Source organism: Eumetopias jubatus, unplaced genomic scaffold, assembly GCF_037043125.1.
Source record: "Eumetopias jubatus isolate StellerSeaLion01/CBP00866 unplaced genomic scaffold, mEumJub1_p1.0 scaffold_9, whole genome shotgun sequence".
NCBI lineage: Eukaryota > Metazoa > Chordata > Mammalia > Carnivora > Otariidae > Eumetopias > Eumetopias jubatus.
In genome coordinates, this window is record NW_028274815.1 from 34778296 (window position 1) to 35036565 (window position 258270).

Below are 258270 nucleotides of genomic sequence, written 5' to 3' on the forward strand. Positions count from 1 at the left end.
GCCTGATGGTCCCATCTCAAATCGTTAAGGGCCAGTTAACCCAGTTAACCAGGACCCTCAGGAGCATCAGTTCCCCCACCAGAAGCCCTACCAATAACACTTCTCCATCCAGAGAGAGGCTTATTTATCCTTACTCTGTCTTTCTTATCTCTAAGCCAGTTCTCTATGGTCCCCAGACATTCCCCCCATTTCCATGGCGACTCAACAGGCTTTGGCGGGGAGCCTGTCAGAAGCTTCGTGAAAGTGTAAATAGAGTGTGTCTGCTGTTTCCCCCTTATCCATACACTTATTTGGCCCTTCAAAGAGCTCTAGTAGATTAGGGAGGCACGATTTCTCCTCACCAAAGACAGGCTGCCTTTCCACAGGATGTGGGGCTTGCTCAAGTACTCCATAATCCTGCCCTGAGAGGTGCTGCTGACTGGCTCGACATGGAAACAAAACTTGTGGGCCATTTCCCAGAAGCCCTCAGGCACCCTGAGGTTCTTGGGCATGGAGGCCAGTCTTTAGAAAAGGCTCTCCTTTCGTCCCACCCTTCCATGATGTTGATCTTCTTACTTATTTGAGGAAAGACGTGTAGGCAAAATGAAAATAAAATACAGGGTGCTTGCTTTCCACGACTCGGAGATTTAAGACACTGTTAGCCAGCTGAACTCATACAGAAGACAGTGGTAAGGTTATCTGTATCACGTTTCATTTTATAACACATCACCTTGTTTACACCCCTCTTCAGGTTGTTTATAGGATATAGAATACCTTTAAACGCTCTGATCCTGTTTAGCCATTTTTCTTCCTCCCATCAATAAAAAATTTTAAACGCAGCCATTGTTCTAAGAAATGACTCTTGTACTTAGGGCACAAAGATGCTTTAATGGGGAAAGACAGTTTGTCTTGTATCTTGGCCTCCCATATCTTTTTGAACCAGGCTTTGATGCTCTGCGGAGTTTTCTGACTCCATCGTCGAGTTATGCAGCATTTTGCAGTTATTAAGAGCAAATGAGTTTCTTCTTTAAACACAGGCCTCTGCTTAGCACATTTAGTACTATTTGACTTGGGTCTCAAGATAGTGCTATTCCCGGAATGGACTTCACATGCTGCAATTTTTTTTAATTACCCACAATCCTATCACAGATGCTGAAATGAGGTTTTTTTTCCTACAGCCTCTCCAACGATTTGCTGAGATAAAGAGACTTATACAGGGTACTTGTGGGTTAGGAATTTCCAGGTTAACTCTTTAATATGCAAGTTGTTATATATATAACCCATTCATGCTACTTCTGAAACTATCTTCTGAGCAAATACTTCAAAATACAAAAAGATCCAAATGCATGCGGATGTTCCTTGAAACATTTAGAATAACAAAAAATGCGGATTAGAAAGCAATGGGATAAAATATGTAAATTACAGTGTTCAATGAAAAAAGCAGGATACACACCCACGTATGTAACTATGTAAAAATGCGTGTGAAAAAAGACTGGAAGGAATACACACGAGGAAAAATTTTGCAAGGATGACAACCCAAGTAGCTTTTTTTTAAATTTCCGGAACTTTTCTTGCATGTTGTGATGTTGCTTAATTAAAAAACAAATGATTTTAATTAGATAATTGTTTCAATGAAATAAAGGACTAGCTCAATCTTTTCACCTAAAGTAGAAGCAAAATCTCTCTCTCCCACTTTGTTATATAACCTTCATTTAAATTGGACTTTTGGAAAGTCAGCCCCACTAACTCCCTGATCCATAAAACGTGCTTGATGGCTTAACACTGGAGTTGAAATCACAAATGACTGTAGAAGGCAGCAGGGAGGGAAGGGAGTTGTGCTGCCTGATGCCATCTGGAGAGCTTAGGCCTGAGCGCACAGGTATTTCAAGGGAATATGAGGGTTTTGGTGGGGATTTTTTTGGTTTGGTTCGTGTGTGTGTGTGTGTGTGTGTGTGTGTGCGCGCGCGCGTGCATGATTCTCTTGATTGGCACATTTTGGCCTCTAATTCAAATTCAAAAATAAAGGCATTTGTGGGCCAACGAGTACATGTCTACCTACTGGAATCAGCCAGCTGACAGCCAGTTTGTGACCTCCAGCATAAAACCCATTTCTGAAGTTACAGCCAACTGCCTGATCTCTGGGCATTCAGGCACCCCGACCTTCCCCATGTTCTTCTCCAGTGAGCCCTACGCCACTTCTGGCTGTTTTTATGAGGGTGATGAAGGATGGTAGTCCCCAGAATTACGAAGCCTTGTGAATCGGTCCCTTGTTGGAAGCCTTTCTCTTTCCAGACCGTGAAAGCTTGTGACATTTGTAATATTAATTTGTTTTTCTCTCTGGCGCTTACACTTAGTGTGCCGGGAGGAGAGGATTCGATGCTGTTCAGATATGGCCAGTCTCATCCCTGAGCCCCTCAGAGCTATCAGATGCTGCCAGCCAGGCCCAGGCCCAGTCTGTCGATCAGACTTGAGGAGTCAGTGTGTATATTCCTGTGTGACAGCACTGGTTTGCCACACCGTTTTCCCAGTCTTCCCAGGTCCTTGGCTTTTTGACCCCGGACGCGCAGCAAGGGGCAGCTAACACCTCAGGCCTGACCATCATTCCCAGTCCCTGCTATACCATGGACCATCTGGCCCCACAAGGTTACTGTGATGTCCATGGGAGCTGCCCCGGGAGCCATGGCAAACGGCACCAGCAGGACCTTCTAGGAGCTTGTGCATTGATCAACTAATTAACCACCCATCATGAAACAAATGAATTGAGGCTCCGCAAGTAGCCAGCTTTGGATTTTACATAGTGAACCACCCCTTCCTTCCCTATCCAGGACCTATTGTGGTTACGAATGCCTCCTATTCGTTCTTGGTTTATTTTGAGCATGGCAGATGCTGCCAGCTGTTTACTTTTAACACGAGGAGAATTACACTGTTCTTGTGGTTGAGGAAAAAGAAGGGGGAGCTCAGGGCTGTGGGCAAAGCTGGCAAGCCCCTCCACGGCCCAGGCCACTGGGGCCTCCTTCCCTCTCTCCTCCAGATGTGGACCAACCCCCACACCCATTTTTGCCAAGTCAGCAGATCCAGACTATTCCAAGCACGGAGGACCCCGCAGGTTCCAGAGCCCAGGCAGCCGCACACATGGCCCACCATGTGGGGCGCACCTGTGTAACTTGGATAGTGCCTGGGCTCCACCGGCCCTCACGGCACCCTCAGAGTGGGATTCCCCACCGTGGAGTCCCCTTCCAAACAGCTCCCTCTTTGGCAAAACCAAAAGGCAGAATTTCCTTTTGAATGATTTGGACTATCTGAAAATCACACTTTGGGCAGTCAGGACCATGGTAGGACCCCAAAACTAACCATGGGACCCCACAAAACCTGATCCATTTTGCAGCTACAACCCTGTTGCTGGATCCCATCACTGTAGCTTCCAGTAGGACATAGGGGATCTTGTGTTCCTAAGGGGAGCTGAAGCTGGTGGCAGAAGCCAAGGCAAATACAGGTTCTTCCCACTGGGGGCCAAAGTCTTCCAAAGACATGGCAGGCAGTTATTTACAATCCGCACCCTTTGAAGGAAAGTTCCTGATTCTGTGTCACCTTCTGCCACCTTCATCTGGACAAAGAGGGATGCTCTATTCATTTGTCCATCCTGTCCTAAGCATAGGCCTGTCCAGTCTACCCTCCGCCCTTCTGCTTTCTTGGGCCTTAATCACCTAAAGGCTAAAAACATCTTCTCTTATTTTTTTCTTCCTGGTGCCCAGAAAGCAGGACCAAAAAGCAGAAGTGCCTAACCCTAGCTTCATAAATTATGCCCTGGGAGACCTTCACATGGATTCATTCATATCATGCAGCATTGGTTTCTTCATCCGTCAAAAGGGGACATAATAATACTTATTTTACAGGAGAGTGGCGAGGTATATACATCAAGTTGGTAAATCACTGAGCCTGTTACTTCATAAGTCCTCAGTAAACATGAGCTGTCATCATCATTATTGTCTTGTACTGTTGGGTTCCACAGCCGACCCTCTCCAAGAGGTCCTGAGGCAGGATGCCCATCTCTCTGAAGGTCAAGGTGTCCGGGCCCATCCAGGCTACTCCAGCAGTGTATCCAGCCAGATGTGGCTCAGTACACGCAGCAGATGAGGCAGGCTGGGAGGGCCAGGCCAGGCCGGGACCACCCATCGGGCTGGGGAAGGTGCTGGCAGGACAGCCTCAGCTGCAGCTGCCGGGCAGCCGTCCAGAGTGACAAGCAGAATGCAGTGTGCAAGGGTGTGGAAACAGACAGCAGGTGGCAGCTCAGCAACTGTCGGCAGCGGGGGCAGGGAGCGGCAGATCTTCCAGCATTTGGGAACAGGGTGTCCCTACCAGCAGATGGGCCCCAGCAATGGGCAATTCCAGAGGGGTATTCTGAAATCGAAGCAGACACACAGCATCATGAAGGTCCCTCAGCAGATCCCAGCACCCACCAGACGCTGGATCTAGTGGGGAAGAAGCCACAGAGAATAAAGCAGGGCCCCAGACAGATTATCAAGACAAGGCTGCAGGTCCAGAAAAAAAAAAAAAAAAAAAAGGCGGGGGGGGGAGAGGGGGCATTTCCAGAGGTTGGCCTCCAGCCTTCAGAAGGGGCGAAGGCCTTCGTGGAGCAGGTCCCACCGTGGTCCAGCCTGACCCGTGACCCTTGGGCCCAGGCCAGGCTACTCAGCAGAGCAGTCAGGGCAGGCCTGAGACTGTGCTCGCCCCACGATGAGGATGCAGGCGGGAGAAGCTGAAGGTCATCGTGGGGTAAGTTCTCTCTCTCTCTCTTTCTCTGTCCAGCTACAGCGCCAGTTTTCCCGATTCTTGCCCTTTTGCCTGTTGTGTCTCTCCCCCAGATCCTACTTGCTAATAAGGAAGAACCAAAATAGATAGGGTCAAGCTTTTTTAAATGAAAAACCCAGCCCATCAGGGACCAACAGCTCCCCAGACTGTCATTTGGTCAGTGACTTGACCACAGGCTTCTATCATGTACCCAGTGGAGGGAGCTGCAGTGGTAAAGATGGCTGGAGGGAGCTGGACCCCAACTAAGGAAGGAAGGTGAAGGTCCCCACAGCCCTTGCCTTGGGTTTGGCTCCCATGTGTCTCTTTCTTAGGCCCAGCTAACAACGCTTCATAAACTCTGTTCTGGACCCATGTCTTCCCAATGACCCTGAAGACTTTGTCTTGGAGACCAAGTGACCTTGGGATCCATGCTCGAGGTTCATCTATGCTGGACCCACATCCCTGCAGATATGGAAACCTAATCCATATTCATCCATGTAGGCCAGTCAGCCTCACACTGTGCATCTATGTTAGCCCCTAAGCTACATTTTTATACTATTTATCAACCTACACACATACTCTTAGTCACTAGCTTCCAAAGCATAAAAGCACAAGCAGTGAAAGTGGAAACCACATCAGAGGACCTCATAAGGGCAGAAAGCAGTGACCAGGGCACACCTCACCCCCACCCCAGTCTCTATGCACTTCAGCCGTACTATCCCCTTTCCCTGTCATGGCTGGGCCTCTTCCTCCTGAGCAAGGTGGTCCAAGGAGCCCTAGTGACCTGGACTTGGTGGCAACAGGCCAACTGCCTTCTCAGTTTGCTCTCAGGTTTAGAATATGGTTACTGGTGTGCATAACATTTGGATCCACCTGGAGCTAAGTTTTGTAGACTCCATCTGGAGCCAGGGTCACAGGACCCTTCCTCACCTCCAGGGATTCCTGGATCCATAAAACGCAGACGACCAGCATTAGCAGTTAGAGAAAACATAATAGGTACCTAGTGATAAAGAGCTAAGAAGCATGCAGGAATGATAAGATAATCCAGACAGGAGCAAGGGCAAGAAGCCACTTCCGCTCTAGGGCCAGAGGGAGAAAGGAAAGTGAGAAAGTCCGTCCAGTGGGAACTGCAACCACAGAGAGAAGGGTCATCTGATATGAGCTGGAGCCACGAAAGGACCTAGATTCTGCCAAAGACACCAAAGGAAGCAGAGAGAAAGAAATGCCCCACCTTTCCCCCTCCTCCCTCCTTCTCATCTTCTGCCAGGGTACCCCCCCCCCCCCCCCCCCCCGCTGAGTGGACTTCCCTGGAAGCCAAAAGGCAAAGAGACTGAGAAATACAGATCCTGCAGAGCAGCCTGCCAAGGTAAAGGAACCATTCTGAGGGCAAATAGGCAATTGACCAGCATCAGCTAAGAACAATGACCGGCCAGGCCTTGGATAGACCAGTTGCAAGTGTCTCTGTTTTAGGGAAATATTAGAACTACCTTCCCAAGGAGCAGCACCCTCCTTAGACCTCCCAGTCTCACAAAGATAGAAATGGATCATCAGCCCCGGATGCCCTGTTACTGTGTACACACAGAAGGTTATCTTGTACACTCATCACACCAGGAAGATACCCCTGAAGGAAACTGGGCAGTGTTTGTAAAGAGATGGTGCCCACCCTCAGGGGCTGTCTGGCTTTGTGTCCTAATTAGGCAATGGGGGAGGGACCCTTTGAGCCATTTCCTACCCTGGAAGAAAAAAGGGGGGGGCATGCCCTGTGCCTTGCTGAATGGTGAGGCATCTGGCTGAGGACTAGGAGGGAGGCATTGTCCAGGGCAACAGAGAACTCACCATGCTCCCTGGAGGAGACCAGAGAGCCCCTCTTCCCTTCCCTCTATCTCCTCCCCTAAACCCTGACCACATTTGGCCCAGCTCCCTTCAGGCATCTTCCAGGGACTCACTCAAGATCTCAGCTTGAGCTGGGCATTAGGTTCATGTGCCCCAGCGTCTCCCTTTCTCCCTTTCTCCCTTTCTCCCTTACCCCCACCCTAGGAGCCGGTCCCCAGATGGAAAGCCCCTCCCTGCAAGGCCTTCAGGGCAAGGGTCCCAGGAATAAGGGTAAGGGAGGAGTCAGGGTGGGGAAAGTGAAGAGGACATTTCTAAAATTCCTGGAAGAGAAGGAAGGCTTTACCCAACATGGGTTGAGAGTCTGAATATGAGGCCAAGACAACAAGCAAAATAGGAGGATCCTCCCCCACCCCATCTTGGTCCTCCTTTGGCAATCACAGCCTAACTTCTGCTCAGACATTGTCATTTACTAGTGTTTCCCATAAGTGTTGTATCCTCACCTCGTCTGCAAGTTCTCCACAGTCAGGAGCCCCATCTGCAGAGCCCAGAGCCCAGCACACGCCCACCCCTCACCATGCTGCACAAATACTTCACAATGGGTCCTGTGCTGGACAAGTTACCTAACTTGCAAGGCCTGTTGCAAAATGCAAAGAGGAGCTCCTTGTTAACAATTATTAAAGGTTACAAGATGATGACAACAGAGCATTGAACGAAGCACAGGACTCTTCTAAGTGGTCCTATGTGGTGTGAGTGGCAGCTTGCCTCCAAAGATTCCATCATCAATCCTTACCTCCCTGTGCCTGCATGCCACTCCCACATTAAGAGGTGGAGTCTAATTCCCTTCCCTTGAACCTGGACTTGAACAATAGAACACAACGGAAATGACATTCTTAGACCTTCCAGACCAAGTCATATGAAGACTTACAAATTCTGCCGGGGGCCTCTTAAACACTTGCTTTTAGGACACTCCCTCCCTCTTCAAAACCCAGCCAACATGCTGTGAAAACCCAAGTCACACGGAGAAGCCACGTGTAAGTCAATGGCCCCTGCCTGAGTCCCAAGTGGACAACCAGTGTCAAGTGCCAGTCACGTGAGTGAACCACCTCGCCTGGCCCCGCTGAACCTTCATAAAACTGCAGTCCCAGAGACATCTGACTGAAACCAGACGAGAAACCCCAAGTGAGAGCCACCCAACCGAGCCCAGTCAATTCACAAAAACATGAACAATAATCATAAATTGTTGCTTTTAAAAGCTAAGTTTTGTGGTGGTTTGTCGTGCAACAATAAATAACTGGGACACACTCCAAGGAATGGCATTCATTTGGAATACGACGTGAACGGCCTAGGTTGGGTGCCCCAACAGCCCTCCCCAGCATACAGTAGGAGCTCAAGAAAGGCTAACCGCCATTCCTGGCCACGGGTGTGTTGGCACCAGACATGGGAACCCCCTGGCTGAGGATGTGCCCTCCCACCAGCAGATGTCCTTTGTCGTGACATAGTTGCCATCTGGTTTCAATCTGACCTCTCCCTGGCTGAGGAGGGCTTGGATGCTGCTGTCTCCAGAGATTCATGACCACTTCCTCCCACCCCATTCCTACCCATCCTATCTCAGGAAATGAAAAGCGATTCCCCCCCCCCCCCCCAGGGCCTGTTTAGCCATAGCAACAGAACAGGATTTCCAAAACCAACCTCACAGCCAGTTCCAGTATCTGTCTTCACTGGAGTAATGATACAGATGCTGCACCTGCCCTCAGATTCCATTTTCCGCTCTTGGAGTTTGTTCGTTTGTTTCTCCAGGTTCTTCAAACATCTGATTACATTTCATGCTTCAGATGAAAAGTTGTGAAGACGGAAGATTATCAGACTTCGTCATTTTCGGCAGCCGCCCTCTCTGCTCAGCCGCTTCTCGCAACCCTTATCCTCTGTCTCCTCACCCTCCGCCTCCCGTGAGTTCCTCTCGTGCCCTGTGAGCTCCTCTCCCAGTTGTGGGTCAGACTGTCCTCTCCCCTGAAACCCTTCGCGGGCAGCAGCCCAAGGATGATACCAAGTCAGCATGTGGCCCGAAGCTGACAGAAGCGGCCGTCTGGCTAGGGCTGGGATGCCCCTGTGTCAACTGGACAAAACGGGGTCTGGGACCCCAGGCTAACAGGCCACTCCCTCCCTATGAGGCTCCTGATCCCATGGCCCCACTTCTTATGACACCAACTCCCCCAAAATTCATCCTTTCCTGAAGTGGGCGGACAGCGTAGGCAAAACTAAGGGGCCAGAGACCCAAGGCACTGAGACCGGGATGTGGACCCATGGTGGGGTTCCTAAGCCTGAGTCTCCTACCAACGGCTCAGGAAAAACGAAAGCTTCCAGTGAAACCCAGGCCATGCTTAGTCCGCACAGCCTGACGTGTATTTTCATTTTGCGAAGATAAATCGCCACTTTGGAGATCTCAGTTGCAAGATCGGTCCCCAAGTGATTTTCACTTACTACATTACTTGCAGGTAGTCTCCTGGGCTACCAGGTGGCTGGTGGCCTCAGGACCAACCACGAAAACGAAGCAGGAAACATTCTGGAGCTAATGACTGATGCTTTTCCTCTCGGGAGCTCCCTGCTGCCCCCACGCCCCACCCCCTACCCCAGCTCATCGGCAAGCAGCTTCTGCCTCAAGGGAAGGGTGTGATAGGGAGAAATGGAAAAACACAAGCTTTGATGTCTGGGCAAGATTAAAATATTTAGGAGAAACATCTTGAATGAGAGCAGGGCTTCTCTCCAGCCTTCCTCTACACTCCCCAAAAATAAACAGTGAAGATTCCTCTGAGACAGTGAGGGGAGGAGAAGCTGGGAAGGTGATGAGGACTGAGAACAACAGAGAAGCGGGTGGGCTCCTGGAGGCTGCTTGAGACTCTCTCCCCCCCCCAACCCCCGCCTCTCCCAATCGTTCTCTCTCTCTCTCAAATAAATAAATAAAATCTTTAGGGGGAAAAAACTTGGACTCAGACCGGGCCCCCCTGCCAAGCCTTCCCTCAGAGCATGGCTCCACCTCATAGAGCAGCTACTCTTTCTTTGGCGTTAACATCTGCAAGCTTTCCTTCTATCAGCCCAGTATTACACAGCACCGTGGTCCTTGGCTAACAACAGGTCTGTATCTGCTATTGGACGGGAGCAGCTTGGGATGCTTTTTGCATGCCTTGTAATTGGCACATAATAGGCATTAAATTAATGTTTTTGTAGTTAAATTGAATTGTCCACCCAATTCTCTTTTTAAAATTAAAAACAGAAATCCTCATTAAAGCACCTACAGAGCAAAGGAGATTGTCCTAAAGAGCAAGCAAAGAAGAAAAACACAATTGGATAAACCACCATCAGGTCTCGCCTGTCCCCATTCACAGCTTAATTTTTCCCACAGCAGCTGCTCTGAGTCTTCTCAGTTTGGTCCCTCTGTTCTCCTCCACTCTCCTTGAGCCCCAGTCTTACCCCCAAGCCCCTCATTCTGAGCTCGGCCTAGGACCTTGTCTCTTATCTTATTGAGAAAAAGAAGGATGTCTGATAGGAACTCCCTCAAATCAGGACAGGCTCTCCAAAATGATCGGCAAAAGGTATAGGGGCAGACGGAAACTCACACACCACCTGGGTGAGACTGATAAAATCTTATTGGAGTACCATTTGGTGATGTGAATCAAAATTTCACAGAAACTTTGACCTAGATGGTCAACTTCTACAACTTTATTCTAAAGAAAGTATTGAACAAGTGCACCAGAAAGTCCACAAAGTTGTTCTGTATAGTGTTGTTTCTAAAACGCACCCTCCTAGGGACGCCTGGGTGGTTGGTTCAGGGTCCGACTCTTGATTTTGGCTCAGATCATGATCTCAGGGTTTTGAGACTGAGCCTGCTTAAGATTCTCTCTTTCCCTCTGCCCCCTCCCTCTCTAAATATAATAATAATAATAAAGAAAATTTTAAAATGAAAAATAAAACGCACCCTCCTAGCCTTGTTTTTGTACCATTTTGCTTTCTGGGCTTCAGCTACTCAGGCCTTCTTTTAGCTTCTCTTTCTCCTCTCTCTTTCTCTAAAATCCCAGAAGTCCGCACACCCCACCCTAAAGTCTCCTCCGTGTCTCTTACCCCCATCCAACTGCTTCAACCTAGCTCAGACACAGACACTGCCTAAGCCACCTATAGAATATCAAATCAGGCACCCTGAAGGCTTGTGAAGGACCACTCCAGAGGTGAGAAAAGAGTGACTCATGGGTGCTTGCCAACCCCTGGCCCCCGAGTTGCCCTGACTCCCACTATGGTTACACTACTCTGCCTAGGCAGGGGCAAAATCCTTCTCTCCTAGTTTACCTGAAACAGACTGGAATTTTTCAAAAGGGACTTTAATTCTCTTTGTGTGTGTGTTTTTAAAGAAAGGAAATAAATTCGATATATGGGACATTAAAAAAGGGAGAATTTGCATGTTTCTTATCTTAAAATAATGCCCACCTGGCAAGATATCTCTTCCCTGGTAAAGATCACTGAACTCCCAAGCCCTGGCTCCCTGTCCTTCAGTTCTGTGTGCAACCCCACAGCACAACCCACCTCTCCTTCCCATTGGAACCAAGGGGGTGACAAGCTGGACATTGAGTGAAATGGAAATCGCATCTTCCCTTGTGATTTTTGTTCCATATTTTATTGTAAATTTTTATCTTTGAAAACATGATCCAGGAACATGTCAAACATGTTTTTCAACAATACCAAAACATATGTAGTGAAAAAACTTACTCCTTCTCATCCCTGACGCAGACCCCCAGCTCCCATTCCCCAGGGGCAGACACTGCTCTCTGGTGAGCGTAAATGGAGATGCATATGCCCTGGCATGTTCTACACCCTGCTCTCCTTGTCTTTTTCATTGGATATATCTTAGAAATTGTTCCATAGAGGGGCACCTGGGTGGCTCAGTCGTTAAGTGTCTGCCTTCGGCTCGGGTCATGATCCCGGGGTCCTGGGGTCGAGCCCCACATCGGGCTCCCTGCTCAGCGGGAAGCCTGCTTTTCCCTCTCCCACTCCCCCTGCTTGTGTTCCCTCTCTCGCTGTGTCTCTGTCAAACAAACAAACAAACAAACAAACAAATAAATAAATAAATAAATAAATAAAATCTTTAAAAAAAGAAATTGTTCTATAGTATACAAATAGATAGGCCTTATTATTCTTATCAGCTTTTTCTCATAATCCACACACCAAATTCCCCCATTGATGGATATTTAGCTTGTTTCCAATCTTTTGCTATTATGAACAGGGTACCACAAACATCTCTGCATGTTTCCCTTTGTACATCCCTTAGAAAAATGCTAGAAAGGAAATTTCTAGGTCAAAGAAAATGTGTATTTAAAATTTTGATAGATAGGGCGCCTGGGTGGCTCAGTCGGTTAAGCGTCTGCCTTCGGCTCAGGTCATGATCCCAGGGTCCTAAGATCGAGTCCCGCATCAGGCTCCTCGCTCAGCAGTGAGCCTGCTTCTCCCTCCCCCTCTGCCTGCCGCTCGCCCTGCTTCTGTTCTCCTTCCCTCTGTGAAATAAATAAATTTAAAAAAAATAAAAAATAAAAAATAAATAAATAAAAATATAAAATTTTGACAGATATTGCCAAATTGCCTCCAAAATTATTGTTCCAGTTCATACTTCTACCAGCAATACGTGAGTGTTAGCTCCCTCCCAGTTTTCCCAATCATCCACCAAACTTTTTTATCTTTGCCAATCTGATATATAAAAAATGATGTTTTGTTATACTTTTATTTTGAATTTCTTTTAGAATAGGTGATATTGAGCAAGAAGTGTAGCATAAGCTTCAGAAAACAAACTCTGGTCCTTGACTGCTTGGGTTCAAGTCCCAACCCAACCATTTATTAATTGGGTGACTTTGGTAATTTACTGAACCTATGTTTTTGGTTCCTTATCAAAAAATGGGATTCATGGGGCGCCTGGGTGGCTCAGTTATTAGGCGTCTGCCTTCGGCTCGGGTCATGATCCCAGGGTCCTGGGATCGAGCCCCGCATCGGGCTCCCTGCTCGGCGGGGAGTCTGCTTCTCCCTCTCCCTCTGTCTGCTGCTCCCTCTGCTTGTGCTCTCTCTCTCTCTCTGTCAAATGAAAAAATAAAAAAAATCTTAAAAAAGATGGGATTCATGATAATAAGACATTCTTCATACAGTTATTGTGAAAATTAAAGGCATAAGTGAATATAAATGTTAATTATCATTATCACATTTTCATGTTTAATGACCGTTGTATTTTTTCCTGTGACATGTCTATTAATGTCCTCTGTGCATTTTTTTATTGTTTGTTATCTTTTTATTTCTGAAATACAAAAGGTCTTTATATATATTTGGGAGATTAACCCTCTATCATATGTGTGGCAAATATTTTTCCCAGTTTTTCCTTGCCTTTGACTTTATTTATGGCATTTTTGAATTTTCAAAGTTTTATGTAGTTAAATATAACAATCTTTCCTTTTATGACTTTTGAACTTAAAGCTGTGCTCCAGGAACCTCACACTTCTTAAAGTAAGAATGAATAGCAACTAGAACGACTTTGGGCTTTTACTCCCTGCCTTTCCTCCCCTCACTTTCTCTCTGTCCTATGAATGAGCCAGGATTATCTCCTAATACCTCCTCAGTGACTTATCCAGATTCAGTCTCTCCCTCTTCCGTCTATAGTCAAGAGTAAGTCCAACCAAGACACAGCCCTGCTCACCAGTGTTCAATAACTCCCCATTACCACATGAGCTAAGAACAAACTTCTCATTAGAAGCATCTGCCTAAATGACACCAACTTACTTTGCCAGCTGGTGATTCCCCTAAATGTCTCTTACCCTCCAGTCCGTCTCCACTTTTCAATATTCCCCTAATAGTCTTTCCCTCCTCTCTGATTCTCATCACACTGTTTCATCTTTGTAAAGCCTCTGCCCATCTCTGCCTTCCAAACTTCTCTTCATCTTTCAAAACTCATCCCAAATACCCCTTCTGCATAAAGTCTTCACTGATCCCCAATAATCAGATGTGAGCTTTTCTTCCCCTGCACAAAGTTACCTTCTTTGTTCTTTTCCTGAGATATGCATCTCAATCTGTCCTAAATAAACCAAGAACTCTAGGGGAAATATGAGCTGCATTTCATTCATCTGTGCATCTGCCCATTTCCTTAACCTTTTGTTGAAATAAATTGTAGACACAAGTAATCAGATTGATGGGGGGGGCAGTGGCGGGGGTGAGGGAGGGATAACCAAGGAGTTACTGTTCTCTGGCTAAACCATCACACTCAAGCAGCTGGGCTGGAGGCTGCTGGAGCTGCCTTCCCCAGTTGGGTCTCCCGGGCTGTGTCAGATGATAGGTATTGGTTAATTTTGGTTCAGGTGCAAGTGAAAGAATACAAACAAAAAACAAAAAAGGGACTTGCTGGGGTGCCTGGGTGGCTCAGGTCATGATCCCAGGGTCCTGGGATCGAGCCCCGCATCGGGCTCCCTGCTCCTCAGGAAGCCTGCTTCTCCCTCTCCCACTCCCCCTGCTTGTGTTCCCTCTCTCGCTGTGTCTCTCTCTGTCAAATAAATAAATAAAATCTTTAAAAAAAAAAAAGAAGGGACCTGCTGGGTGGAGGAGCAGGTCTCTCTCTTCTCTCTCTCTCCACCCTCAGCCCCACGTCCTGTGTGTGTATTGGCGCCATTATTGGAGAGGCTGTCCCCTATGAAGGCAAGATAGTGACAACAACTCTCGTGGGCTATGGTACTTGCACATCCTCTCAAATTCAAGTCCAAAGAGAAGGAGTCTCTGCCTCCCTCCTAACAGCTCCAGCGGTCTCATTGCCTTTCTCTTTCTTTTAATGGGTTAGATGTCCACATAGAGCCAATCACTATGACCACAGCCATGTATTGCCCTGACAGGTAGGGCCTGAACACCTGTCCAGTCTCAGAGCTAAGGATCGAGTGGGTTCTATGAGCCCATGGGCATGGTATACAACCTGAAATCACTCCACAGAAGGCAATTGACATAATGTTACCAGAAGAAGGAAGAACAGATGCTATTGACCAAAACCACCCAATAACCACTGTGCGGAATGCAGAGCACGGCTGCCCTCTTGGAAGAGGGGGATGGGCCTGAAGCCTCAACCCTGAGCTACTTCTCTCCTGCCTGCCACTTTCCCCTGCCCTGTAGGCAATGGGTCTAGTTTCCAAACACAACATGGTCCCCCAAGGTTTGTGGCTTAGCCGCAGGACCAGTGTGAACAGATCCTAACCAAACCCCAGACCAGGCGATGGCTGGCGTGGTCCAGCCGGCTCCAAGTTATTAGAACCAGGAGTCCCAGCTCCAGTCCCAAGAGTTGTACAATTGTTTATCTTTGTTGGGGAAAAACTGCAGCCAGAACCATAAATCACTGCCCAGCTGGATGGCTTCACTGAAATGTTTGTTTAAACAATGAAATCTCCTGACGGACTGAAAATATAGGATGGATCACCCCGTCCTTCTCAGGCCTAGTCTTGCAGGCTGGAGCCTGAAGCCTGCAAGAGGGACTCAAAATTGGCTTCCCACCCCCCACCCCCCATCCCTCCCACCCCCAATATCAGCACTGAAGAATGAAGCCACAGCATAGCTAATCTGAAACAGCAGATAATGCAAAAGCCATGTCTATCAATCTTTGAAATGCAATCTCCAGAGTGGTTTGCATTGGACGTGCCTTCCTAATGGAAGTAGCATTTCTTGGCTAATGTGCACAAAAAGGCTGCTTAAGGGGTGGTCCCTAGGACACAGCATGGAGCATGGGAGATCTGGTCCTGCCTAGACCACTCTGAGGTGTGGGCAAATGACTTCTGCTTTCTGGACCTTGGTCTCCTCACTTGCTACACGACAAAGTTACACTTGGTCTTTACGTTTTCTTCCAGCTCTCACTTGCTAAGTAAGGCAACCATGTGTTTACATTCCCCAAAGAAAGACTAGATAAACAGGAGGGGGCAGGGAAGGGAGAGGGAGAAGGGGGAAAGAAGGGTGTTGAACTGGATAGTTCCCTGAAGCCCCTACCAGCCCCAGGCCTCCCTTCTTTGCTCTCTGGCCCTTCAGAGAAGGAGGGAAGGTGAAGCCTCAGACTAGGAGCATAGTCGGTAGACCCATAATCGGGGCCCGGTGCACTCTGAGGAGGAGGTTAAAGGATAACCATTCATGGGTGTGGGTGACATAGACCAAGTCAGACTGCAGGACAGGGCCTGCGCTAAAGCAGTACCTAGCTGTGGACGGAGGGAGCCCATCAGGCCTGATGGGGCTTGATGGGGGCAGCGGAGCACCCAGAGCAGCTTCCTTCCCAGCCCCCACCTAAAGGAAGAAGGCAGCGGAGACCTGAGCCTTTCCAGTCTGGGGCCTGAGACCCTGGCTCTGTGATAAGAGCTATGACAGGGCTGTGATAGAGTATGTGAGGCAGGGTATCGAAACATCTGATCTTGGGTTTGCCAGATATTTTCAAGAACATATTATCTGTCCCATAGTGCGGGAGGCTTTGAGATGCAAAGCTGAGTAAGACCAGGGTCTTTGAGGGTTTGTGATGAAGTATTCCAAAGGGCCAAGTGGTGGGATTTACAACAAACGTCATGGTGGCGATTGGGAAAGAATGGATAAGGGATGGGTTAAGGATTATGTGAGGGGGTGTAGGGGGTAAATCGTGTCTCTAATTGCTGTGGAGTCTGTGATGGGATTTTATGATGGGATGGTGTGGGAGGCCCATAAACTATAAACTGAGAATGTGATGGAGCGTGTGCTGGTGGGTGTAACAGGGTATGTGAAGGGGTAGCTGGACGCATGATGGATCATTAACAGAACAGCCTTTTTCTGAGCAGCCCTAATGAGATCAAATTCTTCCTCTTAATGTGGTCTCAGTAACACTTTATATTTATCATTTATAGCACTTACTACAATTGAAAGGAGTTCATTGTTTGTAATTATCTGCTTAATTCCTGTCTCCCTTACTAGGCTCTAAGAGCTGCAGAAGGAGTAGCCACGTGGGCTCTTCACTTCTGTACCCTCACCCTCCACCCCACCCCAACACATAGCCCAGGGCTGGACACATAGTAAGTTCTCAATAAGTGTGATCAGACAAACAACTCTGTGATAGTCAGGGTGGCCAAGCCCTTCCCCAAATTCTTCAGGGCTGGACGTCCTCGGAATAAGGAACAATTTTGTGTCAAGAATCAGGTGACTTTGGTTCTGTTTGAAGGGAGGTGTTGCCCTCTGGTGGCCAAAAGGGAGAAATACACGGAGAGGAGGCCGCCATCCCTCCCAATCCAGCCTCCACTGTCTAAGGGGCCGGGGGGCCTGCAGCCACCCCTCAGCTTGTGGTCCAGCCCCCAGCCACACAGGAATCAGCCCCAGCTTTCCACTCTGCCTGTGGAATGGTAGGAAATGGAGATCATGCAGACCCTGTCCTGGACTGCCCCTTCTTCAGTCCATTGACCCTCCATCGTTTTCACATCATGGTCACCCAGCCCTGCCTTCTTCCGGCTGGGCTCGGCCCCACTTCTCCCTAACTCTGTACTCAGTCCTTCATCCTCGAAAGCAATTAGTCCAGGGAAAGGGGGCGCATGCAAACATCCTTGATGAAAATTTCTCATCATCTGAGGTTTCACTTGGGACTTTGACCAAAACAAGTACAGAAACAGGATGGGGGTGGGGGGGGGATTTTAATCAGGACTCAGTCACCATCATGTAGAGCAAAGATGCTGCCATTTTTTTGTGAAACTGGGCTGACCCACTCTGGACAGTGGGTGTCGGCAGGGCTGCTGGGAATACATAACTTGTTTCTATGACTTCTCCTTGACAGATGAGTGCATTCCTCTGCACTTACTCTCTTCCTCTCCTCTATCCTTCCCTTAAAACCAAACATCCCTTGGCCCACATGACAATGGTGCCCAGACTTTTATTTTTCTTAAGATTGTATTTATTTATTTGTCAGAGAGTGAGAGAGCAAGCGCGCATGCGCACGAGCAAGTGGGGGGAGGGGCAGAGGAAGATGCAAGCTCCATGCTGAGCAGGGAGCCCGATGCGGGGCTGATCCCAGGACCCTGAGATCATGACCTGAGCTGAAGGCAGACGCTTAACCGACTGGGCCACCCAGGTGTCCCATGCCCAGACTTTTTTTTAAAAGTCCAACATTCAAACTAAGTTTATGAGACAGATAAAATGGAACCTTACCTGCAACATAAAGGATTAGTTGCTTTACAGTGTGAATGACTACAGTTTCACTCATTCAACAAATGTTTGTTGCACACGTAAGTCCTACTACAGACACTAGGGAGATTAACTAGGCAGCTCCCCCAAGGGAGCTTAGATTCTAATGGAGCATCCTTTAGTTATACAGCTTTTACCATGGAGTTCCTCATCCTCAGTAATAAATTGGAGTAATGATTTCCTCTTTGCTACCTCACAAGGCAATATGCATATGAGATATTGAGAGAGAATTGTACATTGAAAGGACTGGTTCACAGAAACACAGTCGCCCTATAAATTGAGTTAATAATCATATGTATGTGTTTTGTACTTGTCTTTTTATATTTCCATGGAACATGTTTTTTTTTTCCTTACTGCAGTTGGGTGAAAGAAAGTGGCAGCGTCCCCCAAAGCTATCCCATGTAAGCATGCCAACTGAGCACAGACAGTGCATTCACTAAGCAAACCCAGGTGTGTGTCCCTTTGCCACTCCCCACTCTGACCCCTAACTCATTCTATATAGGAAAGCTGGAGCTATTATGGCCAGGGGTGTTCCCCTAAGGACATGCGAGCACCTGAGTATCCTCAGTCGGAATGCTGTTCTCCAGTGGACAGCTCATTTCATTCCTTTCATTACTTCTTCATTACCTAATGAAAGACCTCCTTCTGCTCCCACAACACCACTGTCTGATGGAGCCCAGGGGGCCCAAGACAGTACTGTTCCAATGCTACAGTTCTCGCCAAGGTGGGGAAAAGTCTCCCCCACTATGCTTGGCTCTTTGCTTTAATTTTCCGAAGGGTGGCCTGGCTCTTTCCATTTCACTACAGACCCCTCTGTTCGATAACTTTAAAAACGTTCCCCCAGGGCAAAATTGAAGGACATATAATACAACCCACTAACACCACCTTATAGCTCCCTCATGAAGCAGCTCTGAATTTGCACCCCATGCCTGAATCCTTCCCAGCCTCAGGGTACGTCTGCACCCCACCCCCAGGAGCAGTCAATACCAAGAGAGAAAGAGAGGCTGCCCACAGCCTTGCCCCCTACCTTCTTCATTCAATTTGGTCCTGACAATTGATTCTAAATCTTTCCTCCCTGTTCTCTCGGGAGGCCCACCATATTCCATCCATGTGTCCTACAATTCTTACCACAGAGATATAGAGTCAGTCTCCCAGGGGACACTTACTGTAAATATGTAGGTTAGACAAGTGGAAAGGATCTTAATTTAAGTTATTAATACAAATAAATAAAATAAGATAAATCAGAGTAAGAGAAAAATGGATTAATTAATAAAGTAACTCTGCCAGGTGGAACCACACACAAACTCAGAGCCCTTTCTCTAATCAAAACAACTAAAACATAAAAGTTAATGCCCTATGTTTGTTCTAAGGTGAGAAAGCTAGAATCTTTGACAGGAAAACACTTTAAGACAAAAAGAGAGGGCAAGAACGCCATCAAACCATCCTGGCTAGAGTATAATGCGCAAGGAAACCTCAGATCTTATCACTGGGTCTACATCATATGCGTGTGTAACAGAATGGAGAAAACTGCATTTCTCAGAACTCTTCTCAGGGAAAATACTAGATATGGTCAGAAAGAATATTCTAGAAGCTTCTCGAACGGAGCTATGGGCAGGGGTGGCAGGAGTCAGACCACTAAGGGCAACAACAAATGCTCAAGTGACAAAGGGTGAGGGTTCAACTACACTCTAAGGAGACAGGTTGTTGTCTAACTGGTCAGGTGTGCATTTTGGGGGCCAGAGTGTGATTGCTCAGGACAGTGAAGGGGAAGTGGAGACTGCAAGGAGGGGCCACTGAGGAGAGGCAACTTTATAGACAGAGGAACAAAGATAAGAATCGCAGCAGGTCTCTCATCAGAGACTATGAAGCCTGGAAGAGAAAGGACTGATATATTTAAAATACTGAAAGATAAAAAAAAAAAAAGTAACCCCAGAATTTCATACACAGTGGAATATTTTTCCAAAATGAAAGAGAAATTAAAAAAATTTCAAACACTACCTAAGAAAATAAAACATCAGTAGGTCTCTCTTATAAGAAATGTTAAAGCAAGTTCTCCAGGGAAAAAGAATATGATAACAAACAGAAATCAAAAGCTACACAAAAAATTAAAGTTAAATATAAAAAGTTATAATTAAAGTAAATATAAAAGATTTTTTTATTTCTAATTACTATAGTAGATAAGTGACTGCCTAAGCCAGAATAGTAGTAAAGTATTGTAGGTTTAGAACATAAAAGTGAAATGGATGACAGTAGCTTAGAAGTCAGGAGGAAAGCACAGGGATTATACTATTAGAAGAGAAAAAAATTGAATAAGGAACAGACAAAGCAAGGAAAGAACAAAACAAATAGAAAACAACTGGTGAGATTTTAAATTTTGATCCATATGAATGGTCTAAAAAATCAGATGAAAAGGCAGAGATTGACATGTGGGATAAAACAGTGAGATCTAACTATATATCTAACTATATGCTGTCTACAAGATAGCTGTTTACTTTTAACCAAGATATACATTGGTTAAAAGTAAAAGGATGGTAAAAGATATACTGCGTAAACACTCATCAAAAAAAGTATGGTGGCTAGATTAGCATCAGGCAAAGTAGATTTCAATACAATAAAGATCACCAGGGATAAAGAAGGATTAGTTATTTAGTGATAAAGGGGTCAATTCACCAAGAAGGCATAATCTAAATTTGTAAGCACCTAACAACAGAGCTTCCAAATACATGAGGCAAAAACCAATAGAACTGAAAGGAGAAGTAGATTAATACACAATTACAGTTGGAGGCTATAATTAAGTTATAAAACAAGTCAAAAGAAAATCAGTAAGGATATAACCAATCTAAACATCACTATCAGTGAACTTGACCTAACTGAATTTATAGAACACTCCACCCTACAACAGCAAATTTCGCATTCCTTTCAAGTGAGCACCAATCATTTACTAAGATAGACCATTGCGGGGGGGACATAAAACGAACCTCAACAATTTTAAAGACTTGAAATTATGCAATGCACGTTCTCTGGTCTAACTGGAGTTAAACTAGAAATTAATAACAAGAACATACCTGGAAAACCCCCAAATATGTGAACATTGTCTGCTGGGAGTGTTCACTAGGTTGTTGCTGCTTGGTGTGAGATAGATCCCTCTTCTCTACCGCCTCACCAAAGTCCTTAGTAAAATCTGTGCAGTTTACTAATGCTTTAGCCCAGTAGGTGGCAGACTAGCACCCACAGGACAAATCTGACCCTTGGGCAGTTGCACTCTGGACTGTAAGCTAAGAATGCCTTTTAAAATTGTAAAGTGTTTTGAAGGAAGAGAAGAGGGAGGAGGGGGAGGGGAGGGAGGAAGAGAACAAGGAAGACCAGGGGGACGAGGAGTCCAAGAGGAGGAACAGCAGCAGCCTAAAACAGTCTAAAATATTTGCCAACCTGTCCTTTAACCTCATAAAATGAGTTGAGAAGTGTTTTCTCTCCTGTTTTCCCAAAAAGTTTGTGACACATTGGTATTATTTTTTTTCTTGACCTGTTTACCAGAAAAGCCTGGAGTTGGGGTATTCTTCGTGGGAAGGTTTTGAGTTATAAATGCAATTTCTTTCATAGATACAGAGCTATTCATGTTTTTATTTCTTCCTTTGTCAGCTTTGATAATTCATCCCTCTCTGTTCAAGTTTCCATCTGCTATCATTTTCCTTCAATTTGAAGGATTTCTTTTAACATTTCACATAGCACATTATGCCAGTGTTGAGTTCTCTCAACTTTGAGGGTTTTTTGTTTTGTTTTTAAAAAAAAAATTTTTTTTTTAAGAGAAAAAGAGCATGAGCAGGGGAGGAGTAGAGAGAGAGGGAGAAGCAGACTCTCCATGAGCAGGGAGCCCGATATGGGGCTCGATCCCAGAACCCCGATATCATGACCTGAGCCAAAGGCAGATGCTTAACTGACTGAGCCACCCAGGCACCCCTGGGTTATTTTGTTTTGGTTTGGTTTTTTTTGTTTGTTTTTTAATGCCTTTGTTTTCATTTCATTTGAAGGATTTTGAATAACCTTTTCATTTTGGAGGTTATTTTTTTGCTAAATAAGGAATTTTAGGTTGACATCTTTCTTCTTATAGAACTTGAAAAATCCCTCTTCTGGCTTTCACTCTTTCTGATGAGAAGTCAGTGTTCGTTCCTATTTTTGGTTTCTGTATGTAATGTGTCTTTCTCTTCTTGCTGCTTTTATGATTTTTCTCTTCATGATTAGGTTGTAGCAATGATATGATGTGTCTTGGTGTGGTTTTCTTTGTGTTTATACAGCTTGGGGTTTGTTGAGATTCTTGGATATTTGAATTTTTAGCTTCCATCAAATTTGGACATTTTTCAGACATTTTTTTTTCCCAATATGTTTCTGCCACATTCACTCTTTTCTTTCTTTCTGGAACTCTAATTAGATAAATATTAGACTCCTGATATTATTCCCACAGGGCACTGAGTCTCTGGGGGCTTCAGATGGGAAAGTTGCTATGTTTGCACATTCATAGATATTTTCTTCTGCAATTTCTAGTTTATGTGCTGCTGAGTCCATTTAGTAAATTTTTACCTCTGGGTATTGTATTTTTCAGTTCTAGAAAATTTAATACTTTGGTTCATTTTCAGATTTTATATTTCTTTTCTCACCATATTCATATTTTCCTTTTAATCCCTGAACATCTTTATAATAGTTCTTTTAATAGTTCTTTGTATGCTAATTCAATAATCTTTGCCATTTATAGATCTAGTTCTTATCATTGATTTTCTCTTGGGTATGGGTAATGTCTTCCTTCCTCTTTGCATGCTAGTAAGTTTTTATTGGATGCTGCTGGACAATGTGAATGTTACATCGTTGAGTGGCTGCATTTTGTTCTTTCTTTGAAGATTATTGAGACGGGGGGCAGATAGTTGACTTAATTAAAGATAATCTAAAAGCTTTCAAGGTTTGTTTTTGTGCTTTGTTAGGGTGGATCTAGGGCAGTGGTTCTAAATTTGTACACCTTTCCCCCACACCTATCCCCAGGATATTGGCAATGTCTAGAAACAGTTTTGGTTATCACAACCAGGAAAGTGCTACTGGCTTCTAATGGTTAGAGGCCAGAGATGCTGTTCAATATTGTAAGATACACAGGAAAGTCCCCGAAAACAAGAATTATCCTTCCCAAAAATATCAATGGTACCAAGAATGAAAAACCCTGATCTGGATTACCTTTACTCTAGGGCCAGTGTTACCCAACTACTAAGATACCTACTTAATGACTCAGATAGTAAATGTCTCTCCATTCTCCAGTCTGGCTGGTTGGAACTCGAACATCTTTCAACCTGATGTGAGCTCTGGACATTGTTCAGCTTACAGCTTCCTGGTAGTTGTTTTTCCAATAGTTGGCCCTTGCCTGGCTTAGGAGAGTCTTACCCCACGCATGCACAGGTAGTATTTACCCAAAACTCAAGAGAACCCTATGTGAACTGCTGGAGTTCTTTCTCTGCATAGCTTCCTCCTTGCTAGTACTCTGTCCCACGAACACCAGCTGCCTTAGCCTCCCGGACCTCCACTGTCTGGCATTTCAATTCAACGAGCCCTGCAGACTGTGTGTGGATTGCCCCCCGTCCCTGTGCTGGGTCTGTAAAGGGTATTAGGCAGAAAGCTTCGGGAATCAAAGAGTTCTCCATGTGTATCTCCCATTTCTGCACGTCTTGCGAGCCAAGGCACTAACTTCTTTGTTCCTGACTATCTTTTCAAACATGATGGTACAATGAACAGCCTTGAAAATTAAAGATAGTGTCTCCCTGTGGATCAAAGGGCAGGTTTGTGTACTGTCCAATGTTATAAAGGTAATGTCTCCCTGCAAAGCAAAAGTTAAGTAGGCTTGGGGCGCTTGGGTGGCTCAGTTGGTTAAACGACTGCCTTCAGCTCAGGTCATGATCTCAGGGTCCTGGGATCAAGCCCCGCATCGGGCTCCCTGCTCCGCGGGAAGCCTGCTTCTCCCTCTGACCCTCCCCCTGCTTGTGTTCCCTCTCTCGCTGTCTCTCTCTCTCTGTCAATTAAATAAATAAATAAAATCTTAAAAAAAAAAGTTAAGTAGGCTTACTGCCCATTATAAATGATTCTGGTTCCCTAAGCTCAGTGTTCCTCCTCTGTAATGTAACCCACTGCCTGTGCTTCTGTCACCTGGACCTCTTCACATTGCCCTGTGGGAACTGGGACTCAAGAAACCAGTGCAAATGCAGATGCTCTGGCCACTGGTATTGCTGTGAGTAATAAAGTCTTTTGTCTTCGATCTGGGAGTCTTATGTCTTCTGCCAGCATCCATGAAAGAGCAGCAAGCTAACTTGTTAACTTGTAAGTAGAATTTCAGCCTCCTTCACGGTTCTTAACATACCCATTCTATACTAGGCACTATAGTAGGCTCTGATCACAAGAAGTGAACCACACACCAAAAAAACCCATAATCTGCCCTTCTGCAGTCTATAGTCTGGAGCAACAAAGATTTTAAAAGACAAACATAATTTTTATGGGCGCCTGGGTGGCTCAGTTGGTTAAGCGGCTGCCTTCGGCTCAGGTCATGATCCTGGAGTGCCAGGATCGAGTCCCACATCGGGCTCCTTGCTCAGCAGGGAGTCTGCTTCTTCCTCTGACCCTCTTCCCTCTCATGCTCTCTATCTCTCATTCTCTCTCTCTCAAATAAATAAAATCTTTAAAAAAAAGACAAACATAATTTTTAAATGGCAATAAGTATCAAAAAAGAAATCAAGAAGTTACAACAAGAGAATGACAAGGGGGACGATTTTAAATGAAATGGTTAAGGGAGGCCTCTCTGAACAGGAGATACTTAAATTGAGCCTGAAGGATGAGAAAAGAAGCAGACATAGGATGAGCAGAAAAAGAGATTGCCAGGCAGAAGGAACGGCATCTACAATGGTCTCCTGAAGCAAAACAGAGTTTGGCACATTTGAAGACTTGAAAGAAAACCAACACTGGTAAAGCAGAGTGAGCCATAGGCGTGTGTGGTGTGCTAGGTGAGGATGGAAAGATAGTCAGGGTCTAAATCAGAGGTTCTAAACCCTGACTCTACTTCTGCATCTACTTTAGGAATTTGTAAAAATGTCCAGGCCTCAGACTTCATCCCATCTGAATTAAATCGGAACGTGTAAAGTGGAGCTCAGCCACCAATCACTTAAAAAATACTCCCAGGTAATTCTAATGTGAGGATGGGGTTGACGACCACAGATCTGGACCCTGCAGATCCTTATAGAAGTTTGGGTTTTATTGAGGAGTTTGGGCTTGAATCAAAGAGTAATAAAAAAAAAATTTAATAAAAGCTAGTAGCCATTTCCGCGCTCGAGTCACTGCGCGCCGGCGGGCTGCAGAAGCTGGTATGTCGACTGTCCTGCAGAGCATCGAGCGGCTGTCCAGTCAGGTGGTGCACATCCTGGGCTGTAACCCGGGACCCATGACCCTGCAGGGCACCAACACCTACTTGGTAGGGATCGGCACCAGGAGAATCCTCATTGACACTGGAGAACCAGCAATTCCAGAATATATCAGCTGTTTAAAGCAGGCTCTGACTGAATTTAACGCAACAATCCAGGAAATCATAGTGACTCATTGGCACCGTGATCATACTGGGGGCATAGGAGATATTTGTAAAAACATCAATAATGACACTGCATATTGCATTAAAAAACTCCCACGGAATCCTCCGAGAGAAGAAATTATAGGAGATGGAAAGCAACAGTATGTTTATCTGGAAGATGGAGATGTGATTAAAACTGAAGGTGCCACTCTCAGAGTTATACACACACCTGGCCACACTGATGATCATATGGCTCTACTTTTAGAAGAGGAGAATGCAGTCTTTTCTGGAGATTGCATCCTAGCGGAAGGAACAACTATATTTGAAGACCTCTATGATTATATGAACTCCCTAAAAGAGCTATTGAAACTCAAAGATGATATTATATATCCAGGACATGGCCCAGTAATTCATAATGCTGAAGCTAAAATTCTAGAATACATTGCTCACAGAAATATCCGAGAACAGCAAATTCTTACACTGTTTCGTGATAATTTTGAAAAATCATTTACAGCAATGGAGCTTGTAAAAAACATTTATAAGAATACTCCTGAGCATTTATATAAAATGGCTGAACATAATGTCTTGCTGCATTTGAAAAAATTTTAAAAAGAAAGAAAAATATTTAGCAACACGGATCCTGAGAAGAAATGGAAAGCTAATCTTTAGTTTCAGATTAATGAAAGCTTTTGTTGGTTTGTTTTATTTTTAGAGAATGGTATGTTTTCTTAACTATAATTATTTATAGGGAATATAGAGTATAGAACATTGAAAATAATCCTAAATATACTTTAAAATAATGTCTTATTCCTTCTAAAATATATATTACATTTTACATGTATAATATAGCTTGCTTATCTAATCTGAGTGTTATAACATTTTACCAAAAATTCAGAATCCAACAGTTTATCCATGTTCAACAGATTTATGGTTACTTTAAAAATAATAAAATTTATATAAGTTAAAAAAATAAAAAATAAACACTGAAGGGATTTAAGCATAGAAAAGACATTTGATTTGAATTATTTTTAAAAAGATCTCTGGCTGATGTGAGAAGAACAGATTAAAGGAAATCAGTAGTTGGAGCAAGGAGATAAATTGGGAAGTTACTGAAATTGACCAGGCAAGAGGTTAGAGGCTGGGGCTAGGGTGTGGCCATGAAAAGAATATTGGAAATACTGGGAATCCAGGCCAGATGAATAGAATGGGGCCAGAACATGAGGGCTGTGCCTCAGGACCTTTGTAGATACTGCTCCTTCTGCCTGCAAGGCTCTTTCCCTTGCTCATCCTATGTCTCCTCATCATTTAGGCTCAGTCTAAAAAATACCAGGTTGGGATGCTTGGCTGGCTCAGTTGGAAGAGCATGCGACTCTTTTTTTTTTTTTTTAAGATTTTTTATTTATTCATTTGTCAGAGAGAGAGAGCACAAGCAGAGGGAGAAGCAGGCTCCCTGCTGAGCAAGGAGTCCGATACGGGACTCAATCCCAGGACCCCGGGATCATGACCTGAGCCGAAGGCAGACACTTAACCGACTGAGCCACCCAGGCGTCCCGAGCATGCGACTCTTGATCTCGGCATCATGAGTATGAGCCCCACATTGGGTGTAGAGATTACTAAAAATAAATAAACTTTAAAATTTTTTTAAAAATTTTTTAAAAATAAAAAAATACCAGGTTAAGGAAAATTGACTTAATTCTGTGGGTATCAGAGGAAGGGAAAGGTATTTAAAAATCATGAATCAGGATTGTGTCCAGATGAGCATGACAAAAAACATGACTTGCAGTGGCTTAAACAGAGACTTATTATATATTTTTTTCATATAAGCAAGGAAGGAGTAGCATTTGTTCAGCTACTCAGTGAGGTCAGGAGCAACAGCTTGGTTTCTCCCTCATGGTTGCAAAGTGGCTGCTGCAGCTCCTTTGTAACCACATTCATGAAGCAGTAAGGAGGGAGGACAAGTGGCACCAACCACAATTTTCTCTTTTAACAGGCAATGACAAACTTTCCCAGAAATAACTTCCACTCACTTCTTGCTGGTTATAACTGTGACTCCCTTACCTGAAGGGAGAGTAGAAAAGAAAGGATTTCATTTTTTTCCAGATTTTATCAAGCAAGGCAACAAGAACTGCTGAGTTTAGTTCTTGAGCTAAAGAATAATAGCATCAAAGAGGTGTTTTAGGAAAGTACAGCTTGGGGACCATGGAAAAGTGGAAAGGAAAGAACTAGAAATGGGAAGAAGTTAAGAGGTTCCTGCGGTCAGTCAGTGGGATGAAGATCTGGATTAGAATGAAGACAGGAGAAATAATAAAGGGCTTCATGTAAACAGCATGTCTACTCACAGCCATAGGCATAGGTACATGTGTTTCTGTGCTTTCACTTAAATGTGTATCACTTTTTGCAAAGTTAAAGAAATTTATGTAAATAGATGTTCATTTCTGTGTATTACCTTTGTTTTTCTCTGCATCTATGACTGTGTCATTTATTCATTCATTCAGCAAATACTTCCCGAGCCTCAGCTTTGTGCTTAAAGCAACGTGCCAGGCACTATGGGGAACACAGATATGAGTCAAGCACAAGTCAAGTGCCCTTGAGGAGCTTACAGACTAGGAAAGGAGAAAACACGTGTCCCCTTAGCTAAAATGCAAGTCGGTGAAACGATAAATATCATAAAATTATGAAAGTCCAGAAGAGGAAGTCATTACCTTAGCTAGAGAGGTAAGGAAGGAAGGTGGCATTTGAACTTGGCCTTAAAGAATTAATAGAGGGGTGAGGAATGTAGGCAGGAGGCAAGTGACAATCAATTGGCTAGAAAGGGCAGTGAATAATAAACCTGAAAGAAAGCTGATGGGAAGAATTCAGATTTTATTTTGTAGACTAGCAAGTACAGTTGATCCTCGAATGACACAGTTTTGAACTGTGCGGGCCCACTTACGGGTGGATTATTTTCTATAAATACAGTACAGTATGGTAAGTGTATTTTCTCTTCTTTGATTTTCTTAATAACATTTTTCTTTTCTCTAGCTTACTTTATTGTAAGAATACTATATATATATATATATGTACATATAACATAACCAAAAATGTGTTCATTGACCGTTTATGTTAATGGTAAAACTTCTAGTCAACAGTAGGCTATTAGTAAGTTAAGATTTTGGGAAATCAAAAGTAATATGCAGATTTTCAACTGTGCGGGGGTAGGAGCCCCTAACCGCCCCCCACTCCCACCCGGCAATGTTCAAGGGTCAACTGTATTGATTCGAGTCCTACCAAGGGTAAAGTACTACGCCAGATCCTGAATTTCTACCTGTGATTACATGTCTATGTTTCCATATATATTTTTTGTGAACATGTATATGTTTTAGGATGTACACAGCAGTGTTGCCCTCTCTGTTTTAATAGTCCCATTTCTTTGCGCATTTACACCTAACCCTGTCTATGTGTCACATGTGGCCAGCAGATGGCGCCATAAAATCATAACTAGCAGGGACCATTCTGCCTCTTCCAGTCAAGTAGCATCTCAGACCCCATCAGGCCATGCATGGAGAGATCCCAGGGCCTTCTAGGGCCTTTATCTGTTTCCATCATTAGCATTATTCACCATTGTGTTTCCATGTCTAGTAGGGAACCTGGCAAACTGAAATAATAAATATTTATGGAATGAATTGGTGAAATGCTAACGTGCTCCATGGGAGACCTGGGAGATGGAGGGAAAGCAGAGAAGTACAGAGGTAGTGGTGGGGATGTCAGCCACGCTCATCGAAGTCCCAGAGGGGCCCAGAGCGGGATTCGTGATAAAATAGTAAACTCGGGGGCGCCTGGGTGGCTCAGATGGTTAAGCGTCTGCCTTCGGCTCAGGTCATGATCCCAGGGTCCTGGAATCGAGTCCCGCATCGGGCTCCCTGCCCCTTGGGAGCCTGCTTCTCCCTCTGCTTCTCTCCCTCTCTCTTTCTCTCTCCCTCTGTCTCTCATGAATAAATAAATAAAATATTTTAAAAAAAATAAAATAAAATAGTAAACTCGGCCATTGCTGCCACCCGCAAGACTTCCCCTCAGAATGTGGCGTCTGACTCTGATTCTTTCCTTCTGCTTTTATTGAGTGCCCAGTGAGTACGAGGACCTGTGAGAAATACCACCTCTGCTCTCTAGGTGTTCACAGTCTAGGAAGATAAAGTTTATTTTAAAAAACACAACAACCAGGGATGCCTGGCTGGCTCAGTAAGCAGAGCGTGTCACTCCTGATCTCAGGAACTTGAGTGAGTTTAAGCCTCACGTTGAGCATAGAGCTCACTTAAAAACCACAACAACCAGGGGCACCGGGGTGGCTCAGTTGGTTAAGCGACTGCCTTCGGCTCAGGTCATGATCCCAGGGTCCTGGGATCGAGCCCCACATCTGGCTTCTTGCTCAGCGGGGAGACTGTTTCTCCCTCTACCTGCTACTCCACCCGCTTGTGCTGTCAAATAAATAAATAAAAATTCTTTAAAAAAAAAAACCACACACACACACAACAACCAATACAATTCTCTCTGCCTATTGCTGAGAAATTTCCTTCCCATCCCACGTGAGAAGTGCTCTGTTAAGGAGAAAGCCACAGAGCCGGCAGAAGGTCCGGCTGGGTCTATTCAGAGAACTTTTGGCCCCAGAGACCTCTGCCGAGTGCCCCTCTGGCCCCTAACACCTCCTCCCAGACCCCGCTCCACCCCAGCTGCTTCAGGAGACTATCTCTCCCTCAGATCTGGGCTACCCCAAGGTCTTGCCCTTTTTAGGTACCAAACCTGCGCCCTCTCCTCCTCACCCTCCCCATGCTAGCAGGAGAAGGAAGGGCTCTGATTGCCCACAGTGATTACTGCCCTGGCCCTTTCACACAGGAACACAGAAACCACCTTCCATACTCACTTTGCTCTCATAGGAGAACTGAGGCTCAGACTTCTACAGCAAAAACCTTTGACCGACAAAGATCTACTCGATGGAACCAATTTCAGGTCAGTTGCACATATGAGGGGCTGGGGATATAAAGCACTTTAACGGTCTGGTTGACTTATCATGCATGGGTCTGTCTGCTTCCCCTTCTCTCCCCCGTCCCCCCCCCCCCCCCGCCTTGCTTCTTTCTGAGCGGCCAACAGCATGATTTGTCATGCCATTGCTGGTCAAGGGCTCCTCATGGCCCTCTGAGAAATCTCACAGACCTGTGTCTGACATTCAGGACCCTCTACAAAGTCCAGGACCCACCTCCTATTCCAGCCATTTCTCTTGTTACTCCTTTGTACCCACTTTTGCCCTATGCTCTCAGTACCTTGGATGTGCTTGCACTTGATCTCTCCCGCACCTTTGCTGATGTATGACCTTCCCTGCCCTGGAAGGTCCTCCATCCCCATCTCTACATGGCAAATGCCCACTTGCCTTTCAAGGCCCTCTCAAAAGCCAACTTCTTCCGAAGGCTTTTATACTCTGCCCCAACCTGGTGTGGTCCTCCCTCCTCTCTTGGCAGCCATTAACTGTCGGCTTCATTCTCTTAATGCTCTCTTATGTGATCCCAACTCCTTCGATTCAGGTCTAACTCCTGCAACGGAAAAGCTGTCTTTGATTCACTCGATACCTAGCAACTTGTCTGACCCGTAGTAGGTCTTCAATCAATGCAGAGGCGGTGAGACAGGCAAGGGTGTTTGCTGTAGTTCAGGGCTATGAGATACGGGCCCAAGGAACCGTGAGCTCTAAGGGACACACGATATGGATGCTCTTTCCATGAGGAGATGAAAGTAACACTGAACACCTGTTAGGTGCCTTCTGGCCCCAACCCATGTCCATCAGGCTCCTGGCCTCCTCGATCCTCAAGGACATGCCACTTCAAAAATTATCTCCCCTTCTTCCCACTGCCACGCCTATCTCCCTTTCCCTTCCTTCCTTCCTCTACTGAACCCTAGGGCTCCTTCCCACAAAACCCTGGGGAGAAAATAGAAGGGCTTAGGAACCCATCCCCTTCTGAGCACGGAGATGAGGAAGTGATGATCAGAGGTCACTGTCTTGGTCTATTCCCGTTTCTGGAGCAAAGATGCCAAAATTTGTTCCTTTTTCTTGTGAAAAATGTAGGGGTTTTGACTTCCAAAATTCCCAGAACCAATACTGTCCCTGTGAGCTGTCTGTGTTTCTGTCTGCCTGAGTCTTTATAAAGGGTCTGCCAAGGCTTCCTAAGCCTGCACCTCATGGATGAGTGTCCAGGGTCAGCCTTGGAAATGGCACCTCATCTCCTATCCCTCCCCAGTTCTGCCGCCACCCACCAGGCCCGCCTGAGGAGGGGCGAGTTCATTAGGCAGGCCTGTCTCTGGCTCCTATTCTCTCCCAGGGACTCGCAGCAGAGTCCCTCCCCACGCCTGTGTCTGGCTTCTCAGAAGCCCCTGGAGAGGGTGGAAATTTAAGCTGTAACGTGGACTCGGAAGCAATGTGGGTCAGTTTGGGAAACTGTCACTGCCCTGCTTCCAAGCTTGAAGCCATCCCATTCCAGGGGCAAGTCAAGTCACCACCATCACGGCTCCCAGCCTTGGGCCAGGGCATCACCTTCTGTGCTGTAGACCTCTGAAAAGGTGGACAGCACTGCTCAATGTGGAATCAGACTCTCCTGAGCCAGGAGCAGAGAAATGAGGAGGGCCAGCATGGGAAGTATTGGATGCGGAGATTGGGAAGGGTAGGAGACCGAAACACGCACATCTCCAACAAAGCCAAACCCAGAGGCTAAAGCCAGGGTAAGAAAGAGTGAGTGGGCCCCTGGGTGGGATCAGGCCTCATCGGGCTCCCTGCTCAGCAGGGAGTCTGCTTTTCCCTCTCCCTCTGCCCCTCCCCCTGTTCGTGCTCTCTCTCTTGTTCTCTCTCTCTCTCAAAAAAAGAATGAGAATGGGCATTAGGATAAAGGTTTGGATCACCTTGTGAAGGTCAGAGTAGTTTTGGGTAAGTAATGGTGTCAGGCCCTCTGGACTGGGCCCACCTGGAGGTTGCAGGTAAGAGATGCCAGAGCAGAGCCTAGATAGTAGGTTCTCTCTCTATATGCAGCAAGCAAAGATTAGAGCTTTCTAGCAGGATCCTTATCTCGCCTGCTTTTCCTTTGATCTCTGCTGTCTGTACCTGCGGACCCAATTCCTTCCTCCTTCTCTCATTCATTCACTCACTCAACAAACATTTAAAGTGTCTTTCCTGTAAGGCAAGCACCATACTAGACAGTGAGTCCACAAAGATAAATAAGATTCGATCAATCTTCGACCTTGTGGAGCTGTTATCAAACTGGGAGCATATATTTATTAACAAATTGGTCACAATCCCGTGTGAAAGGGGAAATAAGGCAGGCAGTGAAAGCAGATTGAGGGAGGAGAATATAGTGGAGGGTCAAGGAAGCACTCACAAAGATATTTGAGCTGAAAGTCCAAGTGGGACTCGCCACCCAGAGAAAGGAAGTGTGGATCTTCCTGGAGAGTGTAGTAAGCGCTCAAGTCCTGGGGGGAGGGGGGGGGAGTTTCCAGTAAGGGGGCAAATGCCATTCTTGATTGGACAGATCCCGAGTCAACCAGACCCTGCTCAAGACCCCAGGGGCTACGCTCCTAGCAGAGGTTACCTGGACCCCAACCTAAGGTCCTCCATCCATAGCCTCCCCTCCCCCTCCCCCAGTTACGTTTTGGTCCTGTCCAGGGGAAGCATGGGAGCTATCCCAGACTAGGCTGACCCCAAGAATGACTCCACACTCTGGAACAGTCTGAGACGGAGACAGCCTCATTCCTCGGGTCAATTCACTGCTCAGGCCGTCTCTACTAAGCCTGCACCCCACCTCCAGCTCCTCATACTATACCACTCAGGGGCCCGCCTGCTCCTGCGGGGTCAGCCTCTCCCTTCAAGCCAACTCCTGCCCTGCTCCCAAGGCCTGTAGTAAAGAAAGGCCCGCTCAGCAAAGCCACAGAAAGCCAGGGCCTAGAACATTTGGAGATACCGGGCCAGGGCCTTCCCAAAGTGTAGGCTGGGACTTGCAGAGGCCTCACTGAGCAGAGCTTCAGCATGTCCCTTCGCAGGGGCCCACGCCTGCGGTGTGTGTTGTGCGCTACAAGTCACCCCAGAGGCTGGGGGCCCGCTGCCTGATCAGCACGGGTGCAGTACCCCTCCCCACAAGCCCCCACCCCCCGACAACCTGAGCCAGGGACAGGTTGAGGGGGCAGGAGGCTGGGCCTGGCCCAATGCCCGCGCGGGTTCTCGAGCTCCCGGAGCGCTCCCAGTGACGGGGGCCCCGCTTGGGGCCCCCTGGGCTGGAAGCCGGGCCGCCCCCGCCAGCGCCCCGCAGCGCCTGCGCACGCTCTCTCGGGCGCCCGCCCCGCCCCGCCCCGCCCCTGGCCCGAGCGAGGCGCCGCGGGAGGAATTCCAGCCATTTCCTCTGCGCCGCGCGGTATGTGGCCTGCGCGCTGCCCGACCGCAGCGCGGGCCGGGAGGTGGGGGCCGGGCGGCGCGGGCCGGTCACCAGCCGCGTCTGGCAGCTGCCCGGGCCTCGCTGGCCCGCTCGGGATTCCCGGCCAGCCGCCCCTCGTCCCGGGCCACCAAACCGGCCTTTCCAGCGGCCCCGGCCTGTGCGGCGCCCCCGGGCTCGGCTCCTCCCCGCGCCGCCGCCGCCCGCTCCTGCTCCCCGCCCCGCGCGGCCGCCCTCCCGCCTCCTGTGTCCCCGCTGCGCCCCCCCCCCGGCCGCCGCGGACCCTCGGGGGTCCCCCAGAATCCGAGTTTGAAACTGAAGTTCGCACTTGCTGCGTCACCTTCAGGCAAGTCCCTTAGCCTTTCTAAGCCTCAGTTTTGCCATCTGTGAAATGGTGACCCTAAGAATAGTGCAGCCTCATTTGTGCCGCCCTGGGGTTAAAGGAGGAAAATGACTGCTGGACAAATATCAACAAAAAAAAAAAAATGGTTTTTGTTTTCCCTAGGTATCCATACTGTCCTTATTTTCCTAGATCTTCCTACCCACCCTGCCCATGGCCTCTTCCAGTCTAATTTGCCACGGGAGCAGTCAGGGCTGGCTTTACAGGTAGGCATAGTAGACGGCTGCCTCCCAGCCCAGCCTGCTCAAGACTGCTCCCTCATATATGTACCGAATGCCGGAAGGTCCAAAGGTAGAGCCTTCCTATGGATTATTTGTCCTCCGGCTTCTTGAAAAGCCAAAAGACAGCTATCGACTTTTTTTTTTTTTTTTTTTTAATGTAGTCTGAGAGCAGCCAGACACATACCGATTAGGGAAAGATGAAGAGGAGGACCTGGACGTTGGGTCTGCAAACTTGGACTCTAGTTTTGCTGTTCTGGAAGAGAGGATGGGCCACCACGTGCTCTCTGGGCTCCTCTTTCAAAGTGCAGATCCCCAGAGAGAGAGAACATTCTTTCAGGCTTTAACCCTTTGGAGGAGCAGCCAGGAAACAGAGAGCCACAGCCCTGGGGAACTGGGAGGGTGGGGTACGCTTCCTCCACCACCCACACCTGCCTCACCCACGCCCACAGCTGCCATAAATAGAACACTAGGTGGTGTTGGAAAGCCCCGGGTTTAGCCAAGCCTGATCACCGACTGCTCTGCAGACACAGCACGAAAGAGCCATTCTGCCTCGGTGTTCCCCCAGATGGCCCCTTGTTTTGATTTTATAACTTTCATTCCAGCCAGAGTCCCAAGGCCGGGAATCAGCCCTTGCAGCAAGATGTGCCCCCCTCATTCCCCACACATGCTACAGCCACAGACTGCATAAATCCAGGTAGAGACAGGTCCAGAAACACAGGTGCTATAAATATCCTAGTCCAGCCAGGAGACTGAGCTCTCAGGCAGCCCCCTTCCCACCCACCCTTCTCTGAGCCTGGCACTTCCAGGCCCCAGCCTTGCTGCAGCCTGGTCTACCTCAGCGGGAGGGGTGGACTTCATCCGTATCAGAGGCCTGTTTCCCCTTTCTGTCTCTAACGTCCCCTGGACTCCCCAACCTAAGGGTTTTCCCTCTACTTAGGATACCTCTCCCTAACTCCCAACTGTAGGTGCTTCCTCTCTCCCCTGGTATTTTTAGAAGGCTTCTCCCATAGAACCCCCATGCTGAGGCCAGTCTTCAAGAAAGGCTGACTCCTCTTTCAAGATGGATGAGATTGCTGCCTTTGGCTGGAAGGCGGCAACCTCAAGCAGATTTTACAATTTACAGTTTGATTCTAAATTTTTGGTAGCACTTTTTGTGCGGGGAAGAAACAGGCTGGAGGCAGAGTAGATCTAAAAGAGGGGAAAGGAGAGGCTAGGAGCCTGTGCAATGAGAGGATTAAAGTCCCACTAGAAAAGAGAATTGCTTTCCCAGCAGGCTGGTTCCCAAGAGTTTAGTGGGATGTTCTAAGCCAGTCTTCTGGGCCTGGGACTCCGTGGGGTGCAGCTCACTGAAGCAGAGCCTGTTGGGCAGCAAGAGACTCCAAGGGGGGGGCGGTTACTAAAGTTCTACCACCTGCGGCTAAGGGACTCAGACACCAAAAAAAATATCCCCAGGAAACTCAAAGGCCCGATGGCTTGGAGAGAGGGGAGCAGGTTCGAAGATGATGAGTGAAACAGACCCGAATTACCTGTTTTTACATGTGTCTGTAAAAAGAAACTTTAGTTAACTGCCCATGTTAACACATGGTAGGTAATCCTTCTAAAAATGTGGTCACATTCCTCTTCCAATGTGGGAGCATACTCTTCAGTCACTGTTCTAAGGGAGCACTTTGCCACCTCTATCTCAACGAATCCTGTGTCTGTAGAAGGTACTATCAACTCTTTACTGTGGAGGAAGCAGCTACCCAGCCAGCACAAGAGAGGTGTGAATCCAGGGATCTGACTCTAGTAGTCACAACTTGAACTTCTGCTGTGGGATAACCAACTCTGACGGTCTCTCTGACCAGAAATGGAAGCAACTCCACCACAGTCCTTAACTGCCTTTCACAGCGAGGGAGCTGTTTCTGCAGCAGCAACCTAGCAGACCTGAGTGATTGCAGCCTCGTTGAACTTGATGGCTCCCCTGAGCGGCCCAGGCAACCAACTCCAAGACCCCAATGTATAGAGGAAAAGCCTGTCCGTAGGAGCAGGATTCTAAATGGACTGGATGCAAGTCCCTGACTTGCTGACCCTCATCTCCCTCACTGAAGTGCAAATATTCACTAAAGAGGTAACTAGCGAACCTGCCTAGTCACATACCAGTGTGGACATTTTACCATACTTAAAGTATGAGGGAGATTCATTGTGGTGACCTAAGGTGAAGGTAGAGAAAGCGGGGCTCCCCCAGACAAGGTGTCAGGCCAGAGCAGAGCAGAGATTTCTGGGGTCCTAGAGGACCACAGGGTGAGAAATTGGGTGTTCAAACAGCTGTTACGGATGTGTAACAAAAACATCACCTGGTTACCAGGACCTCATCCTTTCTCCTAACTCTGCAAACCCCAAGTTTTTATTAGCCTCCTGGGCTGCCTTCCCCAATCCTCCTTCTGGAAGTGCCAGAAGCAAACCCTGGAGATGATTAGAGGGCCGCCGACTCAGGCTGTGAGCGAGCCCAAAGGAATGGGTCTGGCTTTTGACCAGGATAGAGCTAAGCCCAGAAGAGAGCTGAATGAAGGCGAGGACCAAGTGATTAACTGGGGCCTGGACAGCCAGGGACTGAAGCACGATCTCATTCACCAAGATGGTGAGCAGATGTGTTCTCTGAAACGTGGACCACATGAGGGAAAACCATCTTCCCTGGATTTGGAAGCTCTTCTTGCCGAAGCAGTGTATTGTGCAGGCAGAGAGGGAAGAGGCTTCATATGGAGATGTGAGAATGGATGACACAGCTTTAGGTGGACTGACAGACCTCGAGGCTGCCCTGCCCTTCCCGAAATGCCCATCTGGGAGGTTGGCAGCTCCATGACTGTTAGAACTCAGACCTATTTGGGGGCAGCAGCCCATGTGACAAGTGTCAGCCCAAGCCCTGGATGTGTACTCTGGGATGGGGAGAGGGATGGATGTGATGAAGTACTTTTAGGGCTTTTAGGGAAACAGGAAGTTCTGGAATCGGAATTCCTTCAAAACCAGTGGACAATATGGCAGTCAGAATTGTCGTAACTGCTGGGTGCAGCCTTTGGAGAAGGTGAAAAATTACAGAGGATGGGGGTGGTTGCCAGGCTGGGTCAGGGGCACACTCTATTCAGAGAGCTTCCCTAACCTTCCTCCATCATCAGGAGCCCCTGAAATTCCTCCTGAACCCCAACACTCAGTCTTGCCACCATCATCCACTTTTCATCCAATGGGATTAATCTCAATGTGTCCTTGTCCCTGTTTGTGTCAATTCTACAATCTCCCTGGCTCCCAAGTCACCTTGTCTCAGGCCTCTGATCCCCATGAGGCCCGGTCTTTCCCCTATTCTATGGCCTTCTTCTATCCTCCCTAACTCCTGAAATTCTTCCTCTGTGACCTCTAGAGTTCATAATCTGTCTTGGGGCACATCGGTGACTCAGTAGGTTAGGTGGCTGCCTTCGGCTCAGGTCACGATCCCAGGGTCCTGGGATCGAGCCCTGTGTTGGGCTCCCTCCTCAGTGGGAAGCCTGCTTCTCTCTCTGCCCCCGCCTCCTGCTCTGCTCTCTCTCATTCTCTCTCTCTCAAATAAATAAATAAAATCTTAAAAAGACAAACAAACAAAAAACCCAAACACTACTGTTTTCTCCTGACCCCCAGGGATCATATTTCAATTTATTTTAGATCCTGGTTCACTCTCACTCTTTCCAGCACTGTCTTAACTATTGGTGATTGCCACACACACACAGATGACCCTTCCAACACCCAGACCACTCAGTCCCTTAACACCTCTCCTCCAATAATTTTCCATGATTGTGATTGTTGTGATAACCCACAGCTACAAGCCCTCCATAATCTCAGTTTCACACAGCCCACTCACTGACCCCAACCTTCTGCTTTTCCAGCTCACTTCCTTGCCTGATCCCAACCATCCTTTGACCCCACCAGAACCTCCACAATCTGTTGAACCCACCAGCTTTTGCTATGGTCCATGCCTGTGATGTTCTTACTCCCCTCCTGACCTCGTGTAAGTTTCTGATCAGTCATTATAATTATACCCCCAACCCGACCTCTTTCTTCTACACACTCTCAGTTCTTTGCCTCTTTTCTTTGTCACAGTCACCTGGCATGACGATAGACCTAATGAAACCCAACTCTGACTACTCCACATCAGCAGCTGAACATGGCTGGAGAAAAACACAGCCACACAGCTCGATCTCACTTTAAATCCATGCTCTTGGAACTTCAGTGGGTCCTTAATGCTGCCCAGCGGTCATACTTATATTTCCCTGATCTGTTCATTCACTTAGGCTCCTAGATGACAGTTCCATACCTTCTTTTCTCAAACCCTGAACATTTCCTTCCCAGCCTCACTCTCAGCTGCTAATTGGGTTCTTTTTCCAGTGGAAAAATACAAGCAACCAGAAGAGAGCTCTGCAGGTGCCCGCCGTCACATCTCACCTATTCAAGGACATTTCTTCAGCAACTCTTCCTTTTCTCTCCTACACCAAACTGTCACTCTCTGCTGGACCATTTCCATGAGTACACAAGCATGCCATTGTTCCTCCCAAATCTTAAAAAACAAGAAGGTCTTTTAATAGCTGTATTTCCCTTGGCAGCCTCTGTCTCATTTGTTTGCTCCCCTTTAGAGCAAACTCCTCAAAGAATCCTCTCCTCTTGCTATGTCCAGTTCGTCTTCTCTAGTTCTCTCTTAAACCAACCCCAAATCAGGCTTATAGCCCCACCACTCCACAGAAATTGTTCTCGTCAAAGTTACCATGACTTATATTGTTAACTAAATCCAGTGGCTAATTCTCCGTTCTCATCTTATTGATTAATAGCATCTGATCGAGCTGACCGTATTCTCCTCCTTGATACACTTTCTTCCCTGGGCTTCGAGGACACCACACTCTCTTGGTTTTCCTCCGACCTCATTACTCCTACCTTCTTGGTCTCTTTTTCTGGTCCTGCCTCTTTTGCCTGATCTCTAAATGTTGAAGTGTCCAAGCCTCAGACCTCAGTCCTCTACCCTTCCTCACCCACCTCTTTTGATCTCATACAGGTATGTGGTTTTAAATACCGTGGGTATGCCCATGACCCACATTTATTTCTCTAGCCTAGACCTTTTCTCTCAACCCTAGACCCGTATTCCCAGCTGTCTGCTCCATATCTCCAAACTTGGGATGTCCAAAATGGAACTCATGAGTTACTTCCACATACTTGATCTGCCTGCAGCCTCTCCCATCACAGTTGATGACAACTCTCTTCTTCAGGTGCTCAGACCCAAAACTGAGTCACTCTTGACGCCTGTCTTCCTATTACATAAACATGAGATCTGACAGGAATTAATTCTATCTCCGGAGTACATTCGAATCCAACCACATCGCTCTCCATCATTGCTGCTCAATGAGTCCAAGTCACCATTTGTCACCTGGATTATTACTGTAGCCTCCTGTCAAGTCTCCCTGCTTCTACTCTCACCTTCAACACAGAAGCCAGACTTATCCCTTTAAAATATACCTTAGATCATAGCACTTCTCTAATCAAAACCCTTCAGTAGCTACCCCCTCCATTTCTTTTAGAATAATTCTTCAGTAACTCCCTATTTCTCCCAGTGTAAAAATCAAAGTCTCTACAACCCCAGAAGGGTCCTGCATCCTCTATGCAGTCCACTCACTCCTTACCTCTCTGTCTTTCTCTCCTGATACGCTTGCCTTCACTCATTCTGGGAGTCCAGCCTCCTTGCTGTTCCTGTGCCTTGACACACGAGGCATGTTTCCACATGGAGGTCTCTGCTCTAGCTCTACCCCTCAGCCTGAACACTTCCCCAGAAATCTACCTGATGGACTTTTTCACTCTTTCAATCTTTATATCTTACCTTTTGAAAGAGTTCCACCCTAACCACCCTGTTTAATACTGAAATTTGCCCTTTCCCCTATATCCAGACACTCTGAATCACCCTTAACCTGCATAATCCTGGGGGGTTTTTTGTCCCCATGGCACTTACTACCTTCTAACATACTGTGTAATTTACATCTGTTATGTTTATTATCCATCTCCCCCCCCCTCCACACACACACAGGAATCTTTGTCTATTTTGTTCACAAATACATCCCAAATGCTCAGAATAGTGCCTCGCATATGGTAGGGAGACTATATATATGGTCATTTTTTTAAATGAATGAAAAGAATCCAAACAGAGGGGAACTTATTTCCTTGGCCATCAGAAATGGCTAGCCCAAGAGCAAAGAAGAGAATGGAACTAGCAAGAGCAACTGGACCTGACTAGCAACATGTGATGAATGAGCAAAGTCAGGTCAAGTTGAAATGAACAACCAAGCTGCGTGCTTATAATTACAGATAGAGAGAGAGAGAGGGATAAGATCTCCCACGTGGTAGGTAATAAAGTGACTTTATTTACCTAGCACAAACAGAGTAAATACAGGCCTGGGTCAATGACACTGACTTACCCAATTGCCATTCGTGGATAGTTTCTTTTTAGCTGCCCTCCCAGCCTTGTTTCTTTTTAGCTGCCCTCAGCCTTTACACAGTTCGACAGAGAAGCACCAGAAGGAGTAAAAGCGAAAAGAGAGGATCCTCTGAGTGAGGTCTTGGAAAGGAAACCCCTCTCTCTTTTCCTCTTCCCCAAAGTGCCTTCTCAGTAGAGGATATTGAAGTGTCAGATGTTTCAGGAATTCTCCAGGCCCATTTCACCAGAATTCTGCAATCACTGGATGCAGACGGGTTCACGGTTCTGCATGTCTGGCCCCCACCATGTCTACTGTTAACACAGGCCTTCTGGAAGCCATTCCTTCCTTTCCCTCGGGGATTGCAGCCTCGAGGCTGACGGCCAACATAGCCTTTCTCCAAAGATGCCAGTGTAATGCAAGGAGCCTGTGCACTCAGGATAAACCAAGTTAAGTGAGGCTTCTAAGGTCCTTCAGACTATTTGGTTACAGACACTGGAATATCAGCCATGTTGCTGCCCCAGGGGCTTGAGGCCAGAGTAGGGTCTGGGGCAGGAGGCTTTCCCTATCCTAAAGAGAAACAGAATGTCAGAAGCCTTTACAGTCTTGAGACTTCACCTCAAAACATACCTAAACAACCCCCAACCATCCCTTTGTTTCCAAAAGACTGTGGGCAGAGGCTCTAGAAGATGTCTCTTGACCAGACATGATAACAAGACCCCAATGCACAGGAAATACTCAAACCATAATGCAGTGCCTTTTCCAAAACGGGGGCACACTCAGCTGTACCTTTCATCATGTAGAATATATGTGCATTGATGGAGGCCACCAGGTGCTAAGAGAGTGGCCAATAGACACTGAAATAGGGTAAGCCCATGTCATTTTCTCCATAGAATTCTTCCACTCTTGAGGAATGCATTCATGTTTGTGTAACCCAAGTACAATAGGGAACCCTGTGTTGCTCAGAGTAAGCACAAAAACACAATAGAAGAAACAGCACTCCTGGAGAGAAATGTAATTTAAGTCAGTTAAAATATTTACTCAGTCTCATGAGAATAAGTCAAAGGGGTTAAGTATATTCTCAGTAGACAAACTAAATTCTCTTTTTTCCATTCACAGCTACCCCATTTTTTTCGCTCTTCACTCTCCCCAAACTCAACCCACACCCCTCCCCTACCCCCCACACCTCCATCTCTCTCTCTCTCTCTCTCTCACACACACACACACACACACACACACACAGCTCTTGATGCTTTTGCTCTTTCCCTGCCTCCCTGGATCTTTTCTTTTCTCCATTTCCAACATAAGGGTTTCTGGCTTGCTCAGGCGGCTTCCAAGTCTTCGCTCTTTCTGGTTATTATTCTGATGAGTGCAGGAGCAGAGAGCTGAGCTGGAATCTTAGGCAGTAGTAGGTAAAGCTATACTCTTGTGGAGATATTGCATGATCCTATACCTCTCCTCCATGTCTCTTTTCAGCCCCCAGAAGGTGGTCCCAACATCCACATCCGTCAGCATTTTATTTCTAGGGGAAAAGAGAATGAGATGGGGAGAAAGGAATAAAAGGAATCAGAACATGTCTGGGGAAGGAAAGAGGCAGAGGTTATTTGATCTCTCTATACTTGGATGCTGACCCCGAACAGCATCTAGATTATCAGTGGATTCTGAGACATTCCTATATTAGCCCAATGGCTAGCAAAAAAAGAAAGCCAGCCACAGCCAACAAGGGGTTAAGGCACAAAGTTAAAATAGAGAGGATTCTCTGGGCTTCTGGACCTGATTTGAAACGTTCAGTGTGAAGGCAAGTGCTGGGGAAAGAGAGAAAACATGGAGTTGTATTTTGGATGATTTGTTTTTTGTTTTTTGTTTTTTGTTTTTTGTTTTTCTGATTACAGAAGTCATATACGTTCAATGTAGAAAACCAGAAAAATACAAGAAGGGATTAAAAAAAAAAACAACAATACTTGTGATCCCACCAGATAAAACAAGTAATAACATGTTAGTTCACCTTTCCAGGTGTTTAGTTCACCAGGCTGTTTCAATGCCTAAATATTCTTTTCAATCCAATTATAAAAACAGTGTAATGCTTTTTTTGGAATTTTTTCTCATGTAACAATATATCATAAATATCTTCCCAAGTCATTAAATATTCTTCAACAATATGATTTGTTAAAGCTATTTATGGTTTTGTGCTATGAATGTGCCATATAGATCTAACCAGTTTTATGTGGAAGAGACTTTAGGCTGTTTCTGAGCGTGGAATTTTAATTGTGGCAAGGTTATCTTGCACAACCCCTGTTTTCAGGCATGCTGACATCCATCCCTACAAGCAGATAAGGATCCCTTTAAAATCCTATACCCAAGAGAACCTAGTCATGGCAAAAGTAACTCTTTACAAGCATTCAGGTGTCCTTGTGTTCTTCAGAGAAAGCCTGGCATGAGGCTTTGAGCAACCTTACCTCTACCAGCCAACACTAGACCATTCTTGAGCAGATGGAGAGAAAACATTTGTCATTCTGTCAGGAAGTTAGCCTAAATCCTTCAGTGCATTTGTACTAGTCCCAAACTGGATATTATAGAAAAAAAGATGTGATTTCTGCCTTTCAGAAACTTGTCGTCTTCTTGGGTTGATAAACATACAATAATGAAGGAGTTAGGTAGAAACCCAAGACTGTGTATGACTAAATGCTAACTCTGGTTCAAATCACAAGGGCTTTAGGAGGTGAGGAAAGTATAGGCTCAATGTGGACTTGGGTGATTTGAGAAAGGTCCACAGTGGAGATGAAGCTTGGAGGTGCAATGGACAAGGAGCATTCCACACCGAGGGGCCACTGCACCAGAGGCACAGAGATGAAGCACAGGAAGCCAGCTGGTGCAGCTGGCTGCAGCTGAGGGAGAAAAGTCCAGTCAGATCAGATAATTCACGTGTGGGGCACATAAGCAGAGAGCCAAAAAACTTCTGTAGGTATTTCCCCTTACAATGCCAGTGTTACACCAAGAAAGGAAACGTTAAATCAAACAAATTCAAGCCGGGTTTTGTTTTTGTTTTTGTTTTGTTAGTGGTGGAGATGATTCATAAACAGAACTTCTCAAAGCCTTTAATATGCTGATGTATGTGGCAGAGTCAAGAGAGGGGAATCGGATTTCCCGAGAGTCTCTAACCATAGAACAGTTTTTGTCATGGAACATCTATCTCCTCTGGTGTTCCATGAAGCACAATTAGGGGCTAGTGAGCCACTGAAGACGTATGAGCTGGAAAGCAACACATGGGGGGAAAACAAAGTTCTGGAAGACCCATCTCATGGTAGAACATAGGGTGAACAGGAGAGAAGAGTCTGGATTCAGACAATACAATTAGATGGTTGAATCAAGATTCAATGTAAGCAGAGGGAGGGTTGAAGAATACTGGGGCAAAGAATGGAGAACGAAACATTGTATGCAAAGTCTTTTGTTGGATCCTGGGGAGATATAGAAGGTCGGAGTGCCTGGGTCTTATAGGCGTTTGAATGAGTATTAATCAGGATTTTGATTACAAGGGACAGGAACCAACTTGAGCCAGCTTAAGGAAAAGGGGGGTATTCTTAGGGAAATGGAAATGCTTCATGAAGAACCAGATCCATGTACTGGAAATCTGATAAAAATTTCCCTATCTGGTCTCAGCTTCTCTGTGTGTCTGCTTCATGTTCTTTATATTCTGTCTCTCTCCTCTCCTCCCATCCTCTCTCCTTTCTCTCATTTGTGGACAAAAATGGCTTTCCTACCTGAGTTTGCATGTTATACAAACTTTGCGTATAATGGTTCCAGACACACAGGAAATTAACTCTCCATCCCTCCTCCCCAGTTTGGGATTTGCAACAGAAAGAATCTTGTTGACCCAGCTTGGGACTCACCACTCTAACCAGGAGGACTGGTTTTAAAATAGAAACATGGTTGCAGGAGACTTACCCAGTATGGAGAGAATTAGTGTGGAGGCCACTTACCAGGGAAAGGTGTCGGCTGTGCGGTGATACTGTGACCTTCAGTTGAAAGTATACTTCCGGAAGAGGTGAGCAGGAACAAGGCTACCATTGAATGGATGGACGACTATGAAGCTTTGAAGCAGCTTCAATAAAGAAGGCATGTCCCTGTCCCTTTCCCAAACTCCTTCAGTTCCCAAGTCCTGAAGGAATCTAAGGATGCGGGAAGCCGGGGACCACAGTGGTTAAGAGCATGTGTTTGGGGTTAAATTGTCTGTATTTTGGATCCTGGCCCTGAGGACTTGAGCAAGTCGTGTAACCTGCCTGAGCCTCAGGTTTCTCACCTATAGAATGGGTATCACGGGAATTGAATACTTGATGTGTGTAAAGTGCTTAGCCTAATACCCTCAGTGATGTAAGCAACATAATTTTTTAATGAAAACTAACTGATTGGGGCTGAAATTTCTATCAAGAAATCCAAATATCTTTGATAAACTGGGAAAGGAAAGATGAATGGGCACGGGCAAGTGGGTCTGCTTGGTTCTCCAGATAGCCCCATGTCCACGGCCTCTGGGATGGGGGGTTGAGGGAGAATAATAAGCCACAGAGATCTTGTGGCGCCAATGGGGACTTCAGAGGTCACAGGTCATTTGGGCCAGTCACACTTCCTTTTGTTCCTAGAGATTTAATATTTAACTGCCTATTAAATGATTATGATTTGGAGGAGAGAAGACAAGAAGAGGAATTGCTTTCACCTGGCCCTCTTTAAATAACCCGGGTACAACATCTTTTAAACACAAAGGAGACCATGTGCAAAACATTAGTTAAACTCAGATATAAATCTAGTCTTTGACCAGTCCAGAGCTAATCAATATGCTTTCCTACTCTCTTTGAACTTTGAGTTTGCTGGCAACAACAAAAATCCCAAACCCCATCCAAAACCATCGTCCAGACAGCCCCGCTCCTCTGCTCCCCTCCCGTGTGTCCTGTCTTGTTGACAGAGCTGCTCCCGTTACCACATTCATTCCAGTGGTGATTCAAATTCTTCTGGAGAAATGGATTTGAAAGACAGAAAATTGCTCTTGTAATCAGTAAATAGGGAATCCTGGACAAGGAATACAGAGCCATGAGTATGGATTCACTCTTCACTTTCACAGATGTATTTTTCTCCATTATTTTCATTGAAAATTATGACAAGCTTATTTAAATAGCAAGGTAAACGGAGATGGAAAATTACCCATGATAAGAATTTCGATGAAAATGTAGACTGGCCTGGTTTCAAGCACATCAAGGACACTTGGTTTAAATGGCAAATTCACATATATTTGAAATATGTTTGTTTAAATGTGTCAGTTTTAGGCCTACTAAATTACTCCGTTGCTTTCCAAAAATCAAGAATTTGCTTTGAAAAAAATCGTGCAGTTTGATGTACAAAGCAGAGGGGGAAGAAAGTAAGTAGTGGGCGAGAAAGACCCACCCAAGGGCTACAGCCAGCTTCCCTAGGAAGATTCATGACCGGGACTCAACATGGTCCTGCAATTCATTCCAGCAGAGTTTACTCTAACTCTAAATCAAGCAGCAACTGCTGCTGTTACCAGAACTGTCTTTGTCTCAAAAAGAGGAAAATTCAGGATATGCAATATAATCCTCCAACTATCTAAGAGAGAAACCAGCCCATTTGTCATAAGAACTGAAAACATCAACTCTGTAGTATACTACACATTCAAGTTTCATACCTCAATATTATATATCTTGTTAAAAAAAAAAAGCAGGGGGAGAGGAGCATACACAGGGGTGGTCGGATGCATCAATGATAAAGTGGCTTGAGTTGGTTAATTATAACATACAAAAACCATTCTACCTATTGCAGATCCTTTTCAGAAAAAGATAAGAAAATTCAATCGACAACATTTTGAAAACCTTCTGAGATACAACAAATGCATCCTTGCTCTTACCAGATGTATAAACATTTAGGTAATGCAGGGGTTTCATAACTGGGAGCATGTCATCAAATGCAGTGCTAATACTTAGTTCCTCCCTTTGACTTGAATGACGTCTTCCCTATTAGGATCATTATTGCTTCATAGTGTAGCAGGGATGAAAGGACTTTGAAAGGTCATTTGCCTTGCAGCCCAGCTAGCAGCATTGGCGTTCCCAGGGAGAAGCTGGTTAGAAATGCAGAATCTTGGGCCCGCCCCTGTCTTACTGACTCAGAATCCGTATTTTGACAGGGCCACCAGGTGATTCATATGCACGTTGGGTGTTAAAATAGGCTACTGTCGGTCATTCCCTTGCCTCTGAGCAAACTGGACACAGTGGACAGACTGGTGTCATTCAGCCAATTTCAGGTCCTTTACAGTTTGTCCTATTTGAGTTATTGAGAGGAAAGGGGAAATATACTCATTTAGGGAAGCCTTGCATAGCATAACAAAGCAACTTTTTCAGGACATTCAAGTGCCTCTTCTTGGAAGCCCTGCAGATGAAGTCAAAAGAAGGAGAGGCAGAAAATGGAATGGGTTCAAGTAACAACCTCTAATAAAGTAAGGGAGTTCAGAAGCTGAGTCTGTAAGGGATGGGAGGAGCAATTTCATCAAACTACCAGTTCCAAAATTGTCTCTGCACTATGGGTGATTTATAGCCCTGGAAGTTTAAAGGCTTGAGTCTCTCGCTGTATTTCATTTCAGATTAGTAATCTTTATCTAGTACTTCCTTGCAGCTTAAAATGAAGGCTCTGGAACTACCAAAAGGAATCTATCTGATGATTTGTACACTCATTCTGTAGCTATCCTGCAGGTTTCAGATTTGTAACTGGCTGGAATCCAGAAAACAGAAAATCTGTGGGTTAATGGTAGCCCAACCACTAAGCCAAAGGCTGAAGACTTAGGATAGTTAAATATGTGAACCAGTGGTCCTCAAACTTAGCTGTACATTAGTCACCTGGATTACATTTTTTTAAACAGCTTTCTTGAGGTGTAAATAACATACAATAAGCTGCATATGCTTAAAATGTGTAATTGGGTAAATTTTGATATATGTTATTTACCTGTCACCACACTCAAGCTAATCACCCCTAAAATTGCTTGTGCCCCTTCGTAATCCCTCCCCCCATCCTGCAACAACTTGCTTTTCTGCCACTATACATGAGTTTGCATTTTCTAGAATTTTACATAAATGGAACCCTGCTTTTATCTTTTCTTTTTTGGTCTGCCTTCATTCATGCAGCATAATTATTATGAGATTGATCCATGTTGTTGCATATTTTACTAGTGAGACCTTTTTATTGCTGAGTAATATTCCATTGTATGGATGTACTACATTTTGTTTAACCATTCACCACTCAAGGACATTTGGGTTGCTTCCAGTTTTAAACAGTTATGAATGGCACTGCTATAAACTTTAATGTAGAGGTATGAATATATAAGTTTTTACTTCTCCAGGCAAATGCCTAGAAGTAGGTGTGGCAAGCATACATTTAACTTTAAAATAAGCTGCCAAACTGTTTCTCACAGTGGTTCTACCATTTTACTTGTCCGCTAGAAATGTGTAAGAACTCCAGTTTTTCCACATCCTCTCCTGCAGTTGATACTGTCAGCATTTTTTATTTTTGCCATTCTAATAGATATATAATGGTATCTCCATTATGGTATTAGTTTACACTTCCCTAACGACTACTGATGTTGAGAATCTTTTCACATGTATATTTTTCATCCGTATTTCTTCTTTGGTGGGGTCTTTCAAGTCTTTTCCTCATTTTTTTTAACTACGCTTCACCCAATGTGGGGCTTGAACTCACAACCCGGAGATTAAGAATCGCATGCTCTACTGACTGAGCCAGCCACGCCCCTCCTCACTTTTTATAATACGTTTTGTTTTGTTTACTTAATTGTTGAGTTTTAAGAGTTCTTTATATATATATATATATATATTTTTTTTTTTTTAAGATTTTATTTATGTATTTGACAGAGAGAGACACCGCGAGAGAGGGAATGCAAGCCACCATGGCTCAGTCGTTAAGCATCTGCCTTCGGCTCAGGTCATGATCCCAGGGTCCTGGGGTGGAGCCCTGCCTCGAGCTCCCTGCTCCGCGGGAAGCCTGCTTCTCCCTCTCCTGCTCCCCCTGCTTGTGTTCCCTCTCTCGCTGTGTCTTTCTCTGTCAAATAAATAAATAAAATTTAAAAAAATAATAATTTTAGAATAAGTTTGTTAATTTCTGGATTTAAAAAGCCTAGTAGGATTTTGATTGAGATTGCATTGAATCTATAGATCTATTTGGGGAGAACTTATCTTAGCAATATTGATTCTTCCATATCCATATATTTAGGTCTTCTTTTATTCTTCTTAGCAATGTTTGTTCAGTGTACAGGTTTTATGCTTCTTTTGTGAAGTTTGTTTCTAAGTATTTGATATGTTTATGCTCTCATAAATGCTAATATTTATATAATTTCAAATTCCCACTGTTTCTTGAAACTGTTTAGACATACAGTTGATTTTTAGTATTGATCTTGTATCCTGCAGCCTCACTAAACTCACCTAGTAGTTCTATAGCTTTTTTGTACATTCCATAGAATTTTCTACGTAGATAATTATTTTACCTGATAGTAAAGACAGTTTACTTCTTCTTGTCCAATCAGGATTCCTTTTATTTTTTTTCCTTGTCTTATTACACTAGCTAGAAGCAGTACAATGTTAAATAGAAGTAATGACAGTGGACAAGCCTTCTTTGTTCCAGCTTTTAGAGGAAAAGCAGTCAGTCTTTCCCATTAAGTATAATGTTAGCTTTATGTTTTTCACAGATGTTCTTTCTCAAGTTGAGAAGTTCCTTACTTTGCTGAGAGTTGCTTTTTTAAAAATCAGAAATGGAGCTTAGATTCTGTCAAATCCTTTTTCTGGTTCTATTGAGGTACTCCTATGGTTTTTCTTTTAATTGTATGCAACTGTAAGATATTCATATGTTAATATGGTAAATTGATTTTAAAATGTCAAACCATCCTTGCATTCCTGGGGTAACTCCCCCCCACCCGATTATTATCTATTCTTTTTTGTATGTTTTTAGATTCTATTTGCTAAAATTTGCTTAAGAATTTTTGCATCTGTACTAATGAGGAATTTTGGTTTCTAGTTTTCTTGTGATACTGTTGTCTGGTTTTGGTGTCAGAGTAATGCTGGTCTCATAGAATGAGTTGGGATATAGTCCCTCCTCTTCAATTTACTTACAGTGTTTATATATAGAATAAGCATGGTTTCTTCCTTAAATATTTGATAGAATTCACCATCTGGGACTGAAGTTTTCTCTATGGAGAGATTTTTAACCACTAATTCTATTTATTTGATAAATATAGAACTATCCAGGTGATCTATTTCTTCATGAATAAGTGATAGTAATTTGCATTTGCCAAAGATTTTTTCCATCTTCTCCAAGTTGATAAAATTTATTGGCATAGAGTTGTTCTTAATATTTTCTTATAATACTTTTAATATTTGAATTAATATTAAAATATCTGTAATGATATCACCTCTCTCATTTCTGATACTAGTAATTTATATCCTTTCTCCTTTTCCTGATAAACCTGGCCACAGGTCTATCAATTTGATTGATCTTCCCAAAGAAACAGCTTTCAGTTTCATTGATTTTTTTCTCTATTGTTTTTGTTTTCTATTTTGCTGACTTCTTCATACTTAATTATTTACATTTTTCTGCATAGTATAGGTTTAATTTGTTCTTTTTCTAGTTGCTTAAGGTGGAATCTAAGATCATTAGTTTGAGACCTCCCTTCTTTTCTAATATAAGTGTTTCGTGTGTTAAATTTCCCTGTAAATCTATGTTTTGGCTGAATCTTACAAATTTTGGTAAGTTGTGTTTCCATTTAGTTCCAAATATCTCCTAATTTCCCTTCTGAGTTCTTCTTTGACCCATGGATTACTTAGAATTGTGTAAATTTGTTCCCAAATATTTGGATATTTCCCAGATATCTTTTTGTTATTACCAGGTTTTGCCTCAGATTAATTCCACTGTGGTCAAAGAGCACATTTTGTCTTATTTGAATATTTTTAAATTTCTTAAGGCTTACCTTACAGCTTAGAATATGGTCTATCTTGGAAAATTTTCTGTGTGCACATGAAAAGAATGTGTATTCTGATGTTGTTAAGTGGAATGTTCTTAAAATGTCAAGTAAGTCAAATTGGTTGATAGATTATTCAAGTCTCTCATATCCTTAATGATTTTCTGTCTACTTGTTCTATCAACTATTGAGACAAGAGTATTAAAACATTTATTATAATTGTGGACTTGTTTCTTTCTCTTCTACGCTTATAAATATTTCACTGGCAAGTCCACATATGATACCAGTTAATTCAGAATCTCCGGGAGTGTGATTCAGGCATCAGTTTTTTTTAAACCTCTGAATGATTCCAGTGTGCCGCCAACTTTGAGAACCACTGCCTTATGCAGTCCACATTATGGATTCAGTAGATTCTCAAATGCATTGTCTTATTTCATACCTTTGAGGTAGGCATTATTCATTCCCATTTTGAAAATGAAATTAAGCCAGGGCACTTGAGTAGCTGAGTCAGTTAAACATCGGACTCTTGATTTCAGCTCAGGTCATGATCTCTCAGTCATGGGATGGAGGCCCACATCAGGCTCCGTGCTGAGCCTGGAGCCTGCTTGGGAATCTCTCCTTACCCTCTGCCCCACCCCCCTGCTCACACTCCCTTGTGCCTGCGCTCTTGCTCTCTCTAAAAATAACAATAACAAAAAAATTAAATTAAGTCTTGGATACTTGTCCAAGATGACACAATTGATCAGAGAGTCTAGCTGGGATTTAAACCCAGGTTTTCTAACTTAAAGTTGATCACTTTGAGCTACTTGTATTTTGTTCTGTGAGGTAGTTTTATTGACTTGAATTCTATCTGTATTTCTATTCTGTCCCTCTAGTACACTCTTCTGGGTTGTGGGCAGCAGCCGTGTCTAACCCAAAGCTTATAATTTGCACTGGACCTACCACAGTGTCTGTACTCTGGAGATGATTCTAAGGTTTCTCTTTTTCCTCTTGAAATATCTAAGTATCTGGGGTCATCTGACCACAAAGTAGTCATCAATCTGCCTTTTTCATGGTCCATCCACAACCTAAGGTTTAAACCAGGCTGTAATTAACCCTGACATACAGGCTCAACTCCAAAAACCTTCTCAGGCTGCAGACTATCAGCCTGCTTCACTCCATTAATATATGACATTGGCAACCAGGGACCAAGTTTTGCCCCAAGCCACCCATATAAGTTTGGGGCAAGATTATGAAGGAAGAGCAGGTTGGAGTGGATGCATCTCCTATGTGTAAAGGCTGTCTGTTTGAGTGCTTCCAAGTGCCAGTACACTATGATTAATTATGTTGGCCAAGGATTAATATTTAAAATCAGGAATGATTTGAATCATTCCTCCAGGTGAGTTGCTCAGCTGCCCCCAAGGAAAGGATCAATCAATCAAAAAAAAAAAAAAAAAGACCATTAATGCTTTAGAGACAATGTGCATTCCAGAGAGATAAAGAGAAAGACTAATGAGATAGACAAGGACTAAAGCTCTTTGGTGTGCTTTCTCTCTCTTGTTCAAGGTATGTCAGCTTTAGTATAGACTAATGAGTCAATGTGAATTTGTTCCTTCTCCTAAATATTCAACTATGCAAATCCTTTTCCCCAAACTGCCTTCTTGGACCTATGTCCTATATCTGTTATCTTCAGTTCCCCTTACCTGACTTCTCTCGTTATCAATAAGTCACATTCTGAGTTCAAGACTTGGTAGTTGCTAATGTGACTTTTTCTATGTTCTGAGTGTTTTCTTCATTATTGCCCAAAGTAAAAGACAACCACAACAAGTGAAGGAGCTTGGGTATTTTTTTTTAAAAGGATTATTTGTTACCCAAACAAGTCTACAATATTAAAGGTATTTAAAAAGAAAAACATAACTCATTTTTCCACCACTTTCTCTTCTCCCAAATTTCTTTCCAGTCTTCATTTAGATAGAGAACCTCATGATATATGGTTCATATAATTCCTGTGTTCTACTTTCTTGTTTAACGTCACTTAAACACTTTTCATTGTCCTTGTATAGTCTTCCTCATTTTCATATTTTGTGGCTGCATGGTTTTCCATAGATATACCACAATTTGTTTAACCATTCTCCTGCTGCTGTGCATCATGTTATTTCCAGTTTTCACCATTATAAGTGATTATTCCATAAACATCTAAGTACACATAAAGATTTCCTCTCTTCTTCTTTTGAATTATTTCCTTTGTAGAAGTTGCTAGGACTGGGCGCCTGGGTGGCTCAGTCGTTAAGCGGCTGCCTTCGGCTCAGGTCATGATCCCAGAGTCCTGGGATCGAGTCCCACATCAGACTCCCTGCTCAGCGGGAAGCCTGCTCTCCCTCTCCCACTCCCCCTGCTTGTGTTCCTGCTCTCGCTGTCTGTCTCTGTCAAATAAATAAATAAAATCTTTTTAAAAAATCATTAAAAAATAAGTTGCTAGGACTGCTATTGCTATGTGGAAAGGTTTGAATGATTTTAAGGGGTGATGAGCCCTTAAAAAGGCAGTACTGCCAGGTTCATAGCCCATGCCATATCTTGATTTATAAAATTAGTTATGACACAGAAGGGCCAAGATACTTCCTAAAGCATCACTTACTTCAGTCTTATCCCACACAGTGGTGCAAGTAATAGAAGATGAATGTATCTCCATTAGCTTATTCCTTACTCCACTGTAGCCTACTTAAAAAAAAAAAAGAATCAATTCCTCCCACATTTTAAGTGATGACCTTTGCAATAAGTCTTAAGAAACTCCACAACAAAACCAGGGGGCAAATCAAAGATGTACCTCCTGTGATAAACCCTAGAAATGAAATGAAGGCATACAATGTGTGTGGCAGGAGAGCGGTGGGGAGGGGATGCAGGTCAGATATGATTGGAACGCCAGTGTCACAGTTGTCCTCTGCAAACTGGTCTCTGGGAGCTGGGTCAAGGCAGCCAAGTTGAAAGCCAAACACAGACAGCAGCAGCTGTTGAGAATGTAAAGTCTCTGGCCAGAGTGGGTAGAGAGCTGGGTGTGGTTGCCCAAAGGCCAATTTCCACCCCACCCGCCAGGCCCAGTGACGGGATGAGAGGAGACAGCTTCCCGTGGTGTGTTCCAGTCCTCCTTTCTGGGCTTAGTGGGAACATCTGTGAGTGCTGGAGAGGGCTGCAAACTGTGTGTTGCACCACACACCTCCCTCAACATCATCATCCCCGGGAGACACCGAGTTCTGAGAATGCCAGCGTCCAGAGAGCCAGGATCCAGGACTGACCTGCAACTACCACACAGTCCCAGCTATAGCCCTGGTATAAAGTACAAGTAAATCCCACCGAGGGACTAACTGAAACTTCAGGGAGTATGTGGGTCTTTCCTACATTGCACAGGTAAGTGCTGAGCTGCATGGGCCATGCCATCCCCTTCAACTATTTCTCAGAATGTTTGACTGGGAGCCCCTGCAGGCTGCGTCACTGAGCAGAGAATCTTCGTTATGCATTTCAACATCACTTTTCTTGGAAACTCTGACTGCTCCACTCTCCAGAAATAATCCGTCAAATTTTTCGCTTTGTTGAAGTCATACTGTGAAAACTCCCATAATCAAATTCCCCACATTAGGACCCCTGCTGATACTACATAACAATTGAGTCAAGAAGGAAAACAGGAAGTCAGACACTGACATCTGTTTTTTTTCTTTCTCTTTTAACTTTTTTTAAAAAGATTTTATTTATTTATTTGAGAGAGAGAGAGAGCACACGAGCAGGGGGAGGGGCAGAGGGAGAGGGAGAGGCAGGCTCCTCACTGAGCAGGGAGCCCCATGCGAGGCTCAATCCTGGGACTCCAGGATCATGACCTGAGCCAAAGGCAGACGCTTAACCGACTGAGCCACCCAGGCACTCCCTCTTTTAATTTTTTAATCATGAAAAATTTTAAACACACAAAGTGAGAGAATGGAATAATAAATCCCCATGTCCCCACCACCCGGCTTGAACAATCTCCAAATATGCCAATCTTGCTTCATCTGTCACCCTGCTCCACTCCTATACCCCCACAAATATGCACATTTTTCTTTTCTTTTTTTAAAGGAATTTTTAAAAGCAAGTCCCAGACACAGTGTCATAAATACCGCAGCATACATCTCTAACCAGCAAAGACTTTGTTTTTTGACATAACCTCTGTGGGCACTAGTATTAATTTAGGAACTATTGATATTTGTTAGGCATTGAATATTTGGTGCAAGGTATTACAGTAAGATCCTTTACAGTTTATTTCATGAAAGCTCAGCAGAGAAACACCTTGGAAATTCACAAGCTCCCCAGGAGGAAGAAATGGCCTGCCCTGGAGAACATTACTATTTGCATTTTACTCATGAAGAAAACTGCTCAGCCAACTCAGGGTAAGCCGTGGAGAGGCTGCAGTCCAGGAGATGGCAAAGCTTGGAACAAGAGGCTTGTCAGAGCCTACCTACTCCATCCCCCCTTGATATTCAGGGTATTAGAAGGGCATTGTTTCCTCATCTGAAAACGGGCTTTTTTTTTTTTTAACTACCTTACATCTACCACTTGAATTTACATTGTCAAAATAGAAACACCCAGGCTTCTTGAAAAGGTAACACCTTAAAAAAGAGCAGAAGACTTTTGACAAATCCACTTTACTTATCAGGCATGTATGCATCAAGAGCACAGGAGATGTTGCTTCATGCAAAAGCAATCTCAGTGTAAGCATTTCTATTTACTATATGCTGTTCCTTTGCAATCCTGCACCTAGTCTATATACCTATACTCAGGATATTTAGGCATAGTAGCTACATTGGGTTGGCTTACCGCAGTAAAGTTGGAGACTGCCTAAGGATAGCCTTGGGGGGAGTCTTCGACTCAAGGACAGACTGATAAACCCACTCTCAGTCACGAAGATCCCACACTGGCTTTGGGCTTCTGCCTGCCGCCAGGCCTTCTAATTGAAGTCTCCTATACTCGAAACCCCAGGTCAGCTGGCATAGGCAGGCAGCATACTGCTGATTTCCCCTTGTTAATACCCTCCTCCACCCAGCTCTCATCACTTTGTGCAATTTGCTGCCACAGCATCTGTGTCAGACTCTGATTGTCCCAGTTTGGACGGGATGCCCCCTTTAGGTCCAGGCAACTGTGGCTGGAGATTGGGACAAGTTATACAAAGGAGCTGCTGGGAGCTACCGTTGTGGGTGAGGGCTGTGCATAGAGAGCGGGATGAATTTTGTAACCTGAGCCAGCACCGTACATAACGCCCACTAGAAACTGAGCTGTTCTCACATAGTTTGAGAAATGTTCCCTCCATCTAGACCACCCTTCAGATACCTGAGGTATGTGACTTGCTCCTTTGCCACCTTCACTTCTTTCAGGTCTCTGCACAAGTCCCCATTATCAGACAAGCCTTCCCTACCACCCACGTCCAATAACACACATCAACTGCCACTAGCAACCCCTTTATTCCGCCTTGTTTCCCCTTATCACAACCTGACACATTTATTATATTTTTTCTATTTTGGCCACTACTGTATCCCCTCAACTTAGAACAGTGGCAGGTATAAAGCAAGGGCTCAACACATTTATGCTGAATGAGCAATCTCCTCAAGAACAAGGTCTTGTGGGGCGCCTGCGTAGCTCAGTTGTTAAGCGTCTGCCTTCGGCTCAGGTCGTGATCCCGGGGTCCTGGGATCGAACCCCAAGTCGGGCTCCCTGCTCAGGGGGAGAGCCTGCTTCTCCCTCTCCCACTCCCCCTGCTTGTGTTCCTGCTCTCGCTGTCGCTCTCTCTGTCAAATAAATAAAATCTTTAAAAAAAAAAAAAAAAGACTATATCCCTCTCAGAGCTACACCACTGAAAGGTGTTCCTTCAACAACAGAAAGATTTATTACTTTCTTCCCCCACAGAAAAACCGCAAAAATATTTCCAACTTGACTCTAGTAGTGAGTTCCAAGTTTCATTAAAGAACTGGCCAGATGCTTCCTCCTAGCTTGTGTGGGAAGAAGTTAAGATAAAGAGCATTTGAAACTCTACCTCGGCACACCTGCCTCATACCTTATTCCCTTCTGATATGTCTTCCTCTTTCCCCCAGGTCAGGGATATAGACCTGCCTCCCCAGGCACCTGGGGCTCTAGAAGCCCCCTGACCCCTCTCCATCTGGTATTAATAACAGATGGTTCTTATTGAATTGCACACCTGCTATAAACCAGGCACTGCACCTTACAAATTGCCTCGAATTCTTAACCCCCAAACTGGAAAAAGCTGTAACCTGAGTGCTGTCTGGACAGCCCCTGTAATCTTGACTTTTTCTTTTTCTGCCTTTGTTACCAAGAATCACTTTCTTCCAGTGTATTTGCAGAAAGGGAGTTGGTCTCTCAGCTCCAAAGCCAGTCCAGGCTGCGGCCTGTTCCTCTGCTTTCACCTGCTCCTAAATTCCACATTCAGCCAAGGTCTCCACTCGCTCTGGTGTGGGTCCTAGCCTATGCTCTGAGGCTGCCATTCTTCTTCAATGTGACACTGACAGTGGTCTCAGGGGTGTAGTAGACAGAATAATGGCCCCCCAAGAATGCCGATATCCTGGATCCTGTGAATGTGTTACCTTACATGGCAAAGGACTTTGTGGATGTGATTAAGTTAAGGACCTTGAGATGGGGAGATTATCCTGGGGAACGTGGTGTAATCACAAGGGTCCTTATAAGGGAAAGAGGGAGGCAGGAGAGTAAGAGTCAGAGAAGGAGAGATGGTGAGGGAAGCAGAAGTCAGAGAGATGTGAGGAAGGGGCTGAGGAATTCAGGCAGTCTTTAGGAGCTGAAAGCAGTAAGAAAACAGATTCTAGCCTAGAGTCTCCAAAAGGAACACAGCCCTGCCAACATCTTGACTTTAGGTCTTCTGACCTCCAGATGGGTAAGATGACAAATCTGTGGTGTTTTTAAACCACTTAAGTTTGTGGTAATTTGTTATACTAGCAAGAGAAAACAATTCAAGGGATGATGCAGGGAAACCACACTTGCCTTTGTTGTCTTATACACACATGGATAAACCACTTTGTTTTAAGTTTGGGATAAGTACAAGGGGAAAAAAAAGGTGGATATTAAATATGATCGTTCCCAGAGCCCAGTGGAAGAAGGAAAAGCCCTTCGCAAGGTCCCTTCATCATCCCCCATTTCCTAGCACTGCTCACCAGTCCAAGGCCCACCCTCTTTTTCTTCATTTCCTCTGTAAACCCACTGTTCTCTTCTCCATGGTGAAATTCATTCACTCAGCAAACATTTACTGAGTACCTACTATGTCCCAGGCACTGTTCTAGGTATTGGGACTAGAACAGTGAACACAACAGAAAATAATACAAGCTATCACAGGGCTTATGTTTCAATGCAACCCTCCTTTCATGATATTCCGACCCAACAAGGGCTACCCAACACTTACCCTCTACCCCAAATATGATCATCTGTAAGATAGAAATGACACACAACAATATACTTCTCAAAGTCTGAGTTACTCCATTAAGGATCATGCCATGTAGTTAGATGATTCCCAGAGTAATCCATGGTGGGCTTCATTTCCCCAGGTCTTGTTCTCTTCCGAGTCCCTCTGCCAACACAAAGTCAAGATACCCCTCCTCATTCTTCCTGTGGTCTTCTGATCTCCTGTGAGTATCTCTTAGATCACATACACACACACCCCAAAGACAAACCATCAGTCTCAGTCTAAATCCATGTTAAGGAGGCTGCCTTCCTAAAGGTAACATATTCTGCCCAACTAAATAAAGATATGGCTTTACTTTTTCATACAGAGCAGCCCCAAATCCCCCTTCTCAGCCTCCACCTGTAGACTGTGCCTACATGTGCACCAGAAACACCACCTGTCACTGTGCCTTTCTAAAAGGAAAGACCTTCAGTCATTACCATCATCCCCTGCTACCCAGAGAACGGGTAGAAGTTTGATAGATGTGCTTTTTTGATACATCGAACCATGTGAAATTCCTACCCAGGGCTTCCTCTACTAACAGATTCCACCAGGAAGTGAATCCGCACCCTGTGGCCCCCATCCATAACAAACCCTGGAGAGTTATGAGACTTTTCTTCTTCCAGTTCTAGAAGGAACCCCCAAGGGTAAGTACATTTTAATCACTTAAAATGATCCTCCCCTCTTCTCTTATGGTCTTTTTTTAAGCAAATAATACACAGGCACCATCAGGCAAATACTTTTGATTAAAGCAAATGTTACCTCTCTGGGCATTGAGAATTGCAGAAGGAAAGAGTAAGCTATCAATTCCCATTAAGCTTACCACCGTTAGCTCTATAATCCTGGTTGCGGAGTAATTATTGCAATATAAATAATAATACATTGATTATGTGTTTACTTGGTGCCAGGGACTTTACTAAATTGCATTTGCTCATTAGTCCTCACCAATGAGTCACCTCAACTGTCCATATTTTACAGATGAGAAAATGGAGGTCAGGAAGGGTTAAGAAAATTGTTCCAAGGTCACACTGCTCTTTGGTGGCAGAGCCAGGGCTCCAGTGCAGGCTTTCCTGCCAGCCAGACCCTGACCACTATACAATACTGCTGTGCCATGCTTTAATAACTGGGAGGCTATCCAGGGTAGTACCTTCCCATTACAGTGGAAAACTTCCAAGTGAAGATAATAAAGGAGGAAAGGAAAGACAGGTTTCATGAGCCAATACGATCACCCTGAGAATTAAACATAGATAAGAAGAAACCTGAAGCCAGGAACAAGAAATACTTTTTAAATTAGAGCCAACTGGGGCTCCTGGGTGGCTCAGTCAGTTAAGCATCTGCCTTTGGCTCAGATCATGATCCTGTCGTCCTGGGATAGAGCCCCGCTTCGGGCTCCCTGCTCAGTGGGGAGCCTGCTTCTCCCTCTCCCTCTTCCTGCTGCTCTCCCTGCTTGAGCTCTCTCTCTCTCTCTCTTTCTGTCAAATAAATAGATAAAATCTTTAAATGAATAAATAAATACATTACAGCCAATTGAGCAATGGTCAGTTGGAAAACTTGTGGTTTAGAGTCAACAGTGGTGTCGGGACTGGTGGCAACATTTATTTTGAAAGTGTCAAGGACTGCCACCTCTATTTAGATGTCTTTAATAAATGAGAGTCTAAAATACTCTAAAGAGAATCCCAGCAGAGACCACAAGCCAAAAATCCTTGGCTTCCAAAATAACGGGGGCTGCCTCTTCCCAAGTTACCACGCACAGAAGCAAAACTTGGCAGAGTCTGAAACAAAGGATTTTGGTCTTGTTCCTACCATTGCTTCCACAGAAGGAAGCAAAGCAAACCACTGGGTTCTATCTACAGCAACTCCTGAGCACGCAGACCTTGCCAGGTGCTGCTCAGAAGAGGATCCCACCCTGCTCTTTGCCCAGGGAAATCGGCCCTTCTGGAGGCAGCTTTTAAAGACCTAAGTGCAGGGCGGACTTCTTCTAGCCCTACTTCTTTTCTGCAGAGTTCTGTTTCTTGGGGAACTTTTCCACATATAATCGAGCTCCTACTCTGACACCATTTTCATTGAGTAATTCATGGTGATGTCACACCGGCCAGGCACTAGGGGAAGCCCTGCTTTTATGGGTTGGCTCTTAATTTAGGAATTTTTATTTTCTGACTTCCCTCCCTTTTTTGCTGGACTCCACTGCTTTTGAGCAAGATGCCTGAGTGGTGAAGTGTTGCCTGCTTTTGAGAAAAGGAATTCCTGCTCGTTGAGAGGCAAGTGATTGAGTGAAGGCAAAATGTGCGTCCTGTAATAATAGTACATCTTAATTGGAGAGTTGGCAGGAGAGGGAGGATGTGTGGGCCCAGTGTGGGCTCTGTGCTCATGATGGGGTTCATCAGGCCAAGCCCAGGAGGCGGGCTGGGGATTCACAGCTGCTCCCTGGTGGGTGCCACAGTCCTGTGTACCTGGGGAGCCAACGGGCTCCTCCCCGGCACCTGGGCAACCACATCTAACCCACATCCCCACCTTCCTTCCTCACCTCTCTGCTGTTCTGTGCAGCCAGCCGAGCCGGCAAAGGCAAAGACGAGCTTGGCAAACCTCGCCTGTAAAAGCCTAATCCAAACAGCATGTCGCTGAGCTCAGCAGGGTGACTCATGCGCAGTGAAGTGTGAGGCCAGCGAGCAGAGATTAGGATCTGGCCCGCCCGCCAGCCTACCCTGCACTTCCTTTGATCAACTCTGATGGTTTTTAATTCTGCAGAAGCGGCTTCCTGCCAGGGGCAAACACTTCTTGGTGGAGGCTGGAGCCCTGTCACTGCTGACCTATTTGTCAGTGGCGAGGCTGGTGTGTGTGATAGCACAGGGACACCCTGGGCTCGCAGCCCACCGGAGCCCAGAGGGGAGCCTGTCTCTCTCTCTCTCTCTCTCTCTCTCTCTCTCTCTCTCTCGGAGGTGCCCAGGGCGACATCAGAAGCTGGCTCTTTAGCCAACACCGGCAAGGCCACGCGTGTGAGCAGTCGGGGACTCTAACCCTGGTGCTGGCATTGGTTAAGTCACCCGGTAGTAAAGAAAAGTGGGGCTCTCTCTAGGGGATATGTTTTTTCTTTTTTGTAAACTGGGGCATCTCTAAGGACAGTATCTGGCACAAAATGGAGCACTCTCTGGGTTCTTCAAAAGTTCTTTTTTCACATCTGTTTTGCTGGAAATGGAACACATTCGGAGTATATGACTCTCTTGAACTTTTTTTGTCCCCGGTTTGAGTGGAATGGGTTTGCCTCTGGACTCTTCCAAATCCCCTCAACGACGGATGCCAAGCAGAGCACCTGAAACCCAAGTCTCATTCTCTCTCTTTCCTTCTCATGCCCTATCTGGCTCTCTCCTTTTTCTCTCTTTTCTCAGAAAGTGGATGAGTGATTCTCAACCTTGGCTACACATTTTAACCACCCTGGGGGAGTCCGAGGGGGGTTAAAAAAATCCCTATGCCCAAGCTCCACCCCAGAATAATTCACTGAGTCTCTGAGGGTAGGACCAGATATCAGTCATGTCTAAAGCTCTCCATTGTGCAGGCAAACTTGGGAATCACTGAAATTTTGGGGTCTCATGGCATCCACCATAAGCCCTAATAATGGGTCTTATCTCCCAGTCTGTCCTCCTCACCACCATTCAGTTTGAGGGCCTTCTGGAGTCTGGTGTGTACTTTAACCACGTTAAGGTAAGACGGTATCTGCTTATACAAAATATTGGTTGTAATTTTGAATTATGTGTATACCAGAACAAATTCCAAATACATCTTTGCCCCATAGATTCTTTTCATTTAATACAAATGTTCGTGTAGTTTTTTTTAAAGATGTTGTCTGGTTGGGATAACTAGTCTACATATTAAGAATTTGCTCATCTGATTAAATGTATCTACCATCCTGCTGAGACTTGGAACAGAGAATGAACGTGAGGAACGGAAAAGCAGAATAGATGGGTCTCACAGGGAAGAAGTAGGGGATGGTTCAGCACACAGAGCAATGATCAACCCAGTTAGAATTTCTGGGAGGCAGGTTTGTTAGTGCTGGTGACAGGCTGTGAGTAGGGCTTCCAGATAAAATAAGGACCTTTAGTTAAATTTGAATTTCAGACAGGTGGCAGATAATGCAATATTGGGGACATATTTATACTAAAAAATCATTTGTGGTTTATCTGAAAATCAAATTTAACTGGGAGTTCTCCATTTTGTTTGCAAATCTAGAAATCCTAGTTGAGGATGGCAGGCTAAGGAGGAGAATCTTGGGCATTTGAGGGAGTGGTAGGTCTCACCTGGGTGGTTACCGCCCTCCAGGGGCGTAGGGAAAGCCTACAGACACATGGGCCTGTCCCAATGACTGGGGATTGCTACTGGCATGTAGTGGGTGTGAACCAGGGTGCCAAACATACTGCAGTAGGTGGAATAGTTCCAATGGAGGAATGTCCCATCTAAAACGCCAGTGGCACCCAGACCAGTGCCACCTATTTCACCATTTTACTGAGAACTGACCCTATCACCTTCACATAGTTGCTCCCTAGAAAGCAGTGCACTGGCCACTCAGAGAAGTTCAGAGAGTGCCCCCCAGGAAAGAGCCAACCAGACAAAGTCCCAGGTACTTGTCCCAAAGCCTCCTTTAGTCCAACCCAACCATACAGCGGGTCCAACGAAATGAATCCAAGCCTTTGAAGCTTACAGTTAAGTACTGCCTCCTTCAGGAAGCCTTCCTTGACTGCTCCAATCTTCACTGATCTGTCTCCTCAACCCCTAAAATCTTTATTCTTCTAATTTAGTACTTGAACATATTCTTGTAATACTTTCATGTGTTCTGGCCTGTGAGCTAGTCTCTCTAACTAGCCTGGGGACATCAGAAAAGTGAGATCAAGTTCTGGGTGACTTTGATCATGTTACTGATTTGTTGGTTGGCTTTGCTATTTGTTATACTTTGCCTCTTTTAAAAACTCTGATGTAGGGGCGCCGCCTGGGTGGCTCCATCAGTTAAAAAGCATCTGCCTTTGGGTTGGGTCATAAATATCCCGGGGTCCTGGAATCGAGCCCCACATCGGGCTCTCTGCTGAGCAGGGAGCCTGCTTCTCCCTCTTCCTCTGCCTGCCGCTCTGTCTCTGTCAAATAAAATAAACAAACAAATAAATAAATCTTTAAAAACTCTGATGTAGCTGAAATTAAATGTACAAAAAGGTGAGGCAATTAAAGGAAAGATAAAAAGGGTGATGAGAAACCATAGAGGAGAGGGAAGAGCAGGAACCGGAGATAAGATAATTTTGTCAATGGATATTAAATTTAAGTCTGGGCTCCCTGACAGGCAAAGCAAAAAGGGAAACAAAATGTGTTACATCACTCTTATTGTCTGAAAAAAAAAAAAAAAGGAAGCAATATCAGCTCATGAGGAAACGTAATGTCTTTCCTCAGGCTAAAAGCTAAGTGAAATTTCTCAGATCTTTAAAAGGCAGGACTCTGAGAAACATAATAGATAACGTCTTCACTTGAGTTTTCAGAAGATACAAAAAATGTGGGGGGTTTTCCTATCTCTTATGTTTCCTTTGTAAGAAATTTGGGACTATACTAATGAGCTCAATGAAGGCATTTTTATAAGGAGCTAAATAATGTATTCTAAATGTATTAATTTCCAGTGGTCTGATTAATAAAGGGGTACTTCTTGAGAAGTTTTCAACTGCCCAGAGCTGTTATGACGCCTTTACGTGTGGCTCCCCTAGCAGCTTCTGACAGCCTTAGGGAAAAGGTGAGGATGCTGTAGAAACTAGGCTGTGGTAGGGGGTAGAGGAAGGATGGCTGGGAACAGCTACATTCCACTTCCCACGCGACCTTGCTCCCTGCGAGCCAGAATCAGACTGTTGGAATTACCCACCCTGCCTAGAAGGTACTTCCCAGCCACATCCCCAGGAAAAGGGTAAAGGAAAACAGTGTGTCACCAAGGGCCCACCCCAGAGTAGGATCTTGGGAATGGCTTGAGACCCTGCCTGACCATGTGTATCATCCTTTAATGAGTGCTACATTTGGGGATTAGTTTGCCGCTCTTTAAAGGCAGAGAACAAATAATTAGATGACTCAAAAAAGAGTTTCCCTTTTTTGGTTTTATTTGGGTCTTCTTCTTCTTCTTTTTTTTAACCAACTCCCTAAATGGGTGGGAGACTAAAACAAACAAAAAATAAACCATAGATTAAACAGCCCCTCCCCTCCCCTGGGCTGCACAACATCAGGAGAGGAAACTGTGGCCTGGGGCTTTGAAGGCTGGCTGATTAGCACACATGTCCCCCCGCCCTACCCATCGCCCCCATCTCCGATGCACCAGTCCTTGTGCTTGGTGGCTAACAGTGACAAAACCAAGATGAATCACCGTATGTCAAGATTCGTAGATTATCGAAACACTAAGTAGCAGATCTAGGATGGGAGGTGGAAGCCAAAGGTAAAACTCTCTGACCTAGGCTTTGCTCTTCTGTTTTTAGATGGTGGCAGCTTTGATTTCCTTCCTGCTGGCCCAAAAAGGATGGCTGGAGCAAGCAGAGCTAATCTAGGTACAGGTGGAAGGGCTGCTTGAGCCATCAGGAAGCCTCCCCACCACTCCCTCCCCTCTCCCCGCTGGAGGGTGGGGAGAGAGAGGGACAGCCAGGGAGAAGTCTCTCCCTCCTTCCGTGAGAGGAGGTCAACTGGTTGTGCTGGCCTTGCTTCCTAAAGGGCTTGCTTCTCAGGTCAATGGATACTGCCCTTAGTGCTAGAATGTGTATCCTGGACTCATTTCCAACTCTCTGGCAGGCCAGCAGTGTTGATCCAGGCTCTCCCCTTCACTCGGGATTAGAGGAAGGGGGGTGGGTTGGGGTCATTTTTGGCTACCCAGCATCTGAACTCCTCTCCCAAGCTCAGGACATTTACTACCTCATGAATCTTAGTACCTTAAGAAAGAGCCCCAAAGGCCAGATGCTTCCTTCTCTAGTCTCCTTTGGACATGGACCCACAGCGGGACTTGGTCAAACAGGTGTACCTACTTCAGATGGAATCAGAAGTTAACTGGCACTGGGGCACCTGGGTGGCTCAGCTGGTTAAACATCTGCCTTCGGCACAGGTCACGATCCCAGGGTCCTAATATCCAGCCTGTGGCAGGCTCCCTGCTCAGCCAGGAGTCTGCTTCCCCCTCTACCTTTGCCCGACACCGCCCCCCCGCCCAACCTCTGCTTATGCACACACTCTCTCTCAAATAAATAAATAAAATCTTAAAAAAAAAATAGAAGAGGGGTGCCTGGGTGGCTCAGTTGGTTAAGCGACTGCCTTCGGCTCAGGTCATGATCCTGGAGTCCCGGGATCGAGTCCCACATCGGGCTCCCTGCTCAGCAGGGAGTCGGCTTCTCCCTCTGACCCTCTTCCCTCTCGTGCTCTCTCTCTCTCATTCTCTCTCTCAAATAAAGAAATAAAATCTTTTTAAAAAATAGAAGAAGAAGAAGGAGTTACTGGTACCAACAAACAGGGACAGGGGAGAATCCTTTCTGGGGGATGTTGCAGGGCAACAAAAATATCCAGGCTCCCAGGGCAGTGGTGCCAGTGGTGGTGTCCAGTGTCCAGGGCTGAAGGTGGTAGCAGTGCGAGATGGTGGGGAACGACTGGGCAGCAGCTGCTGTGGTATCCTCCCCTCTCCCTTTCTATGTTGTCACTGTGCCTGTGGCCACGGGTATGATCCTGAGTTCTGGGCCCTGTGTTTTCTGAGCCTGTTTCTCCGGCCTTCTCTGTGATTCCGTGAGTTACTCGATAGCCTTTCAACAAATTCCTTTTCTGCTTAGATCAGAGTTGGTTTCTGTTGCTTGCAACTGAGAACCCTGACTCTGTCCAACTACAACTGGTTTCAGTCAATCGTTTGCAGATGCTTTTTTTTCCCCTCTCACTGCCTGCATTCTTCATGTCTCTGCCCTCCTGGCAATTCCACAAGTAATCCAGAAAAGGAGGAATAAGCATGCAGAGAATTTGACCACAGCTGGGAAGTAAGCCAAGAGAACTCTGAAGAACGTGAATATTAGATCTCTCATTTTGTCAGGTGGGGTGGATGCAGGATTAAGGAGACAGAAAGCTGTAGGCTGTCCATCATATTTTATTTTTCAACTGAATTTGGTTTTACAGTGATTACCCATGGCACTTTAAAATCCCATGAGGGTATGGACAAAGTCTGTCTTGTTTTCTCTAGTACCTAGGTCATACTGGATACTTAGTAAATAGTAGCAAAGGGGTAATGATAGAAGTCTCAGGAAGATAATTCAAGGAAGAGAAGCTTAATATATCCTTAATGCCTCTTTAAAAAAAAGAATTGTCTCAATGCTGAGGGAGCTGAAGATTAAGGCCTGTGAGTCGAGCCAACAGTGCAGATATTTGGTTGTGTTGACTGAAGAGCAGGAGCCTGGAGCTTTAGCCATCAGACTGCCAAAGACAGAGACAACACACTCCCGGGCAAGGAGATCCTGACTTGGGTCTAGCCCAGATAGAATGCCGGTCTGTTTCTTCTTTGGAAGGGGGCCTGCAAAGCTGAACTGAGATGGTTCTCCGAAAAGCATTCTGAATCAACTTCAAATGTATTGACAGTACTTGGTTGAAACCCCAGAATGGGGTGGGGGGTGGGTAGAGTTAGTTTGAATCTAGAAAACCAAGGGCAGGTTTCCCTATCAGCTACCTTAACTGTGTAAGAACCTCAGTCCATCTATTGTAGTAAGCTGGTTTTAAGTGACACTGACATTTGGATTTGGATCCGCAGGATGCGGATTCTAATTCTTGTTTGTAAGGTTTCATTGGTTAATGTCACAAACTGACTCTGATTCTAATTCTTGTTTGTGACATTAACCAATGAAACCTTACCTTGGGTAAGTCTCTTTTTATTTATTTATATGACAGAGAGAGACACAGCGAGAGAGGAAACACAGGCAGGGGGAGTGGGAGAGGGAGAAGCAGGCTTCCTCCTGAGCAGGGAGCCCGATGCGGGGCTCGATCCCAGGACCCTGGGATCATGACCTGAGCTGAAGGCAAACGCTTAACGACTGAGCCACCCAGGCGCCCCCTTAGGTAAGTCTCTTAACTAACTTGGTCTAAGCTTTCATTTCCCAATTTCAAAATCCCTGGTTTTAAAACAGAGGGTTTGGACCATCTTGTTCACCCATTTCCTCTCTAACATGTGACCTTTCTATTATTTTCCTTAAGGACAAGAATCATGTATTCTTCTTCAATATGCCCTTCCGTCCAAGTACAAAGCTGGACAGAGCAGGCACAGACAGCCGGCAGTATGGCTGTGTTCCAGAAAGGCCTAGGCCAAGACTCCTCTAAGAACTTTCTCGAGCCGGGGCCTAGGGCCAGCAGTGATAAAGTTAGAAGAGGAAGAGCACTGGCATCCTTTGATCTGTAACTGGTACCAGAAGCAGCCTTCTAAACTGCTCGAAGTGCTTAGGTTTGCTGCTGGAGCTGGACTTCCAAGGCCCCCACTTCGAGGCTGGCTCATCTTTAAATTCACATTGAACAGTAGTAGATGGTTAAAGCCAACACTTGCAATATGGTCTGGGGCTGGTGGAGGAGAGAACGGTGAAATATCATACACCTGTATATATGTGTTAAAGCTGAGCTCTAGAACTTGGTTTTAACATGCAGAATCCGTGGCGACCCTGTCTGCCCGGCGAGGGTGCTGCGATGCTTTCCATCCTGGGCTTAGAATGGTAAGTCATAAGCGACAGCAGACAGGATGGTCATCTTATTTCCTCTGCTTCCTTCTGGGGAACAGGCGAGCGGACTGCAGAGAAAAGAGAGAGGGGGAGGAAAACAAGTAAATCCCAGCATGCGAAGCAGGGAGGAGAGTGAATGGCAACAGGCATGGGAGCTCAGCTGCCAGCAAAAGTCTGATGCTCTGCATTGCTCTGAGGAGAGGAGGCAAGTCTTCCCGAATCCAGGCGCCCCAACATGACTGTGAAAGCCACACCCATGGGCCCACAGACAGCCAACACTGCTGTAGAACCAGTGAGACACCTTGGGAAGCTGCTCAAGTTTCTGTAGACATCTCTGTAAAAGCTGTCCTTTGTCCCTGGGGGGTGCTTGGAACCCCAGTGGGAGGTGACCCCAGAGCTGCCACCCAGAGCTGAAAATCCTTTTTTTTTTTTTTAAGGCAAAGTTAATTTCAGAAATTTTGTTCTCAATTTTGTTCTAGGGCTCAGAGCCAATTCCTTCGTTCCCAGTGGCGGCCAGCAGGGCAGACTGAGCAGGCGCAGAGAGCTTTGATGTCAACAGAGGTAGGCAGGGCAGGCCCCAGTGGAAAACTGTGAAGTCAGCAGAGTTATCTCCGGCACTCCTCCCTTCCTCCTTGCTTCCCCTTTCTCCACCCATTTCCCCCACTCGGCTTCCAGCTTCTCATTTCCCAGGGGACCCTGGAACATACGAAAACCCACCCCTCCAAAGATATGAGGGGGCCAGCTCATGGCTCCAGCTATCAAAGTCTGCTGTTTTCTCCCCACGTCTAAAACAAACAAAGGCGTGCATTCCATACATTTCCTAAGGAAAGAGCGAATACAGAAACCTCGGCCTTTGCGCACTCTTGGTGAAACCCCAAGAGCCTGGGGCCTCAAGTTTGAAGCTGTCTTCCTGCCTCCTGGGGCTTTAAAAGGAATCAAGAGTGCCTCAAACCAATACATCTGCTTGGTTTATGGCTCAAATTTAAACCACAAATTATAAAATGATAAATCGCTGTTCGAATCTCTTCCAGGAAAGACTATGTTGTCAAGATTAAGTTACAGCCTCATGGCCCTATGAGTGAGCCTCGCTGCTGACTAACTCTCTCACTCATTTTCCTGCTGGAGATGTTTTTTCTTCGTGAACTTTCACTGTTTCTGAATACTTTAAACAAAGAAAATGACCGAAGGCAGGAAAAACATCGGGGACTTCTTAACCGATGGAGCCTTTTACAGGCTTTATTATGTAACGGCTGCTTTCGTTTTGTGAGCACCAAAGGAAGTTGAAGAAATCTCTTTCTTCTTGAGCATTTAACTGCCAAAGAACAATGAGACATGGCTTCACGTGGGCAGCAACGCTCACTTTAAAACTCCAGTTGGAACGCGGAGTGTGTGGTAAAACAAAGCTGCCTTAAGGAATCTGGGTCTTAAAGTGTTCAGTGATTTGGGCAGGATTGCAGCATGAATTACTGTATTTCGTCCCCACGGAAATCAATTCTTTGGAATTCCCTTACGGGGCCTGGTCTAGCGACAGAGGAGTGTGACAAATAATGGGGCCCCATGCATGCTTTCCCATAAGGATGCTTCTCTCCGCCAGAGCTTTGGCAGGCGGAAGGAGGAGAGATGAGATCCTTGATCTAGGCCCCTACCTTGCCTGCCTGTGGGTCTGTCACGCTGACCTCAGTTTGATGACCTGAGGCTGCAGGAAGCAACTCGAGCACCCACCGTTGTTTCTCCAGCCCAGTGCCTTGGTTATACAACCCCGACCCGGTTTCTCCAAGGCCACTCAAGTCCTGAGGACCATCAGACCGTGAGTCAGAATCACTGCACCATTTCCTCCTAAGCTCCTTCTGGTTTAGTTTACACCTCAGCCCCTTCGGTCTCTTTCTTGGGGTCCCCAGGCCCTGCGTGGCAGCTTTTGTCTCTCTCTTCCTTCGGGGCCCTGGGTCCTCGCGGCGGTTTTCGCTTTCCAACATAATTCCACGGGATCGCCCGCGCCAGCCCCTGCAGGCCCTGCCCCAGCTCCTCTTGTCTCCGCTTTTCCTGAAGTCGGCCTGCTGTCTTTACTGCTGCTTTTTCTGGGACACTTCAAGTTGTGGAGAGAGGTGGTTTTTTTTTTTTCCCCTGTGATTATAGCTCTTTCTTCCAATTTTGACTAGTCTGGCGTCTCTCTGATTATAGCTCATTAGGACTCCTGAAGTTAGAAGGCACTGTTTTTTTATGCTGCCTTGTTCTTATTTTTTAAAATAACATGCATTATAACTTATTTTTTGGTTTTTTTGGCTTGGTTTTTTTTTTTTTTGAAAGATTTTATTTATTTGACAGAGAGATACAGCGAGAGAGGGAACACAAGCAGGGGGAGCGGGAGAGGGAGAACCAGGCTTCCCGCTGAGCAGGGACCCTGATGCAGGGGCTGGATCCCAGGACCCCCTGGGCCGAAGGCAGACGCTTAACTGACTGAGCCACCCAGGCGCCCCTATAACTTATTTTTGCAGGGCAGTATAAAGGTGAAAGCAATCATAGTGATGAGTCCCACAGTCCACACAACCCCAACAGCATTAAAATAATAGTCATAAAAGTCGTGAATATGTGGGAAGAAAATAAAAACAATTTTAAAAAGGTATAAAAGGAAGAATAAAAACTTCCCATTCTGCCCGAGTCCCTCCCCCCAAATATAACCACTCTTACTATTTTTTTATTCTTGGTACTACATATTTATGTATGTCCTTTAACAAAATTTTATATAAAAGCGGTCTTACTATACTTATTCTGCATTTTGCTTTTTTTCACCCAAAATGCAACCTTAGAGATCTTTCCACATGTGCACTGCAGATATACTCTTCTTTTAATGTCTGCAGAGTCTTTGTTAGAAGAGAAAGTGCCTTCCAAATGAAAGGCACTCAATTAATGTAATTCCTGCCCCCTTTCTGTCCCTTTACATCTTCTACTCCCTGAGGACAGAGTGACTTATCTGGCTAACAAGCTTGGAAGAACAACCTAGACGTGCTGGGTTCAGCTCTGCCCTTTCTGCTTAGCACCAAGTTACCTGTAGGGAGTGTGCCTTCTGCTGCCGTAGAAGTAGGCAGAACTAGGTGGACGGCTGCTCGATTCTGGGTTTCAGTGGTACGAAATGTCTCTCTCATTTAATGTGAGATTGCGTCTGGTACCTCATCCAACTTTGTCTTTTATCAGAGTAATTTAAGCTTTCATCTGCCAGTCCTTTGTTTTATTTTTCAATTCGTTCAGAACTAGAGCAGGGAAGAAGGCTGCCATTTGTTGGGCCTACCTAGGGTCCCCAAATATTGTTCCTTATTTAGATATATCAAAATGTATTTGATCAGTTTCCCAATGATGAATGTTTAGGTGGTTCCAGTTGATGGCTTAAACAGGCAACACCTCAGCGAACATCTTTATGCATATACCTGGGTGTACTTTTTGCAAGCACATCAATGGGTAAATTCCTTATACTATAAGTGCTGGGTCAACAGTATGTGCCATGGTGTCCCAAATAAAGATGGGAGAAAAAGCCTCCCTGGAAAGGAGGTACCAAGATAATAAACTAATAATCATAATGGCAACAAATAACATTGAGTTATTTCTTGTTGTGTGCCAGATTCTGGGCTAAGCACTTCGTATATGCTAATGTTTTTTGATCCTCCTAACAACTTTCTGACCTAGTGACGATTATTCACTCCATTTTACAGTTGAAGATCCTGAGATCAAAACTGTTAAATGATTCGCCCAAGGTCACAAAACTAATAACTGGTGGAGATGGAATCCAAGACCCTGTTTGTGTGATTGCAGAGCCTGTACCTCTGACCACCTGACTAAAGGTGTTTGTTGCCTATGACATAGAGTGGGTGGTAGCCTGGTCAAGCACTTGAAAATGTGTGAGGACCATTGATTCGGGGCTCAGCTCATACATGTATACGTAGAGGGACTAAGAGTACAGAATCTGCAGCCAGACTCTGTGGGTTCAAATCCCAGCTTGGCCTCTAACCAGCTGTGTGATAAACACCTAGCTTTCCTCATCTGCAAAATGGAGATTTTTAAGAGAATTAAGTTATTCAACATTTGTCAAGCACTAAGAACACTGCCTGGTATAGAGTAAGGCCTTCATAATTGCTTAGGGTTTTTGTTTGGTTGTTTGTTTTTAAATTTTTATTTATTTTTTATTTAAATTTAATTAATTAACATATAATGTATTATTGGTTTCAGAGGTAGAGGTCAATGATTCATCAGTCTTATATAATACCCAGTGCTCATTGCATCACATGCCCTCCTTAATGTCCATCACCCAGTTACCCCACCCCTCTCCCCTCCAGCAACCCTCAGTTTGTTTCCTAAGATTAAAAGTCTCTTATGGTTTGTCTCCTTCTCTGATTTCATCTTGTTTTATTTTTTCCTCTCTCCCCCTAGGATCCTCTGCTTTGTTTCTTAAATTCCCCATATGAGTGAGATCATACGACAATTGTCTTTCTCTGATTGACTTATTTAACTTAGCATAATACCTTCTAGTTCCATCCACACCGTTGCAAAAGGCAAGATTTCATTTTTTTGATGGCTGAGTAATATTCCATTGTATATATATACCACATCTTCTTTATCCATTCATCTGTTGATGGACATTTGGGCTCTTTCCATAGTTTGGCTATTGTGGACATTGCTGCTATAAACATTGGGGTGCACAATTGTTTGTTAAATAAAATGCAAGTATATGTAATAAAAAGTGAAAGTCCCCCTTGTCCTTAAGCATCTGTCTCCACCTGACTCCATTCAATCCTACTTCTCTCTTTAGGGGTTAATTGTTAGTGCCCATTCTTCCAGACTTTGTTTTTTGTTTTGTTTTTCATATGTATTTATTTTTATACATACATAGTTTTATTTGTGTGCCTATGCTATTGGAAGAGTACTTTACCATAGTGATTAATAAATGGACACTGGAACAAGACCATCTGAATTCAAATCCCAGCTCATCTACCTGCCAGCTGGATGACCTTAGACAAATTACATAACCTCTCTGAGATTCAGTTATCTCATAATCTCCACAATATGGAAAAAGCCAGTACCTTCCTTGTATGGAGACTAGATGAATTAATATATACAAAGTGGTTTTTTTTTTTAAAGATTTTATTTATTTGACAGAAAGAGACACAGCGAGAGAGGGAACACAAGCAGGGGGAGGGGGAGAGGGAGAAGCAGGCTTCCCGCGGAGCAGGGAGCCCGATGCGGGGTCCTGGGATCATGACCTGAGCCGAAGGCAGACGCTTAACGACTGAGCCACCCAGGTGCCCAATACTAAGGGTTTTTTTAAAGACTTATTTATTATCTATTTTAGAGAGAGTGTGTGTGTGCACAGGAGGGAGGGGCAGAGGGAGAGGGAGAGAGAGCTGAAGTAGACACCATGCTGAGGACAGAGCCCAATGTGGGGCTCAATCTCACGACCCTGAGATCACAACCTGAGCTGAAACAAAGAGTTCGACACAACCTACTGAGCTACCTAGGCGCATCTATATATACAAAGCTTTGAAAACAATGTCTGCTGCATAGAAACTCCTCAATAAGTGCTAGATCTCATAATTATTCCTACCTACGTTGTACTGGGGCTTCTCTCTCCCTTGACAATACATCTTAGGGGTTATCCCGCAGCAGTACATAGAGATATACCTCATTTTAAAGTCGGTTAGGACGGTGTTCCTTAGTACAACCACCAGGTAGTATATTTAGATGTGTTCTAATTCAGGTTCTTTCTAGCATGCAGCCTTTTCTCATCGGAAAATACAGAGTCCTGGAGCCAACCAGCACTAGCTTCACCAGCCATCCGTATATTTTACTTCTTCTACTTAACAAACATGTACAGTGCTTACTGCCTGTTACACAATGCCCTAATCACCTTCAAAATGGTAACTCATTTAATACTCATTATGGTGCTTCTAAAGTAGGGGCTACTTAATCCCCATCTTACAGATTGGGAAATCGAGGCACAGAGAGGTTAAGTAACTTACCCAAGACTGCAGGGCTAGGAAAAGAAGGGCTAGGACACCAAGCCACACAGTCTGGCTCCCAAGTTCATACGCTTGACCTCTCTGTCCACACTCTGCACCTCTCGTCTCTGTTCTAAAATCCGCAGCACAACTTCAGCAAAACCCTGAGCCTCATCATGTCACATTTTCATGCATATTGTGAATGGGAATCCAGCCTCTTCAGAATATACTGAGGAGCATACAAGTTCTCTAAAAGGACAACCTGATGGCTACATCAACGAAACTCCTTAAATTACCAGCAGCCGGCCTTACTAAGAACTGTTCAGACAATAGCCAGCCAGCGTTGAGAAAGCCCTTCAAGTGATGATACCAGCACTCGCCTTCAGAGGCCCCAGGTCTGGGCTCTCGACTCTGCCTCTCTGTGCCACGCTGGCCTGCTGAGCAAACTCACAGTGCAGGTCAGCAGACAGCCTTAAAATAAACAAATATGTTTGTGTTGTGCCCAGTTATGGAACAGTGCGTATCCAATTAGGTAGTGCAAAACTCATGCAAATAATCTTTTCTTTTTCCGATTCCTGCTGCATATGAGTCTTTCACAACTGACTTGGCCAACTCAAATTCCTAAAATGCTGAGGTTCAGAAAGTCTGGTCAGAAGTTTGCTAGTAAAAAATGAAGTCCTGCCTCCTCTGTCCTCCATCACTGCCCCCATCCCTACCCTCAAGCTACTTTAGCTTTTAGACATGTGGATACTATATGCCTTTTTCCTTAAAGATATGGGTGAGATATTTCTTTTGGAGTATGTCCAAACAATCTGGAAAACCCATACTTGATATTAGCTACAGGAAGCTTATTAAAAAAAAAATACCCACGAGGAACAAGAAATAAAATTAGGGCAAACTATGGGCCTACCCTCTTTAGAAATCAGTATATCTTTCCAAATGGCAGATTTTCTAAAACTGAATGGGTTTTTTAAATTTTTTGGCTTTGTTAAGGAAAAAATATGTATACACACACTTGAAATTTAATATTCTGGAAAGTACTTATTTTAAAGATAACAGTTTAAGTTTTCATCTCAAAAGTTATTGCTCATTCTAACATACTAAAACCTGCATTTTTGGGTGCCTGGGTGGCTCAGTTGGTTAAGCGACTGCCTTCGGCTCAGGTCATGATCCTGGAGTCCCAGGATCGTGTCCCACATCGGGTTCCCTGCTCAGCAGGGAGTCTGCTTCTCCCTCTGACCTTCCTCTCTTCTCATGCTCTCTACCATTCTCTCTCTCTCTCTCTCAATAAATAAATAAAAATCTTTAAAAAAAATAAAAACCTGCATTTTCCTTTTATAAATAAACTTCTATCTCTGCGTTCTGTCCTTATAGAAAGAAAGTACGTAGGGCCAGTTTTCTACCCATCCCAATGCTTAAGTTTGCCTCAAGGAGCTTCCTGTTCTGTTCCAGCGGTGACGTGTTGCGAGCAGACCTGACAAGTGCAGACAGCTTGCTGTACCCTTTGAGCTTGGGCTGTGGCTCTAGCCCATGCTGTTTTAGGAAATAAGGTGGAAGATAGAGAATGGGGGGAGCTCTAATGGGAACAGGAAACAGGGCCTTCTCGGGGACTCCTTTCTACTCCTTTACTCTTCATCACACCATTCAAGGGGACAGAATGTCTCTATCACCTCTGCCTAATTCAGTTCCTTTCACAGGGGGGTCCTTGAGCCTCAAGATGGGACCACGGGCTCATCTTACCCTTAATTACAATGCATAAAGCTGGAGATTGGATCCAGGAAACTATATCCTGGCAGAAATGCTAAGACCAAAGACAGAAGCTTATTGAAAAAGACGTGATCCATTTGCATTAAAAATATCAAACCACACACAAAGAGATTAATTGCCATGCCCTCCTATACCAGTATCATCTAGTGGAAACTACTCTAACTACTGCGAAAGAAAAAGTTAGGTCCAACAGTCATGTTTTGTACCATGTGATCCAGCTCTCTGTTCTCACAGCTGACTGGGCAAGAGGTGGGCACCTGATTCAAGGACAGTCAATCCATAAATTGGCTAGATTCCCTTGACCTGTAGCCAGGGCAAGGGAAGGGCAAATCAGAGTCCCTTTCACAGAGAGGTGGCATGAAAACAAAGAGCGACGTTACCAGTTAGTGGCAGGGCAGAAAGGAATATGGCTGACCTATATTTCTAATGATGAAATGCTGTGAACACTTACGAATTTCTATGGGTGAGGCCTGTAGTACCTCCTCAAACTGAGGACTAGCTTTTAGCACTGGTTTCTCTGAAGCCAGCCCATTCTGGTTCCTGATCTTGGGTTTCTGAAAACTCCCATTATCTTATCATGTATTTTTCTTAACATACTTGAGCTAACTGGAATGAGTGCCTGATACTTGTAGCCAAAAAAAAAAAAAAAAAAAAAAAGCCAAACTAAAGCACTATCCAAAAGCCAGGCAAAAGTGAGCCAAAATAAAGGGGACTGACGAATCGGGAAGGTCTAAACCAGAAGCAACAGGAGTAAGTGACTTCGTTAAGGTTCTTGAGGTTGTAAATAATGTTACTGAAACTAACTCAGGTTGGCTAAAGAAGAGAAAGAAAAAAAGAATTCATGTATTTATGTGAAGGATGCTAAAGGGCAGCCAAAATTTTTAAAAACTAGTGTCAGTTCCTCAAAATGTCAATCCATAGGGCTGTTACCATATGACCGAGCAATTCCACGTCTATGAAAAGCTATGTACACACAAAAATTTGTACACCAATGTTCACAGCAGCATTATTCATAATAGACAAAGAATGGAAAAAACTTAAATACTTACCAAATGATGAATGGATAAACAGATATATTCATACAATGGGATATTATTTAGTCATAAAAAAATGAAATTTGACACATACTACAACATGGATGAGCCTTGAATAAGTGAAAGAAGCTAGACACAAAAGGCCACATACTGTATGATTCCATTTATGTTAAATGGCTAGCACAGGCCAATCCGTAGAGACAGATAGTGGTATAGTGGTTGCCAGGGGCTGGGCAGAGTGGGAGATGCAATGACTGCTAATGGGCCTGTAGTTTCTTTTCTTTTCTTTTAAAGATTTTAAGAAATCTCTATGCCCAACATGGGGCTTGAACCCATGACCCTGAGATCAAAAGTCGACTGCTCCACCAATGAGGCAGCCAGGTGCCCCTGGAGTTTCTTTTGCAGGGGATAAAAATGCTCCAGAATTGGGGCACCTGGGTGGCTCCATCGTTAAGTGTCTGCCTTCAGCTCAGGTCATGATCCCAGGGTCCTGGGATCGAGCCCTGCATCGGGCTCCCTGCTCAGCAGGAGGCCTGCTTCTCCCTCTCCCACTCCCCCTGCTTGTGTTCCCTCTCTCGCTGTCTCTCTCTCTGTGTCAAATAAATAAATAAAATCTTTAAAAAAAGAATGCTCCAGAATTAGATAGTGATGATGGTTGCACTCCTCTGAATATACTAAAAACCACTCAATTGTGTAGTTTAAAAGGCTTAATTTTATGGGATGTGAATTATATCTCAATGAAACTGTTATTACAAAAATTGTGTATGTACAAAAACAACAAAGCAAAACAAAATAAAGGGGTGACACAAAATAGAAAGCCAGAAACCATACAATTCTCTCCCTCTCCCCCCCATCATCTCTGCTTCCATATGAACGTTTGCTTCATTCTTGTCTCTCTACAAATCAGTTTTCTTAGCTTTTTCATGCATACAGCAGACAGACTATGAACTCCATAGTTCAAAACTTGTATGTCGCGACAGAGACTAACTAGATGATCACCTACCCATTTTCTCTTCTTTGTGGGCATATGACTGGACTACATTTCCCAGTGTTGTTGGCAGTTAGCTGAGGTCATGTGATGAGTTACTGCCTTTAGAATGTGGGCAGAAGGGATGCATGTGATTTCCAGGCCTGACCAACTAAAAACCCTACTCTGCACTCCTCGATCCTCTCCCTCTTCCTTTGACTACAGCTGTAGAGAATAGTTGAACCACTAGATGGAAGGAGCCTGTGTACTTGATAAAATTTGTGGAGCATAGCATTTCCCCATCTCCATCTACCTACATTGAACTGTGATATTATGGAGAAATAAACTAAAGCTACTGAAATTTGGGCATTTGTTGCTGTAGTAGGTAACTTCTTCTGACTCTATATGTCCTCTGTATAAGAGACTATCTCATGTCTTTTTTGTTTTGTTTTGTTTTGTTTTTGTTTTTGTTTTTGCAACACTTTTATTTGAAGGCTTTGTCAAAAATACAGCCTCTCATGAAGTACTTTGAGAAGGGAGAGGCAGAATAGAGCAAGAAAAAAGCTAACTTGTCTGCTCCATTAGCTCACATTCAAGTAGGACCATTGGGTTTTTTTTGTTTGTTTGTTTGTTTTTACATTCATTTAAATGATATATTTGAAGCTGAAAGTGCTGTCACAGGACAGGCGTTTGCCTTTGCATCTCCCACACAATTCTTGACGATGGGGCCTTTTAGGGTCAATGTGGCGGAGTTTTACAGTGCAGGAGCATCTAGTCTGTTTACAACTTTGACAGGTGATATCCTCCACTTGGTAAGGGTTATAATGGGGTCTTTTAGGGTCAACGTGGCGGAGTTTTGCAGTGCGGGAGCATCTAGTCTGTTTACAACTTTGACTGGCTGGCTGTCAATTCCAATTTGAAATCTTTAAGTAAGAAAATTGTATTGGCCTGATGTTTAGTCAGGTAGCCCCCTAGTTCAGTCAACTGAAGCCAGAGCATGAGGTCACAGAATATGAATATAGTCCCCTGGGGGCCTACTCATGGAAGTGAGCAGCATTTCTTAGAGAGAAGATGTCAATTGTCATGGTTAAGTAGGAGGGGTGGGCATGAACCACGGAGAGGAATATTCGATTCCCAGAGTGGCTTTTCGTTTCTCTCCCCAACACATTCAGAGATACAGACCTAGAGACGGACATACACATGTAGATGATATAGATGTATTCTAGTCCCTAATTCTAAAAGTAAAGTTCCTTTTGGACAATTTGAAAAAAAAATCAAGTCACCATTTTCTTTCCTCCTCTACTTTCCATTTTTTCCCTTCCTCCCATCCTGTGAGGCAACACAATACGATGTCTGAGGGAGGTTATGACTATAGCCTCACTTCACCACTTTCTGGTTCTGTGACTTTGGGCAAATTATTTAACAGCTCTCCATCTTGATTTCTCTGTCCACATAGGGATATCAATGATAGCCCTCACCGTAGAGGAGGCTCAGGAATATTAACGAGTTCATATATGCTTCGTGCTTAGTGTGGTACCTGGTACATAGTGAGAACTTGTTTATTGTTTGTGATTATGATGCATCTGAAGCTGCATTCCAAATTTTAAAAATTTTTTCTTGACCGTTCTAGGGATGGAAAGTGGACTTCATCTTTAAGTAACACCTGTTTTTATGTTCTTGAGAACCCAAAGGAGTGGCAACCAGTTCTTCCTGAACCAATGGAGTAATCCAAATGCAGATGTTTTAGATGGAGATGCTGAGGCTTCTGTTTAATAACACAAAAAGCCATGGGGCGCCTGGGTGGTTCAGTCGGTTAAGCATCTGACTTCGTCTCAGCTCATGATCTCAGGGTCCTGGGATTGAGCCCCACATCGGGCTCCCAGCTCAGCAGGGAGTCTGCTTGTCCCTCTGCTGCTCCCCGCTCCTGCCCCGCTCAAATAATAACATCTTTAAAACCACACACACACACACACACACACACACACACACAAACACAAAGCCATTTTTTACTGGGGATAGTATACCTCTGTCCGGATTGTTGCAATGTCTCATGTCCTCTGTTGATGGTCAGAAATAAGAAGTGGGAGGGGTGCCTGGGTGGCTCAATTAAGCATCTGACTCTTGATGTCAGCTCAGGTCATGATCTTGGGGTTGTAGGATCGAGCCGCCATCAGCCTCCGAGCTGGGCATGGGGCCTGCTTGAGGTTCTCTCTTTCTCTCTCTCTCTCTCCCTTCCTCTCCCCCCTGCATGCTCTATCTCTTAAAAAATCAAGAATCTGAAATCTCAAAACTGCTATTCTTTTTCACTGAAATCAAGATATGATAATGCGGCGTTCTGTGATGTTTTAAAACAAATGACTGTGAGAATTTGCTATCAACAATGTATTTTAGAGTTGCCTGGTTGGCTCAATTGGTAGGGCATGCAACTCTTGATCTCAGAGTTGTGAGTTTGAGCCCCATGTTGGGTGTAGAGATTACTTTTAAAAAATGTATTTTATATTCTGCATGGAGCACTGGGTGTTATGCACAAACAATGAATCATGGAACACTACACCAAAACAAATGATGTAATATATGGTGATTAACATAACAATAAAAAATTTTAAAAAAAGAAAAAAATGTATTTTATTTGGTAACAAAAATGCCAAATTCCCAAAGTAACAGAGTACACTCAGTTTTGAAGAAGTCCAATAAAGTTTGACAAAATCAGTCTCTGCACTCAGTGTGGAGTTTACTTCTCCCTCTCCCTATGCTCCTCCCCCTGCGCGCGCGCGCGCTCGCGCTCTCTCTCTCTCTCTCTCTCTCTCTCTCTCTCTCTCGCAAATAAATAAATAAATAAAATCTTTTTTAAAAATAAAAACTAAATTAAAAAAAAAAAGAAAGAAGAAGTTGGGGCCCCAGCGCCTGGGTGGCTCAGTCGGTTAAACATCTGCCTTCAGCTCAGATCATGATCCCAGGGTCCTGGGATCAAGCCCCGAGTCAGGCTCCCTGTTCCGCGGGGAGCCTATTTCTCCCTCTCCTCCCCATTTGTGCTCTCTCTCTCTCTCTCTCTCAAATAAATAAATAAAATCTTTAAAAAAAGAAAAAAGAAGATGGGGCCCCAGGACTTGGGTCAAGAGTACCAGAGGAGAGCCCCATCCAGGAGGGTGGGGAAGCTCCAGGGCCATGGCAGGCTGAGAGCTAAGGGGAGGGACTGCTCAGAGGGAGCCCCTGGAAGGGGTTCTACAAAGGAACTTTAGAAACATGATATCTGATATCCACTTTTAAGTTTTCTTTCTCTGCACTGTAATTCCCTTATGCAATCCTCAAGACTTCACAGAGTTTGTTGAAACTGCAGGCTTACGTTCGCCGTGTCTTGGGTAATAGAAAGAAAGTTTTCACATTTCATGGTAAGGTAGATTAGAGAGTGATGGCCAGCTGGAAAAGCCATTATGAGATGTCCACAGGTGATTGGGGAAGAGTCCTAGAGCAGGTGACCAGCAGAAACCAGCATACATGGTGGAATATGTAAACACTTTCTGGAGATCTCAGAAATACGTGGAAAGAGGATTGGACTTCCTGCAGTCATATGAGATGGAGAGTAGAATCAGTATATGTGAAGAGAAGGCAATCTAATAAGGCTAGGAAATCTGGAGAATATCTCCCTTTCACTCTCTCTCTCTCTCTCTCTCTCTCTCTCTCTATAGATATATAAAACAAATGTGTATTGTGTGTATGCATGTGTGTATATTATATATCTACATTGGGTTTATAGTACATACTTTTTCACTTTATATCATCAGGCTTTCTTAGTATCCTTAAATATTATTCAAGTACATAGTAAGTATATAATAAATAATGGCCTCTTAGTGCCCTATGGTGTGATTATTCCATGCTTTATTTAACTAATTCCAATTACTGGACTTTTTTTTAGTTTTTCACTTTTGTAAATAACACTGCAGTGAACATTCTTATGTTGTCTTTTTGCATATTAAAAAATTAATTCTGGGGCACCTGGGTGGCTCAGTTGGTTAAGTGTCTGACTGTTGATCTCAGGGTTGTGAGTTCAAGTCTTGCATTGGGCTCTATGCTAGGAGTTGAGCCTACTTAAAAAAAAATTATTTCTCACACTAAGTTCTCAGAACTGTATTTTCTGTGGCAAATGTCTTAAATGGTTTTAGGCTTTTGATAGAGATTGACAAATTGCCCACTGGAAAGATCATACCCAGAAGGACTTCATAACCACCATGCCCCCATACCCCCAGAATTGTATGAGTGTCCATTTCACTACATTCTTCCTAGGGCAACTTGCATATTCAGGGGATTAGCTGTGTTCATTTAAAATGCTGAACATGACAGACACAGACACAAGAAGGCAGTCGCTTGTTACCAAGGGATTTCACCAAGAAAATATGTCTCAATTTCCATGTCAAAAGAATTGCTTTTCTTTATTTTCACAATAGTCTTTCTTTAGCAGGATTAGCTGTGAGGAAACATCAATATTTCTTACAGAGAGAACTCACTGGATTCCTTAAAGGGGGTTTATTCCTCATTCTCCCCTTTCTACTTTGAAGGCAATGTGAAATAATCCATCTTCTGGTGACATGATTGAGGAAAAACCTTGTGTTCAATTTTCTCAAGTTTACCCCTGTAGGTATTCTAGCTCTAGGGAAATGCCTACTAGGTCTCACATAATATACTTACAGTGACCAAGACTTTAAATATAATTATGGGGAATATTGGTGGGAAAATGTAACTGAGGCATGAGATCACTTACAGGACCAGATTGATTGATCTGATGTTGTCTGTGAGAACATGAAGGGTTTCAGAGAGGATCTGATGTCATAGATTTGAGAGAAACATCACAAATGATGTGCTCCCATGAACTCTCCTGGCTCTCCCTTAAGTGCACCCCTCAATTTAAGGATAACCATGAGCAGCTCAGAGTTCCCGGCACCCCAGGTGGGCAGGAACATATAGGGCACAGTCTATGAGGGAACATCTACCTTGTTGGTGATCCTGCTCTCAAATAGGGAAGTGTGGGTCAAAGAAGATATCTATGCAAGCTGTTCAATTTCTCTGACTTCATGAATTCATGGGAAGTAGCTCTCTGGAAGTACACTAGAACTCTGTTCTGCACGTTAAACACTTGACACCACAACTCCTCCACTGAACAGATAGGAAAACTAAGCAAGAAGGTTAGTTGTATCTCCTGAATTGTAATTAAATCATAAATGAACCTGGGCTAGTTCTTGGAATGCTGTACATTTCCTTTTGTTTTTAACAGAACTGTTGCTGACTACCAAATTAATGCATGTGTATTATAGAGAGAGAAAAAAGTACAAAGAATAAAATAAAAATTACCCATAATCCCAGAATTCAAAGATGGCCACTGTTAACATTCTTGTAGATATTTTTCCACTCTTTTATCCATAGATTTATATACATACAGTCATCTCTTTTATAATCCTGAGGTCATACAGGATTATTTTGTAACCTCTTCTTTTCTTGTAGCAGGTTGCTTTTTATTTTGCACCATTAAAAAATAAAATTGTGAGGAGACTTCTTGGTAGATACCTCAATAGCTCTGATTATTTCTTTGGGGCTCATTCTTAGAAGTGAAGTTGCTAAGTTAAAGGTAAATCACATTTTAGGGCTTTGGATAAATACTACTAACATGCTCTCCAGAAATGTTAACCATCTTACACATCTATTAGCGGTAAATAAGACTACCTGTTTACCTGCCTCTTCATCTATGCTAAATAGTATTTAAAAAAAAAATTTTCCCGGGGCACCTGGGTGGCTCAGATGGTTAAGCACCTGCCTTCGGCTCAGGTCATGATCCCAGGGTCCTGGGATTGAGTTCTGCATCAGGCTCCCTGCTAGGCGGGGAGCCTGCTTCTCCTTCTGCCTCTCTCTCTCTCTCTCTTTCTCTCTCTCCCCCTCTGACTCTCATGAATAAGTAAGTAAGTAAATAAATAAATAAATAAATAAATAAATAAAATTAAAAAAAATTTTTCCCAGTTTGATTTCTGGCAGATGGTATCAAATATTCTTGTTCTTATACAGAATTATTGGTGATTTGTATTTCTTCCTCTGTGAAATGTCTGCTCCTGTCCTTAGTTTTGCCTATGTTGCTTGACCTGCAGTTGGGCCAACTTGGTGAACCTGGTTTTCTGCAAAATCCTGGATGACTGAGACTGGCAATTGCTCCACACTGACGAGAAGATGGCTTCCCCACACCCTTGGTCCTGGGAAACTCCCTGGGGGCGCTTCCATAGTAAGGGCTTCTTGCTTTGGTGAGTGGCCCATCTTATGCCATGGACTGTGTGTACCCGGGTCACATCTTGCCACACAGGCTGGTGCAAAAATGCTGCCATTTTGAAATGAAAGTTTTAGATCTGAGGTAATCTCATATCATTTTCATTCATAGACTACCAGATTCATAGATTCTCCCAAAACTTCGGCCTTCACAGTTTACACTGAGGGGACATGGCTATGGAGGCCTTATCTGGAAATGACCATTCAGTTAAGTGCAGGCCCCCAAGTACCCAAGAATGAAGAACCCCTCCTGTGCTAGGAGGACATTAATGATGACCATGATTGGCCTATGCAACTGGAAATGCTCTGCTATTACAGACCATTCATACCTTGATCAAGCACTCAGTGTGGGCAAAGCCAAGCTTCAGACTAGAAGGAGGATGAGGAAAGATCCAAAAAGCTTCCTGACCACCTACATGAGGGCCCACAGACGTGCACACCCATGCCTTCTGTTTGCATGCACATGCACATGAAATTATCAAGAAAAGAAACTAAAGGGAATGACATGATTAAAAGCAAATAATTTTATATTTCTTCCTTTCTCCAAAAATAATTTCTGACTGCCTTAAAGGCAAATTAATACAGTAACACCCATATAGCTTACTCCTCTGATGGACCTATAAAAGGTACTCAAAGACTACCTCCCTAAAGTCTGCAGGCAAAAAGGAAACTGCTTCTTAAGTACATTGGAAAGTCTTTATGTGCTTTAATTACTCCCATGAAGAACCATACACTCGGGGTGGGAAACCTCCAGGCCTTTAATCTTATTATTATAGCCCAAGTGTTTCATTGTCCTTAAGAACCACTTAGACTTCTTACATTTCTAGTTACAATTTTTATTTGTTTGTTTGTTTGTTTGTTTGTTTGTTTTTTAGGATTTTATTTTTTGTAAGTAATCTCTATACCCAACATAGGGCTTGAACTTACAACCCCGAGATCAAGAGTGCATGCTCCACTGACTGAGCCAGCCAGGCGCCCCTATAATTTATTTTTTAAACTTTTTTTCATTTTAAACAAGAAGTTTATTTAAACAAGACGCTTGCCTTGAAGGGAAAACTATCTAGGATTCATTTCTTTTAGAGTAATTTATCCCTACTTAAAGACAGATTGCTCTACATGTAACAGCTACGTACAAAAAAGTTATAAATTTGTCCTTGGTTTTACAATGATAAATGAAAAACATTAAAATTCTCCAATCGAACAAGGTATGCAAGGATTTTTATGTTGTTCTTTTTTTGTTAAACACTGAGAGCAAAATAACTTACTAGAATATAAAGATAAGAGCTGACTGAGCATGCCACTAATGGAGAGAGGGGGTATTTTCACAGAAGCAGTATTTTCCCCCATCCCATCTCCATTTGATGTCGATCAAAACATACCATTGGCCATTTAGTTAAAAAAAATGCAATATGCTTGTGCACATATACAGTTACTTTATGTACAATAAAGGAATGGGGAAGGGGAAAATGAAAAAATAGAGAAAACTATACTGTAGTAGTCAGGATGTGGTGGAACCAAATTGCGGCTTTCTAATTGAGAATGTCTTCTTGGTCTGGAGGAACAGAGTTCTGGAGTAAAGTAGCAGGTTCCCTTTTTAGTAGACACCTCCTGTCTGCTGCTGGAACACATCGATTGTATCTTCATCCTCCATTTCCAACTGTGCAGGTGTGTCTGTTTCACTGATGGCTGCCCATCAAATCGGAATCTGATCTGCCTCATTGACAAACCCTGTCGTTCACAATAGGCTTTCATTAGTTTACTAAGTGGTGTATGTCTCTTAATCTTAAACTGCACCACAGAACCATCCTGCCCCGCCACCTTCAAATTAATATGATTGTTGTTTTCAGTCTTGACTCCTTCCTTGGGCTTTTCGTCGGCGGTAGCGAGCGCCAGAGTCTCCTCAGCTGCCGCTTCACAAAAGAGGTACCGGGTCCGCACCGAACGAGCGCACCTATTTTTTAAACTTTTATTTTTATTTATTTATTTACTCATTTATTGAGAGAGAGTGAGAGAGAGCAGGGCTGGGGGAGGAGCAAAGGGAGAAAGAGAGAGAGAGAGAGAATCTTAAGCAGGCTCTACTCCCAGTGCAGAGCCCAATGGAGGACTCGGTCCCACCACTGAGATCATGATCTGAGCAGAAATCAAGAGTTGGATGCTCAACCAACTGAGCCACCCAGGTGCCCCTATTTTTTAAATACCTGTTCTTTACTCATAGACTTCTGACATCTGGAGAGAGAAAAATTTTAAATAAAATAAATCTTACATTTTACGTTTATTGTTATTTAAATCAGAGGCCATTTTACCTGTAGGCTTTTATGAGATTTCTTTACAATGTTTTGATACTATATTTGGTCATTTGGTTACTAGATTCCAATTCTGGTGTTTTAAAGGATCATAGAGTAGTGAATATCTAAAAATGTGCAACTGCGGTATCATCTGATAGTATACCTGATATTAAGTTTCTAGTTAATCAGGCTTAGTTTTATCAGGTCATCTACAACAGCTTGTTGAGGTTCTACTGTGGTATGAAAATAAATATGGATGAGTAATATTGGACTTGCCTCTGAGTGGGACATAAATTAGTCCAAGAAGTATTATTTTTTGAGGACAATAAGAAATTAATATGGATGATAAATTGTTATCTAAGGAATGGTCATTATATTAGCTTGCAGTACAAACAAAGTGAATAGTGGATAAGGGGGATAGTAGTGTGGGGTGGGGAGGAAGCAACTAGTAGGTAACTACTGGAGAGTCTAGGAAATCAGGTTCTCCAGCTGAAGGAGGAAGGAGGAGAGAAGACTTGGTAAGATACCCCCAATTCTAGAAATGTGCCCCTTTACCATTCTTCAGCTCAAGTTAATCTTCTGCACTTTTTTGTTCACTCAACAAATATTTATTGAGCACTTTCCATATACGAGGTACTTTCCTAGGAGCTAGAAATAACAGCAGTGAACAAGACAGACAAAATCCTGCCAAACTTCTTTAAACGTTAACCCGTATTTTCTCTTTCTGCTTTCACACCACCCTCTTAGTCTTTCTCCCCCTACAACCTGATATCCTTCCCACCATCATGATAAAACAGCTCTCTAAAGACCAGTGACCTTCTGATCACTGTGTCTAGTGCCCCTTTCTCAATTCTGTTCCTTGGACTCTGGTATTTAATATCATCTGATATCTGTCATTTTTTAAAGCCTCAGCTCCTTTGGGTTCTGTGATATGGCACTAGGTTGTTTTTTGTTTGTTTGTTTTTGTTTATTTATTTATTTATTTAGATTTTTTTTAATTTTATTCATGAGAAACAGAGAGGCAGAGGGAGAAGCAGGCTCCCCACTGAGTAGGGAACCTGATGTGGGACGCGATCCCAGGACCCCGGGGTCATGACCTGAGCCGAAGGCAGACGCTTAATCGACTGAGCCACTGAGGTGTCCCAATATGGCACTGTTTTGTTTGTTTCCTACAACTGTTACTTCTTCCGACTCATTCTCTTGCCTCCTAAGTAAATATTGGTGGTCCCTCAAGTCCTACACTTTGCTTATTTTTTTTCTCTGTCTCTTAAATCTTCTCCCCTGATGATTTCTCATGGCTTACATCTTTGGCTCTATTTAGAAAAATCCTAAATCTATATTCCCGGACCCAGCCCTCTCCTAAACTCTAGTCCCACATTTCAAACTGTGTGCGGAAGCTTCCATCTGGGCATCTGAGCATGATGCTAGCACAATGTGTTTAAAAGTGTTTGTACCACTCAGGGCTCTCAACTGCAAACAACAGAAACCCACTCTGGCTAAGTCACACAGAAAATGAATTCACTGGGAGGATATCAAGTGGCTCACTGGGTAGACAGGGAAGCCAGAGGACCAAGCATGGAAAACGGGCAGGAACCCAGGCAGTCTGGAGCACGGAGAGCACAGCCAAGTTCACCCCACAGGAGGAGTCTGTTGAGGACGCTGCCCTGGAGCTGGCTGTCCCCCCATCTTCCCCCTCCCCCACGATCAGTGCTGGACTTCAGTTTCTCAACCTAACTTCCAGTGTGATACTTAACTGCTAGTTTTTGTGTTATTCCCCCCAATTTAAAAAGCTGAGCTGGGGCTTCCAATTGGTCTAAGTCATGACAAAAATGACCTCTAATTCCCCTCAGCTTCCCACAGAAGGAAAGGAATTCTGATGCAGGCCAATGAGATATGGCAATTAATCACTGTATTTTATTTTCTATAATCACCTCATTTCTTAAAGTTGCCATTTGCATTTAATGCTGACATCATTTTCTCCATCACTAGGAACTGCACCTCAAAACTCTCCTTTACCTCTTCCTCTCCTTCAGCTTCTGAGGCAGTCATCCAGGTCTGTGAGGGTTTTCTTTGTTGTTCATTCATGTGTTGTTGTTTCCCTTCACGCTCTTTTCTTCTTGGACCTTTCTGACCTCCCTCCCCTGCAACAGCCTCCTAACTGCATTCCCCACTTTCGATGCCTCCTCCAGTTTATCCGCCCACAGGTTAATTTTTCTGTGACAACACTTTGATCATATTGCTTGCTGCTAAAACTACATTGTTGATAGATGTCTCAGCCTGGCATTCAAAGATCTCCACAACAAAAATCCCAATGAGAATAAGAGGTAAACTGGTGCAGTGAAAAGAACTTGACCCTCAGATGCAGACTAACATGGGTTCAAACCCTGATTGTCCCACATTCTAATTGTATACTTCTGAGACTCATTTTTTTTGTCTGAAAAAATGGGGGTAATAAAATATATCTCCGAGGGCATTTGTAAGTCAGCTCTTTGAAAGTCAGAATGGTGTTGCTATAATTTGCATTTAGGTTGCAACATCAACTCACAGATGCTTATAATGGACAATATTCAATTACAGACCTGTCTGATTCAAAACCTTAAATAAGATTGTCATCAATGTGGTTTTAACACAGGCAGGTTGGGATCAGCATTCTACATGTTTTGGGGGCTGGCAATCTAACCATCATTTATAGCATTGTTCCTGATTTCAAACAGCTGACTTACAAATGACCTTTTGGAAATATTTTATTTGCAAGTAGAGAACTTCCTGTGTTATTCATTTTGAGAGTTGAATTTCCCTGATTGGCTGCTTTCCACTATAACATTGCTATTTTAAAGTATTTCCCTGCAGAATTTCAATTTTGTGAGAAGCTGCTATGAATTCCTTGTGGGGAAAAAGTGTATAGTTATGGTGGACAGATGAAAATTATTAGTTATCATTTCTAAGGTTTGCCCAACATCCAGTAAATGTGGTGAAGCTCTAGCACGTAGAAAGAAATTTTGAATCAGTTCTACAATCTCAAGCCCCACTTCATGGCATAAATCTTAGGTTGGCATTGGAAAAGCTTAACTCTTCAGCCCACACTTGTTCTCTTTTCTCTGCTTGTCACAAATGTCCCCATTAGAGCTATCAACAATAACTTGCATCCACATTCATTCACTCACTCATGCGTCCAACTCTCCCTAAGTGAGGCATGTTTGGTGATCCTCACAGGATAGATTTCATTTGCATAAACTCTTGCCAAGAATTTACAGGACTATTAATTGCTCGATTCTTTTCTGAGGTCTTTAAGTCTGGAAAGTCTTAGGTGAAAGATAACAATCATGCCAAGCTTGGTAAAACAATTATTTAATGAGCATGATATTTTAAACCAGTCTCTACAGATACAATTTGTGGGTGAGTGTGTGCAACATATTTTTTGTTTTTGCATCATTAATGGTTTTTAAAAATTAAAACACATTTATGATATTAAAATAATATAAAAGTGAAATCCCCTGTATCTCTCTCTACCCTTGCCTTCCACCACTCAATTTTATTTCCTAGAGGCAATTACTTTTTAACACTTTGGGGTATATCCTCTCACACTCTTTGTTTTTTCTCTTGCAATCATTTTAGTTGGCCCTAAACATTCTTTATGGTTAGAAGCTAGAACAACCCTGCCATTTAGCCTCTTACAGATTTTGGAGCTCTTTCATACACCTCTTATGTTAAACATATAATTAAAATAAAGAAACTCCCCCCCCCAAAAAAAACATTTAAGTTTTGTTCTGTATCACACATAAGCTCATATGGACAATCTATGCAATTCCAGGACCATAGCGTTTAGTCTTAAAATAACATTAAGACAATGAAATAAAGAGTGGAAAGCCCAACATAACCTAAGAAAAACTAAAAACAAAGCAAACCAAAAAGCACTTCATTATTTTTGACTGACACTTTTTTTCCCCTGAAGGTTGTTTTATTGCAAAACTATAAATACAACATTGATATGAAATTGTTTAAGTAACTGATCCTCTCTAACCACTAAAAGGATGTCTTTTTGCCTTGGCATCAACCAACTGGGAAATAATGTTGCAAGAATACTGGGGTAGGGGGGAAAATCTGGGCTGGGGCTTTTGGCAATTTAAGGAACCAAGTAGAACCTTCCTCTTCTTGGGAATGTGCCACTTTTGGACAAGAACAGGCAGGTAAAAACAGCACCATTTAAACAGCTCAGTTTTAACTTTTATTAATTTGTAAAAATCTTTTTTTTTTCTGTTCCTTTTCTCCACTTGACATCAGAAAAAGTTTTAAACATCATGAAATTGATTTGGCTGGATATGGAGATACAGTACCAAAGCAAAGTGAAACAAAAAACCCAGAGGACACACAGAAAACCCTGAGTAAACCCTCAAGTTTGGTCTCGGGGGTTTACAGATCACAAGAACCATCAACTCAACCCCCAAGCAATGTGACTCCTTGAAGAGCTGTTGGATCCACACCAACAACACAGGAGACTGCAAACAACGTATTCTTGACTGACACAGAGAGAAAAAGTCAAGAAGCCAGAAAGAGTTTCTTGTTACCCTTCAAGGTCGTCTAGCTAATGAGGGCAAAACAAAGAAATCAATGTAAGAATTTTTTATTTTCCTTCAAAACTCAGGTCAAGGCTTTGACAGTAGATGTTATGTATCTTTAAAAGTATTCTGAAACTGGGACCCCTGCGTGGCTCAATCAGTTAAGCGTCTGCCTTCAGCTCAGGTCTTGATCCGGCTCAGCTCATGATCCCAGGGTTCTGGGATCGAGTGCTGTATCAGGCTCCTTGCTCAGCGGGGAGCCTGCTTCTCCCTCTGCCTGCCGTTCCCCCTACTTGTGGTCTCTCTCTGACAAATAAATAAATGAAATCTTAAAAAAAAAAAAGGCATTCTGAAACTCCTCCTACCATAAACCATTTTGACATAGAGGGGAAGGTAACTATGCACAGAGTCAAGATTCTACGTATAAAGAGAATGTTTTTTTTTTTTAAAGAGAATGTTTTAAACTTGTATTATTTGATATAGCTATACTTACCCTTTTGCAATAATTGGACTCCTGGGGAATGGTGCATATTTTACATTTACCTGAATTAAATTGCACTTAAGGGGCTCAAAGTGAGGGGCAGGGGGAGTTCTGTATTGCAAATAATCTAAAGATAAATTCTTTGAAGAATCTAAATAACTACCCAGTAATTGGTAATTGTATAGTATATTTGGATTTTTATGTGTGTTCATTTGATGATAATGTATGGTTATGTTTTCATTTTGAGGGATTTACATTCAATCTTCCATTTTATTATGGCATTATTAAACAGCTTGTCAGATCTAATTTGATAAATATAAAACAGAAAAATTCATACTGGTTGCTTTAAAATAGTGGGGCCTTGGTTGTTGAATAATGTATTCAGTTTGACTAGCTTTCAGAGTTCTTCTATGTTTGTCCAATATTAATAAATATTTATTGACCAGCTTCTCTGTAATAAGCACTGAGTATACAATGGTTTAAGCAAAAACAGGCACCACACAAGCCCACTTATAATTATAACAGCAGCTAATAATTACTGAGTACTTACAACATAATGGGCCCTGTTCTAAGGGCTTGACATGTATTATCTCATTGCATCCTCTCAGTAACTAAGAAGTAGAAATGGTATCATCTTCATTTTACAGAGGAAAAAACTGAGGCACAGAGACTGTGTTACATAGCTACTAAGTGTGGGATTTGAATACTAAGGAGTATGGGATTTGAATCTAAGCAATATGATCTCAGAGCCTGCAGTCTTAATCACTGTGATGTACTACCTCTCCTATATTCTAAAAGCTCTCCCTGGAGTATACAATATAATGGATGAAACACTTATTGGATAATCATTCAAGTAAATAAAAAATTATAACTCTGATAAGAGCTATGAAAAGAAGTATTGGCAGGAACTATTTGGCTAGTTTCTCTTTTCCTTCTGGTTACAAAGTTAGGCTGTACTTCCTAGCCTTCCTTGCAGTTAAGTGCAGTCATGTAACTAAGATGGGGCCCATGGATTATGGATAAAAGTGATGGATACAATGGGTTAGCCTGGTGATGGGTATTAAAGAGGGCACATTCTGCATGGAGCACTGGGTGTTATACACAAACAATGAATCACGGAACACTACATCAAAAACTAATGATGTAATGTATGGTGATTAATATAACAATAAAAAATTTTAAAAAAGTGACAGATACACTTCCATGCCTAAAATATAAAATCTTCCTAATTGGTCCTCTGTGTTCTTCCACTACTACTCGTATTCACTAACTGAAAAGAGTGGAGTTCAAGATAGAAGCTTGGATCCTTGAATGACTTCATGGAGCAAAGTCCCCTGATGATCTGCATTGGATACTGATAGAAGTGAAAACGTTTTATTATATTAAGCTAACTGAAATTTGGGGACTTTTAAAATAGCATCTAGCTTATTTTGACTAACACAGAAAAAGAAACCTTTAAGTTGAATGCTGCTGTAGGGAAAAAAGAACAAAAACATGTGATCTTGAATTCATAGTTAGGTTGGAGATGGTGTGAGAACAAATATTGGAGGTTGAATTACGGGAGAGACTTGCCATGTCATGGCACAAGATTTGCTACAACTGTTGCTTATGCAACTTGGAAGGTAGCATACTACTTGCCTAGTAAAGCATATGGTTCTAGAGGATGTTTCTGGAAAGAGTTAGAGTAATAATATGTGTTGGCTACTATTTGCTAACTTTAGTAAAGCATTGCAGGAAAGAGAAAAAGTCAAGCAAGAACTGACTGATTTGGAAACAGAAATAAAAGAGAGAATTAGAGAAGTCCAGAAATTTGGAAGCTAAAAGATTAGAAAGCTGACTACTTCTAGATAGGGAACAAAATATTAAATACCCTTGAGTAACAAAGGTCTATTGAGATCCAGACTACAATGATCTAAGAGTGTGGTCTTCTCATCTGAATCTAATGACTTGAATTAGCCCCCCATTAAATTCAGAGAGAGAGGAATTGGGGAAGAAAGCAAAGACATAAATCATGCTTGAGAATTATGTGTAGGAAAGAAGTATGGGTGTGGTTGTTGGCACATGTTGCTGACTGGAAGCAAATGGATCAGAAACCTACCAAGTGTTTGAGGGAATCATGTTCTCAAAGAAATCTTTTGACTATTTGAGTTGGAAATAACCTTTGGATCTCATATTTGTACCAGTAAGGAGTGAGCTGAACAGGCTATAAGGAAGGTATATTCCTCAACACCCTCTCATAGAATAGCAAAGCCAGGGGCCATGGAGTACAACGGACGAGGAAATTCCTTGGAAAGAAGATTAAGATTTTTTTTTTAATGTCCACAAATGAAGTTTTATTGGGGTCCATGACCATACTTGTTCATTTATTTATTATCTATGGCTGATTTTGCTCCATACCTACACGACAGAAACAGAATTGAATAGTTGTGAAAGAAACCATATGGTCCACAGAGCCTAAAATATTTATTTTCTTTTTTTAAATTTTTATTGTTATGTTAATCACCATACATTACATCATTAGTTTTTGACGTAGTGTTCCATGATTCATCGTTTGTGCATAACACCCAGTGCTCCACGCAGAACGTGCTCTTTAGTACCCATCACCAGGCTAACCCATCCCCCCAACCCCTCCTCTCTAGAACCCTCAGTTTGTTTTTCAGAGTCCATCGTCTCTCACGGTTCATCTCCCCCTCCGATTTACTCCCCTTCATTCTTCCCCTCCTGCTATCTTTTTTTTTCTTAGCATATATTGCATTATTTGTTTCAGAGGTACAGATCCATGATTCAACAGTCTTGCACAATTCACAGCGCTCACCATAGCACATACCCTCCTCAATGTCTGTCACCCAGCCACCCCCTCCCTCCCACCCCCCACCACTCCAGCAACCCTCAGTTTGTTTCCTGAGATGAAGAATTCCTCATATCAGTGAGGTCATATGATACATGTCTTTCTCTGATTGACTTATTTCACTCAGCATAACCCCCTCCAGTTCCATCCACGTCGTTGCAAATGGCAAGATCTCATTCCTTTTGCTGGCTGCATAATATTCCATTGTGTATATATACTACCTCTTCTTTATCCATTCATCTGTCGATGGACATCTTGGCTCTTTCCACAGTTTGACTATTGTGGACAGAAGATTAAGATTTAAATGAAGAACTTTCCTTGCCCTTCAAAATGCTTATCCCAGCATTCTGGTTACAGAAGCATTATGCTTATTCCAGAATTCCGGAATTGCTGTGGAGGAATAATTGCTATATTTTTCCTCCTAGTCGTCCTTTTTCTGCACGAGCATTTTTTTCATTTGTCCTGTCTTTGCCATATATATATATATATATATATATATATATATATATATATAAATTTTTGATTGTCCTCACTAGTTAGGATGAGCATTTTTATTTAAAAATAAAAGTAAGTGAGGGACACCTAGGTGGCTCAGTCAGTTAAGCATCCAATCTTGATTTTGGGTCAGGTCGTGATCTTGTCATCATGGGATCGAGCCCCATGTCAGGCTCCAAGCTGGGCATGGAGCCTGCTTAAGATTCTCTTTCTCTCTCCCTCTCCCCTCTGCTCGAGCATACTCTCTCTCTATTAAAAAAAAAAAAAGTAACTGAAACAAAGGCAGATTAATCATGAAGTTAAAGAAACTTAAGCTCTAGAGGTCTCTTCCAAGGCTCTAGGAAAGTGTGTCTTTCCACTATAATCTCTCCTTTGTCATATTTCCCATTTTGTCAGGTGGTGTTGTAGTGGCTTTGGATATTTTAGGTATCTAGCTAACGGAAAGTTGAGTTGGGGATATATTTAATCTCAGGCTTAATGAGATACTTACATGGATTACACTCACATTTAATTAAATTATTGCTGGCTGTCTTTGTTTAGCAATAGATTCCAGGAAAATTCCTATGGGCCACTGCACTGATTCACCCAGCATCCTATCATGGACGTGATGGGGCTAGGGGTCATCATACACTATGAACATACAGGTAGCATTGAAAAATTATGTGGGTCTTATGGGAGAAATAAGGTTTGAAACATAAAAAGCCAGAAGCTAGACTAGGGAAAATTCTTCTAATTGTTTTTTTTTTAAGATTTTATTAATTTATTTGTCACAAGCAGGGGGAGTGGGAGAGGGAGAAGCAGGCTCCCCGCTGAGCAAGGAGCCGGATGTGGGACTCGATCCCAGGACCCTGGGATCATGACCTGAGCCAAAGGCAGACCCTTAACCGACTGAGCCACCCAGACGTCCCCTTCTAATTGTTATATATATGATATATATTTGGTTGTCACTGATGTCAAACAAAATAGTTCTATCAGGAATATACTCAATAATTCAGTATGCATAGTTTAAAATTCACCATACATTTTCTTTTCTTTTTTTAAATGGGAATCATGTGAAATAGAATTAATCGGAATTCCTGCAGCAACACTACAAACAGCTGTACTATATGTGCAAAGTGGTTTTTTATGCATTCCAACTATATCCCAATAATAAAGACAAATTTGATCAACGGTGCTAGAGGAAAAACTAAGTTATCTTTTTATCCTCTTTATTAAAGAGTTATTTAAAAACCACTGTCATGGGACGCCTGGGTGGCTCAGGCGGTTGGGCATCTGTCTTCAGCTCAGGTCATGATCCCAGAGCCCTGGAATCAAGTCCTACATCAGGCTCCCTGCTCAGTGGGGAGACCGCTTCTCCCTCTCCCCCCTGCTTGTGTATCTATTGAGAAAAAGAGAGGGGTGCCTGGGTGACTCAGTCGTTAAGCGTCTGCCTTCGGCTCAGGTCATGATCCCAGGGTCCTGGGATAGAGTCCCACATTGGGCTCCCTGCTCAGTGGGAAGCCTGCTTCTCCCTCCCTCCTGCTTGTGTTCCCTCTCTTTCTGTGTCTCTCTCTGTCAAATAAATAAATGAAATCTTAAAAAGAAAGAAAAAAAAGAATCATTGTCATATGAAGAAATAATCAAAGTGTACGCAACCAAGAAATTTAGTAAACAAAAATATTGGAGTCATGTTGGGCAGTTAATTGAACGTTGTATTTCTTGATTGTGTAACATTTGTAGAATTTGCAGTCTTCTTAAAATGTGTAATCTGTTGTGATTTCTTTTCTGCATCCAAATAAATACTCCATTTAACCCAATTTTGTGCTTGTTTTTTTAGAAGGGCTCCACAAATAGAAAAACTTCAGGCCCCACAAAATGTGGATCCTTCTCTGAATTAAAATAAATATATATATATGTATTGTAGTATATCAATGGAAGTTCTTATTCTTTTAACTGACCTAAGGCAGAGAGTGTTGTGTGCAGACACAGAAGAGCAGCTGTAAGAATTAAGGCCTTCTCAAACATTAAGTGGTTAGACTTAATAGAAACTTACAGATATAAAAATGCCCATGGTAGAGGAAACTTTGGGTAAATAATTTAATTTTGAAACAGGAGGAAACTCTGGACACCATTTAGTCTGTAACCTCAATTTATCTTGGCTGCCTTATTGCTTGTCTCCACATGGTATGGTATTCAGAAGACACACAGGTCTGATATCCACAAAAGACATGAAAAGTAATTTAGATTTTTAGGGAAGATTTTTAAAGAGGCACCAGAGGGAGTTTAGCAACAAAATGTTTAACCATCCTTTTAACTAAGTCCTTCTCATTATGATAGTTGCTAACCTCATATTTCTCATCTCCCTTCTTCAGTCTGTTCCTTTCTCCTGCAATTTGTCTAAAATGACGCAAATTCTTCCCTAACTCAGCTCTTATTGTATACATCAATTTAGTTCATGAGCACCTCACAGTGCTCCTCTTCATTACTCTGATCCACACAACCAAGTCCCAAGAAGAACTTTGGAAGCCAGTGGAAGGTCTTTAGAAGGATGGAGAACAGGGTTGAGCAGGGGAGGGAGGAGGACGATGAAGGTGGTTGTTTGTCTGTACATGCTTTGGTTACAAGTCCAGTCCTTCCATTTGCAAATGAATAAAGTTGAGTCCCAAGTAAGTTTAGTGACTTGATGCTCACCTACTTAGTCACATGGAGTTGGGCTGAGAACTCAGGCTTACTTCATTAAAACCCTTTGTTATAGTTCCCTAATAGGCAATCTTATTAGATGCCCTATAAGGGATTGCTTTGCATCTCTGGTGGAAAGAACACCAGGGGGAGTAAGGAAGCCTGAGTTCTAGCTCTGCTTCTACCAGGCTCCATGACTTTGGGCAGGTCAGGTCCTTTCTAAGGCTGTGTTCTCCCTGAAGAGGAGGCAAGATGAACTCTTGGGTCTTGTCCAGCACTAATATTCCTTGCTTCCATTCCGTTTTGAATTCTGAGACTGTGGCAGGCGTGGCCTTGAGTCAGTCAGGAAGACTCACCCCCATATATCCCGTACTAGGGTAGAGGGAGAACCCGGAAAGAAGGGAGTCCTCCTCTCACTTGTTTGCCTCCTTGGTGTCCTTATAGGACACACGGGGCGACCATCTTCTGTCTGGTGGGGGGTTCTGGACTTGGGCTCCAGTGGGACTCTCATAACCCCAAGGGGCTATGAGAGAGAATCTCTCGACGCTCCTGGCAATCTCAGGCCAGAGGCCAACCCTTATCATGACCCATTCGGAACCAGCTTCAAAATCCAAGTCCCCAGGCCCTCGGTAGAACCACTGCGCAAGCGCAGCCACCAGTTCGGCGCGAGACGGCCGGATCCCGAGGCCGAAGCAAGGTGAGAGGGAAGGGTCTGCAAGCCCCCGCCTCCATGTTGTCACGTGGGAGGCGGAGTCGGAAGCGTGACGGCGTGCGCAGGGGTGGAGCTACCGCCGCGCGCGGGCGCGGGCGCGGGCGCGGGGGCGGGGCGCAGCGCGGCGTTCGCGGTTGTTGCCTGGGAGGGAGGCCGGGCAGGCGGCAGAGCGGCGAGGCTCTCAACCTGACGGGGAAGTGGCCCGGGCGGCTGCGGCTGACTGCCCCGGGACGGGCGGACGGTCCGACGACGGAGGCGGGGGCTAGGAGCCGAGCCCGGCAGCCTAGAGAGCGAGCGGGTCAGGCTCAGCGGCGGCCACCCTGTCGGTCCGCTGAATGAAGTGCCCGCCCCGCTGAGCCCCGAGTCCGGCGCTTTCCCCGCAAGATGGACGGTTTTGCCGGCAGTCTCGGTGAGTACGGCTGGGGAGTCCTCCGTCTTCTCCGCGGAGTGGGAGCCTTGTTCTCTCCACACACAGCCCAGGCCCTGCTCTCCACCCTGCCCTTGGGGATGGTAGTAGTTCCACTGCACATGTTCCCCTCGAGGCTACCGCCCCTCTGCTGGCTACGGTGGACTCAGAACCCCTCCCCCCATGCCCAGTCCTCCTCAGCAAGACCCTCCCTTCCTCCCAGCGTCCTCTTCAGTGCATGGCCCTCCTTCGCGCAAAGTGGAAACCCCCTCTCTCAGAGAGGCCCCCAGTAGCTGGTACATTCCTTTCCATACAATCACGGCTCCCCCCACAGACCTACCTTCAGGGTTGGGGCACCCCTTTCTGAAACCTTGACCCTTTAAGGGCACAACAGTCTTCCTTTCCACATACTGAGCTCTCTTTCAGAGTGGAGGCACCCCTTACCCACGCAGGGGGTCCCTTTTTAAGGTAGGGACCCCCATTCCCTCTTCAGGAAGAGGGCAGCCCCCCAGTCTTCACTTTAAATTTGGAGACTTCTTTTAAGTATATCTCCAAGTGTATGACAACTTCCCTTCTCTCCTTCCACTTCTCTGAACACTTTGCAGTGGTGGAGAGAACTAGAAGAAATGAAGCATCATTTGCTTAATACAGGAAAGGAAGAGGTGCATCTGTGTTGGGGGACCCTCTTTAAAAGAAGAGTGAAAGCAGAAGTATTCTCTGGCTCTGCGAGCATGCTGGGGAGAAGTCATTCTGCCCAGTGACTCCATAGGAAAGGGGGCCTCTGTCAGGGAAAGAAAGGATTCTCCATTTTTGGTATATGTTGTCTTTGTGGAATGGAAGAGGTTATTAAGTAGGCTGCAGTATCCTTTCAGTGTTCCCTTTCAGCAGAATAAAGGTAATATATTTTGTAACTGGCTAAGGGAATCAGAACTAGAGGCTGGTACTCAACGCCCTATAATCTGTGTCTGGAATTACTATTCTTTGAGGCCATTGGAATCTGGTTACTCTAAAGATTGAGCTCAACTGTTATGATGGTGAGAGAAACAGTTTCTGCTTTGGCTGATTCTGCAGTTATGTGATACCTGTTGCTGGATTTGTATTTTCGGTATTTTATGTGGAGGTAGTTTGTATTCAGACGCCTTTCTTGGTAATAAATCCCTGGTTGATTAATGCTCATGGATCAGTGCGTGATCTGGCCATAGGCCACACTTTATTCAGCCGTATTGGGATTAGTTGAATTTTTAAAATCTAAAGTCAAAAAGTTAGTCGAAGAGCAATGGACCCATTATAGGTGTTAAATAGTAAAAACTATAATTTTGGCCCTGAGCCTCTGTGGGAAGAAAAGAAAAACACACATTAGAGTTCTTTGAGAGTGGAAATCCTAAAATAGGAGACAACTGAGTGTTACTCTTTCCTCCCAAGGGCACCTGTTGTCCATTATCTAACGTTTGATGTCTTATAATTCCTTACATAGTGAGGTTGTTTCATTCTTGGCTCCTTTTAAAGAGGCATCAATTTTTCATTGCTTGCTTGCTTGCTTTCTTTCTCTTTTTTTTGCCTCATGCCTGCATTTATTCGCTATTCATAGTGGACTGAAAGACTTGCCCTATATGTTCACAAAGAGGTGCTCGTATACTAGGGCAAAAATTGACTGTATTGGGAGATGTGGGACTGAGATACTGCACTGTCGGCTCCTCAGCATTTAGGAATGGTGGCAGCACTACTCAAAGTAGAAATCAGCTTTTACTTCTTTCCTGTTGATTCCAAGGACTTCTGAAAGGCTTGCCAAGGCTTCATTTTCTTTAAGTGTTTTGAGGGAATCTTTCTCACCAATTGGGGGAACTTGTTTATTTTGAAACAGTAGATATACCTTGTTAAATAACTTTATTCCTTCTTATTCAGTTCATGAGGAACTGATATGAGAGATTGAAAGATGAAGAATTGCTGTGGGGGCTCCACTTTTCATAAAGAATGTTACAGCTGACCTAACATTAGGGATTTTTTTTTTTTTTTTATTCATTTGATGCCATCCTTGAGTAGATAAGACTTTTCTTTAGATAGGTGTTGATCAGCTGCAGGGGAGATGCCTGTCTCTAGAGAGAGGAACCTGTGTCAGCAGAGAGGGAAAGAAATGGTTCCTGGCAGTATTTCTGGAGCTACTCCTGATGAAGATAGTTTTCAGCAGGAGCTCTGTGCTTTCTCTCTCTGTTCCCCCCCCCCCCCTTGTAAGACTAAAACTAGGCCCTATCTTAATGGAAACCTCTAAGGGTTGGGGTGGGGGAGGGGTAATGCTGGTATATTTTACTGGTAGTCTTTAAACAGAGCTTTACTTAGCTCTTGCCAGATTCCTTATTTCTGTTCCCTGCAGTTCATTAGTCTGGAGCTTAGAGTTACAGTGATCTTTATTTTATCGTAAGAGAGCTATGAATGTAAAGGCAAGCACTTGTATTCTAGAAGGTGTTTAAAACTTTTTTTTTTACTAAAGAATTCAAAACATGTGACATTCATCTGGGGTCACAAGTATTGAAAGCATTTATTTATTCTCAAGGAAGTATACATGTGTATCTCCTTTTGTATACCAGATGGGTTCTTGAAAAAAAAAAGTGAGAAAACTTCATTTATATGAGCAGAAAAGTTAAGTGCTTTATAAACAATAATTCTAGAGAAGCTGATTATTTAAGGGAATCTTATGCTGGATCATTTTGTAAAGTGGAAAACTTAAAATTCAAACTGTACCCTTGATTGCTGACTGTTTAGATAAGGAAGACACTATGCGTCTTATAAGATGTCCGAATTAAGGTTTTGTGTATTGGCTTTTGAGATCATTGAGAGCAATGTTAGGTGATTGGTTATGTTCTGTGTGCCACGTAGAAATTATATACCTGTCGTATTTTGTTTTACATAAAAACAGCTAAAGGATGCTTTTAATCTCTGCCGCTGATGAATTTTAGGCAGTTTGGCTGGCAGGTGCTTGTACTATGGAATTTCCCTTAGGCATAATATCTTTTCATTCACAGATTATGGTAATTTAAAAAGGCAGTGCTTTGGAAACAATTTAAAAAAAAAATTAGTGTGTGTGTATGTGGGGGGGAGTACCCTAAACAAACTATCTTGATAGCCTGCCTTCAGATCACTACACACATACCCCCCACCCACCCCTCATCCTTAGTCTTTTTAGCATCTTTTTTTCATAATAAAGTTTTTAATTTTGAGACATTTATCTTGGAATTAGCCTAGAGGTTAGTCAGTGCTTATACTTTAAAGAAAGCCTACAGTTAACCATATCAGTTTTAACTTTCTGCTCCAAAGGTTAGTTAAAAACAAAACTCAAAAGTTCTTTTAAATAAAAATTGTAACGAATGAAATTGTAGGGTTAGTATCTATAAGAAACATAACATTTTGGTGCAGGGTATATGAACAAACAAGCAAAATGGAAGTGGTGTGCTTCCATTTATGAACTATTTTAAGAAAATCTTTTTTAAAAGATTTTATTTTAGAGGGTGGGGGTAGGGGCAGAGGGAGAGAATTTTTCAAGTTCACTCCCCGCTGAGTGCTGGACTGGCCGGGGACATGGGGCTGGATCCCATAACCCATGAGATCCTGACCTGAGGTGAAACCAAGAGTTGGACACCTACCTAACTGACTGAGCCACCAGGCATTCCAAGAAAACAGTCTATTTAACATCACAATATTAGAACTATGATTTCTCATCTCATACTCTTTCTTAAAGAAACAATGCAGTATTTTTTTAAGTATTAATCTAGTCTTAAGCATTTTTTATTCACATAAAAATGTTTATCATACAATATTATTTGGGGAATTTTTTCTTTTAATTTATTAGTTGTCTGTTGAAGGGCTTAAGATAGGCTAAAGTTATATAACAAGACATGAGTAGTAACTCAAATGGTTACTACAACATCTATGACGAGTTAGAGTATTTTTTAGAATCCAAGTGGATTAATACCTATTTTGTGACCAGTACTGTGCTTGGTTGTTCTTATGGGAAGGACAAATAGAAGACATGCTCTTGTCCTGTAGGAGTTTACTATCTGGTTTTTATAGATATCCAGAGATGTTTAAGCATAAGTGAAGTACCAGAAATGGGACTAGAGGAGAGAAACACCATTTAGAATGCTGTGCTATGTATAAAGCATGTAACTTCTGAGAGGGAACATTTGGAGCTTGCTAAATTTACCTCTATAGAGCCTGGCTTTTTAAAACAATGAAATAATTTACTTAGCAAACTTATGTTTAAGTTTGAGTAACATGTGGGAAAAGTACTCTCTTAACTTTATCCATGTGAGTCCATTTGTGTAACATGTAAAATTTCAATATTCATAAGAAATTTACAAAGAACTTTTTGATTTTGAAATAGATTCTAAGACTTTTATTTTTTTTTTTAAAGATTTTATTTATTTGAGGGGAGCCTGGGTGGCTCAGGCGGTTAAGCGCCTGCCTTCGGCTCAGGTCATGATCCCAGGGTCCTGGGATCGAGCCCTCATCGGGATCCCTGCTCAGCGGAGAGCCTGCTTCTTCCTCTCCCTCTGCCTGCTGTTCTGCCTACTTGTGCGTGCTCTCTCTCTCTGTCAAATAAATAAATAAAATCTTAAAAAAAAAAAAAAAGATTTTATTTATTTGAGAAGAGAGAGCTTGAGCCAGGGGAGGGGCAAGCAGATACCCTGCTCAGTGGGGAGCCTGATCCCAGGACCCTAAGATCATGACCTGGGCCTAAGGCACTGAGCCACCCAGGCACCCCCTCGCCACACTTTACATACTTGGTTGTCAAGGGACATTTCTATCACTGCAGGAAGTTCTGACAGTGCTGTGCATGATCTGACAGGTGGGGAATTCAGTACTTCGCAAATCAGAAACACAACAGTAGTAGAGCCGAGAGGTCTCACATTTATTACTGAACCAACCTACTGGTGCAGAAGCATAGTCAGAGAGAAAAATCATTTCCATGATAAGTCTATGGCCAGGTAGGAAGGATGTTTACAGAATGATAGAACACATGATCTTCACGCAGCTTAATTAAATATGTATGCCAGTTAGGTGTGTCATCTCATGACGTGTGATGCCTTACAGACCCAGCTTGGTTCTTCTCCAGTGCCTCCTTTTGGAGTTGTACCTGATCTTACTACCAGTTTTCATCCGAATCCACTGGGGAGTGGGACGATTCTGCTTTTGTTTCTTGGCCAGGAATCGCTTGATTCTGAAAGTCTTGAGAGAAGACATGGCGAGAAGCAGCCAGCCACGCAGAGCAGGATGGCGGCGAAAAAGAACGATTCTAAGACTTTTAATACATCTATAATCTACTTCTTCAACTATTACATCAGTATGGAAGATTCCCAAATGTATAGTATATTTCTGTGTCTCTGTATGATCTCTTGTCCTGTAGTTTTAGCTCTCTCATTCTATTATAATGCCTTAACTTTGCATATTGCTTTATGTTTTATCTCATTTAATCTGTACACTAATCTTGGGAGAGAAGAAATTATTCTTTTATAGATGAAGAACCTGAGGTTCAGAGAGTTCGATTTTTTTTTTAAAGACTTTTTGAACCCAGAGTTTTCTTTCTCCTTTCTTCTTTTTTTGGTGGGAGGCCTGATTTGTTGGATTTGTATCCAGTGAAAACAATACAAAAGAAGAAAGAAAAATAAGTTATCTTTTCTGTAGCTCATCTGCATGTATGTTAACATGTTGGTATATTTTTTAGTCTTTTTCTATGACAATTTTTTGTGTAGTTAAAATCATACTATAGATAAAATTTTGCATTCTAGTTTTTTGTTTGTTTGGATGCCAACCATTTTTTTCATTTGAACTCAGATTTTTCTGATAGTGTTCAATTTATTTTCCCTACCCTACTGCTGACTCTTCATGGTCCACTCATACATCTAACACTGAACTCTTTCTCTAAAAGAGCTGCTTTTCCTTTTTTTCCACTGTCTGTATCATCCAACCTTGAAATATCAGAACCATGTTTGATTCCTTCCCATTTTTGCCTACTACATTAACATCTCTTCTGGGACTTTTCAGTTCTTGTCACCTTTTCTCATCCCTTAATTTCCTTTTCTGTCACTATAGGTCAGATACTTATTATTTCATGTTTGGATTACTGTATAGCCTAAGGAATTTCCACCTGTCTAATTTTTTTTATTGGGGGGGTATGTGGCCTTCAGATTAATATTCCTAAAGCAGTACTTTGATTATGCCATTCTCTCTTTCAGCTTCATTGCCTTGATGACTGAATTCAAACACCTTAGCCTTGTTTTCAAGGTCTTCTGTTACCTCCTACAATCTTAACAAGTTCTGGCCAAAATGACCTGTTTCTTGTTCCCCAGATTCTGTTGGCACTTTCTCATCCCTGTGACTATTCTCCATACCCTTTAAGGCCCAACTTAAATATTGTTTCCTTTCTAAACACCCTTCCTTATTTGTTCCCTTTCATTCCCAGCCCAAAGTATTGAACTTTTAACCTAAGAGAGTTCTTAGGCCACTTATTACAGAATCTCTCTTCTTATAAGGTAGAAATAATTATGACAAGTCTTAATAAATATTATTAGTCTTATTTCTCCAGCCAAATTATAAACCCATTGAAGGCTGACACTCTCATGTGTCTTTGAAATCTCACAGCACAATATTGGAGATTTTATGGTCCAGTAAAATCTGGGGAGAAAAAAACGGGACCAGTATATAATCAACAACTTACAGCCTTCACTTTCACCTTCGCTTTCATAAAAGAGCTTTTGAAGATGAAATAATTATTGTACACAATCTGAGAATGGAGTCCTTTAAAAGATTACTCATTATGTTCTCATTTTTTTCATTTTACCTGAAATGAGTGAAAACTTTGTCCCAGACTTTGTTGGGAATCTGGTGAAGAATTCCATGCCAGCTTCTAGGGTAGTGTTTTTCAAATGTAGGTCTTGTGCATGACTTATTATTATGAATTTAGAAATTAATTTATTTGGGGTCAAGATCAACATTAAAAAAAGGAGGAAAAGAAAGAAAGATTATAAAATATCAGTGCTTCACATGATACTGCTTCAAGAAACTTTTAATTTCAGTTGCGTATGTTTGCCTTAGGTTGCAGTATAAAATTTATTTCTTACTGTGGGTTATAGTCAGGTGAAATATGCACTTTTAGTGGCTGACCCCAATCCTTGAGAGAAGGTGGGAAGATTAACATCCACATGAAAAAGTGGATGAACAGTCAGAAGTAGTACAATAAATTGTGTGCTCTGTTTTCGAAAAGTTTTTAGGATCTGAATATAATGATAGGAATATAGTTAATAGTAAAAATATATTGATAGTTCTAGAATCAGTGTAGTTCAGGCAAACAGTATGTAGAAATATGGTTTCATAAAACTGGTAAGCTAGGGTATATTTTTTACTTTGCAGAAGGATTCACTATGTTGTGTTTTTTTGTTTTTTGTTTTGTTTTTAAGCTTTCCTGATGAAGCTGTCTGTGTCTTGACTGGTTCTTCACCTCATTAGCTGTTTGAAATCTGTCCAGTCTTTAAGGCATGGCTCAGTACATTTGTTTTTTCTGGAAGCTCTGCCTGATTATTCTAGTGTTGTACTCAAACCATGGTACTCTAGTGCTCCAAAAGTAGAGGAGGCTGAGTGAGTGCTTACACCTGAGGGATCTGGGAGTATAGCCAAAAACTGGAGTCTATTTAACTTAAAAATTCATATGATTATTTTGCAACCATTATAATAAGGAATGGTCCAGACAGGAATCATTGATAGATACTGAATCTAAGGGGATATTTTGATGAGGAGCAGGTTGTTTGCATAGTCTTAAATATCTCTTCATATATTGCTCTTTAGTTGCAAAGAGGTTAAAAAAAAAAAAGTAACTCTATACAGTGATGAAAACAACACCTTGAGTATGTGATCAAAATAAATAGCACTAGTGGACATTGTGTGCCTCTGAATGTAATGCCCTGAGAACACATCATTTATGTAGTACTCCAGCCAGGAATGGATAACCTGAATCTAATCGTGAGGGAACACTGAATCCAAATAGGGGAACATCCTATTTTTTAAAATGGTGGGAAAACTTTTTTTTTTATGTTAATGTTATAAAGACACAGAAAGACTGTGGAATGTTCCAGGTTAAAGGAGAATAGACATGACAACTTCTAGCAGTATGTGATCCTAGACTGGATCTTATATTAGAAAGGAAAATGCTATAAAGGGTAGCATTGGATTATTTGGCAAAATTGAAATATGGATGGTAAGACTGGATAAAAGTGTTGCATCAGTGTTAAATTTACTGAAGGCGATAACTATCCTTAGGTTATGTGAGGGAGTAGTCCACACTGAAGTTTTTAGGAATAAAGGGCCATGATACATGAGCTACTCTCAAGTGGTTCAGAAAAAATGTTGTAATATATGTGTGTGCATACATATATTTCTTTGTATACATAGCTGTGTGTATGTATATGCAAGGAGGGAGGATGCTTATGGGCAAGTAAAGCAAATGAGTAAAATGTTAACAATAGGTGATTTGGTAAAAGCTGTATGGGTATTTTTTGTATTCTTCTTACAGCTTTTCTGTAAGTTTGAAATTATTTTTAAAAATCATGAACTTTGCATTAAACTCCATAATACAGCATTTTAAAAGTATAGAAATGGCTCCTCTCTCTGACAGTTTCAGGCAAACTCATGGAATAAAACTGGCTGTAAGAATAGTTCCATATCATGTGGTTTCCTTTTATCCCTAGGCCTCAGTTTGAGAAACATGCCTCTGAGCTTGAGGCAGCTGTGGTTCAAATTTAGCCGACAGACATGTTTTGTTTGGCCTTTTGAGTGTTTTAAAAATTGGGAAATTTCGCATAAAAATCTGAATCTCTGGAATGATCTTGCCCCTGTGGGCTTGCATTCCAGATGATCACTAAGTGGTGTGTCAGATAAGCAGTCTCAGTCCTTACCTTATATACCTACCTTGTTTCAGGTATTTACTTTATTGCCTGACCTCTGTGGGCATATGTTTGCAGCCTTTATTTAGCCCAAGAGGTGGTGGGGGTGTCTGTCTTCCTTGTGCTCATACAATTTGATTTGAGAATTAAGTTATTGAACTGATGCCCTGTCACCTTCTAATGTTGTAGTGTGTATATCCTATAAACAAAGTCATTCTCCTACATAATCATACTACAACCAAGAAAACTAGGAAATTAATATTGATACATTACTACTATCTAATCATCAGACCCATTGAGATTTTGCTAATTGTCTTAATAATGTCTTTTATAGCAAGAAGATGCAGCTCAGAATCAAATGTTGCATTTAGTTGTCATGTCTCTTTAGTCTCCTTCAATCTGGAACTAGTAGCCTAGTCTTGGGTTTTATGACCTTGATACAAGATTACAGGCCAGTTGTTTTGTAGAAGGTCCCTTAATTTGATGTTTCCTCCTGATTCAGTTCATGTATCTTTGGCACAGATGCCACAGAGGTGAAATATGTTTTGTCTCATTGCATCCTGTCCTATGGTGTATAACTTTGATTTGTCCCATTGCTGGTGATGTCCGCTTTGATCGTTTGATTAAGGTGATGTCTACCTGGCCTCTCCACTGTAGAAGTACTTTAAATTTTTTTGTTGTTGTTATTAATAAGTATTTTGTAGGAGTTGCTTTGAAACTTTGTAAATATTTTGTTCCTCATTGAACTTTCAGTTTATTGGTTTATTTATATCTGTATGAACTCAAGTATCCTATTTTTTTCAATGAGGTATAATCCATTACTGTTTATTTTGATGCTCACATTGGCCCCATTTTGGCTAGTGGATGCCCATTCATGCTAGCTTCTGCATTCTTTTTTTTTTTTTAAGATTTTATTTATTTGACAGAGAGAGAGAGAGTGCACAAGCAGGGGGAGTGGCAGGCAGAGGGAGAGGCAGGCTCACGGCTGAACAGGGAGCCCGACGTGGGGCTCGATCCCAGGACCCTGGGATCATGACCTGAGCTGAAGGCAGACGCTTAACCGACTGAGCCACCCAGGCGCCCGTAGCTCCTGCATTCTTTTGATATGTTCCATCATTCTTTGAGGACTTTCTTGCTTTTTGACCCAGTGAAATGATTTGGACATACAATTCAGCTCATAATACATGCATATGTATTTTATATAATTTTAAGTAGGGTTCAGATGAGAGTTTGAATTAAGTCATTTTGTTAGTTAACATTTTTTATGGTTCTTTAGTAATTTATAACTGCATAATATTTTATCTTACATTTAGAAATGGTGTTAAACTGGGGACTAGATCATTAATGTAAATTAGCTTGAAGACATTTGTCAGTGGGAAGTCATTCAGGATTATATTTGTTACTGTTCTTTTTCTGTGTTTAAACAATCAGCAGTTATCTTGGAGTAAGGTACTGTTAGGTACTGTGTGTATCAGGGCAGTTGGGTAAAAGAAAATATATTTAAGCAGCAAAATCAACCATGTTTTTTTCCCACTTACAAAATTATGATCATCTTTCCTTCTCAGCAAGTATAAATATAAACTTCAGTGCATTGTATTCCATTATTTGGACATCTGGTCTCCTTAAGCTTTGTATATAGAACATAATTTAACTTATTGATGACAGATGGTGGTTATTATGGGCGTTGGACATGGTTCTTTACTGTGACACAGTGGTGCCTTCAAGAGCTTTCTGTGTAGGGCTGTTTGCTCCATACACTAAATGACTGTACATAATTATAACTGTTTTCCTTCCTGTTGCTTGTCACCTAGTGTCTGTGTGCTTTACCCTTTCCTCTCTTTATTGTATCATTTACGAAAGCTCACCCATAACATTTGCGTTTATATCTCTTGAAAGATAAGGACTCTTCTTTCATTATCAGACCTTAAATTTGTTCATAATTCCTTTTTTTCTTAAAATTTAATTAAAAATTTTTTAAAAAGACTTATTTGAGAGAGAGCACAAGCAGGGGGAGAGGGAGAGGGAGAAAAGTAGACTCCCTGCTGAGCTGGGAGCCTGCCATGGGGCTCAATCCCAGGACCTGGAGATCATGACCTGAGCTGAAAGCAGATGTTTAACCATCTGAGCCACCCAGGCACCCCTGTCCGTAATTTCTTAATATCAAATACCCAGTCAAATATCTTGATTGTCTCATAAGTGTCATTTTACAGTGGTTTAAATCAGGATTCAATTAAGATCCAAACATTGCATTTAGTTGCTGTGTCTCCTAAGTCTTTTAGTATTTTTCCCTTCCCTTTCCTTTTCTCTTTGCAATTTGTTGAAGAAACCAGACCTTTTGCTCTGTAGAGTTTAATACAAGTGCTAATTGTATCATTTGGTGTTTTTAAAACATGTTTCTTTGTCTTTTGTATATTCTTTAAATTGAAAATTTTGGATTTTTGTATATTTTATGTATTTCAGTGTGTTGCCATTACTCTTTTTATGCTCACATTTTCCCATCATTGATCTGTGGAAGCATCTTCAGATCGACTCCTGAATCCTGATTCTAGTGGTCTTTGCTGGCTTCTTTGCTTTCTGATGGACTTTAAAAAAAAAAATTTTTTTTAACACTTCTGTTGCAATTTCTACGGTCAGCTGTTTCTCTAAACCTCATTCCTTTGGGCACGAAATGGTACTCTAAGCTCTAGAGGTGCTCATTGTTTCTAGCCTAGCCTTTCTTTTCATTTCCAGTTTTAAATCTTTTGTGGTCTGGGAAACCAGATAATAAAGCTGGTTTGACTTAGACGTAAGGATTGATTTGAATTTCATAAAAAGAGGAATCCAGAGATCAAGGCCTATGCCTATTTAAATTGTATGGTGTAGCATCTACGGGGACGGGATCATACCTAATAAATATCGCTAATGTAGGTGATATGTGAGTAACAGGATACCAGATGTTCCTCAGAGGAAAATAACAGACTTCTGAATGAGGACCTTAATAAGATTCGTGAGCTTTTTTTAGTTCACAAACTTGATGGTATATATATGTTTTAAATTATAGACTGTTTATACTCCCAGTATTTTTTTTTTTAAGATTTTATTTATTTGACAGAGAGAGACACAGCAAGAGAGGGAACACAAGCAGGGGGAGTGGGAGAGGGAGAACAGGCTTCCCGCTGAGCAGGGAGCCCGATGCGGGGCTCGATCCCAGGACCCTGGGACCATGACCCAAGCCGAAGGCAGTCTCAACGACTGAGCCACCCAGGCGCCCCTATACTCCCAGTATTTTTTTTGTTACGATTATTTTTCTTTTTTGTGTGTTTTTTTTTGTTTGTTAAGATAAATCTCTGTACCAGTGAGATGTTAGTATATTATGGGGTCAAATTACGCTGTATTATATTTGTCATATCCCATAAGAATGCACTTTTTCCTTTTTAAATTTTTTTTCAGAGAATGTGCTTTTTCTACCTTTCCAAAATTGATGACTTCCTAAAGTTGAGATGACTTCCTGTTTTAAAACTATTTAGTGTTGACATCTTACGTTTTTCCTTAAACTGTCTTTTGCTCTTGCATGCTGGTGTTGAGATGACTACTTTATGCTAATCTTTAAGTGATAGTAGAATGCTGATGTTTAAGTGACATATCAGAGCAAATGACAAAATTTGTTTGCAATTTTCTTTGAGTCATTTGTTCCAGAAAAGTGTCATAACTGAATCCTGTTGATGAGTGAGTAGGAGGTGTTTTTTTTTTTTTTTAAACTTTGAAGGATATCCTGTTTTTAGTTGAGGCATAGCCTTTGATTTTCTTTGACTGCTTTGAGTACCTCTTGGCATTGGTTTTATTTCTTAAGTCTCTCCAGTTATAATTAGTGTGGATGTGTTTTTGGCATGAACAATTTCTGAAATTTTATGATCTAGTATTGTGGATTGTTTGAGATAAATTGTTAGGACCAAAGTTTAGAGTAAAGCAAGATGATTGGGAAAGTAATTAATACTTCTTGAAATTTTTATTTGTGAATGAGATTTAATGATTATATGCACACTGAAACTCTCACACTGTGAAACTCCTTACTTGGGTTCATTAGTGCATACTATAGTGGTTAAGGGTATGGGTTAGTGTCTCATATAGACCACTTATTTTTTTTTGTTTCCTGGTTATAAACACAATAAGTAAATAGATTTTGATTAGCTTCTTTGAATCACATGTTGGCTAAGTGCATTGGAAAATTGGTGGATGAGACATTTGAAATCCCTGCTCTCATGAAGCTTGTAATTCTGTTGGGGATTCACACCATATTTATTCAGGAAATATTTATTGAATGCTTTGTATGTGCTCAGCATCTTCCAGCTATAAACAGAGCCCTTATGGAGCTTATAATGTAGGCTTTTAAAATACAAAATAATAAGAATTGTGATGAGAAGTATAGGAAGCTTTGGAAACATGGAGGGCTATCTTAAGCCTCCACCATCCAGCCTTTGTGGGTTTTTGTTTTTTGTTTTTCCAGATGCATGTCTTTGTTCAGAGTATAAGCAGAAAAATAGAGGTCAGGACACAATGGCCCTCCCAGCTCTTGGAAACCGCTTAAAGGAATGATATTTACTCCTCCCCCTTCCCCCCCCCCCAATATACCTGAGAAAATGACAGGCTACCAATAGAGATCACTTTGGTTGCAGTTTTCAGCTTACACCGCTATTACCACCTCTGCTCTCCTGGTGTCATCCCAATTTAAGGCGGTTGAATTCTGTGACTTCTGTCCTCTCTCTGTCACCCGTGTAAATGGTAGTTTTCGAAGATTATTTGCTTTTTCTATGTCTTTGTTGGAGTGTGAGTCCTCTGATTGTTAAGTCTGTGATCTTTTGTATACTTGCTTTAGGAAATAGTCGTTGATGCTATACTTTATGGATGACATTTCAAGAAATTTGGTTCACATGAATAACTTTTTGAAAGGGGGTAGCAAGGCAAAGGCACTAACATTCAGCTGTGATTTCAGGAACAATGTCAGACACATTACATAAATTAATAATTAAGGGACCCAAACATATTAATTTCAGCTTTTAAAAATATCCTCAAAAAAATACCCTCCAGCGTAACTCTTCAGTAGATTGAATAAAACTGAACCTGTTATTACAACCTTTACTTGGATGATGATTATAGTAATATCTGTAACAGCTTTTTGGTGACTGAAATTAATTATAGCTCCCAAAATGAAAATTTAATAAATCAGCAAATATTTATTCAGCAACTCCTACATGCCAGGAATTGCTTTTATACTGGGACTCTACCAGTGAACAAAATAAACAAAAATCACTGCTCTATTGAAACTTATAGTGAGGGAGATAGATGATAAACAGATTTCATTAAATTATTCACAGTAGGACGTCAATGACTCCTGTATAAACACTGATGTCTGCACTGTCAATTATAAACACACTATCCTTTTTTCATAGACTAGATGGTGATATGACCTGTGTGGGGTTTGATTGTGTCAGATAAACTTAGAGAAAAGTAATCCTGGGGGTGCAAAACAGACTGGCAAAACATTGACAACTGTGCTAAGGCTACTTTGTTATCATACATCTTAGTCACTGTATCCGATCTTATGATAGGATTTTGGAATATATATATACCCTCTTAGATGTTCATTCTCAGATTCTTAATTTATGTTTTTGTTTCATCATTCATATTCAAGGTTTTATTGTTTATTATATTTTTTAGTATTTGGACATGTATTCCTTTCAGTTTTAATATTTTTTCTTGTGGAAGAATTTGATTGTATTTATATAAAATCTTGTTTTTTTTACCAGGTTAATTAGTATACATTCAACTGTTTATCAGCCTAGATTCAGGACTCGTGTTCAGTTACTAAGGAGAATTCCCAGGATGCAGCGGAGATCTCCAAACAGCTGTTTGTGGGTGGTGGTGTTGGTGGAGGCAAACAGTGGGTTGTGTGATCAGCATGAGGTCACTTCTTTCACCTTGTGGCCCTCTTTCTTTCCGGACTTTAATACCTACTTTGGTACTTAAAGCAGTTTGGGCTATTTGCTGTGCTCTAAACAGTTGTTCAATAGTAGCACCTATAAGATGATATTAGATGTTTTTTGGATGAAACTCAGAAAGGTATGACTCTGTCATGGCAACAACAGAGAAGTTGTTTCAGTAGTTTGAAAACCACTGAAGTGATTTTAAGTGTTCTGACCCACTTTAGGCAGTTTTTTTAATGTCTAGAAATGAATGTTTTAGCTTTTGATCTTTTCCTCCTCTGATTTAACCTCCATATGGCCACCAGATTATTCTTTGGATATATCAACAATTTGTCATTTCCCAGCTCAAAAACTTTTTATCATTTACAATTTCTGTGAGATAAACTAATATAGCTTGGTATCCAACCTTTCGCACCATCTGCTCCAACTTTTGGGGGATCTTCCGTGGATCCTTTCAGTGTCCCTTTTTTTGCCATAAGATATTGACAGACTTACCATATACCCTGAGGAAAATGAGGGAATTGGAAAACCAACAGATAAGATAAAGATACATTCCTGTGAGTTGTATGAGAAAGTGTCTTTAGACACTTTAAGGTTTCGAAATTCGTTTTCTTCCCCTGCTTATTAATAGGTTCCTACCTCTCCTTACTGACATTTTGTGTAACCCTGGGTAAGCCAGTCTGCTATTTCGTCAGACTTTATCGGACTTCTTCAAAACTGAGTGTGCTCTGTTCCTTTGGGAATTTGTCTGGCATTTTTGTTACCAAATAAAATACATTATCTTTTTTTTTTTTTTGAGTAATCTCTACATCCAGCGTGGGGCTCAGACTCAACCCTGAGATCAAGAGTTGCATGCCCTAGGTGACTCTAAAATACATTGTTGATAGCACATTCTCACAGTCATTTGTTTTAAAACATCACAGAATACCTCATTATCATATCTTGATTTTAGTGAAAAAGAATAGTAGTTTTGTCAGGATAGAGCAAGCTGGGGGGAGAGGCAGAAGGGGAAAGAGAGAGAGGGAGGGAGGGAACTTCAAGCAGGCCCCACGCACAAGCGCTGAGCCTGATGGGGGCTTGATCTCGTGACCCCGAGATCATGACCTGAGCCAAGAGTTGGATGCTTAACTGTCACCCAGGCACCTTGAGATTTCAGTTTTTTAAAATCAGCTTTATTGAACTATGCTTTACCTATAATAAAATATGCTAATTTTAAGTGCACAGTAAGCCTTGAAAATTTTATATAGTTGTGTATCCACTGCAATAAGCAAGATATAGAACATTTCCATTACGCCAGAAAGTTTTCTTATACCTCTTTGCAATGGTACTTTCTACCCCCAGTTACTGGCACTGATCTACTTTCTATCACTATATTTTATCTTTTCTAGAATTTCATATAACTGTAACCTTATAGTCTGTGGTCTTTTGTGCTTTTCACTTAGCTTAATGCTTTTGAGATTTTCCATGTTGTATGTTTCATAGAAACATTCCTTTTGTTTTTATTGCTAAGTAACACTTTATTGTATGAATATATCACCAGTTAGTCTATCCATTCACCAGATGATGGACATTTCAGTTATTACCAATTTTGGGCTATTATGAATAAAGTTGCTATGAACATTTGAATATGTGTCTCCCCATTGCCCCTGCAACCACTAATCTACTTTCCACTAACCTGCTCTATGGATTTGCGTATATGGTGCTCATTTTTTAAAAATTGGGTTGTCTTTGCAGATATTTTTGTCCAGACTATGGCTAAACTTTTATAAACCTAACAGTCTTTTGAAGAGTGAAAGGTTTTTATTTGGTGAAATCCAACTTACCAATTTATTCTGATGAAATTCAATTTATCATTTTTTTTCTTTTTTATAATATGTGCTTTTTTGGTGTTCTGTTTAGGAAAGTTTTGTTTAATCCAAGGTCACAAAGATTCTAAAAGAAAACTCTATTTCCTCTACTCATGGCACTTCTGACACCAGGTATATGGGTTTTCCATACCAGGCAATTCTGACCTTAACTGCCTGGAGTTTTAGTGTCCATCCTACAGGTTAAGGGTTTAGTCCCACAAGACTGCCTCCCATTTCTAATGCCAATTGCAAGTTTGGGCCTCAGGTACTTTTGACTGACGAGTTATAAATGGATGATTCCGATGGCCCCCTCCTTGGGCTTGGCAGTTTGCTAGAATGACTCACAGAACTCAGGAAAACACTTTACTTAGACCATTATTGGTTTATTATAAAGATACACCTCAGAAATATTCAAATGGAAGAGATGCATCAGACAAGATATGTGGGAAGAAGTGTGGAGTTTCCCTGCCCTCTCTGGGAGTGTCACCCTCCCAGCAATTTGATGTACTCATCAACTTGGAAGCTCTCTGAACCCCATCATTTAGAGTTCTTACATAGAACATTTGAACATCATTTAGGTTTATTACATAGGCACGATTGATTAAATCATTGACCAGTGGTGACTGAGCTCAGTCCCCAGGCCTTCTCCCCTCCCCAGAGGTTTAGAGGGACAGCTGAAAGTTCCAGCTCTAATTACCTGGTTGATTCCTCTGGTAACCAGCCCCCATTCTCCAAAGTTACCCTGTTAGCATAAACTCTGGTATAGTTGTGAAGAGTGCTCCTCTCACCCCTATCACTTAGAAAATTCCAAGGGTTTTAGGAGTTCTATGCCAGAAACTGGAGGCAGAAATCAAACAAATATTTCTTATGTCAGTTTCTCTCCTGTTATTTTTTTCTTGAAGTTTATTGTTTTAGCTGTTATTTTTAAGTCTGTGATCCCTTGAGAATTAATTTTTGTGTATAGTATGAGGTAAGATTTGCACATTGATACCTCTTTGTTCCAGCACCATTTATTGAAAAGATTTGCCTTTTTCCATTGATTTGCCTTGGTGTACTTTTGCTGAAAATCAGTAGACCACTTGTGTCACTATTTCTGGACTCTATATTCTGTTCCATAGATTGCTTTGTTTATCATTAAGGAAATACCACACTGTCTTGATTACTATAACTGTATAGCAAAGATTTCAATAAAATTTTCTTTTACATTTGAAAAATAGTGCAGAGGAAATAAATTTAACTTTAAAACTTTGTAGACTGATAGAAAGTGATATGTTTCAATGATTGTTAGTATTTTATATTTTAGATGTTAATATTTTATATTTATATTTTAGAGTTTACTTTTTAAAATTACTTTCAAGAATATGATCTCTTGATTCACTAACAATCTTAGGAGTTAGAGTAGGCATTAATATCTTTATTTTATAAATGAAGAAGCTATAAGATTTAAGAGGGTTAGTTTGAGATCATGTAATTAGTGTGGTGAAGCAAGTGTTATGCCTTCAAAAATCTAGTATACCACAGTACTTTCATTTGCTCCTGTTCTCTTATGTTGAATATTAGAGAACGAGTGCTTTATGAAAAATTCAGTCATCAAGTTTTATTTAATTATAGAGCTGTAAGAGAACAGTTAGTCCGTTTTCTTGGTCACCAAAATCACAAGACACATTAAAAAATCAAAATTGGGCTTCAGGGGCACCTGGGTGTCTCAGTTGGTTAAGTGTAAGTAAATAAGTAAATAAATGGGGTGGGGGGAGAGAAAGAACTGTTTTGAGAATTGAGATATTCTTGCCAAAATGAGAACAAGAATAGTAAAACTTAAATTTTAGACTGAGTATGTGTGAGTTACCTACATTTTCTTCTGTTGTCAAACCTTATTAAGTCCCTTCCTTCCAGACCCCTACAACCTCAGATCTTAGGTAGGAGGTTCTTGAAGGAATACTGGTGAAAGATGTTGACAACCAGGGTTTGGGTAGTGAAAGAAGTGGTAGCATTTCGAATATATTTTGAAGAGGCTATGGTATGCTGAAGGATGGACTGTAAAGGATGAAGAGAAGGAATGAATCATGGATAACTAACTCCTAGTTTGTTAGCCTGATCTATTTGGTGGTGTTGTTTACTTGGTGTGGGGAAGACTTAGATGCATTGGAAGGGCTATACAACAGAGGAAGGGAAAGCAGATAGAAGCTATTACAGCCTTTTTTCAGGTTTTTTTTTTTTTTAAATTTAAAGTTTTGTTTTGTTTTCATAGAAAGTAGTATCACGTCTCAGACTGGAAAGGTAAGATGAAATTGCTGTGTGTGTTTACCGGGTTGTGTAGGAGTTGGCAAAGTTTCTGTAAAAGCAACTACTTAACTCTTTTGTAGCGTGAAAGCAGCCATGGACACTATTAAAAATGGGTGTGTTCCTGTTCCAATAAAACTTTATAGACACTGCACTGAAACTTGAATTTCATTTATTCACATACTGTAAAATATTCTGTTCTTGTTGTTTTTCCCCCCAAACATTAAAAAATGTAAAAAACCATTCTTAGCTCACAGGTCATACAACACGCAGACCAGATTTGGCTGTCCAGCCATTATCTGCTAACCCCTGAACTTATGCATTTGTTTTGTGATTGCAGTCATATGTTGCGTTGAATTTCATTACCTACTTTTTCTACTTAATATATGTGTAATGTGCACAATTTAAGTTTTATTTAGGGGCACCTGGGTGGCTCAGTCGGTTGGTTGAGTGTCTGCCTCCGGCTCAGGTCATGATCCCAGGGTCCTGGGTTCGAGCCCCACATTGGGCTCTGCTCAGCCGGAGAGCCTGCTTCTCGCTCTCCCTCTGCTGCTCCCCCTGCTTGTGCTCTCTCTCTCCCTCTTTCTATCAAATAAATAAAATGTTTAAAAAAAATTTAAGTTTTATTTAAACTTAAATAAAACTAAAATGATTATATTTGTTGAATAATCTGAGTAAACCCTGGTAAAGTAAGAGTTTACAAAGTGGCTTTATATTTATTATTTTTTACAATAACTGTATCAATAATTGAGGGCAGATACATGTTATCATTGTAATTTTCTCTTCCATTTCTCTATACATACAGATTTTGTTCTTTCAAATAAGCCTTTTTAATAAGCAGGGGTCATCCCCATAGTTCTGGAACCACATTCTCAAAGACTTCCCTTAGCACTAGTTTGAAAAATCCAAAGAAAGGACTTTGGTCCTGCTCACATCTAGTTTTTAATCCTACAGCTACTCATTGTGTGTAGGAAGGGCAAAGCCATCATTTAGGAAGGTAACAGTTCTCAGTTGGAACCACTGTTTAGAATAATATGAGGGGAATTGAGTAGTTTCTCAAATAAAGGGACAGGGTAGAACACACATGGCCACTTGGGGGAGTTATGAATTGGACAAGCAATGCCAGATGGAATCTATTTACAATCATTGTTTAATTTTTGGATTTAATGTTATGATCTTTTCATTTACCTATTTGTATCACATTCACTTCTCTTTTTCTTCACTCTAGTTTTCATTGCCACTTGTTTGTTTTATCACCATCTCAAATTAAATTTTAAAAGTCCCTATTGAGTGTCTCTTTCCCAGGAGTCTAGGTCTTACACCTCAGTGAAAGGTACTCTGTTCTCTTAAAGTCTATTCTCTTTCCATTGACTCCTGACACCTTCCAGTCCCTCAAATACTAATACGCTTTTAAGGCAAAGATCTTGGTCCTCTCCTGTCACTTTTATAACAACATGAAGGGTGGGATGAGAAATAAGGGTGGATCATTTGGAAACCTCACATATTAAAATATGAGACTATTTTGCTGGAATAATTGGCTTCTACTAGAATTCAAAAGCCTAGAAAACTCTGTTGCCTCAGAGTTTTCAGAATAGTTGATTCCACTATCACTGTTTTCAGTTTTCTCCAGTCCTTATCTGAGACCCTGAGATTCTTGGTACTGTGTAAAAAGCATTCAGGATTTTGCTAATCTAGAGAAGTGATAGGTGAAGCACAATGGTAGTAAAATTGCTTTGCAGGCTCGGAGATGGGGGAGAGCATGGCTGGGAGGCTGGGAGAATTGACACGTGTGGCTGGTTGGCTCCATTAGCTAAATATTAGTCTTCAGCTACATCACAGCATGCTTCATAGTAAATACTACATAATGTGCGCACAATTTACTAAAGGAAAAACTAATAAAAGGTTTGGGGATGAAGAATAAAAAGAGGAAAGTATTTAGAGTTATGTCTGTTGTGTAATTGTTTAGACTGAGAGTGGAAAGATTTCTTAGGAAAGAAATTGCTGTTGCAACTTTATTTCTTAGGGCCAAACCCAATCTAATGCTATCATAAGGACTAAAATGATTTAATTTCTCTTAAGTTCTTTCATCTCTGAGATTTCTTAAAGGGTCATTATTGATACACTGTTTTCATTTTTTTCACTTTTGTTATTTATCTGTTAAGAGCCATTATATGCATTTCTTCTTAATGTGTTGATCTTTATTGTCAAATTTTTGTAGAATTTCCCTGTTCCCATTTTCAAGGCAATTCATGTGCTCATTTTAAATCATATTTATAATAACTTATTTTTATATCCTATGTAAATACACACAAAAATGCTTATTATAAACTTTTCTAATGTGAATGGTTTATTTAAAACTGAAATATCCTGTAGTCTTTGAAGAAAATCGAGTCCTTTTAAATGAAATTAGACAAAATATATGTGTACATTTTTCACCTCATATTTTTTCTATCAGATTATTTATATTTTTATTGTTTGTTGAACTTATCTGCTATAAATATAAATCCTTTGTCAGCTACATATGCCCTTAATATTTTCCTTCAGGTTGCAGCTTGCCCAGTTATTTTCTTAAGGGTATCTTTTGATTAGTAGGAATTTTAAAATTTTGATGAAGTCTAATTTATCTTTTGTTTCCTATGGCTAGTGCTTTTAAGTTTATGTTGTTTCAGATTAATTTCTGTACATGGTATAAGGATTACAGTTCCTATTTTTCCATAAGAACAATAACAAACAGCACTGTTTGTTAAAGACTTTGCTTTACTTCCCAATTAAGTTTTGAATATTACATTATAAAATAATTAGTTCTCCAAGTAGTTACATGGTTAGCTAGCTGGTTGGTTATTGAAACTGTGCTTCTGAGGTCAGACTTACAGGTTCAGTCCTTCAGGATCTAGCTAACTTAGCCTTGTTTTGTGGCTGTCCTAATTTAGCCAGGTTTTTCTAACCTGTGTTAGCTATTTGGTAGATTTGTATTGTTCTGAAGTAAGAAGGTATAGGATAACTCCTTTGTGCTACTAGCTAAAACAGAACATATGCCCTACGTGATAATTCACCAATTTAATTTTGTGAAAGACAGTACATTATTACATTTTTAAAAGGATACAGTTTTTGTAGTAATGTAGTGCCTAATGTGTCATGCTTGGTTTTTATGACTTACTGAAATAAACAATTTGTGGTAAACATTAGGAAATAATTTTCCAGAGTTTTGTGGGAAGTGGGCTAGATATGACATTATAAAGGCCATTTGTTAGTTTTGTGGGTAAATGATAAGAATTATAAAAATTAGGACAGGAAAATTTTAAATGTAGTTCTGCATATGCTTGTGTCAATTCATAGTCATATTACATAGACCCAGTCATTGTCTTACATTTCTCAGATACTAGCATTGAACATGAGTTACCTTTCAAGAGGCTGAATTTGCATTATATTACTCTTGTAGGATTTGCGCCAGCCTTTGGTTAATCATTATCTTGTTGATTATGTTTGGTTCAAGATGATTCATTTTTCAAAGAGTTTTATTGCAACATTATACATTTACTACAGGAAGCCTGGACGGAAATGGAGCATTAGGTCATTGGAGATTTTCTTCCTCCAATCTTTATTGCACCAAGTGTTATTAAAGTTAATTATTTTTCAGTAACTGAATTCTCTGTAGGACTTAGTATTTCATTAACCAAACTTTATAGGAGCAGTTACTCCTTTTTCATGGCAGACAAACGTGTCTTTGAAGATTGCTTAAATATTGATAATATTTCATGCCATACTTTGACTACATTTAGATGGGATATTTTGTTTTCATTAAGTTGAGTATAGTAATTGAGAATTTTGGAATCAGGTATTTGATACTGAACCTTCTGCGCCTCCCCCCCGCTCGTGCTCTTTCTGTCTCAAATAAAATCTTTTTTAAAAAAGAGTAAATTATATCTTTTTAACTTATTAATAGAAAAATTACCGATGGTAAAGAAAACCCAAAATGGATAAACATAGGCAATAAAATCATAAGTCATCTTTTGCCAGCAGGTGATAACAGTTCTGTTTGCAAAGATATATTTAAGATCTCTACTTAACCAAATAATATAATGTTTTTTTTTAAAAATGAAAAGGGGCACCTCGGTGTCTCAGTTAAGCATCCAACTCTTGATTTTGGTTCAGGTCATGATCTCAGGGTTGTGAGATTGAACCCTGCATCAGGCTCTGCGCTGGGCATGGAGCCTGGGATTCTCTCTCTCCCTGGGCCCCTCCCCTACTCTAAAAATAAAAAAAAAAATGAAAAAAGTAGACTTTAGAAAGAAAGGAAGGTGAGTAGTGTAAACTCAACATAAATTGTAGATCTTTTCAATAAGTTAGTAATTTTAAATATCTAGGAAATGTACTTTTGGGGGGTGTCTGTGGCTTCAGATGGTTAAGCGTCTGCCTTTGGCTCAGGTCATGATCTCCAGGTCCTGGGATCGAGCCCCGAGACTAGCTCCCTGCTCAGCGGAGAGTCTGCTTCTCCCTCTCCCTCTGCCTCTCCCCCTGCTTTACTCTCTCTTTCAATTAATCTTTATTAAAAAAATAAATATCTGGGAAATATATTTTAGTAGCAAATGTTTCATCTTAAAAAACAAAGATTTGAAAGTAATCATTTACTGACACTTCAGAAGAAACCAGGGAACATAGAATAGTGAATCAATACCAGTTAAGCCTAATTAAGTGTATCATTAGCTCTTGACAGAGATTACAGTTCGGAAATAATTCAAGATGTGTCTATCCCCACCCCCCTCCTCTAGCCAGGATTTGTAAGATGGAATTAAATGAATATATGTGCTTGTAATTTGAATATATGTAGTTATAATAGGATGGTGCTTAAGACTCTGGGCTCTAGAGAGAGTCATAGTGCCCGAGTGTAAATCCTGGCTCCCACAATTAATAGTTTCTCTCCTTGGACAGGTTATTTAATGTTTTGTGCCTCATTTGTAAAATGAGGGTAGAACTTACCTAGTTCATAGGGTTGTTGTGAGGATTAAATTAGGTTATTAGTGACTTTAGTGGAACTATGGAGATCAGTTTGCTACGGGATAGGCGGTGAATGGAAAATGAAAATGTCAAAACAGCAACTATAGTTTATTCCTACCAGAGCTTTCTTCAGGGAGGTAGAGCGGATCTGACTTAAAATAGAGCATGAATTCTTTGAGTTGATAGAAATGTGAATGTATACATGCTGAGAGCAAGTGACCAGTAGGTAGGTGAGATGTGAGACGGGTAGGATGTGTATAATGGACACAAGAACTACAGAGCACTGAGAAAGGATGAGTATTTAACCAAAGAAACAACTGTTTCATGGAGTTTGGAGAAAAGGAGGCAAGGATGCTAATTTTGAGAGGGGTATTCTACCTGAAGTCTGCTATTTCCTTTTTGAAAGAGGAGGTATTCTAAAAGTACGAGAAGTGGTGGAGTTGAAAACTGGAAGAGAATTCTGAAGATTTGAAATAGCGGCTGAGGCTGATGAGAGTGGGAGTTTCAGATGAGTTTGATGACTATGGATTTTGTGGTGGTCTCTGTGTATCCCCTCCATGCCTACTCTCTCTGCAGTATGCTGGTATTAGGAGGACAACTTTAGAGAGAGGAAGAAATGGTGTGAAAGGAACCAGGGACCAAAAGTTGAAGGTAATGTAGTGAGAGTGGTTGAAGGGGATATATTTTGGGTGCCTAAGCTGGTTAGGGAAAGGATTAAAGCCAAGAAAAGGCTTATAAGTAGGGAGAAAATGGAGGCGCATAACGCCAAAGTTTCCATGAGGCTAAAGAGTAAAGTGTGATGGGGGAAAAAAGTGAAAGAGCTGAAGGATAACTGGTGGTTATAGGCCAAAGTAATGAATTTTATTTCAGATGAGTAACTGTTCTGGGTGATAAGGTCTAGAGGGGTCACACAGGTGGATTTTCGATTGAGTATTGGAGATAAAGACCATTGTAGTTGGGTATCTTCTCTTTAAGGAGGAGAGCAGCTATAGGATGTTCACATGGATCTGAAAGTAACTCAGATTCGATGATGACCAAAACAGCCAGGATGATAGTAAAACAGGCATTAAAATTCTGTGTAAGTCGGGGAGTGACTGGGAAGTTGGTTGATGATAATAATGAAGGTTAGGTAGAGCCTAATTACAAGTAAAACAGAAAGGTTGTAACAGGAGACTTCTGGAGTAATCATACGTGTGCCATAATAGGAAGAAGATAAAATGCTGATATCTTCTAGTCTGTTGTATGAGAGTTAATAGAGAAAGATACGTGAAGTCTTGTAAGGGCTCTAGGGAAGTTTGTTTATAAAAGAAGCGCATTACAAAGGACATAGTGAAAAACATTGGAAAGGAGGGTAACCTTTCAGGAGAGAGAATGGGTGGGTGGGGGGCTACCAAGCTTATGGAAATCTAAGGTCTGTCATTTACTAGTCAACATGGTGAATGTGTTAGGGAAGCAAAAGTTATCTAAGTGTATTTGTGGAAGCATGGAAAGAGACCATTTTTACGAGGTAATGATAACAATTACATGGAACGTCATTTGCGTCAGTCTAAAAAAACAATTTTGATAGGGTATCGATTGTTAATGGGATGAACAATGGCTGGGTAAATAAGGTTGCTAATATTTAGAATAGAAATATCAGTACTGTGTAGAGATGAGTAAGGAAATATTTCGAAGGTAATTATGGCCTTTGCTATACACTTAGCTAGAAATAGTAATCTTTCGTGAATTCAGCGCAAATGCTTATATGGATAAATGTTAATTTGTGGCTGTCAAAGCAAATTTAATTTCTTCATTCAAATACGTGTTTTTTTCAAACATTTATATGAGAGTTAACGAGCACAAGCTCACTTGTGGCGGGGTGCAGAGGAAGAGGGAGAAGAAGTCTGCCTGCTGAGCAGGGAGCCCGCCCCAGGGCTCGATCCCAGGACCCTGGGATCATGACCTGAGCCTAAGGCAGATGCCTAACTTACTAGCTCCCCCAGGCACCCCTCAAATACGTATTCTTATTCTTATTTGCTGGTCATCAGGATCAAAAACTCTTTTGTTTGAATTTTCTCAGATAAAAAGATAGTTTCAGAAATCGTGGCTCTAATTCATACTCAGATTTTCTTTGTAGAGACAATAACCCTCAAGTTCAGTTAGGCTCTAAATATCCTAACATTTCTAAATCCATACCTAAAGGATTGTTTTAAGTCTTTTTTTGCATTTTTAGTGTTTTTGCAGACAATACTGGCATACCTTTTGTTAAATCTTTGTTGGAGAAAATAGCACATAAAACAAAGGACTGAAATTTCCAGTGCTTTGCTGGGGAATATAGGGGAAGCAGGCAGGAAATGATGGCCCACCACTGCATCCTTTAGTCCGGGTCTTTGCCATCTCCCTATTCTCCATGGATTGCTTGCTGTGTTCTCCTAAGGGATGGCCCGGATGAATGAAGTGAATTGCATCCTCTAATTGTTGACTATAATAGTAACAGTGGTATAGTATAAGTTCTTAAGTTTGGAAGACCATGGTCTTTAGAGTTATGACTTAGTTTAAAATTTGAAGTCCATGTAAATTTCCTTTTAAGTGAAGGATACCTGTATTCTAATTTCCATCATTAGAGTTGAATTTCTGAAGATTTTGTGATCTATGCAATTTTCAGATTGCTTTTCTTGGATACATGCTAGCTAGGAATTGTAACTGAAGGCATTTTCATCAAAATATGCAGATTTGGGGCGCCTGGGTGGGTCAGTTGGTTAAGCATCTGACTCAATCTCAGGTCTTGGTCTCAGGGTCTTGAGTTCAAGCCCTACTTTGGGCTCCATGCTGGGTGTGGAGCCTACTTTAAAAAGTATAGTGGTTTAATTAAATGAAAACATAATTATAGTCTGTATCAGGTTCTGTTCCAAGTCTTTACATGTATAGACTCATTTAATTCTCACAATAAGCTTTATGAAAGAGAATTATTGTCTCCATTTTATAGATGAGGAAACTAAGGCTTGGGTTGAATCACTTGTTCAAGGTCATATAGCTAGGCTCAGTGTCCATTTGGTTTATGAAGTTGAACTTATGACTATTAAACCTTTAAGAACTTAAAATGTAAGTTATAAGTATGCTGTAACACTTTCCATAAATACCATTTAAAGCGAAGTTTATTTTTTTCTTCATAGTCCAGTAGACATAATTTATCTTTCTTTGGTAGTCCTTTTTGTTTACCATAGGATCTGAAATGAAAACATTTTGAATCTATATTATATATAGTACAGTTTTTCTAAACTTGAATAAATTTGATTTGTCATTGTTAAGCAAACCAAATGTCTTAACATAGCTGTAATGAAAGTGAATATAACACAGTTCATTTGAACATTATGTAGATTTTATTTGTAGTAGAATGTATGGTATCATTTCCTATAGAAACAGTTGTACAAGGTGGCCATAAAGTCTGGAATCACAGATTAATATTGTAAATCATTTTAATCTGTATTTGTTTCTAGAGTTTATACCTACCCTGTATTTTATAAAGGCCTTTTCTACAGGTTTTTGTGTGACTTTTACTTCCTGGAGCTGAAGAGGGAAAAATCAGAACAGGAATAGCTGCTATACTTTTGTGCTGTGTATATGCTAAGAAGAAGGCCTGGACCCCAGCAGTTTGATAGGGAGAGATTCTCTTGCAACTCTATGATAATGAGAATAATAATAAAAATATAACAACATCGGGGCACCTGGGTGGCTCAGTCCTTAAGTGTCTGCGTTTGGCTCAGGTCATGATGATGGAGCCCCGCGTCGGGCTCCCTGCTCAGTGGGGAGCCTGCTTCTCCCTCTCCCTCTGCCCCTGCTTGTGTTCCCTCTCTAGCTGTCTCTCTCTGTCAAGTAAATAAAATCTTTAAAAAAATATATAATAACATCACCTAATATTTGGTGCTTACTATATATTAGGTATAGTGCTAAGCACTTTACATGTATTTATCCTTTTAAATCCTTGCAACAGTCTTATAAGGTAGATACTATTATTGTCTGTCTTTAAAAAAAACTTAAGAAATCTGAGTTTTAGAGCCATTTAATCACTGGACAAGCTATGTAACTAGTGGCATTAAACAGGTTTTGAATCTAGGTTGGTCAGATTTCAGTGCCTAAGGCTTAATCTCTTGTCTACTGCACTATGTGGCAGGTATTAATTAGCAACAAACCTTTTCTGTAAGTGGCCAGATAGTAAGTATTTTAGGCTTTGTGGGCCACATGGTCTCTGGCAGAATTACTCAACTCTGCTGTTTTTATAAAGCAGCCACACAATACCTAGAAGAATGGGTGGGGCTATGTTCTGATAAAACTTTATTTATGGACACAGTTTTATATACTTTAGTGGGTCTTTAAGTTCTGTTCTTTGAATTTGTTTTCAGCTATTTGAAAATGTAAAAAAATAATTCTTAGTTTGCTGGCCCTATAAAAACAGGTGGTGGGATTGGATTTGGCTTCTGGACAGTAGTTTGCTGAACCCTGCTGAATGGCTTGCTATAATTGTTCTTTTCCCCACCAAGGATAACAGAAATGGAGAATTCTTCTAATGGTTCTTTACAGTAAATTGGTATTGTTAGGTACGGTTACAAGTTAGCAATGAATCTAGGTAAATATTCTTTAGAGCAGATATTCATGAAATGCCAAGATTATGAGAGCCTTTAATATTATAATTCTTCCCATTACCACACCATATGCTTTTAGAAATCATAAATATTCAACTCTTAGTCATTCCTATTAAATTGCTATTTCATTCTGTAATCATCAAAAAAAAACACCCTGATTCTAGGCCTTTTCTTTTTGTGTATTAGGTGCTGAGGTAATTTGATTCTTCTGCTAAGGGTGTTGGAAATATAATGAAGGGTTCTCAAAAAAGATGATTTCTTGCAGAATTTACAAAATTGGCATCATAGATTACAATTTGTCATTTATAAACTTGACCTTGTAGAATGAATTTAGTGTAAGTTTGGCTTATGTGCAACAAAAAATACTTCCAGATGTGATCACTGATATGATTCTGAATTAAAATGCTTAATGAAAACTTTGTGTTGACAGATCAACACTAATAAAACAAAAATCTATCCCTACACATGGTGAAGCTTATCAACAAATATTTACATTTTAATATTTTGTAAGGAAAAGAGATACACTAAAACTAAATTAATTTCTGTTTGACCAATACCAATTATAGGTGTCATTGGTGTTGAATTAAACAGGCCTTTATAGACACTATTTGGTTGATGCTGAGTCAGCTTCCCCGGCTTGTCTAACTCCAAATAAGCATTTAATAAATGTTTGGTATTAAATTCTGTGTAGTATGTGCTGAATCAGCAGGCATCCAAATGGAGGAAGCAAAAGATCTGTTAGCACAAAAGGAAAGGTCCTTTTTAGGAATTGTCAAGTTGAGTGAATCAGATTCTAGACAAATGTAGAAATTATTTGTATTAATAATAATATGTCACAATCACTTAGTGGTTGGCTGTTGCCTGTAGTATGAAATCTGATTTTCTCTAGGGTAGGATTCAAAGCTCTCCATAATTTGGCTTCAGCCTTCCTTTCTGGCCCTGATTTTCATTCTCCGGTGTTAACAGACTGTGTAATCAATCTCTATTACTCATTCACTTATCTACAAATATTCTACTTTGGAATGTTCTTCTTTATCTCTTTTCTGTCTAGCCAGGTTTTACTTAGAGTTCAAGACCTGAATCTAATGTCTTTTCTTTCAGTGGGACCACGCTTGTCCATTGTGATCTTTTGTCCCTTTAAATTCCTAGCACTTTATTGCCTGTCACTCTTTTGATAGCTCTTCTTATCCTGCTTTATGACATTTTTTTATTTAAAAAAAATATATTTGCTTTTGTCACCTCAGCTAAATGGAAAATTCCTTCAGAGTAGAGATCATGTCTTGTACTTGTTTTTGATACATCTTAGAACTTGGAAGAAAAGTAAAAACTTAATGAATTCTGTATTTGTGCATATGGTAACTTTTTCTAAAATGCATTATTTCTCCTTTTTCCCTTTAACTTTTATTTTGCAACAGTTTCTTTTTTTTTTTTTTTAAGATTTTATTTATTTATTTGACCAAGAAAGACACAGCAAGAGAGGGAACCCAATCAGGGGGAGTGGGAGAGGGAGAAGCAGGCTTCTCGCCGAGCAAGGAGCCCGATGCGGAGCTCGATCCCAAGACCCTGGGATCATGACCTAAGCCAAAGGCAGACGCTTAACGACTGAGCCACCCAGGTGCCCCAGCAATTTCAAATATATAGAAAAGAACTCCTGAATATTCTTCACTCAGATTCATAGTTGTTAACATTGTGCCATGTATGCTTTTTTGTCCTTTCTCTACATATATTTTTTTCCTACTGAACCATTTGAAAGTAAGTTGCAAGTATACTGCCCTTTTATCTCTAAGTACCTCATTGTACATTTCCTAATAATAAGGGTATTCACTTACACACCTATAGTACAGTGATCAAAATTAGGAAATAAACATTACACTATTATTTTTAAATTCATAGACATTATTAAAATTTCACCAGTTTGTTCCATATAGCATTTTTTTTCTCCTGTTCCAATCCAGGATTATGCATTGCATTTAAGTTTTTATGTGTCTTTAGTGTTCTTGCTTTCCTTAATCTTGAACTGAACCATTCCTGAGTCCTCTTTTTTTTTCTTGCTTTTATGGCATTAACATTTTTGAGGATTTATTTTGTAGGATGTCTGTCAATATGGGTTTGTCTGATTCTTCATCATGATTAGATTTAGGATATGTATTTTTGGCACATAATACTGAGTGATGTTGTGTCCTTAGAGTGCTTCATATAAGAGGCACATGGTAGATGTTTGTTCTATTATTTGTCATGTTTTCTCTGATCATTTGGGTAAAGTGGTTCTTTTCCTTAACAGAGCTTAAGGGCTTGCCGATGGTGGAGCTGTTTAATATAAGAAACATTTGAGGGCATTACCTGCATTAACTTGAGGGATATCAACTTCTGTTTAATTTGGCAAATAATAAAATTTGAATCCTCACAGTGAGTTATAATAGTCACTGGTGAGTTTGAATAGAACAGTGAGTGATCAAGACAGGCCTGGGCATTTATCCAAACACATACTAACGATTACTATAAAGTTATAGTAATAAAAAAAATTGTGGTGTTGGCAGCTGAATAAACAGGGAAAATATTTTTAAAAAGAACAGACTCAAATATATAAAGTATTTGGCATATGATGAAGGTTACATTTCATATTAATGGGAAGAGGATGGATTAGTTAATGAATTATGTTTGGGAAAAATAGAACCATTATGTATCACATTTAGTTGCAGAAACCCAGAATCTTTTCTAGCTAGTTTGAGCAGAAAGGAATTTATTACATGGTACTAACTGACAGAATCACTAAGAGGACTTGGCGGGGGGGTGGAAGAAATATAGGCTGTACTTCCAGGAATTAAAAAAAAAAAAAAAAAAAAAGGCCTGGTTTCAAATTCCAAACCTACAGTTTATTGGTTATGTAATCTTTGGCTTAACCTCTCTTTGGTTAATTTCTACATCTGTAATATGCAGATAATTTAAATGCCTTTTTTGTAGGTCAAAAACAGTTGCATATTGGCAGTTTCATATGGTTTTATATAATATTTCAAAATTTGTGAAGATTAAGTAAGACTGCATGTAGCTCTGAATAAATGTTCAGTACACATTAGTAATCCATTTATTGCTATTTTTCAGTATAGTTATGAAAAAATAATATAAACATGTCAGCATAATTATTGATCACATTCCAAAAAGAAATAACTATTTTTGAGTTGGATATAACACACTTCCTCCATCTGATAATATCATGTATAATATACATGTTTTGTAAAAGTTTTATATAAGTAATATTCAAACATAACCAAAACTTTTATAAGTATATGTAACTAAATATATGTATACACATACAACCTCCAAATATATAGTAATATAATATCAGGTATAACTAATTTTCACATAAGTAATTTTTAAAATACAGTATCTCAAGGGTGATTGAAATGTCTTAGGGTTGTTTGCTTCTGCACTGAATGGTCTTGGACCCTATGCTCTTTGACTTTTTGTGTCTTTTTAAAAATAGTTGTGGGCGCCTGGGTGGCTCAGTTGGTTAAGCGACTGCCTTCAACTCAGGTCATGATCCTGGAGTCCCGGGATCGAGTCCCACATCGCTTCTCCCTCTGACCTTTCTCTCTCTCTCATTCTCTCTCTCAAATAAATAAATAAAATCTTTAAAAAAATAAAATAAAAATAGTTGTTTTCTTATTGGTGAGTTCTTGTTTACCATAGCTTCACCTGAATCACTTTTTGATTTATTGCTTTTCATTTTTTGTGAATTAGAAAAACAGATTACTTTGGTTTGTACACAGTTCTAATCAAGGGCCAGAGGAACCTTCCTGAAATTAAGTGGTTTTTGAACTTAGTACTTTATGGTGTAAGTTTTGACTATTAAAGTTTCTTTTTTGGTCATTTTCTGGTTACTCAGTTCTGGTTGGTTGAAGTTGAAAAATAAATGAGTTCTCTCAATTTGGCATGATATAAAATAAAATGTAAATTCACCTTTGCTTTCCTGATGATGACTCATTAGTTTTCTAATTATTGTTTTAGACAATCATATATTATCTTGTTTTCAGGAAGCTTTTCCCTAACTTAAATGTTGCAATACATATTTGTAATGGAGAGTCCTTTGGAAATTGAGTATTGACAACTTCTGAAGTCAGATATCAGTATGCAAGAGCCTGCTTTGTGATCGCAATTCAAATTTTCTGGTTCATCTCTTCAGTGGACAGATACAAATTAATCTGTCTGCCGCTTTGGTTTTCGATCCAAGTTTGTATTTATTCTGTTATCCTTCCCACTCACCTTGGGAGGGAGGTCTTGTTTTATTTTCTGAATAGAAAGTTAGTGATTTAAGAATATAAGGTTAGTAAATGACAGAGTAGAGATTCAGATTTTGAGGTAAACATTCATTTTCATACTTGTTTTGAAACTTAAGTAGTTTTGTCTCACACCGTTTAGAACCAGGATTTTTTTGAGGTACTGATTTCTATAATAAAAGAACTGAGATTTTGTATTTGGATTGTTAAATATTCTTTTTACAATATATTTATTTTGGAAGCCTATTTCCTTTTCCCCCCTTTTTATTATAAAACTATAAAACATAACAAAAAAACCACACAGATGTATAGCTTAGTAAATTATTATGAAGTGGGTGCCCCTGTAATCTCAATCCAGAACAAGAAATAGAACTTTGTTAGCCACTCCAGAAGCTCCTACATAATGCCCGTCCCAGTCAGTCTCTTCCCTCCAGAATTCTCAATCCTGACTTTGTAGTACAGTAGTCCTTCTTTATCTTCAGGGGATAGGTTCCAAGACTCCCAGTGGATGACTGAAACCATGAATAGTACCAAACCATATATATATATATATATATATATATATATATAAATAAATAAATAATATATATATAAATAATATATATATACACACACACACACATATATACACTATGTTTTTTCTTGTATATACATAACTACGATATGTGACTAATAGGTGAGTAGCATATATACAGCATGGATATGCTGATCGAAGGAATGATTCTCATCCCTGGCTGGTCCAAGTGCGGCAGCTTGAGATTTCATCAGGCTACTCAGAATGGCACATAACTTAAAATTGATGAATTGTTTATTTCTGGAATTTTCCATGTAATATTTCAGATCGTGGTTGACTGCAGTAACTGAAACTGCAGAAAGCAAAACTGCGGATAAGAGGGAAACTACTGTAATCACTTCCTTTTTTTTCCTTATGGTTTTATCCCCTAAGTGTCTGTTCATAGGCACTAGAGTTTAGTCTTACTCCTTTTTTTTTAAAGTACTTAAAATACTTCTTTATTATGATATGATTGTAAAAAGAGAAATTACAATAATGAAAATATAATCACTAATATATTAAAAGCAGTTATTTGGAAATTCAAGGCTCTACATAGTTAAAAACATAAAGTAATTTTAGGCACTTATATTTACTTTTATGTGGCTTTTTTCTTTTACACAAATAGCGCAAAGCAGGATAGTCCTTTAACTTTTCCGTCAACACCCATCTTCTTTCCAAAAGAATGTGTTATATTCCTTTTTATGATGATTGACTTTTGTACAGAGCTGTATAATTCATAAAGCAGTTATTCATGATCTGATTTAATTCTCACAACAGTCTTGTGATAGAGGTATAGTCTTTCCATTTTATGGGTGGAAATGATATAACTAGTATGCGGTGAATTGATTGGACCTTGTGAGTCTTTTCCAAAATCTTTCTTGTAACTGTTTTCCAAACTTTAGTCATTTGAGTACTACCGTCATGATTTTTCCCATTCTCCTACAAACTGGTAACTATTTTCTCTTATAATTTAGAATGACCTTTTTTATTAATAGGCTATTAGAACAGTTTTAAATTTACAGAAAATTGAATAGTACAAGAGTTCCCATATTCCCCTCTCTTTCCCCCAGAGTTCTTCCCATTATTAACATCTTATATTAGTATGGTAACACTTGTTACAATTAACAAATCAATATTGATAATATTATTACTAACTAAAGTCCATAGTTCATCAGATTTCTTTAGTTTTTATCTAATGTCCTTTTTCTGTTCCAGGATCCTACCCAATTATCATGTATACTTAGCCTCTACTTGGCTATGACAGTTTCTCAGTTTTTCCTTGTTTTTGATGACCTTGACAGTTTTGAGGAGTATTGGTTAGGTATGCCATAGGATGTCCCTATTTTGGAATTTGATGTTTCTCATGATTAGACTGAGGTTATGGGTTGGGAGAGGAAGACCACAAAGATAAAGTACCATTTTCATAACATCATATATAGTTACATATACATATATATGTGGGTGCATATTATGTATATAGTAGTAACATGATTTATAACTTGATACTGACCTCAGTCACCTGGCTGAAGTAATGCTTGTCAGACTTCTCTGCTGTGAAATTATTCCCCTCCCCCCTTCCATACCGTTTCCTTGGAAGGAAGTCATGCACGACCCACACATAAGGAATGGGGAGTTATGCTCTACCTCTTTGAAGGCAGTGTATCTACATAATTTTGGAATTCTTCTACACAGGAGATTTGTCTGTTCTCCCCCATTAATATATTCAGTTGTTTATATCAGTATGGATTTGTGGGTATTTATCTCATAATTTGGGTTATAATACAATACTACTTACCTTTGTTGCTTAGATTGTTCCAGCTTTGGCCATTGAGAGCTCTTTCAGTTGGTTCTTGTGTCCTTTTGACATATCCCCGCCACTTTTTTTGAGAACTACTTTACTTTTTTTTTTTTTTTAAGATTTTATTTATTTATTTGACAGAGAGAGACACAGCAAGAGAGGGAACACAAGCAGGGGGAGTGGGAGAGGGAGAAGCAGGCTTCCCGCAGAGCAGGAAGCCCGATGCGGGGCTCGATCCCAGGACCCTGGGATCATGACCTGAGCCAAAGGAGGACGCTTAACTAACTGAGCCACCCAGGCGCCCTGAGAACTTCTTTACTTTCTAGCACTATAAGATGACCTGGTTTAGACAAGTTTATTTTAAAATAAAACTTTATATCACTCAATAGGTAGAAAGTCATGTTAAGGAAAATTCTTAGGTTTATCTTAAAAATCAGTTATGTTTAAATATTGGGACAGTATTAGGTATTAAAAACTGAGACTTTCTCCTTAAAGTAATTAAAAGAAGGCCATGTAAACTTCTGTCTTTCATACTCTCATATACTTCATTAGAGCATGCTGCTTTTTTCACAACTACAGTATAACTGTTTTAGTATTTACTTCAACATTTATTGGGATGTCTATAATGTGCTTGGTGTACCTACCGTACACCAAGTAGTAGTAGGTACTGTGGGAGATTGAAAAGTATGAAATATTGTCTATCATAAAGAGGCTTACAGTCATATTTGGTCAACAGTCTATAAGAACAGTTGAAAAAAGTCCATGATACACCACTGGATATTAAGTACTGCATGATGGAGGTAAGGCTTATGAGAGTTAAGAAAGGAAAAGGCTCAGTATTGAATAAAAGGAAGAGCTTCTTGGAGGTGAGCTCTATGGTGGGGTCCTAAAGGTGGGTGAAGTCATTTCAGACCGCAAAGTGAACTGAGTCAGCATTATCTGCAGAACAGTGAGGAAGTTGGGTTGGGTGGAGTCTTACATTGATATTAACTGGAGTAGTTTGAAAGCATCAGAACCAATGGACAAATTCCCTTTGACCTTTGTAATAAAGTTTAAAGTCCCTACTTTATATATGACATGCATAAAGGTGTTCTAATTATGAAAGGTCTTGGATATTTTAAATCTGGAAATAAGGGGCGCCTAGGTGTCTCAGTCAGTTAAGCGCCTGCCTTCGGCTCTCAGGTTATGATCCCAGGGTTCTGGGATGGAACCCTGCATCACATTGGGTTCCCTGCTCAGCGGGGAGCCTGCTTCTCCCTCTCCCCACCCCCTGGTTGTGCTCTCTCTTGCTCTCTCTCAAATAAATAAAATCTTAAAAAAAAAAAAATCTGCAAATACAAATATTAGGGATATTTCCAAGTGTATATCCTTTCCAAGAAGGTTATATACTTTCTCATTGAAACAGTGAAATTTAAGTTGTATAACTTTGTTCCTATTACTGCCCAGTATTCTGACTAGGGTAAGATTTACCTTTTCTCTTGGTAGGTAATACAAACAGACTGGCAGCAAACAGTAATATTTTCTTCCCAGACATAGAATAACATACATAATGACTTTCTTTAGTCATCATGGTACTTGACTACTTTGGGACTTTTTTGATCATCTGTTACAATTATAATGTTCTTGTTTTTTGTTTTAATTTCTTAATGAAAATTTTCTAATTTTTGCATATTTTGTTTACAGAGTAATATATGGTGTTTGAAATTTGAAGTAGTGTATATTTAGTCACCTTTAATGAATTAAATATTAGATTTCCAAATTTACCTTTTAATAACCATTGAAAATTTTTATGTAGCTACTTTAGCATTTTATTTATTTATTTATTTTTAAGATTTTATTTATTTATTTGACAGAGAGAGACACAGCAAGAGAGGGAACACAAGCAGGGGGCAGTGGGAGAGGGAGGAGCAGGCTTCCCGCTGAGCAGGCAGCCCGATGCGGGGCTCGATCCCAGGAACCTGGGATCATGACCCGAGCCGAAGGCAGATGCCCAACCATCTGAGCCACCCAGGTGCCCCAACTTTAGCATTTTAAAGAGAAGGAAAGGAACTATATTAAAAAGTAGACTCTGCAGTCAATATTATTAGCTACGTATGTTTTATTACAAGAAATCAGAATATTTTATAAATGTTTTAGACTATTGGAGGGCATTATTAGAAAGTTTCTCTTCCCCAACAAGTAACTGGCAAAATTTTATCTTAATTTTCTTCCTATTAGAACCTTTTTCTATACAGTTAACTGATATATTCATATGAAGTTTACATACATTTACTGTATTTGTACATAACAATACAAGGCAGATTATTATCCCTCTCATATATTTCTGTGTCTTCATAACAATTTAACTTTTTTCTAGGGCAACATTATACCACTATATTGCTCTGGGCTTGGGAATAGGAGAGCATATCTGCAGGTATCTTTAAAGTAACTACTAGAGTAAGAGGAGTTGATAGTATTATGTAGTAGTAAAGCACTAGAATAGGAGTTTGGAGGGCTTTTTCTTAGTCCTGGCTCTGCCTTGTGTTATGTAACCTTGGAAGTCAGTTTCTACATTCTCATTTGGTTTATGTGATCTTCAAGCCACCTATAAATTATATCATTTTGTGTCATGATTCTGCGAACAAATGAGCATATTAGTGGAAAATACCACTACTAAAGTGGAATATCACTTCTTCAGGTGAAAAATGTTAAAATCTTATTCCTCTCCCCCGATTTTATTTTTAAGATTTTATTTATTTATTTGACAGAGACACAGTGAGAGAGGGAACACAAGTAGGGGGAGTGGGAGAGGGAGAAGCAGGCCTCCTGCCAAGCAGGGAGCCGAATACGGGGGCTTGATTCCAGGACCCTGGGATCATGACCTGAGCTGAAGGCAGACGTTTAACAACTGAGCCAACCAGTCACGTGCGCCCCCCCATTTTAATGTAAACTTTTTAAAAATTCAAGTTGTTTAACATTAAATGTATTATTTGTTTCAGGAGTAGAATTTAGTGATTCATCAGTTGCATATAACACCCAGTGCTCATTTTACATCACCTGCCCTCCTTAATTCCCATCACCCTGTTACCCCATCCTCCCTCTCACCTCTCCTCCAGCAACTCTGTTTGTTCCCTGTAGTTAAGAGTCTCTTATGGTTTGCCTCCTTCTATGTTTTTATCTTATTTATTTTTCTTTCGTTCATCTGTGTTGTTTCTTCAGTTGCACATGAGTGAAATCATATGGTATTTATTTTTCTCTGACTTATTTTGCTTAGCATAATACACTCCAGGCCCATCCTTGTTGTTGCAGATTTTAATGTAAACTTTTAATTGAAGTACAGCATACATAAAGATCATAACACAGAACACAAATCACAAAACATATACCAGAATTTCAGAAGCTCCTAGGGACTTCTAGTTACTCGTCCTCCTCCCCTGTCTGAGGATAACCACTATCTTGACTTCTAACACTGTGGATGAATTTTGGCTGTTTTTGACATCATTCAGTTATAGCTCTTGTGTCTGGCTTCTTTTGCTCAGCATTATATTTGCAAGATTTTTAGAGTTGTAGTTGGGTCATTTCCATTGCTGTGTGGTGTTCCTTTGTGTAAGTATACTGTTGATGTATCTGGTCTCCTGTTGGACTTACCATAAAGGGGAAAAAAAAAGATCAATCGAACTACATTAAAGTGAAGAACGTGGTAGTTTTTTAAACTCTAGGGATTGAATCTTTCTAATTTATACTTTTATATACTGTTTGAGGCTTCAAGTTACAAATGGATGCTTCAATTTATTAATTTAACCTAATATCTCCCCATTCTCTTGAATCTTGCTTTGCTGCCTTTACTGAAAGAAAGGAATAGTTTGATCATTTTAATAGGATGCAAAAATTCTAAAAACATTTTAAAAGAAAAGATTGATAAGGGCAATAATTTAATACCTTCTAAATTTTTAGTTTTATGACAGATGTAAGAATTGAACTTTTAATTCATATTTTACAACTTGTTAGAAAGTACTTTTGTCTTTTCTTAAAACTAGTATAAAATTAAGGGTATTGATGACTGTTGTTTAGATACAGCAACTTAAGGTTCTCTCACACAATTATAAGCTGAATGTGTAGGATTTTTTATATTCCATCAACATTTATTAGCACCTATTTTGTGTATAGTCACAGAACTTTGGTTTTTTGCCTATATCAAGTATCATGTTAAGTGGTAGGTAACACACACAAGTTTGTGATCCCTAAAACTTTTCCCAATGAGTCAATGAAAACCAAACTGTAGAGTCTTATGGCATTTTCTCTGTTTAGATTCAGTTCATTCTCTATTACCTCTTTATTAAGACAGCAACTTAGGTGGGAGTCACAGATCATTAACAGAATGTCAGATAATAGTATGAACTAAATAGCAAAAATTATATCTAACACATTTACTCTTTTGTAAATATCACCCAAAATGTAAAAAAAAAAAAAAAAAAAGATTTAAGAAATGGTCTGCTCTTTGTTGCTTAGTTGAGTTTTTAATATATGCTGGGGTTTGTATATTTGAATAGCTAGGCAGAGATACTCCTTTTTAGCCTTTATCTTTTTATTCTTACCTGCTAAGCCTAGAGTTTGGAGGGTTTTTTGGGGTTTGGTTTTGTTTTGTTTTGTTTTGTTTTGGAGAGGAGAGAATCCCAAGCAGGCTCCAGGCCAGCAGCATTGAGCCTGATGCAGGGCTCAATCTCAAGACCCCGAGATCATGACCTGAACTGAAACCAAGAGTTGGATCTTAACTGACTGAGGCATCCAGGCACCCCTAGAGTTCTTTTTTAGTTCATTGAGAATGGATCAGTTTATAAAAATGAAGGATTTGGACTAAACAGTTACCGTTTAAGGTTCCTCATTTATTGTTTTTCTTAAAAATACCCCAAACTTAGTGGCTTAAAACAACAATCATGTTGTTACATCTTGCCGTTACTGTGGGTCAGAAATTTGGGCAGAGCTTTTATCAGGCAGTTCTTCTCCATAATATCACTTAGTGGTATTTGACTAGAAGGTCAGACAGTTCTATTTACATATCTGGTAGGTACATTTCTGAATTGCTGACAGGCTGGGCTTAGCTGGGACTGTCAAACTGAGTACATATATGTGGCCTCTCCAGCATGGTGGTTTAGAGTAGTTAAACTTCTAAAATGGCAGCTCAGTACTTTTAAAGAAAGAAACCCCAGAGTCTTAGAATCTGCAAGACTTATTAATATCTAGTATTGAAAGTTATGCAGCTTTTGTTGTTTAAAGCAAGTCATGAGCCAGACCAGATTCAAAGGAGAGAGCTACTCAAGGGCATGAATACTGCAGGGGGTGGCATGGGGATGGGGGGGGGGGCAACTTTAGAGACTAGCCATACTACAGGATCTAAAAAATCTATAACTTCACACAGTATATATAAAACTTAAATTTTTTAAACAATGGTATTCAAATCATATAATTCAAGCTGATTTTTCATAGAACTCAGCTACTGTAATATTTTTATTTCCCTATAAAACTTCCAGAGTATTCTGCAATTTTTATTTTCCTCTAGAAGTTTGTCCACTTCAGATAGTTTTTCTGTTTTATTATGAAAAACATTTAATATACAGAAAAGAAAGAAACAGTGAACACCTATGTATCCATCACTTAGATTCTGTAATTAACATTTTGCTATAGTTAGGTTATCCCATGTTTCTTTATCATCAATATGTCTTATTTTCTGATGAGTTCAAAAGTAAGTTGCAGGGGCTCCTAGGTGGTTCCGTCAGTTAAGCATCTGCCTTCCGCTTGGGTCATGATCGGAGCCCTGCATCTGGCAGCAGGGAGTCTATTTCTCCCTCTTCCTTTGCCCCTCCCCCCAGCTCATGCTCTCTCTTTCTTTCTCAAATAAATAAAATCTTAAAATGTAAGTTGCAGATAATCAGATAGAGATTTAAATTACTTTTCCTTCTGATCCTTTCACCTTGGAGGATAGTCAGAAAATGTAAAGAATCTCTGTTAGTGTATCTTCTCTCTGAAAACTTACCTGTTGGGAACTTTTAACCTGCTTTATTTGTCACATATCCAGCCAAACTTTGGCTTTAGTCTAAGATCTTTAGAGGAAAAAGAGAAATCTTTTTTTTTTAATTACAAAAACAATCATCCACAATTCCAGCATAAGTACAACTATTAATGTTTCCTGTTCTTTTTCCATTTCATGTATTTTTGTAATAATTGCTAGTGTACATAGCTTACAAAGATTTTTAAAAATATGTGAAGTATTTAGATTATTATACAATAGCCTGGTAACTAATGAGTATTTGATATTTCACTGATAGGACTACTGGTGGTGGTGGTGGTGGTTGGTTGGTTTGTTTTCAGACCACTGTTTTTAGCCATGCCACTATTGGACAATTAAGTTGCTTTCCACCTGAGGGAAGCTATTGAACCTAATGACATGTTATTACTTATTGCCTGAAATTGGTTATATGTAAAGTTTATCCCATCCCTCTAACACAACCTTAAGAGGTGAAACTGAAGAGAAAGAAGTTGGAAGGAATAAAAAGTGACTTTAGTTCTGCATCAGGAACAGGTAGAAAAAAAGCTATATTTTCAACTTGGATGAAACATTTTTGTCAAGTAAATTTTCATTTTTACCGCCAGTGTTCTGACAGGTATTCTGAGTTGGGTTGAGGAAATTTCCTATTTAAAGTTTACCTGCAAGTTTAAGCATATTATAAACCTTTGGTGTGAAGCACAAGGACTAGATATGTGTATTTACTCTGAATTTTATTCCTGTTTGTTGTGGAGCTCCTGTGAACTCTAAGAAGCAGTAGGCAGTGCTTTACCACTTGCTAATATAATGTATACTTACATAAGTGGTAGTTTTAAATTTTTAAATTTTTCTCCTAGCTTGAGCATAATTAGCTAATTAGCTAATTTTGAATATGTAGATTTACTTTGGGAAAGACATGGGGAATTTGATCTGGGCTCTGTTCATCCCATTTTTGGAAAATTCCTAGAATGGTAGGTTGATCGTGGGATTATTTTATGGATCTTAGATCTGAAGTGATCCAGATGATAGCATCCTCTACAAAGTGGGCTTTAGGACATCCCATGCTACACTTGAGAGTTACTACTTGTATCTCTCATTTATGTGGATCCTCCTCCATTGGTCTGAAGAGAATAGAAGGCTGGAGGAAAGAAGAACTAAATTTTCCCATCATATTTACTTTGGTGTCAGCCTTTCATATTTGGTTCCTATCTAAACAGCGCAGTAAAATTCCATACTATAAGTACATGGGTGCTTCTTTAAATTTTGAGGATGCTTTATTTGACAGTAAGAATATTTGAGTTTTTGGGGCGCCTGGGTGGCTCAGTCCTTAAGCGTCTGCCTTCAGCTCAGGTCATGAGCTCAGGGTCGTGGGATCGAACCCCACATTGAGCTCCCTGCCTGGTGGGAAGCCTGCTTCTCCCTCTCCCACTCCCCCTGCTTGTGTTCTCTATGTCACTGTGTCTCTGTCAAATAAATAGTAAAATCTTTAAAAAAAAAAAAATATTTGAGTTTTAGATTTCACCCCATAGAATGGTAATGATTTCTCCTTTGTTCTTTTCAAAGTCAGTGAAAACTTTTAATTGAGGTATAATGCAGTTGGGTAATGTTTGTTATATGCTTTCCTAAAAATTTAACTGAGACACATTTGCCTAGTTTATCAGTGACATTTAAACAATGATGGCTCTTGGCAGTGAAGAACTCACAATGAACTTAGAAGGGTAAATTCTGAAGCCAAGAGTAAGTTTAGTTGTAGATCTTGAATTGATTAATTATATAGCAGAAACCCCATCTGTTGAAGCTCCCCTTTCCATAAGAAAATAGATGAAAACCTTTTGAAAAGCCTCCTTTGAAAATTTCCAAGTTCTGTAAACCTTTAGCTTGCTTTAGTTTTTATATTTGATTTTTCTTGCAGCTTTTCACAAATTTAAAAAATGAGATTGCATTTAACATAAAATTAAAAAAAAATCAAATGTCTGTTTATGTGTTTGGGGTTTTGTTTTGTTTTGATACAGGAGCATTTGAAACTTCTTTGTGGCCAAGGGTAAGCTACTTCAAAATTTCTATATAAGAAGGGCTTAGGGGTGGCAATTTGTGTGTGGTTTGGGGGTGGCTGAGGGACGTTGTGAAGCTATGTTTTGAAGCTTGTTTTTGAATAATCACGGTATTTTCACTCATATGGTATATTATAGATCATTCAAAGCAACAAAGTTGTCTAAAAATGATCTTATTTATATATGCATACATCACACATATAATTGAAAAAATACCAATTGTCCATATCAAATATCTATAGTTTGTCAGTTGAATAAAGTTGCTCTTTGGGTATCTTGGATAGAGAGGCTGAGATAAAGAATGGGGAGGATAAAGCCATCCATTAGCTCCACCACTGGCAGAGATGTTTTTTACCCCTTTACTTATGTTGCCACTGCCCTCTTTAGGCTACCATTACCTCTGATCTGCACAGGTCTAACAACCTCTTATCTATTTCTTAGCTTCTAGTCTCATCTCTCTCAAGCATTTCCTTTGCCTTAAGTCCATCCCTCCATTTAGCCATCGGGATGAGCTACTTAAATTGTAAATTTGATCTGGCCATTTCCCTGCTGTCCTCCAAGGGGTGTGTAAGATGATTTATTGTGTAAGATGTGAGGTGTGTAAGATGATTTATTGGTCCAGGTGCATTGGTCTAATATAAAAATATTAGAATTTTTGTATTTACTTTTTAAATCCAAAATAAAGGAAAGAAATTATGTCTTACCAGTATTGAATAAAACGATTAACATGTTCGCTCAGTCAGTCATCTATCACCTAAGGAGGAATGGGAGTTCCACACTGCAGAGGAATTTACAGTGGGGCTCTCTTTCATTCACTCTCCCTGTGTTGCATTATATTGCCATTTACCTGTACCCTGTTAAGTGTGCTTACTTATTATCTGATTCTCACAAAATAAGTGACTTAAAAAAGATTTCTTTGAAGAAACCAGAGATTTAAGTTAATGTTGATAAACACAAGAGAACAAGGGCTGCTTGGGTGGCTCAGTTGTTAAGCGTCTGCCTTCAGCTCAGGTCATGATCCCAGGGTCCTGGGATCAAGCCCCTCATCCGGCTCCCTGCTCAGCGGAGAGCCTGCTTCTCCCTCTCCCACTCCCCCTGCTTGTGTTCCCTCTCTCGCTGTGTCTCTCTCTCTCTCAAATAAATAAATAAAATCTTAAAAAAAAAAAAAAAACCACAAGAGAACAAGAAGAAAATGGCACAGCAAATCCTTTTATTTTTGGTTCAAGCTCAAACATTACAGGTTTAAAATTCGTAATCTAATCAGGTCTGATAAATCATCTCCCCAAAGTCAAAATTATTGAAAAGACTTGTTTGAAATATGTTTGAATCTTTCCCTAAATATATATATTTTATGTCTTAAAATATTAACTAATAATCTTTAGTTACCAAAACCAAAAATGGTTTGTCAGGTCTTAATATTCACCACTCTAGGCCTGCCTAACATTCAAATATTATAAGCATCATGGTGATTAAATCCCACTGGGAAAATAAGGCAATATTTGGGAATGTGTGGAAGTAATAAGTTATAACCACAAGATTAAAATATTTGGTTCACTTGGAAGAAATAAGTATGCTATTTTCCAGCACACAGACACACAATAAACCCTAATGAAAGTATGAAACAATTGCTGTTATTAGGAATATATCTGAGATTTATTTTTATCCATACTTTTTAAATTCCTATTTTTTACTTATGTTTTGTAATGTTCATAACATTAAGCACAACTGTATATGTATAAAGAATATATATGTGTATATATATATATATAGAGAGAGAGAGAGAGAGAGAGGTGTGAGCTCTACATTTAAAAACATTTTAAGGGCACCTGGGTGATGCAGTTGGTTGAGCATCCGACTCTTGGTTTCTGCTTGGGTAGTGATCTTAGGGTCATGAGATCGAGCCCTCCATCAGGCTTTGCATTCAGCACAGTCTGCGCCCCCCCCCCTGGTGTGTTGTCTCTCTCTCTCAAAAATAAACTAAATACAATCTTAAATAATCTTTTTTTAAAAGGCATTTTATTGCCATATAACACATGTAATCATAATCCAGGTCAAGAAAGAGAACATACCCAACACCCCAGAAGACCCCCTTTCCTATGCTTCTCCCAATTATTACCCCCCCACATCTCCAAAAATAACTGCTATCTTGATTTTTGACAATATTGTATAGTTGTACCTGTTTTTGTACTTTATGTAAGTGGAGTCATAAAACATATATTCTTTTGTGTCTGATTTCTTTTGCTCAGTATTGAGATTCACCCATATTGTATGTAGCATAGTTGATTCAGTATCATTGCTGAATGATACTTTGTTATATGAATATGCCACAATTTGTTCTAATATTGATGGATTTGGTTTGTTTCCAGTGTCTGTTACAGCTGCTCTGATTCCTGTATATATCTTTTGGTACGTGTGTACATATTTCTGTTGAGTATAATCATAGAATTGCTGAGTTGTAGGGAATGTGTTTATCCCACTTTAATAGATAATATCAAATAGTTTTCCATAGTGGCTGTATAGTATATAGTTCCGCTAGCAGTTCTAAGAGTTCATGTTGTTCCTTATCTTTGCCAACATTATTGTTAGTCTTTTTAATTTAAGCTATCCAATGAAAATGTAGTTGTATTTTATTGTGGTCTCAAATTGCGTTTTCTTGATTACTAATAAGGTTGAGCACCTTTTCATATATTTACTGGCCAATTGAATATCCTCTTTTGTAAAAAGTTCCTGTTCAGGTCTTTTACTCATTTTTGTACCGGACTTTTTCTAATTGATTTATAAGTATTCTTTGTATATTCAGGATATGAACCCTTTGTCAGTTATGTTCAAACTACTTTCTCCTACTCTGGCTTGCCTTTTCACTCTTAACGGTATCTTTTTATGAGTACACAGTCTCAGTTTTAAGCTTGGTCCCACTTTTTTTTTTTTGGACAGAGACAGGGAACACAAGCAGGGGAAGTGGGAGAGGGAGAAGCAGGCTTCCCGCCAAGCAGGGAGCCTGATGTGGGACACAGCGAGAGAGGGAACACAAGCAGGGGGAGTGGGAGAGGGAGAAGCAGGCCTCCCGCCAAGCAGGAAGCCCAATGTGGGACTTGATCCCAGGACCCTGAGATCATGACCTGAGCCGAAGGCAGGCGCTTAAGGACTGAGCCACCCAGGTGCCCAAGGTTGGTCCCACTATTAATCTTTTCCTTTATCAATAATGATTTCTGTATTTTCTTTAAGTATCTTCTAAAAGCTTTATTGTTTTGTCTTTCACATTTACATCTATAGTCCACCTGAAATTGATTTTTGTATATACTGTGAGGCAAGGGTCAAGTTCATTTTCCACCCTGTGTGGAGATCCACTTGACCCAGCATTATTTACTGGCATGAATCTTGGTTCCCTAGACCTCTAAAGCACTGCCTTTGGTCTGTATAAGAGTGTGTTTATTTTTTGGATTCTCTTTTCATTTCCATGGGTCTATTTGTCTACCTTTGTCTTAATCACTTTAGTTTCATAATAAGTCTTGATATCTAGTAGGGTAAGTGTACCTACCTTTTTCTTCTTGTTCAAGAGGGTTTTACTTATTCTTGACTTTCTGCTTTTCTTTATAAATTAGAATAAATGTACCAGATTCCATGCACATGAACATACACATGCATACTCACACACAAAGTATTGGATTTTTTTCTGTATTGCATTAAATTTCCAGATCAGTTAGGGTGAAAGTGGTATATTTTCATTGAGTCTTCAGTCTGTGAACATAGTATACTTAGATAAGTATATTATTTAGGTCTTTAATTTCTCCCAACAACATTTACTAGTTGTGTGTGTTTTTTTTTTAAGATTTTATTTATTTACTTGACAGAGAGATAGCACAAGTAGGCAGAGCGGCAGGCAGAGGCAGAGGGAGAGGAAGAAGCAGACTCCCCGCTGAGCAGGGAGCCCTGTGCGGGGCTTGATCCCGGGACTCTGGGATCATGACCTGAGCCGAAGGCAGACGCTTAACCGACTGAACCACCCAGGTGCCCCAACATTTACTAGTTTTATGTGCAGAGATCTTGAACATTGTTTTATCACTTTTATTACTAGGGTTTTTTGTTTGTTTTTTGGTGCTCTTATCTTAAAGCCATTTTTTTTCCTGTTTATTGCTAGGGTATAGTAATATAGTTGATTTTTTGTGTTGACCTATATCCATCAACCTTGCTAATAAGCTCACTGTTCTAATCAACTGTCTATATGTTTTTGGGATTTTTATATACATAATCATATTGTCTGTGAATGATAGTTTTATTTCTTTTTAATCTTTATTTCTCTTTTTCTTACTGAACTAAGTAGGATTGCAGTATAAAATAGAAGTTGTGAGAGTAGACATCCCTGTTTATTTTGTTCCCTATCTGAAAAGGAAAACTTTCAGTATTTCAACATTGCATATGATGATGTAGTTTTTAAATTTTTGGTATATGCATGTTGCACTTACTATGGCTGTATAATCAATTAAAACTTTAATGGCATAAAGGAACCATTTATTATGATCATGGTTTCTCTGAATTAGGAATTTAGATAGGGCATACCGTGGAAGGCTTGTCTCTGCTTTGTGTTGTCTCAAGCCTTGACTGCAAGATGCAAAGGCAGAGGGAAGGAACCATCTGAAGGCTCATTTACTCGTATGTCTGATTGTTGATGCTGGCTCTTTGCAGGGAGCCTCCTTTCCCTTCTACCTAAATCCTTCCAGGTGGAAGCCCTTCCATATGGGCTAGTGTGAGCTTCTTCACAGCATGGTGGCTGGTTTCTCCTAAAGCAAGCATTCCCAAAGCAGGGAAAGCCAGGTAGAAGGTGTATCCTTTTTACAGCCTCATCTCAGAAGTCATATATAAGCCTTTCTTTTGCCATGCTCTGGTTGGAGTAGTCACAAGCCCCCACCCAGATACAAGAGAAGGGAACACAGACCTTGCTTTTGGGTGAAAGGAGTGTCTGTCAGTCGTTGTAAGAAGAACATATCTGTGTTTATGTATGTGTGTGTCTAGCTAGCAAGAGCGAGAAATGCAGAAAATATCGTGCCTTTTTAAATCGGATTAAGAATGTTCCCTTCTATTTAATGTTTTTGTTTTGATAGATATTAAATTTCATTAAATGCCTTTTCTCTGTTGAAATGATTTTATTTTCTGTTAATATGATAAATTTCTTTTTTTTTAAGATTTTATTTATTTGAGAGAGAAAGAATGAGAGATAGCACGAGAGAGAAGAGGGTCAGAGGGAGAAGCAGACTCCCTGCTGAGCAGGGAGCCCGATGTGGGACTTGATCCCAGGACTCCAGGATCATGACCTGAGCCGAAGGCAGTCGCTTAACCAACTGAGCCACCCAAGCGCCCAAATTTCCTTATTTCAATAAATTCAACTTCGTTGTGATTTATTGTCTTTTTTATATGTTATATAAAATGGTTATAATGAATCAGCCATGTATTAACACTAAAGTTTCAAAAATCATTGAAAAGTGATAATTCTTTTAATTTCTTTACAGTTCAGGTGGATTTTATTTTATTCAAAACAAAAGGGAAAAAGGAAATGTGACTTGCCACTTTGTACACACATTGTTTATTTCCTAGTAGAAAAAATACTCACTTTGGGAGCTTTAACTCTGTTATTTATAGAAACTCTTTAGTATGTTTTGTGTTTCAGAAGGCAAAAACTGAATTTTGTATTTGAAGCAATTGTATCTTATCCTTAATTAAAAGAAGATAAGAAAAGTGGTTATCTGAGGACAACAAAATTATAGTGAATATTCATGTAGTGTATTAATTCATGTGTTTCTGCCTATGCCTGGAGTTTAACCACTCTCCAAAGCAGCCCAAGTTTTTTGTCTGTATCTTTACCCTCTTTTGGCTGCATGCTCTCTTTGCTCCTTCAGTGTCTTTGTCTCTCTTTATAAAGAAGTAGAAAACTTTTCTTTACTTGAGAGAGTAAAGGGGCAGGAGAAGAGCTATCTTAAGAAGTTTTTATTTGTGCCAACATAGAAGGGCTTTGTGGTGGGCCATCTGGACCGGGAGGATTTCCTCAGAATGTAAAGTATGTTGTGAGATTTAGAGAGCTGGGATTTGCCCTGGAACTATCAGGGAAGGCAGCAGGAAACGTAGACAGAACTGGTTTATATTGCTTGTAACGCAGCGGGCAAGAATGGAAGACAGCTTGCCTGGTCTCCCGTCCGTGTATGTTTCCTCCACACTTCGAACTTCTGCACTGATAATGTATCTTTCCTTTCCTGGTAATGCAGCAGACCTGTCTCATAGACTTTACTCATGACAATAGAAGTCTGAGGACTTAGGAATGAATCTAGATCAGTTCTTCCCCCCCCCTTAAATATATGTGTCAATAGCGGCATAAATATTTGCCTATATACCTTCATAAAGTGTTTAAGACTGAACCCACTGTATAAACAAATATAATCCTGTTATGAGGGCAGAGTGGGCTTTGCTCAACTTGTTCTTTCCTTGCCTCCTGAAAAGAATGGCCATTATATTATTCCTGAGGGGGAAGAAATTAAAACAGCAGCTTTTGATAGAAAATAATCCAAAAATGCCTCTCTAAAATAATAGCAAATCATAAATTGTGTAATTAAGCTTGACGTTTGCTTCTATGAAGTCTAACCAAAAAATTTCATCAGAAGTAGAATTATCTGTTTTTAATTCTTCTGTGTTAAGAGTTTGGGGGGGAGAAGCCAATTTTAATTGTGAATGAATCCTGGTGATACAGTGAAGTAAAGTCCTTCCTTAGGACCAGCCACCATACTTAGAGTAGCAAAAATGTTTTTCATTTTTTTACTTAACACAGTTTCTCTTTTAATTTATGCTAGTAGATGAATTTTTAGTAAGACTATCTTACAATGAAAAAAACACCATTCTAAAAATGGAAAATAAGTCAACAACATTGTGTTATTTCATTGAAGGCAGAAATCTTATTTTCATATTATCATATTGTTAACTGGAAGTAATTAATATTGTCATTTACTAACAAAATAGTCAAGCATTTAACAGTTGAAATGCCTTATTAAAACTTGGAGAGAAAAGTGTGATTTTTGGAAGTAGATTATGATAAGTAAGAAACCTTGTTTCCTGCATAAATATATCTTCCTAAAGGCTGCTATGTTTTTCTGAATATATTTTCTTGGTTTATTTCCACAAATAAATTTTAGCTGTTGAAGAATCCATAGTGCATGACTTATTGATTATAGTCCTTAAATATTTCTGTCTTTATGCAATAATATTTGAAGACAACCAATTCCACTTTAGAACAAAACAAAAAAATAAGTTTTTAAATCACTTGTCAAATGAATTTAATGTGGCAAGTCATTTGTAATTGTGTTTTGTGTTTTGAAGAAATAATGTTTAAATGCCAGGTCTTCTTTCAAACGTATTGTATTGATTTTTGTGTGCCTTATTAGCCTGAGAATATTCTTTTTGAACATCAACATATTTATACTTTTACAGAAATACTTTCATTCATTATGTATAAAAATCTATGAATTAACCAAATTTGCATTGAAAATTTACTAAATAGGTTTACCTCACAGCCTAAATTAGCTTTGCTTTTTTTTAACTGAGAAAATAATTTAAATTTTATTTACACAGGGGCACCTGGGTGGCTCAGTCGTTGGGCGTCTGCCTTCAGCTCAGGTCATGGTCCCGGGGTCCTGGGATCAAGCCCCGCATCGGGTTCCCTGCTCCACGGGAAGCCTGCTTCTCCCTCTCACACTCTCCCTGCTTGTGTTCCCTCTCTTGCTGTCTCTCTCTGTGTCAAATAAAATAAAAATCTTTAAAAAATAAAAAAAAATCATTTACACAGATTTTGTGTGTATCTGCAGAAAATTCATCTAAAAGTATAAGGTAGCAAAAATCCTCATAAATCCTGCTTCTTAGAGATATACCTGTAGTCTCTATATCTGTATGTACATGTATACTCATGGATATACAGTTTTACACAGAATATACTAAAATTGTTTGCTTTGCGAATTTTTTTCTCTTCATAGTATGTTGTCACTCTTATTAAACTTATTTATGGTTACAAATATACATCATCTGTTTTAAGAGCTATATAGTACACCATTTATTTAAACAAAGTTGCCTATTGATAGTCCTTTAAGCTAGTGCCAAATTTTTTTAAGTTGTAAACAGTGCATGGTATTGTAACTGTTTTCTCATGTTTCTTCATTCTTACTAGCTCCTCTAATCTAATCTGCATTATCTTTCTCCCCAATAAAGCCTGCCAATGTCTTAATGTAAGTGCTTTAGCAAGGAGATAAGAGTTTTTTCTTTGGATGGTATTGTGTATTGAATAATATACTTTTCTGAAATGGGCTATTTTTCCCCCCAGGGATTTATAGGTAACAAGTAAGGGTCCTACCGTTAGCCTCAAAATTGTCATAAAAACCATCTGGTCTAGGGGCGCCTGGCTGGCTCAGTCGTTGGGCGTCTGCCTTCGGCTCAGGTCATGATCCCAGGGTCCTGGGATCCAGTCCCGCATCAGGCTCCCTGCTTATCAGCGGGCCTCCTCCCTCTCCCACTCCCCCTGCTGTGTTCCCTCTCTCGCGACTCTCTCTCTGTCAAATAAATAAAAATTTAAAAATCTTTTTTTAAAAAAACCATCTGGTTTAGTTGTTTTTAGGACATAAAACCTCAGTTTTTTGGAAGTAACATCTCTACTTTTTATCTGTTTGGGAATTTAATTTGCAAAGATTGGTTTCATTGTTCTCCAGAAAATAAAGTGAGGAAACCAACTATGATTTACTCATCCCCAAAGTTTTTTTCGGAAGAGAAAAACCACTTGACTCTCCACACCCCCGCCAAAGTGTAACACAATATATGTTTTGTTTTTATGACACAAATGTTATATTACCTGTGGATTCCTCCCTCTACTATCCTTTGCCCTATATCACCAGAAGTAACTATTGTCATAAATTTTGTGTATATTATTCTCTTGCTTTCTAAATAATATATTATTTACTTTTGTGTTTTTTGAACTTTTATAAAGTTCATCTGACTTGCTTTTTATACTTACCAGTATATTCCTGAGATTCATACATGATGTTGCATGTAGCCGTAGCTTACCACTCTCATATTCTGTTGAATGTTTGTATCACAGTTAATTTACCCATTTTACAGTTGATGAACATATAGTTTTTTCCCAGTTTGTTTCTATTTTGAACTATGCTGTTGTAAACATTCTGGAACATGTCTCTTGGTGTATGTGTGCAAGAGCAGAGATTGGGAATGCCTGGCAGACAGCCTGTTTTGTAAGTAAAGTTTTATTGGAACATAGCCATACCCAGTCATTTACATATTTATCTGTAGCTGTTTTTGTATTACAAAGGCAGATTTGAGTAGTTGCTTCAGAGGCTGTAGGGTCTGTAAAACCTAAAATGTTTACTATCTAGCTCTTTAACAGAAAACATTTGCTAGCGGTGCCTTAGGGTAGGACATACGCACCGAGGAGTGGAATCGCTGGGTCATAAGGTGAGTGCATCCTTAGTTTTACCAGATGATTCCATAAGTTGGTTTTTTCCCCCAGAGTCATTGAAACAGTATACCTCCTACCAGTTCTGTATGAAGTTCACGTTACTTTGTATCCTTGGGAACACTTGATATTGTCACCCTTTCAGTGTTTTGCCAGTTTGGTGAGTACAGAACAGTTTAATATGGTTTCAATTTACCAAAATTAATAATGAGGTGATTGAGCCTCATTTCGTATGTTCATTGGCCATTTGTTCCTTTTCCTTTGAGATGTTTAGTCAAGGTCTTTACTGTAGAATTTTATATCAAGGTTTTTCTGTAGGATTATGTCTTACCAATTTGTAGGAATTCTTTATTCAGGATACTAATCTTTTACCAGTTATAGATGTTAAAACCATCTTCTCCCAGTTTCTAAAGCGCTTTTTCTCTTTATTGTGTCTTTTAATAAGCATACCTTCTGAATTTTAATGTAGGTAAATATCTTTTATGGGTAATCCTTTCTGTGTCATTTAGGATCCTCCCCTCTACTTCCAGAGTATGAAAATATTCTCTCTTACTTTCTATAGGTTTTATAATTTTGCCTTGAATTCTTTAATCTACATGGATTTGATTTTTGTGTGTGGTGGAGATAGAGACTTCAAAATATACTTAAGTTTAATGAATTTGTAAATTTTAATTTGGGAAGTTTAGCAGTTATTTCTTCACATTTTTTTTTCCAGCTAGAATCCTTTTCTCACCCTCTGGGCCTCCAATGACACAAATATTAGGCCTGGGGCTGCCTTGTTTTTTCCTCTGTTTAGATGGTATAAATCATATATATAATGTATACATATGTAATATGCATAATCTAATAAAAATTTTTAAATAATAGAAGTCCTAATTTCAGAGATTATTTTCTGTTTTTATAAACAGTTCAAAAAGCTTGGTTATCCAAGATTCCACAATGTAGGAAATTAGATTGGGAAGGAGTGTTGCTATAGCCAGGCATGGTTAATCCTAACGGCAAAAAGGGAAGAGAAAAGATTAGAAATTTGAAAATGTAATACTTTCAATTATTTAATTAGAAATATAGTAGTCTCTAGGGCATCACTCTATCACAGTGTTTGCAGCACAAAGTAATTAATATTCTCAATGAAGATTGAGTCATCTAGAAGTGTCTAAAGTATAATTGTATGCCCTTGTTAGGAAAGCAAGAAAGTATTTTATTTTAGATTTACACAAAATCATTGGCATTGAAAAGGAGCTAGAATATATAGGCATGTCTAATTCTGATGTGATGCTGGATTGCCAATTTTTGGATATTTAGAATAAAATATACTTATCTCTGCAAAGGCAATATATTTCTTAACTCAGAAGCCAAATTAACTGATTCATTATAGTAAAAGCATAATGAACAGCTGTCATTGTAGTTTTAAACTATAATATTGAATACTGAAGCTTACTAGTTACATATAACTTTGCACCTCTAATAAGAGACTTAATTATGCCAATAAATAGACTAATGGACTTCCTTTCTCTCTCCATTCACCTCCCTCACCCTGACCCCACGGTGAGTTTAACAACCCTTGAGAATTCATTTGTAGTTCATATTTCAGCTGTCAAGGCTAGAACTATTTTGAGAAGGAGCAAAGACATGAGAGACTACTATGGTATAAGGAAAAAGAGCTAATATACTTGGATTAGGAAAAGGGAATGAAAAAGCTCCCAGAGGGGTGCCTGGATGGTCCAGTCAATTAAGCGTCTGACTCTGGATTTTGGCTCAGGTCATGATCTCAGGGTTGTGAGATCAGCTTCCTGCTGGGCATGGAGCCTGCTTACGATTCTCTCCCTCTCCTTCTGCCCCTTCCCCTTTTTTAAATTCTCTCCCCCCACCCCTTTTTCTCTCCAAAAAAAAAACAAAAACAAAAAGCTCCCAGAAAGTAGATATATTCTTTTTCCTGAACAGTTATATTTTGTGAACAAGAGTATGGTGCATTAGAGATTGAGAGAGGAACAAAAAGGACAAAGTTTTCAAAGTAGACAAGAACGATGGATTCTGTAGAGTCATCTGAGAGAGGAACTCTAACCCCAATTTGCTGTGTGACCAAGAATAACTCATCTGATTACCCAGAGTCCTAGTTTATTTATCTATAAAATGGCAGGATGGGTTGTTGGTCTTTAAGATAGTCTCTTTTCTAGCCTTAGTAATCAGTGAGTGCAAATATAAGTTAATTGCCTTATAGTCTAGTTTTTTTTTTTTTTTTAAATAAAATTAGAACACTGTGTCTGGAGGAAACTTGATTTAAGAAATCAAGCTTCAAAAGCGATGCATTTTAACTTAAGATTAAGTAACATATAATACATTTTTATGGTGAATTTCAGATAGTATGGAAATACATGAAAAGCAAAAATTACTTCTATCTTTCTACTCACTCTCTTAGAAATAATGCAATCACCGGTTTGATGTATATCCTTCTAGACTTTTTCCTATGTGTACATTATATACATATTTAAATAGAAAGCTTGTTTTTTTAGAAGTGTGTTGGTGCATGTGTGTATTTTTTTTTAAAGATTTTATTTATTCATGAGAGACAGAGAGAGAGAGAGAGAGAGGCAGAGGGAGAAGCAGGCTCCCAAGGAGCAGGGAGCCCGATGCGGGACTCGATCCCAGGACCCTGGGATCATGACCTGAGCCGAAGGCAGACGCTTAACCATCTGAGCCACCCAGGCGCCCGCATGTGTGTATTTTAATAAATTATTCAGTATATATTGTCTTGCAGTTTGGTTATTCAACTTAAGTTATCTTGTAGATCTTTCAGATTTTAGTTTATATACCTACCTCATTGTTTTTAATTTTCTACGATATAAACGTATCATTGCTTACTATCCACATCCATGGACTTTAGGTCGTTTCCAATTTTGTGGCAAAAGTAAACAGTGTAGTAAAAAAAACCATCACTATACAGGATAGAAACTTATTGAACCCTCACTGTATGGCAGTACTGTGTATTATTTTATCTAACAACTTCAAGCCCAAGATAAATACTAATTAGCATGAAGAAATTACACATGAGGAAACCAGTCACAGAGCTGGCAAGTAGCAAAGATTTACTCCAGCCATGTATCACTAGAGTTCATGCACTATTCTTCCATAGCTTTTGTTGGATTCCCAAAGAGATTCTTGCCCCTGAAAAGGTGAAGAGCCAAGATTTTAGACAGGAAGGGGTTATAGAATTTTGGAGCTATAAGGAACTGTGAGGCTCAGCTGCTATGTTCCTTTGTGTCTCCACTGCTGCTGACCTTGTAATAGATCATACAAAGGGGGAAAGTTGAGAGTGCAAGAAGGAGCATTGTGATAATGTTTATACTAATGGCAGACATACTTGTCTTCAACAAATTGAGACACACACACACCTTAACCCTATCCTAGGCCACCATCACCTTTCACATGGGTTACTACAATAGCCTCTTGCCTGGTCTTATATTTACGCTTATTCTATTCCAGCCCAATTCCACACAGAAACGAAAATGACTTTTTCAAAACAAAAACCTGACTATGTCACTCAGTAGTTTAAACCCCTTTAGTAGCTTTGTGAAAAAAATATATTTATTTGGTCCTCCTGTGATTCATTTTAAGAATGCAGCGTGAAATAGAGTAAAGGGCACTTGAATTGTGAGTCAAGAGTCCTGTGTTTGAGTCTCAGGTGTCAAGACTGATTTGGTGACCTTGGGCAAGCTATTTAACTTCTCAAGCTGTTTACTCAAATATAAAATATAGATAGTGTGAGGAAGGGGATATGGTAATAAATATGAAAGGTACAATATAAATGCAGGACATTGTTAATAGTTAACCTTGTATTTGTTATGCCCTTTGAAAAATTGTCCTTGTGTCTTATCACAGTATCCAGCAGGTCATGGTAGGATTTTTACAAGCTGAACCACCTTTCATATAACTATCTAAGTTTCACATAATAAAAACCTCAGTCATTGGAGCACCTGGGTGGCTCAGTTGGTTAAGCGTCTGGCTCTTGGTTTTAGCTCAGGTCATGATCTCTGGGTCAGGAGATTGAGCCCCGCATCAGGCTCCACGCTCGGCAGGGAGTTTGCTTCCCCTCTCCCTCTGCCCCCTCCACCTTTCACCTGCTTGTGCTTCCTCACTCTCTCAGAAATAAATATATCTTTTTAAAAATTTTAAAAAATAATAAGTTTAGAAAAGTGACTTGACAAAAGTAAAAGCTGGTTACCATGCCAGTAGTAAAACTGAGTACTATAACCTTGCCATTATAGTCTGATAATCTTTCCACCAGGCTCTGTACCTTCCCGAAATAATTAAGAAGATCATGTGTTTATAAAAATCACATAAATATTTTATCTGTTATTGTAATTTATTTTTTTAAAGATTTTATGTGAGATCGAGAGAGAGAGAGAGAGCACAAGCGAGGCAGAGGGGCAAAAGGAGAGGGAGAAGCAGACTCTCCACAGAGCAGGGAGTCCGAAGTGGGCCTCAATCCCAGGATCCTGAGATCATAACCCCCAGCTGAAGGCAGACACCCAACTGGCTAAGCCACCCAGACTCCCCTCTGACTGTAATTTAAATATATAGCTCATCCTTCAGAAATTAAGAATAGTGTAGAATGGCATGTCCATATAATTTACTGACTTCGTCAGGACCTTTGGGTTACAAGAAATGGCTTGCAAAAAGGGAATTTATTAGGTTACATAATTAGCTAGGAGGAATATTAGAGCATCTCTGAAAATTGAAGGTCCAGGACTTCAGAGATTAGAACTGGATCTCAGGGCAGTCAGAACTCTGTCACTAATGGCTCTAGGTCTTTGTCCTTATAGTTAGTAAACCAAGAAGAAGGAATGGCTACAGTTTCCTCTTTGGGAAACTTGGGAGGATTCCATTTGGCCTACCTCATATTTCACAACCACCCCTTAGGTAGTATTAGATTAAACCATATGAAATTGCTAATAGTTAATCATATTTTTTTACCAACTAAAAAAACCATTTCGTATGGTTCAGCCTATTAATAGTGTAGGGTGGTAGAGGGGATAACAAGGCATCATTGATTAATGGCTCTGATGGGACTTTGAAAATGATGGAGTTCCACAAAAGAGAAGAGCTGCTGTTCTTCCCACCAGAAGGAGGAAAATAGGAAAGCATTCTGGGCAGACAAAAATAATAGTGACTAGGGATGCCTGGGTGGCTCAGTCGGTTAAGTGTCTGACTGTTGGTTTTGGCTCAGGTCATGAGCTCAGGGTCATGAGATTGAGCCCTGTGTCAGGTTCCACACTCAGCATGGAGTCAGCTTGGGATTCTCCCTCTCCCTTTGCCTCCCCCATTCTCCCCCCCCAAATAAATAAATCTTAAAAAAATAATAGTGATGTAATATAACACACAAAGAGTGTGGCTCAGCTAGAGTTTAGCTGGACCACTATGGAAGTGGAAAAAAAAAAAACACCTCAAATATTAAAAATTCTGAAGTTAGAAATGGAATTGTTCTTACTAGTCCTTAAGCATCTGAGAGTTTGACAGGTCTGCCTTTTATGTAAAAAATGCACCCAAAGCTCTCAGATTGTAACTTTTGTACTCTTCTGTTGTATCTTAACATTTATTGGATGTCAGACATGTCCTAGGCACCTTCCTCATAACCTCTTTAAAGATGAAGAAATTGAGGTTCAAAAAAGTAAAATAATTTGCCTGAGATTATACAACTAATTGTTGTTAAAGTCTAAATTGAAGATAATTTTCCTTCCATTACCAGTACTTCTGAAAGATTGTCCATGAAACACCTCTAAAGGCAGAAGAGAGTACATATGTATGCCCGAGAGGTTTTTAGGCATATATGATCTTAAATGTAAGTATTGTTTACTGCTCCATAATAAATGGAAATGCTGAAGGTTTTTTTTTTCTTTTAACTCTGAGTTAAATTGTCTTTTTAAGAAGATGGATAGTACATTATCTCTATGAGAAAAATGGCACACTGTGCCTTATGTGTGCGAATGACTGATCTGGTTTATATCACTCTGGTGCAAACCATTCTTATGTAAGAATCTGAATTCCCCTCTGAATTTTCCTGCTTATAGTGAATTAGCCAACAACAATTGGAATTTCTGTACTTTTGGGTTATGACTGACCCAACAAACAGTGTATTCTAAAGATACATAGCTTTGGAAGTGGTTTGTTGTGTTGTAGCTAAACTTTGTTTAGTCTTTTTGTTGTTGTTATTACATACCTAAGGCAGATAAGTATTAGCTATCTACTCTATGGAAACCACACTTTTTTTTTTTTTCAAGAGGTTGGGACATCAGTGGGTAAGAAAGAACAGCAAGAATATATAGCAGTATTTTGTAGCATTTGGGGAGTATAATAGTAAAGACTGAAATAAAGAGTGCTTTTTCTGATCATTGATGCTGAATGTGAGTGGTTCCTGATCTGATACATAAAGGAAAACTGAAGTGATTTGTACTCCTTATTTTCATAGAGAAGTAGGATAATGATGTGGTGATTAAAAAGGGGGTTTTGGTGGGGTGCCTGGGTGACTCAGTCGGTTGAGCGTCTGACTCAGGTCATGACCTCATGGGTCTTGAGATCTAGGCCCTAGTCAGGTTGCACACTCAGCAGGGAGTCTGCTTGAAGATTCTCTGCCTTTGCCCCACCCCTACTCCCACCCCTGTTTGCTGGTGCGCACACACTCTCTCTCAAATAAATCTTTAAAAAAAAAAAAAAGGATGCTTTAGATAGTTTCTTGTCTTGCAAGTTTCTAGAAGTCTTCAAAGTGATATATTTAGAGAACGTTTTGATGAAAAAACCAATTAAGGCGATAGTATAATAATAGGGAAAATTTGATCGTGGGGAAAATTTTCATAATTTTAATTATATGTCAGATATATTAACTTTTACTATTTTTAATTCATTCAGATAGCTATGAAAATATTTACAGAAGTTAATCTGTGTAAAAATGGTGGTTTTGGTTTTTTCCTCAATTTTTATCATCTTTTAAAAGACCTGAATAGATCTGATTTGTTGTTAAATTCTTTCTTAAACAGTTCACTTTAAAAAATCCGTATTTTCTTCATTTTATAGATGATAGTATTTCTGCTGCAAGTACATCTGATGTTCAAGATCGCCTCTCAGCTCTTGAGTTACGAGTTCAGCAACAAGAAGATGAAATCACTGTGCTAAAGGCAGCTTTGGCTGATGTTTTGAGGCGTCTTGCAATCTCTGAAGATCATGTAGCCTCAGTGAAAAAATCAGTTCCAAGTAAAGGTATTTGTTATTAAAGTAGGAAGAATCTTGCTTTTTGAAACACTTTCTTTGCAGTAATATATAAAACTTGTCTATTTTATCAGTGACATTGAAATTGGGAGTGTAAACTATATTTCTCTTTTGGATTAACTGTGACTATAGTTTTTCATTTTCTTTTTTTTTTATTCCCAAGAAATTCCGAAAGTTTACTATTTACTATTTTAAATGGGAATTTTTTTTGTAATACCACTGATTGTACTTAAAGGCTTTCATAATATTTGTGTGAATTTAGTATATTCCAATTAGATAACAAATTTACTAATGGCAGGAACTGAATCTTCTTTTTGGATCTCCCATAGTAATTAGCATTGTATCTTGAACATAGCAGGTGGGCACTCATATGTACTTTTTGAGTCAGTCCTTTTTGAGTCAGTCAGAAATTATAAAAGTCATCAGAATTTAAATAGCCTTATTCCAAGCCTTCATTGGTCATTGGTGAGCAGAATCCTGAAGAATTTAAACTCTGAGACTCATTACCAACCCCCGTACAATGTTAATTTTAACTTCTAGATATTGAGGGTTTTTGCAGGTTGAGAGAAAGTCATTAGGATGCGATTATTCTGAGTTTGGAGCAGATATCCTGTGGCCTTTCCCTGCCTCCAACCACCTAGAAAGAATTTAAAATTCTTTCATATTAAGCAATTGATTCTATTATTTCATATATCTTGTGATTTTTTTCATAGATTAGGTAAACATAGGCATAATTGTCCCCATTTTGGCAGTGAGAAAAGTGAGGCTATTTATGAATTCTGTTTCTCAATGTTGAGTTTGTGGTATATATGGTGTGGAGATAGACACATAGATAGCTGAATTGCAGGTCTAGTGTTCACGCTAATCTTGGCTAGCAGTAAGAATTTGGGAATATTCAGCTTACGGGTAATAGTTGAAGCCATAGAAAGAGGATGTAAAATGAGAATAAGGTTCCTGATTGTTGTGTTGGGAGCTCTAGTATTTCAGCAAAGAAAGAGTGATTCATGTTGCCAGATACTATGAAGAGGATGAATAAAACAAAGAGTGAGAGGTGACCATTGGATTTGGCAATTATGAGATTAATAGAAACCTCCACAAGCAATTGTAGTGGAGTGATAGGATTGCATATCAAATTACAGTATTTTGAGGGCGCCTGGGTGGCTCAGTTGGTTAAGCGACTGCCTTCGGCTCAGGTCATGATCCTGGAGTCCCGGGATCGAGTCCCACATTGGGCTCCCTGCTCAGGGGGGAGTCTGCTTCTCCCTCTGACCCTCTTCCCTCTCATGCTCTCTATCTCTCATTCTCTCTCAAATAAATAAAATCTTTAAAAAAAAAATTACAGTATTTTGAGAAGCAGCAGTTGAGCATTGTGGAACTATAGCCACACTTTCAAAAAATTTGCCTGGGAGAGGAAGATGGTAGTAGCTAGAGGAAGATGCTAAATTGAAGGTCAGCTTTAATTTTTATTTTTTAAGATGTTATAGACTCAAGCTCAAAGATATGTTGAGGACAAAGAGGCAGAAAAGAGGAAGATGATATTAGTGGGGGTGTCAGTGGGGAGTAGTAATTGATGAGGCAAGTTTCCTCAGAGTTTGAACAAGGATCATAGAGCAGGTAAGAAACTATTGGCCTTAGAAGACTACCTCTGAGATAGACTGGAAAGAGATAAGCCTGAATGGGCCTACTAAATAATCACAGTTGTTAGGGCTGGCACTTTTCATTCCTTAGCACTCTTCCTCAGGAGACAGTGATGCTCTTTAAGAAGATAAGACTGTTCTAGGTGGTGAAAAGGGTGAGTTGGAATGATGAGAGAATGGAAGACCATAGACATATGAAAAAGACGCCGAGACACCTTGAAAGCATTGAGGTGGTTCATTCTGCCTGGCTTTGTGGTTCCCATTCTTTTTCTTTCTTTTTTATTTTCTTCTTTAACTTATTTTTAATTTTTATTTTTGAAGTATATAGTTGACATTTAATGCTGTTAGTTTCAGGTGTACAGTATCATGATTCAACAATTCTATTTATACTCAGTGCTCACCATGATAAGTGTTGTCACTGTCTGTCACCATACATTATTATATTAGTGACAATATTCCCTATGCTGTACTTCGAGTAAATGAATGGATAAAGAGAATGTGGTATAGATATACAACATGATTCCCATTCTTAGACCTCCCACCCTCAAAGAGGCTAGGCCTGGGTAGTTAATAATGGAGAGTTAGAGAGGTGGCTGGATTGATCTTCTCCATTAGTGGTTAGTAAGATAAATGTGTCAGTGATAGGGGAAAGTTTAGCAAAAGACTTAATAGAAACCACTTTGACTGACAATGTTATATTGCAATCTTTAAATTTATTTGAGGACTGCCAAGATCAAGCCAGGCAAAACTTTATTTAGTTATAAATTGATTTTAATAAAGGATTCTGGAGTTGTTAGAGCAGAATGAGGAGCCAGATCAGTTGATGTATGTGGGTTTTACAGGGAAGGTAAACTTATTGTAGAGAAAGAACATGCTTACCATCTATAACTGATGTTATGTACCCTCAGCTTCTGACTCTGTATAAGTACTTTAATTCTGAAAGAGAAAATGATGCAGTGTTTGGTTATTATCCACAATATTTTTGAAAGCTTATTTTAAATAGTTCATATTAGTTTAAAAAATTAAGAATTTTTTACTAGGCTTAAACAACAGCACGTTGTAATTTTATGTTGAGAAAAATTTAAACATTTTTTCTGTTTTTATTTTTTTATTTACCAAGGTATTTCAGTAAAAAAATATTTATAGAGAAATTTAAAAACCGCTTTTAAAAATTTTGGTAGGTGATGGTAGTTTGATACACCAGTTACTTAGCACTTACCTGTTTCGATGTCATAAAATACAAATACAATTAAATATCTGTAGTTCCTATTCTCCAGGAACATACTTTTTGTAAGTTACTCTTTCTAGTATTTTTTTTTTAGTTGTCCTTAGTCATATTCTTTGTCTCTGAAGTGAATTTAGGATCAGTTTTATTTAAGGCTCTTTAATCGAGACTTACCCAGTTCTGGAGTTACAGAGCCACCTGTAGCTGCTGTATTGGAACTTTTTTCCACCACATGCTACCAATTCTTAATTCTTATCAATAACTTTATTAATTAGATACTGAGCTCCTTTCCATTATTCTACTTGATAAGTTTACTATGACTGCTATTCTTAAAATGTGCCAACATGGTTACATTCTGACATGGGGTCCATTAGTAATTATTCTTTAAGTTACTTCATTACTTTAGGCCCAGACTTTGAAATGCTATCCATAAAATCGATTAATGGGGGGAGTTGATTATATAATAACTTGGGGAAATATTATTTTAGAGGTGAGCATAAATCATTGTTAAGAATTAATTACTCTAGGGTCTCCTGGGTGGCTCAGTCAGTTAAGCAGCTGCCTTCAGCTCAGGTCATGATCCCAGGGTCCTGGGATCGAGCCCCACGTCAGGCTCCCTGCTCGGCGGGGAGCCTGCTTCTGAACCTTCTCCCTCTGTCTGCCTCTCTGCCTACTTGTGCTCTCTATCTCTCTGTCAAATAAATAAATAAAATCTTTAAAAAAAAAAAAGAATTACTCTAGTTCCCTTTAGTGGAGAAATTTTCCTGACCAGTTATGTTTTCCAAGATTGATTTTTTTTTTTTAAAGATTTTATTTATTTGACAGAGAGCGAGAGCAGGAACACAAGCCAGGGGAGTGGGAGAGGGAGAAGCGGGCTTCCTGCCGAGCAGGGAGCCCGATGTGGGGCTTGATCATGACCTGAGCTGAAGGCAGACTTTTAACGACTGAGCCACCCAGGCGCCCCCCCCCTGATTGATATTTAGACATCAAGAGAAATACATATTTAAAGTTTTATAATTTATTATTGGAAATTCTAAACAGCTTTATCTTGGAGTTTATATATAGTACACAGTAGAAATAATTGGAAAAATATTAGGTGATTCTTCACCTTTGACAAATGTATATAACCTAATAGATCAACTATCAGTTTGGTTTTTTTTTTTTTTATTTTAGAGAGAGACAGAGAGCAGGGTGAGGAACAGAGGGAGAGGGACAAGCTCATACTCCATGCTGAGCACAGAGCCTGATGCGGGAGTCGATCCCACAACCCTGAGATCATGACATGATCAAGAGTCAGACAGTTAACTGACTGAGCCACCAAGGTGCCCCAGTCAACTGTCAATTTTCATATTAAACAGGATTAATAAATTAATTATACAAATATTTGGAAAAAACATTTTAAGCAAACTATTTTCTAATGAAGATTTTTTATAAAATATTTTTAAAAATTTAAATTATTTTGTGGATATTTTGTATTTTTTTCTATTGAAAAGGTAATTTCCCATACTGTGGAAAATTTTTATCTTATGTGAATTTTTTTAGTCCTCTGTGAAATTAGAATTTATCATAATCACTTTCACATGAATTACTGACAGGACAATAATCACTATCTTACAGCTACATTTTCTAGAGGATTTTTCTTTAGAAGTAAGGCTAAACCCCATGGATAAATAAGTGTGAAACCTTTTTACGAAGCTGTGGTTAAAAGTGTAGTAAGCTTCCTTATTGATAAAGTCAACTAGTTTTATAGATGGTGGTGATATGGAGGGCATGATTTGACTTTAGGTGTGTGTGTGTGTGTCTGTGTGTGTGTGTGTGTGTGTCTGTGTGTCTGTGTGTGTGTGTGTGTCTGTGTGTGTGTGTGTGTGTGTGTGTGTGTGTGTGTGTGTCTGTGTCTCTCTCTAATGGTGCATTCCAGCCCTGGAGGAGAGGAAGGGTGTGTGTGTGTGTCTGTGTGTGTGTCTGTGTGTGTGTTTGTGTGTGTGTGTGTGTGTCTCTCTCTCTAATGGTGCATTCCAGCCCTGGAGGAGAGGAGGGGTGTGTGTGTCTGTGTGTGTGTCTGTGTCTGTGTCTCTCTCTAATGGTGCATTCCAGCCCTGGAGGAGAGGAGGGGTGTGTGTGTGTGTGTGTGTGTCTGTGTCTGTGTCTCCCTCTAATGGTGCATTCCAGCCCTGGAGGAGAGGAGGGGTGTGTGTGTCTGTGTCTGTGTCTGTGTCTGTGTCTCTCTCTAATGGTGCATTCCAGCCCTGGAGGAGAGGAGGGTGTGTGTGTGTGTGTGTGTGTGTGTGTGTCTGTGTCTGTGTCTGTGTCTGTGCCTCTCTCTAATGGTGCATTCCAGTCATGGACTTGTGTAACTGCAGTAATCATTTTTATGTTCCATTCTTCCAGTTCCTGATTTTCAAAGAATGCACTTTAGACTTCTCAACTGAAAAACAAGCATTCACCCACAGTTCCTTTTTGGTTTTTTGCCTCTGCTTTACTTAATGCATTGCCTCTACCTTGGGAGATCATTCACTCTTTCATCCAAATACTAAGGATTCCCAGTACCAAGAGCTATCTCAAATTAAACTATAGGATTGAAAGGGACCATGAAAATCTTTTGGCCTTTTCTTCCTGTTTTTATTAGTATCTGGGGACCTTGTGATTTAGTACTATTACCTACTTAGAATTTCCTTTTCCCATACTCCCCCTGGTAAATTCCTATCTGTTACCCTGGCACAGCTTAAAATGTCACTCTATGTTAGGCAGAATTCTTTCTTTCTACTTACTTATTATTCCTTCTGCCTGGACTCACATTTTCATTTCACTGCCTACTACAATAGAACTCTGAGCATGTTAATAATCTCTCCAATTTCTTCAGTAAAATTAGGATGATAATAGTAAATCCCTCTTAGGATTTTGCTTAAAATTAAAGGATATACTACTTGTAAAGTATCTGGGACAATGCCTAGCACATAGCAAACGTTTGATAATTAATATTACTCCACATCACTGTATTGACAGTGTCTATTTCCTTCATCTTTTCACTGTATAAGGCACTGTGTTAGGTGCTGCAGATTAAAGAAAGAAAAAACACTGCCTTGCCCCCAAAGGACCTCAGGTAAACTGAGAAGACAGATCAGAATTACAAAATTATAAGTAATTGGTATTAAAAAGGTAAATTTAGGGTGCTGTAGGAACACCTAGGATAAATACTTAAACTGGAGTTGAAGGTTCCTTGTAGGAGGTAGCATCAGCACTCACCTACCTTCATGATTTTCACAGCCACTTATTAGTGCCAGTTCCCAAATTGTTCCCAGATCTGGACTTCACTTCAGAATTGTCTATCTACTTACTAGATTATTCTGCTTGTGTGTATATCCTTTAGAATTCGTAACTGTAAAATGTCCCCAAACTGAACTCCTTATTCTTTGTCTTAAACATTTCTTAAAACTGACTCCTCCTCTGCATTCATACTACCAGGCTCTTAATTCAGGTCCCCATCATCTTATGCTTGGATCACTGCCCTGAAATCTGCTCTTCACATAGCCACTAGAGGGTTTTCTCTAAAATGTAAATTGAAATAATTCCTTTTTTCAGCTCAAAACCTTGTAGTGGTCTCTATCCTCTGTACTAAAGTCTCCATGATCTGACTACTGCTTACCTCTGCCATCTGAACTCTTCCCTCTTGTTCTACATTCTCACCATATAGAGAGCTTTTTGTCTATCTCCTCCCTTCCATGCACACATCGACACCCCCACTTTGCTATTACATTCTTCCTGTTTCTTTACACATACTAGAATAAGATCCAAGTATCTTATCACCTATGTTTTACCTGGCTTAACAGTTTGTTGTGCATTTCTTCTAGATCTTTCTTGAGCTCTGTGTTCCTAGTCATCTTTACAGAATTATGTGTCTTTGTACTTCCATGATATTATGTTCATATCACTGTTACTGCACTTACCACATATTTTCATTGCCAGCATGATTCTCTTGCAAGATTTTGAACTCCTTGATGCTAGTTAACTGCCTTTTACTCTTTTGTAAACACTTTGTTTCATCAGGGAGTCAGCTTGGATATTCTCTCTCCCTCCCTCTTCCTCTGTCCCTCCCCCTGTTTGAGCACTCTCGCTGTCTCTTTCAGATAAATAAATTTTGGGGTGGGGGGGGATCTAAGGAAAAGAAGATCCAGCAAATGAGAGTGAGAAAAAATTGTCAAAGAGCTAAGAAGAAATTCAGGCAAAGGCAGTGTCCTCGAAACTAAGGACATTGTCCTTGCCTGAATGATCAGCAGTATTCGATGCTGAAGGAACGTTGAGCAAGATAAGGACTGGAAAGTATCCATTGAATTTAGTGCAAAGAACCAAGATCACCATCTTGGCAAGAAAAATGTCTGTGGAGTGGTTAGATGATAGATTGCAGGTTGAGGTGCATTCCTACCAGAAATACACAAGAATTCCAGTTTCTTCACATCCTTTTCAACACTTGCATTTTTTTGGTTTTTGGTTTTGATGTAATAGCAATAATGTAAAAGGTATACAGCTATAGTACCATACCTAATGGGTGTGATTGATCTCCTTTTTGAGATGAGGTTTGGGACATTAAAAGAGCAAAAAAGTGGATTGCAGACTATGTTTGTTTGCTTGTTTTCATGTAGTGGTTAATGGGTTTTTTTGGTATGTAACAAAAAGTAAAATATATATATATATATATATTTCAAAACCAACTGTTGATATGGCAAAAGCAGTGTTCAGAGGAAAATCTGTAGCTGTAAATGCCTACGCTAAAACATCTCAAATCAGTAACCTAACTTTAAAAAAATAGAAAAAAAAATACTAAACCCAGTGCAATGCTAGCAGAGGGAAAGAAATAATAAAGATTAGAGATAAATGAAGTAGAGAACAGAAAAACAACAGAACCAATGTAACCAAATGTTGGTTTTTTACAACAAATGTGACAAGCTTTTAGGTAGAATGAAAAAGAAGGAAGATTTAAATTGCTAAAATCAGAAATGAAAGTGGGGACCTTTCAGAAATAAAAGGATTGTAAGAGAGCATTATGAATAATTCACATCATATTGTCTTATTGAAAAATGGGCAAAGGACTTGAATAGATAATTCTCTAAAGGAGATTTACACATCTCACTGGCTAACAAACTCAGTGAGATTCTCATTAGGGAAATGCAAATCAAAACTACAGTGAAATGGCACTTAATGTTAACTGAGCACTTTATATTAAGTTTAGCTTTAATTTTAAAAAATGCGGGCCACCTGGATGGCTCAGTTGATTAAGCGTCTGCCTCTTGATTTTGACTCTGGTCATGATCTCAGGGTGGTGAGATTGAGCCCCACAGCAGGCTCCACACTCAGTGGGGAGTGTGCTTGAGATTCTCTCCCTCTTCCTTTCCCTCTGCCCCCCACCAAGATAAACACCTTCTTTTTATAAAATGAAAATAGCAAGTGTTGGCAAGGATGTGGTGAAATAAGTATACTTTAGACATTGCTGGTGGAATTGTAAATGGTGCAGCTGCTGTGTTAATGTACATAAAATACCATGTGACCCAGCGGTTCTACTTCTTAGTTCTGTACCCTTTCAAAAGTGAAAACAGATGTTCGAATGAAAACTTGTATGCAAGTGTTTATGGAAGTACAATTCACAGTAGCCTAAAGATTAAAACAATCTAGATGTCCCTCAACAGATAAATGGATAAACAAGATGTGGTATATTCATACGATGGACTATTACTCAGCCATAAAAAGCAATAAAGTACTCATAAATGCTGCCACATGGATGAACCTCGAAAACATTGTGCCAAGTAAAATAAGCCAGACATAAAAGAGCACATATTGTATGATTCCATGTATATGAAGTATTCAGAATAGGCAGATATATAGAGATAATGCAAATTAATGGTTGACATGGGCTGTGGGGGGAAGAAGGAGAGAATGGGGAGTGACTATTCAGTGAGTAGAGGGTGTCTGGGGTAATCAGAATGTTCTGGAATCGAATATGGTTGCACAGCACATTGTGACTATACTAAATGTCACTGAACTGTGTACCTTTTTAAATGCTTAAAAGGGTAAATTTTGTTAAAGGTATTTTACCACAATTAAAAAAAAAAAAAGCTGTCTGTACAACAAGGAGTCACCTGTTTGGCAGACTACCAGATCTGATGACCGGTGATGTTAGCATAATTTGGAAGTTACTGTACGTTCATATAAGTGAAAATTTTCCTGGGAAATTTCAAAAAGTAAATACAATAGGTCTCCATATTCCTTTCTTCTGAATTATTTGGTCTGAGGTTAGGTCTAGGAATCTCTATATTAAGGAAACATTATAGATGATTATGATACAAGTAGCCCCTAGCAGCTTGTTCTTGTCAAAAATGCAGTATATATGGAACAGTCTAGGGTGCCAAGTATTTTAGGCTCCATACATAAAAATTTTTTACTCTCTGTGCTTTATGAAGAGAAGCAAGCAAAGATGAGATTGGCCAAATTAGATTTTGTGTGTATGTGAGAAAACAGAGTCCAAAAGTTCAAAACTATTCTCTGTTCTCAAATTTTTAAATGAACTTGCCGCTTAGTAGATAAAGGCTGTTTGATCTTGTAACTTCCTAACCACACCAACATACATATCACATACTTAGTCCAGTCCTTCTACTCTGTAAATTAGGAAATGCTTTATACATTTATGCTTTATTTATATGAAATAACTGTCAGATTTAACATTTATGGTTCTAGGATTTCTAAATAGTTTGACTTCAGTAGAACTGAAATTTCTGAAAATCAGTGATGTGAAAATTTGTGATTTACTTTGCATCATGTGTTTTAAAGCTGCTGTGTGTAGAGGGCAAACCATTTCGCTAGAGAATAAGTCTAGCTGCAGTGTAGTAATTTAGCATGGCCTTTTTTATAGGTCTGTTTTGGTGAGATTAAGATTAGAGACACTAATATTGCATGCTGCATACCAGAGGGAGCAGTTTGCTTACTTAGTTCTGACCACTAATGGACTTAATTTTTTAAATTCCCAATTTTTGAGGAGTATTTTGAAGTTTGATGTAAAGTTTTTTTTCTTAACCACTTTTAGGCCCTCCAGGCCTTCGAGAAGCTATTTCTATGTCCTGTATTACCAACGGGAGCGGTGCAAACAGAAAGCCAAGCCACACCAGCTCTGTCGCAATTGCAAGAAAAGAAACTCTTTCATCTGCTGCTAAAAGGTATCCATTTATAAGGGAAAGAAAAGCTAACATTGCACAATTGTCTGAAAGTGATCATTCATTCTACTTTTGAAAAAAAATGAAATACAGCTGTATGGAATTAAAGTGAGCATGTCTTTTGAATTCTTTAACTGTGAATATAGACACCCAGCCTATACTCACTGGGTTTACGCTCATGTATCTATCAAGCTGTTTGAGGAAGCTTTCCGTTCTTACTAAAGAAAGTATTTTCATTTCCTCGTTTTCTTTTTAACATTTGTTGATGAGATATGCATCACAATATTTAATTATATAAGCAAATTTTCTTTAGCAAGCAGTGCATTTAATATGGCAGTTTTTAAAGGAGAAATAGAATCTTCAGTATATTAGTGGGAGGCTGAACACTTTTATAACTTTTATTCTTTAACCATGACTATAAAATTAAGGCATAATTCAAAATACTATAGTACTGTGTGTGTGTGTGTGTGAGTGTGTGTGTGTGTGTGTGTGTGTGTGTTAGGGGATGGTAGGCGGGCAGTAGAAATACTGCAGAAAAAAGTTTCACTAAACTACAGATTTACATTCTATATGTTCTTTTCATCAATAAATTAATCTGTTTCAGTAAAATTGCTTACAGAATTTTTTCACTTTTGTGTAATTCCTAGCAGATTATCCCATATAGAATTTGGAGAGACCATAAGAGATCAACTGTATAATCTTACAACTGTTTACTTCAAAGAATAACTGAGGAAAAACCTTAAGTAATGGGATAATATTTAAAATGTACTGATAGAAAATCGTTGCCTTAATAAATAATGCCAGTGACTGAATTATTCATCAGAGTGGATTTATAGATATTAACTAAACATTTAGCTGCAGGAATGGTGAAGAAATAACAAGATCTTTAGGCCTTTTTTTATTATTATTATTTTTAAGATCTTTTATTTTTAAGTGATCTTTACCCCCAATGTGAGGCTCAAACTTAGAACCCTGAGACCAAGAGTTGCATGCTCCATGACTAAACTGGCCAGGCGCCCTGATGTTTAGGCCTTTTAAAGGCCCCTCCAAAGCATGACAAAATGTACTGCCTATGCCTCCCTTGTAGGAGAAAAGGACAAATTATAAGAAAACAAATGCATTGTGGAAATTTTTAATATTTTTAATAAACTTCCTTGTATTTAATAATAGTTTGGGTTCAGCCCATTTTCTTATGTAACTGTAGTCCTGTACAGTGATCAGTATTATGCACAATAGTAACTCAGTAATCTTAAGACCAGCTGACTTTTTACTTTATGGTGCTCTGTACTTTGCTTTTAAATCCCTAGGAGGAAAATTTCTTTTAGGTTGTACCGGGCCCACATAAGACTGGTGGCCTCTGCATTCAGGCTAGTTTGAAGACCAACAAGAAAGAATTTCTAACTCAGTTTTAAATTTCAAAGTTAGTCTGATATTTTTAAGGTAGAACTGTATTTCTCAGCAGATACTTTTAAAAACTAAACAATAAATAGACAGTTGGGGGCTAGTCAAGTCAGAAGGTATCAGAACTGAATCAGATTAAATGTCATTTTAAAAAATTATATTTTAGGGGCGCCTGGATGGCTCAGTAGGTTAAGTGTCTAACTCTTGGTTTTGGGTCAGGTCATGATCTTATGGGACAAGGGATCGAGCCCCTTGTTGGGCTCTGAGCTCAGCGGGGAGTCTGCTTGAGATTCTCTCCCTCTGCCCCTCCCCACACACGTGTGCGCGTGGACTCTCTCAAATTAATTAAAAAATTATATTTTAACATTTTTAACTATTACTATGTGATAAATTGTATTTACTGTGTATATTTGTTTAAAATGTTCTTAAACATGCTTCCTTGTAGATTATGCACTTTAATAGTCAAATTATAAAATGTCCTTTGATTAAGAACTGTAAACAATTGATAATTTTCTTTCTTTTCAACCATGGAATTCAGATCTTGATTCCACCTGGTTTGTAATGTCAAAAATGTGCAATATAAGGACTTATCCAATGATCGGGAATGGCAGGTGCTTCATTAATTAAGAGTCAAAAGTACAGAATCACAAGAATTTATACATAAATATCTTAAATATTTTACATAGATTTGTCAATTTTTTTATGAAAGGCTGAGAGTCCAACCCTCTTTCTAATTGTGTGTCTGATTAGATTCCTTGTTGACTATCTTGCATATAATATACGCATAAATTATTTTTTATAATTGTTACTTTCAACTTTAAGACTGAGGAAGAAATTTAAAACTCTTGCAGAGAGTTTTTAGAACCCATCTCTTTCTCTTATGATTTTTTTTCCTCAACTTTGTGTAATTATCTCACCTACATAAAATTTAATGGCAGTTTTTTTTTTAGTAACTATTTTATGGAGTCTTCCAGAGCATTCAACTTAGTTTCCATGGAAATTACAGTTCTCTTGTCTATGTGTATTAATTTACGTAATTAGAGTAATTAGTGCAACTGGCATAAACAGGTTCTGGATTGGTGGGGGGATATCTACAATTCCTGGTAAATTTAAAACTCAGCTGGCAAGAGGAGAAATATACAGAAGAAATGGGGATCAGAATAATCTCCTAAACATAAGGTTTTGTGTGCCTTGCACATCATTCAGTATGTTTTACAGAGGTAATGGAAGGTGTCACTGATGCTCTGATTTGGGTAAGTTAAAGTCATTTAAGAGAGCTGCTGTTGTTCCCCAAAATCTGCCAAGATGGCAAAATGCATTGGGCCATTTTGGTCCCCAAACAGTCTTCATAGGATATATTGCCTTAGAATTCTTATAAATTCTTTACTGAAGATTTTAATAGCTTCCAGAATTTTCAAAGAAATATTTTCATCATTAAATGAAAGCAGTATAAATTGTATTAGTTGTATGATTTAGGATTTTGAATTTTGTGATCACTTTTTCCATCGTTTGAAATATCTTTTATTTGTTTAAATATGTGTTGTTCCATGTTATACTTTATTTTACAGTGGTACAGAAAAAAAGAAAGAAAAACCACAAGGACAGAGAGAAAAAAAAGAGGAATCTCATTCTAATGATCAAAGTCCACAAATTCGAGCATCACCTTCTCCCCAGCCCTCTTCACAGCCTCTCCAAATACACAGACAAAATCAAGAAAGCAAGAATTCTACTCCCACCAAAAGGTTTTAACTGTTCCCGAGTACAGAGCTAGGGAATGGTTGTAATGATACCTAAATTCTGTGACTTGAGAAAAGTTGTCTATCCATGGATTCCAAGAGAAAAGCCTGGTGACTTCCCCACCACCACCACTTCTTTATTGCTAAAATTATATTTTAGTACTTTGGAGAACAAAGATTTAAGGTCAAAATTTCTCAGTTAAAACTGGAAAAGAGAAAACCTCAGTTACAAACAATTTGGTGAAAGGAAGGCCATAATAACCTATTTAATACCAAACAATATTTTTATAATAGAATTTACAAAAATTTATATAACCTATGCATAAATGTATAACCATGGACAGAAAATTGCCATATGTAATTATCCTCATCATATTTTGGCATCATTACAACCTTGAACTTGCAAGGGCCCTTCTCCGCAAATGGCTCTTCATTGTGACTGCATCTCAGTTTCAGTTTTGGGTTTTGGGAGGATAAGTTCTTGCTTGAGTAGAGAAATAAATCCATTTCACCTGGTCTTTTCTATGCTAAAGGCTTGCTTGAGGGCTTCTCTCTGTGTCTGTAATAATTAATATTTTAAAGTTATGAGAGGGGGAGAAGGGAGAAACATTCTAACATTGTGTGTGAGCCTAAATTGGGGATCTAAACCTGCATGCTGGGAGTTCAGTGCTACACCTGCCTTGTAATCAGATATTTAGACCAACTTAATGAAATCTGCCTGCTTTAGAAATGCTGATTCAAACTTTATGATTAGGTATAGATATATTTTATTCAACATACTTCTGCTTGGAAATCTCAGGAAAGTATTAAACCATTCCCAGAACCAGCTAGGATTTTAGTAAAATAAATGACAACCATTCCTCAAAGATTTATAATATATTTTTATTTGATCAATTTAATATTCTGCCTCAAATCCCTAATAGAAATTTGGGAAAACACTCTTCATTTGATTGATGCATGTTTAACTTTTAAAAAATGCTTTGTCTGTGTGTCTCACGCAGATTCTTATGCTATCTAAATGGTTTGTAATTTTTTTGCCTGGTCTCATGTGGAGTTTTTCTTGGATATAGTTTATTAATGTTATGTAACTTTGGATTGTATGTGGTTAAAGGTGGCTTTTTTATAATCAGTCTCTTTAAGGTTCTGATTTGACTTGGTATCTTCTTTGTCCCAGATCTTTTTTTTTCAGCTTCTTAAGGTCTCCGGGAAATGTGCTTGCCATTCTAAATTGCTCTTTGGATATACTATTGCAAAAAGTATTGGAGACTGGATGAGTGGTAGGATAGTTAACAATGCAGCTGAAAAATCATTTATAAGTCAAAAATTTCATTTATAAATATATGGAATCATTGTTGATAATACAGCATTCTTGTGTTAAGTCATGTTTATTTCTGATCATAGGTAAAAAATGTCTTTAAGGGATGTCACAAGAGTTTTACCTTTAATCCCACATTTTACTTAGAAAGTGTCATTTGTACCATATATAACTACACAAGAATATAAAAGATGAAAACAGCTTTGTAATAACTATGAAAAAGTATAGGTTTTTTCACAAACTCACAGAGTTTCACAGATTATGAGATATTTTACTCAGGGATTTAAGCATATGTATTTTTTTCTATTAACAAAAAGTACAGATTTATTTTTTAATCAAGTAATATTTGTTCTAGTGAATCTTCTGAATAATAGTGAAAATTATAAACAGACTTGGTCATTGCCTTGTTTAACTCCTTCACTCATCCAGGCAGAACCTTTCAACTAATCCTTCCTTCTCTTTTCTGGATTAGCTTTAAGGAAATGTTTTGCTGCTTTTATGTTCTATTTAAGCTGTCAATTACATGTCATTGCTACTCATAGAATTTTTCTCAAAGAAATTAATATGTTTCTTCCAGCATAAAACGACCACCTACAGTTGAAAAGTCACATAATTCATGGGAAAATTCAGATGAGAGTCGTAATAAATTATTGAGAGCAGTTTCAACATCAAAATTAATATCAAAAGTTATAAAAAGTACAGACAAGTAGGTATTACACTTTTTTTTGTGGTACTTTTTTTTTAATTGGTATTACACTTTCTTAGTTATATCTGAAAATTAATAATTCTGTGACTGTCATGCTTGCATGTACATTTATATGCCTGCTTTGGATCATTATTTTTAAAATCTATATTATAATTTATCTTTTTTTCTTCTAAGTGTATTTTTTCTTTTTAAGTGTACAAAAAGAGAGAAAACTATCTTCCTGTTAATGTTAACTAAACCCCTAAGATTTGAATGTTTTTTGCAAGTTCTTTCTATGCTTTCACTGTTTAGATATCTTATGAAATACTGTTTTATGAAACAGTATATATTAGGGGCATATATAACTGGGTGGCTCAGTCAGTTAAGCATCTGCTTTCAGCTCAGGTCGTGATCCCAGGGCCCTGGGATCGAGCCCTGCATCAGGCTCCCTACTCAGCTGGGAGCCTGCTTCTCCCTCTGCCCCTCCTCCCTGCTTGTGCTCTCTCTCATTCTCAAAAAAATAAAATATTTTTTAAAAAGTATATATTAATAGGGGTGCCTGGGTGGCTCACCCAGTTAAGTGGCTGCCTTCGGCTCAGGTCATGATCCCAGGGTCCCTGGGGCTCCCTGCTCGGTGGGAAGCCGCTTCTCCCTCTGCCTGCCACTTCCCCTGCTTGTGCTCTCTCTCTCTCTCTGTCAAATAAATAAAATATTTTTTTAAAAAAAGTATATATTAATAGTTGAGACCAGTGACCAACTTTTGAAAATACTGATGTCTGAACTTCACTTCTAAAGATTTATCTTGGGTGTGACCAAGACATTGAAGTTTTTACAAATTCTTTAGGTGATTCTAATGATAAGCCAAGTAAAATTATAACAATCTTTTGAATTTTTTTTGTAGGCATAAAGATGTCATCATCAACCAAGGTAAATTAAAAATCCTTTTTAAAAAAAAATTTATGCTTTTCTACACCAATTAAATTTTTGCTAATTGTTAAGAATATTGACTTATTTTCATTCACTGTACTTTATTAGCTCATAATAAAGAGAAGTGCATTTATTATAGTCATTTAAAAAAATTCCCAGTTTTTATTGTAAGATATGTCATTTTTGTCTCAACCAGCAAAAATGTCAACCCGTGAAAAAAACAACCAAGGTAAGAATAAGCTACACAGTTGGTCGCCTTCTAAGTTAATTTCTTCCTGGATCTCTTATTTGGCTTTTCATTATTTATACTATCTGACTTTCCTCTTAATACGAGAAATAGGATAATTTGGACTGGTGAATCCAACTATTTTTCTAAAAGTCCATTTTATTTCTGTGAGCTCTGAAGATTCATGGTCAGTAGAGATAAATACATTACAAAGAGGTATAAAATACTAAAGAGAATTTCCCCCCTTTTTAAAAAAACAATAAAAGTTGTACTGAGAAAAGCCATTTAAAAGATTGATAAATTTTAACTCAATTTCCTGTCTTGCCAACCTCATTGCAAATAATCACTCATTTCTTGAAGCTAAGAATATATAATGAGTCTAGCAGATCCATTTCCTCTTGAATTTTTCTTTTATATTAATTGTAATTTCTGGCTACTTGCTGTTGTTGGCTTGTTCTGACCAAAAAAGAACAGACTTTCTATAAATCTGTATTTAATTTACTTGCAAAGTAGGTAAGTTCTATTACATCAGTTTTATATTCTCCTCAGATTGCCTGCAAATTTAATTGAAGCATGCTGTTCTAAATGAAAGCATGTCCTTTCTGTGCATGCTTTTTACAGCTCATTTCTATGTGTCATAGTTATTCTCTGGGTTATTATATTAACTAAATACAATGTGGTTAAAATTTTTGTAAGAGATTAATTTGATTGCTATGGATTTTTACTATTTTTTATTCTAATAAAAAAATATTTGTAATCTTTGGATCATTTGTTTTTACATAGAAATTCTAAATGAAGTTCATTTTTGCTGTCATTCTATAGTTAGGTTATACCTTCTCCCTCTTTTATAATTAAGCAAATAGCTTAAGTAATGGTTGAAAGGGAACAATGAAATTTTATTTATAAAGACAATTCTTATTATATATCAGAACATTTTTTTAAAAATAGGGGTAGCAATAAATAGAGCTGTGAATGGAGAGTCTCTGTCTAGAATTTGGTCCTGGCTCTTCTGCATAATAGCCTTGTTATCTAGGGAAAATGACAATGTCTTAGTTTTCTACTGAGAATAGTACCTATAAAGCTTACTTCACATGACTGCTGAAGAATGAAATAATGTATATGAAAGCACTTTAGGGCGCCTGGGTGGCTCAGTTGGTTAAGTGTCTGCCTTCAGCTCAGGTCATGATCCCCAGGTCCTGGGATCGAGCCCCACTTTGGGCTCTGTGCTAAGCGGGGAGACTGCTTCTCCTCCTCCCTCTCCCCACCTCACTTGTGTTCTCTAAAAAAATATGTATTTTTTTAAAGAAGATTTGATTTATTTGAGAGAGAGCACAAGCGGGAGGAGGGGCAGAGGGAGAGAGAGAAGCAGGCTTCCCCCCTGAGCAGAGAGTTCAACTTGGAGCTCTATCCCAGGACCCAGGGATCACAACCCTAGCCAAAGGCAGATGCTTAACCGACTGAGCCACCCAAGTGCCCCAATAAATAAAATCTTAAGGGGCGCCTGAGTGGCTCAGTCGTTAAGCGTCTGCCTTTGGCTCAGGTCATGATCCCAGGGTCCTGGGATCGAGCCCTGCATTGGGCTCCCCGCTCGGTGGGAAACCTGCTTCTCCCTCTCACACCCCCCCCACTTGTGTTCCCCCCCTCTCTCTCTCTCTGCCAAATAAATAAAATCTTAAAAGAAGGAATGAATGAATGAATAAAATCTTTAAAAAAAGAAAGCACTTTAAAAATAGAAAACATTGTAAAACTATAAAATGGTGCTATTATTATTACATATTTTGCTAAAGAGCTCAAGTTTTATAAGATCCTTATAGAGCTGCCTGCCACTTTCTCATGTTGTGGTGTGTTCTTTGGAAGGGAAAAAAAACATAAGATTAGTATATAGTAAGTGAGTGGTTGTGTTGGTGACAGTTTTCAAAGCTATTCAGGTAAGCAGACAAATAAATGTATTTAAGAAGGAAGGATTTTGCTACAGAAGCATCACTAAGCAGGGTTTTAACCAGTATCTAGGAAGAAGGATCAAATAAAAAGCTAGAAAAGGATATAGAAAAATAAATTCTGTTAAAAGACTTTTAACTCAAAAAGGTTGTCCCAGATGTTGGAATTTAATAATGTCAGGTGTTGCTTGCATTAAGCCTTATTTTTGGAATTTGAGTCTGTTATTTTTCCACTTTAATCTGCTATATTCTGTCTGGATATAGACTCTCTCACCAGAGTGTACCTTCATAGAAAGCTCTTATGTTTCAGTTTGTGAGGTAGTTGAGGCCTAACTGTAATTCAGACAGAGCCTATAGAAAATAGATGGATCTAGATGGTTTAAGAGATAAGATAGGTAGGGTATGGGAGATAAGGAACAGCAAGATCTATCTATGAAGAATAGCTTGAGCAGCTTGGTAAAATGAGGAACGTTTGAGGTGGTGGTGATGTGTGGAAAAGAGTAAGAGTTTTGGTTTTTCAGTTTCCATAAGACTTAATCTACTTGTAGAGATGTGTAGCACGCAACGTAGTATCAGTGTTTAAACGTGTATTTTGGAGTCCAGAGACCAGTTTCACCATTTACTTAGCTGTGTGACCTTGAGCAGGTTATTTTACCTTAAGTCTTTGTTTTCTCATTATTGAGACAATCATAACCCCTCAGACTTAATATAAAAATTAAAGATAATAAAATGTAGTACCTGGCACATAGTACCAAATAAATTTTAGTTATTAATGTATGTGAATCTTGACAATAAAATCTTGCACTCAAATATGTGGGATAGGATGAAAAGATAACCGTTAAATAGATTATCTTCATTTGATATAAGATGTAGATATATTTTTAAAATTTGTATTCATTTTGCATGGCGTATTTTACAACACATTTTCTTATACTTTAGGTATTAATCCAAAATATCTATCATTTTTGTACAATCTTTTAAAAATATGATTTATTAATTTCTATAGCTCTTTTTTTGACAATGACAAGTATGACTTGCTCCAAGCCATCTTTTGTGATTTGGGAAGAAGACTATTTACATTTGGTACATTTAGGTGAGTGGTAGCAGAAAAAGCTTGACCTGAAGGGCCTGTATCCTTCAGCCACAGTAGAGTACAAGAAGAGCTCTAAAACTGCGTATTCTGCTCGGTTCTGAGGCAGAAGGAAGAGAATTGTAGTTGAAAGCAGTAGGAGGTGGAGTGGAATGGGATGTACACAGGACAGTCTGAGGCTAGCTGTGGGAGGAAGGACAAGTTATATCACCAGAGACTCTTACCAAGTTCAGTCTTTACCTACACTCAGGTCCCTGAAACATGAACCTCCCTTCATCACTTTTCTCTCTAGTTCTGTTGGATTCTTCTCCCATTGCAAGAGAAAGACTTAGCACATCAGGTTAAACTGTGAATAAGTTTTCCTATAGGCTTATTCATTGTTAGATGCAGTGGTTAGGTTCTAATACAGTACTATTCATTTGATAAGTTACTGATAAAAGTTTTTTGAGCTAACTTAGGGGACTATAAGCACCTTTTATAAAATTATCTATTGGGGAAAATAGGTAACAATCTGATAAATTTTGTAATAAAATTAGTACAGCCTATAAACTCATCCTTATGGTAATCAAGTATTTTATATTTTTTTAATAAGGAAAATAAGTGTTATATGTCCTTTCTAGAAGAAAACCTGAATGTCTTCAAATTATTGCACGTTACTGGGTTTTTTTCCAAGCTTAAATAATCTTAAATCCTTTTTCTCTTGTAGCATCTTAAACTTCTGCTGTTTAGAATTAGTACATAGTTAATTTGTCTGGTCATGTTGAGAGCCTGAATGACTCAGATCCCTACTGGAGAGAAATATGCGTAATTGAGGAAAAATCATCGGTCCTCATATAACACTCTTACATCCTTTCATAGTGCTGCCTCACTGCTCTAAGTTTAGATGCATTCATGCTTAACTACCAGATCCATGCAGGAACTATAGGTGTGTTTAGATGAGAGATCAGTTATTGTAATGTAATATCTTAGAGAATTGAGAAGTAACTGTCTCATACTAGCTAACTGTCTAAAAATGACTATAGATAAAAAATACTTTAAAAGTCATTTTGAAATATATACTGTGTAAAACACCTCAATAATTTGGTGTAGCCAAAACAGTTGTCCAAATAATCTGAAAATACTAAACTCGTTTACAAAATTGGAGAAGGGAAAAAAACCTGAATAATCTTGTCATTTTAACAGCCATTATAGTTCTGATATGTTTATTGTTCTTTATCAGATACACATTTTAAACATTCACTCTTTTAACAAATAGTTATTGAGTGCTTATTTTGTCACGCCCTGCCCTTAGGCACTTGAGGATATAGCAGTTACGGTCTCTGCACTCTGTGGAACTTATATTCTACATAATAAGAAAAAATAATACTTAATGTGTCAGGAGGTAATACATATTGAGAAAGAATGAGGAGAGTAGAGAATTGCTATTTTACATAGAGTAGTTAGGGAAGACATTTCTGATAAGGTGACATCGAATCACCTAAAGGACGTGAGTGAAATATATGGAACTCTGGAGAAAAGAATTTCATGAGCAGAGAAAACTGAAAGTACACCAGCCCTGAGGCAAGAGCTTTCTTCTGTGTTAAGGGCCAGCAAAGAGGTCATTGATTATAGTGCACATACAATTTTGTATTTCTAATCATTACATTTATTAAATACAGATTCATTCTAAGTAACAGAAGCTTCATTAGGCCCCTCACTTAGGAAAGATGAGTAAAGTGTTATGGCAGAAAGAGGGCAAGAATAAGAGGTATGAGACCTAGTTAGGGGTGAAATGACCTGCACCATACAAAGTTTAGAATCAGAATCCTAAAGGACTGAAATTATGGGCATGAGTTAGGAATTTGCCAAAGGAAATTATGAAGAAAAAAAAAAAACCGTATTCATCCGGTAATAAAGTTTTGCCTGTGACTCTGAGACCTTGGACCTCAGTTTCCTCACATACAGTGAGACTTAGACTAGATGTCACTAAGAGTTTCTCTTAATAACTTTTAAAAGCTCGTTCTTGCAGCAAACAAAATGGAGGACAGCTCCCCATACCTTAACTAACTTGCTTTTAATTTACCTTTTAAAGAATTTGAATGTAGGTGCTTTTGTTCATGCCATGTGTTGTTTTCTGACTTGTTGGCTCCAGGCATGTTTTGTCCTAAAACCTGATCACGCTTCCGTAAACTGAGCAATGTATCTGAAAGAATAGCTAAAATTTATCTATAAGAATACAAAGGATAGCAGTGTTCTACTGACACTGTATATTGTGTTACCTACTGAGAGGGAGTATATACTTGCTAAGAGGGTATGCAGTTTGAAACAAACCAAAAAAGCCAAAAGCCCTTAATTGAGCTACAGATAGATTTTATCCCTGTTGTTACTAAGATGGTATCCAAAACTTTGCAGTTCCTAAATTTAGGAAGAAGAATGCTAGCTTTAAGTCTGTTCTAGTGTGAACAGGCAGAAAAGGCAGGAAACCAGGTATTGTACTTCCAAAAAATATACTCACTTGAGAAATTTAGATATTGGATCATTTTAAATAGGCAACATAAACATTACTTGTATCCCTAGGGATCTGGGCTTTGTCCATGTATTCTCTATATTTTGAAAGGAAACCAGACAGGAGAACCTTTTCTCTGTTGGAGGTGGTTGTTGTTTGTTTTTTTTTTTTTTAAAGTCCTATGAAGCAGAGAGTCTTATTTCTTGATGTTGTTGTTAACAGTCTTCTAGATTAAAATGTTTAAAGGCTGTCCGGGTTTTTTTTTAATATAAACAGTCCCAACTTTTAAGAATATGTGTTCTTGACATCCTCTTTTCCTTATCTTCAGCTGAAAAAAGTCCCAGCCTGAACCCTTTGGACGTGGAGAATATGACTTTTTGTAACAGAACATCCTCGTCTTATGCATATTTATTTTATTCTGGTTAAAAACTTCATCCGTACTCTATTTTCACCACCCATAGACATAAGCTTTTTTAAAAATCTAAACTAGAAAATGCAATTAGCCAGAAAAATCTCCATTCCTCAAGCATAGTTAGGAATCCACTCTGTCCATGGCAGTTAGACTCCACATGTGTTTCTTACTCGGTCATTTGTTACTGTTTTCCTGAAGCACTTGGAAAAGAATTCTGAAACTTGTTATTAGGCTTAGCAGAAAAGAGGTACAGTTGATCAGTGATACATACCAAGATTGCAGAAAAGACCATAGCAAATCATATGCCACCTTCATTCTGTTGATTATTTACTTTAATAAGCTTTTTAAACTTTTTAAAGATTGTGAAATATTTTACTCTTAAAATATATACAAATAATACAGCAAGCACCTGTGTACTGAGGACCCAGATTTATTAAATCTTTACATTTTGCTTTGACTCGGGTTGTTTTTTAAAAAAATAAAACATAAGGGTGCCTGGGTGGTACAGTCGGTTAAGCGTCTGACTCTTTAGTTTTGACTCTGAGTTTGGGCTCAAGTCTCAGGGTCGTGAGATCGAGCCCTACGTCGGGCTCCACGCTCCGCACAGAGTCTGCTTGGGAGTCTCTCTTCTTCTCCCTCTACTCCTTCCTCTTGTGCTTGTTCTCTCTCTGAAATAAATCTTTAATTTAATAAAACATTAAAGGTGAAGAATAAATTCTCAAAAGATTTCAGGTCCTATTTAATGATCCGGTTATATTGTAATAATAATTTAATATTTCGAAATCCAGTGAAACAATGTAATCTGTAAGAATCTTTGGACTTTGAGTAAGTAACTTGATTTGTACAATAAAGTCTAAATTTTACCCCTTTTCAAAGGTCTAGCTATAAAAATCGGTAAAATGTAGATCCCCAAGTAAAAAAAAGGGGGTGTGAATTTAGAAGGATATAATCTAACCCTCCTATTTGCAGATTTAAAAAATTCTTAGTTGGGGTGCTTGCCAAATATTACATAGCTTTACTTGCTAGGACAAAAACCTAGGTCTGAAAAATATGACCAAGTAGTAAAATGCTACCTTAATTTTCTTTGTTCTATAGGCAGACTTCTACTGACTGGTAAATTTTACTGAATTCTTAATTACATAGGGGCAGGGGGAGTGGGGTGAGGGTGCACAATGAAGATATAAAAGAAGTGAACCTAGCCTCTTAAGAGCTTACAACAGAGACATAACCAAGTCTTATGTAACTGCTAATCAACTCTTAACACTAATGACAGTAATAAGCCCACCTGTAGCTACTTTCTTGAATCTCAACCTCCTTTAATCAGATTGCTGACCTTCATATTCCTTAATCCAGTCAGCAGTAGTGCTTTTCTCAGAACACCTTAGATAACTGTCCCAGAAAATTTGGATTAAGGAATATGAAGGTCATTTTGCAGTTTGGAGCACTTTGCAGGATAGGACGGCCTAGGGAAGATGCTAAAGTAGAAGATTGAGTTAACAAGAGCAGACCAAAGGGGAAGTGCTAGCAGTGAGAAGGACAGCGAAGGAAAGTGTTAACATCAAGTGTTTCAGATTTCTGCCTAGGGGCACCTGGGTTGCTCAGCCGGTTAAGCATCTGACTCTTGTGGCTCAGGTCATGAGCTCTGAGTCATGAGTTTGGGGTCATGGAATCAAGCCCTGCGTCAGGCTTCGTGCTCAGCTTGGAGTGTGCTTGAAATTCTCTCTCCCTCTCCCGTTTGTGCACGCTCTTGCTCTCTTCTCTCTCTCAAATAAATAAATAAATAAATAAATAAATAAATAAATAAATAAATAAATATTTCTGCCTGGTGTTCACTCTTTCCAAAGATAATAGAACAGAAACATCTTCTTTTGTACTCTCTGATTTCCTACTATTGGGGTCTAAAGCTCAGGCTTCTATTTGGATTATAAGTAAGCTGTATTGTCAGGTAACTGGACTTCTGAGGACCTTACTACTGTCTGAATAGTACTATCCAATAGAATATATAATGTGTAATACACGTGTCATTTAAAATGTTCTAATAGCCACATTTTAAAAAGTAAAAAGACACAGGTAAGATTAAGTTTAATATATTTAGCCCAGTATATCCAGAGTATCATTTCAATGTGTGATCAGTCATTGACATATTTTACTTTTTTTCATACTAAGACTTAAAAATCTGTATTGTACAATTACAGCATATCTCAGTTCAGACTAGCCACATTCTGAATGTTCAGAACCAGTGGCTATTGTTTTGGATGCTGCAGGTCTAGAACACAGTTTGAGAATAAAAATGTTTCACAAGTTCTAAATCATAAAATTTTGGAACACAGTCTAAAAACTCATTTGATCTCTTTGAGCCTTGGTTTCCCCTTCTCTACAGGTAGGGGGTTGGACTAGGTGAACTCTTAAATTTCTATGAGTTCCCACATTGTATGTGTCTAGAGAAACAAACTAATGGTATTTTGGGATTGATTATAGTATTTTTATCAACAGTATCCCACAGAATTTCTTTTTTTATAATTAAGCTATCATTGATCAGATTCAATTAAGAATATTTAGGGGCACTTGGGTGGCTCAGTCGATTAAGTTTCCAACTCTTGATTCTGGCTCAGGTCATGATCTCAGGGTTGTGACCACGCTGGGCATGAAGCCTGCTTGAGATTCTCCTTCTCTCTCTGCCCCTCCCCCTCCGTCCCTCCCTGTCTTAGAACTTTTTTTTTTTATTTGACATAAACTTGTAAGTGGTAAAGCTGGAATTCAAACCAAGGTCTGTCTTTATCACAAATCTTGTATTCTCTCCACTATACTGTATAGCCTACCACTTAGTCGAAGGAATTTTTACAGTGCCAAGTAAGAAATAAAATGTTGAGATTAATTACATTTCACTAAAAAGCAGCTTTATTATTGAATACTGAAAAGCTCTAAACTGTGTTTACTAATTATCATGAAATAGTTTAGTAATTTCTTTTCCTCAGATTGTTTTTCTTGACCACCAGAAAATATAACATCTCATAATTTTCTTTGACTGGTCTCATGGCCCATCCCTTCTTGACTTTTCATGGTACTGTAGTTTTACAGTGAGAACAGCCAGAAAGTAGCTTTGGGACAAAACAGACAAATGGACTGTTAAGTCCTTTGTCTGTAAGGTCAAGAAGTCTGACAGTCTCAAGAACAAGTTTGCAGTGAGAATCTATACTCAACAATGGTTGAGGAGAAAAGAGACTCTTTTTTACCTGATTCCCAAGGTAAAGACTGTACTCTTAAAAAACAAAGAAAAGTCTCAGACTGCTGTATGCAGGCCAGAAGTGTGTTTTCATGTGGTATTTTCCCTTTTTTTCCCCACAAGGATTAAATATTTAAGAATTGGGAGATATAACAATAAACTTTAGATTTCTCATTTCTCTTGAAAAAAAAAAAAAGGGAGTATCTAGCAACACTAGGCCCACACGTTTCATGGAGTTAACTAGCTACTGCCTCCCTGACATGAGCATGGAGTGTGCCAGTGGTCCCAGAGTCCCAGTTAATCATCCTGTATTCTCCCTGCTCTCATTTTGGATTTTCTGTGTGCACCAGTAGATAGTCAATTTGTGGCCCATTTTAAAGTGTACATGATAGGGGCTCCTGGATGGCTCAGTCAGTGAAGCATCTGCCTTAGGCTCAGGTCATGTAGGGTCCCTTGCTCAGTGGGAAGCCTGCTTCTCCCTCTCCCTCTGCCCCCCACTCATGTGCTCTTTTTTGCCCTGCTCTCTTTCTCAAATAAATAAAATCTTTTTAAAAAGTCTACATGATAGAATTCTAGCTTATTTGCCTATACATACTGTTCTATGGACAGTCGATTTAAAGCTTATGAAGAGATATTATAGTGTGTTAAATCACGTATTATAAGCAGTTCCTAGACAGGGTTCAGAATGGTACAAATTCTTCTCAAAGGGAAGGGAATAAATACTTGTTGAGGACCTCATATTATCCCTTACAGTGTAATGTCTTATTTAGTGAATCATAATTGCAGGTGGTAAGTAGTAGTACTATTTTGTGTATTAGGAAAATGAGGCCAGAGTCATACAGCTAGTCAGCAATAAAGCTGGAATGCAGATCTTGATCAGTTTTTTCCCAAAGCTCATGTTCTTTCCACTATGATATATTGCCTTCCTCAATCTCAGGAATTGTTATAGGTTCCTAGATTACATATTTGGCCCTTAACATATATACTGCCAATTTCCAGACAGAACGTTTTCATCCTGACATGCATTGCCATTTTTATATTGGAAAAGTTGACAAGCACTAGATAGTTTCTTTGCTTTTACTTAGTTGCTTGTGCTGCTAAGGAGAAAGGAATAGTTGATAAAGGATAATTGACAGGGAGCAATATGGTCTTCTGAGCTGTCTCTATTAGCAAAGGAGAACTTTTGTTTTCTTTGATACCAGTATTCCTAAACCCATTCCCTTGGCTGGACATCTGATCTCTAAGTGGTGGAGACATCTGCTATAATAGTTTTATTTTTTCATCCAGAAAGCATTTATGATATATGCCTCCGATCAAAGATCCTGGGGGGAAATTCCAAAGGGCAGGATATCTGCCTCTAAGAATTTATATATATGTTTTTTAAAGATTTTATTTTTAAGTAATCTCTACACCTAATGTGGGGCTCGAATTTACAACCCCAAGATCAAGAGTCACATGTTCTACTGACTAAGCCAGCCAGAGACCCCAAGCATTTATATTCTTTAAAAAAAAAAAAATGAGGGAAATTATATAACAAATTGATACCTATGAGAAAGTGAACTATACAAAAAAGGACAAGGAGATGCTGATAAAGATGATTGCAGACGAGAAATAGTTGCAACTGGTAATCATTTAGTTCTCCTCAAGTCCAGCAATGCTAAAAATCATCAGGAAGCAGAGCCCACTCTTAGATCCAGAAGTAATAAAGACCTATATCATGTGGTGTTGAAAACTGTGGTGTGGGAGGTCTTAGCCTGTTCTTAGATCTAACCATGAGGCAAAGCACAAGTGAGTAATAATAATAAAAATAACTTGAACTTCTCACCCATAACAAGCACAAATACTTGCAGACGTTCATCAAGTAATTTATCTTTCCTTCTTCCATGGTTCTCATTATATAAACTATTGAATTATGTATTCTCCTTTGTAGCTTAGGTCATTATTAGAGGTCCTAGAGTTGTATCAGCCTCTGGTTGATGATCACATTTTCAGTCTGTGTCTGCTGTTTTTTCATATCATGCCAAACAAGTTGGTAAGTGCTAGACACATGCTATGCTTTTGTACTTAGTCCCTTATTTTTTCCTTCCTGTTTAGGTTTTCTTGTGGCCATTTCACCATCACTGTCACCATCTACTAAACTTATCTATATGTAGGTCATTAGGATGCTGAGGCCGAGGATGGGTGTTGTTGTTTGGTTTTTGTTTTCAAGAAACAATCTCATCTGCTTAGTGAAGTTTTGTTTCCTTTTGTAAAAGATACGCAATAAATATTGATTTGATTCTAGACTTGTCTTTAACATCTTTAGTTTTAGATTGTTGCAGATCTTATAGGCAACTATTGCTTTAAGTAAATAAAAGATGTCTTAGAACCTATACTGCTAATTAGGAAACTATTTCCTAGCACTGTCTTAAAAATGTTAGTGTTTTGTAACTGAATTGAATTGTTTAGACCCAGCCCCGATCGCTGGGACAGTCGTGAAGTGAGGGAAGTTGGTCTTCTTTCCCCTCCAGCTGTACTTGTGTATGTGGCAGAGCTCTTGTCCTCTCTCCGCATCCTGACTTATGATGCTCTATGACTCCTCTCCTCATGGTGTAGTCTCAGGCCATGTTTTTTGTATGTCTCATTAAACATCTGTAGGTTGGGGCGACTGGGTGGCTCAGTCGGTGAAGCGTCTGCCTTCAGCTCAGGTCATGATCCCAGCATTCCGGGATTGAGTCCTGCATTGGGCTCCCTGCTCCGTGGGGAGCCTGCTTCTCCCTCTGCCCGTCCCCCAACTCGTGCTTGCTCATATGCTCATTTATCTCTCTCTCAAAAAATAAATAAAATCTTAAAAAAAAAATTAGTAGGTTGATCAAGTAGTATGGTAGACATGGTTGTTGTCTGCCCTGATAATCTCTTTATTTTCAACTATCAGAAAAACTTTCATCCTAGTTTTTTTTCCATTTCTCTACCTCAGCTTTCTTGGCCTTCTTGTTTAGTTTAGTTTAATGTGAAAATAGTTATTCTCATTTAAGGAAATGACGAGTAGTTTTTTCCTACAATGTTTTAGACAAGGTCTTTATATAAAAATAATTATGCATAACGAATAAAACTCTGAACTAGCTATTTTTTTGTCTTGTTCTTACTATATCACCTTAATAATCCACTTTTCTATGATTATTCAGAAAATTGACTTAACTTTTGTCTTGTGTTTTAACAGAAGGAGAATATGTTAAAATGTTTATGCGAGGTCGGCCAATTACAATGTTCATTCCTTCTGATGTTGAAAACTATGATGACATCAGAACAGAACTGCCTCCTGAGAAGCTGAAACTGGAGTGGGTGTATCCTTCTCTACTGTGACAGCAAATTTGTTTGCTTTGTCTTTAGTTTAAGAAAAATTCATTTACCTAACCTCTATCAAAAATGTCTTTATACACACAAAAAAATAAATGTAATAAACATTGTAACCACTTGAGAAAGTAAAGAGATCTTACCTCTCATCCTTCACGTATTACATATATTTGGTATTAGCAATTTAAAACCACCCAAATTAATATCTTTGAATAGGGCAAGTGGTATTGTATGAACATTGTGGCAGCTACTTACAGTGTGGTAGGGAAGGCGTTAGGCTGAAATGGGAAGACTAGTGTTTGAGTCTCAGCTCTGCCACCCCCAATGAACCTTACTTCCCTTATAAAAAGAGGTTAATAACTCCTACTTTACTGAGCTATTGTAAGAATTAAATAAGGAAACATCAGTTAAGCATTTTGTAACTTGTGAAATGATATAAATTATTTTAAGAGCTCAAATTAACAAGATTGGTTCTAATTCCAGAATTAACTTCTCAGCCAGACTTTGTAAAAAAAATGACTACATAAAGGAGCTCCCTTCATTTCACTTAGAAATTTTTCTCTTAGAACCTTTGAGAAACTACATGAAGCAGAATGGAGCTAGTAGTTTGAACTCAGCTTTCTGCCTCCATTCTCCTATAAGCTCTTTCCCCTACCCTTCCATTCATTCCCTCATTTCTGCAGAAATTAGCTTGGGAAAACTCACCAATCCTATAATTCTATACAACTCTTTAATAAACAGTCTGCCTACCAAACTGTGCCTGGCTATCTTACTCATTATTTAGGTCAAGCATAAATGTCATTTTCTCAGCTCTTCTTTTGATCCCTCTCTTCACTTTCTCTCCATTTACATTAGGCGTTCCTTCTGTGCTTTCTCCTAGGATGCTGTTACTTTTTCCACAATTTCTAATGATGTATTTGGTGTTTGTTTTTGTCATCTTTGCCAGAGCATAAGCTTCAGGGACACAGGCCTCTGTTTTGTTCAGAACTGTATGTTCAGCCTGTGCCTGCCACATGTTAGGAACTCAATATGTATTTGGGGAATGAGGAACCTAAGATTTATGCACATTAAAAACTCAGGATTGCACCCTGGATAGTGGCAGGACTTCAGTTTCCTAGTTTTGATGCATTCCTGTTTTCTTTATACCTTCCTCATTCCCTTAGGTATCCATGAAAAACTTGTTAGTTTACACCTTAAAAATTGTGTTATTTAAAAACCTTGACTTTTGTGTTTAAGATACGGTTATCGAGGAAAGGACTGTCGCGCTAATGTTTACCTTCTTCCTACCGGAGAAATAGTGTATTTCATAGCATCAGTAGTAGTACTATTTAATTATGAGGAGAGAACTCAGAGACACTACCTGGGTCACACAGATTGTGTGAAATGGTTGGTATCATTGAACACTTTTTTTTTCTTTGTCATTTTTGCTCTTCTTTTTAATTTGGGTTTTTTCAGAAATGGTTTCTTGTGGAGAGCTCTCAGATGTTAAGGATATTATGGTCATTCTGTAGAATATATTTTAAAAAGTGGCATTTTAATATGGGGTAGTTCTAGTGTAACTTTTAAAGCATTTTTATTTCTTCTGACAATTTAATTGATAATCTTCTGGAAAGTAATGAGCCATACATACTAAGAACAAAATATTTTGAGCTTACCCCTTGGTTGCAAGATGTAGACAAGAGTCTAGATATAGGCAGGAAAGACATCTTTTTAAAAATTTTGCTCATCACTCAGGTTTAACATGAGAAATGTGGGCACATATGCTGCCCTATTTGCATTTTTTACTTAAGAATTTCTTGCCCCAAGTTTGACTTAGAAGATTTCAGCATGAAGAACTAATTAAAAGTTTGTGGAGGTGCTATGTGTGAGGATGTTCACTGTGTTCCTTTGTAGAAAAGCAGAACTATTAGAAGAGCTGTTCAGTCAATAATATGCAGTAATTGCTATTTTATATAGCAAACAGGGAAAATGCTGACATTGTCATAGATGACATTTGCACAGTGCAATACCACATCTTCAGTATGATAAAACCATCTGACTATGCATGCGCATGTGCAGGACTAGAAAGGAACTTGAACAGATGAAGACAGTTTAACTTATCCTATCACAGTTGTGAATTTGGTGTTCCATTAATTTGTCTATTTTAGTTTAGCAAAGAAAGAAAAAGTATGGCCAAAACTTAGATGCTTGATGTTTGTTTGATTTGCTAAAGAAAATAAAGCAGATAAGTCCCGAGAATTTTTTAATGATAAAAAACTGAAAAATGTTTGACAGATGTTGTTACTAAGGCATATTTCGGCTGTTTCACATGTTTCCCATATTTAAAATTGTTGTTAATACTGTTTTTTAGCCTTGCTATACATCCTGACAAAATTAGGATTGCAACTGGACAGATAGCTGGAGTGGATAAAGATGGAAGGGTGAGTGGCATAGTGTTCTGCATGCTGTACCAATGACATTGCCATCAGAATGGAATCGATTGTAATTTTAACCATGGCTTGTTTATTTTATTCTTTTAAATGGCAACTAAGGGATTTTTAGTATAAGCAGGGAAAAAATATAGCAGAATGTAAGAACATTCCAGAAAACAAAAGAGAATCATACTACTTAAATATTTTTCTCTAAAAATAAATGTTCTCCCTAAGGAAACTATTTACTTGTAAAATTGGGAGGACTCATAAGCTTGTTACCTTTTTTTTTTTAACATAGCATAACTTATCAGTGTTTGCCAGAAGATACTACAGTTTCACTACATTGATGGACCTCTTGATTTTATATATGACTAGAACTGATAACACTTTAAAATTTTCAGTTCCTACTCAATATTATTAACTTGGTTTACCTAATAAATCCCTTACTTGTAAGGATCAACAGTATTATTGATGACTGATTAACATGTGTCTGATTGTACCCATGACATTCTCTGGCTTGAGTTTATTTAAAGAAAAGTAGTTGGAATGGTTATATTGGATGACTTCTAAGGCCCCTAACAGTTTCAAATTCTATCTAAGAACTGTTTAGCAATTTATTGGACACTGATTAGAAAAAAAAAGTATTATTTTCCCAGGAATGAAGGTAATGTTAAAAGCAGAGTATCCAGAGCAAATTTGCCTGGGTTAGAATTCTAACTCTGCCTTTTAATGACTGTATAACTTGGGGCAAGTTATTCAAATCTCTGTATCTCTGTTTCCTCATCTGTTAAATGGTGATTATTATAGTACATAGTTCATGGGATTATGAGGATTAAATTAATTAATACCTGTACTTAGAATAGAATATGACATAGTAAATACTAAATCATTTGCAGCTACTATTATCACTTGTTGTTTTCCTGTTTTCGTAGTATGAGAAGAAAATACCTACTCAAGAATCTTTGGAGTCATGTCTAATGTAGTAGCTATTTTATATTAGATGTTTATCCATCCCCACTGCTTTTTAAATATGGCAGACAGTTCTGTGTGGTAACAGTATTTATTTGCATCCACCTGAATACCAGTTAGTCTTGCTAGCTTGTGTTTTTCCCCTTGTTTTTGCAGCCCCTGCAACCCCATGTCAGAGTGTGGGATTCAGTTAGTTTATCCACGCTGCAGATTATTGGACTTGGGACCTTTGAGCGTGGAGTAGGATGCCTGGATTTTTCAAAAGCAGTAAGTAACAATTTTTAAAGAAGTGAGCAAGCTGCATAAAGAAACAGAAAAGAAGATAAGCTCAGTTGTGTGTGTGTGTGTGTGTGTGTGTTCATAGAAAGTGCTAGCTCTCAATTGTTAGCTATTGCTTAGCAATGGACAGCATTTTAACCTAGGTACTAAAGTACTTTGGTTTAAATGGGATACAGGTTTTTATACCTAATTATACTTTTGTTCTGAATCCTATTATGAAATAGGATTCCTGTAGTAGCAGGAAATGGTTAGAGGAATATATAGATAGCATGGTATAATTGAAATAAGCAGTAGGATGTGCTTTTTTGCTTCAGCTTGAATCATGGAAACCTATTTTATTTAGAAAATTCACAGACCTGAAAGTTGGCCAGTTCTGCACAAATATTGACTTTTCTTGATGTCATGTTGGAACAAATGAAATAATCAGACCTTTGTGGGGTGCGTGGGTGGCTCAGTTGGTTGAGCGACTGCCTTCGGCTCAGGTCATGATCCTGGAGTCCGGGGATCGAGTCCTGCAACAGGCTCCCTGCTCAGCAGGGAGTCTGCTTCTCCCTCGGACCCTCCCCCCTCTCATGCTCTCTCATTCTCTCTCTCTCTCAAATAAATAAAATCTTAAAAAAAAAAGCCCAGACCTTTGTACTTACTAAAATCATGAATTATCTTGGTTCTGAATTGGTGACAACATGAGTTTAAAATTCAGTATCTAGCAATCTTATCTAAACTTTGAGGCTTTATTCTGAGGGGAAAATAAAACAAGGATATTACCCATTGAAACATTCTATTTTTTCTTGAATTATATACAATTATTATAGAGTATACAGGAGATCTACATTTTAGGATCCATGATTTTAAATTTCAAATACAAACACCCCTCCAGATTTTAGTGGGGCTCACTCATACTTTAGAATATATGTATATATTCAGGGGCGCCTGGGTGGCTCAGTAGTTAAGTGTCTGCGTTCGGCTCAGGTCATGATCCCAGGGTCCTGGGATCGAGCCCCACATCGGGCTCCCTACTCAGCGGGAAGCCTGCTTCTCCCTCTCCCATTGCCCCTGCTTGTGTTCCGCTCTCGCTCTCTCTGTCAAATAAATAAATAAAATCTTTAAAAAAAAAAAGTAGAATATATGTATGTGTTCATATTACCTCTTCAGTTCCTAGCTATCAGCAGGTTTATTATGGATTATGGGAGTTTTGTGGGACATGGAGGTGTAAGGGACATTTTTAGAACTGAAAGATAAATTTGGGTAGACATAGGAACTTTGCTATCTTTGAAGGTACTGAATGTCCAGAGGTCCAGTGAGACAAGAATTGTGAGAAAGGCATTTACAAAAGGTGGTGAGTGGACAGAAGGTTTTTCACTACCTTTCTTACCCTTAAATTTCTGTAGCAGGAACTGTTGTCATCTTGTTGATACCATTGTTACAGTGTGAAGACTCTCCTGGATTGCCTCACTCTAACTTTTCCTAGTTTAGGTAATTGTTTTACTATAGGCTAAAAAATGGTAAAGAGAAGAGAGTAATAAGCTCTCCCCTTCCTTAGTACCTCTTTTCACCACAGTATTTCTTTCTCCCATATATGTCATTAGGCATATACTGCAAATGATACTGGAAAACAGATTTTTAGTATTTTTTTTCTTAGACTGGGAGACTTAAATTATGTGAATGAAAATGGTTTCAGAAAAATAGAAAAGAGGGTTGCCTGGGTGGCTCAGTTAAGTGTTTGACTCTTAATTCAGCTCAGATCATGATCTCAGGACCGTGAGATCAGGCCCTGCGTCAGGCTCCACACCTGAGTGGTGAATCTGCTTGAGATTCTCTCTCTCCATTTCCCTTGGCCCCTCCCTATCCATGTTTACTTTCTCTCTCTCAAATAAATCTTTTAAAAAATTTTTTTAAAGGAAAATAGAAAATTTGTTTTATTTATCTCATTTATCCGTGTTAAGGTAAGTCAGGTATGTCATGGAAAACTATATTGCTATCTGAATAACAGAAGTAACTAGATAGCAAGTGGAAATTAACCTGGGGGGAAAGAATTAAAAATAGAAAATATTTTTAAATGAATCTTCATTATATTTCTGAAGAAAATACAGTCAGGAAAATAGGATAATCATTTTCTTTCAAGGAGCTGTGAGTTTAAAGGATTTGGGATTATCTTTTTTTTTTTTTTAAGATTTTATTTATTTATTTGACAGAGAGAGATACAGCGAGAGAGGGAACACAAGCAGGGGGAGCGGGAGAGGGAGAAGCAGGCTTCCGGCCAAGCAGGGAGTCCAATGCGGGGCTCGATCCCAGGATCCTGGGATCATGACCTGAGCCGAAGGCAGATGCTTAACAACTGAGCCACCCAGGCGCCCCAAGGATTTGGGATTATCTTAATGTTGGCAGTTTTAATAATATGGTATTTCTTCTTAGAAAGTCAACTTTAACTGCAAATTTTTAAATGCCTTTAATTGATTTTTCTTTAGGATTCAGGTGTTCATTTATGTGTTATTGATGACTCCAATGAGCATATGCTTACTGTGTGGGATTGGCAGAAAAAATCAAAAGGAGCAGAAATAAAGGTAAATCAAAAGAAGTTTTAATTATTATTTTTCAGAATACATTATTTGTTTTGCAGATCCTTGGAAGTATATTGCATATCCTTAAGTTGCAAGAGCATACCAACTGGCCATATTCATTAGATTTATTGATTTGCCATTATTCTTATGATATTGAGAATACCTACCATTTATTTTTTTTAAACAACACCTATTTATAGTCTGTAATTTCTGTGATAGTATCTGTAGATCCTGAGGTCAATTCTTAAAGTATTCTTAAGATAACATAGTCAAGCACCTTCAGCCAAATTCCAGTGATATTTCAGACACATTGTGCTACTGAAATGCCAAAGTGGATGGTTATCTCATCTCAAAATTAAATCTGAATACTCTACCTGGTTTCTTCTTTAACAAAATTTGTTACTTCATTCAATCTTTAAAGTTTAAAAATCTAAAGGAAAAATTCATTCTAGGAATATAATGGACATAACCAAAAAGCATATGTAATGATAAGTTTTTTGGTCTTAATTACATGTATGGGATTATTACATAAAATGCTACAGCATTTATAATTGTTGTAGAATAGGGTTGATTCCTTTGTGTGTATAACTTGTAAGAGAAGAATATAAGGTTAACATTGCAACTGTGTTCATATGGATGGCAATGGCCTCCCTCTGAAAGGCTTTCAGAGGGATTCAGAGTGACAGGATGACTATAAAAAGCCTGTGACATATTTGCTGTACTCTTAAATAACATCACATTCCTCTTCAGTTGTGCGCACTCTCTCTCAGCAGTTTTGTTTGATATAAGCTTCAAGCTTTCAGCTTGTTGGTCAAAAAGAGATTCTTTTAAATAGTGTAAGTTAATCTTTTGAAAGAGTAGATTGATTGTACTTGAAAAGAATATGACGTGTCAGGAAACCTCAAACCTTGAAAAACATAAATGAGGTTATAGATTGTCTTTCAGCCATCATTCAAAGTAATTTAACACTGAAACATGGGGACATTATACCAAAGTGAAACGGGTGAATTTTGATCCTTTGTAGTAAAGGCTACCAGATGAAGTCTTGTGGTTTTCCTCCTTCTGACCACTCTTTGTTCTCCTTTCCAGGACCTTAAATGTTGGTATTCTTCAGTTATATCCCATGTCCTCCACTGGTATCATGTGCTCTTATGGCCTTAGTTACTGTCTGCTCTGTCCCATATCAATTAACTCTAACCCAGATCTCTCTCTAGCACACCTATATTTCTTGTTGCCTGCTAGGCATCTTTATTTGAATGTCCTGTCCTGCAAGTCAAAATCAACATGTCCCATTCTGCAGTAGTCATCTTCCTCAGCCCTCAACCAGTTTTGCCTCCCACCATATTCCACCTACTTGCGAAAGCGAGAAACTCTTTTCCCCTTGCTTGTCACAATGAAGTTCCTTAAGCACTGTATCTCAGATGTCTGTATTAGAGTTCTTTCCAGTGCAAGTGACTGCAAAACAACTGAAAGATAAAGAGAATGTATTGATTCATGGTTAGGGAGAAAAAGAACACATCTAGAAAAGGTCAGAGGGGAATTTTGTCTCCGGAATGACTTGATTCAGGCACTGGATCACTGTTCTCTTCTCTCTCCTCCTTTTCCTGTATGTTGACCTTATTCTCTTCCACTGTAGGTGAGCTCTATTTCTGCTTAAGTCACAGAAATTTGGGGAGTTGGTACATACCTAGTTAATTTATATAAGTTTAAAATTTAGTAAGGCAACTTCAGAACCTTATTGACAGAAATTAAGAAGACCTAAATAAATGGAGGAATATACAATAATCATGGATAGAAGAAAATATTATAAAGATATTACTTCTCTGCATATTATTCTGTACTTTCAACATAGTCAAAATCCCAGCATGGTTTTCATGGAAGTTGACAAGCTGAGTATGTGTAGAAGTATGAAGGGATAAGAGTAGACAAAAATAACAAGGTTTATGAGGGTGTGAAGTAACTGGAACTCTCATACACTGCTGTATGTTGAACATAGAAATTGGCACAGCCATTTTTGGAAAACTGTTCGACATTACCTTCTAAAGTTGAACATACAGATGTGCATACCCTCTACCGTCCTGTTCCACTCTTAGATATAAACCCAACAGAAGTATATCCATGTGTGGACCGAAAGACAACTAATCAAAAATAATGGTAGCCAAAAAAAGGAAGTTACCCAAATGCCAATCAGTAGGAGAATGGATAAATCAATAATGTGGTCTTTACATACAAAGGAATACAATACAGCAGTGAGAATGAACAGTTTACAATATATGCACCAGTATGAAGTGAATCTCACAAATGTAGATAAAATGGGGTCAGACACAAAGGGGTACATTCTATATGATTCCAGTTAAATAAAACAAAGTAATCTATGCTGCTACAAATCAGGATCATGGTTACTTGAGCAGACGTAGGGGATAGTGTCTAGAAAAGGTATCTAAGTTATTTCTGGGATGTTAGAAATGTTCTTTTTCTTGTTCTAGATGCTGTACAGAAATGTGTTCAGTTTGTGAAAATTTATCAAGCTATGTACTTAGGATTTGAGTACTTTTCTGTATGTATAATAAAAACCGATAAAAATTAACATAAAATATCCTGGGGTCACCTGGGTGGCTCAGTCGGTTAAGTGTCTGCCTTCTGCTCAGGTCATGATCCCAGGGTCCTGGGATCGAGCTCTATATCAGGCTCTCTGCTCAGCGGGGAGCCTACTTCTCCCTCTTATCTCTGCCACCCCCGCCCCGCGCCTTGTGTTCTCTGACACTATCTATCTCTCTGTCAAATAAATAAAATCTTTCAAAGAAAAAAAAAGTAAAATATCCTGTAAGACTACACTTATACTCAAAGTGATTTAATTTCATAGGTTACTTCAAGTTATGTATTGAATGTCTTAACACTAGCATTATGGGTTTGTATACTGGAAGTATTTGTAGTTAGTTTTATAACCCTCAATCCATTTGGCATAAGATTCAACTGTCAAGTAGTTTGGATTTTTGTCCAAGTGAAAACGAGGGACTGTTCAATTTTTAAAAGGTAGCATCAGGGTGCCTGGCTGATTCAGTTGGGAGAGCATGTGACTCTTGATCTCAGGGTCATGAGTTCAAGCCCCACATTGGGCATAAGATTACTTTTAAAAAAAAAAGTCATCTCTAGAAGAGAGAGGACTAATTTTTGTTTTGTTATTAACATTATCTTTAAAATTTACTTTTGACTTGCTACGTATATATAATCATTATGGAGAATTACATAGCAAGAAAAGGTACTGCCCTTTTCCCTCATCTTATAACCTGAATTCTAGTTAAGGGGAAAAAGCATTCATATTAGATTGTTTGGGTTTTATATGTGTGCCTGTATAAGGCCCTCAAATTCAAATGTTAGTAGAAATGTAAAATTGGCAGAAATATTGGAGTCATAGGAAAATTTCTAAATTTAGATCAGTTTTTTCATTGTTCATTTTATTGGTATAAGAACATAAAACATAGGGGTTCTAGGTGGCTCAGTCGGTTAAGCATCTGACTTTTGATCTCAGCTCAGGTTTTGTTTTGTTTTTTTTGTTTGTTTTAAAGATATTTTATTTATTTATTCGAGAGAGAGAGAATGAGAGATAGCACGAGAGGGAAGAGTGTCAGAGGGAGAAGCAGACTCCCTGCCGAGCAGGGAGCCCGATGTGGGACTCAATCCCGGGACTCCAGGATCATGACCTGAGCCGAAGGCAGTCGCTTAACCAACTGAGCCACCCAGGCGCCCTCAGCTCAGGTTTTGATCTCAGGGTCGTGAGTTCGAGCCCTGCCCAACATGGAGCCTACTTTAAAAAACATAAAATGTACTATGTTTAACTCACTTTGTTCATAACATTATCATGTTGATTTGCAAAAAAGAAATGCTTTCATAGACATGAAGTTCTTACCTAAGTTAAAAAATGGACATTAATGGGGTACCTGGGTGGCTCAGTCAGTTAAGTGTTCGACTCTTGGTTTTTGCTCAGGTCATGATCTCATGGGTCATGGGATGGAGCCCCATGTTGGAGTCTGCTTGAAGATTCTATCCTCCTGCCCTTCCCCCCACCTGTGTGTGCACTTGTGCACTTTGTCTCTCTAAAATAAATAAATCTTTCTAAAAAATGGATATTAATATTCACCCTGCAAGTAAACAACAGCTAACAATAAAGAGCTGTACAAGCATGTATTTTTTACCTCACTGTCAAGTTTGAATAGGTGCTTTTGCCATAAAACATTTGATAATTCAGTTGTGATTTACTGAATACATAGAAATATGCTGTTTTAAAAATATCCTCAATTCAGGGGGCGCCTGGGTGGCTCAGTCGTTAAGCGTCTGCCTTCGGCTCAGGTCATGATCCCAGGGTCCTGGGATCGAGCCCCACTTTGGGCTCCCTGCTCCGCGGAAGCCTGCTTCTCCCTCTCCCACTCCCCCTGTTTGTGTTCCCTCTCGCTGTCTCTGTCAAATAAATAAAATCTTTAAAAAAATAAAATAAAATAAATAAAAATATCCTCAATTCAGTAATTTCAGTGAAAAAGCTGTATTTGTAATTCTTTTGTGACTCTCATGCCTTTTTCTTCCACAGTCTCACTCTAGTTCTTTTAAACTTAACTCCTGTCCTTCTAGATTTTTTTTGAGGAAAGAGCATAAAACATCTTCATTTTTTGGTTTTTGGTTTTTTTCATTTCTGTAGGTATCAGTAGAGTGATCATTCTATATCTACTTTTTAAGCCCTCAGCCTGATGATGAATCTCTCAATCAGTAATATTTTCTTGGTCCATAGTACCAAGAAAGATAAGAGGTTTTTTTTTCCATCAAAATGAGAGTCTGTCTTTATGATAGAATGTACATGGCTCTTGCATTTGCTAGTTTTAGTGTACTTTCACCTGAATGTGTAAGAAATTAAAAGAATCTAAAACTAATTCATATGTCTTACTAGTGCAGAGTTATTATATGTAAATAGCATAAAAGATGATACAGTAGTATGAGGATATCAAATTTAAATCATTCTAAAAATCTATTAAAATTTTTCAGGAAAATTGATCTTTGAAGAAAAGGCATTTTCTCAAAATGTTTCCCAGTCTTTGATTGTCAGTAGCTATACTTGGTACTTATGGAGATAAGGATATACATTCATCTAAGGCTTTCTTTCTCTATCCACAGACAACAAATGAAGTTGTTTTGGCTGTGGAGTTCCATCCAACAGATGCAAATACCATAATAACATGTGGTAAATCTCATATCTTTTTCTGGACCTGGAGTGGCAATTCACTAACAAGAAAACAGGGAATTTTTGGGGTAAGGATCAGAATGTTATAACTTCATTATAAAACTTTTGATTTTTTAATTGTTGAGTAAACAAACATCATGCCAAAGGGAAAACTGAAAATTCTCTTTGTTTCATTGTAGAAATATGAAAAACCAAAATTTGTGCAGTGTTTAGCATTCTTGGGGAATGGAGATGTTCTTACTGGCGACTCAGGTGGAGTCATACTTATATGGAGCAAAACTACTGTAGAACCCACCCCTGGGAAAGGGCCTAAAGGTACAGTGTTCTCACATTAAAGTCCTCACTTTTTTTTTTTTTTTTTTAGTCTTGAGGTCTTTTATTTTCTTTACATTTATCATGCCATGAATTCATAGGGAATGGGTTCCAGCAGTTCAGGCTCCTTTCCATTAGTTCTCACAAAGTGTGCTTCTCTGGGTGGGGCAGGCTGGCGCTTCAGTTGAACCCAAGTACCTTTCTCTTTGGCTTCCTTCTTTTTCTGATCATTTTCCTTCACACGCTTTAGGAAGCTGTCTCGGCTCTTTGAGTGTTTAATATGCTCAATGCGTACATTAATTCTCTTGGCAAGAATCTTGCCCTTAACTTGTTTGTTTACAACAATGCCAACAGCATGCTGAGTAACATTGTAGACTCTTCCAGTTTTGCCATGGTAACATTTGTGGGGCATTCCTTTTTGAACAGTGCCCATTCCCTTGATGTCCACAATATCACCTTTCTTATAGATTCGCATGTATGTGGCCAAAGGAACAACTCCATGTTTTCTAAAAGGTCTAGAGAACATATAGCGGGTACCTCTCCTCTTTCCCTTTGTGTTGGTCATTTTGGCAAATTACTGGAAGATGGCGGTTCTAAAGTCCTCACTTTTAATGCACACATCCTGCTGTTGCAGGCTGGCTCTTACTCCTCAAAATGACTCTGGTTTTTAAGGTTTTTCATGATAATCTGTTTTTTAAAATTAAATTCTTTACAGTTATTCACTGAACGTATATAACCTACATTTGACTATATTCAACCTTTCCTTTTAGGAGGTTTAATTCAAAGTAATTAGAGATGATATAGATATGTTAATTTAAATAGTATAAAGGTTAAAAGAGAAATTATCCTGATCGTTAGTGTTTTGTGTAGCCTTCACAAAAGAAATGGTATTTAAGCTACACCATAATGAATGTACAAGACTACAAAAGATGCAGAAACTTGATCCCAGTTTAGAGAAACAGTGCAAGCAAAGGCAGAAGGATGGATGTGAATGTGAGGCATCCAAGATAATGTGAATCAGTTTGTCATGTAAAAGTTAACAGAGGTAAGAGGTAGCCAATTTGAAAGAAATTTTATTTTATTTTTTTTAAGATGTTATTTATTTGACAGCACAAGGAGGGTGAGCAGGAGAGGGAGAAGCAGGCTCCCTGCTGAGCAGGGAGCCCAATGTGGGGCTCCATCCCAAGACCCTGGGATCATGACCTGAGCTGAAGGCAGCCACTTAACCAACTGAGCCACCCAGGTGCCCCAGGAAATTTGATTTTAAAAAACAGTTTGTAATTCCTACTATCAGTTTAATATATACTAAGTAATTGATAATTTAGGGATTAAGATACAGATTTTTTTTAGTTATACACAAGAATCCTTAAAACTGGTTGTTGAGCTCACCATAGAAGAGGACTTATGAGGCCAAGGGTCCTTTATCCCCCAGTTAGATAACCAGAAAAGACCCTGCAAGGATTACAGAAGTGAAATTTTAAAAGAAAAAAGTTGGGGCACCTGGGTAGCTCAGTTGGTTAAGCTGACTGCTTTCGGCTCAGGTCATGATCCTGGTGTCCTGGGATTGAGCCCCGCATCGGGCTCTCTGCTCAGCAGGGACTCTGCTTCTCCCTCCCTACCGCTCCCCCTCCCCCCCGTGCTCTCGCTCTCAAATAAATAAAATCTTTTAAAATAAATAAATGAAAAAAGTTAACAAGATAGAACTCTTTATTTAATGCCCCTGAAGAAGGGAGGAGAGAGTTTCTAGGATTATCAGTGCTCTTATAGAGAAGTCAGGAATAAAAACCAAGAACTGTCCATTAGTAGTTTGCAATATCAATAGACCATTAAAGCCCCTGAACACCTAAGTATAGAGCAGCCAGTCTCAAAATGGAAAATTTTGAGAATCCAAGATGAAAATGGAATGGGAAGTAGAGAGTTACTAGAGTCAGTCGTCTTTTTAAGGTTGCCTAAAACCTGAAAGTAAAATGGGAATTGCCAGTAAAGAAGAAAAGACTAAAAAGAGGGAGATGAGAATACCTGGATTGGGCATATGAGGAAGAATTATCCTTGAAAAAGAGCAAGAGCCTCCATTTTATTCTGAGACTGGAGCCTTAGGAGCTGAGATACCTTATGTGAGTAAATGGGGGGTGGGGTGGGGGAATGTCTTGCAGGATGACACTGATCTCAGTAAAGGCAACTCTGTTAAAGACTTATATTGAAGTTTTTATTTTAATGGATTGTAAAAGAATAGTAATGTAGTAAAGCATCACATAATCAGACTCTGTTACTTTAGAGTTCTACTTGGAATTGGGATCCCACTGAAACCTTTGTCTTATCTATGGATATTGGACTTATTACAATAAATGAATAATAAAACCAAAACCCTATAAATTTAGAGGTATTATTTTCTAAGCAATGAGTGATTAAAAGTATCCTTATTGACTCTCAAAAGCCTGTTTCCAAAGATCTTAACAGCTGATGATTAGTAGTTATTTATAGTATAGTAATAAAGAATGATAATCCTAATTACTACATTTGTGGCACATTTCCTACCTTTCTCCTCTCCTTTTCCCAGCATAGCAAGACTAGAGGGTTCAGTCTCCCTCGGGCTGAGTCTGGGGGTTTCGGTGAGGCAATATGCATGTCCATGTCATAAAATGGGACAGAGGAGGGAAAAAGAATAAACTCGTAGTTTGGTCCCCTTCTTCTTTTTCTAACTACAGCCCCTCTTCCCAGCCCTCGTAGTGGGCCTTGGCATTTCTTTAGCTTTACCTCAAATTGATTGTCCTCAGAAATAGATGAATTTTTTTTTTTTAAGAATTTATTTATTTGAGAGAAAGAGCGTGCACGAGAGAGCACAAGCAGGGGGAGCGGCAGAAGGAGAGGGAGAAGCAGGCTCGCCACTGAGCAGGGAGGCCAATGTGGGGCTCCATCCCAGGACAAGTCCCATTTGCACCCAAATGCACAAGTCTGCTTTCCCCTTTTCTGTGGTAGATGAAAAAATGAGGAATGGCACTGAAAATAGCCTTTTTTCAACTCCATTTTTCTTTACTGTTTAAAAAAAATAAAGCTGAAAAAATATCCAGAGTACCATGCTTCCTTCAAAGTAGGTTATGAGAGAAAAATTAAAGACCTTGTTCTAAAATCAGTGGGCTGGGAACAGAGAGAGATTCTTTATCAACAGCAACAGGTTGGAGCAGCAGAAAGAAAACTAGCTAAACCAATCAGACTCTTGAGAATCCACAAGAAAAGAGGTGGAGATTGACAGGGAACCAACCTGGGGTTCCTGAGACATTTCCCCTGGGGAATGGCAGAGCGGTGCACCCTGGTTTCTCTTATTTATCCACCTCACCTTAAATACACTGAAACAACTTTAACAACTTCCCTTTGTCTCCCTGGAGTCTCTGCATCAGACCGTGGAAATCACCACCAATAACTCAGGAATAAGGGAATCCTTGTTTCTCTGCTCAGAAGGAAAGCCCTGATTTACACGTCTGTCTTACCTAATAGACTTTCCCAGGACTAACAGTGTCTGGCATTTGGTACTAGCTGTTTGAAAATTATTTGTTAAACCTTTTGTTAAGGAAATGACTTTAATCTTACCTTTGGATGTTAGCGTAGGAATAAAAGTTGAGTGGTACTGATGAAAGCACTATTTTCATGAAAATGTGGAATTTGTAGACTTGTAGATTTCTTACCATTGTGCAGATTTTTATACTATGTTTTTGGGGAGATATACTACAGTGGTGTTTTCCATATCCATGCAGCTGAATTTCTAAGTTTCGTGGGTGAATTGGATAGAAATTAATCCTTAAATTGTATTACCAGTGATCCTGATCTCAGTCATTGGCTGTGCTTTCTTTAGCTTCTTTTGCCTGGTTTAGGTTCAAAATTCATGAGAAGGATGGCAATGGATTGAGGATTCTTAAGAAAAAAGAAAGAACAATGATACTATCAACTACCTTTCCCATTTATCTCTGTTTTCTTTTTCCTGGGTTCATTTGCTCAGTATTAGAAATGTGAGGGACAGCATTGTCTACCAAAAGAGTGACTTAAATTGTTGACATGTGCTGAGGTGGGAGGCAGGGAGAGGTTTTTATTTGGGTTTTTGTCTAAAAAACTTGTGGCTTAGCCTTTGTGCAAAGAAAATCTGCATATGAACATACAGGAAATAGGAAATTAACCTTCATAAACTGCTGGGCACATGAAATAGACTGTATTGTACTCTGCGACAGGACTGATCCTATTATGGGCAAACTTGCTAAAAATTTTGTTTCTTCCTTTACATTTGAGGGTTTCCGTTCGAGAAAGGACTAGAGGAAGGGTTTGATGAGTGCAGTGAAATAAATGTATAACCTTAGATCAGAACACTCAAAGTTTCCATTTTTAAATTCTTGCCCAAAATTTCAGTAGACTGATCCATTTTGCATATTCCTTGATATGTATTTCTGTATCCGTGGCTGGCAGCCTTTTCAACCAAAAATACTGTGATAACATGTCTGATAAAGGGACGTTTTTAGATGGCAGAAGTTTAATTTCATAAATGATTCGTAAAGTGTACAACATAATGATATATGTATATATGCCAAACGATTACCACAAATTCTTAAGACTTACTCTCAGGATCTTTCAGATATACAATATAGTATTGTTAATTGCTATACATTATTACATCCCCAGAACTTATTCATCTTATAACTGGATGTTTCTACCTTGTGACCATTGTCACCTATTTCCCCCACCACCACCTCTGACAACCACCAGTCTGTTCTGTTTCTATTAGTTCATTTTTTTTTAGATTTTACTTGTGAAATCATATAGTATTTGTCTTTCTGTGTCTGACTTGTTTCACTTAGCATAATACCCTCAAGGTCCATCCACGTTGTTACAAATGGCAGGATTTCCTTCTTTTTTTTTATTCCATTGTGTATGTGTGTACACTGCATTTTTTTTTTTTTTACACCACATTTTCTTTATCAGTTCATCTGCCAGTCAACGCTTAGGTTGTTTCCGTATTTTCTTTTTATCATGTGAGTACAAGGTACTTATTTCCTACCTATATGAGAAAGTTCAGATTTTTCTTTTATGAAATAATTCGTAAGTTTTAAGTGAGGGGAGGGGAAGTTGAGACTATTACAAGATAATTTCCATTCTTAAATCTTTTTTTTTAAAGATTTTATTTATTTATTAGAGAGAGAATGAGAGAGAGAGAGCACGAGAGGGAAGAGGGTCAGAGGGAGAAGCAGACTCCTCGCTGAGCAGGGAGTCTGACGCAGGACTCGATCCTGGGACTCCAGGATCATGACCTGAGCCGAAGGCAGTCGCCTAACCAACTGAGCCACCCAGGCGCCCCCATTATTCTTAAATCTTTAGGGAACTAAGAAACACCATTTTACCTACTCTCCAAATAATCAGCGTGAGCACATTTGCCCAGTTGCTGATAATATAACATAAATTTCAAAGTCTACCTGATATTCAATTCCATAGGTAAACAGGCACAGAAAGCCTTCCAAATTATCCTTATTTGAAGTCAGGGTAAACTGCTTTTTAAGGAAACTTTGTTTCTGTTAGAGATGTGAAGAAAGGGGGTATTTGCAATTAAGCTTGGATAGACTTGGCCATGATTACATCTGGAGATACAGTAGGTTTTTAAATTCAAGGATAATTATTTTTCTTGGTAGGTATTTCAAACATTACTTGGCTTAAATTGGAATGTCAGAAATACAGGCCCATGAGAAAGAAATCTTTGACCAACAATTTGTTATATTGGCAAATACTATCTAAAGGGAACTTTGGTAATGTGTTTAAATTTGAAACACAAATTTTATCTCAATTAATATTAGGTCCTCTTCAGGAAATAACTCTTACGGGGTAGGAGGTTTGAGAGTAGAACTCTCATGGAGCTGATACTACTTAGTTATATTTATTCTTGATGAAGCATTTGTTCCTCACGTTTATTTTCTAACATTCCATCATTCTAGGAAGACTTAAGTGATTAATGAGGTGGTCATGTCTGGAAGACTGAATTTAAAACAGAAAAACTATGTTGCAGTTTTCTACATTCTGATGGAGATCCATGAAATTCCACATCTCTGCTTTTGTAATTTCTTGCATGGTACTCAGACTCTCTTGTTAATCTGACTATGAATTAGAAAGTAAGGTCTTTGGGCCTCCCCCCCACACCCCCACACCCCCCAGCCCAACAATACTCTTTAAAAGTTCACACCTCTCAGATGTCCTCTCGGTCACGTCAGGGCCATGATTGATAATTGGCTGGCTGTCTTACTGGACACAGTTGTGGTGTTCAATGTTTGAAGTATTTTTAGGTGATAAATGTGATGTGAGCTGAGGGAGTTGATGTGAATAGCAAGTTTGTTGGAGTTCTCCCAGCTCTGCAGATTTGAGCAAGTTCTCCTTCAAATCCGGCAAGCCCTTTCTTTCCTTTCTCCCTGCCCATCTCTTAAATATCTGTACCACTAGCTCCCTGACACTGAGTAATTTTTAGTCAGCTGTAGCATTCTTCTTTCAAGGATACAAAAGCCCTACAAATTGCAGTTTATTTTTTAAATACACTGGTAGATCCTTTAAATAGGTAAGTAAAAGTGAACTATCTCAATGACAGCTTTATTGAGATGCAGTTCACAGACCATAAAACTCACCCTTTTAAAATGTACAATTAAGTGATTTTTAGTACATTCACAGAGTTATACACCCATCACCACTGTCTTAAATTCCAAACATTTTATCACCCCAAAAACAAACACTGGACCTGTTAGCAATCATTTCCCATTTCTCTCTCCCTTCAGCCTCTAGCAACTATTTGTCTACTTTTGGTCTCTGGATTTGCCTATTTTGGACATTTCACGTAAATTGAATCATACAATATATGGTCCTTTGTGACTGGCTTCTTTTATTGGGACCTTAGTGTTTTCAAGGTTCATCCATGTTGTGGCATGTATCAGTACCTCATTCGTTTTAATGGCTGAATAATATTACATATTATGAACATACCATATTTTATCCATTCTTCCGTTGATGAACAATTTAGAAAATGAACAATTTTTTCAGTTTCATTGAGATATAACTGGCATATGTTAAAATGTATAACATAATAATTTGATTTGATGTATGTTTATATTGCAAAATGAACACAGTAAGTTTTGTTTATATCCATCACCTCACAGTTATAGATTTTTCTCTTTTGATAAGAACTTTCAGGTCTACTTTCTTAGCAGCTTAATTTTCAAATATATAACACAGTATTGTTAACTGTAGTCACCATGCTGTACATTAAATTCCAAGAAGTTATTTATCTTATAACTAGAAGTCTATACCTTTTAACCACTTTCACCCATTTCTCTCAGTGAATAATTTTAAACCTGTAATTTTTTTTCATTATTCCAAGTGGTATGAGATTTACTTATTGACTTAACTTTGGCCATATTTAAACAAGGTGCTGCCTTCCCATTTTTAACTTAGTAACTAATTCTATAGGGTATCTTTCAAAGAGCTTTTACTCTTGCTCTTCCGGTCTCACTAGCCAGACAAAGAGGTTCATTGAGTTAAGGTATCATGAATACCAAAGAAGTAGTTCTCAGGAAATGAAGTGGTTATAGTTTGAGTACTAAAATCTTACCCTCAGGGGCTCTTGGGTGGCTCAGTCACTAAGTGTCTGCCTTCAGCTCAGGTCAGTGATCCCAGGGGCCCCAAGCCTGAGCCCCACATTGGGCTCCCTGCTCAGCAGGAAGCCTGCTTCTCTCTCTCCCACTCCCCCCGCTTGTGTTCCCTCTCTCGCTGTGTCTCTCTGTCAAATAAATAAATAAAATCTTTTAAAAAAAATCTTACCCTCACCCTGAAAAAAGAGGGTCTGATGGGTGCCTGGCTGGCTTTGTCAGTGGAGCATGTGACTCTTGATCTCGGGATCATGAGTCTAAGCCCCATGTGGTGTGGAGGCTACTTAATAAATAAATAATATAAAGAAAAAGGATCTGATTATATATAATATACACATATATACATACATAGCCTACCCTTGAACAAGGTGGGTTTGAATTGCATGGGTCCACTTATGTGCAGATTTTTTTACAGTACAGTACTGTAAATGTATTTTTTAAGATTTTATTTGAGAGAAAGACAGTACTGGGCAGGGGGGAGGGGCAGAGGGAGAAGAAGAGGTGGACTCCCTGCTGAGCGGGGAGCCTGATGTGGGACTCTACCCACGGACCCTGAGATCATGACCTGAGCTGAAGGCAGAAAAGCTTAACCAACTGAGCTACCCAGGTGCTCTTCTTAAGATTTTGTTTATTATAATTTCTCTAGCTTTATTGGAAGAATATAGTATGTAATACATACAACATACAAAATAGGTGTTAATTGACTATTGATATTATTAAGGCTTCCTGTCAAGAGTAGACCATTAGTAGTTAAGTTTTGGGGGACTCAAAAGCTATAGACAGATACTTGACTGCACAAGGGGTTGGTACACCTAACCCATGTTGTTCAGTGGTCATTTGTGTGTGTGTGTGTGTAAATTGTTTTTTAATCTCCACGTGGACTTAAGATATTTTTTTTATGGCCCTGCCTTGTCCCTCCCTGGGTACTTGTAAAGTACTTATATGCTATGGGCATATAAGATGAGAAAGCTGGGGGCGCCTGGGTGGCTCAGTCGTTAAGCGTCTGCCTTCGGCTCAGGTCATGATCCCAGGGTCCTGGGATCGAGTCCCACATTGGGCTCCCTGCTCAGCGGGAAGCCTGCTTCTCCCTCTCCCACTCCCCCTGCTAGTGTTCCTGCTCTCGCCGTGTCTCTCTCTGTCAAATAAATAAATAAAATCTTTAAAAAAAAAAAAAAGATAAGAAACCTGGGCTATCATTCAGCCATCACATTGGTACAACCTAACAGGTTTTTAAAATACTACTCTAGTTGGTCAAAAGCCACTGCTCCAGGCTGCTAGTGCCCACTTCCATCCCAGTACCATTCCCAGTCCTCCGTTTCTTAGCAAGTAAAGGGGCAATCCTTGGCAGAGCAGAGGGCCTCCACGTCAGCAGTGGTTATTTTTTTTTTTTATTTGCCAGAAGGGGAGCGGCAGGCAGAGGGAGAAGCAGGCTCCCCATGGAGCAGGGACCCTGACCCTGGGCTCAATCCCAGGACCCTGGGATCATGACCTGAGCCGAAGGCAGACGCTTAACCAAGTGAGCCTCCCAGGCGTCCCAACGTTGGTTATTAAATGTTAAATATTATGGCTGTTACCTCAGCAGGAAATGAAGATTTTTGGGAAGCTTAAAAGAACATTGAATGGACTTGAGTCCTCATCATGGCTTTGTCACTAGCTATGTGGTATTGGTTAAGCCAGTTCTATACATCTGTGTCCTCAGCTCTAAAATCAGAAAAATAATACCTACCCTACCTACGAGGTAGGATGATTATAAGAGATAGTAAGTTCTGAAGCTAATGTATCCTCTGTTGTCTGTGGAATTATCACTACTTCAGCTTATCCTTTTGTAAGAATTATTTTGAAATGTTTTCAGAGTAACTAAATATTAACATAAATGCAAAAGGATGAACTTTTGATTCTTTATTCTGTAAAGTTTTCTTCCAAAAAGACACTAGAGTGATGGAAAATATCAGTGTTTTTATTTTTTCTCTCATCTTATTAGGTGTTTATCAGATCAGCAAACAAATCAAAGCTCATGATGGCAGTGTGTTCACACTTTGTCAGATGAGAAATGGAATGTTATTAACTGGAGGAGGGAAAGACAGAAAAATAATTCTATGGGATCATGATCTGAATCCTGAAAGAGAAATAGAGGTAAGGATGAAAATTTTAAAATATTAAGTCTTCTAAATGCTTGTGTTCATCCCACAATAAGTTAACACACTTTCCTGGGAAATTGGTACACATTTTTATCATTTCATTCTCTCAAAAAAAAAGAAATAAAAAGAGTATTCATTAAACAAAATAATTGGAAAGAGTAAAAATATACATATATATATATAGGGCAGACTAGTTTTTATTTCTGAGATTATTTTTTTAGTGATCCAAAAATATAACCATGCAGACTTAAAATTCAGCAAACATTCACCAGATACAGTATCCAACTCTAAGGTATAAAAAATAACCAGTTTGATTTTAAAACTTGAAAATAATCTTTTAAACAAGAGACTTAATGATAATCGCTAATTATCTGTGTATGTGTCCGCTTCATGTCATGCACCAAGAGTATCTACCACACCTGACAAGTATTCTGTGCTCAGGGAAAGTTTGCTAATTGAATTGAGGTCTCTGGAAGTGAAATGGTTAAGAATAGTATTCTATAGGTCAGTGTTTCTCAAAGCAAGGGCAAATTTCAGAGTTTAGTATTGCTTCTGTTTTTTTGGTGACTTAAACTTTGAATTTGTGCTTAGTGTTTTCAACACGTTTTCCAGACAATCTTTTCTTAAAAAAAGATCCCAAAAGTACTGCTGTTGGGTTTTATTTCCAAGAAGATAGACAAGAAGTCAAAAGAGTCACTTTATCACAAACTTAGGTTCATAATGGAAATGCCACTTCCTTTACTATTTCTTTTTTTCCACAGATAACTCATATCCTTTGTAATCAAAAGCTACACCATCTGTTTTATTCCTCCCTTTGCCATTTCTAACATCAATTTGGATTATCTTTGGAATTCAATTATTTGTGCTTTTAGGAGTCACTTTGGGTCCTCCTTCATAAAGAAGAATTGCATTATTTCAGAGTCATTGCTTGGACTTATTATCTTATTAATACACCATTCACCGAGAGTATACCATGTAGTGCATTAAATGAGCGTGATCTCCCAAGGAGTCCTATGAAGGACAGTTGTAACACTTCGCAATATATTGCTTTTTAGTTAACAAATTTCACATGTGTTATTCTTTTATTTTCTTCCTTACAACAATCAAGAATAGGTAGGATATATATTATTATTTCCCCATATTATAGATAAATTTGTCTTAGGCTAGATGGTGTACCTCAAATAAAATAACTGGTAAATAACAAAACCAGACCACATTTTTCATGTAGTCTAATAGAACTTTTTTCCCCTACACCTAACCCAACTCTTGAAATCATATAAAATATAAATTTAAAATTGACTAAAGCAAAGAATGTTGATGATAGTGCATGATAACTTCTCTGTAATAAAATGTAATTGAACAAATAAACTCATTAGTATAATATTACCATGTGACTTTCAGATTTGGAGTTCTGTCATTTATTACCCTATAATTGCTTACAGCTATAAATGCAGTCTTCAGGTAGTAATTAATACATGTTGTTATGTGTCTGGTGACTTTATAAATTTATTTTTTAGGTTCCTGATCATTATGGAACAATCAGAGCTGTAGCGGAAGGAAAGGCAGATCAATTTTTAGTAGGCACATCACGAAATTTCATTTTACGGGGAACATTTAATGATGGATTCCAAATAGAAGTGCAGGTAAGATGTATTATTTTAACCATTAACTGAATATTTTTGAGGATACCCTCTGTTTCTTATAACAATGGGTATATTTTCATTTTCAGGGTCATACAGATGAGCTTTGGGGTCTTGCCACACATCCCTTCAAAGATTTGCTCTTGACGTGTGCTCAGGACAGACAGGTGTGCATGTGGAACTCAGTGGAACACAGGCTAGAATGGACCAGGCTCGTAGATGTGAGTAAAGCAAAATGTGATCATAATCTTCCCACAGAAACTTCCTAAAATGGCAGTTGGGAGCAGCGAAGGAAAAAGGGACTCAGCATTGGTTAAAACCAAGTGTATTTATATAGTTAAGTAAAGGGGATGAGGTAAGGGGAGAATGTTTAGTCACAAAGTATAACATGAACCCACTCTAAAGAAGCAAATTAGGGCAAAAGCTCAATTTTTCTGTCAGCTTCAGTAGATAAAAAAAGATTTGACATATTTATGGAGCATTAATTGTTAAAGAAATGTTTGGGCCTCTGGTGGTGGTGCAGTTGGATTCAGTAAGCGCTGCTCACTAACAGACTACTATCTTCTTTTAAAGTTATCTCTTACTGTATTTTCTCCCTACCCCACCCAGATATCCACCTTTTCTAGCCCAAAGGTGTATACAGGTTCTTTGCAGACTAAAGAACTGTATACATGTTTGTTGTTATTATCCTTATTGTTCCACTGCCTAGCCACGAGCTGGCTGTCCTTTACCCTCACCACTTTGCCAACATACCCCTTCCTGCTCTGAAATTCTTTTTCCTCTCATATCAGTGTAGTATTTTTCATTGGCTACAATAAAGTTGATCGGAATTCCATGTTTATATGAAACCAATTATTTTCAAATGTTTTTGCCACTATTCCCATAGATCTAGGGAGACTTTCTCATGTACTCCCCAACAGCTGTCTGTCTCTCTTCTAGGAACCAGGACACTGTGCAGATTTTCATCCAAGTGGCACAGTGGTGGCCATAGGAACGCACTCAGGCAGGTAGGGTCTTGAAGGGAAATGTGAGCTGAGTACTCTGAAGTGGTGGGATGTTTAATCATTATTCAGGAATGTTCTCGGTCTGATCTAGAGAATTAATCTTTTTAAGTGGCACACGAATATGCTTGTTGCTCTTATCTGTTATGTATCCTCATTCAATCATTCAGTAATTCTTGAGCACCTACCATTTGTTAGACGGTACTGTGGGCGTTCAGGCGACATCAGAGTGCAAAACAAAAATCCCTGCCCTGTGGAGCCCAAATTTTAGTGTCTGTGTGGAGATGGGATAAAAATATAAACATTATAACTATCTAAATTAGAAAATGTTAAAAGCCATGGGGGTGGGGCATTGAGCAAGAGGGATTGGGAGGGGGTGCAGTTGCAAAAGATAAGAGTGGTCAGGATAGACTTCCTTCAAAAGGTGATAATTCAGCTGATTTGACCCTCCTTGGAAGAATTTTATATGGTGTCAGAAAATTTCTCTCCTCATTTTCTTTTAGGGAAGGGAACTGCAACTGAAATAACCCAGTTGAGCTTTTATAAATTATTTATTCTGTAGTTTTTATCATCCTGTCTTTTTTTAATGTTACACAGATTATAAAAGTATATTTCCCGAAATTGTTACTGCTTGTCTTTACCGACCTCATATAGTACTTTTCTAAGGTTATTACGTAACATGTATTTATTGTATTTTTGAGTCCTTTTTATTGCCTCTGCTAGGAAGTAGCCTTCATCCATAAATAACTTAATTTCTTTATTAAAGAGGCAGAAGAAAAATATGAAGTAAATTTCCAAAAGTTAAACCCATTGAAAATGTGGAATGCTGATTTCTAATGAGGTGAAACTATTGTGAACACTTTTGTTTATATGACAGATAATTTCAAATCATTTCATTTAATTCTAAATTTAGTCATTTGGAGTTTTTTATAGCACGTTTTTCCCTTTGGTTGTTGGATACAAATTAACACTTCTAGAAAGTCAAAACATTCAAATTCCTTTTCCTATACAGCACTACAAAATCTAGAATCATGGAGGGGTGCCTGGGGGCTCAGTCAGTTAGGTGTCCGACTCTTGATCTCAGCACAGGTCTTGATCTCAGGGTTGTGAGTTCAAGCCCTGTGTTGGACTCCACACTGGGTGTGGAGCCTACTTAAAAAAAAAAAAAAAATCATGGAAAAACAGGTCTCTAGTGATAAACTTTGAAACATGGATGTGTAATAAAGATGCTATTTGATTCTGAAAGAACTGAATTTTAGAATTAGGCTGCTAGGGAGGGAAAGTAATTGGTGAAAACTCGCAAATACAGACAGCCATACTATCTCAGATTTCTCCAAAATGCATGTTGGTATTAGATTATTACTTCAGCTTAGTCAGGTGTACGGCAAGTCACTTTGTAGGATTTGAAGGAAATTATTTTCTATTTTACAAAAAAGTGTTAAGCACATTAGAAATAACCTGAACTATAGTACTAAACTCGTTTCCAGAAAACCACAAATGAGTTCACGTCAGATCTGTTTTTTGGGCAGATGAACAAATATCACAAATGCTGAAGTCAAGACCTTACACTAAATTATTTTTATATATTTCTTTAAACTTTCACCAGAGTGCAACAAAATATTCATTGATATCTCCATCGCACAGACAGAAAACCAAGACCCATAGAGCTTATCACTTGTGATTGAGCTAGGATTTGAACTCAGATTCCATATGGTTCCAAAGCTGATCGCTTTCCACTACTCCATTAATAATCTTTGACATGCGCTTATGGTGTTATTAGCATTACTTAGAAATATTGTAAGGAAAGTTTACCTTTGAAGGTTAAATCACTGGCTGATGTACTTTAGAAACACATACTATACATACAAAGGAATTAAACACTGAATAGAGTGCAAAGGCTAGAGGGATTTGAATCATTAAGACACTGCTTCATTTGATGAATGGAGCTGGGGGTGTGTGCACGTACATGTACACAATATATACAGAACCCTAATTTTTAAGGAGAAATTTACCTGATTTAAATTCACTGAAGTTACTTTCTAAGATTTATGTAGCTGCAAAGTCATCATGAATAAGGTTAAAATGAAAAGTCACTCAATTTACGTGACTTAAACGAAAGCCAAGCATTTCCTCTTAGAGTTGTGAGTAAGAAACACCTTATAAATTAGAGTGATGTGGGGTGCCTGGTGGCTCAGTCGTTAAGCATCTGCCTTTGGCTCAGGTCATGATCATAGGATCCTGGGATCGAGCCCCACATCGGGCTCCCTGCTCAGCAGGAAGCCTGCTTCTCCCTCTCCCACACCCCCCCGTTTGTGTTCCTTCTCTTGCTGTGTCTCTCTCTGTCAAATGAATAAAATCTTTAAAAATAATAATAAATGAGAGTGATGTGATAACTAAATAAAAGGTGGACATTATTTAGAACCTAAGGGAGATGTAGTTATCCATGTTCATTCTATTCTATACATTACTCCTGTCTTTGGTTTCGCATCTGGTTAGATTCTGTTGATTCTTGGAGAACTTTCTCATTTATTTTTATTTTTTACATGGGTCTGTGAATACGTGGCTGTGTAGTGTCTAAAACTGAAAATTCTTCAGTGTAGCCATTCAGATTATTATTACTGACTCCTCAGCCTAAAAATAAGTTACACCTAGGGCAAGGAATTTTTTTTTTAATATAATGCAACACATGTCCAAATTGTGCATGATCCAGAAAAGGTGACTAGCAAAATGTTTAAAGATCTTTTCATGTCCAAATCTAGAAATTACTTCTTGTAATCAAGAAGTAAGCACAAGTGTGGGTAAATTATCACAGTGATAAATAAAATTGTCATTTAAAATAAAGTATTACTACTCTAATTTCTAAGGGGAAAAAACATATAGCCCTAAGTGGACATAGTTCTTCCTTAACATGCCAATCCTCACATAATAAAGGATTCTTTTTTAACAGCTCTATTGAGATATATACCATAAAAGTTATCCATTTAAAGTATACAGTTTAATAGTTTTTAGTAAGTTCACAGGCTTTATCACAAGCTAATTTCAGAACATTTTCATTAACACAAAAAGAAACCCTGTACCTATTGGCAGTTACCCTTCATTATCCTCACCCACTTCCCCCAACCCTAGGCAACTGGTCTGTTTCTATAGGTTTGCCTATTCTGGAAATTTCATATAAATAGAATCCTACAATATGTGGTCTTTTGTGACTAGCTTCTTTCACCTAACATTCATATACAAGTTTTTGTGTGGACATGTTTTCAACTCTCTTGAGCATATACCGAGGAGTAGACTTGCTGGATCTTGTGATAATCAAATTGTTTTCCACAATAGCTACATCATTTTACGATTCCACCAGCAAAGTATAAGGGATCCAGTTTTCTCAAATGCTCACCAACACTTGTCATTGTATTTTGAGTATAGCCATCCTAATGGGTGCAAAATGCTTTTTTGTTGTAGTTTTGACTTGTATTTCTCTGATGGCGAATGATGTTATCTTTTTTACGCAATTACTGGCCACTTGGATAACCTTTTTAGGAAATGTCTACTCAGATCCTCTGCCCATCTTTGAATTGGTTTGTCTTTTTATTGTTGAGTTCTAAGGATTCTTCATATATTCTGGATATAGTACCTTATCAGATATGATTTGTACATATTTTCTCTTGTTCCAAGGGTTGTCTTTTTTTCGCTTTCTTGACGGTAACATTTGCGACAAAAATTTTTAAAGTTTTGTATAGTCCAGTTTATCTGTTCTTCCTCTTGTCTTTTGGTCATTAGGATTTATTTCTGTGTTTTCCCCCTAAGAATTTTATAGTTTTAGCTCTTACCTTTGGGTCTCTTGATTCATCTTGAGCTAATCTTTGTATGTGGTATGAGGTAGATAGCCAACTTCATTCTTTTTCATGGGGATATCCAGTTGTTACACCACCATTTTCCCCCCACTGAATGGTATTTATACCCTTGTTGAAAATCATAAATGTATTGGTTTCTGTCTGGACTCTGCATACTATTCCATTGATCTGTATATCCGTCCTTGTGGCAGTATCACAACCTTGTGTTGTAGCTTTGTGGTAAATTTTGAAATTGGGAAATTTGAGTCCTCCAACCTCCAACTTTGTTCTTTTTTGAGGTTGTTTTAGCTATCCAGGATCCTTTGAATTTCCACATGAATTTTAAGATCAGTTTTGTCAGTTTCTACAAAGAAGCCAGCTGGCATTTTGATAGAGATTTTTTTTAGTAGATTAGTTTGGGGAATGTCAATATCTTAACAGTATTAAGTCTTTCAATGAACAGGAGATGTTTTTCCATTTATTTAGATCAATTTCTTTCAAAAATGTTTTTAGTTTTTATTTTTTTAAGCTTTTATTTAAATTTCAGTTAGTTAACAAAAAGTGTAATATTAGTTTCAGATGTACAATTCAGTGATTCAACACTTCGATACAACACCCAGTGCTCATCACAAGTGCACTCCTTAATTCATCCCCCACCCACCTCCCCTCTCCTAACCATCAATTTGTTCTCTGTAGTTTCTTGTTTTGCCCCCTCTCTCTTTTTTCCCTTTGCTCATTTGTTTTGCCCTTTTTTTTTTTTTAAAGATTTATTTATTTGAGAGAGCGCACATACATACATGCATGAACCAGTGGAGGGGCAGAGGGAAAGGGAGAATCCCGAGCCAACTCACAGAGCCCCACTTGGGACTGATCCCACAACCCCAAGATCATAACCTGAGCAGAGATCAAGAGTTGGATGCTTAACTGACTGAGCCACTCAGGTGCCGCTGTTTTGTTTTTTATTTATTTTCTTTTTTTAAAAAGATTTTATTTATTTGAGAGAGAACACCAGATGGGGGAGGGTCAGAGGGAGAAGTAGACTTCCTGCTGAGCAGGGAGCCTGATATGGGACTTGATCCTGGGACTCTGGGATCATGACCTGAGGCAAAGGCAGATGCCTAACCAACTGAGCCACTCAGGTGCCCTGCTGTTTTTTTTAAATTGACATATGAGTGAAATCATACGGTATTTATCTTTCTCTGATTGACATATTTCACTTAGCATAGTACTCCCTAGCTCCACCCATGCCGTCGCAAAATGACGAGATTTCATTCTTTTTTATGGCTAATATTCCATTGTGTATATATACCACACCTTCTTTATCCATTCATCAATCAGTGGATACTTGGGCTGTTTCCATAATTTGGCTATGGTAGATAATGCTGCTGTAAATATTGCAGTGCATGTATCCCTTTGAATTAGTATTTTTGTATCTTTGGGTAAATACCTAGCAGTGCAATTGCTGAATCATAGGGTAGTTCTATTATTAATTTGAGGAATCTCCATACTGTTTTCCAGAGTAGCTGCACCAGTTTGCATTCCCACTAACCGTGTAAAGAATTTCCCTTTCTCCATTTCCTTACCAACACCTGTTCTTATGTTCTTGATTTTAGCCATTCTGACAGGTGTAACGTGATAATTCATTCTAGTTTTGATTTGTATTGCCCCAGTGATCAGTGATGTTGAGCATCTTTTCACGCATCTGTTGACCATATGTAATGTCTTTAGAAAAATGTCTGCCAGGGTGCCTGAGTGGCTCAGTCGTTAAGCATCTGCCTTCAGCTCAGGTCATGATCTCAGGGTTCTGGGATCGAGCCCTGCATCGGGCTCCCTGCTCCGTGGGAAGCCTGCTTCTCCCTCTCCCACTCCCCTTGCTTGTGTTCCCTCTCTCGCTGTGTCTCTCTCTGTCAAATAAATAAAATCTTTTTAAAAAAATAAATTTCTGCCCATTTTTTTAACTGGATTATTCATTTTTGGGGTGTTGAGTTTTATTAAGTTCTCTATAGATTTTGGATACAAACCCTTTATCAGATATGTCATTTGCAGGTATCTTCTTTTCATAGGCTGTCTTTTAGTTTTGTTGATGGTTTCCTTTGCTGTGCAGAAGCTTTTTATTTTGATGAAGTCCCACTAGTTTATTTTTGCTTTTGTTTCCCTTGGCTTGGGAGACCCATCTAGAAAGAAACTGCTACAGCTGATGTCAAAAGAGGTTACTGCCTATGTTCTCCTCTAGGATTTTTATGGTTTCAGTTCTCACATTTCAGTCTTTAATCCATTTTGAATTAATTTTTGTGTTTGGTTTGTAAGAAAGTGGCCCAGTTTCGTTCTTTTGCATGCCGCTGTCCAGTTTCTCAACATCATTTGTTGAAGAGACTTTTTGCCATTGGATAGCCTTTCCTGCTTTGTCAAGAATTAATTGACCTTGTGTTGCAGATTTATCTCTATTTTCTATTCCATTAATCTGTGTGTCTGTTTTTGTGCCAGTACCATATCATTTTGATCACTACAGCTGTGTAATATAACTTGAAGTTGAGAATTGTGATTCCTCCAGCTTTGCTTTTCTTTTTCAAGGCATTTTTAGTTTTTAGGGTGCAGATTTGCACATCTGTTAAATTTGTACCTAAGTATTTCATTCTCCTGATACCATTTTAAATTAAATTGAGAAAACAGTTTCATTTTCAGAATATTTATTAGAATATATAAATCCAACTGCTTCTCATCTTTTGATCTTGTATCCTGCAACTTTGCTAAACTCATTTCTTCTAATAGTTTTTTAGTGGACTCCTTAGGATTTTCTATAGGCAAGACCATGTAGACACTACAGAGTGTTTTCTTTCCAATCCGAATGCCTTTTTTTCTTGTCTAATTGTCGTAAGTAGAAGAACCTCCAGTACAGTACTTAATAGAAGTATCTTAGAAGGAAAGCCTTTCACCACTAAGTATAATGTTAGTTGTAGGTTTTTCATAGATGCTGCTTGTCATGTTGAAGAATTTTCCTTCTATTCTTAGTTTGTTGAGAATTTTTAATCATGAAAGTGTTTTGGATTTTGTCAAATACCTTTTTTGGTCTATTGAGATAACATGTTTTTGTCCTTTGTTAATATGGAGTAGTTAAGATGTTAACCTGTGTTCTTGAGGTAAATCCTATTTGGTCATGGTATATATGTTGCTGGATTCAGTTTGTTCATATTTTGTTGAAGAGTTTTGCATGTATATTCATAAAGGATATTGGTCTGTAGTTTTCTTGTGATGCCTTTGCCTGGTTTTGGTATCAGGGTAATAAGTATATAAATGGATGAAAGTTAGTAAATACTAGTAACTGTTAATCATTAGTTACCAAAATCTTAGCTCTGTCAAACCAATAACGATAAACCATTTAATTAACAAATTACACTTAGGCACCACACCCCACATGTGATTTTCAAATATAACATTCTCTCATTTTTTGTTCTATCAGTGTCAGGTGTACAATATAATTCGGTAATTCTCTACATTACTCAGTGCTCATCAAGAGAAGTGTCCTCTTCATCCTCTTTATCTGTCCCAACTCACCCCTCTGGAAACCGCCAGTTCTCTGTATTTAAGAGTCTGTTTGTCTCTTTCTTTATTTTGTTTCTTAAATTCCACATGAGTGAACTCACGGTATTTGTCTTTCTCTGATTTATTTCACTTAGCATTCTATCCTCTAGGTCCATCCACGTTGTTGCAAATAGCAAGATCTCATTCTTTTTTATGGCAAATTAATACTCCATTGTATATTTACCATATATTGTCTCATATTTTTTAAATTTGGGCTTCTTGATGGGATTTAAAGTTTTTCATAAAGCTAACAATATGTGTAAACCTGAACTGTTAAGAATTTGAAAGTTTATAATCTCTGAATTGTTAAAAATATATTCTGCTTGATTTTTCCAAGACCCCAGTTGATATCCTTCCCCTTCCTCTTTTTTGAAACCAGTTTCTCTAAAGGCACTTATTTACCTACCACCCTCAGACCTCGGTGGAACCACGGATATATTTACCATCCCATCAGGATATCAGGTCTATATCAATTCAGATAGAATTCTCCAGGCACCTTACACAGAACTTTACTCTGGTCTTGTTTGGACCCAGTTCTGTTTCCAAACCAACAGCATTTTTGCCATAGTCCTTTTATAGGCTGGTAAATGGGGGTGAGACACCCGAAATTAGAGAAATCAATAGACCTGAAGTGATGATAATGAGAATAAAAAGCAAGGATTAAAGTTGGAAATTGTTTCAAAGAAAGAAATCCCTAAAATTGAGTCAGTATCTAGAACAACTATATATAGCATATATGGATGTAAAGGGAGTGGACAGACTGAAAGAGGTGATTTCAAAGAAGATCCTGAAGTTTCTGGTCTACAGTGATCATAATAGTGATAGCTTTGACAAGGAAGCAGGCTGGGAAAGTGAGCCTGGTGAGTGGGTAGGTAAAGAATTTAGTTGTTGACATGGAATCACAAAATCCTAGACCTGGAGAGATTTAAGTGATCTGACTCAACTCCTCAATTTTGATGGTGGCTGTCACTTCAGCAAACCAGCAGTGTAGCTAAAATACTGTTGGCTGTAAAGTTCTGAGTCTAAGAAATGCTCCTGCTGTTCAAAAGGAGCGGTAATCAAAGACATATTAGCGTTAGCAGAGACTTTTCTTTGACGTAATTAAAAGAGAAAGCTTTTAATTAGAAAAGAATAGCTTTTTTCCTCTGCAGTTTGGTGTTAACTTGGCCCACGGGTACTCCTGATCTCATTTCCCATTGTGCACAGTGTCTTTGAACTCCATCAGCATGACTCTCCCTGAGTTCTGCCTTGTTATAAGTCCAGTTCTGAGTCACCCTTCAGATGCTTATTGAGTTCCAGCAACTTGTAAAGCACTGACTAGATGCAGTGGGTAGCACAAAGAAATATGAGACTTGGTCCCAGCCCCAAGTAGATTATAACCTAATTATATACTACATAAAGAGATAAAGAGCATTTCCTATTAGTATTGTAATATTACTTGAATAAACGGGCACCAATACTTAAAGATCAACAGAGAAATTACAGTGAGTCTTAGTGGTCAGAGAATGCTTCACAGCAGAGGTATTTGTCCTGCCTTGAAGTTCTTGGATCTTGAGGAAGCAGTGAAGAGTGAGGAGCTCATATTAAGCAGGAGGAATGGATTGAGCAAATGTGGGAAACTGTGAGCCAACTGGATTAGCACATTCCTAAATTCTTCTTTTTTTTTAATTTTATTTATTTGACAGAGCAAGCGAGAGAGAGGGAGCACAAGCAGGGGGAGTGGGAAAGGGAGAAGCAGGCTTTCCACTGAGCAGGGAGCCCGATGCGGGGCTTGATCCCAGGAGCCTGGGATCATGACCTGAGCCGAAGGCAGTTGTTTAACGACTGAGCCACCCAGGCGCCCCATTCCTAAATTCTTCTTGATGCCTAAACAGTGGAATCCAAACTCGTTAGCCTGGCCTTTAAAGCTCATTAAAAATCTTTTCCTCACCACTCCAGCTAGAGTGGTCAAGTTGTTATCCTTTATATACATGCCAACCCTTTTTTTGGTTTCTTGTCTGCTGCTCTCTGTTTATTTCGTGCCATATTTGATGTGATGAAATCCTAGACCACCCATCTCCTCTGTGATTACTCCCTGCTCTGAGACTTCATAATTCTTACAACTTGTATAATTCATATTACTTTAACTGTTTACCACTTTATGAACTCACTCTGTCTCCCCAGTTAGATTATAAACTTCTCTTCTGCCTCCTTGGCTAACTCCTTTTTTCTCTGGATCCCTAAACGTTAATGTATCTCAAAGACCTAGAAAGAGAACACTTTCTATGGAATCATACCCTTCCCTTGTGTGATATTAGTGAAAAGCACAAGGGCCAGAAGCTCTGTCAACCTAACTAGTTGGTTGATGACTGGTCAGATGTTTTAAAATCAGAGCATTTCATTGTTTTTATTTGTAAAATAGGAGAGTTGAATTAGGCTTCTCTTCCCCCTGTTTTGACATTACATTTTTCTGATACTAAATTATTCCTATTCTTTTAAGTAGAAGATCATGAAGAAGGAAGGGGGTGGCGCAGGGTGGGGTGGGGGGGTTACAAACCTGCCACCCAGAGGACACACTTTATAATAAATATTTTTTTAACTCCTGTTATAAACATATATATTCATTTAGGGACTTTAAAATTGATACTTTCCATCTCTAAAATCTTGATTCTTTTCTTGCCACTGAGGAAATCAATATAGTGTCTTTTTAGAAAGTCGAGATAAATGATGGTACTACTCTTTGGTACGTGACCCACAGGTCAGAGTAATTTAAATATATCACCAAAGATTTCCCCTCTGTGATACCGAGCAATTACATTTAGAAGGATGCATTAGGTCCTTTAGGCCATATAAAGCCTGATAATGATTCCAAATTATCTTAAAGCAGAAGCTTGGTTCCAGTGTATATACTCTGGACTGAAGTAAGAATACAGTTCAACATCGTGAAACTTAAAAACTTCTTGAAAATTCCCTTTGCTAGAGGATTTGTTATCTTCTCCATACATTTCTTAGAGACAGAGCCCAAAAGTCTTTTCTGAAGGTAGAACATAATTCATGCAATGGAAAGGGTAGGAACTTTAAAATTTATGCTGGGATCCCTATGGAAGTTACTTTTTTATAACAGAGTTATTAAATTATTAACTAAAAATTACTTGATTAAAGTAGGATAATTAACCTCTGATATATAATTAAAGAAATAGAAAAAGTAGACAGGTTTGTTTTTTGATAGCTACCATCTCTAATCTGTCAACAATTCAGAGTTGTAGGTTTCTACATGTTACACCAACAGACATTCTGGGGTTTGTTGTGGGTTTTGTTTTGTTTCCTACTTTTTAAGGGAATTTCCAAAAAGAAAATTATTTGCAATTTTCTTAGGAAGATTAAATTGACTTGGAAACAGTCTTAAAACAGTAGTTTGGGGTCAAGGGGAATGGTAGTTGGGGCTCTTCAGATAAAAAATGGCAATTTTTTGGGCGCCTGGGTTGCTCAGTTGGTTAAGCGTCTGCCTTCGTCTTGGGTCATGATCTCAGGGTCCTGGGATCAAGTCCCATATCGGGCTCCGTGCTTGCTCAGTGGGGAGTCTGCTTCTCTCTCTGCCCCTCCCCCCCTACTTGTGCTCACTCGCTCTCAATTAAATGAATAAAATCTTTTTTTAAAACGGTAATTTTTCAGATGCCTAAGATAATAAAGTTTCCATAAATTCATTAAAAAAACTTGAAATCTGGTACCTACAGAGTGGCACTGTATCTCATTGTTTAGGTCTGATCAGTCTTGGTTGGAATATTTTATACCCTTATTCTGAAAAGGCAGTTCACAGTTCACTTGGCATCAGCTTTGGCATTTCTTGCCTCAGAGGCTACGATGGTAGCCATAAAAATCGATTAATAAATTACATTCTCAGAAGAAACCTATAATCTATGGGTACTGTCCAGTTGCAGTAAAGTAACACACCTTTTGAAATGGAAATGATGACTAAACATGCAGCATAGAGCTTCAGAGTGCCAATTTCCTATTATTGGCCTTAACTCAAGTATTCACAAATAGAAGCCATTTCTCTTACCAACGTAGAAGACAGAATTTATGAATTAAGCTAGCTACCTAGAAGTTTCAACCCATAGCTCACAAGTTACTAAAATTCACTCATGAATGTTAATTCGAGAGGGATTTCACTGATGGTAAGAGTTGGCGTCTTTTTTTTTTTTTTTAGATTTTATTTATTGATTTGACAGAGAGAGACATAGCAAAAGAGGGAACACAAGCAGGGGGAGTGGGAGAGGGAGAAGCAGGCTTCCCACGGAGCAGGGAGCCCGATGTGGGACTCGATCCCAGGGCCCTGGGATCATGACCCCAGCCGAAGGCAGATGCCCAATGACTGAGCCACCCAGGTGTCCCAGAGTTGGCGTCTTTTAGTCTCACATCTTCTACCTTGCATGCACTAAGGCATGTTAAACAACATCACTAAACTTTTTTTTAATTCTTTCATGCCATTTTCTCTCTCCTAAATAGTATTTCTTTTACTCTGAAGGGGAAATGGTCTCTTTCTGGATATTAGTTTTAAAATTACAAGGAACTGTCAATATGATTTCTGTATTAGCTTATTTTAGTGGTGGATTTTTTTTCCCATCTTAAAAACAAAACTTGCTAGTCTTGTCCCATTCTCTCTACACCAAACATTTCTTCCTACACACTGCACTATTAAATAATTCTTCCTAAAACTTGGCTTTTGTCATGTTCAAGACTTACTTTATATTTGTTTATTCATTCTCCAAATATTTATTTAGTGACTGATCTGAGCCAGGCCATGCCCAACTCTAAACTCTTTGAAGCAGCTGTGTATGCTGTTTATAACCTGCTTTCCTCTCACTTACCCAGTTTCTAGTTGTCTGTCCTCAGTTGCCAGTCTTTGCTTTATACCTCGTATTTTGCCATGCTTTTCTGAAGCACCATCCTTCCCTTCCAGTGCCCCACTTTTTAAGATTGATTTATTTTAGAGTGAGTGAGCACGGTGGCAGGGGTAGGCAGGGAGAGAGGGAGAGCGAGTGTTAAGCAGACTCCACGCTGATCAGGGAACCATCTCAGGACCCTGAGATCAGGACCTGAGCCAAAACTAGGAGTCCAAGGCTTAACCAGTGCCACCTAGGCGCCCCTTCAAGTGCTCTTATAAAAAGATTTGATAAGTCATTTATTATATAGTTGAATTTAACCATTATTTTACCTCTCAAAAGGCTTTTACATTTTTTTTTCCTGTAAATGTGAACAATAATCTATCTTTGAAAGAATTCAGAGCTGTGTGCACATGTGGAGGTATTGGAGAGGCAGAGCACCCCCTGCTGGTTCCTTTGAAATCACACTAAACGAAGAGCCCTCTGCCTTCCCCTCCCACCGTCATCTGTCTGTGCTCCTTCCCATCTCTATAGCTGTGCAGCTGTCCCTCCTCCTGCCACTGAACCTCTTTCCCTCAGTGTTCGGCTCAACTTATCCTACGTCCTTCCTAAAGGTTTTTCTGTGTCTTCTGTTGTTCATTTCTTTTCTGTGAGCTCCTCTATTATATATGGTCACCATCACAGATTGGCCCTTAATTGTCCTTTGTTTCACTTGGGTTCTTTTTCCCCATCTCTAATCTTCAAGAACACTGATCCTATCATCTTAACTTTCTGTTTAGATGCTACCTAGCAAAGAGACCCAGTTGGCATTGAGTGAATACCTAAATAGAAATGAGAACATGCTTAGGCCCATATATGTATATTGTATTTAGCAACATTTTGCAAAATGAATTTATCCTTCAATGGATGATGGAAACGTCATATTTAAGGGCATTATTAAAATTTGAAATTTTTTAAAAGGGAGAAAAAATCAGTCGTTTTTTTCTTTAAGTGCTAACATCTGAAGAAAATTTTGATTTTTACTTCTTAACAGGTGGTTTGTTCTAGATGCAGAAACCAGAGATCTAGTTTCTATCCACACAGATGGGAATGAACAGCTCTCTGTGATGCGCTACTCAGTAGGTAGGCAGATTTACCCCCATCCTGGCATTCACAGCATTTCTCTGTCACTGCATATTTTCACTTCCACTAAAGCTGACTAGTGACTTTTTCTTTACTCTCTAAACTTGTTAACTATTGAATATGTTTCCCCCAACATCAGATTAAATTCTGTTGCAGGAAACTGCAAAAGATCTTCTAAAGTTAAACAACATTCTAAATCATCAAATTTAGAATGAACTGTTACAACTGCATTTGCAATTGAAAGCAGAATACAGTGCAATCAAATCCTATCTTGGGGGAATTACACATACTTAGAATTTTGAATTTGTATTAGGCTGAATGTTATATCTATTTAGTAATCTTTTTATATGTAAGAAAATATAAAATAAATTATAGTAATATTCAAAATATGCACTATTATAAGCTGTTCAAGCTCTTTAAAATCTAGTTGCATTACTGGCTACATAGTATTGGTTAGTTTTGTTAATTAGATAAAATACTCAGAAACTCAAGAATTTGATAAACTCATTTAGCCTTATTTGAATAATTCTTTATACTTTATTCAAAATGTTAATTATGTTTCCATAATATTCCCATTCTTTTTTCCCATTATTAATACGGTTTTGATTCATATCATTCTTCTCTGGAGTTAGTGTGAGTGACATTTGCTTGTATTTGAAAATATATCCCAGTAGTTGTTGGATCAGTGTGGGATCCAGAGGATCTTTTTGATTGCTTCTGAGTTTAAAAGGAAACACAGAATACTATTCTCTGAGTTGAACATGGAAGGAAGAGTATTTGCTCTGGCTTATAAGCCTGGCAAGTTATCTTAAAGCAGAAAAGGTTTTCTGTTTGTCTTGGCTTTTTTAGTGCTGTACTAGCAAATTACTACAAACATAGCAATTAAAATCCAAAGATCAGTTGGACTTTATTGACCATCTGTTACATGGTAAGAACAATAGAAGAGACCATAAAAGAAGAGAACGTAGTTGCTTCCCAAGTTGGAGAGGTCATATGTGCTCAGCTGAAATGAGCAATTGAACACTCAGCTTATGAGTACTGTGTACTTAGACCCATAAGAGCAAGTTAACCCTGGAGCCAGTTTGTAGCTAACTAGAAGGAGATGAACCTAGAGTCCAAGACCTGTGAGTATCTCCAAGAAATGACTGGACTAGATGGCCATGTTTTTCAAATCTGCTTAGTGATGGAAGGATTCATTCGTTAAATACCAAATAACAGTTAAATTAGTGAGATTTAACAACATTTGTAAAATATTCATTTAGTACAGATCCAATAAAATAGCAAATCTGTCAGTACATTTCTCTAGTTAACATTTTTTCCTGTCTCATTCTAGATGGCACCCTCCTGGCGGTAGGATCTCATGACAACTTTATTTACCTCTATGTAGTCTCAGAAAATGGAAGAAAATATAGCAGACATGGAAAGTGCACTGTAAGTAGTTAAAATAAATTAAGCTGTAAAGTGTTGGAACATTTTACTTTTAATAAGTTAAATTTTTACATTGATGTATCCATTGTTTTCTGTCCTTAACTGCTTTAAACTTTAATCTCTTTGAAAACAGATTACTTGCGCGCCTGGGTGGCTCAGATGGTTAAGCGTCTGCCTTCAGCTCAGGTCATGATCCCAGAGTCCTGGGATCGGGTCCCGCATCGGGCTCCCTGCTCCTTGGGAGCCTGCTTCTCCCTCTGCCTCTCTCTCTCTCTCTCTCTCTCTCTCTCTCATGAATAAATAAATAAAATCTTTAAAAAAAAAAAACATTACTTAACAGCAGAATATTGCCATTCCCTATGTGCTTTAGAAATGTTTCTTCTTTTGATGGGAGTTTAATATCTGTTTGACTAGATTAAAGGCAGTTTCTTAAAGCTGTTTCCATAGGAAACCCTTAGAATAATGCTTTTTGAAAATGGAGTGAGTCAGAAATGAAAGGGTATCTCACTTTTAATCCCAGTGTCCCACATTCCTGTCCATCCCCAACACCCTGCAATTTCCTGTATCACCTCTTTTACCACTAAAAGTAAAGCAATTTATATGGAGATCTGTCTGCATTAAGAGAGTTAACAGAAGCATATTTCCTTTAATTTATTCTGATCGACTTCGTTATCATTTTAAGGTAGACTTGATTCAATTCTGTAGACGTACTGAGTACTTACCTTATGGCAGGCATTCTGCTAACTTGAGAAATGTTTTAGACACCAGGAATATATGTAAGATTTATTCCTTGTCCTCAAAAAGTATACATTTGAGCTGAGGGCAGGACAAGAAAAGCAGGCAATACAGCATAGTGGTTAAGAGCGCCAACTTGAGATTCAACCACCTGGATTTGAATTCTTATTTCACCACTTACAAGCTAGTGTGACCTTGGGCAAGTTACTTAAATCTGTTTCAGTTTTCTCATCTATAAAATGAGGATAACAGCCGTTTCTACTTCACTGGATTAAAATAAATTAATGCATATAAAATACTTTGAATAGTGCTTGGCAAATAATAGGTACTCAATATGTGTTAACTATTATTTTTATAGGAAATGAGGTAGCTTGGTGTTATGTTAGGAAAGGTGTATGTTAGGAAAGGATTAGAAAATTACTTGATGGGGCGCCTGGGTGGCTCAGTTGGTTAAGCGACTGCCTTCAGCTCAGGTCATGATCCTGGAGTCCCGGGATCAAGTCCCGCATCGGGCTCCCTGCTCAGCAGGGAGTCTGCTTCTCCCTCTGACCCTCTTCCCTCTCGTGCTCTCTATCTCTCATTCTCTCCCTCTCAAATAAATAAAATCTTTAAAAAAAAAAAAAAAGAAAAAATTACTTGATGAATTAGTGGTTAGTGGCAGCACAGATCACAAAATAGTTTTAGGGGGATAAATAAAAGAATTAGTTTTTAGAAGCCTATACATAAGCAAAATCCAGGCCATTTACTACTATTCAAAGAAGAGATTTGTTTGTTTAGTTTGTGCGCATACATGTGTGTGCGCACACACGTTATTTTGTATCATAGGCTAAAACGAGCCTATAAACTGATCTATAAGCAACATCAAAGTTTCAGAATTTATCCAAAATAATCTTTTTGCCTTGATAATAATTATGAATCATTAACCACTAATTTATTGAAATCTCTTTTAATCAGTTTATTATCATAATATTTGTGATAGGAAATAGTAGAGTAATGCCTCATTGTAACCACATGAGCAAATGATATGTTCCACTGAAGGAATTTTCAGGTTACTGAGGTTTACCCTACCAGGCTCCTTAACCTTAATTAAGAAAAATTAAGTTTCTCTTAATTTTCTACCTCAATCTTTTAAAAGTCCATGTCTTAATAAACAGTATATCAATTAAAATTTAATCTTATGGAATCATATAAAACTTTACAGGTAGCCCTGTAGCACACACTTGACTCAGCTCTTATTTCACTGATGTAGAGACTGACTTTCAGACAAAAGACTTGTCCTTGGTCACACCTTGACTTGGTGGCAAATCCAGGGCCTGAACCCTCTTCTCTTAGTAGAGCAGACTCTCCAGTGTAATATGAATGCCTCAGATTTTTCAGTACATATTTCATTGTCCTATTCTCTTACAGTACAACTGATCCAGAAAGGAAACGGCAGTATATGACACTGGATAATGAGAATGACCTTGGAAGTGTTGAGAAGTGGCAAGCTTATCAATTGCATAAGACTTGGCCTTCTCCAATTAGGCAGCTTTTATTTTTAAAGCATTTGAAAGTATTATTTTGAGATATCCTTAGGAACTGTTAAAAGTTGATAGTACTGCTTGAGGCTGTAATGAAAGGCTCAGCTACTCTGCTTTTCTAATTATCTAACGTTCTGTGCTTTGCTTCCAGCTCTCACTTCTCCTTGCTGTCTGCTTCCACCAGCTGGTCTTAGAGTTTCATGTTAACTGCTTTTATCTGTTGTCTGCTAGGGTATAGGACAGACAGAACAGAGCTAATGCTGGTTTTGCCACTTACTAGATTGAGACTTGAGGCAAATAATTAACTTATTTGAGTTTTAATTTTATTATCTTAAAATTGGACATTATAACACTTCCTACTATATAGGATTGTTGTGAAGGTTAGGAACTACTCTCAGAGTTGCAAATACAAATGCTGTTTTCTATTTTATTTCCAATATTTTCCTAGTACTAGTCAATATTTAAGTAACCACCATAGCTGCAGGAGCATATTTAGAACCTTAGAGAATGTCCCTTTAATAAATTAACCAAGCAGTTGGAGCCTGTCCCTCTTCGTGGCATCATTTTATGTGCAAATGTCAGTTGAGAAGATGACTGGTACCTTAGAACACAAACGAGTACTTCCTGGTAGAGGGGAGTGGCATGCTTGACAGGGTTGTTACAGGCCAAGGCCTTGCTCACAGTCATAAGCTAAGAAACAAAACAAGATCCATTTTAGAGAAATGGACTTACATTATGCAAGTTCTCCAAAGCTTTTTTATAAAATACCAATTTCTGGGGCGCTTGAGTGGCTCAGTCGTTAAGCGTCTGCCTTTGGCTCCAGTCATGATCCCAGGGTCCTGGGATTGAGCCCCGCATTGGGCTCCCTGCTCAGCGGGAGGTGTGCTTCTCCCTCTCCCACCCCCCTGCTTGTGTTCCCTCTCTTGCTGTCTATCAAATAAATAAATAAAATCTTTTTAAAAAATAAATAAAATACCAATTTCTAAAAGCTGTAAACTGGTAAGGGACTGAATCCTAGTTTCTTCTGGCCAATCAGGTTTTCTGTCTATAAACAAGCCTCAGGAAACCAACTCAGAATCAGAATGCTAGTTTATTCATTTAAAATAAGGTATATAAATGCCAAGGGGACAGGACATGCCCATCTTCCAGCCAGTACTTCCCTTCTGGCAAAAATATGCATGTGAAACCAGAGTATAATCAGGAGGTAAGCAAGCTTAGCACGTACATCCCCAGTAGGTCAATAGCTGCCACTGGAACTGGTCTTGGTTCAGGTCCCTCTATCCTAGACATTATGGGTGCTGTCCATGTTTGCCTCTGTGACTCATTGCTGACCACCTACCTGAATAACACTTTCTTGGGACAGATTCATACATGCAGTCAGGTTGTACTCTATCCTTGCTGGCCTTGGACTTATGATGACTCTTACTTCTTGGCCTTTTTCTGCTTTGACTTACTCTATGTTGATTGTAAAGTCTAACTCTCAGAGGTCCCTGGGGAACTTCCACTGCAGTTTCCATAAACACACAAAACTTGCTCTTCCATTCATTGAATTTACTTGCTATTATGTAGCAACCTCAAACACCTCAAGTTTGCTTACTACACATGGCTGGTCCCAGACCTTCTCTTTGAAGGAACCACAGTGATCTTCCAAGAAGTTATCTGCTCCTGGGGCGCCTGGGTGGCTCAGTCGTTAAGCGTCTGCCTTGGGCTCAGGTCATGATCCCAGGGTTCTGGGATCGAGCCCTGCATCGGGCTCCCCGCTCTGCAGGAAGCCTGCTTCTCTCTCTCCCACTCCCCCTGCTTGTGTTCCCTCTCTCGCTGTCTCTCTCTCTCTCTGTCAAATAAATAAAATCTTTAAAAAAAAAAAAAGTTATTGACTCCTCCTAACCCTGACTTCTCTGGGCGGGCTGAGGGATGGAAAGGAAGAGAGAATGGAGTCATCCCTCTATACTCTTTGTCTGTGGCAACCTTTCATTTTCTCTTCTGTGACCTGTCTGCCCTCTCACTTTCCACGTTTGCCCCTGGGAGCACACGGTCTTCAGCTGCCCCTGTGCTCTCCGCATTCCCTCCTGCACACACCCCAAACCTACTTTACCAGATCTGTAGCATTTTCTGCCCTTTAATTAGACCATAAAATTTAGAATAACCTTTTTTCTTTTACTTCTCATGAAAACATCCATCTTCTTAGTGTTCAGTACATATTAGAAAAAGTGGCTTGATTGAACTGTAGGATTCAGGGGTTCATGGTTGTATCCTGTATTGAGTGTGTAAGCAGTTTGATTTATTTCTTTCTGAGAGAGTGGGAGTGCATGTGCGCGCAGTCGGGGGGGGGAGGGGCAGAGGGAGAGAGAATCTCAAGCGGACTCCATGCTGAGCATAGAGCAGAGCCTGATCACATAACTCTTGAGATCATGACCTGAGCTGAAACCAAGAGTCAGATGCGTGACTGAGGCCCCCAGGTGCCCCTAAGCAGTTTGATATTGTAACTGCTGCTATAGAAAAGTTTATTTAAAAAGCTTTGGATTCAGGAGCTCTTTTTAACTTGTCTCCTGCAAAGCCCTAAGGTAGGGCTGGGCTGGGCTGGATACGATTTTCTTTGCTTTGCATATTGGGCTTCGCTTGTAAGATTTAATATGTAAGAAAGATTTTATAGCTAAAAAGAGTTTGAAGACTGCCAGTTGGCTGTCTGAAATATCCTTGAGTAATGTGAGTTGATGATTGTGAAGTTTTGTAGTTTTACTGCTTTCCATACAATCTTTCTTTACCTCAGCTTTTCCTGTGCCATTTTGAAAATGTACTGAAGAAGTCCTTAGTTACTTGTAAATTCCTTTTCTTAAAATGCTACTTTGAAATTACTTCCTGTTCATCTTCAGTGTAAGAGAAAGGAGTAAAAAGATAAGCGTGATTTAAATGCTGTGCTCTCTGACCTGGGCTTAAACACTGGCTCTACCAATTCTTTATTATGTGACCTCAGAAAAGTTAGGTAACCTCTCGCCGCCTCCTGGACTTGCTCATCTACTAAGTGGGCATCATCATGCAGGCTGCTGGGAGATTGAGTTGACTGTGTATGCCCTGTGCATAGAACGTTCTCGGCTCAGTGTTGGGTGCCAGCCAGTAGCATCATTGTTCTCAGTAACTAGAGGAGCACGGGTTGTACATAGGGGTGTTTTTCAGCATTTAATATGAATCTGTGGAAGGTCAAGAAGAGTTTTCTAATTATAGATAATTGTTTATTTTCCTTGAAAGAGTTTAAGTGTTCTGATTGACCTGAAGTTTCTACTCTACTTGCAGTAGGATTAAGATGATTTTATTCTATACCTGAGTGCCAACCTAATGGCTTTCTGTTTGATTCGAATTCCTGTGTTCCTTTTAACACTGCTGCTCTGAGATGGTAGCACAGGAAATGAAGTATATTGAAGTTGCAGTGATGTACTATTACAGAGTCTGTTAGGATAGGAAAGAAATGCTGGTAAAAGTCAGTGTCCTTTTTGCCAGGCTTTTGGTAATTGAAACTTACATCAAAAAGAGAAGAATAAAGAAGTCTTAAACTGTCTGCTTAGAAATCTCCAAAAAACTAATCCAGTATTTCAGTAAGGCATTAGGATTCAGTGTTACTGTAACAGGATATATGCAGTACCTGGTGACTTAAAAAAATGAGGGATGTGTTCTCATTTAAGCAGAAGTCATCAGGAACTCAAAATCTTTCTTTCTTTATAGTCTTTTATTCTTTGGTCATCAGATACTAGTTCCGGGAGGAAAGGATCAGAGCAGGGGGGAAAGTACTCCTCCTCCTAAGTCCATTCTCTTAAAGTTTCCCTGGAAGCCCCACTCAGTGATTTCTGGCACCTCTAGCTGCCAGAAGAGGTTGGGAAATCCAGTGTTTCACCTAGGAACTTAACAGAAGGGGGTGGACTGTGGACTGAATAGGCAGCTATTCAATACTCTAAAGAATAGCTTTGCCTCAGGGCACCTGGCTGTCTCATATGGAAGAGTATGCAGCTCTTGACCTCGGGGTTGTTGAGTTCAAGCCCCACATGGTGTGTAGAGATTACTTAAATTAAAAAAAAAAAATACACACATTTATATATACACATATATATACATATATGTATGTGTTTTTTTTTTTTTAAAGAACAGCTTTCCCTTGAACCAGCAAAAGCACATCAGAAACGTGAAGGGGGGGGTGCGTGGCGCCTGGATGGCTCAGTCAGTTAAGCGTCCTAGGATCAAGTCCCACATCAGGCTCCCTGCTCAGCGGGGAACTTGCTTCTCCCACTGCTTTTGCTCTCTCTTGCAAATAAATAAATTTTTAAAAAAAGAAACTCCAGGGTGGTGTCTGGGAAGGTAACATTATAGACCCCGAATAGTTACATTTAATCTTTTCCTTATTTATTGGAATCCATACCAGGGAAAAAAGTATTTTTTTCCCTGGTATGGATTGGTAACTTCCCCAAGGTCTTTTCTATATTGGGTACTTTTGCTATTCAGGAGTCCTTTTTGAGAATACTTTATATTGATTTACCTTCTAAATATGTTCTGTGTCCAATGCAGATGGAACTACATGATTATGTATACATACAATGCTTTTGATGCTCTTTTAAATAATGTTATTAAAGCCTTTTCACAGTCCCAGATGATATTTTTAAATATTTCTACATTACTGTGAATGCTTCTTGGAGGACTGCACTTTGCCTGATGAATCTGGTAAAATCCTTCATGCATGTAGCCAGCAGTTTTCTTATCTGAGAGGCATGGCTTCTAACACCAGAGCCAGGCATCATCAGACTCGTGTGTATCATGAAAAGGATTTGTGTGAACCTTATCCTCCTGCCAGATTCAGAAAATATCCAGTAACCATATGTATCTTTCTGGCTTTGAAACTTGAATTCTTGTGAAGCTGGTAGGCCTCCATTGTGCCTAGCAAGTGATTCCCAACCTGTTTTCCAGTACACCTCCTAATCTCTGGTGATTTCAGGAGCTTCACAGTTCTCAAATTCACAGCATTTAAACTTATTTAAATGTATAAATATATTTGCCATACAGCACTGTGGAGGAGATCATAGCTCCAGAGGGGTGTCGTTAGGCTTTCAGAAGGTAATAGAGTAATTAGAGTACTTTGTGTAAATCATTAGAAACTGCACCTAAGGTACTTTGAATTTTTTAATTAAAAAAATGTGTGCAGAAAGCTAGTGATTCAAAAAGTACAATAGAAATTAAATATGCTTTACAACAGACTGTAGGAGATAAAAGTGCTTTTGAGTCTCATTGTGCCACCATTAAGACCTGTGCGTGATTTAGCTTAGAAATCATCAAATGCTTACAACAGGCAACAAAATACAGCATTTAGTAGTTTTTTGTCTTAATTCCCACAGTGTTAGTAAAAACTAGAGCAGAATAAGATCATGTCTCCTGTTTAAGGAATGTTTTAATGAGTTAGGTGGTCATATTGGATCCAGCTGTTCTGAAGGAGTACACGTTGGGTGACTTTTCCCCAGAAATATTCTTTGGAGATAAGAGTCTTCCTAGGAGACCTCCACATGCCCATGTATCTGCACCATCTTCCCCAGCCTCTGAGGTGTACCACGGATGCTAAGCAGCAGCCCAGGAAAACTGTACTCTCTGTGACCAACCTAGAACCCTTAACTTCATTCTCAAAAACTAAGTCCTTCTAAAGGGGACACCAGTGGACTTGGAAAAAGACCCAAGGGAAGGTGATCTGTGAAGTGTCCGTTAAGGCACAAATCTACAAGACTCCTCTTTCTTGGAAGTCTGACACAGGTAATAGGTGCTTGTTGCTGCTGCCTAGGTGGAGAGGCCAGGATACTCCCAAGTTCCGGGTGCTTAATGTTTCCACTGTGGTGAGATCTCTTTCATTCCAGAGTTATTGTTTTTGGTTTTTCAAGATTTTATTTATTTTAGAGCTAGAACGCAAGAGCATGGGGAAGGAACAGACCACGCTGAGCGCAGAGCCCAATGCAGGGCTCGATCCCATGACTCCGAGATCATGACCTGGGCCAAAATCAAGAGACGCTTGACCCAACTGAGCCACCCAGGCGCCCCCATTCCAGAGTTCTACTAGAACTCTTCATGTATCATGTGGCATCTTTGCATACCTGCACCTTCGGTTACCAACAAGATAGGGTGAAAGAACTAAAGACCTGCTGTGAGCCCTGGTCCGTTCTAGAGGCTGTGATACTCCTCTATATACATTAGTAATTCCAGATGAATGGCTACTCAGAAAACCTGTTGGCTACTAAACTATTTATTATTCAAAGTGCTAAATGCTTTCTAATAGTTGATCTGTTATTCCCTAGGGACATTCCAGCTATATCACACACCTTGACTGGTCCCCAGACAACAAGTATATAATGTCTAACTCAGGAGACTATGAGATATTGTACTGTAAGTATGAATGATCACATCCAGCTGAGAAGTGTCTGTCAGGGGCGCAAATGAACAGGCTGTACAGAATTTGAGTTGTGTAGAGTGCATGCTGGCTCTCTGACTTGACAAAACATATGTTACTCTGAGCTAAGGAATGAGAATCTCAAATGTGGTTCACCTCTCCAAGAAAGTAAGGAATTAACTTATTATATATGTAGACATGTAGTCCTAAGAAATTACTCAGGGAGATTGCTGCTTTAATATGGCTTTGTATTTAACTTTTCCTGGAGAGAGGAAAGAGTATAATGCGTGGGCATTTATGCTTTTTTAAAGAAAAACAACTTCAGTGGGGAACAGTTTTGTAGTTTTTATAAACCCTGTTAAAGGCAACACTTTTTTCCTTTTTAAATGTATCTTAACATTTTTCAGTGTAAATACAAATAAACGTGGCTAGTTTGAATCAAGATACACTTTCAGATACATTTATAAACAGGCACTATGATTATACTTCCTGTTTCTAAATTTAAAGGGGACATTCCAAATGGCTGCAAACTAATCAGGAATCGATCAGATTGTAAGGACACCGATTGGACAACATATACCTGCGTACTAGGCTTTCAAGTCTTTGGTAAGAACATGACACCTGATGGGAAAAGATGGCTTGTGGGGTTCTTATATATAATAATTACTTGCTTAAATTTCTAAATGAAAAAGAGTCTGCGTGTGTTCTTCAGTGTTATCACTATTAATGCCAGATTCAGAGAAATGAAGTGTATTAGGATCAGACCAATATGAAGTTCTCTGCAGAATCCAGCAGACTTTTGGTCCTCAGTAAATATGAAAGACACTTGAAATATACATAATAGCACAGATCACCTTCCCATTTTTTTTCCTTCAAGTGAAAACTGAAATATTTTAATTTGTAAAGGCATTTTTAAAATAGCTTCATTGAGCATACTTTTTTTTTGTATTATGTATATTATGTATAATTGTATTTTTTATTTATGTATATAATTATGTATATTGTATTATGTATTTTGTATTATGTATAATTCACCTACTTAAAGATTACAGTACAGTCGTTTTAGAACTCTAGTGTGGCCATCACCACTGTCTAATTTGAGAACATTTTCATCACCCCAATAAGAAACCTTCTACCCATTAGCAGTCACCCCCCACCCTCCCTCCCTCTGCACCCACCGCCACTAATCTACTTTCTTTCTCTAATAACTTAGTCTGGACTTCCATGTAGAATGTTTTCAAGATTCATCCACATTGTAGCATGTATCAGCACTTTGTTTTATGGCTGAGTAATACCTCCTTGTAGGCATATACCACATTTTGTTTATCCATTATCAGTTGACAGGCACTTGGGTTGTTTCTACTTTTCAGCTAGTATAAATAATGCTGCTGTGAACAAGCATGTGCAGGTTTTTGTATAGACATGTTTTCATTTCCCTTGAAATATACCTAGGAGTGGAATTCCAGAATCCAATGGTAACCTTGTGTTTAACCTTTTGAAGAACTGCCAGAATGTTTTCCAAAGTGGCTGCACCATTTACATTCCTGCCAGTGACATACGAGGGGTTCCAGTGACATACGAGGGGTGGGTTCCGTTTCCCCACATCCTTGTCAGCAGTTCTTACTCTCTTGCATGTGAATGTCCAGTTGTCCCAGCACCATTTGTTCAGATATATAAAGGCATTTTTAGTAGACATTATTTAAAGATAAAATTTGGAAATCATTCCTAAGCTCATGTTTTAGATATTTCTTGAAATATTTTCTGTGACAGTTTTGTAAGCCTTTTCCCAATCTGGGGGTATCCTTCTGAAAAAGTTACAAGACCAGTGGAAAAGTTAAGATAATAAAGCCTTGTCTGCAAAGAACTGAAAAGATGTTCTACTCAGTAATTAGAATACTGGATAGGAGGGGGACATCAATCCCTCAAGCAATGTCCAGAATATTAGTGCTTTCCCTTTAACAACATCTCTGCCTTCTGACGGGGGGGCAGGGGGTCTCTCCTCCAGCCTGTTCACAGATCACAACAGTTCTTTATGCTGTGTACATTAGAGAAATAATCCATTATAGATCCCTGTGGTAAACACAACTTCTATAGAGATGGAGGAGAGTACTGGGCTAGCAAGAAATTAAAAGAACTCTGACTCGTCCAAACACGATTTCATTATTCTGGGTGAAACTGAAACAGTAGCCAATAGCTGGTAATACTTATTTAAGAGATGTCAGTTAAGAAGTGTTTTGACTTGTTTTAGCAAATTTACCAAAAACTAATTTGTTCTCAGAGGCCAGCATCTCAGCCCTTCTGTATTCCATAATTTCCATCTAGTCTTAATAGGGTTGTGTGCTAATTATGTTGAACATGATCACCAGTGCTTCATAATGATTCAGAATAATTAAATTTGTTATGTCTCTGGACATAAATAATAGTTCTATGAAAATTCTATGGGATAGCATGGTAGACTAGTGGATGGCCTATGCACTTCTATTAAGAAAAGAAAGAAGCTTGGAGGTTTTCTTTGAAGTGCCTGCCTGAAGAGAACAGCAAAGAAAGAGTGTGTACATTTTACACAGCTTCCCCAGAGTCTACTTTGAAGAACTAGAGCTGTAGCTTTGTTTTTCTGCACCTTGCTATTATACAAGTAACAGAATTTCCCCTCCAACTAGAAACTTTAAAAAGGAAGAGCTTATTTGCGGAGGTGAATTAAGCTAAAACTATTTGGTAGCACCACCTGCTGGTTACTAGTGAGTACTTTTGTTTCTTCAAATTTGCCATCTTGAGTCTATTTTCACTGAAAATAGATTTTGGGTAAAACTTTAGATTTTGGGTAAAACTTCATCCTTTGAAGTGTTGAGCCACTAAGAAATCTGAACACAGATTAAAGTGAATTAAGATTCTAAAATTAAATAAACCCATGTGGTATCACAGTTATATTTTAGACTAATTTTTCTACACCCCTGTGTTCCCATATCAAAGGTGTCTGGCCAGAAGGATCCGACGGGACTGATATCAATGCACTGGTGCGATCCCACAACAGGAAGGTGATCGCTGTTGCTGATGACTTCTGCAAAGTTCATCTGTTTCAGTATCCCTGCTCCAAAGCAAAGGTAAAATCATTTTAATAAAAACTAGTGTTGTAGGGCCTTTTGTCTGGGAATATTTTTTTGTCGATGATGAGAAGAGATGTGGAGAGTTACTCCTCACTGCCTGTGATGCCATGGGGCCCGGGGGCGAGGAGGGGGGCAGTGCCCCCAGAAGCATCCAGGCCAGCACTGCTTGTTTGCTCCTTCGCCATTAGGGTCAAGAAGACCATTACAGAAGACAGTTTTATTCATTTTTGTTTATCAATAATTTTTTAGCAGGTAAATATCTCCTAAACCTACTAAAACATTTTGTTATACATACGATTAACATTATAAAGCTCCTAGAGCTCCTAGTCCTGCCTGCCTAGTAAATTCTCCCCTAGCCGTCTCAGCAGAATAGTTACTAAGCTCTGACAAGTGTACGAGACTGACATCCGGATGAGATTATTTATGATGTTATTTTTTTAAATATATGATCTAACTGTATGGATATATATCCAGTTACTCTGTTTTGTTTCTCCCATAGAAATAGGTAGCAAAAGGAAATTGCTGCTCGCTCCATTCCTCAGATTTGCTGACTCTGTGATTTGAATTACCTCCCTTACCTAGTCGCTTCCATTGCTGTAAGCAGGCATGTAAAGAATGAGTTTAATTTTCCTGATTTGTTTCTTCCAGGCTCCCAGTCACAAGTATAGTGCCCACAGCAGCCATGTCACCAATGTCAGTTTTACTCATAATGACAGTCACCTGATTTCAACTGGTGGAAAAGACATGAGCATCATTCAGTGGAAACTTGTAGAAAAGTTATCTTTGCCTCAAAATGAGATTGTAGCTGATGGTACTCTAACCAAAGCCCCCATCTCTTCCATCGAAAGTGTCATGCAGTCTGACACTCCCACACCACCTCCTTCCCAGCCCTTAAATGAGACAGCTGAAGAAAGTAGAATAAGCAGTTCTCCCACACTTCTGGAGAACAGCCTGGAACAGACTATGGAGCCCAGCGAGGACCACATCGAGGAGCAGAGTGAAGGGGGCAGTGAAGAGCTCGGTGAGCCTATGTATGAGGAGCCATCGACTCAGAGTGAAGCCATTCTTACTGAGGACCAGCAAGACCCCTCGCTCCTGTCTTAACAGCAGGACTTCAGTGCGACTCTCTCCTCCTTCAGCTGCATGTGATCTCGTGACAGAGTTCAGGTAACAGGCTGGGGAGTGGTGGAGGTCACTCCTGATGGAGCTCTGGGTTTGCACATGGTCTGTTTTCAGTAGTCTTACCTGCAGTCTCAAGTGCAGCAGACCTAGGAGGTTCAGTTGGGTGTGTGTTGAAAATTAACCAAACTTTTAATAGCAGGAAAGACTGAAACATTGTCTCAGAAATTACCGTGTATGTAAGTGGTATGATGTCAATACTGGAAACAAAAACAGCAGTTGTATGGATTTAAAATAAACCCCTTGTTATCTGAACCAGTTTTCTTCAGGAACAACCAGAGGCATCACAAACACTGTTACTCATCTACTGGCTCAGACTTCTCCCCCCTACCCACCCCCGAGGCAGAAAAATCAGAAAAAAAAAACCAAAAAAGAAAAAATGCACTCTGAGATATCCTCCCACCCCAAATGTCTAGTGGAAATTTTTTAGTGAAAAACTTCAGTATTGCCACCTGCAGTGGGGTTGCCTTGAGCCCCAACACCGTTTCCTTACATGAGCTCTGGGTGTGCAGATGTGCTTGCTAGTCTGCTCTCCGGTGCTGCCTTTTCTAAGTCGTCGTGAGGGACAGTCCCTTCATTTCTTGTGTGCAGATCTATTTTATCTTAGAACTAAGCAGTGGTTTGTTAAAGAGCTTTTAATGTATATTAAACCATTAATACTCAGAAATAATGGATTCCTCCAAGGATTCCTTTACTGGCCGGAACATTTTTCAATGTTTGGCATTCAAGTGAATGGAAGAAGAAAAACCGCATGCCTATAAAACTAAACTGTAAGAATTACTTGGCTAATTTAACTTAGCCTTCCTCATAATTTGTTCTTTTGATAATAGAAATATAAATACAGTAAGTTTGAATTGGTGCTTGAAATTCATTGGTTTAGTTATAATTTTTATATAGATTATATTGAGGGGTAAGACTGAAAATTACAAATTCTTTTTTACAGAAGTATGAATAACAGTCACAGTAATTTTTTATAAATTGCATACTTAACAGACTTGCTATATATGGTAATTTTTCTCTGGTAGAGTTGCTGTAAGCCTTGCAGTTCTGATGTGGCTGTCCTCTGCTATTTTGGGCAATGCATGTATTATGCATTGGATAGTTTTGTTTTGTTTCTTTGTCAGATGACTGTTTTTCTTAAGTACATGTTTCTACTATAATTACTGACAAATATGCATTTCCTATATATTTGTCTATACATTGATTATAAAAATGTTTTGATTTATTTTTTAACTTGCTGAATTTTTTGTTAGATCATGTTTAGAAACTTTGAGTTCATAAGTCTTAAGTATAAGTATGCAAGTGTTTACGTGATTGTGCCATTCCAAAGTGCATCAGAACTGTCATTCCCTTCTAGTATCTTCTCAGGAGTAATACAAATCAGGTATCTCATCATCATTTGGTAATTAATATACAAACTCCAGTGAACTCCTAAGGACACTCACATTTATATTCACATGCTGTATGTAAGGGTGCGGGTATGTGTGAAGGGGTGAGTGTAGACACTCTGTGTGTATCTATATAGGAAGATATACGCCACATTGAAAATACTCAGTGTATATCTCTATGTGTATAGGTATATGTCCATGTATATCTCTTTCCTTTTGTTTACAGTTGTTCAAAAAAAAAAAACCTCAAAGTAGTTCTCTTCAAAAGAAGAGATATAGATTCCAAGCAATCCCATCTTTTTTCAGTATGTTCTATACATAATTATCAGAGCATCAGTAAGTATCAGGCATATATACTTGCCTTATAGCAGTGTAATTAAATCATCAGGTCAGCATGTGCTGAGATGAACAAGTAGTTCTAGAAGAAGAAGCATTTCTTTAAGTACCTGGGCGATACAGCTCTCCATGAGAAGCAGGGAGTTTGGGGACACCAGTCACCGTTGGGGTTGCTGTGTACGATGAGGTTTATAATCGTGATACTGTTGGGTGGTAGTTTCAGAAGACACTACTAATGCGCAGGAAGCGCTCCAGCCCTCTTGCCGGCAACTACTGTCTAATGGTCAATTAAATCTGTGATAATGGTTGCAAGTGGGTGGGATTATGAAATTGTAGATGTTTTTAGAAAAACTTGTGAATGAAAGTGAATCCAAGTGTTTCATGTGAAGATGTTGAGCCATTTCTATCATGCATTCCTGTCTCATGGCAGAAAATTTTGAAGATTATAAAATAAAACGATCAAAATGGTTCAGGCGTCTTGACTCTTACTTCGCTTATACTGCTCGTTTCTGTAACTGTCCGGTTATCAGAAGACACGGCTGTTACCGGCTGACTGCTGCCGGGGATACCCCGGTTCTGGTCAGAATGAGCTCCACCTCATAATGTTAGAGGAAAGGACTTCTGATGTATGCTTCCACTTACTAGGGGAGTAGCTTCATTTTAATTTATTCCATGTCTACACTTTGTCTAATGTTTAACAGTGGATCATCCTGGCAGTTCTAGTTACTTGCCTGCCAGCCTCCTGTCACTGCCTCCCACGTCCACCTCGGTGAAGTCCTGGCCCTGGGCAGGGCCCTGCACCCCCGGCTTCCTCCTCCTCTCCCGTGGTGCCTAGGGACACATCCTCTGTGCCACAACCATCAGTTGGCCGCTACAAATTTTTCTTTCTGAAAAATCAGGTTGGGAGCATTCCGTACATTGCTTAGTTTCAAAAGCATGGAAATGGGGTTTTCATCGTTACCTTATTCATCCTTGGTGACTATGAATGTATGTGCCCAGCCACTCCTATACACGCACCCCTGAGAGTCTGCCCTGGGGCAGGAATTACTCTCCTACCAGTGCGGAGACAAAATGGCTTGACAGGCATCAGAACAAACCCCCCTGAACAATGTGATTTTTCCTCTCAATAAAAAGAGATCCATAAAGAGGAAATGATGAAATCGATTTTAAACATACTGGCCTGTTGGTATAACTTCTAGAAGGAACTAGGTTCCCAGCTTAAAGCTGGAACTGAAATGAAGGGAGTGAGTTTAAGAACATGTTTTTAGGGCGAAGATGACAGGCTTGAAGAGCAGTTAGATAGGAGCGGGGTCAAGAGGAGCACCGTGTGGCCAGGCACGCCTCCAACAGCCCGGGCCTTCATGTGGTGCTGGCGGAGTGTTACCTGTAGGCAAGGAGATGGGCAGATTGAGCAAGTGGCCCATGCTCCTTTTACTTAGATAATGGCCATGCCTGGATGTCATGCTTCGTAACCATGCTTCTGCCACTCATACCAGGAGAAAGACTTGAGGAGTGCGCACAGGGGAGAAAGGGGGAGAGACAGTCTCAAGCAGGCTTCACGCCCAGCGCAGCACCCAACACAGGGCTCGATCTCAGGACCCTCAGATCGTGCCTGAGCCGCAATCAAGGGCTGGGATGCTTAACCGACTGAGCCACCCAGGTGCCCTGAGAAACACACGCTTTAGAAACAGGACAGAGGAAAAAATGAGGGTAAATATTCACAGAGAATCTGGAAACAAGAGGGCCTGTGTCCATCTCCATCTTTGCTCTGGGGGGCGGGGGGCGGCGCGCAGGAAGACTGCCCACAGTGATGCTGCACATCTGTCCCCAGCACGGAAGCCAGGCCTTGCTGGAAAAGCCTGCTCTGCCTGGGCCCCAGGACCGCAGTCCTCAAGGACCACGGTGAGGTCTCCAGGCCTTTTTACCAAAAAACAGATGTAACCCTTAGTGAAGAGGCAGCTTTTGCTCTCCTCCCAGGGTCTCAGACCTCAGATCACATTAAACGTTCTGTGCTAATTGGTTCACCTTTTCCAAAGAAAACCTGAATTTCTACTCGACACTCATTAAGTCCCTACAATAATCCTTAATGCTCTAATATAAAGAAGGCAAAGGAATAAAGAGAAATAATCCCAAACGGGAAAAAAAATTTTTTTCACTGACTCCTCTGGAAATGTCAGCCTGTTTGATTTCTGCGTCCGTGAGTGACATCCTCAGGAGACCATGGCTCCCTGAACTGAATACGTTTCTGTTGGGTTTTGTTTTCTGTTTTGGCCAGTCCAGAAATCTGGCAGAGAAACTTACTGGTACCCCTTCTGTATATGGACAAAAACATGGAAGAGGTGGGTGAAAACAAGTGCTCAGTGGCTACAATGGGGCACCCCCGCATATCTAACTGCTATTCAACAGTAAAAGCTAACCGTTCGTGGAACCCAGGCTTTCCGTGTGCTAACTCGTTCAGTTCTTTCGGCCATCCTAAATTTGATTACCTCCATTTTACGCACAAGGCCACTTGAGGAACAGAGAAGTCGAGTCACACTACTAGCAAGTGGCTGAGCCAAGACTGGAAGCCAGCGCCTCCTGCCCCCCGCGCCCCGCTGCTAGCACACCACAGAGGAATCACTTAGTCGTTCCTACTACAAAGAATGAACTAGGTTAAACGAGTTGCAAGCACCGAAGAGCAGCGTAAGGAAAAGCTACAAAGCATTCGACTTGGAAAAGGCAGCGTGGAGCTCAGAACAGAGGCACCAAGTTAAAGTGACCCTCATGCACAAGTCCCTTCTCCTGCCACCCCCATAACCAGAGCGCAGGGCCGAGAAGCTTCCAGGCCCTTACACCATCCTGTTGGCACCTGCTGCCAACAACTACCTGCTCTTCCTGCCTTCTTTAGCCACAGTCAGGCGCACATGTCCTCAGTCCCTAATGTTCAGTTTAAACCTCTGTGTGGAGACGCTGCTCCCTCGTTTTCCGACCTTTGGGCAATTTCCATTATGTTGAAAACGAAGCGTAGCAGCTTCTTTCTGTCATTAGCCAAGTGCATTCTCCACTTTGTCCTCATTCCCCATCCCACGCTTCTTACCACAAGCCTGGAGGCTCTGCCAGCCCCACGCTCAGCCAGAGGGCTTTGATCTTGCACCTCCTCTCGCTCAACAATGTAAACATGTGGTCCTGAAAATAGATTTTCCTCAGGAGCCACCCATCAACAGAGATGAATACACATAATTACAGTGCTGATGGCTAAACATCTCAGTGGAATTACACAGAATCGGCTCCAGAGGCAGGTTTCAACTCCTGGCGGAGTTTACTTTCACCAGATCTCACCAAAGGAACAGAAAAGGGGGGGGGTGGGGTGAGGAATGGCCACAGGTAGGAAAAGCAACTTTTTCAGTAAAAAGCAAAGCCTTCATAACCTGGTCATCCTGTTTCATTCTTGATGTTCATGTAGCCACCAAGCCAGAGTGCATCCTGGGAAAAGGCTTTGCAGCCTGCCTTTGCACAGCGATGCCCACTTAGCCCCCACTTGGTGGGGCTGACTTGGAAACCTGGTTGGAAGCGGGGAAACCAGAAGCTGGCATTCTCTTACCGTGTCAACTGCAGAACACTAGTTCCATTAACAGAACTGTTAAGTTGGGCGTCCAGAGAAGGCAGGTCCTTCCTCTTCCTTCTATAGACTCCAATCTCTCTACAACTATGTATGTACTGGGCTGCTAGCACCTTCCACGAGGTAGCCACTTTGACTCCTGGGGTGCATGTACGGGACTAGGTCCAAAAGAGTCGTCCACACAGCAAGGTATATGTTGCCAGGCTGCCTCGTGCAGGGAGCTGTGCTGGGCTCAGTGGGGAATCCCACAACGAGACAGACACGGCCGTGCCCTCAACGGTGCAAGTGACCTAGGAAGATTGTAGACAGGCCTTGTATAGTTTAGAACTGGTATATGGCAAAGTCAGGTTCCCCCCCCAAATTAGAGAACAAACTGCATACTAATAGTAGTATATGATTTGAAATATGAAAAGTAAGTATCCTTACTAAGGAATCTTGGATTGGTCATCTATGGAAACCACCCCATCCATTGCTTAAATTCTCTAACAACATCCAAAAGGTTACATTTTGATATTTAATAAATAATGATGTAGAACCCCTACAACAGAACACTGAATAAAAAAGAACTATTGACACGTGAAAAATCAGATGGAGCATAAGGGCATTCATTATACATGGTGAAAAAAGAGCCAATCTTGAAGCATTCAAGAGCCAATCTTGAATGCTTACTATATTCCCATTTATATAACATTCTTGAAATGACCAAACATAGAGAACGGATTAGTGACTGCCAAGGCACAGGGACAGAAGGGGGGAGGTATCACCCCGCAGGGTGGCTCTGCAGGCGTATCAGTGGTGACGGTGATCACACAAATCCATACATGGGATTCTAATGCATAGAATGACACACTTGCACGAACGTGAGCACATACAACACCGATGCAGACTGCACAAGGTCTGCAGTGTGGATCCCTGCGGCGTGGTGGGCGTACATTATCTCAGACCTCACCATTGGGTGAAACTGAGGGAAGGGCTCACCGGACTCTGTACTCTGCTCGAAACCTCCTGTGAGTCTACCTATTTCAAAATACAAAGCTTAAAAATAATGGTGGAGGAACTTGACCTTCCCTTTATGCTTTTGAAGGAAATGGGCCTTAATACAACAATTTTTTCATAAAATTTCTGGCCTTGTGCACTTGAGGTACTCCACCGACAAGTCAAGTAGAACCCTGCTGCTTACCAAAGAGCACTCTCCACAGCCATGCGGCCGCCCCCTGCTCCCAAGCTCTGCGGGAGAATTCCCAGCTGCGGGGTGGGCGTGAAGGGACCCCAGGGACCCCAGGCGCGGTGGAGACAGTGGCGGGAGGTGCGGCTGTTAACGCTCAGCATCTGGGACAGCAGGGGTGAGCCAACCTGGGAGCGCTGAGGCTTCAAGCACTGGTGCGCCCCTCCGATGACACGCACGGCGACAAATGGCCCTCAGGGGTCCTCCCCCTTCGCTGGGCCATTCTGCACCCCCTGCCCCCTCTTTTCTGGCTGCCTTCGCTTCTGATTTGGAAATTCCCTTTCTTGGAAACCCTCTCCAGAAGCCGCCCGCCACTGCCTGCCCTCAGGTGCTTGGGCTGAAACCTTCCCTATTGAGAACTAATAAAATGACAAAAGAGAGAATAATTCCACTCCGTGGTCGGGCCCTGCTGTGGAACGGAGATTAGGTCATCAGACTTTCCCCTTGAGAGTGACAGGCCCCGGCTTCCTCGGCAAAATCCGTTTTCACATGGCCTCCTGTTGGCTTCCCACGAATACCTCGTCGCCAGAACCATTAGCAAGCATGTTTGCCAGGTTTTGACATTTCCATTTAGAAGATGAATTCGTTCTGAGCTGGGACAAGAGCCCCCCTCGCTCCTGGAAGAATGTGTTAAGACTCAGCCCTCATGGGACCCTGGAGCATCAGGAAGGTCCAGTCCCATTGCCATGGCACACTGGCTCAGCCCTTCCTTGGGGGCAAGGGAGGAATGTGAAAAAGAAAAAAACTAAGCTGGGCCAAGAAAGCCATTCTTCATCATGGGCTCTGGTAAGCGTAGGTTCTCTCCGTGCTGCCCCAGGGCCCATGTCCCGGGCCGCAGGGCACCCTGGTGAGCCCCGACTCTGCCCCTACCTGCTTGGGGAAGGCCCCGCACTGCCGGAGCCCCAGAGACAGGAGAGGGAGAGAGAGAGACCAGCTGTGCTAGCGCCAGGCGCTGCAGCGGCCTCACAATAAAGTGTTTGCCCTGGAAGGCGCAAGCAGCGCGACAGCTTGTCAGGAAAGCCAGGGAAGCCGACAGGTGGCTCTGCTGATAAAGCCGCCGTGGAGGCCACCGCAGTTCAAGTGGTTTCTATGGGAAACCCGCACATTAAACTGAACAAAGTTCTTTTAAATTAAATGCAGTAATTAATCACCTTTTTAAATTAAGCATTATCAAATTTAAACACAGGGATTTGCCAGGGAGGGCGTTCAGGAAAGCCCAGACATGGCCGGCTGCCCCGCTGGGAGCCACGGACAAAGCACGGGGCAGCTCTCCGGTATGGCTTGGACCGGAGGATCTTCACTCCTCCCTGTTCTGAGTCCGCGGCCAGGTCCGTTCTGCGCCACTCGTTGCACAGCACAGGTGAACACAGGAGGACCGACAGGGCAGCCTCCATCCTGTGGGGCCAGCCTGGCCGTCGTTCCTCCTGGAATGCCCGTCCTCTGCTGACACCACCGGCTCCGGGCTTCCTGCTTCCCACTGGCCTCCCACCCTCCTCCTTCCTTGCAGCTTCCTTCCGCAGTGAGGCCCAGGCCACCCTGGTACGGTGAGGGTCGGGAGCTGGAGGCCCCGAGGGCCAGCAGATGCAGGGAGAGCCCTTCTCAGAACCCCCGTCTCCCTAAAGCCGCCCCCCCCAGGAGTGTCTTCAGTCAGGGGGGCCAAGTCTTATCAGGAGAGGAGACTAGAAATGGACACCACATCCTGACAAACCTTGGCACAAACTGTCATACCTCCCATCTGTTTTCTAAGGGCCCCTTCATCTTCCCTGACAGTCATTTATTCTCCCCTAAAAGGCTTTCATTCCTCTCCCCTTTCCCCACTGAGATGGACCGAAGCCTGAACTCCAGGCTACCTCAGGGAGTGACTCATCGCCCCCTCGGCGTCCCCCGTGCATACATGAGGTAAACCTGTTGTTAAACTTCAGTTTTTCACGTGTTAATCTCTTTTATTTCAGGGGTCTCAGCCAAGAAGTCAGAAGAATGGAAAAAAATTATTTTTCCTCCCCTCTACATCCATCTTCCTTTTTTTTTAAAGCTTGGTTAGGTGGGGCACCTGGGTGGTGCGGTAGGCTAAGCCCCTGATTTTGGCTCAGGTCATGATCTTAGGGTCATGAAATCGAGCCCCAAGTTGGGCTCCATGCTGGACATGGAGTCTGCTTAAGATTCTCCCCCTCCCCCTGCCCCTGCCCACCTCCCCCCTCGTGCTAGCACATGCACGCACACTCTCTCTAGAAAAAAAAAAAAAAAAAAAGACTTGTTTCGGTCTAACTTACAGTACAGAGCACGAACCTTAGTGTATCTGTACCCATGCACACGTACGTATAACCCACCCAGACAAAGACCTGGAACATTCCCAACACTCAGGAGTCAGCCTTGTGACCGCTCTTCCCGTCAGTACCCGGACAAGCGTAACCTCTGCTCTGACCCCTGTCACCATGGATTAGTTTTGCCTGGTTTTAACTTTTACACACATGGAATGATATCCTATGTTCTGTTGTGTCTGGCTTCTTCCACAGAACATTGTGTTCCCCCTGCTCTTATGCCCCTATGAGCCATCCCAGGCTCCTTCCCTCCCACCCACTCTGGAAACAGGCGTGTCTCCCCCCATTCTGTCTCCTCACTTACTTACACCCCCTAGCAGTGGAGCAGACACCATGCTTTCCAATGCCCCCTGAATCCTGCTCACTAGTTTATACCTCCAGACCCAACTGCCTACCAGAGTTCTTTGCCTAGAGGCCTCACCAACAATCCATTTTTCCCCAACAAAACATGCCCTGCTCTGCTTACCCCCAGTCTTGTACCTTCACTCACCCAGAAGCCAAGCTGAGTCATCACTGGAACGAACACACACACACACGTACATACATTGTTCATCACACACACACACACACACACTGTTCGTGACTGGAACGCACACACACACACACACGTACATACATTGTTCATCACACACACACACACACACACTGTTCGTGACTGGAACGAACACACACACACACACGTACATTGTTCATCACACACACACACACACACACACACACACACACACACACTGTTCGTGACCTGGCCGTCTTTAGTCCAGTCTTGTACCTTCACTCACCCAGAAGCCGAGTGAGAACGCGTGCGCGGGCACACACACACACACTTCATGAGCTGGCCTGAGCCTCCCTCTTTCGTCCTGAGTCCTGCCATCCCTCTCCCCACCTCAAGCACATCCAGGATGCTCTCACCCGGCAGCACATGCTCTTCCCTCAGGCCAAATGTCCTTCCCCACCACGTTCTGCTGGAAAGCATCTAGCTGTGCATTATGAATTTAAACAGTGCTCCCTCCCCTCGCCCTCCTGGGCCCTGGTTCTGCGTCTATACGGTTTTGTTGCACTTTAGTTAAGCTCATCATTCTGTGAGCTCTGGAGGCCAGAGACAAGGTCACCGCTTTCTGGTCCCTACCGCCCGACACAGCATCTGGCACAGAGCGATTAGAGAAGAGACAGTCTGCTGAGGGTTAATGACAACGAAGACGGGGCAAGTCCCCAGTCTGACAGGGAACCTGCCTGTCCTCAGATAACCCCAGATCTGCTCACAGAAAAGCCTTGTGGGAAAGGACAACAGGACACCTGATGGGTCATAGGGTTAAGAACATAAAACTTAGGGACGCCTGGGTGGCTCAGTCATTTGAGTGTCTGCCTTCGGCTCAGGTCATGATCCCAGGGTCCTGCGATCGAGCCCCACATCGGGCTCCCTGCTCCAAGGGGAGCCTGCTTCTCCCTCTGCCTGTCGCTCCCCCTGCTTGTGCTCTCTCTCTCTCTCTCTCTCTCTGACCAATAAATCAATAAAATCTTAAAAAAAAAAAAAAAAAAAAACTTATAAAACTCGTGAGGAGCCAGAGACAGCCCAGGGCGCGAGGGCATCAGGAAAGAAAAGAAGCAACAAGACTTCCAGAGCCAGCTCAGCAGCGGTGGGGTTGGCTGACAGCGCCAAGAAACCCCAGGCCTGAGTGGCTTTGTTGGGTACGAAGCCTAAGGCACAACTGTCCTCACAAGTGGAGTCAGGCTGTCCCTTCTGTTTTTAATGGCAGCACCCTCCCCTCCCAACCCACAAGCCCTCCTGGGAAGACCTCCCCGAGGCCTGTCCAAGCTGGCCCAGGCTGGAGGGGCTACATCATTCCTTAACTTTGGCTCCCACTGTCCCAGGACACATTTCTGCAAGTTACACACCTCCACCCAGCCCCAGCAGTGAAGACTTACCCAAGCCCTGGGCTACAGCCGTGGCCTGCCTCCCCCACCCCGGCGAAGTCCTTCCTGATGCTCACTCAATAGGTCCTGACTGAAGGAAGGATGGGCAGACACAAAGTTACAAACCAATTTTCCAAATGACTGTTTCTTCAAGAGGACATAATTCCAGAGGAGAGAAGGGAACAGACACCAAGTATAAACAAAGGCTCTTCTGTGTGAGTCCACTTTGATTAGAATGACAACTAATTGAAGGCAATTTAATGTTGGTTCATGAAAGGTTAATGGAATTCATGTTTTGGAGATGACGAATGCAACACAGACTCAGCCAGAAACACAAATCTAACCTTTATTCTCTTTAATTATTCGGTCAGAATAATTTCCTGGGAGCAGGTTTAGTCTCTGGATGGCTTTAATTAAACACCAGTGAACTCTGAAGTTGACATCAACTCATCCAGCTGCAACTCAATTTTCAAATTAATCTGCTGTCTAACATGGAGGTTTTGTGGCCTAAGCAGGGGAGAGCTGTGGGGAAGTAGGAGATGGGCTTGGAGCCTGACAGGTATTAACCGATTCTGGAACTTCCTCCGTCTCTCCCCCACCCTCTCTGGCGGCAAGGCAATTCCCTAACCTATGCCAGGGCCTAAGGAGAGGGGCTCCGGCTGAGCTGAGCAACCAGGCCGCCTCCTTCCTTGACTTTTCCCACAAATGCTGGGGACAGCAGACCCCTATCCAAGCCCCCCCACGCTCTACCTCTGCCTCCTGCCCTCCGCCCCCATCTCCCCACTCCAGAGCCATGCTGAGACATTCAGGGGCCCTGACGTCGCCCTCCTGTGGGGAGGTGCCCTCAGGAAACGCTCCTATCGTCAAGCTGGTGCCTGCACTTTAGCCTGGCCCCAGCCTCAACCTCCCCTTGTCTGCCTTCGAAAATGCAGCTCCCTGATTCTGTCAGTTGTACTTGATAGCCAGGCCCAGGCCCTTCTCCGCTGCTGACTGGGAGGCGACCCCACCGCTCGCTACAGCCTGGGGCAGCATCAGCCGACTTCCACCGGAATGTGGTATTTACACTTGGCCGATCTGGCTCGTGCATGCTAGGCAGCATAAAGGGCCAGTGCTTTGGCCTTGAGGTACACTCATTTGACCGTGACAAAGCTCAAGGTCATGGACAAGGGAATGCATGATGTCCCAGGAGGGCTTCGTCAGAACTTGAGGGGAGAAAAAAAAGAAAAAAACATTATCTAAAGGATGCCATTCCCAGCCACTCTGCTTACCCCGTTTCCATTAGTATTTGCAACAACTCCCTTGGAAATCCGTCCTGACCGACTCCAGACCCTGAGCAAAAGCAGCACCCGCCTATCCAACATGTCCTGAGGCAGCCCAGCACGCCACGCATCCTGGAACCACACAAAGGTCAGGTTCCCGATTCAAGCTTATGCAAGTGACAGCAGCCGACGGCAGAAAAGGCAAATGACCCATCCCACTCCTGTCCCCACCTTGGGAGGTGGCTGAGCCATGCCAGTTGCTCTCTTCATATAACGAGACCAAGGATCAGCTGAAGCCTTCATGGCAACAGGGGCAACCTCCTACAGCCGAGGTGCAAGAAGCCACAGCCAGGGTCCTCCCACCCGCACCCCCCAGGCACAGCCTGTCCTAAAGCACCAAGCTCCACCAGCCACGTGGATTGGGACAGGTGAGGGTTAATGGCGGAACTCCTCCATAACAAAAGAGTTTCTTGGTCATACGGTTTATCAACTCTAAGACACGGAGAGGGACCCTGAAAAGGACTTAAAAAATTTCAAGGTGTTTCCTTAAATATAATCACAATGCTTGCTTACAAAGACAAAGGCATCAGATTCATCTTTGGGGCCCTGGCACCTAAGAGCATGTGCGCTTGCACACTAATGAAATAGCTGGTAGCAGCAGAGGATGAGTGGAATTCCTTGATAACCGTGGGTCAGAGGAGCCCCGGACAACCAGGGAGGACGACCAGTGGCCCTGACAACAGGAACCCACTCCCCAACCACACCCAACTTGGGCAGCGCTGGGTGCTAAAGAGTGGTGCAACCCAGGGGCGCCTGGGCGGCTCAGTCGGGTAAGCGGCTGCCTTCGGCTCGGGTCGTGGTCCCAGGGTCCTGGGGTCGAGCCCCACATCGGGCTCCCTGCTCGGCGGGGAGCCTGCTCTCCCTCTCCCTCTGCCTGCCGCTCCCCCTGCTTGTGCTCTCTTGCTCTGTCAAATAAATAAATAAATCTTTAAAAAAAAAAAAAGGTGGTACAACCCAGAATATGTTTAAAATGTCAAATAAATGTATTAATTGCTGAGAGCAGGTAGTATGGCAATTTCTATGCAATCATTTATTGCCCCTGGCGTAACTCTAGCTACTGAAGGTCAATGGGTCAGAAAATAAGAGGTTTCCACAGCTTGCAACAAGAAGTCTGCACGAAGACTTGGGGAACAACGGAAACCTCAACACCAAACAAGCCCAGGGAGCGTGCCTAGAGCTCCACACACAAAGGGAAGGAAAAATACACGAATCAGAGCCGGCCAGCCGGTGTTCTAAAGCCGCCTGCCTCCACCAAGACACTGACAGCCTCACACCAGCGCCACACCGGAGGGCCCAGGATGCAGAGGGAAAGCTAGTCAGCCCCCGAAAGGGATCTGGCCAACAGAACAAAGGAGTGGGCGCTTCTCTGAAGGGAGAAGTACAGCCATCTGCAACCTTTCTTGCTCTTGTGCACCTGAAAAGAATTCTGAGAATTTGTGTGTGCCCTTTGTACATAATAAGGTTACAATGAAAAATTTTAGATGTTATGTTTAAATAGCTGCAAAAAGTATAGTTTCTGGTGTATGACAGATATGGGTGTAAACTATTAAATCATTCTATAAATGTATTCAGTAGAATATAAATACCACTGCAATTAGACACCTCCCTTCATCTAGTCAAAAATACAAATGTCTATGTAACAGAAATTTCTCCTTGAACTTGTATTGATTTCGCTTTTCCACCTAAACTTTTACCTGCCCCCCAAATTTTCTTTTTTTTTTTTTTAGGTTTTATTTGTCAGAGCAAGAGAGAGAGCACAAGAAGGGAGAGCTGCAGACAGAGCAGGCAGTGGGAGAAGCAGGCTCCCCAATCAGCAAGGAGCCCGATGCGGGGCTCGACCCCAGGACCTCGGGATCATGACCCGAGCTGAAGGCAGACGCTTAACCGACTGAGCCACCCAGGCGTCCCCCAAATTTTATCTTAATGTAAGATATTGTTAGGCCTGAAAGTTTTATTGATCATACTTACAATTCTCTGCAACATTAAAATTTAATATTGGTTAAATTTCCTATGACCATAAGATCTAAGTGTTAAAAATATTTTACTCTGGATTAACACTATTAAAATTACTTAATTACTCATTAAGCATCTGCCTTCGGCTCAGGTCATGGTCCCAGGGTCCTGGGATTGAGCCCCGCATCGGGCTCCCTGCTCCGCGGGAAGCCTGCTTCTCCCTCTCCCACTCCCCGTTTGTGTTCTCTCTCTTGCTATCAAATAAATAATTAAAAATACTTTTTTTTTTAGAATTACTTTTAAAACAAATTTGATCAAAACAACAGAATATAAATATCGGTAATTATTACCTATGAGCAAAGTTTTATTAGAAATACACCCTGGGGCGCCTGGGTGGCCAACAGAATATAAATATCGGTAATTATTACCTATGAGCAAAGTTTTATTAGAAATACACCCTGGGGCGCCTGGGTGGCTCAGTCGGTTAAGCATCCATCTCTTGATTTTGGCTCAGGTCACGAGATCAGGTGGTGAGATGGAGCCCTGCACCAGGAGAGCCCTGGGCCCTCCACACCCACCACAGAGCCTGCTTGGAATCCTCTCTCCCTCTCCCCTGACCCAAAAAAATTTTTTTGGAAAAAAGAAAGAAATGCATCCTGATTAGGCGAAGGGAGCTAGTTTTATGGTAACAACATCTCTGAATTCTTCACTCCTGAGTTATATGCCAAAAGCTACATACTAATCTATTATCCAAATTCTTTTTAGTGATCAACTGAACTCAATTGGTTCCTCCTTCAATTGTTAAAGGCAAGGACCCAGAAAACTTGTAACTTGCACAAGGATTTGTTACCCAGGCTTAGAGTCACAATCTCAACATTATCAGTATCTGCAATTATCCCCTGGCACCCCGAGATGGCTTTTATGCTCCAGGACAACACAGGGTGGTCTGATTAGATGGGTGAGGGGCTTGCCGTCCTTTTGAAGAGCGGAAAAAGATGGTAAGGGAGCCCTTGAGCCAGGTGCATTCTAGACAGCTCTACTTCAGGAGGCTTCCTACCCCCCGGGGTACGTGAGTCCGGACGGACGTCGTACAGACTAACTATATCGCCTGAAGGAGGCGAGGAGAGGTGAATGTCCCTCTGGTGACAGCATGTCATCCAGACAGCACTGAGGAGGACAGTCAATCCGCCTCTGAGTAAACAACCCAGCGTGGCGAAGGTTCAAAGTAACCTGCCTGGAAGGAAGAGTCCTCACTCAGAATACACCAAAAGGCCTGAAGCCATCATTAAAGGTCCAAGAATACAACAACCTGTGCTCCTTCTCCGGATCTGCCGCCAAGGCTGGCACCGAACAGCTGACTATCCGATGGGGACACGTGACCCAAAAGGAGCCAAAGATATTCTCTCTCCTGAAATTTGAGGCTGGTTTCCAGTGACTCGACAGCCATTTCCTACCATGTGCAATAAGAAACAGAATGACACAGCTGCACAAAGGGTGACAGAAAGGTCAACGACCTTACCCCCAAAAGTAAGCCCTGGGAGGCCCAGCTCCACTCGGGTCCTGGAAAACCCCCTTTCTGCACTGGCTGGTTCTAAGACATCTCAGGGACTTGTGATTGGAGGAGGTTTGGCTCACACGGGAGTCAGCAGAGACCACTCCTGACGAAGTCAGCCACATGGACCAGTGACACGGACAGCATTATCAAAGAGCAAATAGACATAAGTAGCAAAGTACATGAATAGACAGTTCACAAAAAAAGAAAATAAAACAACCTTAAAATGAAAGGATTTTAAAAATTAAAAATAAATTTTAAATAAAAGATATTCAACATCACTAGTTACAGTCCAATTTTTTTAAAAAGATCTTATTTATTTGAGAGAGAGCGAGAGAGAGAGAGAGAGAGAGAGAGAGAGAGAGAGAGAGAGAGAGCAGGGGGAGGGGCAGAAGGAGAGGGAGAAGCAGGTTTCCCTGAGGGGCAGGGAACCCGATGCGGGGCTCGATCCCAGGACACCTGAGCCAAAGGAAGACCTTAATGACTGAGCCACCCAGGCGCCCCTAGAAAAGACAATTTAAACCAGAGAAATGTTATAACCTACAAAACTGGCAAAGATCAAACAGTCTGACAGAGCATCTTGCTGGCAAAAGGGAGGAGGAGCAGGTACCCTCATCACAGTTAAGTAGGAACACACATCAGCACCATCCCTATCAGTGAGGCTAGCTATGAAAACTAGAAATACACATTCCCTTTGCCTTATAAGTCTCACTTCTAGAAATTATCCTACAAATACATTCAACAATATCTAAGATGAGATGGAAAGATCATATATTAAAGTGATGCTTAATAAGGCAAAAAATTCAAGACTAAAATACCCATCAAAAGGAGACTAGTTAAATAAACTCTGGTGTATTCATAAGATGGAGAGTAATTCATGAAAATGAGGCAGAGAACAAACTCTAAACTACAACTTGTAGGAATGTACAGTACCATTTAGGCAAAAATAAAACAGGCAGAGAAGGAAAATGCATCCATATGTATACACAGAACACATCTGAAAATAAACAGAAGAAAATAGGGTAGAGAAAAGTAAGGTAAGCACAGAAAGCATTTTGTGTGTCAGAGAGTAAAGAAATACTCAAAGACTGACGGGGCACGTCAATAGGACACAGAAGCCAAATTTGGGGTGCACTGAAGCATTGGAGTGAATAATGACAGACACGGTGATTACACTGAATGAGGAAATCGCACTAAAACTTCTGAAAGGGGAAAGGGGAAAGGAGAGCGCATCGTCACAGGGAAATGTCAACAGTGTAGAAGGAATGATAGAATATAGAGTCACTTTTTTACAACCACCTTAGTAATAAATGCTTCAGTCAAGAATCACCAATGACTACTACACTGGATGTAAAACTGCTAACGATAGGCTATTCCCAGGCTCAAATATCACCCCACAGATTACTTATTAATTACAAAGGGGAAAGGGTATCTTATAAGGGAGAAATCTGGCAGACAAGAGCCGAATAAAGTTATCCTCAAGTACCACTTGATATAGAGAATACCACATATGAAGAATTCCTAACAAAAATGTTTAACTTCAATCCAATCATAAGGAGACTGTAAGAGAAATCCAAGCTGAAGGATGTTCTGCAAAACACTGCCCTGAACTCCCCAAACTCTTCAATGAAGGACACGGGGGACTATTCTGGATAAAAAAAGGCTAACGGGACATGGCAATTAAATACGACGTGTGATCCGAGTGGCTCCTGGACCTAAAACAAAAACAAAAATCAACTAGCACTGCTGGCAGGAATGTAAAATGGTAAAGCTGATTTGCAAAGTCTGGCAACCCCTCAAGAAATTAAACTCAGAGTCACTATATGACCCAGCAATTCCACTCCTAGGTATATCCTAGGTATGTACTCAAGAAAAAATGAAAACACAGGCCCATTCAAAAACCTGTACACCAGTGTCCATTGAAGCATTAATAGCATATTCATTGTAGTCAAAAAGTAGAAATAACCCACATGTCCATCAAGTGATGAATGGATAAACAAAATGTGGCCTATCTATACAATGAAATATTATTCAGCCATAAAAAGGGATGAAGTATTGACACGTGCTACAACATGGCTGAACCTCGAATTCATTGCAGAGAGAAGACAATCACAGATCACCTATCAAATGATTATATGTACATGAAATGTCCAGAAAAGACAAATCTAGAGAGAAAGAAAATAGATCAGTGGTTGCCTCAGGCTAGGAGGTGGGGTGGAGAAGGGGAATGACTTAACAGGCACAGGACCTCCTCTTAGGGTAACGAAATGTTTTAAAATTGATTGTGGTGGGGCACCTGGGTGGCTCAGTCGTTAAGCATCTGCCTTCGGCTCAGGTCACAATCCAGGTTCCTGGGATCAAGCCCCGCATCGGGCTCCCTGCTCAGCGGGAAGCCTGCTTCTCCCTCTCCCACTCCCCCTGCTTGTGTTCCCTCTCTCGCTGTGTCTCTGTCAAATAAATAAATAAAATATTTTAAAAATATTGATTCTGGTGATGGTTGCACAACTCTGTACATGGTAAAAAACCACTGAATTACATACTTTAAATAGGTGAATTGTAGGGGCGCCTGGGTGGCTCAGTCAGTTGAACGTCCGACTTTTGATTTCAGCTCGGGTCATGATCTCAGGGTGGTAAGATCGAGCCCTTTGTGGGGCTCTGCACTCAGCAGGGAGTCTGCTTGAGATTCTGTCTGTCCCTCTCCCTCTGCCCCTCCTCACTCATGCATACACACTCTCTAAAATAAAAAAAATCTTTAAAAAAATAAAACAAAATAGATGAACTGTATGGTATGTGAACTATATTCCAATAAAGCTGTTATTTTAAAAAACACAATTATAAAGGACACATCATTGGGATGCCTGGGGAAATTTAAATATAGAATATATATTAAATAAGTAGTATTGTTATCAATGTTAAATTGAGTGTGACAACTGTATTATGGTTACGAAGCAAAATGTCCTTATTCTTAAGATACTGCCTAAAGTATTTATGGCTGAATTATCATAATTCCATAGCTTAATCTTGATTGCTACAGCAAAGAACAAATGTGTGTTTACATACATTCATTATGTGTGCCTGCGTTTGTGAGAGAGCAAGAAAGAACACGAAGGTGGCAATATATTGCTAAGTGAAGGATATACAGATGTATACTGTACCATTCTTAAAATCTTTCTGTAGTCTGAAGTTTTTCAAAATCAAAACTTAGAGGAAATACCAGAGAAGAATGAAGTTTAGATCTGTACAGACAAGTA

General features: G+C 40.3%; 1 protein-coding gene, 2 long non-coding RNA genes and 3 pseudogenes across 8 annotated transcripts; 3 read left to right on the plus strand and 3 right to left on the minus strand.

Annotated features, from left to right (window-relative positions):
- Positions 1-847: 847 nt before the first annotated feature.
- Positions 848-34779, minus strand: LOC114219684 (uncharacterized). Its single transcript, XR_003611436.2, has 3 exons — positions 34634-34779; positions 8290-8426; positions 848-4377 (listed from the first exon to the last, which is right to left on the minus strand). It is a non-coding gene; the product is annotated as an uncharacterized LOC114219684 (long non-coding RNA).
- Positions 25202-26068, plus strand: LOC114219682 (endoribonuclease LACTB2 pseudogene; annotated as a pseudogene).
- LOC114219685 (uncharacterized) lies at positions 29999-72828 on the plus strand. 5 transcript variants are annotated; one of them, XR_015768926.1, is made up of 9 exons: positions 29999-30379; positions 53980-54291; positions 58470-58550; positions 58911-59013; positions 64012-64121; positions 64846-64914; positions 67568-68284; positions 68559-68640; positions 69111-72828. It is a non-coding gene; the product is annotated as an uncharacterized LOC114219685 (long non-coding RNA). The 5 variants fall into 5 exon arrangements; XR_003611437.2 differs by lacking the exon at positions 64012-64121 and having other exon boundaries at positions 68139-68284; XR_015768925.1 differs by lacking the exons at positions 58470-58550; positions 64012-64121.
- A 12707-nt stretch (positions 72829-85535) lies between these two features.
- LOC114219614 (small ubiquitin-related modifier 2 pseudogene) lies at positions 85536-88462 on the minus strand (annotated as a pseudogene).
- Positions 88463-98299: 9837 nt separating this feature from the next.
- Positions 98300-241611, plus strand: EML4 (EMAP like 4). Of its 2 annotated transcripts, XM_088026405.1 has the most exons (24): positions 98300-98572; positions 158448-158630; positions 168571-168700; positions 171667-171840; positions 173727-173855; positions 174736-174761; positions 174958-174990; positions 187334-187457; positions 188704-188853; positions 189818-189887; positions 191004-191114; positions 193592-193687; positions 198845-198979; positions 199091-199226; positions 208860-209011; positions 210534-210659; positions 210746-210877; positions 211596-211663; positions 224959-225047; positions 226381-226478; positions 235045-235132; positions 235644-235742; positions 238107-238237; positions 238889-241611. In XM_088026405.1, the coding sequence occupies exons 1-24, from the start codon at positions 98548-98550 to the stop codon at positions 239342-239344; spliced, it is 2961 nt and encodes a 986-aa protein (XP_087882531.1). In that variant the 5' UTR covers positions 98300-98547; the 3' UTR covers positions 239345-241611. The 2 variants fall into 2 exon arrangements, with proteins under 2 accessions (XP_087882531.1, XP_087882532.1); XM_088026406.1 differs by lacking the exon at positions 174958-174990.
- Positions 103627-103842, minus strand: LOC114219683 (large ribosomal subunit protein eL39 pseudogene; annotated as a pseudogene).
- Positions 241612-258270: the final 16659 nt, after the last annotated feature.

Excerpts from the sequence above, each read along its gene's own strand:
- EML4 (XM_088026405.1), top strand. The coding sequence starts at position 98,548 with ATGGACGGTTTTGCCGGCAGTCTCG. Across the intron at positions 98,573-158,447 it reads CGGTTTTGCCGGCAGTCTCG|ATGATAGTATTTCTGCTGCA; the intron begins GTGAGTACGGCT and ends TTCATTTTATAG. Across the intron at positions 199,227-208,859 it reads CCCTGGGAAAGGGCCTAAAG|GTGTTTATCAGATCAGCAAA; the intron begins GTACAGTGTTCT and ends TCATCTTATTAG.